The sequence below is a fragment of the Cryptomeria japonica genome, chromosome 5 (assembly GCF_030272615.1).
Source record: "Cryptomeria japonica chromosome 5, Sugi_1.0, whole genome shotgun sequence".
NCBI lineage: Eukaryota > Viridiplantae > Streptophyta > Pinopsida > Cupressales > Cupressaceae > Cryptomeria > Cryptomeria japonica.
In genome coordinates, this window is record NC_081409.1 from 675,184,821 (window position 1) to 675,473,178 (window position 288,358).

The following is a 288,358-nucleotide window of genomic DNA, read 5'->3' on the forward strand; positions in this document are numbered from 1 at the left end:
GGTATAAAATGTGTCATTTTTCTGAACCTATCAACCACTACATACACACTATCAAATCCTCTTAGAGTTCTTGGTAAGGCTAACACAAAATCCATGCTCAAACATTCCCAAGGCCTGTGAGGTATTACCAAAGGTTGGTATAGACCTGCATTACTTGATGAACCTTTTTCTCTTTGACAGATTGCACATTGTTCTACAAACCTTCTCACTTCTAATTGCAACTTGGGCCAATGGTAAAACCTACCAACCTGCTCCATAGTTTTATCTATGCCAAAATGACCTCCTAGACCTCCTTGATGCTTTTCTTGGATAATGTTTTGTCTCATAGAATATTGGGGAATGCAAAGAAGGTGTTCCTTGAATAGAAAACCCTCTTGTATCATATACTTTGAATAAGAGACATGTGAGGTGTTAGAAAAATAGTATAAACAATATATATCTCTGCAAAGTCTTTATCATCCTTGTAGAGGTATTTTAACTCATTCAATCCCACACTTTGCAATTGTATCTCCCGCATAGTCATGACTCTCCAACTTAATGCATCAACTACCTTGTTTGCATTGCCCTTTTTGTGCTTGATAGTGAAGGTGTAGGATTGTAAGTATTCAACCCACTTTAGGTGTCTTTGATTCAAATTCTCTTGCCCATTAAGGAAACTAAGGGCATGGTTGTTAGTGTAAACTACAAACTCTTTGGGTAGCAAGTAATGACGCCACTTCTTCAATGCTTGCACCATGGCATACAATTCCAAATCATATGTGGAGTATCTTTGCTTGGCTTCATTCAATTTTCTGAGAAGAATGCTATAAGATGACCTTTTTGGCTCAAAACAACCCCTATTGTCCTTTGACTAGCATCACACTCCACTGTAAACAACCGACTGAAATCGAGCAATCTAAGGGTTGGCAACTCTGCTATCTTAGCCTTCAACAATTCAAATCCCTTATTGGCTTCCTCTGTCCACTTAAATTGACATTTAATCCCTCCTTTAATGGTGTTGAGTATAGGAGCACAAACATGGCTAAAGTTTCTCACAAACTTCCTATAAAAAGATGCCATTCCATGAAAACTTCTAACATCACTTATGCTCCTAGGTGTAGGCCAATTAAATGTTGCTTCTACTTTACTTGGATCCATCTTTAAACAACCTTGTGAAATGACAAATCCAAGGTAAACTAACTTTGTTTTCAAGAACTCACATTTTTCAAGGTTGATTTTGAATTGAGCCTCCTTCAACTTCTTCAAGACCATCTCCACATGCTTAAGGTGTTCCTCCTTGGACCTGCTAAAGACCAAAATGTCATCAAGATACACAATAACAAATTTGCTGATAAACTCAACTAAGACTTCATTCATGAGCCTTTGAAAGGTACTTGGTGCATTGGTGAGGCCAAAAGGCATCACCAACCACTCATATAGGCCTGCATTAGTTCTAAAGGTTGTCTTCCATTCATCACCAGGTCTGATCCTTATATGATGGTAACTAGACTTCAAGTCCACCTTTGTGAAGTAGCATGCTCCACCTAGATTGTCCAATAGGTCCTCTATCCTTGGCATGGGAAACCGGTATCTTATGGTAATCTTATTAATTGCCCTTGAGTCTGTGCATATCCTCCATTTTCCTCCTTTTTTAGGCACTAGAACAGTGGGTACAACACAAGGACTCAAGATATTTTTAATAAACCCTTTGTCTAAGAGCTCTTGCGCTTATTTGGCGATCTCTTCATTTTGACTAGGTGTCATTTTATAAGCAACTTTGTTAGGCAGATTTGCCCCTGGTATCAAGTCTATTTGATGATTTAAATCCCTCATTGGAGGCAAAGAATTAGGCATATCATCTCCTATAACTTCTGTATATTTCTTTAGTAGACCTTGCACTTCTTGAGGGACTTCACTCATTGGATCTGCCTTAGCTTCATCTTTAGGCTTAAACACTATAGCTTGACCCTGATTACCTTCTTATTTGAATACTTTAAGGAACTCTTTACCACTCAACAACATAACACTTGACCCTACTTGTTTTTCCTCCTTTGGATCAGGTAAGGGATCCATTTGATACTTCTTACCTTTTTTGGTGATGAGATAATTGTTCTTTTCTCCATCATGACAAGCTTTCACATTATATTGCCATGGACAACCCAAAAGAAAATGACAAGCATCCATAGGCAATATGTCACATAGTAGTTTGTCTTTGTATTCACCAATTTCAAAGTCCACCCATGCTTGTTCATCAACTAAGACATATTGACCCCGCTTGAGCCATGACACATTATAGGGAGTGAGATGAGGTAATCTTTTCAGTTTGAGCTTATCCACCATTTCAACTGAGACAATATTCTTTGTGGAACTAGAATCCACAATCACCTTACAACTTTTGTCATGGGACTTACAAGTGGTCCTAAATAGACTTTTCCTTTGTGGTGGCTTTTAAGCTTGGGGTATCTTTAGCTTTGTTCTTCTCATCAATAAATTTTTTCCATCTGTCACTGACCCTGCCTTTCTGATTGGAGAGGTCTCACTTTGAGTATCCTCCTCTTGCACTAACTGAGTCCTTATTTCACCCATGTATTAGCTTGTTGAACTTGAGGATTTTCCTAGGCACCTGCTCATGGTATGTCCAACTTGATTGCAGTGGTAACACCTACCGGTGAAGACTATATTTCCTCTCCCTGAGCTTCCAAACCTGCCCCTAAAATTGCTTCTCTCTCTAAAGGATCCTCTATATGTTCCTCTTTGTGAGTCCCCACTTCCTTCTTGGTTTTTATGTTCTTCATTTATTGTAGCATTTTGCCCTCTGCCAAAGGTTCCTCTACCTCTGAAGTTCTTACCACCTCTATGTTTCTGATTTTGCTCACTTCTCCTTTTAATCTTTTCCTCTACCCTTAATACCAATTGAAAACACTTATGAATAGTTTCTGGTGTGAGGATGCTTATTTCATCTTGTATGTTTTACCTAAGGCCATTCATGTATCTGGCCAATTTCTCCACTTCATTCTCATGTTTTTTAGCCCTCAAACTTAGCTTGTGGAATTCCTCAGTGTATGCATTGACATCTAGTTCCCTTTGTTTCAAAATTTTGCAATCTCTTGTGGATTTGTACTTCATAATCCCCTGGTAGGAATTGAGCTTTCATCCTTATCTTCATACGCTCCCATGAAGTTATCTTTTTCTTACCCACTTGCACCCTTTCTTCTTGCATCATGTTCCACCAAACCAACGATGATCCCCTCAATCTTGACTTGGCTACATTTACTCTTTTCTCCTCTGCTACCTCCTTATAATCAAAATGATTATTCAATGCTTCTATCCAATCTAGTAACTCCTCTTTATTGAGATTTCCTCCATAGGTAGGTAATCCATCCAAGTTATCCTTGGAGATGGATTTGACTGCATCCAAGAATAGTTTTTGGTCTTGAGGCATTGTTATTGTTGTCTGGTCCTCCTCATCTTCCACTTCTTCATCTGTCTCATCTCCCCATTCTGTCTTAACCTTCCCCTTCTCCTTCTTATAATCTTGGGTTGCTTTAGTTCCTTCCTAATCCTTCAATCCTTCTAAAATCTCTACCACCATTTTGTCAGATGGCTTCTGGAGTCAGTGCCTTTGGAGGCATTGAACTTGCTTCTGATTCCACACAGTTTGACATACATCAATGTTTTAAAAAGGGTGGCTCTGATACCACTTTGATGCAGAGATTCTTGGAGTAGATCCTAATCACATAATTGTCTTGATTGCTCTCATCAACCCTCTAACTCCTCAAGCCCATCCAATGGTACTTGGTAGGGGTTTTGCTAGTTAGACCTTCAAGGGCTAATTCACTTTGGCTTGCCTCCAAGGTATAGCCACTTATCTTTAACAACCAACTCTTCCTATTGAGGATTCCACCTCAATCCCTAACACACTCCCAAGGGCTCCAACAACCTCTACAAAGGATCTTACTTCTCCAACCTATTCTATGTGAGTAAAATGAGCTTACATAGTGTCTTTGATGTCTTTTAGGGATTTTTTCACCTTCAAGCCCATCTCCAAGCTTTCTCAACCTCACTTTGTCTCTACCCGCTTCAAATAGGCCTAATGCAATTAGCCCTCCTATCACGGTTTTTAGGGCTTAGTTTGAAATCTGCCCACACAAGGCCACAAATAAATTACATTTATGGACACCCTTTTCAGATTTACATACAATATTTCAAAATTCCATCTAGGTTCTCTGTACACATGGGGTTTCCAATACTATCCTATTTTCAAGGGTTTTAGGCCTACCCGGGTGACTTGCAAAGATGGCTTTGGAAATATTCACCAGTCAAAAAATCTACAAACACTAATCAATGATTCTTTAAGGACATTCAACCAGGTCTCCAATCATGTATCAACTTCTCGTCTACCAATCCATATGTGCCCTGAAATCACACATCTCCTGATGTCCTAGTCTCACCAACTCCTAGCTGTGAGCCTAGGGTATCATTGTACATTCACCACAAAGGTCTGCAAAACCACAAAACCTACTCTAAACATATTTATAGACCCTAACCTAGCATTCCACATTATTTCAACTGGTGCCATCAATGGATGCTTAGGTTAGAGTCGTTTCTTGCTTAAACACTAGTTGTCAAGGGTTTAATCTCTGCAACTAGACATAATCAAACTTGCTAATCTACATTGTTGAAAAGTAGACTCAACAAACTCTCATTCCCTGCAATGATATTCTTTTGACAAGTCCGTATTGGACCATACAACATAGAAAAAACAAAGAAAACTATCAAAACGGTGTCAAAACAAGATTTCCTTACAACTCAAAAACTTGATTTTGCATTCCAGATCTTCTAACCCATATAATGAAGTTGTGTTTGGCTTATATCAACATGGTTCAGTTGGTTAGAACCATCTTCTTCACCGCCAATCAACAAAAATGCAACTTTTTGCCAAAATTGCTAATGTTGCTTAGCAACTTTACATCTTCTCCTCCTGAGAATGCAACTTTGCACTCAAGTGCATTCCAAGGCTCAAAAAGGCCCTCAATGCATCCTAGGAGACCTAAAAAAATACATGACACCCTATTACATGATGACTTTGATTTAGAGTAGTGTTCCTGTGAACAACATCAACATTACATCTTCTAGGGTATCAACATCCTGAACACAACAAAAGCTTGGACAACTAAACCATGGCTTCCTTGAGTCCTAAATGGTTGGTCCATTTATTACAACTTGAAAGACAACACAAAAAATTAGAACAAACCCCAAAAAATTGCATGGAGTAGTAGGTGCCTTGCACCAGTAGGCTTCCCATCGTGGTTTTTCCCTTTACCAGGTTTTCCACGTATAAATCTTGGTGTCATGTGGATGGTTTTTATTCTGTGAGTATTATTTATGCTTAATTGGTTTAACTGCTATTCCGGTATTAATGTTTTGGGTTCTGGTATTAAAGTTTTAAATTGCTAATAGTTCCGGTAATCTGTGACAACTGATTCACCCCCCTCTCGGTTGTCTTCCAGTTATTTGAATTGTCTAACAATTGGTATCATAGCTTTGGTCCTCTCTGCAGAAAGCTTAACCGCTTGAGCAAGATCCTATGGCGACTAACAGTTCAAGTTCATCTAGTACTTTTGGAGCTATCTTTCAGAGGGATATTTTGAGGCTTGATGGAACAAATTACACAGTATGGAAGATTCAGATGGAGACTCATCTGAGATGTCTTGGCAAGTAGATTTGGGAGATCACACAAAATGGTGTCACACCTTATAATATGGGATCTGGCAATCCTTCTCCACCAAACCTAGATAAGGAGTTTGAGAATGATTGTAGAGTAAGAGAAGCCCTCTTGTGTGTACTTTCGGATAAACAAATAATGGGATTAACCGACAAATCATCTGGAAAGGCTATATGGGATAAGTCGGAGACTCTTAATGAAGGTGACCCTACAATGAAGATTGCTAAACTTGATGGTTACCAGGTGAGATATGAAAACCGAAAGATGGAAGAAGATGAAAGGATTACTGCATTCATGGAAAGGGTAAATGAGATTGTTATGGGAGTTCAATGTTGTGGTGGAACTTTGAGCGAAGTTGAAATTGTTTATAAAGTCCTGAGAGCCCTACCACCGACTTACAAATGAAGGCTACTGCTATTAATGAATTAAGAACAATGGCTAGTACATCTTTCAATATAGATAATTTGGTTGGGAAACTATCTGCTTTTGAGCTTGAAGAATTTGGACCTTCTAGAGCTATGAAGACTAAACCTACTTTTCATGCATCTACATCTACAACCAGCAAGCAAGACTGGAAAACTTTATATGCAAAGGAATTAGAAGATATGAAGAGAGAAGATGATGAGTTTGAGCAACTTGAAGCACTATTTTTTAGAAAAGTACCTAAAGGACCGGTAGGAAGTAAGTATGAAGGAAAAGCACCTTTTAAATGTTTTGTATGTAATAAGATTGATCATTTTGCATCTAGATGTCCTGAAAGGAATTCAAGATTTGAAGAAAGAGTTAGAAGATCATTTAAGCCTAACCCTAGATATCAGAACAAGTACAAATACAACAAAAACAGAGACAAATCATGCTACATAGCGGATGAGGAAGGCATTACTGATTCTAATGATGAACCGGCAGAAGACTCTGCTAGTGGTTCCGGCAATGGGAAGGAATGGGTGTTCCTGGCTATCAAGGAAGATGATCCGGCACTGGAAGTGAATGTACCTAAAGAGAAGGCACTTGCTGCTAAAATTGAAGACAAGGATGAATGTGTAATTGGCAATGGTTGTTCACATAATATGATAGGAGGTAAAGGGAAGTTTCTATCTTTGTAAGAATTCGATGGCGGTCGAGTTAGATTTGGAGATGACAAGCATGTATGATCAAAGGAAAATGAACTATACCATTGGATGGTAAGAACAATACTGACAATGTTTATTATGTTGAAGATTTGAGGCATAATCTTTTGAGTGTAGGACAACTGGTAGATAAGGGATTTCAATTACAGTTCAAGGATGGAAAATGCAAAATCATTAACAAATCTAGTTTGGAGATTGCAATCGGTACACAGACAAAAGGTACTATATTTTATTTGAACTCCAGTAAGAAGACATGTTTGATTATATAGATTGATGAGAGTTGGCTATCGCATAAAAGGTCGTGTCATGTGAAATTTGATTGCATTGTGAAGATCAGTTCAACTAAGGCAGTTAGGGATATACCTAAGATTATGAAGCCCTATAATCCGATATGTAAAGAATGTCAAATGGGTAAACAGGTCAGAACCTCTTTTAGGAGTATACAAGATAAATCAAATGATGTTCTTGATCTTATTCATACTGATTTATGTGGTCATGTTAGAGTTAAAAAATTTCAAGGTGATATATATTTCATACTAATCATTGATGATTGTTCTAGAATGATGTGGGTTACTTTTTTTAAAGAAAAATCTAAAGCATTTGAAAAGTTTAAAATCTTTAAGGCTAAAGTGGAAACTAAGACAAGATTGAAAATTAAATGTTTGAGGTCAGATCATGGTGGAGAATCCACATCCGATGAGTTAAATAACTTTTGTGAGAAGCTTGGTATAAGAAGACAATTTTCTACTCCCCGGACACCTCAATAGAATGGAGTTGTGGAAAGGAAGAACAAAACTATCTTGGATGCTGCTAGAACAATGAGGATGGAAGCTAGTTTACCTCATATCTAGTGGAGAGAAACAGTGAGCACAATGGTTTATACATTCAACAGAGTAAATATCAAAGGAGAAACCGGTAAGACACCTTATGAATTGTGGTTTGGTAATACACCTACAATTAAGTATTTCAGAATTTTTGGTAGTAAGTGTTATATCAAGACAGATGATATCATTGGGAAATTTGATCCTAGATGTGATGAAGGCATATTTCTTGGTTATTCTAATGAAAGCAAAGCATATAGATGTTATAAAAAGAGATTGAAGAGAATTGTGGGGAGTGCTAATGTCAAAGTAGATGAGCTGAACAAAAGTCAAATCAGAGTTTATGAGAAGGAACCGACAATGGAAATGATTATATCTAAACCAATAGCACCTTTATCGGAACAGAGTGTTGAACCAGTTACTCAGGTAGTATCAGAGAATTCTACAGTAACTGAAGAACAAGGAAGAGAAACAGAAACTCAGAAGACTCCTAGGTATGTGAGATTGAATCATTCAGAAGATCAGATCATTGGGGATAAGAGCAATGGAGTGATGAAAAGAAGAAGACTGACAACTAATGAGGTATGTTTAATTTCACAAGTTGAACTGGTATCAGTAATTGAGCCATGTAAAAATGAATATTAGTTGAAAGCTATGGAAGAAGAATTAGATCAGATTGAGAAAAAATAACACATGGACCTTGGTTCCCCAGCCTAAAAATAAAAACGTTATTGGAACTAAATGAGTTTTTAGGAATAAATTGAATGAGGATGATGAAGTTATAAGGAATAAGGCTAGATTGGTTTGTAAAGGATATTCTCAGAAGGAAGGAATTGATTATGGAGAGACTTTTGCACCTGTAGCTAGGATTGAAGCTGTAAGATTATTTCTTGCCTATGCTTCTTATAAAAACTACAAGGTTTATTAGATGGATGTTAAATGTGCATTTTTGAATGGGGATCTTGATGAGGAAGTTTATATTGAGCAACCTGATGGTTTTTCACTATCGAATGATATAAATATGGTTTGCAAGCCAAAGAAAGCTTTAAATGGATTGAAACAAGCACCTAGAGCTTGGTATGCAAGGTTGGATAAATATCTTTTGAAGCTTGGTTTTACTAAGGGCAATGCTGACAGTAATTTATATTATAAGATCATTGATGATGATATAATGATTATTGAAGTATTTGTAGATGACATTATTTTTGGAGGTGAAGATAAGTTATGCATAAAATTTTCTAAGAATATGGAGAAAGAATTTGAGATGTCTATGATTGGTGAGATGCAATTTTTATTAGGTTTGCAGATTACTCAGAATAACAAAGGTATTTTCATCTGTCAAACTAAATATGCTAAGAAATTGTTTAAAAAAATTGGTATGGGAGATTCTAAACCGGTAAGTACTCTTATGGTTACAAGTGAGAAATTGACAAGAAAAGATGTTTCTATACCGGTAAATCCTACAAGATACAAATCTATGATTGGAGGTCTGCTTTATTTGACTCAAACTAGGCCTGACATTATGAATGTTGTTTGTATTGTTTCAAGATTTCAAAGTGATCCTAGAGAAAATCATGAGATTGCGGTGAAAATGATTTTTAGATACTTGCAGGGTACATCAGAATATGGTTTGTGGTACCCTAAGGATGATAACTTTACTTTGTGTGCATATACAAATGTTGATTGGGTTGGAGATATTGATGAACGGAAAAGCACTTCCAGTGGAGCTTTCTTTCTTGGAAAGAAGTTGGTTTCATCGATCAGCAAGAAACAGTCATGTACTTCTTTATCTACTGTTGAAGCTCAGTATGTTGTTGCTGCTGCTACTAACTATGCACAAGTTTTATGGATGAAGCAAATGTTGAAGGATATAAAGGTGGATTGTGATGCACCGATAGTTATTCACTGTGATAACTCTGCTGCTATTGATATATCAAAGAATCTGGTATTTCATTCTAAAACAAAGCACATGTCTATCAAGTATAACTTTTCAAATCAAGTCCATGTCAAATGCATCTTATTAATTGTAATATTTTATTAAAAACTAAACATAGGTTTGATTATGACTTTACATGTTTAAATTGTTCATATCACCAATTACAAAAGTCATTAATGCTTCTCGAGTCAATGTTGCAACTGGATCGGCTAATTCATTAGTTGACATATTTGTTCCATTCTCCATAGAAACATCCTCATATGTATCATCTTCATCTTGTACAACATCCAATGTCATATTATGCAATATATAGCAACAAAGAATGGGTTTTGGAAGTACTTCCAAATTTGGATGCCACAAATTCGATTCCAAAATTTGCCACAAATTTTTTAGCCTTTCAAATGCTCTCTCTACCACAATACGTGTTGATGACAACTTAAAATTGAATTCCCTCTAACTAACTATTAGACCTCCACTGAAAGGTGTCATTAGCCATGTCAAAAGCGGGTATCCAATATCACCAATAATGTATTCTCTCAAATTTGTTGAACCAATTGACACAACATGGCCATTTAATATTTGTCCACCTTCACACATTTTATGAAAACCTGAATTTCGTAGAAGTCTAGAATCATTTACTAAACCAGGCTATCCTGTAAAAATGTCCATGAAATACATATTACTATCAACAATTGCATCTAATGACATATTATAATTATGATCGCAATCATACCAATCAGAGGAACATTCATTAGGTGGAAGACGAAATTGAATGTAGGTTACATCTATAGCCCCACAACAATTTAGAAATCCTTGTTTTTGATGAAAGCCTTCTTTCACATGCTCAAGAGCCATCTGGTTACTAGGCCACTGGATATGGCTTTGAAATAGAATACAAAATACGTTAATGAACTTATTCACAACTCTTACTACAATTGACTTCCCACAACCAAATAGTTCGCTAATGTTCAGCATTGTCATCCCAAATAACAATCATAAAATTGCAATGACAACTTGCTTTTCAACTGAAAGGACTCTACTTTTAATAGTTGTAGCAAATGAATATGGTATTTCACCTTGCTTCATGTCATCATGCAATTTTTCACAAATATTTTCAAACAATGATATGGCAATCTGAAAATACTACGAAAACGTTCATCTTCACATTTAACTTAAAAAATATAGTGGTTCCACCAATGTAAAGAGTGTGGTTTGACATAACACTGACCCCGAATCCTTCCTTCCCACTGAGAAGCAGATAAATCGGCTTTGACAATCTCAGTAGTGATAGCATGAAGGATTGTTTCCATGTCATCTGATTCCATATTTGACAGTTGTCTTATTTCAGAAAAATCTAATTTATGTTTCTTAAATTGTTTTTTTTTATCCTTTCTGAATTTTGAATGTCATTCCGAATTTGTAGTGCCAGTTGAATAATATTTGATGCGACAGTAAGAAGAATTTTATTTTTTCTGTTGAATTGGAGTTCATTCTGCAATAGTGATCTCCTCCCTGCAAAATCACAAAATGTAAATAAAATTATTAAGTTTGCAAGATTTATAAAATAATATTTATTGTGCTGCTATTATAACTACTGTTATCAACCTGAAATGCTATGGTAGTTGACATTGGGCGTTTTCAACCCCCAGTCCTTCAAGTTTTGATAGACATATGATTTTAAAACTCTGACCATGATGAACTAACATAAGGCTCACAAGAAGTATGATTGAAAACTTGTCCTTTGCTTTTGAAGACCTCAATCATGTCTATAATATTTATTTTTCAACCTGTGTTGGCACAGGTTTCAAATGCTTGCTTATATAGATAAAAAGTGTAAATAGTAATTCCATTGTTAACGATATTCCATCACATCTTCCAAATTATAGCGATCTCTAGGAAATTTGGGTGAGGAATGTGTGCAATTTTGATCATGCGTATCTATCCCAAGAAACTATTTGAGGTAAAGAGACATGATAGAGAATCATCATATGATTTATGTGTAATCTTCTTGTATGAATTGCCCTTGGTATACGAAGACGCTGGAATTGCTGCAACAGGGTTTCTGAAGATATATCTAAACTTGCTAAGGCATTGAAGTCATTAAATTCTAATCTTACAAGTCTGCAGGTGAACGGCGTTGTTATGCTATTGGAGTAGACTTGAAATATACTCCCAAGATGCTTGTTTGGAGCATAAATCAGACCTCAAACTTCCAGTGTGTTTTTTCCTTTACAAATCATGGTCAAATATGCATTCAACAGGTCTGCAATATTTGTAATCAATCAAATCTTTTTGATATTATGAAACATAAATTTGATGAAACAATAGATAAATCAACAGAATCTTCCTAGTTACATATAATTAGTACGAATAGATGTCTACAAGATTTTTTTTTTCAAACATGTTGAACATGCCTGCTTATATAGGTAAAATGTGTAAAATAGAAATAAAAAGTGATTGTCAAGATAATAGTAATGGCATTGATGAATTGACAATAAAACATGAAAAATTCAGATGCAAAAAAGATAAAGGATTTATTATTCATTGACTTTAGAATCAATGGAGCTTGCTTTGTAATTCTGTTTTAAGACCTACTAATAGGTAAACAGTAAAGAAATAAAACCATATTATCCACGGAAAGTCTACAAATATTATCCACAACAAGTCTACAACAAATAATCAGCCAATATTACAAGTATTGTTCATATTGAGTAAATAAGATTGTAACAGTAAATACATTTTTCCAGCAAATACAACTTGAGTTCATTCTTGTTCTTACAAATTTGTTTAGGATGAATCATAGCATAAACAACAATTTAGAAACTAAAATTTCTGCTATGTAATATGGACACTATATATACAGGTACATAGTAATTAACAAAAAAAAATCTGAAGCAATCAATCCTAGTTAAGGATGAATCATAGCATAAACAACAAGTAGAATAAAAATTCAGATTTTTACAAACATAAATTTTTGCTATAAAAATTCAGAAATTTAGAAACCAAAATTTCTGCTATGTAATATGGACACTACATCTACAGTACATAGTAATTAACCAAAAAATTCTGAAGCATACTTTTCTGATGTAACAATCAATCCTAGTTAAATTTCACAATTAACCTTAGTTAATCTTTAGTTTGAATTTCATAGAAACATAAATCAGTGAGGAAACAAATACAATATCAATGCATGTTTATGTATTCATGAAATCAATATTGTGTTGAAAAATTCAAATGAACAAAAGTCACAATCAATATTGATCGTATTGATATAAGTCTGAAATAGAAATTGTTTTTAACATACTTATATAAAGATCATACAAATAATTACTTAAATACAAACATAGACCAAAATCATTTTTCATTTGATAATGATTCTGATATCTTCAACATTACTTAACCAAACTCATTGATTTCCATTAGAGCATACTCCTTTTCACGGCGTTTCATACGACCCTCTTCAACAATTTGCGATGTAGAAACAACAATTTTGTTGTTTTCTAAAAGAGTGTCTTTCATGCCAGTTGTTTTGGTTGTTGATTTGCGTTTTTTATGCATGTAGCCTTTTTCTATTTCATTGTCAATGTGAATTGATTCTTAGCAAGCTGTCTTCACCATATCAAATTCATCAATGGGAGTATTTTCCTTAGGAGATGAATTGTTCTCTAAAGTATCAATAGTTATGTTTCCTGGATCAATAACTCTGTCACTCCCAAAAGTGATCTCCATGGCATCCATAAGTTTACTGGGAAAATTTGGTGGAAGTTTTCTTTCCACTCTCTCTTTGCTTGTCACATTCCAATAGCTGTCATGGCCACATGGAATATGAATCTCATAATCCCTTATCGTTTTAAAATCAGGCTTGACATTGATTTGTTATTCGAAAAACGCAATGATGAGAACAATATTCTTGCACAGTTTTCCACTTCTCAGCAGATGATATGGTTTTCTTCATTGCCCCACCTTTGGAAACTGCATCTTTCTCACTACGTTTTGCTTCAATGAGTACTATTGTGTCTGCAATGTTCCAACGTGTTCTTCCTCTCTGTGAAGGAGAAACCATAGGTTGCTTTTCTTGATCTTTTGATTGTGTATTAGATGAAGAGTAGGTGAATACTTCTTCATTTGCCCTTTCTGTACTTGGAATAAAATTGGGAATGATCATTTCTTTGGTTGTTTGACTGTTCGAAACAAAATCACAAAGGTCATCATCTAAGGAATATAGATCATCATCTTCTATATCATTATGTGACAATGTTGTTGTAAACCTCCGAAAACCACACTTTGTAGGGATTGGACGATGCACGTTTCTATCCATAATAATGCCAACAAAAATGATGCTTCACACTGCAACAAAATAAACATTAAAAAATTATCCAAGAAATTAGTTCTAAGAACTATAAGTGGCTGCAGTGAGATGTTTTGCTTTTTTAAGTAAACAATAGATTCTCAAATAAAGAAAAGAAAGTAAATAAACAAGTTAAATACAAAACATTTACTGATCACACAAATATGCCCAACCGTCAAAAAGGACAATTAAGGTGTCAAAATTTACAAAGATGTTACTTTCTGTGCAAAATTTAAATTCAAGTGCAATTTAAGTGGGAAAAAACATAATGGGATGGTTGTTATAGTTTATAAATACTAGCTTCATTCACAAAGAGATGACACTTTGTACAATTAAGATTTTCAGCCTAATGTATTGAATGACTTTTGCCACTTTCTCCTACTATATATGGCAGCCTTTATGTATATTTCCAAAAGACTATGCATGTTGCATTGACTTAATAAGAACCAATTATATGGCTGCAGTGAGATGATGTTATTTTTTAAAGCAAAAAATAGATTTTCAAATAGAGAAAATAAAGTAAATAAACAAGTTAAATACAAAACATTTACTATTTGCTCTTTCCTTTTTGTTAGCATACATAATTTTTACAATTCATATTATTATTGTTAACTTGTTAATTATGTGAATTCTTTCTTTTGAATTTTGAATTAAATTCCATAATCTATTGTCAAAGAGATGGAAGAAAAAGAAGAAGAAAATGAGTAAGAAATTAGATATATTTGTCAATGAGCTTATTAAGCATAAATCATAGTAGTAATAAGAAAGAGTATTTCAGCATTAAATAGATAAAAAAAAATTATCAGTAAAGGTAGGGCCAGATTTATATTAATTATGCAAAAATACAGTGCTGACATGACTAGTAGATAATTATCAAAATTCTTGTTGGGGGCATCTGCGGGCCTTCTGAGAATTCAAGAAGGAGAGCAACCAGACAAGCAGACCATACTAAACATATAATGTCCTTCCAAACCTAGCATATAAAGTCTTAAGATCATTAAAAACTATAAAGAGTCTGAGTGGCAGATTCTCTACTGCCGAATTAACAGAGATTTTACTTGTTAAAGCCGAAATTACTCACTCGAGAGTCTAAAATAGTTAAAAAAAAAATTAAACAGATCTCAATAAGGAACCTAGCTCACAGTTTCATTAGTGGCTTCAGATTGGGGAGTCGCATTTCTTGCTCTCCCACGACCTCTACTCAAGGGACGGCCATGACCACGTCTAGACCCATGACAACCCCTGCTAGAACCGCCCCTGTATGCCTACTCCACCTGAGGATCATCTTCTGATTTCATAGGCAGAAGGTCGTTGAGTCTAGAAAATTGGATAAGGTCATCCTCTCTGCCCTAGTCTTCTGAATTTTCCCCCAAAACCCGCCATTTAAGGTAACCAAGGCCTACTCCGGCAAACACCCTGTGTCTATCCAAATCCTTTCCTTTCAAATCCTGCAAAAAAGGGTAGTTAATCATGAGCATTAAATAGAATTATGTCGCCTGGCTGAGGAGCCCCTGAATCATGGATAGCCTTGTTTAGGATTTCTTGAAGCTCTTGGAGAACCTCTTCTGGGAATAGCATCTTCATAAGGCTCCAAATTGCTTGCTTTGCAAGTTTTAAATCCATCAAAGAAGCGACAAACCTAGAGGAAATGCTAGTGTTATCCTGGGGATACTCGTCTCTGTTCAGATGCCCACTACCCAAAATCATCTTAATTGCTAATAAAACAGGGAATTCTGAATGGAGAAGGAGGCGCTTCAGCCTCAGGTCTGTTATCTTCCTGAAAGAGACTTGGCGCGTCGAGGCCGAGAGGGAGATTGGAGTATCTACACCAAAACGAGATGTGGGCCTAGGATAGACGTTCATTATAAACCCAAAAGGAGGCTTTGTTGACATGATTAGCAAATGCAAGCTATCAGACAAGAAAGGAAATGAAAAAACAAAGCTTTGGGATAAAGCTAGCAAGAGATTGATAACGACTTGCGAAAGGCAATACAAAGAAATAGATGGGCACACTCTTTTACGCCAAATAATGAGGAGCAGAATTGCATTTAATTCACCAACTAAGATGGCAGAGGATGTTTGTCCCCGACATGCCAAATCTGTCGTTCGGGCCACGCAAACCTTAATTAGATTTGACAACTTTGCCAGCTACGTCTCGAAAAGTGGTTCAGGGAAAGCTTAGCTCAAAATTGTGATTTGAGTGACATCACTAAATGTAGACCCACTCTACCCCAAAAAAAGTTAAGTTTGAATTTTAAATGAGAGGTAGCCATTTCACTAGACCGCCAAAGATGAAATTTAATGTTTGCACTGTAAAGGGAAGCATTTTAACTAGCTTTCGCGCCTCTCTAAAAATGTCTCCTGCATTTGAGCTTGGTATCCTTTAGGGGCTTAACCTGTCAATTAACATGATCTGTTAGGCCAATAGGCAGATTTCCCTGATCCCACCTATATATGTAGGTTCCTTGGGTAGCAATTTTCGAAAGAGCATCTGCCTCTAAGTTTGCTTCTCTATAGATGTGCTTTGCTTCATAATGTTCAATTTTATCCAAGCTTGCTATTATATTGTCTAAGATTCCTTGCAATCTCCAATTTGGAATTTTGTTCATCTTGATTGCATTTATTGCTATCTTTGAATCACCCTCCACTGAAATGTTTTTTAAACCATGCTTTATGCAATCTATCAATCCAAATGGCAATGCTTTGAATTCTGCTATATTATTTGTGTCTGGAGGAATTGGCTTTGCCATTTTCCCTAGAATTGATCCTGTGTGATCTCTGATTACATATCCTATGCCTAAAGAGCCCAGATTGCCTCTAGAAGTACCATTAAAATTTAGTTTTAGCCAACTAGGATTTGGAGGGGACCGGGTAGCGGCCTTCCTTATATTGTTTCTTTGCCCAAAGGAAGGGGGAATCCTAATTCCATGCCAATTTTTCCTAATGCTTTCATCCCATGAGGAGAATGCTTTAGGCAGTTCCAAAGAGAAAGTTGTCTTGTAGTTGACTGTATCCACTATAACCAATTCAATTGAATTTAGGATTGTTTCTAACCTTCTGGATTTGTCATCAAATAACCTACAATTCCTCTCCTTCCAAATTTCCCAGACTACACGTGATGGGGATACTTCCATAATTATGCTCAAGGTGCTCTCCTTACTTTGAAGAGGCTAGATTTGAAAAAGGGATTTAATGTCATTTGGTAGAGCTATAATTAGACCAAGTTAGCACAGAGCCATCGCCAGCATTTGGACGCAAAGGGGAAATTGAGCAAGAGATGATCCATTGTCTTTGCCTGAGCTTTACACATAATGCACCTTGAAGGTCCTTCATACCCCATTTTTGTTAACTTTTATGCAATTAAGATCTTCCTTTGATAGGCTAGCCATGCAAAAATCCCTGCCTTAGGAATGACCTTGGAGCTCCAAAACAACTTCTTCAGAATATCCTATTGATCCTAATTGGGATTGCTAACTAGCACTCTGTAACCATATTTAGGATTGTACTGCCCTATTTTAGAAGATGACCACAAAAAAGAACATTTCCCTCTTCTTGGATTGGCATTTCTTGCTTTTAGGAGTTCTAAAAGTTGATCTAATTCTTCCCCTAAGGTTGGTACTCCTTTCAATGATCTCCACCTCTAGCTTTGAGGATTGGGTGGGCCATCCTCAATCAAATAATCTCTCACTCAGACACCTCAATGATGCTTAATTCAGTTCTTTGTTATAGGTATGTTAAGGGAGCTCACAATAGATGGATATCCTCCCCAAGAATCCTCCCAAAAAAAACTTGATAATCCATCATGAATGTCCCATGTTATCTATTCTGAAATCAAATTCCTGCAAGAGATAATAAAATTCCAAGTTCTCGATCCCTTGGGGAATATGCCTGATCTTAGAAGATTGAGAGGATCTTGATCTGGTAAATACTTGGTTGCCAACATTCTGACCCATGTGATGTTAGGATTCTTTATGAACTTCCATACTAGTTTGGCCCCTAAAGCTTTGTTTTTTAGTTTAAGATCCTTGATTCCTAAACCCCCTAGGATCTTAGGCTTGATTATTTTTTCCCATGCAATTAGGGCAATTTTATGTTTTTCCTCAGTATTTTGCCAAAAAAATTTCTCATCTTCTTAATTAAAAAGGCATTGGCACTTGCTGAGAGGGATAGGATGGATAATAGATAAATGGGAAGAGCCGAGACCACTGCTTGAATCATCACTAGTTTGCCTGCCCAAGACAACCATTTTCCTTTCCAAGAATTTGAGGTTGTTCCACTTTTAGCTTTAAAGGATCCTAAGATTTAGTATTCCTCACACCTTGGTCAATTGGAATGCCCAAATGGATACAAGGGAGAGAACCTTCACTGCAATCTAGAATTCTAAGTATTTTAGACTGCAAGAGTTTAGAAGTAAAGAAGAAATAGACCTTCGACTTATCCTTGTTTCTTATTTGGCCTAAAGCTTTCCCATAGATTTCTAATATCTATTTTAGGTGGGTTGCTTCTTTTATTTTTTCTGCCCCCAAAAGGAGATTATCATCTGCAAACTGCTGGTGTGTGACTGCAAAGTTTCTAGTTACTTTGATTCTCTCTAAAATATTATTCAGATGGCTTATTTTAATTGTCCTTCCCAATACCTCCCCCATTATTATATAGAGAAAAGGAGAGATAGGATCTCCTTGTCTGATCCCCCTTGAAGAGGAGAAGAAACCTTCTGGCTTTCCATTTACCAGGATTGAAAATTTAGGAGTGGAGATGCATTCAAACACCCAGTCAATCCAATGTTTTGCAAAGTCTAAGGCTTGCATAACCTTGCAAAGGAAGCGCCAATCTACACTATTATAAGCTTTTGATATATCTACTTTTATAATCATACCTGGCCTTTTTGTGCTTTGAAGAGTGTGGATTGCTTCTTGCACTATTATTGCCCCATCAAGAATTGAGTGGCCTGGAACAAACCTTGTCCGTTCTTCTGATATAGTAGTTTCCATGAGGGGCGTCATTCTGTTCATCATGACTTTTGAAAGGATTTTGTAAACTGTATTGCATAGAGAAATGGGTTTGAAATCTCCTAGATTTAATGCATTCTCCTTCTTTGGGATGAGGGCAATAAACGTGTTGTTTACTTCCTTAAGAATTCTTCCTGATCTTCTTGAGCATTCTAGAGCTTCTGCAAGATCCTAACCTAAAATATGCCAACACTTCTTGAAGAAATCCGTAGGAAAACCATTCGAGTCAGGAGCTTTACCCGAGGGAAGTTGATTAAGGGCTTGAAATACTTCGTCAAGCTTAATTCTCTCATTAAGATTTTGATTTTTCTCATCTGTGATAATCTTGGGGATCACTTCCAGCATCTTTTTTTGCTCAAACAATTGGGATCCATCTAGGTTATTTAAAAGATTAAAGAAGAAAGTGGTGATTTCTTTCTTAATCTCATCAGGGTCCTCTGTGATTTGATTATCCTTAGACTCTAGTTTTGATATCCAATTCTTACCCCTTCTAATCTTTGTTACATTATGAAAAAATTTGGTATTTTTGTCTCCCATTCTAAGCTAATTCTCTCTAGATTTCTGTTTCCAAAAGATTTCTTCTTTAGATAAGATATCCTCATATTCCAAGATAAGCTTCTTTTCTTGATGAAAGGATTTGTGGTCCATTCCCTCCAGGATGATCTTATCATTTAGTGTTGCCATTCTTTCTTCTATCAATATTTTTGTTGAGAAGATATTTTTGAAATGTTGCGAGTTCCATTGAAGCAATTTCTGCTTTACAAATTTCAATTTAGCAGTAAAGCAAAAGAGTTTTGAACCTTCAAATGATGCTTCCTTCCACCAATTTTCTATCAAAGTGAGAAAGTTTGGATCTTTCATCCACATGTTCTCAAACCTAAAAGGGGCTCTATAGCTATCCTTATTTCCAAGCAATTAAAGCAAAATGGGATAATGATCTAATCCTTAGCAAGGGATAACAGAATAGGAGGAGGAGAATGGAAAGAGCCTCAGATCTCCTTGCCAAAAGAATCTATCTATTTTTTCCTCTATGTTGCTAAATCTTTTCCTTCTATTTGTCCAAGTGAACAAATCACCTGAGTCTATTTCCAAGAGACCATTCCTATCAATCCAGTCATTGAAGTCCTGATGAGATCCACCTAGGCAGATTAATCCTCCCCTTTTATCAGAATCTCTTCTAATAGCATTGAAGTCTCCTCCTATAAAAATTTGTTCCTCAGTTAATGAGGACAAGATTTTATCTAAGGAAGACCATAAGAGTCATTTTTTGAGTGGAGAAATTGGGTCATACGTGTTTATAGCAAAGAAGATTGTATTAGATTGAAGATGGGAAACTTTAGCCAGAATCCAATTTCTATTTGAAGCAATACCCTCAACTTTAACTTAGGAAGGCTTCCAGATTATCATTAAGCCTCCTGAAACCCCTTCTGAAGCCACTGTCAATTGCAAAGACGTATGAAATAGGGGGCTAATTCCACTTCCAAATGTGACTGCTTGTTTACTTTCCAGTTTAGTTTCTTGCAAAAAAATGATGTCTGCACTGACCAAAAGAATCCTTCTTTTGATCACCCTTTGTTTGTTAGGGGCATTGAGGCCCCTAACATTCCAAGATAAGATTTTCATTGTTGTTTAGGAAGGGGATTCCCCTTCCCTACTTTCCATAGATCTTGGAGTTTTGATTGATTCTCCACAACACCATCTAAAGATCTGGCTTCAATAAGGGATTTGCGACCCTTCTTAGGAGGGGAAGAGCCAAAGTCCGGTTTCTCCAATCCCTCATGGATCTGATGCAGGCCTAGTTTCCTTTTTTCTTTAACCTGAGAGTACATGACTGCTAGGGGAGTATCTAAAATTGTATCCAGATCTTCATCCTGAACCATAAGGTTCTGAAGAAGTTTCTTAGCATTCTGGTCTAAAGAAGAAACTAGGTCTTGAGGAGCTTAAGACGGAGACAACATGAATGGAATTGGACTTTCCATCGGTAGATTAAGAAACTGTTCTGTGGTGGGTAAATCTGAGGAGGAGTAGATCTCACCATCAGATAGAAGAGGCTCCTAGTCCTCTTCCAAATCAGCTTTAAGATCATTTTCAATGACATCCTCTTCCTGCAGGATTTTAGCAATTTGCATAGGTTTTTTGCTAGGCTTAATTTGTTGTAGGGATCCTCTATGCTTGTTTTGCCTTAAAACTATTTTTCTTTTTTAGGACCTTAACAGGAGGCTGGGAGAAGATGTTAAATGCTCCTCTGGTGAGGGAAGGTGTTTTTTTTGTCCAAACAGACTTCTTACAACTTTTTGAGACCGAATCTTAACAATCGGGGAGAGTATAATAGGAGGACAACTAAAAGGAGAAGGAAGAGAAGACAGAGAGACCATACCTATACTACAATGTGTCAACTCACCTAGTATCCCTTTAGATAAATGATTTGATCTAGGAGTGTGAAGAGGTTGTGAATCTAGAGGAGCTGAAGACACATGTGTAGAAACATGTGTTCTATCTTGAAACTGCTGAATAGTTTTCTTGCATGCCTGATCTACAACCATTGCAGTTGATGCCAATAGATTTTCCTGACCCCTGACCAACTTCTGACCTTCTTGCTCAGTAGTAGTTCTCTCTTTAGGCTGGTGTGTAAGGTGGATAGCACCCATTGAAGTTGCCACTGAGCTATTTTTGATTATTTGGTTTCGAAGGATACATTAACTAGGGATTTCCTTTCCCATCCTTCTCACTCTTTGTTTCCATCTGCCCATATCTGAAATAATTTCTAAGTCGCTATAGAACCCTTTTTTAAGGTCAATCTCCACATAGATATTTGCTACATCTCCTTTAAGGCCTTTCAGAAAATCCGCCTCAATACCCACTAGGGATCCTAAAGTGTCACCTATTTTCAGCAAAGCCTCCGGGCACCAAAACTCAGATGGGAGGCCCACTAAAGACAACCAGACGAGGGATTTCTCAAATCTATGTTTCGTCGGGTCAAAGCCTGGTTTCCAATCTATAAAGTGGAATGTCGACCCTTGGAATAAAAAAGGACAACCTTCCGTGATTGCTTTCATTAGAGATGAATCAACACATTCTAGAAGAAAGAAGTCATTCTGAAGCTGTCTGATTGAGATCATGCCTGGGAATGAAGACATCCACTATGAGATTATATCTTTGTTGTTCCCGCCTATACCACACCATTGTGCAAAAAAGGCATTTTCTTTGAGTCGGGCGATCATGGGGTTCATTGATTCCGAAGGTAGAACAAAAAGTGTGTTACCCATGGATTTCCTGCTCCATTTATGATCCTTACAGACAAAGTTAGGAGTCGGTCGATGAGAAGTTGGTTTTTTAAAACCTAATACCTTGGTGCCCCTGAAAGACAAGGTGGGTGTAGCTAAAGGGCAAGCTTGCATATTTGGCAAACATCATGATTATAGACCAGAGGTGCCTTGGATGAAGAGCATTTCTGAACCCTAGCTGAAATTGGGATGTTATTTGGGCTCGTTGCCACTTTCTTAGCCCAGGAGTCTAAGCTTAAGTGTTTTTGAAAGCTTACATTCTGAGCATTGCCAGACCAGCGAGGGAGGGCTTTTCTCTGTGGGGGAAGACTTGTCTAAGAACCTAGGTAGGAATGCCTTTGAAAAGTATGATTCTTCCTTCCCCGAGCACTCGAGGGCATCTAGGTATCTGTCCAATAAGTTTGTCATCTAGAGGGGCCCTCATATAAGTGTGGATTTTGGAATCGTGCTGATTTCTGAAAGCCTTGATTTGTATGGGATTTTTGAGCAACCAAAGAAGGATCTCTGGAAGAATATCCTCAGGGGTTCCATGGCCTACCATACCCCCTGCCTAGCCTTGGTTCAAGTCTGCCATGAGTCCGCCATGAATCCGCCATGATCTCTTCTGCCCAATTGCAATCTTATTCTTACATAACAAGCCAAAAGCAAGGCATTCCTTGCATTGTCGATTCCCTTCTAGCTTCCCTTATCAGGAGGGTAGCGTTAAATAGATAATTATTCCAGTACTACACATAAAATTATTCCAGCACTACACAGAAAATTATTCACATTCTCTCTTATTTAACCATATAAATCACAGAGTAGTATTATAACTATTATTATTTTGAGCACATAAATTAGAAAACAATATATATTGATTATTAATGTGAGGGGGACTTAAATCTGTTGACAAATTTCATACCACAAAGATGTAATATGCTGAAGTTATGAATGTAACTATAGAGAGCTATTTGAAATTAGTATTGCAGTTTGGAGTTTGGAGTTTGTTTATTACTCTAATTAGATTGACAATATCTATAGAAATTAGAAATTAGATTAAAATTGATGTTTTGAATACACCTATAGATAATGGATTCATGTTAAATTCAATCAAATAATGCTATGAAAACTGTACAGATTGCTATGAATCTAGACTTCAACTTCTTGGGATGATGGATTTGGATTTTTCTTTAGCAAGATTATGCATACTCATTAGTTACATAAAAATGCCAAATAAGCCTCAACAAAATTATATATTAATTATTAAAAATGTTTTAAAAAAACAAGTTGGAATGGGTGTGAGAGTTTAAAGTTAAAACAAATACAAGTCTAATATCTTATTCTAAATGAATTGTTCCCTATAAATGAAAACCAATCGTATGACTTTATTCCTTTAAAGGATAGACACATATTTATGAGCAAGGGATCTAAAACTTAAAAAATAGGTTGAATATATATTATAAAATAAGAATACACGAGTAAAATTATCTGGAAGGGCATCAAAGTCTCCCCAAATATCAATCAATCTACCAGAGTTCATTTATTTATAGAGTATTGATGTTGTTGCAGATATACGTTCTTAGTGTTCTCACCTTAAAAAATATATAGCTCTAAAAAATTTCAGAGGAAAACTTTTGATCAATGTTGCTTCTAACATTTGATTGTGAGGAAGATGTTGCTTATCTGTACTAGTTCGACTCAGACTTTTCTGTAACAGAAAAAAATTCTAATTAATAAAGAACTTAAAGTAAAAAGAAAGCTTCTACCAAAGTTTTCCCATGGGTGTGAAATGGTATATAATGTTAGTCCCAACTGGTGCTGAGAGGGGAGGGGTGAATCAACACTATACTGGTTTGTTTCAGATTTAAACTTAATCAAAACTTCTATTCAAATTTAACACTTATCAGTAAACAACATTAATAAGAAATATGCACATATAAAATCAAATACACATGATTACCAAGATTTGTCACGTGGAAACCCAAATGGGAGAAAACCACAGTGTGAGTAGAAACTCACAAAATTTGCACTCTTCTGGAGTATGCCCGGTGACGAGCCATCCCTGTTATGAGATTACAAAGACATTGTTAGGTGCCACCTGGTTAAGGGATTTTCTTTAAGGCCTGTTAGAACCTTTACCCTATTAGAGGTATCCTTGTTAAAGGACTTAGGATCATCATTTAAGATGTCACCCGATTAAGGGATTTTACAAAGGGACCTATTAAATTCCACCCGATTAAGAGATTTTACTGTTGTAGTTATTAGAAAACAACAGAGAGAATGATCTGTTGTAATAGCTACTCTTAGCTTAATCAGATCCAAATGAAGCTCTTCAGTTTGACTACCGGTTACGCTTGCTCTGCACTCTACTGGTGCTTTGCATTCTTTCTCTGCTCTTCACTATATCCGAGCTCTGCACACTCTCTTCACCACTCTCCTATTCACTTAGCAGTTATACCCTCTTCTCACCTTGCCGGATCGCCTCTCTTCAAAATTGCACTTTGCAAATTTTACAATCAATCTTTTTGGTTTTTGCCAAAAACCTTTATACCATATTTTGCCAACACATCCTCGTTGATTCCTCAATCAGTTTACACCTAACACTTGGTAGATTTGAAATTCAAATCTTTCCAAATCTTCCTGCACTCTCTTTGCATGCTCTCCATCAATCTCCCCAGCAACTCATCTTTATCTAGCTCTGCAATTCATAATTTCACCAACCTCTGGGTCGTGTTCTGTCTTTTTAATGCGAACTGAAAAATCCACACAAATCTCACCTTAACTGGTTGTTAAATGTTGTATACTTTACTATCCGTTTGTTTGATGATATCTCATCATGACTGACTCACCTTTGGTCATCACATCCAGCTTACTTATCACCGCTCCGAGATTCTCGGTGGATAGCATTCTTCAACTTGTATCACCGGTTCACTAGTGTAACTCTTCATCTTTTGCCACCGATCACTGATCATCAATAAGACTGATCACTTGTCTATCTAGAGTGTTCTAGTCATGCATAAGACTACTAAATTGCAATCCGAGTCACCTCTTGTGACCGCATCATCATTTCATTTGTCAGTTTTAAGAAATTGATCTCAACACCTATCGAGTGTTTGACTGACAAGTCAGCTACTCTGTTTATCCTTCAACCGATTAGTTCTTCGACCAACACACTGCTTAAGTGTGTCAATAATGCATATTAGGGAAGCATTGAATCCTCCATACTAATTGCAACCATGAGTAAACTATTGTAGTTTACCACACCTCCTTGCCTATGAGTTTGGCCTTATTCACCGGTAAGTGTTTGTCATCAATGATAATACTAACTGATGAACCAATTGTGTCAACACCATCAGTTATGCCAACAATCTCCCCCTTTGGCATTGATGGAAACACTTCAAACTTCTCTTCAGCAACCAGTCACTTCTGCTTCTGCTAGACCAATCAACTGCTCTGATTGATCATGAGTAATGATCTTACTCCCCCTTTTCACACTCCCCCTTTTCATTGGCTTCCATTCATGTTACATTTGACTTCATCTCCTTTTATGTTCCATCTTACCTCACTCCCCCTTTGACAACAATGCCAAAGGTGTAGTCTAGACATCTTATTTCACATATTGCAATGGCTGCTTCCCTAACATGAGTAGTCCATAATCATCAATCCACATACATAATTTTTTAGGAAAATAATATCGGATTGATGTTGGTCCAATCTTCACTCACCTTAGAGCATGTAGGGGAATTACCCCTAACTTACCTCAGAGATACTCAAAAGTATTCTTAGGTAGCAGCTTGGTGAATATGTCTGCAACCCATTCCTTGGTTGGCATATATTTCAGTCTAACTTCTTTGTCTTGTACCTATTCCCTAAGATAATGATATTCTATTACAATATGCTTGGTTTTAGAGTGCATTATCGGGATTTTTGATATGTTAATGGTACTTGTATTTGTTAGACAGTTCAAATAACCGGAAGATAACTGAGAGGGGGGGTGAATCAGTTATCATAGATTATCAGAATCTTAAGAATTAAAACTTTAATACCAGAACCCAAAACATTAATATCAGAATGCTTAAACCAAATACTGGAATAACAATTAAATGAATTATGCATAAACAATAATCACAAAATAAATACCATCCACATGACACCAAGATTTATATGTGGAAAACCTGGTAAAGGGAAAAACCACAATGGGAAGCCTACCCACAGTCAGATAATACTTCTGCAGTAAGTATGTGAATTACAATTGAGGAGCCTGCAATTGCAGGAAGGTCAACAACCTAGAGCGCGTTGCTCATTGCAAAATGAGTCTCACTGACTACATAGAAATCTAGACTACAATCCAAAGAAGAGATTGAACTGCAATGATAGCATCTTATGCCTGAGTACATTTCTGGTTAACCTCAATACCAGAGGACTAAATCCTCTTACATAAACCCAATTTGATCTCCAATGATCGACCAAATCCTCTGCCTGAATGATATTACATTATTTGCACATTACATCCCTTGACCATAACCATTTCATATTCCTTGACCATAACATGATTATCTACAGTGAGATCTTACATCATATATATACAAATCCTTGACCATAAACATCAGGTCGACCACCAAACAATAACCATTTACATAATTATAAAACATGTTGGTCTTAGACCAAACAAATAATATCCAACACATAAGACATCCCGGAAACACATCAAGAGGACCAATCCACATGTTACATTAAGCTGGTCCATAACCTAGATAAACCGAGACCCAAAATAGGTCCACATGTTAAAGCAATGATCTCCATCCGCCAAGTCTCCAACAAGATCACCATCAACATCCTAAAACTCCATCAGAAGCTGCACCAACACCACTTATGCAATTCATCAAAGATCTCCATCAAAAGCTCTGTTGATGAAACCCTTGCCGGAACCACAAGCCAAGCTTCCAAGCAAGCAGGATAGCATCCGATCACCAGACCAAAACCGACTTACTAAATATGAACATGAGTATCATGAATAAGCCAATTCCACAACCAAACCATACCGGAGCCTACCAGATTATGTCAGATCCAAACCAACCAGAAACTACTCAACCTATCGTGACCAGCAGGGTGCCAGTAAAGCATCCATACAGCTAGTATTGACATCATTGACAAAATATCATTGCAACACATAATCAATTCCTCCAAATGACCAACAATCTCCTCCTTTGGCATTGATGGCAACACTAGATGTGAAAAAAATCTAAGTACCAAGAAATGCCAAACAAGTCTCCCCCAATGGAAGACAACCAACAATCTCCCACATGCAGATGCAACAATGAAGTTCTGAAACAAAGACCAAACTCCCCCTATGAATGATATCTCTATAAAGCTCTGAATTATACATATATCTCTCTCCCTAATGTATACAACTCCTTAAGTTTTTCTTTTTCACATCAATACCTCTCCCCCTTTGACATCAATGCTAGAAATATGACAAAAATACCAAAGCAAAAACATAAACCATTGAGTCACAAAGCTGACTACTCCCCTTGAGCAATAGCATACACACATCAGTTCTGGAATGAAAAATATCTTTGATAATGCATACCAGACTGATGCCAAACAACATCAATCAAGTCTCTATCGGAGTGACAGAAACTCCCAATCTATCTCTGAAGTATTCAAATGATTCTTTAGGCAAACATTTAGTGAAAATATCTGCAATCTGCTCTTTAGTGTTCACATAAACTAGTCTGAATTCATTTTCTTCCACCTTCTCCTTCAAAAAGTTATGCTTGATATATATGTGCTTTGTCTTAGAGTGAAATACCAGATTCTTTGATTTGCCAATAGCAGCAGAGTTATCACAGTGAATAACTACTGGTCTAGTGCAATGTACTTTGATATCCTTCAACATTTGCTTCATCCATAAAACCTGTGTACGGTTAGTAGCAACAACAACATATTCAGCTTCAACAATAGATAAAGAAGTATAATATTGTTTCTTATTGATCCATGAAACCAACTTCTTTCCAAAAAAGAAAGCTCCACCGGAAGTACTTTTTCGATCATCAGCATCTCCAACCCAATCAACATCTGTATATGCACATAAAGTAAAGTCATCATCCTTAGGGTACCAGAAACCATATTCTGATGTACTTTGTAAGTATCTAAAAATCTTTTTCACCGCACTCTCATGATTTTCTCTAGGATCACTCTGAAATCTTGATACAATACAAACAACATTCATTATGTCAAGCCTAGTCTGAGTCAAATAAAGCAAACCTTCAATCATATATTTGTATCTTGTAGGATTTACCGATGCAGACACATCATTTCTTGTCAATTTCTCACTTGTAACCATAGGATTACTTACCGTTTTAGAATCTCCCATACCAAATTTCTTCAATAATTCTCTGGAATACTTAGTTTGATAAATGAAAATACCTTTATCAGTTTGAGTAATTTGCAAACCTAAGAAAAATTTCATTTCCCCAATCATAGACATTTCAAATTCTTTCTTCATATTGTTAGCAAATTCCTTACACAACTTATCTTCACCTCCAAAAATAAAGTCATCAACAAATACTTCAATAATCAGTATATCATCATCAATGATCTTATAATATAAATTAATGTTAACATTACCCTTGGTAAAACCAAGCTTCAAAAGATATTTATCCAACCTTGCATACCAAGCTCTAGGTGCTTGTTTCAATCCATTTAAAGCTTTCCTTAACCTACAAACCATGTTTGTATCATCTGATAGTGAAAAACCATCAAGTTATTCAATATAAACTTCCTCATCAAGATCCCCATTTAAAAATGCACACTTAACATCCATCCGATAAGCCTTGTAGTTTTTGTGGGCAGCATAGGCAAGAAATAATATTACAGCTTCAATACTAGCTACAGGTGCAAAAGTCTCACCATAACCAATTCCTTCCTTCTGAGAATATCCTTTACAACCAATCTAGCCATATTCCTTACAACTTGACCATCTTCATTCAATTTATTCCTACAAACCCATTTAGTTCCAATAACATTCTTATTTTTAGGTCAGAGAACCAAAGTTCATGTGTTATTTTTCTCAATCTGATCTAATTCTTCTTCCATAGCTTTCAACCAATATTCATCTTTACATGCCTCAATTACTGATACCGGTTCAACTTGAGAAATTATAAATACCTCATTAGTTGTCTGTCTTCTTCTTGTCATTACTTCATTGTTCTTATCTCCAATGATATGATCTTCTGAAAGATTCAATCTCACATACCTAGGAGTCTTTTGACTCTTCGTTCCTCTTCCCGGTTCTTCAATTACTATAGAATTTCTTGATACTGTCGGAGTAATTGGTTCAACACTCTGTTCCAGTAAAGGTGCTACCGGTTCAGATATAATCATTTTCACCGTTAGTTCCTTCTCATAAACTCTTATTTGACCTCTATTCAACTCATCCACCTTGACATTAGCACTCTCCACAATTCTCTACAATCTCTTGTTGTAAGATCTATATGCCTTGCTTTCATTAGAATAACCAAGAAATATTCCTTCATCACATCTAGGATCAAATTTGCCAATAATATCATCTCTCCTGATATAACATTTAGTACCAAAGATTCTAAAAATACTTAACTGTAGGTGTATTTCCAAACCATAATTCATAGGGTGTCTTATCGGTTTCTCCTTTGATATGTACTTTGTTGAATGTATAAACCGATGTGCTCACTGCTTCTCTCCAGTAGATATGAGGTAGACTAGCTTCCATCATCATCGTTCTAGCAGCATCCAAGATAGTTCTATTCTCCCTTTCCACAACTCTATTATGTTGAGGTGTCTGGGGAGTAGAAAATTGTCTTCTTATACCATGCTTCTCACAAAAGTTATTAAACTCACCGGCTGTGAATTCACCACCATGATCTGACCTCAAATATTTAATCTTCAATCATGTCTCGATTTCCACTTTAGCCTTAAAGATTTTAAACTTTTCAAATGCTTCAGATTTTTCCCTTAGAAAAGTAACCCACATCATTCTAGAGTAATCATCAATGATTAGCATGAAATATCTATCACCTTGAAAACTTGTAATAACTCTAGCAGGGCCACACAAATCAGTACGAATAAGATCAAGAACATCATTGATTTATCTTGTATACTCCTAAAAGAGGTTCTGACCTGTTTACCCATTTGCCATTCTTTACATACCAGATTATAGGGCTTCACAATATTAGGTATATCTCTAATTGCCTTAGTTGAACTAATCTTCACAATGCAATCAAAATTCACATGACATAGCCTTTTATGCCATAGCCAACTCTCATCAATTTATGCAATCAAACATGTCTTCTCACCATAATTCAAATGTAACATATTACCTTTTGTATGTGTACTGATTGCAATCTCCAAATCAGATTTGTTAATAATTTTGTATTTTCCATCCTTAAACTGTAATTGAAATACCTTATCCACCAATTGTCCTACGCCCAAAAGATTATGCCTTAAACCTTCAACATAATAAACATTGTCAATATTGTTCTTATCATCCAATGATATAGTTCCTTTGCCTTTGATCATACATGTTTTGTCATCTCCAAATCTAACCAGACTACCATCAAATTCTTGCAAAGATAGAAACTTCCCTTTATCTCCAGTCATATGATGTGAACAACCACTACCAATTACCCATTCATCTTTGTCTTCAATTTTAGCGGCAAGTGCCTTCTCTTCAGGTACATTCTCTTCCAATGCCAGAACATCTTCCTTGATAGCCAGGAACACCCATTCCTTCCCATTGTCAGAACCACTAGCAGAGTCTTCTGCTAGTTCATCATCAAAATCAGTAATGCCTTCCTCATCTGCTATGTAGCATTATTTTTCTCTGTTTTTCCTGTACTTATACTTGTTCTGATATCCAGGGTTAGGCTTAAAATATCTTCTAACTCTTTCTTCAAATTTTGAATTCCTTTAAGGACATCTAGATGCAAAATGACCAATCTTTTTACATGCAAAACATTTAAAAGGTGTTTTTCCTTCATACTTACTTCCTATCGGTCCTTTAGGTACTCTTCTAGCAAATAGTGCTTCAAGTTGCTCAAATTATTCATCTTCTCTCTTTATATCATCGAATTCCTTTGCATATAAAGCTTTCCAATCTTGCTTACCGTTTACTGATGTAGATGCATGAAAAGTGGGTTCAATCTTCACAACTCCAGAAGGTCCAAATTCTTCAAGCTCAAAAGTAGATAATTTCCCAACCAAGGTATCTTTGTTGACAAATGTATTAGCCATTGTTATCAAATCATTAATAGTAGTAGCCTTCATCTTGTAAGTTGGTGGTAGGAGTCTCAAAAATTTAGAAATAATTTCATCTCCACTCAGAGTTCCACCACAATATTGAATTCCCATAACAATCTCATTTACCCTTTCCATGAATGCAGTAATCCTTTCATCTTCTTCCATCTTCAGGTTTTCATATCTCACACGGTAACCATCAATTTTAGCAATCTTCACTGTAAGGTCACCTTCATTAAGAGTCTCCAACTTATCCCATATAGCCTTTCCAAATGATTTGTCAGTCAATCCCATTATTTGCTAATCGGAAAGTGCACACAAGAGGGCTTCTCTTGCTCTACAATTATTCTCAAGCTCCTTATCCAAGTTTGTCGAAGGAGGATTGCCAGATGTCGGATTATGAGGTGTAACACCATTCTGTGTGATCTCCAAAATCTCCTTACCAAGACATCTCAGATGAGTCTCCATCTGAATCTTCCATACTATGTAATTTGTTCCATCAAGCCTACAAATATCTCTCCGAAAGATAGCTCTAGATGAACTGGATGAACTTGAACTGTTAGTCGCCATAGGATCTTCCTCAAGTGGTTAAGCTTTCTACAGAGAGGACCAAGGCTCTGATACCAATTGTTAGACAGTTCAAATAACCTGAAGACAACTGAGAGGGGGGGGTGAATAAGTTGTCACAGATTACCAGAACCTTAACAATCGAAACTTTAATACCGAAACCCAAAACATTAATACCAGAATGCTTAAACCAAATACCAAAATAACAGTTAAACCAATTAAGCATAAACAATAATCACAGAATAAATACCATCCACATGACACCAAGATTTATACGTGGAAAAACCGGTAAAGGGAAAAACCATGGTGGGAATCCTACCCACAGTCAGATAATACTTCTGCAATAAGTATGTGAATTACAATTGAGGGGCCTGCACTTGTAGGGAGGCTAACAACCTAGAGCGCATTGCTCATCACAAAAGAAGTCTCATTGACTACATAGTAATCCAAACTATAATCCATAGAAGAGATTGAACTGTAATGATAACATCTCTTATGCTCGAGTATAGTTCCGATTAAACTCAATACCGAAGGACTAAATCCTCTTACATAAACCCAATTCGATCTCCGATGATCGACCAAATCCTTTACCTAAATGATATTACATTATTCGCACATTACATCCCTTGACCATAACCATTTCCTATTCCTTGACCATAACATGATGATCTATAGTGAGATCTTACATCATATATATACAAACCCCCGACCATAAACAATTAGGTCGGCCACCAGACAATAAACCAATTACATAATTACAAAACATGTCGCCCTTAGACAAAACAAATAATATCCAACACATAAGACATCCCAGAAACACATCAAGAGGACCAATCCACACGTTACATTAATCCGGTCCATAACCTAGATAAACCGGGACCCAAAATAGGTCCACACGTTAAAGAAATGATCTCCATCCACCAAGTCTCAAACAAGATCACCATCAACATCCTAAAACTCCACCAGAAGCTGCACCAACACCACTTATGCAATTCATCAAAGATCTCCATCAAAAGCTCTACCAGTGAAACCCTCGCCGAAACCACAAGCAAAGCTTCCAAGCAAGCAGGATAACATCCGATCACTAGACCAAAACTGACTTACTAATATGAACATGAGTATCATGAATAATCCAATTCTATAATCAAACCATACCGGAGCCTACCAGATTATGCCGGATCCAAACCAACCAGAAACTACTCAACTTACCAAAACCAAAAGGGTGCTGGTAAAGTATCCAAACAACTAGTGTTGACATCAATGACAAAACATCATTGCAACACATAATCAATTCCTCCAAATGGCCAACAATATTGTCACAGTGTATCACCACCGGTTTAGTCACCTTTTCTTGAATACCTTCCAAGATTTGCTTAATCCATACAACCCATGTACAGTTGATTGCTGCAACCACATACTCCGCCTTAGCTGTGGATTGAGAGATACAATTCTATTTCTTGCTTGTCTATGACACAATCCTATCTCCAAGAAAGAATGCACCTCCACTAGTGCTCTTTCTGTCATCAATGTTCCCTGCCCAATCTCCATCGGTGAAGACACTTAAGTTGAAATTTTCCTTATGTGGATACCAGAGACCATACTCATCAGTCCCCTTAAGGTATTTGAATATCCTCTTAATCACCACCATATGAGTCTCTTTTGAATTTGTAGCAAATCTAGCAACCAAGCCAACTGCTTGTGCTATATTCGGTCTACTATGCATTGCATAGTGTAACTTACTGATCATGGATCGGTATAGTGTCTCATTCAGTTCATTAGCCTCATCATTTTTGGAAAGCTTGCAACTTGTAACCATCGGAGTTCCAACCGATTTGGAATCTTCCATTCCAAAGGTTTTCAATATTTCTCTTATATATTTGGTCTGACTAATGAATATACCATTCTTTAGCTAAGAAACTTGCGGACCAATGACGAATTTTATTTCACCTATCATGGACATTTCAAATTCTTTCTTCATTTCTTTTGCAAAACCTTTGTTCATTTCATCATCTCCTCCAAAGATGATGTCATTTACACAAATCTCTGCAATAAGATGTTTTCCTTCTTTTCCATTCTTCAAATACAAGTTATTGTTGTCATTGGTTATCATGAACCCTATACTTATCAGGTATGAGTGTAGTCTCTCATACCAAGCTCTTGGTGCTTGTTTTAGCTCATACAAAGCCTTTTTCAGCTTACATACCATATCTCTTCCATATTCTGAAGCAAACCCTTCTGGTTGCTCAATGTACACTTCTTCCTCTAGAACACCATTCAAGAATGTTGATTTAACATCCATTTGGAAGACCTTAAACTTCCTGTAAGTAGCATAAGCAAGCAAGATTATGACCCCTTCCAGTTTGGCCACCGGTGCAAAGGTCTCTCTGTAATCCAACCCTTCTTCCTGTGCATACCCTTTGCAGACTAACCTTGCTTTGTTTCTTACTACTTGACCAGTTTCATCCATTTTGTTTCTGAACACCCACTTGGTGCCTATCACATTTTTGTTCTTTGGTCTGGGCACAAGGGTCTAGGTTTCATTTTTCTCAATCTGCTCCAGTTCTTCATCTATAGCCTTGATCCAGTCTTCATCTTTTAGAGCCTCCTTTGCTGTTTTGGGCTCAATTTTAAAGAGCAGACAAGTACTCTCCCTTGCTTTTCTTCTAGTCAATACTCCTGCATTTTTGTCACCAATAATATTGTCAGCATGATGATTATTTTTGACATACCTTGGTTGTACTGGTTCCTTTCTTGGAGCTTCTTATATCAGTTGTGCAAGTTCTACTTCACATGTTTCCTTAATCAGTTTACACCTAACACTTGGTAGATTTGAAATTCAAATCTTTCCAATCTTCCCACACTCTCTCTGCGCGCTCTCCATCAATCTCACCAGCAACTCATCCTTATCTGCCTCTGCATTTCATAATTTCACCAACCTCTGGGTTGTGTTCTATTTTTTTATTGCGAACCAAAAAATCTGCACAAATCTCACTTTAACTAGTTGTTAACTGCTGTAGACTTCACTATCCGTTTGTTTGATGATATCTTGTCAAGCTTGACTCACCTTTGGTCATCGCATCCAACTTACTGGTCACTGCTCCGAGATTCTCGATGGATAGCATTCTTCAACCTGTATCGCCGGTGTAACTCTTCATCCTTTGCCACTGGTCACTGATCATTAATCAGATTGATCACCTATCTGTCTAGAGTGTTCCAGTTGTGCATAAGACTACTAAACTGCAATTTGAGTCACCTCTTGTGACCGCATCATCATTTCATCTGCCAGTTTTAAGAAACTGATCTCAACACCTATCAGGTGATTGACTGACCAGTCAGCTACTCTGTTTATCCTTCAACCGATTAGTTCTTCGACCAACACACTGCTTAAGTGTGTCAATAATGCATGTTAGGGAAGCATTGAATCCTCCATATTGATTGCAGCCATGGGTAAACCATTGTGGTTTACCACACCTCCTTGCCTACGAGTTTGACCTTATTCACCGGTAAGTGTTTGTCATTAATGACAATACTAACTGATGAACTAGTTGTGTCAACACTATCAGTTATGCCAACATATAAATCTGATCTTTTGTTTTGGTTCTGAAACAAAAGATACATATATGACAATTCATCCTCAAAGGAATGTCAGATGGCTTCAATAAAATGGACGCCTTCAACCATGATGTGAATGAAGATCGATGAGACGCAAGACAAAAATGTTCATGTCTTCCAGTTTTCTATGAGATGAGCCTCAAAAGTTTTAGGTTTGACAGGCATAGGCAGAGTGCATTTAGGTTCTCGTGGCAAAAAAACTCATTGCCATAACACTCTCTTCCCATTTTCGCTATTCAAGAGCTATTTGTGGGCTTAAAGAGGCATCCAACCACGAAAAACAGAAAGTCGTTGCCTTCTTGATAACCGAGCTTGTTTGTTCAGATCAGGGTTGAGCAGCGGCAAACAGATCCATTTGTAGGTCACATGATCGAACCCCCAACCTTGTCACTTATTCTATTTGAATGGTAATGAGGGTTCAGTGACCCGTTATAAGAGAGACAGAGATAAAATTTAAAAAGAATAAAACTGTTCAACAATACAGCCTATACATTTTCCACCATAAATTCTTACAATTGACACAATTTACGAACAATGAATTTAAAACTTAAAAATACATAGAGAAATTTTAAAATATGCAAAGTGGGTAGTTTAAGTATAGGTGAAAAAAAACATTTTATAATGGTAGATAATATTCTTAAGTTCGTGGGGCAATTTCTAGCCCCACCTTTCCCGACTTAACTATGCACTCCTATTTTTCTAAAAAAGATTCCAAATAAAACAATAGCAATTTAATTTTTTCTCTTTTTTATTTTTATTTTTTTCTTTCTTTCCGTGAGACCACCTCTTCCATAAAAATAGAAGCGCAAACCCCTCCATGGGACCCCACCTTTGCTGTGTTCAATGCGGTTGCTGAGGTGTTTGTTGATCTATTTAAAGTTCCTGAATCCTATTTGTATATTTCGATAATGAAGAATTGGCGATACCTCTGCAGAAAAAGAAATGTAAGGGTTATATTTAGTTATTTGTTTTGACTGTATCTGTGCAGGCTGCATTTGATTTTATGGAGCTACTTGTATTTCCGTAGTATTTCCGTTGTTTTTCGTAACAATTTCAGAGCGCTCCACCGTGAATCTATGCTTTGAGCAGTTATTTTTTTAAAACTCCAACGAAGGCCTAATTTTATACGCTCATGCGGGTTTCCAATTTTTCTCGCGTCCAAGTCCTGTTTATTAATTTCAGCTTCCTCGTGCATGGAATTCAAGCAACCAACGATATGCCCCTGTTATTTTGTTTAGTAAATCATGCTAACCGGAATTGCAATTTCATTCTGGTCCTCCCCTAATTCTTGAAATGTCGTCCCCTAATTTCCTGCTTGTTTATTTGTTTGAGCGACTGAAAACTGGCTTCGGTGAAATCTTCTGACCTTTCGGAGCTTAGGATATTGCATTTATTTTTCCTACTTTTGCTTTGCTTGTTTCTTTTTAAACGAGAGGCTTCCATTTAAAGCATTAATGAACAGTAAGGGACGGCCCATGGCTGCCCAAGACATCCCGCTGCAATCCCATTTGTGTTGCGTATCCCTGCAGTTGTTTACCCTGTTCCAGAGCTGCTAGGCTGGCACATACACTAAGAATGTTAACAAAAGTGACCCGGCTAGGCTTCGTGCCACTCCGCTGCTTTTCACTAAAAATCTTGAGGGCTTCCCCTCTTTCCTCACTCTGCGCATACCCTGTTATCATTGCAGTCCAAGAAACCACATTTTGCCCTGGCATTATATCAAACAAATGTCGAGCATCATATAATTTGTTATTCTGTATGTATCCTGCAATCATTGCATTCCAGGATTCCAGATTTCGCTCTGGCATTTTATCAAATAGCTGACGACCAACATCTACTTTTCCATGCTGGGCGTATCCTGCAATCATAGCATTGCATGAGACCACATTCCTCATCGGCATTTTGTCAAAAAGCTTGCGCGCGTCATCAATTCTCCCATTCTGAGCATATCCTACAACTATCGAAGTCCAAGAAATAATATCTCGCTTAGGCATTTCATCAAACAGCTTCCGTGCAATCTCTATTCCTCCTTTCTACGCATACGCCGTAATCATGGCATTCCACGAGACCACGTTCTTCTCAGGCATTCGGTCAAACAGGTGATGTGCAAGCTCCAATTTCCCCTCCTGAGTATAACCTGCAAGCATCGTGGTCCATGAAACCACATTCTTCTCAGGCATTTAGCTAAACAGAATGCAATCTTCTTCGATCCTCCCATTCTGTACGTAGCCAGATAACATTGCAGTCCAGGAGATCACATTCCATTGAGGCATTTTGTCAAACAGATTGCGTGGATCATCCACTCTTCCATTCTGTGAATACCCGGAAACCATTGTAGTCCATGTGATCACATCTCGTTCAGGCATTTGGTCAAACAATTTGCGGGCATTTTCAATCCAACCCCTCTTGGCATAATTTGTAATCCTTGCATTGGGCGAACTCAGATTGACGTTTATCATTCCTAATCTGCTGTTTTTGTTTCGAGGTTTGTTTTGAGCATAGCGTTGAGAATTTATAGTAGGGAAAATACATGATTTCATCCTGAGATCTTAGGAGAACTGCAACTGAATCATGTCCTGCTAATCCAAGAGATGATAGTCGCTTCAACAGTAGATCGATTTTCATTATTTCCTGCAAATTAAGGAGAGGGGTGGTGAATTCATTGTTTATTTTTTATGTGAGAAGTTTGGGTTATGTCTAATTTATTGGACACTCATCATTAGTATGACTTTAAACCCGTGGCTAATTGTGTTTAGAACAACAAAATTTAAATGAATTAATACAATGAACTATTATTGAACAAAATCTACTCATTATAAACTCTCAATTTTTAGGTTTCTAGAAATTTGTTCTAATGAAGTTAAAAAATGCAACACCGACAGCACCCATTCTTTACCAGGGTAGAGATTTTCTTTCTAGATAAACTAGGACCTGCAAACTCTCGTGTCTAATGAATGCCCAGCGCTCCTCTCCACCATATACCTAAGCCCACACAGACATCCCACACCCCAACCACAAATCATTCGTCAAAACACAAGCACAATAAAATTGAAAAACCTTCAATTCAAGCTATAATACATTACTTCGGTTCTTAGCTAAGGAACATCTAAAACATGAGCCATTACTTGAAGAAGATTCTGGATAGTATTGGAAATGAGATCTCTGCTAAACCTAAGAGGAAGAATGGCCTTGACTGCAGCTTGCATACGTTTCTTGTGAGTCTAGGTTAATTTTACTTTGAAACTCCCATCACTGCTGTACCAGGCCAAGTTGCATTGGAATGTTAGGGTTATTGTTATCACTATAAATTATGTGTTTTATAGTTCTGAGGTATTTTTATTCTGCATCCCCTGTTGTATAGCTGCTATTCCAGCGCATGCACTGAAAATACTTGCACAGGCAAAATTGTCCGCTTTCACTTTTTCCCACACTTATTCTTCATCTTAAGGAGAGCATTGTGCACACGGTAAAGAACCTGTTTTTGTTTAAGACCATTGGAGATTTTTTCTGTGCAAATCCCAGCTGTTATGATAAAAACTATAGAGAGCTTGTTAAGATGAATGATTTCGACTTCAACATTCGTAACTCCAATTAAGAACTATACTATTTAACGCAATTACAGCTAAAAGCAACAAAATACTTTATAGGAATACATGCAGTGAACAAAGTCGTGAGGGCAGAGACACCGTTTTAGCATTAATATAATCCAAATACGTATCACCATGTAAGGAAAAAGTCAAAGAACTTCCTACAGCAGAGTCGGCTAAATAAGCATCACCATATAGGAAAATTGACTCATGCTTTTGTGCTGCTGAAAGCCCTTCACAGTGTTATGAGACTATCCTTTGATCTGCCCTTTGAGAGTGTCATTGTGTAATTTTACTTTATGTCAGTATACTTCAAAAATTAAGGGTAGGGCAAGTTAGAAAATGATGTTGTGTTTATATTTGATGTGTCTAATCATTGTTTTAGACTCGATTGAAGTGCAACACAATTCAATAAAAAGAATATGCTATAATGTATGTGATGTCCCTTCTTATACTTTTTGCTATTTTCAGATTTTTTTCTAAATTGTGCAAACTGAAATGGTATAAATATAGACAGCGACATTTCATTATTACAATCCTCAACAGCAGCAATCAAAATGGACCTAGCAATATAGAAAACTCAACTTATTTATTTTCCCATAGCACTGGGATGTTAAAGAATATAAATATATTCCCCCACATCTCCGACCATACAGCCCAAAGTTGGCACTACAAATTTAAATTTAAACTTAGCTTTATTATATAATTTATTTATTATGTTCATAAGTCCGCCAAATGGCAGGAGTATTGAAAAATGCCTTCTTTTTCTTTTTCTAATTTATGAATTCGAAGTCAGCTTAAGGGAGGTGTGACATGACAATTTATTAGATTTTATTTAGAAGTTCTCGACTTACAAAAAGTTTACAAAAAGTTTGAGGATACAACTGTCAAATGTCAACACTGTCTAAGGAAGTTCACTAGAGCACTTTCAAGTCTTCTGCAGTTATCATATCACCGCCAAATGACAAAATAAAAATAATGAGCAAAGAATAAAGAAAGTTGTCTGGTGCTGTAAATGCGTGTTTGTCAATATGATTACAAGTAGGAAATCCCATCGACAGTCCATCTCATTACCCACAATTGCCTGCAGCAGTAAGCAAAAAACAAACCGATGCAAAGAATAGAAAAAAATCATGAAAAAATTAAAAGCCATTCATCAAGCTTGATCACATCATGTAATTAAATACAGACGCCAATCCTACAAGATCACTGTGAGCATTGTAAACAAAACAATATCATTAAAGAAATAAATTAGCCTTAACATAGGCCTAAAACTAAAACTAAGTCCTCATTATACTCTTATAAAGTATTGTAAGTCCTCATTATATTTTTATTAAGTCATCGATAGAGCTGCATACTATATGATCATAGCATTGTCACCCTCATTTAGCTCTTACATTCATTTCCAATTTGTTTACTTTTAAATAATCCTCATTATACTCATACAATTTTTTTGAATTATAAAAATATTAATACAGAAAAGTTGCAATTGTTGCTGAAAATAACAATAAACAGTCGTATAAAATTAAAATATTGCAATATAATATAGTTATATTCAAGATAAAAATATAGTTCAAAATCAATATTGCAAAATTAGATTGTATACAAAATTCAAACAAATAAAAAACATAACAGTTTAATAATACATGCAACAACAAATCAACTTTCAACAAAATAAATAATTGACTACATTTCAATTAATAAAATATAATTTTTTTATTAATAAAATCATATTATACTTATAATAGTATAATCAATATTGCAAAATTAGATTGTATAGAAAACTCAAACAAATTAAAAAAAATAACAGTTTAATAATACATGCAACAACAAATCAACTTTCAACAAGAAAAATAATTGACTACATTTCAAACAATAACATATAATTTTTAAAATAAAATAAAATCATATAATAGTTATAATTAATAAATGTTATTAATAACTATAACAAATATTATTATTGTTATAAGTGATTGTGACATCAAATTAGAATTCATGGACAACAATATTATAAACTGTGAAAATCATATGTTTACAATTATATTTTTTTGTTAAATTAGATTAAACATTATTTAAAAACAAAACTTTTAAAATCAATATTATCTCTGATCTCTGATATGATAAAATAAAATTCCTCTGTTATTGTTATTATAATAATTATTTGTGAAGGAAACTTTCCCAAACTTAAAAATTTGCTGCAAGATGGAGTGTCTATTTGTGACGAAAGCTCCCGTGTAGGCTAATAAATCTTTCGGTTGCCCATCTGTTTGGATTCTACCTATACATATCTAGTTGTTTGTACTGATCTCTGCGGGAACACAAAAGTAATTGCCAGGGAGTGTAGAACATATTTTGCAATGTTGTATTGCATCTTGGCCGGGTCTTGGTGGTGGTGCCATCAACTCAGCTCTTGGCTTTGTTTCTGACCAGTGGGTACCCTTTCATTAGAGTACTTTCAGCACCCTTTTGCTTTATCTATATATATATGAAGTTTATTGAATATGGCCTCGTTTGTTTTAGTACAAGTGTTTTGATCAATTCAAGGGTTTTGGTGGGTTCTAGTTTGTTGACACACCACTTTTGTTTCCCTCATTTCCGTAGAAATTCTCTGATCATTTGAGCTTTGGTTTGTTTCTTTTTCTTACTTCCCTTGGAAAGTTTTCCTGGTCTGGTGGGTTTCTTTCAATTCAGTACCCATCTGATTCGATTTGTTTTCCGTCGAATATAGGTGTGGGGGTTTGTTGCCTTACGCCTAGAAGTTTTTAAAGCTTTTTAGTTTATTTTGTCTCATGGTTTTTTGAGAGAAAAAAAGGGTTTAGACGGGTTTTAGATTTTATTTCATTGATTACCTCTCAATTCATCTTTAATTGTTGTCATTCAGGTTAGACCTTTTTTTGGAGATGTACACACGGGGGGTTCTTCTGATATTAGCTATAAGTTTTTCGAATTTTGAGGTTTTTTGGTGAGGGTTTTAATACATTTTGCCATTAGGCCTAGGGTTTGGGTTGTGCAGGTTCGTCTACATTGTCATCCCTGATAGAGATTATACGGATGGTGATTTGATCCGAAAATAAAACCCACTCATAAGACATGCTTTTATTTGTATTGATGAAAGCCTCCGGTGATAACCACCTTGTGTAGGATATGGAGATGTCTGTTTAGATGTGACATGATTTTTAGAGTGTTGGGATTGTCCTGGGTGGTATTTTGTGCTGGCTAGAACAGGGCCTAATCACCATAACCAGGTTTAGTGCCCCAACTCAGTAGCTGAGCATCTCGCAGTAACCTACTCATATACCACACTGTACTATTTCAAATGTCCATGCCCCTGCCCCCTGCCCCAGTAACTAAGAGAATGGATTTGGATCAAACTCTTATTTGTTCTTTGATATCAACCATAAAAGCAAAAAATCTTTTCTAAATTAAATTAATTGCAATAAATCGTTTCTGAGACTGCTGGGCAAATTTGTTTATTTCAATAAATATCATTCTTTCTCCCAGAAAATCGAGCAAAATGACTTGTGGACCAAATATCATGATTCATTGAAAAAATATGCAATTGTTTTGCAATTAACCTGCACTTTTTCTAAGTTTATGATTTGGGCATGTTATAGGTATTACGCTGCTATGGAGACATTTCTAAGACATGGGGACTTGGGGGGAATGCCCTGCCATAGGACCGCCACTGTTGCCACCTCCCTTGTGGATGTCTCTAGGTCGCTTATTATATGACACACACTATTACATACTTATTGCCACCTTTAACTTTTTGAAAACTAATTTGCCTTTCATGGGGGAACTCATCATCATTGTTATTAATATTATATGACGCAAGTAGATTAGAAGGACCAAATGGGAGCCCCACTACTACTTAGTCTAAAAGTATGCTAGCTACTTGGCTGCTCAATAACTAAAGATTGTGAAATAGAAGAAAGATCCAAGTGAGTTCATTTTGGATCTTGTTTGCCCCTTGTACGCATCATCTTTGTGAGTAAGAAGGTGCAAGTTGGAATGCGTATAAGCTAGCTCCTCTGTGCCAATCAAATGTGCATCAATGAGTGGATGAAGTGTGTACTCTAATTTGTTCATATGAGGATGAAATAGCTATCTATTGAAGCAAAGGGAACTCTCAAAGTGTTTAAATTAATTTAAATCAAGCTTCAAATATCAAAATAATCTTTTTTAAAATGAAACAAAAATTTAGAGAGTGGGTAAATACTAAAAACTAATAAGGATGATGAGAATAGATGAATAATGCAAAATTTTTCCAAATGATAGTGGTCGATTTCAGGTGTGTACACCTGAATAGGCTTTGACTTTCAATTTAGAAATGATAAACAAATGGACTTTCACTCAATTATATGAACTAAGTTAAAAACCATTGATTCTTAACACTGTTCTAAAATTGAAACAAATGAAAACTCAAAACAATTTACAAATGAAACTTAAACAATATGTTATTTCACCTTGCTTCAGGTCATCATGCAATTTTTCACAAATATTTCCAAATAATGCATATGGCAATCTGAAAATACTACAAAACGTTCATCATCACATCTATCTTGAAAATATAGTGGTTCCACCAATGTAAAGAGCGTGGTTTGACATACCACTGACCCTGAATCCTTCCTTCCCACTGAGAAGCAGATAAATCGGCTTTGACAATCCCACTTTCCAGCTCAGTAGTGATAGCATGAAGGACTGTTTCCATGTCATCTGATTTCATATTTGACAGTTGTCTTATTTCAGATAAATCTAATTTACGTTTCTTAAATTGTTTTTGTATCCTTTCTGAATTTTGAATGTCATTCCGAATTTGTAGTGCCAGTTGAATAATATTTGATGCGATAGTAAGAAGAATTTTCATTTTTTCTGTTGAATTGGAGTTCATTCTGCTATAGTGATCTCCTCCCTGCAAAATCACAAAATGTAAATAAAATTATTAAGTTTGCATGATTTATAAAATAATATTTATTGTGCTGCTATTATAACCTAAGTCAAAGGATACGGCGATTTTCATGGATGAGGTTCGAATTTAATCGAATTTCAAACTTCTATTAAAAAATCGAATTTAATCGAATTTCCTCTATAAAGCACTGCTATCCCCCTCTAAACACAACTCAGCTGGTCGTGGGTATTCTTTGTATATGCTTTGTATCTATTGGGTCATGGGTGTCTGTAACTTCTGCCTCGCCCTCGGATTTTCTCCAACGAGGGTCGCTATTCTGATAATTTATTAGAAGTATACATATATTTAAAAATAACCAAAATTATAGAAGGCAAATTTATCTGAATTTTTCCATTGTTGAATTTCTTCCGAATTTCATGGCTGTCGACCTTGTGACTTAGATTATAACTACTGTTATCAACCTGAAATGCTATGGTAGTTGACATTGGGCATTTTCAACCCCCAGTCCTTCAAGTTTTGATAGACATGATTTTAAAACTCTGCCCATGATGACCTAACATAAGGCTCACAAGAAGTATGATTGAAAAATTGTCCTTTGCTTTTGAAGACCTCAATCATGTCTATAATATTTTTTTTTCAACCTGTGTTGGCACAGGTTTCAAATGCTTGCTTATATAGATAAAAAATGTAAATAGTAATTCTATTGTTAACGATATTCCATCACATCTTCCAAATTATAGCGATCTCTAGGAGATTTGTGTGAGGAATGCGTGCAATTTTGATCATGCGTTTCTATCGCAAGAACTATTTGAGGTAAAGAGACATGATAGAGAATCACCATATGATTTATGTGCAATCTTCTTGTATGATTTGCCCTTGGTGTACGAAGACGCTGGAATTGCTGAAGCAGGGTTTCTGAAGATATTTCTAAACTTGCTAAGGCATTGAAGTCATTAAATTCTAATCTTACAAGTCTGCAGGTGAATGGCGTTGTTCTGCTATTGGAGTAGACTCGAAATATACTCCCAAGATGCTTGTTTGGAGCATAAATCAGATCTCAAACTTCCAGTGTGTGTTTTCCTTTACAAATCATGGTCAAATATGCATTCAACAGGTCTGCAATATTTGTAATCAATCAAATCTTTTTGATATTATGAAACATAAATTTGATGAAACAATAGATAAGTCAACAGAATCTTTCTAGTTACATATAATTAGTGCGAATAGATGTCTACAAGATTTTTTTTTCAACCTGTGCTGGCACATGTTGAACATGCCTTCTTATATAGGTAAAATGTGTAAAACAGAAATAAAAATTGATTGTCAAGATAATAGTAATGGCATTGATGAATTGACAATAAAACATGAAAAATTCACATGCAAAAAAGATAAAGGATTTATTATTCATTGACTTTAGAATCAATGGAGCTTTCTTTGTAATTCTGTTTAAGATTTACTAATAGGTAAACAGTAAAGAAATAAAACCATATTATCCACTGCAAGTCTACAAATATTATCCAGAACAAGTCTACAACAAATAGTCAGCCAATATTACAAGTATTGTCCATATCGAGTAAAGAAGATTGTAACAGTAAATACATTTTTTTCCAGCAAATACAACTTGAGTTCATTCTTGTTCTTACAAATTTGTTTAGGATGAATCATAGTATAAACAACAATTTAGAATAAAAATTCAGAAATTTAGAAACTAAAATTTCTGCTATGTAATATGGACACTATAGATACAGTACATAGTAATTAACAAAAAAAATTCTAAAGCAATCAATCCTAGTTAAGGATGAATCATAGCATAAACAACAAGTAGAATAAAAATTCAGATTTTTACAAACATAAATTTTTGCTATAAACAACAAATAGAATAAAAATTCAGAAATTTAGAAACCAAAACTTCTGCTATGTAATATGGACACTACATATACAGTACATATTAATTAACCAAAAAATTCTGAAGCATACTTTTCTGATGTAACAATCATTCCTAGTTAAATTTCACAATTAACCTTAGTTAATCTTTAGTTTGAATTTCATAGAAACATAAATCAGTGAGGAAACAAATTCGATATCAATGCATATTTATGTATTCATGAAAACAATATTGTGTTGAAAAATTCAAATGACCAAAAGTCACAATCAATATTGATTGTATTGTATTGATATAAGTCTGAAAAAGAAATTGTTTTTAACATACTTATATAAATGTCATACAAATAATTACTTAAATACAAACATAGACCAAAATCATTTTTCTTTTGATAATGATTCTGATATCTTCAGCATTGCTTGACCTATAGAATTCAATGCAACAACCAAACTCATCTGCACATTCACTTTTTGTTCCTCCAATTTAATGAGCTTTTTAACATTTAATTCTTCATTATGTAAACGCATTTCCATTAGAGCATACTCCTTTTCATGGCGTTTCATACGACCCTCTTCAACAATTTGCAATGTAGAAACAACCATTTGGTTGTTTTCTAGAAGAGTGTCTTTCATGAAATAAAAATTGATTGTCAAGATAATAGCAATGGCATTGATGAATTGACAATGAAACATGAAAAATTCAGATGCAAAAAAGATAAAGGATTTATTATTCATTGACTTTAGAATCAATGGAGCTTGCTTTGTAATTCTGTTTAAGATTTACTAATAGGTAAACAGTAAAGAAATAAAACCATATTATCCACAGCAAGTCTACAAATATTATCCAATCATACGATCTAATTCTGTATGAGATATTGAGGTTCCATAAATTTTGAATTTGGTTCTTAATCTTATTGAACATGCCCAAAATGCTGCCTTCTTATGATTGTACTGAAAAAGCTTATGTAATTAGATCGTATGTGTGTATGTTCCTGCAACTTGCATTTCCCTGTGATGCATCTCTAAAGTTGACTGTAGTAGTCTGTTTGATAAATTGAGTTTCTTTTAAGGATTGTATTTAACTCACTTTTGATATCCTGATACATCATCTTTTATTTATTCGTTAACTCTAATCTTGACTGTAGTAGTCTGTTTGATAAATTGAGTTTCTTTTAGGGGTTGCATTTAACTCACTTTTGGTATCCTGATACAGGATCTTTTATTTATTCGTTGACTTTGAATTTGCATCTTAATCTTTTGAACATGCCCAGAATGGTTTGTCTTCTTATGATTGCACTGAAATAGCTTATGTAAAATGCTCATACGTATGTCTGTTCCTGCAGCCTGCATTTACCTATGTATTGGCTTAAAAGATATAAGAAGATTTTGCTATTTCTTTTTAAGAACGACCTTGGCATATGAAAAAGTTTTAACGCTTTAATGTTTTGAATGATTTTTACTACTTAGATCTGGCTTTATAAGCTTCTAGCATTAAATGGATAGGGTTATTCTTCAAAAAGATTTGATACTTTTTTGACAGTGAGCTTCGGTTATCTTTAGTGCTTTATTTTTTTTTATCGACTTTTTTCTATTTAGCCTTGGCTTTGGAATCTTCTAGTGTATGTTAGCCTTAAGTTTCTTTTTGAATTTTTTCCGAGTTTGCTCTGGCTTTGTAATCTTCTAGCTTATGTTTGTTTATAGTTTTGTTTTCGGCAATGTGTGGGTGCTCATTTAAGATTAGTAATAGTTTTTTGTGCTGCATGCCGTTGCTTTGCATATGTTCTTCACACTTGTCATTTGGTTCATTATCTGGCTGAACTTTTGCAGACAAGGCTCATCAAAACAGTATAAAATTTTTATATTGAGGGGAACTACAAAGAGCCAAAACCATATACCTGTGCAAAAGCTGTAATGGGTGATTCAGATGATGCCATGCCTCCTAAGAAGAGGGTTGCAAACAAACAACTATTTAGAGATGATGATTTTGATGCTGAGGAAGATGTTTCTGGTCAAGAAATTGGAACTTTTCAGAGGGCCAGTGATGAGGTCCTTGCAAGCAGAAGAATTGTTAAGGTTTGTTGCAACACAACATTCTCCACTAGGGCTGCCAATCCATTTGCAAGCATACGTTTGGTCCCCCCTACTGCGCCTCCCTCTATGGGTGAGTCTGCAGCTAAAACCTCTGAATCTACCCTGTATGCAGGTGGTGATGGGCGACCTCTAGTTGCCCAAGAGGAAGGGACATCACTCCCTCCCTCCCTCCTTTCTTACCCCTCTACCTCTTTGTTCTTCTCTCTTCCTCTCATCTCTATGTCATTATCTCTCCCTCCCATATGCAGGGATTATGGTTGCAAGTATAGCACATAGAGTTCATGGTATATGGTTGAGGTTGTAAGGTTTAAGGTTGCGAGTATCGAAAGAGGGTTTAGGGTATAGGGTTGAGGGTATTGCTCATGTTGATACTTCCTTCTGTCCCTCTTCCTCTCCCTCTCTTCTCTCACCTCTTTGTCCCTTCTCTAGGTCTCTTCCTTCCTTTGGCCCTCTCTCCCTCTCTATCTCCCTTTTGCTCCATCCCTCTTAGTTTGTCTCTCTCCCTTCTCTCCATTATCATAGTCGCTACCTCTTCCTTCCCTCGTCAGGTCTCTCTCTCTCTCTCTCTCTCTCTCTCTCTCTCTCTCTCTCCCTCTTTCTCCCTCTGTACCTCTCTACATCTCCATCCATGTCTCATTACCCACATCTCTCTCTTTCCCTCTCTCTGTGACACAACTCTCCTCATTTGGAAATCTTGTTTATGTCTCTCCCCCCTCTAGTCTCTTGCCTCTCCATCTGTCCCCTCTCTAGTTCTCTCCCTCCCTCCCCTTTTCTCTCTCCCTCACTTTTTATCCCTCTCTTTGTGAACTCTCTCTCCTCTTCTCTATTTCCCCTCACCTCCCCATATCTCCTCTCTCTAGGTTTCTCACTCCCTCCATGTCTACCTCTCCCTCCCTCCCTTCTTTCTCCTCTTTCTCTTTGTTCTTTTGCCTTTCCTTCTCTTCTCTCTTCGTCCCCTATATAAGGTTTAGGGTTGAGGGTACTGGAATAGGATTTAGGGTATAAGTTTGAGGTTGCAATGTTTATGGTTGAATGTATTGGGTGTTGATACTTCCCTCTCTCTCTTCCTCTCTTATTTCTTCCATCGTGTGTTCTTTGCATCACTCATGGAGACATTTTCTCCCGATTTCTCACAGACCTACAACAATAGTCCTGGTGCACTTGCTTTCTATTAACAAAAATAGAGAAATAAAAAAAATGCAAGAAAGAAACACTTTCTATTATCCCAATGAAATGAAATTACAACATCTAGAAAATGACATGCTACAATCACATGGGCTTTCTCATTACAATAATATGCAGTTAGAGCCACAATCTACACTATAACCCCTTATTTGCCTTCTTTATGCAAAATGTTTAACTTGTAAAGTTATTTCAATTTTAATTGAAGAACAAGTTATGAACTATGAATGCTATATATGGATATGAGGAATTATGTCAATATCTAATAAATCTGATTTTTTATCTGCAGGTCTGAAGGAGAGAGATCATTTAATATTTTCTATGTCTTCTCCAAATGAATTCAATTGGCATATATATCATTTAGGCAACCGGTCAATTGGTGTATTGACCGGTCATGCCTTTTAGGCATGACCGATCAATGCACCCATTGATCGGTGCCTTTACAATTATACCATTAACACAATGTTGATTATCGGTTCAAAAAACCCCCGATAGCATATTGTAATATTATAATATAATGACTGATCTATTTAATGAATCGGTTCAGATAAACATCGATGATTCAAAGTGCACGATGAATATAATCCAACCGGTGCATTTGTTAACCAATGTTTAATCCAAATGAAGCGGTGTATTCATTAAACCCGATAATAAATATGCTCGATATAATTAAGCCCGATAACAGATGTGAATCGATGCCAATGTTTATGCATCTGATAGCAAGTATGTATTGGCTAATTTAACCCGATAACTTAATGATAAGCAATGTTTGTACAATCCGATTATCATATGTAATATAAATCAGACATGAAGCATGTAGATGAATAACAGAACAAGGAAGGTTAGGAAGATCTTATCTTGCATAAGCTACCATGCATTAACACTCCCTCTTAGCTTTGGAAGATAGATAAGGCAACCTGCATCACATTTCCTTTTCATAACTAAGATAATGTCAGTCAACAAAAATCATTTATACATGAGAAGTACCATCAAGACATATGATACAAAATAGAAGAACATCACTTGAGCATGTGACATAAAGTATTATTTTAACATGTGATAAAGTAAGAGAATCATCACCTGATCATGTGAGAAATCACCAAAACATGTGATCTGTAAGATTCATCAAGATATCACCTAATACATGATATCAGTATTGCCTAACACGCAATACTTAAGGATAAGTCTATGAGAAAGGTTAGTTTCTCATCATATCCAAGTTGTGATAAGTGCAATAACATTTATAAATGTTTATCACAACATAGTCATGGCACATCCATGACTTACCAGAGATCCAACATGATCAATGGTTGAGATATCACCTACACGTGATATCAACATTGCCTAACATGCAACACAAGGATAACCATATGAGAAGTGCTAAGTTCTCATCATATCCAAGTTGTGATAATGCAATAACATTTGTACAAATGTTGTATCACAACATAGTCATGGCACATCCATGACTTACCAGTGATCCAACATGATTACTGGTTTGACTATCATAAGATCGTCACCTTATGATGTCTACATACAAGTGTTCAGTATCTAAGAGATCGTCACCTCTTAGATATGAACACAGGTGGCAAGAAGCCAAGAGATAGTCCAAACATGATAAAGAAGTTTACACCTTAAACATCTTAAATATATGTAAGTATAGATTACAAAGCAGATTACCTTTCTGTCATACCTAAACCCTTTCTGAAGTGATCAACCTTCACTCTGGAAAGTGGTTTGGTCAGAATATCTGCAGTCTGATCTCCTGTACACACATATTCTAACTTTATCACATTCCTGTCAACCATATCTCGTACATAGTGATATGGAATCTCAATATGTTTGGACCTGTCATGAAATACTGGATTTATAGAAAGTTTCATACAGCTTTGATTATCACACTGAATGACTGTAGGTTTCATAGGTTCTCCAAATAATCCCACGAGCAATTTCCTTAGCCATACTGCCTCTCGGGCAGCGATTGAAGCTGCAATATATTCAGCCTCTGTGGAACTCTGAGCTACTGAAGATTGTTTTCTGCTGATCAGGATATCATGGTTGACCCTAAACTGAAGCAGCACCCTGAAGTGCTCTTTCTGTCAGTCACACTGCCAGCCCAATCTGAATCTGTAAATCCATGTAGATCTATGTCAACCTTTTCATATTTAAGACCAAGCTTTAGGGTACTTTGTAGATATCTCATTATATGCTTTACTGCAACCAGGTGTATCTCCTTAGGTTCACACATGAACTGACTTAAGGCATTAACAACATAGCAGATATCTGGCCTTGTATTTACTAGATACATCAGGGACCCAATTATTTGCCTGTATTGAGTGGGGTCAGTAGGTCTTGATTCTGTTGCTGCTTCTTTAAGTTTATGGAAGTTGGTTTCCATAGGAGAGGTCATGGGTCTGCAGTTTAGCATTCCAAATCTTGTCAATATGTCCAAGGTGTACTTCCCTTGGTTCAGTACAATATTATCAGAATTTTGCCATACTTCCAATCCTAGGAAGTAATGAAGAAGCCCCAAGTCTTTCATATCAAATTCTGTGGATAGATCTTTCTTGCATTGATCTATTAGGTGATCATCTCCTGTAATTAATAAGTCATCAACATATAAAATTAATATTAACATATCACCTTTATTTCTTTTGAGGTAGAGATTAGGATCTGCATCATTCTTAGAGAAACCCAGCTTTGAGAGATAGGTGTCAATTCTTTCATACCAAACTCTGGGAGCCTGTTTGAGCCCATAAAGAGCTTTCTTGAGTCTACACACATGAGACTTTGCATCATGAATTTCAAACCCTTCAGGTTGCTCTAAGTAAACTTCTTCCATGATCTCGCCATTTAGAAATGTTGTCTTAACATCCATCTGATGTACCTTCCACCCCTTTGCTGCTGCAATGGCTAGGACAACTCTTATTGATGTGTACCTGGCAACAGGTGCAAATGTTTCTTCGTAATCTATTCCTTCCTTCTGTGAGAACCCTCTAGCTACAAATCTGGCCTTGTGTTTTTCAATACTGCCATCTGCAGCATGCTTGATTTTAAACAACCATTTAGAAGACACGACAGACTTCTTGGTTGGCCTAGGAACAATCTCCCAAACATCATTCTTCATAATGGACTGATATTCTTCAGTCATGGCATCTATCCATACTTGATGTTTGAGTGCATCTGAAACATTGTTAGGTTCAGCTTTAGAGAGATCATTCATAAGTGCAACATAGTTGATGAATTTATTAGGCCTCTTTCTTTCCTTGAAGGTTCCTGAAGGAGCAACGAACTTCTGAGCTTCTGCTATAGTTTTGGTGGCCCATAGTGGTCTTTTCTTGCAATTATCTATAGGTGGGTCTTGTGTTTCACTTATAGTTTCTTCAAGATACTCCCTCTGAAGCTCAGGAGTAGGTTCTTCTTCTAGGTTAGGAGTAGGATTATGAATTTCAGGTTCTATTGTATTTTGGGCCCTTTTGAAGGCTAAATCTTCTTCGAAGATTACATCCCTACTAAGTTCAATATTTCTCTGCCCTTGTACATAGATTCTGTAGGCTTTAGAAGTTTCACTGTATCCTACAAGTATTCCCTTTTTTCCAGAGGGTTCTAGTTTTAATCTTTTCTCTTTAGGTACATGAATATAGACCAGACACCCAAATATCCTAAGATGGCTGATATCTGGTTTTGTCTTGGTAAAGACTTCCTCGGGAGTTTTATCTTCAAGGTGTGAATGAGGACATCTATTTTGTATGTACACAACAGTGTTAGTTGCTTCTGCCCAAAGGTTCAAGTTTAGATTTTGATCTAGTATCATGGCTTTGACAGCTTCTACTATGGTCCTATTTTTCCTTTCAGCTACTCCATTTTGTTGTGGATTATAAGGTATTGTCAACTCCCTCTTAATCCCAGAATTTCTACAAAAGTCTTTAAATAGTCCTGATGTGTATTCCCCCCCATTGTCAGTTCTTAAGGTTTTAATTTTGTTTTCAGAGAGATTTTCTGTTAATGTTTTAAACTCTTTGAACCTACTTAGGATCTCTTCTGATTCTTTACATTTCAGAAAGTAGATCCACGTCTTCCTAGAGTAGTCATCAACAAAAATTACATAGTACAAAAATCCTCCTAGCGAGGGTACGGACATAGGTCCACATACATCAGAATGAATTAACTCCAAAACTTTGCTAGTTTTCCTAGTACTATTTTGAAATGCATTTTTGGTATTTTTACCTAAGGCACACCCTTTGCATGCCTCTGAATGATATTGCTTCAACTTAGGTAGACCTGTGACAAGGTTTCCCATGGTTGACAAAGCTCTATAATTCAGATGGCCTAATCTCCTGTGCCATACTTCATTTGCATTAGTTGCTTCATGGATCAATGCTAGATTGGGCTCTGTACATAGCTCATACAAATAGCCTTGTCTTCGACCAATGACCTTAGCGTCTTTGATGGAGGATCTCTTTGGCCAAGCCAACACCTTGTTTTCCATGAAGGTCACTCTGTATCCTTGATCTTCTAGTGCTGATATGGAGATTAGATTTCTTTTGATGCCTGGAACATATAGTACTTCTTCAAGTCGTAGTGACATGCCTGTCTTCAGTTTGATGGTGCAGGTTCCAATTCCTCTGACTGGATGTGAAGAATCGTCTCCGATGGTTACTTCCTCATCATCTTTCTCTATCATGGAGTCTAGTATTTCTCTAAAGCCAGTGATGTGTCTGGATGAACCACTGTCGATCACCCATGAGTTAGATTTGTTTGAAGTATGGCTTGTAAGTGTTGAGTAGAGGACATAGTTCTCGGAGTCATTTTCTTTTCTAGATTTCCTCACTTTTGCAAATGTGGCTTGCTTCCCTTTCTCCGGACAGTTTGCAACATAGTGTCCGAATTTGTCACACCTATAACATTGAACATGTGATAGGTCTTTCTTAGAAGTGTTCTTGCCTTGTTTAGCTTTTCTTTTCCTGAATTGCTTCTTTTTGTACTTCTTATTGATGTTTGTATTTAGGACTTGCAAGTCTTCATCTATATTTTTTTGTTTTATTCCTACCTTGTTCAATCGGGATTCTTCTTGTAGACAATCATCTCTTAGTCTTTCAAACTTAGGATATTTGGACCTTGCACTGATGCCTTGGATGAATGTGCTCCATCCACTAGGCAACCCATCTAAAGCAATGAGTGTTAGTTCTTTGCCTCGGATCTCGTAGTCTAGAGTTGCAAGTTCATCTTTTAAAACTGATATCCGCATGAAGTAGGTGTTGATTGTCTCCCCTTTGTTCATGGTGATATGATTTATTTCTCGTTTTAGTGCTAGAGTACGACTTGCATTTGATATCTCAAATGTCTTTTCAAGTGCCTTGAACATTTTATAAGCCGTCTCCTGCTTTCTAATGATGGGCATTATATTATTTCTTACCCCATACACTATTATTTTAATAGCCTTATCATTTCCCTCGATCCATGTGGATTTCTCGGTTTCATCTTCTGGTTGTGCACTTTCAGTTTGGACATATGAATCAACTTTGTTTTCTCTTAAAATCATTTTGATTCTAAACTTCCAAGCTGAAAAATCTTCGCTAGCTCCGAGTCTATCTTCGAATCTGATAGCGTTGGCCACTATGGAAATGTGATGTAGTTTGTAACTTAGTCCTTGAATTTTATCAAAATTGAATAGCCTAAGGTTCGATTACCTTGGCTCTGATACCATGTAAAGTTATTTCAATTTTAATTGAAGAACAAGTTATGAACTATGAATGCTATATATGGATATGAGGAATTATGTCAATATCTAATAAATTTGATTTTTTATCTGCAGGTCTGAAGGAGAGAGATCATTTAATATTTTCTATGTCTTCTCCAAATGAATTCAATTGGCATATATATCATTTAGGCAACCGGTCAATTGGTGAATTGACCGGTCATGCCATTGATCAGTGCCTTTACAATTATACCATTAACACAATGCTGATTATCGGTTCAAAAAACCCCCGATAGCATATTGTAATATTATAATATAATGACTGATCTATTTAATGAATCGGTTCAGATAAACATCGATGATTCAAAGTGCACAATGAATATAATCCAACCGGTGCATTTGTTAACCAATGTTTAATCCAAATGAAGCGATGTATTCATTAAACCCGATAATAAATATGCTCGATATAATTAAGCCCGATAACAGATGTGAATCGGTGCCAATGTTTATGCATCTAATAGCAAGTATGCATCGGCTAATTTAACCCGATAACTTAATGATAAGCAATGTTTGTACAATCCGATAATCATATGTAATATAAATCAGACATGAAGCATGTAGATGAGTAACAAAACAAGGAAGGTTAGGAAGATCTTATCTTGCATAAGCTACCACGCATTAACATAACCACCCTAGAATATTCTAGAAAGTGTAACTCCCATTTGAGTGTCATGAGTCCAATCGTACATTTTCTTAGGAAATAATATATTTAGGATTTTTTGTGGATTTTGGTTGAGTCATAACTTTTTATTTGACCATTGTATTTTCAACTATTAGATATTGTTGGAAAACTCTTAAAAAGATGTCTGAGATTTTCAACCAATTTTCGGGCCCATATGGAGCCTCAAAGTGCCTCAAAGTTGACTGTTTTTTTAATTTAAATTATTTAAAAACATTAAAATATTGATATATCGAAATGAATATAGTGAATACTAACTCTTATTTCACAACCTTTTTAGTGTCATCCTAAATATTTGCATACCCATATGTTAAAAGCTCTATGTAAAATTAATTCTATTTGCATACTCCATGGTGATATTAATTACCATCTACATGGTTGTGACCAATATTTAAGAAGGTATAATGGTTGTTCATCATCAGTGAGAAATAATGGAAGATAATTAAATCTAACTTTTATTCAAACCCTAATTGAATCATAACACTAAATATAATTAAACTGTCACTTTAATTGAACCCTAAACCCTCCTTCAAGTTGAAAGTTGACTCTAAACTCAAATAAATTGTAATCTTAAATATAACCTTAATAGTCACCCTAATTGAACACTTATTGAATACCACCCCTAATTGAACCATAATCCTAATCCTTAAACTATCCTAATTGATCTCTAATACTAACTTTAACTCTATCTTGATCATACAACACTCATCCTAACTCTGTTTCAAACTGAACTTTGAATATGACAATAACTAAACTCTAACCCTACCGCTACCCATAAACCTAACACTATGATTATTTAAAACTCCAACATTAACACTTATTGAAAATCGTATAACCCTCATCATCAACCTAAGCCTAAAACAAACACTAATTCTATGTCTAACTCTAATCATATCTCTAACCCTAATTGAACTTTAACTCTAACCCTAATTGAACCTTGAACCTAATTGTATCCCTTATTGAATGATAATCTTAATTTATGTCTTTATGGAAATGATATTTAAAGAAATTAATTTGAATTGTGTTAGTTAAAGTATTTAATTACAATGATATTAAAATTAAAATTGAATTTCTATTAGAATATCAGGTCCGCATATTTTAGGTAGATTTATCTAAAGATAAATATCCTAGTATTTAAGATAAACCCTAAACCTCTCTAATTTCCATTTGTCATTTCTATTCATTTGTCTCAATCCATCAGCGCCATATAGGGGAAAGGATCCAGTAGTTGTGCACCCTAACTTCGCGCTTCTCAAAATCTTACTTGGAAATTTCAAATCACTCTGATTTTTTTACAGCAGCTTACTTGGCAAGTCCCTTGCTTATAACTAAGATTTCAGGGCCACATCATCAAATATGATGCCACATCAGCATGCTTTTTGCCAAGGTGTCTAAAATAGCCCCCCCAAAAAGTGAGACCAATAGGCGTGCAAAAGAGACCCCAATAGTTGTGCAGCTGACATGGCATCACCTGATTGGTTACTTTTTACAATATTAGTACATTTCTTAACAACTATTGGTACATTTCCTAACAAATTTTGGTACATTTCCTAACAAAAATTGATATTTTTTGTTTCAAACAATAGATTTTATTTGTTCAATTTTTGGAACAAAAGGTATCAACAACCCTTACAACAATTGGTACATGTTCAACTACTGAGTCCTTTCCTATAGAATAGAGAGGGAGACATGACTAATGAAATAATGTTTAAAATTTATAGTCCAAACACGTTGAGACTTTCAAAGGAAGTCATAGACGGTGAATATGCCCAAGGTTAAAGAAAAAAAATATTAAATAAAGAAAAACATAAAAATTAGAATCTCTCATATGAAGCAAATAGGGTAGACGCGAAATGAGCATAGAAAAAAAATCAAGATTTCCACGAAAAGTAGGAACTCTTCGCAAATAAACGGTAATTTTTTTTGGAAACAAAATCTCTGAACTGCATATAATTAGAAACCTGTACTATCGTGCGACAACACCTCTGTAAATAGAGAAAGACATTGAAAATTACATATCGGCTTCTCTATGGGAGGAGCTTTCAAACCCTCCAAGTTAGTTCTAATTACTTTGGGAAGGCAGAAATTTTTTCCCGTCCGGTTAATGTATGCAATCTCTGCCCCGCCTCAGACATTCTCCATTGCATTTTCCCTTTTTCCCTTTGGAAGCCCTAATATCCGTTTTCTTTCCTGTGTAAATTTGGACCCCTTATCTGTTGGGCTAGAACAAAATCATAGAATACAATTTAGTTTTTTTTTTTTAAAGAAATTCTACATACGGGCACTGAGAGCATATTAGCCTTTTTTGAGAGCCCTGACCAGAATTTGTCTTTCAGAGATATTGTAAGTTTGCTTGTTGTTTCCTTTCTCGTTTAATTTTTTTAATTTTTTTTGGGTAATGAAATATTAGTATTCTTAGAAGTATCAGTAAATTTAGAGCATTTGTTTGAGTCAGGCAGCTTTAAATGTTTATTATTTAGTTTTTTCATTAAGTTTTTAGGTGTGGCATATTATTTTTGGATTCCTTTATATTTAATGCAAATTAGTCACGTTAGTGTTATTCATTTTTGGCACTTCCCCTGATGAACCAATTGGTAGGTATATTATTCGTTGTAAGTGTTCACATGTCAAGAAACAGACTACTTGGTTAAAGTTGTGTTGCTTTCGAATGATTTTGAGAACTTTATAATGAATCTATTAATTTTAATTGGCTGTCATTCACATACTGCCTTTCTTTATCAATTTACATTTCTCTTAAAGAATTTTTTTAAAATTGCAGATTGTTTTCACTCTGATTTTTTCAAATTTAATGCAGAGGCTATAGTCGTTATATTGAGTACTAGAGATTTTTTCCAATGTCGAATTTTGGCACCATCAATACTGCTACAAGTCCTCACAACCCTAACAAGTCCTACGAGGTATGCCTCTTCGTCTCTCTGTGCGTGCGCAATTTTGTATCTGGGTTATCTAGCATACAAAGAATTGATATTTATTCTTGATTCTTGGCAATTTTGACAAACAGTCTATGTTTCATTTGCATTTCTATAACGTTCTAAATATGTGAATTATGGTCGTTCGGAAACATTGCAGTTAAAATCTTAATTTGTAGCTCTATGTTGATAAAGAATATCATTTAGCATTTATTGCAAACTGGAATCCCAACAATAGTTAAAAGTCTGTTCCAGGAGGCTGTGAATTCTAGGATATATCCCCTTACCAGTCTTTACTGTGACAATGGTGAGCGAATATACATTGTATACCGTTACAATCATGTCTACATTTCTGAGTTTTAATATGGACCCAAACCAATTTGAATGATTAATATGATCCAATGCTTCCAGCTTGGAGCGGTTTCAGAGTGTGGCTTGTCCTAGTGAGAATCATTTGTATCAGTAGTCATTTCTTTGAAGTTTTTTAGCATGGTTTATATGATAGGTTTGTTCTTCCTTCAGCCACTTAAGTTTGTTGAAGGAGAATTAAAGAGTAGACACAAGGTGGAGAAATTCACCTTGTACTTAACTTGGAGTTGTTCTATCTCAGCCACCGTATCCTGCCCAATATCATTTTGGGGCTTGGTGCATCAATATTCAGCTATTCATTTTTTCTGGAAATGGATCTTCTTGCTTTTTGCCTTGACAGTCTTCTACCTAAGTTTCATATATGATGGAAATTTCAGCGTCGTGAACAAGCATCGTGGATATTGGGGAGCTGGTAAATTATAAACCAACATTGTGGGTCCCATCACCATTATATGTAAAACCTAAGTTGCCAGTCCTGGTTCGGAATCGGATTCTGGTTCGAGATTTCGGGTTTGCAAATTCGTTCAGTTTTTTTTTTTTGGGTGGGTTCGTTCGTACAAAAACATATAAAAATAAAAAAATATAAATATATACATATATGCAGTAGCAAATATTTACAAATGGGATTTGACATCTAACATCTAGATCAAGTTTTGAATTTAATCTATGCAAGCATTGAAATCATTTTCTATTGGATTCAACTCTTCGTCTTCTTGTGTCAACTCAACTCTAGGAAAGAATATAGGTTATGTAGGTCGACAATTTTATTTGAGTTACTACCTTCTACTCCATTATTTTCTATAGATTTGGTGGAATTGTCAGAATTGCTCATGTTTTACAACATTTGAAGAAGCATTTGTGTTGTTTGCTCTTGTTGTTTTGCCATTTGCTCCTAGCTATGTGCTATTTGTTGTATTTGCATGAAGGCTCTCTAATCCTCATCCCAATCCAACATCTTCTTACTCCTACCTTGAATTCCAGACACTAACTATCGTGACTCATCTTCTTGCTTCTTTCCAAGGCCCATGCTTAGCTGCATACACAACACACACTCAAAAGGCTAGCAGGTTTGTTGTTTCTAATAGCAATGTAATAACACTAGTCTTTCTTTTAATTGCCCTAACCCATTAGAGCTTACATAGCCACACACCTAGTTTGAAGAGAAAATGACATGACAGTGAATAGCTGTTTATAATGAATTAAACACACAAGAAACACAACTATAATAGATTTAAATTATAAACAGTTCAAAATCTGAATCAAATTTGTTATCCATGCACCTAGTATAGGGTGATTGATATCACTATTATTTTCCCTCTGAGAAATACATTATTTTGAATTCCCAAGACAAAAGAATCAAAAAGAAAACTTAAAAAAAAATTAAAAAATGTGTCAAATTCCCCAAATTCTCCTCAGGTTCTGCTGCTGGCGTCAAAATTCTCCCTGGGTCCTGCTGATCGAAGCCATAGGGCAAAATACAAACCCTGGCCGAATTTTGGGTGAACCGAACTAGGACTCGTTGATGTGTTTTTTAGGCACATGCGAACACAGAATAAAATACCTTAAGTATCTTATCCTCTCTTAAATAAAATCTCTCAAATGCTGAAGATTAGCTTAAGGATCACTTGAGAAGACTCCAAGGTTCATGAATGTAGGGTCACTGCGTGTGGATAAGCTCATTGGTTTGATGTGATTATGCTGGAATCACAAGGGGACTTACATTTGAATGCCTTAATGCTTGATTTGCTGGAACTCGATCATCTGATGTTGCTATATGGTGATGCTCATTGTCCTAAACTAGCTTGATTTCGAAAAAATGGCAAAAGGTAAAGGGTTGAAAAGGTCTATTTTAATGCCTAGAATGTAAGAACATAGATGAATGACTATATGGAATCCTATCGAGCGAGGTCTCACCATCAACTTGAACCATTCAAGTTAATCCATAAGAAATGGATGAATAACGATTCAAAGTTAAGCTCATATCATTCCAGTTGACCACACAAGGCACACTTACATTTAGTAAGATGCTAGTGGTATGGATTGGGCGGATTCCACATAAATATATTTAACATATTCCTCCACTCAACCTAATAAACATGAAAGTAAATCGAGAAGCAAAGACCATGAGAGTTGTTGAAGTAACAAAGCAAATTCACCATAACTTCAATGAAATCAATTGTTCTTTACAACCATGTTTGGCAACAATCTTTTCCTTCTCCAACTCTAATTTCTATTCTAATTGTTATTCTATTCTCTCCTATTACTAACTATTAGTTATTAACCTTTACAAATGAAGAGTTTGAGCTTTATGTAGAGAGCCCATTTACATTGAACGGCTAGGATTGAATCTACATCAATGGCCAAGATTTTACAATGAAACCCTAATTAGGGTTTGTTACAACAAACTCTCCTTAGCCAATGAGAAAATTATATTCAGTGATTGTGGACCAATAGATATCGAGGGTAGGTACATCAAAGTTTGTGCATCCATGTCTGAACTAGGTGCATTGCATCTAGACATGTTGATGTGGACTTCATTGATTGGAGGAATGGTGACTGGGACACAATCTTGGATGCCACTTTTATCTTGCACTTCGTAGACTTGATTGGATTCATCATCATGAAGGGATATCAAGAGATATCTCTTGATACTCAACATTATCTAGCTCGCTCAAAGTAGTGGTGATGGGAATTATTGATGTAGCTTAGTCCTTCTATCCTTGCTTGCTTGCCTTGGATTGATTGTATGACTTCTCCTTAAGATCCCCTCTCCAATCTTCTTCCAACTTGATCCTTTGATCTCTTTCCTTACCTTTTGTAAAACAAACAATTGAGCATAAAACATATAAGATGTATAGTGTATATAATCTCTAAATTTGACATAATCTCTGATTCTAATTTTATGCGATTTTCTCCAAATCTGATCAAAGAGAATTGATAAAAATCAATAAATTCATTATGTGGAAGATAAGTTGAGTGCCCTAGGACAAATCTGGGCTGTCTTAAGGTGAATTCACTGGTTGATAAGCTTGCTGGCTGAGCAAATTCGTTTCTCTTTGGTGCTCAAATGATGAATCTCGCCTACTCCAAAAGATTAGACTTGCATCTCCAGTGATGAAATTCGATCTTATGCTGATGGAATTTGCTGATGTTCTGCTGAAGTTCGCTGTTCAATTGGAGTAATTTGCTGGCCTGCTGACAATATTCACTTTTAGAGAGGAATTATGTTTTGAATTGATGCTAAAATGATCCTTTTGACTTCTCTTATATTTGCAGTTTAGGGTAAAGGTGTGTCTTTTGGGGTATAAGGCCGACTTACTTTGACAAAATAATCTTCCTCATGCTGGCTGACTCAACACAAACTTTCTTCATCTTGTCTTTTGATAAATTTGCTCTAGGCCTTTTGAAAGGACATGACTTTGAAATTTTCTCTTCATCGTTAGGAAGTACAGGACCTATAATGAAAATTTGCTCTTCGTCCTTAGGAAGGGCAGGACCTATAATGAAAATTTGCTCTTCGTCCTTAGGAAGGACAAGACCTATAATGAAAATTTGCTCTTCGTCCTTAGGAAGGACAAGACCTATAATAAAAATTCGCTCTTCGTCCTTAGGAAGGGTAGGACCTATAATGAAAATTTGTTCTTCGTCCTTAGGAAGGACAAGACCTATAATAAAAATTCGCTCTTCGTCCTTGGGAAGGACAAGACCTATAAGGAAAATTCACTCTTCATCCTTGGGAAGGACAGGACCTATAATGAAAATTCGCCCACTGCCCTTTGGAAGGACAAGGTCAAGGTAAAGATTCATTTTATGACTCCTCCAATGTACACATATCCAAGTTTGCTCTAGACCCTTAGGAAGGACAAGGCATGAAGTTCACCTTAGGACCTTTGGAAGGACATGAATTCAATGTCCACCTTAGGACTTATCCAAGGAATTTCGCTCAATGTCCTTAGGAAGGACAAGGCATGAAATTCGCTCCAGGACCCTTGGAAGGACAGGGTCAAGTTTTCTCTAGGTCCTTTGGAAGGACAAGGCTCTTATAAGGAATTTTGCTTTTTGACCTTGGCAAGGACAGGGTCTAAATGAAAATTTCGCTCCATGTCTTTTGGAAGGATAGGGTCTTGATAGAAATTCTCTCTCTATGCCCTTTCCAGGGACATGAATTGAAGCAAAATTCACTTTAAGACTTCTTAGGTACATACTTGGCAAAAATTAGCTCAAGGACCTTGGCAAGGACAAGAATCAAGTTCACTCTGGATCCTCTCCAAGGACATCAATTTAAAATTTGCTTTGGATCCATGACGAGGACATTCGCCCTAGGGCCTTAGCAAGGTACATGACAATTTCGCTTTGGATCCTTCGAAAGGTATGGGAGTCTATGTCCTTAGCAAGGTACGGGGTCAAGGTATTTAGGCAAATTTTGCTTTAGTGAGGGAGCAAGGTACACATCCTTAGGAAAGACTCTTGACTTAATCCTTTCACCTAACTTTGCTCAGTTTGTTCAATCTTCAAGTTTTTCACCCATAAATCATTCTTGCAACATACTTGATGACTTACTTCACTCCACTTAGGAGACCAACCTGACATGATGACCGTCTAGATACTTGAGAAACTCTATCCCTTCAATGCAAAGACTAATAGCAAAGACTCTAACACAACTGAGAAAGCAAAAAGTGGGGGGTCCCCATTTGCAATGGGGCGACGTGTGAATACCTCACAACATTTAGTGCCACCTCGAATAAATGTTCTTGAACATTTCAAAGATAAAGACTCAATCCATACTTAGAACCTCCAGAATATTCAATCCAATTTATCAAGCAATTAGAAAATGTTCTCAAAGAGGAAGGAGAATCTTTAACCAGATCGAGGCACTAAGTCTTTGATTACCCATTAGTGTGCAATTGAGTTTATTCCTCTCAACATGAACATCATGATTTCCAAGCTCCATCGTGATTAGCTACGCAGTTTGTCTAAACTTCATAAGCATCCTAGATAGAGCCTCGCTGCCAGTCGGATGTCTGTTGCCTCAGCGAGGTTATCACTATAACCTCACGAATATTGCTCCATTGCTAGCCAAGCGTCTATAGCCCCAATGGAGTTACTCGCATGTTCCCATTAGCCAATTTTGATATTTGATTTTCCTTCATTTTCCTTTTTCTCTTGATTTTTTTCTTTTTTCATCTCATTTTTCTCTTTTGATATTGCTTTCTTTTCTTTTCATTTGTCAATTCCTTTGGTTCATAAGCAATGAACCTCACTTGGGTTCGACGATTACAATGGCGTTGAAGCTAGACTTTGGATTTTTCACTAGTCACAGCTTCGCCTGAAAACCATAATGACTCGGGGTTTATTAATGTGTAAAGATATAGTAATCAGAAGATGTCGGTATCAAGACATAGAAAATGATTCTCTTCGAAGACAAGTACAAGTCCTAACCAAATGATAAAGTTAGAGAGGAATAACCTAGGATTCAAAGCACTTCATGAATAGACATCTAAGAAATGAACCAAACATAAAATCCAAAATTTTACTAGCACGTGAGTATACAATGCAAACGCCTTTCTCACAAATGAAGGTTTTCACTTAGGACACCTAAACTAAGCAAACCGACAAATTGACTCAAAACCAAAACAAACCCAAAGCAGGCTAAGCTAAAGCACACAAAATTAAACCACACTAGGACAAACCAAAAGAAAACGAACTAAAGAAAGCAAACAACTAAATTATCTGAGCCACTTAAGAATCATGAGTCAAATGACTCAAGGCAAATTAAGAACAGGGCTCAATAAAAGCAAACTAACTAAAACACACGAAAAGAAAACCTACTATAAAGCTGTATACAAGACTCCTAGACTTAACACGACTCGAATAAGAAAAATATGTACACGACTTTACATGATTTCTCAAGGTATGCAACAAGAGTGTAGCAAAAGTGATAGTTCACAATCGAGCAAATTCATCCTTAAATACGGAAAAGCAAGCTCTCACCATGCATCTCTCATATTTGGGCAAGGTTTCATGTAAGATAATCAGTTGAGGTAACTCATCAGGACCATGATCTATCCAAATGCAAGTTGTTTTCCCAAAACCCCCGTAATCAAAATCATAACAATTTTCAAAATTGAGAGTAGGGAAATAGACAACCTGGTGTTGTTCGTGCTCGAATGGAAGTGCTTGCTCGAATGGAAGTGCTTACTTGCCTTTCAGTGCATTGTCGGAATCGAGATCATCAGTAGCTTCAGGAGATCACCATTGGTGTTGTATCATTCCACAGGCATCCACAACATGTTGATCCTTACTTGCGAGTTCTTCTTGAAATAAACTTAGCGCCCCTTCGAATAGCTCAACCTTCTCTGTTTTCACAATAACGTCTTGCTCATTTCTATGCATAAACCACGCATCCTTATGAAATTTTGTAAGCATATCTTCAAAAATTAGGAACTCCTTGATAGATCGATCTTCAAACATTTCCTTTAGTCGATCAAATGCAATTTCTGGTGGTATTTCATCTTCAAGCAATGTCTCAGGAGGTCGGAGTTGATGATGAATTAAATCACCCACAATAACTTGTTTGTCTTGAAATTTTTTTGACAGTGATTCTATTTGTGCTTCCTCCATGAGATCTTTCAGCGCCTCCTCAAATAGGATGATGGTAATGAAGTCTTTGAGCGACCCCTCGAATTGTTCTTCATATTTGGGCTCACTTGTAATGACTTCTTCAAGGGTGCTATTTGAAACTTCTTGCATTTCATTCTCAAGGATCTCTTTTTGTAGCATGAATGAAAATTCTTCAAGGAATTCCTCTTCTTCTTGCTTGTTGGTTTGCTCAACACTTTGATCACCACTTGCCATTACTCGAGCATTCTCAATTGTTCCTTCAACTTCCATTTCATTGTATTCTTCTTTAGGTGCAAGGCATGATGAGATACTTACTGCACTACATTGATTATCGGGTGAATTTGTGGCATCTACGTGTAACTGGCTTCCTTCATTGTCTGGTGGTGTAATAATATCTTGTTCATATTTTCTTCTAAATTGGGCTGCAAGATACACAGTCCACGATCCATTCACTATACACTCTTCTTCGGATAAGGCTGTCATTCCAAACTGATATCTGACTTGGTTGATAGCCATTTCACACAATGAGCAAGTAAATTCGGAGTGAGGTGCATTGTGAATCCTACACCATAATGGTAGCAATATGCCTTCTAAACGCATTTCACCATTGAAGACAAGCCTACTTTCAATCATCCTTAAGAAGCCCGAAAGAGGATCTTTGCTTTCTGGGATGTTGAAACTGCTTTCTTCTGCTTCTGGCTTAGGAACATCCCAAAAGAAGATCTTTCCTTGAACTGCTGATTCCATCCTTGGTAAGTATGTCAAACAATGTATCTCATCATGTTTATTCTTCTCCTGGATTGGGATGCTGAAACTGCTTTCTTCTGCTTCTGGCTTAGGAACATCCCAAAAGAAGATCTTTCCTTGTATTGCTGATTCCATCCTTGATAAGTATGTCAAACAATGCATCTCATCATGTTTATTCTTCTCATGGATTCGACACTGCCCTGGCCTTGCAAACTCGGATAAATGGCGTGGGTAAAGTTGTGCATTCAATCTCCACCAAAGTTGAGGGATACCAACTTGTTGCTCATCATGGAACTGTTGTTGCTCCATCGAGAAATCTTTGCTTTTTTGATTTTTTTTTATTTTCTAATTTTTCACTTTTTTTGGAATAAAAGAGATCTTGAATATCTCAAATTCAACTTTGAAAGCTCAACTGGTTCTAGCTGCGCGAAGTGCTTCCTTGATAAACTCCAACATCAACTGCTTCGCTTATGTATCCACAATCATGCCTTTCTTCTGTTTAAATTCTGTTGAGTGTGAAGATGACTCTCCACTGATCTTCCTTGGATTCAACTATTCAAGAGTTTGCATTCGCTGGAATTCTCTCCTAATTCTATTGAGCATGGGAGAAGGATGAAAAAGTCCTTAAAATTACTCCCTCAACATGAATTGATAGAATCTGGATATCAGTTGTTTAGGCGTTCATCGCGATTAGGCCCTCCTTCTAGCGCCAATTCTGTTGATGTGGTTTTTAGGCACATGCAAACACATAATAAAATACCTTAAGTATCTTATCCTCTTTTGAATAAAATCTCTCAAATGCTGAAGATTAGCTTAAGGATCACTTGAGAAGACTCCAAGGTTCATGAATGTAGGGTCATGTTGGTGTATGTTTTATCATCTACCAAACATTAGAATAAGATACCCAAAGGTATTCTATCCTCTCCTGAAAAATCATTGCTGATTCCACGGTCTATATGTGCGAACAAGCGACTTTAGTGGGATAGCTACTTGGGTAGTGTATACTAAAAATCTCAAGGGGGACTTATGTTTACGAATGTCTTTCAAGCTTCTGGACTTAGATGGATTTATCAATTTTAGGCTCTCTTTTTTTTGTATTTTCCTGGATTTAGACTTTCAAAAGGGAAAAAGGGGATAGGGTTTAAGAAAGCTGATCTAAACCCACGAATTCTGGAGACGGTATTAACTAGGTGTTCTCGGGAAACCGCACTTTGCTTCACCACACTAAGGACAACTACACAAAGCGGGCGCAATCTTCAATGGGTTGTGCTTATGATTGAAGTTTTGGCATACACAGGGGATGGGCTCAGACTAACTTTGTACAATGAAATGGTAATCATCCATTCACCAAAAAAGTATGAGCAGAGATACACCGTTAATTATACTTATCAAATCCTTCATTCAATTCTAACAACTTTGAAAGCAAATCTAAATTAACTTCTAATTAATGTGTTGAGGAAATTGAAACCATGCTAATTACTCAAATAACAGAGATTACAAAGCCTTAAGAGAAAGCGCACATGCAATGTATTATTTGAAAAATGACCTTCACACAACAATATATCAAAAACCTCACACTCTCCAAATGAGAGGAGGTAGCCTTATATAGTTTTCTAGAAAACAATGAACGACCGGGATCAAATAGTGATCAAGGGCCCAGATTGAAAGCTACAAACCCGAATTAGGGTTTTCCAAAACTAACTACCCCTCGACCAATAAGAAAATTACATTTGGGGACACTTGTCCTTCTTGCTAAATATGAACCAACAATGAAAATAGAAGGTTGTCGAAGTGTGCCCTTCTAGAAGCTTTTGGATAAGTTAGGTTCATTGAACCTCGACATGTTGACTTGGAACAATCTGTTTGGTTGGAAGATGACGAGGCGCCACCTCAGCGTGTTAGATGTCTTCTCCGAATTCTCCAATTTGTGTGAAGAAATTGTCTAAGTATGGAAATTCGATTATTCTTGTCACCATCTGATTTTGATTGGGAGCTTGTTTTTGACTCTTCAGGAGATGAAATCCTTCAAGAAGTTGTCTTGATCGCTTCCATAGGATGAAATTCCCCAAGAAGTCTGAAATCCTTCTCATCAAGTCTGAGGACTTTTCTTTCTTGACGCCTTGAGATTCTTTCAAGTGCCTTGAATTCGGAGAAGAATTCCTCTAGGCCTTCGTCATAATAGCTCTTCCCATACTTAGCCAAATTTTGGCCATCTTTATGCTTGGACGAACCTTGCTCGTGGACTTGTCTTCAATTCTGAATTTGGCCTAAAACTCCATTTGTGCTTTTTGTGATGATCCAGCCTTCAGCTGCCAATTTATGTTACGTGAGAGGAGGGCAAAAAGCTTTGGATAACTCCTCACAAATATGAATTGATGTGATCTAAAGTTCAGCTTTTCAGACCTTCATCTCGTTCAACCGTCATCCAAAACCTTGATCAAGGGCAGACTTCCTTGATACCATGTTATTCTCATTCACTTGGGCGGACTTCATGAAGTTTGTTTCTGTTTGCACTTGAGGTAGGGTGGACTTCAAAACCTTTCCTAACAGCTCCAAGGCGGACTTTGCCACATTCATGATCCTTCTCTTTGGGCGGGGTTGAGGAGAGTTGTGCACCATTCTTGTTATTGCTTCACACCCCAAGGCAGACTTTGTTGGACTTATTTCAACTTTTATCAAAGACAAGGCGGACTTTTGAGTGTTGGGAACCGTCATTTATCACCTTGGGCAGACTTTTTGAAGGTTGGGAACCATTATTTATCATCTTGGGCGGACTTTTTTGAAGGTTGGGAACCATTATTTATCATCTTGGGTGGACTTTTTTTGAAGGTTGGGAACCATCACATGCTTGAGGTCTTAACCATAGGACGGACTTTCTCTGACGTAGGAACCATAAACTTGCAGGTTAGGCGGACTAGGCGAACTTTACTCATCTTAGGCATCATTCATGCTGATGTAGGGTAGACTTTTTGAGAGTTGGGCACCATCTTATATTCACCACCTTGGGCGGACTTCATCCATCTTTATGGCTTATTGCTTGAGAGCGGAGTTTTTCATCTTTGAACCTTTCATCGGCAGCAAGGTGAACTTTATCATCTTTGAACCTTTCATCTACAGCAGGGCAGACTTTGCTGAAGTTAAGCACTATAGACCTGCAGGTTAGGTGGACTTTCTTAACTCCAAGAACCAAGGAGGGCGGACTTTGTTCAGCTCTTCATGGCCCATTGCCATCACCTTCAAGGTGGACTTTGTTCCTCTTATGCACCATATTCCTTGACCAAGGGCGGACTTGAATGGCTTCTCTCCTTGCACATGGCGGACTTTGTGAGTCTTGTTCTCCATCATGGGGCGGACTTTCCTTGCCTTATGCACTTGGTCTTTGTAGGAGGGCGGACTTTCTCATGTTCACACACCACTTACCATCTCCTTAGGTGGACTTTGTGAGACTTATGCACTTTTTACTTGCTTCTTATCTCACCTTAGGGCAGACTTTGGAGGGGTTGATGACACTTTGCCTCAAGGCGGACTTCAAGAGGAACATGACTTCAAGAGGAACATGATTATGCTTTTGCTTTGGACTCACCCCTAGGGCGGACTTTGAGAAACTTGAGAAACCTTAATCTTTCATTGCAAGGCAAACCTTATTTGATCCATGATCTTAGGAGGGTGGACTTTTTTGCTTCCTTGCACCATGGCTATGACCTCCAAACACTTAGAAACTTCCTTCAACTTTGACAAGGCGGACTTTTTGGAGTTAGGCACCCTCACTCATCACCTTGGGCGGACTTTCTTGCCTCCTTGGACCTTCTTCATTGGCGGAGTTGCTTGGGCGGACTTTGAGAAGGTTTGGGCGGACTTCATCAGCTTCATGCCACATTGCTTGGGCGGACTTTGAGAAGGTTTTGGAAACCTTGGAGGGCGGACTTCATCAGCTTCATACCACATTGCTTGGGCGGACTTTTTGGAGTTAATGACCTTCTCCATCATCCATAGGGTGGACTTTGTGAAGCTCCTGACATAACATTCACCACCACACATGATTAGCCAGACTTAGAGAAATACTCGAAAAACTTCAAAATTTGATAACTTCTTCAATTTTAGCCAGATTAACATGATATTTGAAACCCATACTCAGGTAACCCATTCGAAGTGCCATGACCCCTAAAATGTTGGAACTTAGCTTTTTGGGTCAAAACTTGAAAATTTTCAATTGCGATCGATGCAGGCCAGTGGTACCAGTGCAAACCCTAGAACCCCACTCCGTAAAAGCAGACATCCCTAAAAATAGGGAAAGCTTTCTAAAAATAGCCATCTCGAGGATCGAGCTAAAAATGCCAAAAATAAAACTTCCTAAAAAATAGGAAAAAGCAAAAAAGCAAACTTTCCAAAAATAGAAAGTTGTCTGAATTCTCTCAAATCAATTGCGTTCTTCGTCCTTTGGCGTTTCTGGGCACTTTGACGACGTCTAGACTCTGTTATCACTTGGTTTGCAAAAACTGACTTTCAATCCTTAAGACTCAAACCGTTCAAAACTTGACAAAACTGAGCAAAACCGAAGCCGAAGTTCACAAGACACTAACAAAAACCCTAGAAAGCAGGAAAAAGGGAGGGTCCTCATTTGCAATGGGGTGATGTGTGAAAAAGGTCACAACAGGTCACTACGTGTGGATAAGCTCATTGGTTTGATGTGATTATGCTGGAATCACAAGGGGACTTACATTTGAATGCCTTGATGCTTGATTTGCTGGAATTTGATCATCTGATGTTGCTATATGGTGATGCTCTTTGTCCTAAACTAGCTTGATTTTGAAAAAATGGCAAAAGGTAAAGGGTTGAGTAGGTCTATTCTAAGGCCTAGAATGTAAGAACACAGATGAATGACTATATGGAATCCTACCGAGCGAGGTCTCACCATCAACTTTGTGATGCCCCCATCTCCACAATCAAAACATGATAATACCCGCTCTAAAATAGAATTTAAAAAAATAAATAATAATACAATTAAAATATAAATATATATATAACCAAATAAATGAATAGAATGAACTATATTAATTTCATATTTATCAAATAATAATATAAATTTTATAATATTATATGATTGACAAAATAACAAATTATAATAATACATTATTGCAAAAATAATATAAATACTGTATTATTAAACCATCCTAAATGAAGTTGATTATTAAATTAAATATAATTAAACTGCTGGTGTCAGAGGTTGTCCCCTCACCGTAGACAGTGATATTTAGTAATATAATCCAGACTAATCAAATTTGACTTAGTCTAGGAGGCAAGAAAATCAGCAGTCAACAACAGTATATTCAGATTGACCATTATCGTAGCTATAAAAATATTGGATCCATCAAGTGACCAAATTATTCGTATAAGGACCTTGCAGCATCGTAAGAAGGGGGAATGATACGGATTGCAGATTGGAGACAATAATGGAAACAGAATTAGTAATGAATATATCCTTAGTGTCAACAGGAACGATAGCTCCTATGAAGAACAAAAGCCCAGCTATTGGAAATCGATGGTCATGAATATCGATCAAACATATGATAGTCAACGATTAATATGTAACCGCATGATATGCAGACCAGTAAGCGATTAATATATTGACAATCATCGATAAATATAAACGGGAGACAGTAATTAAGATGATGGCAATCAACACATGACTGAGCAGTAATTACGTTAATAATGTTGTTGGATTGCTCGATCAAAGGAACCAATGTATTAGTCTTACGCAGATCAAATACGTTTACAAGTATACTATCGATTATGGCATTCAAGCATCGATTAAAGGTGAAAGATTAAAACAATAATCGTATGATTAGCCGACCAATAATTGGAAAGGACTAATAATAACCCATATTATGGAAGGCGGTTGTTATGAGATAATTAAGTTATCAAAGGTCAACATCGATTTGTATAGAGGTGGCGATTAGTGAAGGAAGGAAGTTGATGATGAATAGCTGTGGGACATGACTTTTTGAAGAGTAACTCATCGTTCCACCTTGTAAGGTATATATTAAGATCCATTCCATTCTAGAGGGGAACAGAAATGCAAGGATAAGTCAGATACTAGCATGGGAAAAACACTAGCATGGATAAGTCAGATACTAAGCATAAAAATAATAAGTCATGAATCACATTAAAGTTCAGCATATATCTGTAATAAATCTGCATATGGTATCTCTGAGATGGAACGTATAATCATGAAATAACTGTGAACTGTTAATAATCTATTAAGATGACCTGAAGGGAGGATAATATTCAAAGAATTACCAATACTATTTAATTTGACATAAATATGAGAACTGAAGTATGAGGACTTCACTAAAACATAAGATTTATTAGTATTAAATAAGATTGCCACAAGTGCTTTATGGGCCCCAAACAATCAGCAGCTGAATACTCTTGTTAAAAGAAACTTTAAACGGTGACTACAGCATTTAGAAAAAGTTTTTGGAGATTCGACAATTTTATTGCGTTTTTGGCAGCAGCTCCACTTAATGAAATGGGACCCATTTGGAAGACTTTATTAGTGGTGTTTTTTATTCAGTCCCACTTAAGTTTTTACAAGGAATCTGGGGATTATTGTTTGCGATTTGGACAAGGTTAGCAATATATTGAAGAATGAAGATTTTTTTGTTTGGAAAACTTATTGATGTTTTTACCCGTTTTCCACTAACTGTGAGACATCAATAAGATGATTTAAGATGAGGTCTACAATATAGAAACATATATACCAAATCAGAGAATCTATCAAGGACTAAATTACAGGAAATCCCAAAAGGGGACATTACAAACTTGAACAATTTGATACAAGCTCAGCGCAATCTTCTAAGGACATTTCAAAGATGTTAAAATTGATACCATCAAACATTGATCACCATTCAAGTTAATGCATAAGAAATGGATGAATAACGATTCGAAGTTAAGCTCATGTCATTCCAGTTGACCACACAAGGCACACTTACAATCAGTAAGATGCTAGTGGTATGGACTGGGCGGATTCCACATAAATATATTCAACATATTCCTCCACTCAACCCAATAAACATGAAATTAAATCGAGAAGCAAAGACCATGCGGGTTGTTGAAGTAACAAAGCAAATTAACCATAACTTCAATGAAATCAATTGTTCTTTACAACCATCTTTGGCAACAATCTTTGCCTTCTCCTACTGTAATTTCTATTCTAATTGTTATTCTATTCTCTCCTATTACTAACTATTAGTTATTAACCTTTCCAAATGAAGAGTTTGAGCTTTATATAGAGAGCCCATTTACATTGAATGGCTAGGATTGAATCTCCATCAATGGCCAAGATTTTACAATGAAACCTTAATTAGGGTTTGTTACAACAAACTCTCGTTAGCCAATGAGAAAATTATATTCAGTGACTGTGGACCAATAGATATCGAGGGTAGGTACATCGGTGTTTGTGCATCCATGTACGAACTAGGTGCATTGCATCTAGACATGCTGATGTGGACTTCATTGATTGGAGGAATGGTGACTGGGACGCCATCTGGGATGCCACTTTTATCTTGCACTTCGTAGACTTGATTGGATTCATCATCATGAAGGGATATCAAGAGATATCTCTTGATACTCAACATTAGCTAGCTCGCTCAAAGTAGTGGTGATGGGAATTATTGATGTAGCTGAGTCCTTCTATCCTTGCTTTCTTGCCTTGGAGTGATTGTATGACTTGTCCTTAAGATCCCCACTCCAATCTTTTTCCAACCTGATCCTTTGATCTCTTTCCTTACCTCCTACAAAACAAACAATTGAGCATCAAACATATAAGATGTATAGCTTATATAATTTGACATAATCTCTGATTCTAATTTTATGCGATTTTCTCCAAATCTGATCAAAGAGAATTGATAAAAATCAATAAATTCATTGTGTTGAAGATAAGTTGAGTGCCCTAGGACAAATCTGGGCTGTCTTAAGGTGAATTCGCTGGTTGATAAGCTTGCTGGCTGAGCAAATTCGCTTCTCTGTGGTGCTCAAATGATGAATCTTGCCTGCTCCAAAAGATTAGACCTGCATCTCCAATGATGAAATTCGATCTTATGCTGATGGAATTTGCTGATGTTCTGCTGAAGTTCGCTGTTCAATTGGAGTAATTTGCTGGCTTGCATAGAAAATTTACTTTTAGAGAGGAATTATGTTTTGAATTGATGCTTGTTTACCCCATTTGTGAAATAGTGAAAATTCAAACTTTGGGCGACAAAAGTTAAAATATTGTTAACCATTGAAATTTTCACAAGTTGATGGAAGATACTCGCATGCATTTCATGTGGTTTCATTGTCTTCATGCATCTTCAAATGGTCATGGTTATTTCAATTTATTTTGGAGGGTACAACGGTTGAAAAAGGGCTATCTTCCATTTTAGTCGAAGTCCTCAGAGTGATCCAAATTTAGGTTTGTAGAGGAAATGTTGGCGAACAAAAGTAATAAATGATATTCATTTCTCGTATAAGAGACGACTAATGTTTTGAAAGTATTGACAAAGAAGACTTATGGCATTCTCATGTCGTCACAAACATTGATATTCATTATTATCAGTATCAACACTTATTTTGATCGCTCGTATTAAACAAACCCAAAGCCATATCATCCACATGAGAGTTCGGCCTATAGTAGCCAAGTGTACAAGTGTAATAGATCATTTGTAGATGTGTGTGCAGAATGGAATAAAATGATTGCAGGCTTCTCACAAAATGTATGAATTGAAATTTCAAATCTCTTAAAACGATTCCAAATACAGATGTATTAGTCTCGCATGAACTGTGTGACAAAAATGTTGGAGTTCAGAGACTTTCAAGCGAATACAATCTGCAAGTATAAAGCCAAATCCACCTGCCTCTCTCATGACATGCAAACATCCATGAAGCAGGGACGAGTTGAGAGCTCAAGTCATTTAGCTGATGCAAATCGACGACCATGTGTATTGTACTAAAATGACAAAAGGGAAATCTTGTTAGATGTTGTGTGCACAATAAGGAAGCGTAGACAAGCATATGACTCGATGTTATTCGAAGCCTTGAAATAAGAACATGCACTAAACAAACTTGGAGAAAAGACTTCAAAAACTTTGAATCAGATGCAAATACAAAGTCAAAGGCGTAAAACCATAATGCAGCAACCTTCGCCAACATTCTATCTGCCCACTTTCTGCTATAGAACAAATATTTGTAAGGTCAGTAATGAAGTGTTAAGCACTCAAAATGGCATTATGATGTTAAAATCGGCAAGTTGAAAACAAATTATTAAGTGGCTGATCACATACTCTCGCTCATCAAAGGGTTCGTTATTTTAACTTATTTTTGGTTGCAAGTGAGCCGCGATACATTTTTTTTCATTGGTCATTTGGAAGAAAGACACACATTGCCGATAATGCCCAAGCATCCGCAAATTGTTCAAGTTGAAGTAGCCGATTGCTCTTTTATCACGTTACGTCTTATCAAATTGTTCAAGTTGAACATTGGTCGATACGTATGCTGAGTATTCAAGTTGCACTCAAACTCTAAGTTCTCTCTCCACTCAAATCAGTAACTGCATCAAACTCACTTATGCATGAAAGATATCGGTAAGTTGACCAAAAAGATAAACAAGCCGATACAAATATCAGCGACCAACTTTCAGATTTAAGTCATGTTTTGGTTGTTATCGGCAACTTGGCAAAGTTGATCAACATGCCGATACTTCTCTAATTGAAAAATCGCACCTCCACCAAGCTCGCCTGAAACCCCAGTTGGCGGAAGGAACCTACCACGTGGCCAGGAAGGAAGGCGGAAGTCGGTTTCTAACTACTTGTGCCATTTGCTTTGCATGCTGATAGATATGCATGCTATCATGCCCCCTAACTCTACTTGCACTTGCAAATATTAAAGATGAAATATTGCGTTTAGCCGTGTATCCTGTAGATTATCGATAGCAATAATTTAAAAAAAATCAGTGAATGAGATGCAAGAGAGGTGAATATATGCCTTGTGTATCTATCTACATATTATTTGCAGCTGAAACAACTGCGTGAGCATTACATGAATCCTCTGACTCGGTGGAAGACATAAAACCCAGAGTTAAAGTCTGCTATTCCTCCTCGTGGATATGGAGAAATGAAAGTCTTGCAGAATGTATCGATGATGCACAAGAACTACACAACAATGAATGGAGTCATCAGATGTTCCAGAGTTTCCTAGAAAGGATACTATTTCATGGATAGCTGTGAATAGCAATACGCCACCTTCCTTAGCGTCCTCACTCCTGCATGTAGATATGAAGGCTTTATAACAGTGCGTTGAGAGATTTGTTCAAATATTTCAAAGAAATATGATCATTATTGAGCTAGGTTCCGGGCATGAAAGGCCAATATCCTCTCCATCGGTGCAAAATTCAAGTGTTGGAAGTGGCTATAGACATTTATGAAAGCATACAGATTAAAGTTTTGATTATAGTCATGTCAGCCTGCCTGTATACAAACCAGACAATATATGGGGTTGGGATAATTTATTGAACACATCACCGAAACCTCAAAGTTTCAGTAACATTGACATAGAGGAATTCAATACAAAGGATCTGCAAAAATACCATCATGAAGTACAAGGCTCAGGAGTATGAGTATGCCCCTATGATCAACACCATGTTTCTGGAGGTTCATGATACCAAGATTGGGCATATTAATTTGCAGGAAATCAAAAAGTTCTTCATGGAAGGCGACAGATCAAAGTTGTCCTGTAGAGTGGCAGGAAGCGGCTTGATTGAAGCAGCATGTTTTCCCATAGCAATTCAATGTACAGATTTGATGATGGAATGCTCAAAAAGATATAATCCAGATGCAAGAGAGATAAGAGCTGCAGATGGATCCTTAATGGCCAAACTTGATGGAATTTCAATAGCTATTATTCTTCGTTTGCCATATAAGGAAAAGTTCACTCACATCGATAAGCAAAAAGCTTACAAATACTTAAGTGATAATAGAAGCAAATGCCTCAACAATCTGGCTAAAGAATGGATGGTTGCACCACGAGGAGGATAGTCTCAGCTTCCAAAAACACTCCATCGTTCTCTTTTCATCAAAGAAATTTGCTACTTGATTATCTTACTCCATAGAGTGACAGGAAATCCTGATTCCACTGAGTTCGAAATGTGGATGTACCTCTTCATAACAGTCATCTCTGCCGGTAAGCAATTCATTGATTGGGGCCATTTCATCAGCAACTGCATACATGACCAGTTAGTGCACTTCAAAACAAGTCAACGCTTCCATATGACCTCTTACTTGATATATGCTATTGCTAATTTGAGGTCATGGCCAGGGTTAAGTACTAATGGTGTCCTGAATCAAGAAACTCGAGTTTACCATTATTACAAGCAATTGCAACTTGAGGAAAGCTTTGTGTATTTCAGGCGGGTGAATGATGCTTTCACAATGTGGGCAGTAAGGTTATTACAAGGAGGCATTGCCACCAGAATATCAAAGGAAGCCGCTAAATTGATAAAGAAATATGGAAGTTTCTTCATCCAGTTTCCGAGATTTACCTATCTTCGAGTAGGAGGATTTGAAGGTTATCCACTCAAGTTACCCAGATATGTTGATGATAAGCTCATTTTAGTTGAGCTTTGTCGGCAATTGGTTTCAGTTCAAAAGAAATGTAGAGATAGAAAGAATAAAGGGGTAGCCTTTCCTATTTGTCTCTCGGGCACTATAGATGTGAGTCAAGTTCAAGAGCAGATGAGACAGAAAAAGCTTTATCTAAGATCAACTTGTATCCATACCAGATGAGGTTCCCTTTTGATAGCAAGGATTATGTCAAGAACAGCTTAAAGTTAGGTCCTGGCTATTTTCATTTTCCTAATCTTGAAGACTTTTGGGAGGATTGCGAAGATGAGTTCGAGGTTAGAAAAAGAGATTGGACAAGGTTAACTTTGAAGCAAATGAAAGATTTCAAGATGGATTGGACCATAGAAGGCATTGAAGATGATGGATCTGATTTGATTGATCCTATCTATTTTGAGCAAGTCCAGTCCCAGCCACTTCCCAGTTTGAATTGGGCAGATCCGGAAATGAGAGATGTCAGAGAAAGAACAAGTTTTGTAATCAAGAATTCTGAAGCCTGGATTAAGAAGAAGATTACTCAAATGACTGCTACCAGACCAACAAAGGAAACTCCAAGAAGGAAAGGAAATCAGCTTGAGAGCTCTACGTCACTGCATTCTTCCCATACTCCAGCTAGGGATACTCCTTCTTACCAGAATACTCAAGGAAGTGATGGAGATGAAGACCCTCCAAGGAGGAACAATCTTCAGAACACATGTGGTGATGAACCTCGACAAAAGAGAAAGAAATCCAGAGCAAAAGACATAGAAGGAAATTCTATTGCAAGTCAAGTAAAGGATCAAGTTCCAGTGGAAATTCTGGATGACACAAGATTTGATGATGGAATGCATTCCATATCTCCCTCAGTTCCTATTGAATCCCTACGACAAGAAGCACAACAAAATACTTTAGTCATGGATTCATCATTTCCAAGTAATCCAAGTCATCAATTTGAAGAAATCAGAGAGGTGACAACAACAATGGTAGCAAGACAAGAAATCATCCAAGAGTCTACAGAAAATTCTTCTTTCCCATGGTTAGAACAAAGTCTATTGAAGAAGAGGAAGGTAGAAAAGCTAGTGGTACCTGAATTTAGTAGCATATCCGATCTCTTTGGAAGAGCTGAAAAACCGAAGAAACTCAAAGTATCCTCAAGAATAAAGACTGATCCAAATTCAAAGAATATGTGCTTAGAGATTGCTCAACCCATATCTGAGAAAGATACAAATGAGGCCACCTCTGCGGACTTTGTTGTGACAAAGATTGATATGGGACCTTCTTCTCATGAGTCTGATATTCAAAACTTTAATGTGATGGCAGCCAGAATGGTGGAGAGAAGTGAAAAGGATAAGCAATCCAAGGATCAATTGAAACAACAAGTGCACACTTTGTCTTCTTACTTGAGATCCGTAGTTGATACCTCCACTACACCACTAAGTGTAGATCACCAGCCAATTATATTGACACCAGAAGGAGTAATTGAAAGGAATGTTATGGATAATCTTCAAAAATACCAAGCCTATGGAAAGGTAATTGAAAGTTGGGTGGAAAAGGTCAAAACTCTTGCATGTGATTTCCTAGTCCAAGCAAAATCTATCCATGATGAGGTCGTAATAAAGAAAAATACTATTGAGAAAGACTTGAAGAATGTCAAGAAAGAGGAAACAGCTTGGAAGGAAATTGTGAATGATTTCAAACAAATGATAGAAATTGGAATGGACACCCTTGCAACTGAGAAAATCCTGCCCAGTAGTGAAAAAGATTATCTAGAAATATGGATAGAAAGCATTAACTGGAAACTAGTGATCATAGATCAAGTTTCATCAGAGTTAGAAAAGCTCATGCTTTTATGTGATCAAGTGTGTACCAAACTCCAAGGACAATTCACTGCTCTTTTCCCAGATGTGACATTGATGGAAGATTTGCAGGTGTTACAGAATACCATGGAAAAATTGATTGATATTTACTCTTCCTTGAGAATCTCTATGTCTAAGATACTCAGCATGGTGACAGAATTAAGTGGCATTCATAGAAACTTGAAGACATGGAAAATGAGGATAGCCAACATCCTAATTCCCAAAGGAAAATCTGTCACTTCAGCCATCCGACTTTTTAGAATCTTCAGAGACAAAGGACCTGGACAACATAATGTGCCTACAGAAGCAACAGCCTCATCAACAGCGCAAGGAGTTAGCTTAGAATAAGTGCAGAGTTGCATTTTGTATAGTCTTCATTTTTGTTGTGTTACTTGCATCATGTTTTTGTCTTTCTTTATAAATAACTCTCATGATCGAGTTTCCTTTCTCTCGTCTCTATTTCAGTATTGTAATAAAAGATAATCTTGGCTCTTTTCATATGAGGTAGTTATCCTAAGTTCTCATTTTGGGTAGTTATTCTAAGTAGTTATTTTTCCCAAAGTTGAGGAAGTTATTTCAAGTAGTTGAGGAAGTTATAAAGTAGTTATAAAGGTGGTTAGGGTAGTTACTTCAGGTGGTTACCACTTCACCTATATATACCTCATTATTATTCAATGGGGGAAATTCCACTTTTTCACAAGCTTTGTATAAGAGACTTGGATAGTGTTATTCAAGCAATTAAGCAATAGAGATCAATTTGGATGTGTGTTCAACTTATTCTCATGGGTTATTATCAATGCTCTTATGTTTAATTGATGATTACCTTATGCTTTCCCTTTAACATTGAATGTGAAGAAGTTTATTTCAAGTTGTGGTATCTCAAACTTGATTATATGGAATTTATTTTAATCTAGATTCATACCTTATATGGCGTTCAATCTTTCTTTATTGTTCGTTCTTTAATTTTTTTGAAAAATCCAAATACCCCCATTATACGAGGGAGCTGCCCCTCTCAAACGCAGAGAAGAATTACCATTTCTTTGTGATTCTTCAACTGTTGTGAACGCTTTGTTGCTAATTACAGGGCAAAACAGAGTTTTTCAAGAAAGTTTCCTAAAGCAACAAATCCGTTTACCAACAATGCTAAAATGATCCTTTTGACTTCTCTTATATATGCGATTTAGGGTAAAGGTGTGTCTTTTGGGGTATAAGGCCGACTTACTTTGACAAAATAATAAATTGTCTTCCTCATGCTGGTCGACTCAACACAAACTTTCTTCATCTTGTCTTTTGATAAATTCGCTCTAGGCCTTTTGAAAGGACATGAATTTGAAATTCGCTCTTCGTCCTTAGGAAGGACATGACCTATAATGAAAATTCGCCCTTCGTCCTTAGGAAGGACAAGACCTATAATGAAAATTCGCTCTTCGTCCTTAGGAAGGATAGGACCTATAATGAAAATTTGCTCTCCTTTCTTAGGAAGGATAAGATCTATTATGAAAATTCGCTCTTCGTCGTTAGGAAGGACATGACCTATAATGAAAATTCGCTCTTCGGCATTAGGAAGGACATGACCTATAATGAAAATTCGCTCTTCGTCCTTAGGAAGGACATGACCTATAAGGAAAATTCGCTCTTCGTCCTTGGGAAGGACATGACCTATAATGAAAATTCGCTCACTGTCCTTTGGAAGGATAAGGTCAAGGTAAAGATTCATTTTAAGTCTCCTCCAAGGTACACATATCCAAGTTCTCTCTGGACCCTTAGTAAGGACAAGGCATGAAGTTCGCCTTAGGACCTTCGGAAGGACATGAATTCAACTTCCACCTTAGGACCTATCCAAGCAATTTTGGTGAATGTCCTTAGGAAGGACAAGGCATGAAATTCGCTCCAGGACCCTTGGAAGGACAGGGTCATGTTTTCTCTAGGTCCTTTGGAAGGACAAGGCTCTTATAAGGAATTTCTCTCTCTGACCTTGGCAAGGACGGGGTCTAAATGAGAATTTTGCTCCATGTCTTTTGGAAGGATAGGGTCTTGATAGAAATTCTCGTTCTATGCCCTTTCCATGGACACGAATTGAAGCAAAATTCGCTTTAAGACTTCTTAGGTACATACTTGGCAAAAATTAGCTCAAGGACCTTGGCAAGGGCAAGAAACAAGTTCACTCTGGATCCTCTCCAAGGACATCAATTCAAAATTCGCTTTGGATCCATGACGAGGACATTTGCCCTAGGCCCTTAGCAAGATACATGACAATTTCGCTTTGGATCCTTCGGAAGGTACGGGAGTCTATGTCGTTAGCAAGGTACGGGGTCAAGGTATTTAGGCAAATTTTGCTCTAGTGAGGGAGCAAGGTACGCATACTAAGGAAAGACTCTTGTCCTTTCACCTTACTTTTCTCAATTTGTTGAATCCTCAAATTTTTCACCTATAAAGCTTTCTTGCAACATACTTGATGACTTACTTCACTCCACTTAGGAGACCAACCTGACATGATGACTGTCTAGATACTTGAGAAACTCTATCTCTTCAATGCAAAGACTAATAGCAAAGATTCTAACACAACTGAGAAAGCAAAAAGTGGGGGGACCCTATCTGCAATGGGGCGATGTGTGAATACCTCACAACAGGACCCAGCAACTGCATTGAAGAATCTGGTAAATTAGCTTTTTCATCCAACATTGATGAACATGCTGGCAGGCTGTGTACTGCAATGAGGACAGTTATGTAACTCTTTACATGGAAACAATCCAACTAGAGAAAATACACATGTTAGATGAAAGTGAAGTTGTGAATTTGTGTTGACAACATGTCTAAGATAAATATGGGTTTGAGAGGGAGGTAGTGAATGGAAGATGGGAAAAGGGAGGTGTAGCTTGAGGGGATGGAGAAGAGAAGAGATTTAATATCATGTGTTAATCATTAAACATTGATTATGTGCAAAATTCATTGTTTAAGTGCAAAATATTTAAGATTGTTTTGTATTTTGGTCCACTTTTTAAAATATTTTGAAGCATGAATGAGGGTTAATTGGTCTAGGTATTTTGGAGTACAAGTAATAGTTACATGGTTAAATGTTGTAGCATGGATTTTCTTTTGCTCTTGCCCTTATAATTCAGGTATTTTCCCTTAGTCAATTCAGAATATCTTAGAACAACTACTTGCATTAGAGTTACTTTTATTGTATTGGATTTTCAGCCTTAAGTTTGTTGCAATATTTGAAAATCAGAAAGCTAGTTCTGGTATTCTGCTACACTGCCTGTTCCAGTATGAGTATGTATTTGTTGGTATGACAATTTTTTTTGGGTTCATTGTAGTTGGGTATGAGTGTACTATTTATCTATCCATCCATATACACCAATAATTTGCAAAAAATATACATAAGTTTTTTTCTTGGTTGGTAATCTATATCTTTATTGAATTAATTCTGTTGTGAACTTGGCCCGAACCAGGAAGTACATCAAACTTGAACCCACATCCCCAGAGAATAGGCCTTATAAGGACAAACCCATTAACATGTCACAAAAATACAGTTATAACTTCTTAGTGTTGGAGTGAAGCAATGTAACACGAGCTTTCCTGGATAAACCTTTTCCCTTTCTTGCCCTTTACCAATTTCCAGCCATCCTCCATCTCGGTTTCTTCCTGCAACTTTGCCGATTGCTCACAAAATAGCCTGGTCGACCAGCCTCATTTCAACTCTCCCATCTCCCTTTTCCTAACCACTGCTGATCTTCTCTCAAGATCTAAATCCTCCTACCTCACCTTAGAAGATACCAATATAGAGGAGCACTCCCTATCATCCACTTTATGAGTCTTCACCATGTCAATTTCATAATTTTTAACAGCTCCATGAATATCATTAATGCCCTCCAATTCTTCATGAGTCTTGTGAAGTACCTCACTCTGCATTCCTCCATAATTATTGGCAGCAAACATACCAGAATCTTCATTTTTGGAGAGTCTCCACTTTCTCCTCAGTGCAAGCAACCGTGGAAACATCTTGCCACCATGAAGTAGGCTTATCTTGCTTTAACTTGCCACAGTTTGCTGCCATATGACCCGTTTGAAATCTTCGTCGACACTTAAACCGAATGCTCTCATAGCCAACCATCTGCAACCAACTACCATTTGTAGTCTTCAAAAGAATATCCGCTGGAAGGTTAGACGACAAATCCATCTGAACTAAAACCCGAGCAAAAGTAGTGACCGAGAAATCTAACGAACCCTCATCCATGTTGATTAAATTTTAATGTTGCCTAAGTGGCAATTAAAATTTAATGTATATTGTAATGACAACAATATCATGAGCAATTACTTGTAAAGTATTGGGCTGGGCCCAATTAGAGAAAATAATGTAACTTGTAGTTCAATTATAATCCCAAATTTGGGCGCCAATGTAAAGGAATAAAATATGAAATCAAGTCGGCCAAATAGGTCAGCCGACTTGGGAAAGAAGATGACTGAATCTTGTATATAACAAGACTCAATCTACACATTCAAAGTACAAGCAGTCCATCATTAACGAATATTTGCTCTGCTATCCGTGGTCTTCTACTAGTGAATTTGTCATCCTAATTAATGCGAATATGAGCTGTGAATCTACCTTATATTTGGGCGAACTATTGATCATTCTGAGCTCCATTCCAGACCCGAATCTGATGACCATTGTGGAGCAGACTTGGGCAAATTATGGGTGACTATGCTGGGCGATATTGAGTTGTCTAACTCACTAATTTAGAGCAGCGATAAATCCTCTTCTATGGTGCCGAAACCCTACTTGTGGGATCAGCGAATTAGGGCCTGCATGTCAGTGATTTAGATTGGGCAAAGCTCTGCCCTAGGTTGGTGACTTAATCAGATAAGTGATCTGATCTTCATTGTACTTGTAATTTGCTCATGATTAAAAGATTTTGATCTAGACTTGATGCTGGGTTTTCCCTCCAAGAGGGAGGTTTTCTTGGGGTATTCTTGGTGTCTTGTCTCTTTTGTGTTATTTCTAAGTTATATCTAAATCTGATCACTAAAATTAACATGGTATCATAGCTTGGTTCGTAAATAGTTGTGATCAGATTTATTAATTTTTCAGTATAACCTATTGTTCAAAGTTCAATTTTCATGGCTTCTTATCTTAGGACTAAAGATAGGTTGGAAGGTTCTGTCAATTACACTTCTTGGAAGGTCAGAATAATGATGGCCTTGAATGACCTTGCTGAATATGTCAGTAAGGATGCTGCTGAACCTAGTGGCGAAGAAGAAGAGAAAGCTTGGAAGAAGGACTACCAAGCGCGAAGGATACTAATAGACTTCGTCAAAGATCATATTGTGACAATCATCTCCAAAATGAAGACTGCAAAATAAATGTTTAGCACTTTGGAAAAGATGTATGAGATTAACAACACCAGTCATATACTATCATTAAGGCAACAGTTTAATCATATCAAATTAGAGAAGGAAGAACTTGCAGCTGCTTACTTCATGAGGATCTCTGAGTTAAAGGATCAATTCTCTACTGTTGGAAAGACTGTTGAAGATAGTGACCTAACTATGATGGCTCTAAATGGTCTTCCTCCATCATGGGAACCTTTTGTTCAAGGAATCAGTGCAAGAGCTGAGCTTCCTCAATTTGATCGATTGAGGGGAGATTGCATTCAAGAAGAATCACGCTTGGCTCCTAAAGGAAAAGTCAGAAGCCCTCATGACAATGTTCATCATGTCCTCACAGCTAAGGAGGAAGGTGGCCATTGGAAGAAGAATAACTTCAAGAGAAACAAAGATTTCAGTCCCTCTGCTCTTGATTCAAGGAAGAAGCCAAGGGACTTGTCTCACATCCGATGTTTCCGATGTAACAAGTTTGGTCACTTTGCAAAGGACTGTCAATCTCAGCTCGAGCAAGGAGAAGCAAACCTAAGTGAAGTCTTAGAACAACAAAAGAATGAAGATTTCCTCTTTGTCTCAGCCTTGTCAAGCAATGTTCAGTCAAATAGTAACATGTGGCTGATTGACAGTGGTGCATCTAGACACATCACAGGCTATTGGGAACATCTCTTAGATTTGGTAGAGAAGGAGTCCAACCTTCATGTGACAATTGGTGACAATGCTCGTTATGCAGTAAAAGGTTTTGGCTCTACTTCGTTAAAATTAGATTCTGGTATTTCCCTTCATCTCAGTAATGTTTTGTTTGTACCTGGAATGTAAAGGAATCTAATCTCTATATCTGCTCTAGAAGATAAAGGTTATCAAGTTGTATTTTTTGAAGGAAGAGTTCTTGCCAACCTCAAATCAGCTTGTGCCATCGAGATTAGATATGAAAGCCTATACAAGCTTTCAACTCTCACTTTCAATTAAGGATATAGTTGATAGATTTTTTTAATTTTTAAACTATGCTATGGGTCCATTTCGTAAGTAAGAGTAAATCAACAAGTTTTGTGAATTTATCACTTAGATAGGGATTAAGAGGGAGTTACATATTCCCCATAATCCTTAGTGAATGCATATATTTAGTAAAGATTAAACATATTGTTGTTTTCTAGCCATCAATGTTGAAATCTGATTTACATCTCTAGTGTTGGATTTGAGAGAGTATGGCTAAACATTTGAATTCAAATCAGTTCTGAATTTATAATTGTTATATGATTATTTCAAGGATGTTCTTGATCATAATTCTATGTTTTATGATAAGACTAACATGTGTTCCTTGTTTCTTTGGAATATACTTTGGCTAAGAGGGAGTTTTCAGCTCCTCTGATACATTGTGTGTATCTTCCACCCTCTGCGGAGTGCAAGGTGGGACCACCCTCTATGGAGTGCAAGGTGGTAGTTTCTTTAAGGTATAATACCTCTCCCACCCTCAGCGGAGTGCAAGGTGGGACCACCCTCTACGGAGTGCAAGGTGACATTTTATTCTTCTTTGTAGTTTTGAGGTGTAAGACCTCTTCCACCCTCTGTGGGCAATGCAAGGTGGATCCATCCTCTGCGGGTGTGCATGATGGATATCATGGAAGGAATTTGTTATCACAAAAGCTTGCACCCTTGCTGAGCTATCAACTCAACAACCTTGTGAAACATGGAAACAACCTCGAAGTGTGGGACCTTGCTCATGGGGTTGAATCTCCGGAGAAGGCCGGCTGACTTCCTTCTTCAAATAGGTGCAGGTGTTGAACCAACTCAACACTTCAAAACTAACTCCTAAGCCTATCCTAACAAATTGTAGAGGTAAAGGGAAGAGAGAGTGCTTGAAATAAAAGGAGGTGATGCACCAAGAAGAGATTGTTCCTCTCCCTATCGAAATGACACAAAAAATCGACTGAAACATCGAGGAGATGCACAAACTTCAGTTGTATGAGTGATCCCAATGCATGTATGAAGGTTAGAATTCATTGAATGCCAAGAGGGGAGAAGGTTTCCCACAAGTCACACTCAGAAATAAATTTAACACAACATATATGAGAGAAGAACCACAAAACATACACCTATGATGAAGGTAAGGAAACATACACAACATACATAAGTTAGGCAAGAATGGTAGTTTCAATTCATTCAAAGGCCAAAGGCCAAACTTACAGTTGCATAAATGTAGGATAAATACAAGAGAAGTGGGAGAGCATAGAGAAAGCTCAAGGCAGCAGGGAGAGAACCCTTTACAATGAGGCTTAACAGCCTTATATAGAAAAAATGCTTACAAGGGTGATCATGACCCCTACATGTTAGTCTGGAAGTGCAGGGAAGTGCATGCACTTGACTTGTACACGCAAGCAACCTAGCCATACCACCAAAAGGCAATCCTGAGAAGATGGATTGACTAACCTTCCAAAGTCAGACATGACGTAAGTCACCAAGCATGGCCTCGTACCTCCCTTAATGGAAATCCTGTTTAACACTTAATGCACCCTTGTGGCTCCACAAAAGAAAGTGCACAAGTCACCAAAGCTGTCGGAGCATTTAAAGCCTTAAGTGTCGATCACGCCATTTGGAAGTGTCGCTAGTCTGAAGGAAGCCCGGAGACTTCGAAACCTCGGGGTTTTGGAGTTCCGAGATAGAGAGAGGAAGAGAAGGAAAGGAACTTTGGAACCTCGGGGTTCCAGAGTTCCGAAGAGGGAAGGAGAAAATGGACAAGGAAATTCAGAACCTCGGGGTTCTAGAGTTCCGGGGAAAAAGAGAGAAAGGCTAAAGAGAGGAGGGGCTAAGCTAGGGAAAGGACTTCAGAACCTTGGGGTTTTGGAGAAACTGGAGAAAAGCTAAGGGAAGGAAGGGAACTTTGGAACCTTGGGGTTCCGGAGAAACTGGAGAAAAGCTAAGGGAAGGAAGGGAACTTCGGAACCTTGGGGTTCCGGAGTTTTGGAAAAGGAAGAAGGAAAGAGACAAGGGCAAAGAGAAAAGAACTTCAGAACCTTGGGGTTCTAGAGTTCCGGGGAAGGAAGAAAGAAAGAGACAAGGGCAAAGAGAAAAGAACTTCGGAACCTCGGGGTTCCGGAGTTCTGGGGAAGGAAGAAGGAAAGAGACAAGGGAGGAACTTCCTCCGGACAAGGCAACACTTCACACTTCATGATTCTTCTCTCCTTGATCAATTGGGGCCGCGTTGGTCCATGGAACATATCTCTGATCGGTTCTCACTGATGGACCAAGGGTGTCATAAAATGACAACAAAATCCATGACCATATTCTTTGAATCCATCCTCTGCAGATGTGTATGATGGATATCTATGGTTGTATCTCAGATCCATCCTCTGCGGATGTGCATGATGGATATCATGAAAGAAGTTCATGATGTGTATTTATATATATTTGTGTATTCATTTCGTGCAGGTGTGCATAATGAAAGTTTTTGGATCCATCCTCTAAAGAAGTGCATGATGGAGCATGGTCATGATGTGACTCAATTTTTCATAGAATCCTCTCTAGCTAAGAGGGAGTGTTGAAATGTGATAGCTAGATCGGATTATGTTGATTAAATTTTAATGTTGCCTAGGTGGCAATTAAAATTTAATGTATATTGTACTAACAACAATATCATGAGCAATTACTTGTAAAGTATTGGGCTGGGCCCAATTAGAGTAAATAATGTAACTTGTAGTTCAATTATAATCCCAAATTTGGTTGCTAATGTAAAGGAATAAAATATGAAATCAAGTCGACCAAATAGGTCAGCCGACTTGGGAAAGAAGATGATTGAATCTTGTATATAACAAGACTCAATCTACACATTCAAAGTACAAGCATTCCATCATCAACGAATATTTGCTCTGCTATCCGTGGTCTTCTACTAGTGAATTTGTCATCCTAATTAATGCGAATATGAGCTGTGAATCTACCTTATACCTGGGCGAACTATTGATCATTCTGATCTCCATTCCAGACCCGAATCTGATGACCATTGTGGAGCAGACTTGGGCAAATTATGGGTGACTATGCTGGGTGATATTGAGTTGTCTAACTCACTAATTTAGAGCAGCGATCATCCTCTTCTGTGGTGCCAAAACCCTACTTGTGGGATCAGCGAATTAGGGCCTGCATGTCAGTGATTTAGATTGGGCAAAGCTCTGTCCTAGGTTGGTGACTTAATCACATAAGTGATCTGATCTTCATTGTACTTGTAATTTGCTCATGATTAAAGGATTTTGATCTGGACTTGATGCTGGGTTTTTCCTCCAAGAGGGAGGTTTTCCCAGGGTATTCTTGGTGTTCTGTCTCTTTTGTGTGATTGCTTTGTGTTATTTCTAAGTTATATCTATATCTGATCACTAAAATTAACAATCCACTCCCAGAAACCTACCCAATAGCTGCAAAATAATCTTCAAACCAGAACTACAACAGTAGATTAGGAAGTCTCACCCGAACTGGAATTTTATCGAAAGATTTGGAATATGGGTAAAAAGCAGTATACCATGGTTTGATAAGAAGCACGTGCTTCTCCTCCCTGTTCCACAATTGATCACATAAGATCTTCCTATTCTATGCATTCTCAAAAACCATAAAAAAAAATCCACGAGCGCTAGGAAATACTTGTACCTTTCCCTTGAAAATGGGGCACCAGGTGTCGAAGATCCATTGCTGGAACTGCAAGAGACTTGGCCAAAACCCATGGAAATGCCCTATCAAACCCTTCTCAGTGATTTCTGCATCCAAGTAAACCAAAGGTCTAGCATTGGCCTGCTCAGCTTGAGCACAACCCCTTGCCTCCATGCTAGAGGCTCCAAACCTCTGAGCTCCAAAGCGTTGAGCCCTGCCATGCTCACCAAACCCTCATAAACTCTGTTCTCTATCACATACGCAGTGATCACGATGGGCAGAGGTATGATCAACGGAAAAGCTTGACTTCCTATCCCTGCAAACCGGAGAACCCACCACAAAGGCAAATGAAGACAGACAAAAGGAATCTGCCCGCACTGCCAAAGCTCCATGATGTCGAGCACCATGACGAGATCCCTGTGGCAACAATGATCTAGAAACCCTAGCATTCGGAAGACCCCGAAAAGACAGCATTCTGCAAAATATACAGAATTGAAACAAAGCTGATAGTGATAAAGATAATTGATAATTCAATTTCAGTTAAGTCAATACAAAATTACAATTAGTATTCTTTGTATTGCTCTTTAGTGAGAGCATTAATGATTTGTAAGTGGATCAGTTCGGATGAACCGATTAGGCAATGCTGTTACAATTAGTATTCTTCGTATTGCTCTTTAGTGAGAGCATTAATGATTTCTAAGTGGATCAGTTCGGATGAACCGATTAGGCAATGCTGCAAGCTCTTGTGCAACAACTGAAAGTACACCAGCAACAAGGATGCAAGTCACTTGCAGCAGCTTGCAGAGGTTTTGTGGGGCTGCACATTCACCTGTAGTAAATGTTACAAGCATCCAACCTTTTGTAGGGGCCACCCACAACAACATTGAGGGTGATATATTTGACTTGAGAGTGGTGTTTGCTTCGAATCATCAACAAGAAGACATGTCAACTCAAGTTGTTCCACTGGGGGTGATAATTTTTCTTGTAGCAACGTGATAATATTGATTTTAGCAATGTGTTAGGTCTAGACCAAGACTTTATTGAATTTGTTTCATGTCCCATTTTTAATGAAATTATATTTTTAGAGAAAATGCCCTTTTCTCTATTTCCTACGGGTTAAGAAGAAAATTGCTAGGGAAATAAATTTAATTAAAATTAATTATGTGGACCTCTATTAACTATTATTTCTTATTTTTGATAAAAATGGCCAACTAATTAATAAGATAGTATTTTTTAATGTATTTTTCCAAAGAGCGGTGTGAAAATTCATGAATGTGATAATGTAACTCTCAAATCGTTTGAGGACATCTTTTATGACAGTTTCTTTGGTAGGGTTATGACAGCTCATAAATGGAGAGTTAAAGTTGGCATTTAGTAGGGGAGTTAGTAAAAGCCATTTTTGAATGAACATATTTGGAGGGAATTTGATGGAAATAATAATGTTATTTATTTTCCATGAGTGGGACATTGGGATTTGTGTCTCCATTTCTATTTAAGTAGGTCAGCTTCTTTAGTGGTTATCTTTTGCCATTATCAACGATTTTCTTTATGAGACATTTGGACTTTGCAGTTCAACCTTGCATCTGAGGACAAAAGCCTCTAGGTGTGGAGATCAGTGGATGAAAACCAATTGATTTTAGGAGCCAGAGGATCTAACCTCTTTGATTTTCAAGAGAGCAATCTTATTCAAAGTTTGCATTGGAGCTGATAGGTATTGTTTATGCAGATATTGGTGTTTGTTTGTAAGATTTAGGGGTGCTTTTTGTGTGTTTGGATTTCAAGATTTTGCTGCTGTGTTATTTGCTGTTATTAGTTTTTGACAACAGTTTTTTTCTATACATGAGGGTTTCTAAGGCACTTCTTTAAGTTCATAGAGTATTTACGTGCACTTTGGTTCCAAAATGGTAAAATCTGGGGCTTTGGAAGCATCTTGTGTATTGTAGATTTTGTGGGTTTGTTTATATTTTGTTGCAGCTGTTGGTTTGCTGTTTAATATTGTTGTAAGGACATCTTTTCTGCTCATATATAGAAAATATGCAGATTTCCTCCAAGTTTGGTGTTAGAGTCTCTTATATATTTGCAAAAAATGTCAAATTGTTGTATACTGAAAGGAGTAATTGTCAGATTTTGAGGCTGTTATTTGTTGTGGGGTGGTTTTCTGGTGAATATTATAGTAAGGAGATTTTTTGACATTTTTGTTGCTGATATATAGATCATATGCAGATTGCCTCCAAGTTTGGTGTTAAGATGTCCTATATATTTGCAAAAAATAAGTTGTCGACTCGGGTATAGATAGGGGAACCGGAACTCTGCACAGCAGTATGACAATTTTTTTTCCCTTGGGTATGGGTATGAGAATATTTAAATACTTCATAAATCCATAATTGCCAATAGAATATTTAAATACCTCATAATATCCTATTCATAATTTGAAAAATGATAATTTAAGTCTCAAAATGTCATTACACAATCAAAATTGAATTACAATTGATAATTAACGTTCATATTCTTCTTCGCTAGAAGCATCAAGTTGAAAATTTGCTTCAATTTCCTTTGAGCCACAATCCATTGGATTGCCACAACTTCTAGCTGTGTCGAGTGCAGAAGCTACCTCATTTATACAGACCTAGGCAAGTTGTGCGACTAGAATTTAAATCAGCACACTTAGGGGCTAGATCCCAATTATTTTCTCACACCCTCATTGTATTCAGGTGTCTTATGTGCAAGAGATGAAGGTTGTAGTTTATTTAGACCAAATCCTTTTCTTTTTTTGCACCCAAATGGTTTCACTTGACCGAGTTAATGAAGGATTATGTACTCCAATTCCACTCAGCTGAAGAACTTGCAATTTGTTGAGTTTGTATACAACATTTAGCATTTAATTTTATAATTCAGGAATCAAAACTTAAAAGTTAAAACATAAATTATAAAATAAAAATATTTTAATATAATATATAGCATGAGAGCCTCGAATGAAAAATGATAAAAAATAAAAAATGAAAAGATACATACTTGGGAGGTAATTTCAATTGTAATAGGCTGCAAGAAAATGGAGCCTTGACCACGTAGATACCACCACTCATCAACACTTATCCTGTATCTGTCATGAATAGTGGAAACATCATGATTTTTGAAGCTCTGAATTGGCCAAACTTGCTCAAGGCAATACTTTGGATTTCCTCATTTGTATGTATCTTTGTAAATGCAGCCTTATAGCCAACAATAATCTCCGCATCTCTATATAGTACCACCCTCCTCAGCTATGAAAGTACCTCTTTGCTATAGTACTTTGTGTTAGGTCCAATCAAGAAAGCTAATGTACTGAGAGGGGAGGGGTGAATCAGTACTTCAAAACTTTTCTTATATAATAACTTTACTATTAAGCATAAACTGAATATTGCTGAAACATAATATAAAGCTAAAACATAGAAATGACATTCATACATATTTCACTCCATAACACATATATTTTGGTTACGCAGAAACTCTTGGTTAGAGAGAAAAACTGCGGTGGGGATGGCACCCACAACTTCACTACTGCAATAATAAAGGTTGCTCGGTTAGAGCTACATGTTTAGCTATTTCTGATAGCTTACCCTGTTAGGAGTATCAAGATCTTTAGATCTACCTTGCTAAAGGATTTTACAACACTTAAACTAAATGCTGCACTTGGTTAAAGGCTTTACAATTTACAGACTTTGTTAGAGTCTTTTACCCTGTTAAAGGTTTCTATTACAACTCAAAATATTTCAATAAAATCTTTACAAATATCTGCAACTTTACATCTGAAATGTTATAGCAGATTCTATGTGCTCAATATAATATTACCTTGCTCATAGCATACCTCGGTAATTGATAAATCAACTCGGTAAACCCTTCTGTTTACTCTGTCCCTCAACTGTTCTCCGAAATCTTTCTCGGTGACCTCTGAATATTTCTGACAGTCATAACAGTCATAACACATTGTGCTTTCTCATGATATTGCTTTTCAACTTATCTATCACACATGTCTCATACTCTTTTTTCTCATCTTTGATCCTTAAATCATTCTACATATAAATAGATCTCTTAGGATGGTGATTTTGTTCATGCATCGATCTTACAAACAAGATTCATTGAATGAATAACCCTAGAAATTATTTCATAGGATAGATGTCCTCAAAATCATACACAATTTAGAAGTGCAATTTCCTATGTGATAACGGTTCTTTGTTCCTCAATGTTGTAACACGTTTCCACACATGTGTCCAGGTTCAATGAATCTGGTAACACGTTTTCACTCGGTTCAGGTTACTCGGTATACCTTCTTTGCTGCTCGGTAGACATAGAACGTTACTCGGTAGACAACTCGGTGTATACTAGACTCTGTGACTTTTATCTTTTGTAACCGACTGCTTTAGTGCTTACCGACTGAATGTTCCGGTAGTATTAACCGACTAGAGTATATAGGATGACTTTGGATATAAAACTAATGACAACTTAGTAAATTGTAACAATCTCCCCTTTTGACATTAGTTTTGAAATGTTTGACAAAACTCCTTTCAAAGTCATAACTCAAAATCTATATACTTACAAAATTTGACTAAACTGACAGTATATACAATAGTCAATAAATAGTATACTCAGATATACTCCCCTTATCAATATACTGTACATAATTCTGAGTTTGCATGCTCGGTGATCAATGTTCTGTGTTTACTGCACTTGTTCTTTTCTCTTTGATCACTGCTCGATGTTTACTGCTCCCCTGTCAAATTCAACTGTGCATTTGGATACTCTGTTCTGCTCGGTATACTCCCCCTGTATACTATACTCCCTCTTTGATACTTTGATACTATACTCCCCCTTTTTGACAATTATCAAAACTAGTTACCATTCGATGGAGGCAACAGGTCAAAAATGGATTTGTACTTGGTACTGGCATCAGTGAGAGCGGTGGTAAGTGCATCCTTGACACTTGCCATTAATGAATTCTAAGCTGAAATGTTAGCTAGGAGTGAGATCAGACCATCTAGTGTGCTTCCCTCTGGTTGAGTGGATAAATGAGTGGCTCGGTTGATTTGCTCTTGAACAGATGAAAGATGAGGAATGAATAATGTCTGAAGAGTCATTATATCCATCCTGATCTTGTGCTCTTCATTTCGAAGTTCCAACTGTTGAGCCATAAGAGTTTGCAATTTGGTGTAGAAATTTTGAATAGAATTTGGCTCGGTAGTCAATGTATTGGAGAGATCGGTGATCTCTTGTTCAATGACTTCGGTTTTATTTTTGATATCCTTAATGAATAAAGAGAATGTACAAAGCTTTTGAAATAAATAAAGAATATGCTTAAGTTGAGGGGACAGCTCAGCTATGAATCCAACAAGTTTAACTTTACCTACAGCAATTGCTTTCTGCACTTCTTCAACCATTTTTGCAGTTAGCTCTTTATCCTGCAGCTTGCTAAGGTATTCAGATGCGTCTACTCCTGATGCTTCTAATTGAGTGAGGAGTTCATCCAGTTGCATATGGATGGTAGCATCTTTATTCACGGTAGCTTCAGGTAGCATGTCTGTCAATAATGTCTTAACCTTCTGAAGTACACGGTTCTTTTTCTGGATAGCCATCTGTCTTTCCTGTTCAGCTTTGGCTTTGCATAGCTCTCCGAATTCAATGAGTGCTTGCCCTTTCAGTTTAGAGATGTCAACATTTGGCAACACAATGGGCTTAGACAGATCTATCTTGAAACTATGTTTCTTCATTTTCTTGTCTCTAGATGATGAGGCTTTCATCGGTTGAACTAGTACAATGGCTTTGGAGGCTTCATCATCCTCGGTAGGTTGCTCGGTAGAGGCAACACTTTTGTCTATTCCTGTAGCCTTGTTGACGTGTATTTTGTACACAACCAAACACAGAATAAAATACCCAAATGGTACCTTATTCTCTCTTGATTAAAGCCTCTGAATGCTGAAGATATCGCGAAAAGGATCAATCAGGATGACTTCAAGGTTCTTCGTTGTAGGATCTCTACGTGTGGATAAGCACCAGTGGTCGTTGTATATGCTGTTTCTTCAAGGGGTCTTACGTACTTTCTGAGAAAGCTTGTCCGTGTTACTCTCTTTTGATTGCAGGAACAGGATTTTCCTAATACTAACAGATTCTCAAAAAAATAGCAAAAGATAAGGGTTTCAAGAGATGAATGTTAATCTAATCCTAAGAATAACTCAATGTAGGCTAGACTTGGTAAGATTCTACCAATTTCAGTATCGCCAAGGAATTACAACTCTACTGGAATTGATGCGATCTTCTAAGGTGATTCAGTAATTTTCAAATCATCGAGGATATAGATACTATCATAGAGATACATATCAATATTTCAACAATGATCAAATTTTCAAGCAATCTCAATATCTCTAGTTGACCACACAAGGCGTCCTTACAATCAGTAAGAAGCTAGTGGTTTGGAACGTGAATCTCACCAAAGATCAAGCACAACACTTAGTCCTTCAAACTTAAACTTAAATTGCAATAAAACACCATAACTTCAATATTTTATTGATCTCAAAGCCAAATAGACAACAATTGTTCAAAATTCTTTCTTCACTACTCAATCTTGCTACACAATAACTTTCTTCTCTAAGCTCTCTCTCTTCTCTAACTTCTAACTATTATCAAAATGAAAATGAGTGAGGGTATATATAGCATCCTCAAATACAATGAACGGTCCAGATCGAAAGAAGATCAATGGCCAAGATTTTGACACCTAAACCCTAATTAGGGTTTGTTACAAAAAAGGTCCCCATTTAGATAAACATCATTAAATGCATAGCCAATATTTAATTGGCAAAAATATCGAGGAAACATAGACCAATAGGAATTAAGCTGCCACATCATCCTATAACAACTTTTCATCTAGAATTTTGTTCCCTTTCCTATGCTCTTTCTTAGCATATCCAACGAATCTGGACACAATTCCCTCAATCTCAGCAATGGGAATCTCAGGAAGATTCTTCATTCGTTCTTCCAAATGAAGGACTTGATCAAAAGCAATGAGAAGAGTTGTCTCCCATCCAGGTTCGAGTTCTTTAATCTTCTCAATCAGGAACATGGTAGTGAACATCAGATCTCGTTGCTCATCTGTGATGACGTTCTCCTCTTTGCAAAAGATGACCTTGACTCTCTCCTCCAACTCTTGGATATCCACATCTGTCTCAATCTCGATCCACCTGCCAAGAATGGTACACAACACTTCAAACACCTTATCTTGAATCAGATGGATGACACCTTCAACTTGACTGCATTTGGTGTTGATGTCTTCAAAAAGAACCTCTTTCATCTGGAGCAGAGCTGACCACTGTAGGAGGTTATGAGTTCCTCCATCCATTATCTTTTCTTGTGCCAGGATCCGTCTTGGTGTTTGCCTTATCACTTGTAGGATAGGAATGATAACATCTCTAGTGTGAGTGAAAGCGGCCACAGTTATCATTAGATTATCGATAACCTCAAGGACCTGGATAGCTCGATGAACTGTCTTCATCATTCTTGTTGTAAATTCAGTGACTACCGTGTGGGATTTATCAATCCAAGAGCTCATAAGCTGAACCAAGATCTTGATCCTTTCTGCTTCGCCAACTGATTCAAGAGGAAGTGCTTGTAAAGGAGATACTGCTGGATCCTGACGTCTTAAGGGCTGATTGAGATGACTAAAATAGCCTCTCCAAGCATCGACCTCTCTCTCAAGCTTCCATTTCTTCCTTAAGTTTGTCTTTAAGTGCTTCAAACGAATTGGTTGCCTCTTCCATCGCTTGTTCGGTAGTAAGTGGACCGAGCTCAAATGTTTCTAAGTCATACTCATCTGCAAGAATCTCACCCTCATACTTGTCCACTACTGGTGTAGCTATTTGCAATTTCCTGGGTCCTGTCTCATCCCTTATTACCTTGGACATCTTTGTGGCCTTCTTCTTTTCTATTACCTCTTGAGAATTTCCTATAAGGCTTTCTAAATCAAATACATCTTCTTCCTCTTCAACCACAACCACCCTTGTCAGTCTCTCCTTCAACCAATCCGGGATGGTGGATCTTGTTTCTCTTACTTGTATTTCTTCAAGCAGTGGTCCATCCTCTCGGAAAGGAGATGTCGCTTTATCATCATTCTTCTCTTCATGTAGCTCATTAGCATCAACTTGGGGAGATTGACTCGATGAATGTTGAGGTGTCTGTCCCTTTTCTGGCTTGTCATTTTGTACCATGGATTCCATAGATTCATCAATTTCAAGTACCATCTTCCCTTGACCTTCCCCTTGGCTTGCCTTCTTTTCATGTCGAGAAGATGTGCTTGATGGGTGACCAAGATTGGCTTCTTGTTTCTTCTTGGAAGGTTCCCTTTTCTCAGGTCTTTCTTTCCTCTTTGCACCTCTAGGATGAGAAGTGTTCTCACTCACGCTTGCTTCTCCTTCTTCTGGTCTTGCTTCCAAAGTAAAAGTCATTGATACATTCTGCTCCCTCAATTTCTGATGCTGTACATCCACCCATCTATGAGTACATGATAAAACAGGAGCCATAAAAACTCTCAAGTCTAAAACCTCGGGCTCATTCCAATCTATCTTCACTCCTTTGTCTTCTTTTTCATAGGATGACTGGAGGTGCCTACCATTATCCTAGGCTTGATCAGCTACTCTATAAACTTTGCATTTCCTGATGAGATCTAAGGGTAGCCTGGAATGCATCTTTCTTTTAACTTCTAAATCACTTGGGAGATTCATCCAAAAGTCTTCCACCTGAAACTCATGTTTGTCCTTCTTACCGATTGTCTCCTCCATATAACCGTGAGGATCAAAATTCTCCCGTGAGGCAAAGGATGTGAATGAATATAAAGATAATTCCTTCTCTGCATCTTCCGAGGCTTGAGTGTTAGGACATACTTCAAGTGAATTCCCCAATATGATGGGCACGGGAATTCCATTTCCATGCTTGTGTCTGGATACCTTTGCATAAGCTGCCAACTGTCTAGTCACCTCAAGTAGCACTATCCTATTTGTCGGATACCTCGGCAACATGTAGGGAGGTGAAGGACACCCATGAACTCTGATGTATGTAAACTTTTGAAACTGGATGAACCATGCACCATACTTCTTCATGAGCTCTTGTGCATCTAGAGATAGTCGATTATGAATCCCACCTTGCAATATCCTAGTAATGTTCATCGTGAAGGTGTCATTGACTAACTTGTAGTCACTTCTAGGCGGATGATGCAGATGAACATAAGAATCACAAACTCTCATTTCCCCGGGTCCTCTTCCGATCACTCCTCTGTGAGGTAGCCCTGCATACTCGAAACTCCTGATTAAGGCATACATAACATATGAGCTCATGTGGAACGATTTGGTGGGTCTTAGCCTTCTCAACTGCACATTCAGACAATTGCTAATAATTCTGGCCCAATGAAGCATTCCTTTTCGTTGGACTATCATTTGAATGAAGAAGAACATCCACTTTTCAAAGTAAAAAGCTTGAGGAGCCCCTGTAACTCGATTGAGCAAAGTTATCAAATCTCTGTATTCCTCCTGGAAGTCGATCCTATGCGGTGTATTGGGAATCTTGTTCAGGCAAGGCCGACTTTTGAGCAACCAATTCTTATTGATGAGATTCAGACAAGTATCGAGATCATCTTCATAGATCGACCTCGCTCCTTCTAGGCTTTTGTAAATCATATCCTTATGTTCTGGAAGATGAAGAGCTTTACTTATAGCTTCCTCTGAAAGGTAAGCTAAGATGTTTCCTTCCTTGGATACGATCGTCCTTGATTGTGAGTCATAATGGCGGGCACACTCGATCATCAGCTCATGACACTTGACTGCGGGAGGGAAACCTGCAGCCTTGATGATGCCACTTTCAATTATCCTCTTCGCAACAGGTGATGGCTTGCCAATGTAGGGGACCTCTCGAAACTTCTTCACATTGAAGTTTCCTAAGTTGGTGTCTCCGATATTACTCCATTTGGACACGATCCTGGTTTCCAATTCGTCATTCTTCTGATCCTCTTTGATGAGAGCCAGGCGACTAGTAGATACTCCAGCCTTTGGAGTCGCCATCTTGGCACCTACACAACATTTCAAAATTAGTCCTTGAACATTAACGGGTAGAAAATAAGACTCAAAAAAAAAGGATTTAAGATATTAATTAGGAAATTTCATGATAAATCTAGAATTATCATTTCCTAATTAATTAATCAACACTTCTCAAGTTTTAGACCCTTCCAAAAAAAATGCTATTAAAACAAGCCTTGACAAGGAATATCAAAACGAGTCCATACCTTCTCTTGAGTACTAAACTCTAAGACCTTTGAAAATGATGCAAGAAAAATGGATTTTGCTAGGCAATGTTTAAATCATAGTCCTCCCTTGGATGGATTGCGCCTCCTCTATCTTCAAAAGAATAAATTCCACCCTCCTTAGCCTTCAACACTTAGCAAAATTTCGCCTTCAATCTGTTGGATTTCGCTCCTCAATTTGCTCTTCAATTTCGCACTTAGAAGGAATGAATGAATGATTTGAAATGTGAAGCAACACTCCTCCATTATATAGAGTGCTCACCCTACTCCCTTCAAGGCCGACTTGGCAAAAAAGGGGTAAAAAATAAATAAAATCTCCAAAAAAGGGTGGCTGACTTGCCTATAAAGGCAAAACAATTCCCTTGAGCGCTCATTTTAAATTTAAAAAAATTAATTTTAATCCTCCAAGGTAAAATTTTGATTATTTCAAGGCTTAAAATTAATTTATTAAATGCAAAATGCTTTTAAATTAATGCGAATTTAAATTTAATTTTCCAAATGTCTCAAATTTAGCAATTTTGGTGTTTTAGTGCAAACTGGAGAATATCAATTTTTTGATCAAGGTCTCAATGAAACTTGCTAATGATTTCGCCCTGGACCCTCTCCAAGGGTCAGGAGCGATTTTCCAAATTTAGCCTTGAATATTTCATACCTCGACTCTAAAATCTCTTGGAGGGTGAATTCATATCCAGTTAAGGTCTTGCATTTCAAATTTTGGTATTCTGCATGAGGAATTTAGGTGGAAATGTGGATTTCGCCCTGGACTCTCTCCAAGGGTCAGGAGCGATTTTCTCATTTTAGGTTATAATCCACCTTAGCTTGATCGTTGAACTCTCAACTCAATTTCCAAGATCCATTTCCTTGCACCACCGAGTTACTTCATCAAAAATCTTGAAGGAAATAATGCTTTTAGAGGAATTTCGCCCTGGACCCTCTCCAAGGGTCAGGAGCGATTTTCATAATTTGGCTCAAAATTGACATTTTTCAAAGTTCAAAATCTCTTCAAGACATCTCAAATAGGTCTTCTCACTGAATTCCAGACTTAGTTCTATCCAACTTAGGAGAAAAAGTGTGATTTTGGTGTTTTTCGCCCTAGACCCTCTCCAAGGGTCAGGAGCGATTTTTCAAATTTGCTCTTACTCCTCCATCATTTAGCTCCAATCTTTTTCACAAGTTTAAGCAAGGATCTTCTTCATTCATTCCATGCCTGCTTGGTTTGTTGTTGTTAGGCAAAATAGGTGTTTGAAAGATTTTCGCCCTGGACCCTTAGCAAGGGTTAGGAGCGACTTTTGCAACTTTGACTAAAAATCCTCATTTCCTTATCTAAAAACCTCTTCACCAAGCAAGATCATGTTTATACCTCCAAACCAAGCAAGAAAATCCTCCTTCCAAGTTTTTCGCCCTGGACCCTCAGCAAGGGTCAGGAGCGATTTTTGCAAATTAGGCTCAATCCATCATCAACTTCTCTTGAATCTTTCATTCATCACTAGGTAATGTCCTTCTTCATCCACTCATTCAAGCTTGTTTTGTTTCTGCAGGGCAAAGTGGAGGTTTTTCAAATTTTTGCCCTGGGCCTTCTGCAAGGGTCAGGAGCGACTTTTCTTCTCTTGGCCTAAAATCATCAAGTTTTGAAGCAAACCACTACTCATCATGATCTTTAAAGGGCATCTTTACCTTAGTGCATCCTTGCCTTTGCAAAATCTTCAAAGAAATAGGTAGTTTTTGTGATTTTTGCCCTGGGCCTTCTGCAAGGGTCAGGAGCGACTTTTGAATTTTAAGCATATCCCTTCATTCTTTTGACTTCAAATCACCTCTAAGGCATAACACATCGCGTTCTTCTCCTATCCAAGGAAGATATAGCAAGATTTTGTCTTAATTCTACAAAAAAAGGAGAGAACCTTGGAAATTCGCTCTCGACCCTCTCCAAGGGTCAGGAGTGATTTTGATAATTGCCTTCAAAACTTTCATTCTCAACAATCCTTCTTCACTTCAAGGCAATTCAAACATCATTTCAAACTCATGCCTAGGCTTAGCTTTGCTCAAACTTTGGAGAGGAAAACAGGTTTTAGAATTTTCGCCTTGGACCCTCTCCAAGGGTTAGGAGCGGTTTTTCCTTTTTGGGCTTGGTTGCTTCTTGTTTACCATCCAAATTATCTTCAAAGGGTAAAACATACCTTTTCACATCCACTCCAACCATAAAAATCATTTTGACCTTGTGTTGTGACCATTTCACACATCGCCCCATTGCAAATGGGGACCCATGTTTTTTTTTGCTTTTTAGGGTTTGTCTTTCTAGGTCTTTTAGGGTTTTGTTAGTTGGCCTTTGCATTTTGAGTGCTGTCGGGGGATCACATGGATAGCAAGTCCGGCTTGAGTGATGCCCTAGTCCTGAAATTTGGCTAAGTCTGGAATGCCCTGATCCTGAAATTTGACTAAGTCTGGAAACTGAAAAAACCTCAAAAAACTAGATTTTGCTATATAACTCCTGGAGGTCTGAAACCACTCTCAAACATCCTGAAAGTATATATGGAATATAACTTAAAGTATAAGTTCTTATACTTAAATGTTATATTCCATAAAATTTATCCTGATAGAGAGTTCGAAAAGTCAAATTTCGCTCCTGTCCTTCACTGAGGATCCAGAGCGAACTTCGCTCTTGTCCCTCCTAGGAGGACCAAGGCGAAGCGCTCCTGTCCCTCGCCAAGGGTCCAGAGCGAAAATGCTTAGTGGAGTCATTCCTGACCTTGTTTGGACGAATTGAGACATCAAAGGCACGATGAAGGACGAAATGAGCATGATAGAGCATCCAGATTTGATCAAAAACGATGAAATGATGAAGTTTTTGCCTAGAAGGTCAAATTCGCTCCTGTCCCTCACTGAAGGACCAGAGCGATTTTCTTTATATGCACAATTTTAGACCTTTTTTGGACATTAACTTTTATTCATAGCATTAAGTAAGATGATATCTTCCTTAGCCAAGACTTTTTTTGATGAAAATTGTAACGATTTGGCCTAGAGAGCAAATTTCGCTCCTGTCCCTCAGTGAAGGACCGGAGCTTAAAGTCTGACATTGCTTTGTCCTCGCAGGATTTTAACGACTTGATGATTTGAAGAAGTCCAAAGAGATGCATTCTACCAAATGAATATAACTTGAAGTGCCGTCGTGAAGAAGAATGACCCAAAATGCAAAAATCGCTCCTGTCTCTCAGTCAGGGACCAAGGCGAAGTTCTTTGTAGCTCCCGTCCCTCTCCCAGGGACCAGAGCGAAGCTCTTCATAAGGCAAAATTCACGAAAAAATCAAGTAAGTTTTATATTTGAAGGCAAGAAAGGAGGATGAATCGAACCCGTTGAAGACAAATTGAAGATTATGAAACGTCAACAAGGGACCCAAATGCCCAAGTTCGCTCCTGTCCCTCAGGCAGGGACCAGAGCGATTTTTGTCTTAGATGATTTTCTTGCCAAGTTACAAAGGGTCTCAAGGCATGGATGGGTGAAAAGGTACATTACGAGACCATTGAAGATAAATTTTGAAGGAGATAAGATGAAATGAAGCCTACAGGACCAATATCGCTCCTGTCCCTCTCCAAGGGACCAGGGCGATATGATGATTATATTGCCGTTCCTCCAAATTCAAGACACTCCAAGACAAAGAACAAGGTGGCAAGGACGTTTCGAGGTGTTTCAATCAAGCATAAAGCATCAAAGGTCGCCAACATTGAAAGATTTGCACTAAAATATCCCAGTTCGCTCTTGTCCCTCAGGAAGGGACCAGAGCGAAATTTGTATAAAGGCATAAATTTTGAAAGTTTATCACACATCAAGCGACTAAGAAGGATCAAAGGACTTCATTTTACGCGTTGAAGGTAATTGCAAGTTGGTAAAAACAATGACAAGCTCAAAATCTTGAAGTTCGCTCCTGTCCCTCAGGAAGGGACCAGAGCGATATTAATCATATTGGCTAAATCTCTCAAAAATCACGTGAGGTTAAGGTTTTGCAAGGAGGTAAAAGGTCCAAGGCATGGTTAGATGATGATATTCAAAGGCTTCAAACGTTAAATGATCATCAAATTGAACAAAGAGACTATATCGCTCCTGTCCCTCTTCAAGGGACCAGGGCGATTTTTATTAAAACCTTCATTTTCCTTCAAATGCATGTCAAGGCAAGTTCACACAAGATCAAGGACGTCCTTTAAGAGGCAATGAACGAGGAACCAAGGTTGAAAGATAACGCATTTTGGCTAGAGCTTTAAGATCGCTCCTGTCCCTCTCCAAGGGACAAGGGCGATGATCCTTCCAAACATCCATACGCCTTGTGGAAGACAAGTAGGACAAGCGTGGAATGAAAGAATAGCATTGTTTATCCTTTACAATGAAGATTGAAGTTCGAAGTTACAAAGGTCAAGGAGAAAACACTAGGATCGCTTCTGTCCCTCTCCAAGGGACTAGGGCGATAATGGTCATAAAAGGCATTTGTTCACATAAGCAAGACACTCAAGCTCGAAGGGCCCAACGAAAGTGGCAAATTCAACGTGGAGATGAAGACTTTGAACGTTAAAATTGCAAGAATCAAGACCAAGATGATGGATCGCTCCTGTCCCTCAGTCAGGGACCAGGGCGATGAGGTTTGTATTTTTTCATCTTCCCATTTTGGCTCCAAAACAAACAATTGAATTTATTTTAAATGCTAAATTCGATAGGTTTTGAAAATTTAATTAAGTGGCATTTAAAAATAACGCATATCATTTATTAATTAATTTTGCCTATTAAAAATAAAAAAAATTAATTATAAAGGCATAAAGTTAATTAATTATAAAATCAAGTTGAGCGCTTGGGTTTATTTTGTCAAGGTCGGCCATTATTATTTATTTAAAATCATTTTAATTGCCTCATTTTATCAAAGTCGGCCTAGAGTTAATTGTGAGAGGTGAGCGCTTATAAAAGGAGGTGTTTATTTCATTTTCACATCATCATTTATCATCTCTCATATGCGACTTGGAGAAGGCAAAAGAGGAGCGAATTTCATACAAAGGAGGGGTGAAATTATCATTCAAGAGAAGGTGCGAATTGTGTTCAAGGTGTGAGTCTTATCAATAGGAAGGCACAAGCATTATCAAAGGAGTTTGAGTTTCAAGTTAGGCGAACTTGCCAAGGACATTGAAGAACACATCAAAGATTCCAAGGGTGGCAAATTAATAAAGAGGACGTTCATTATCCTTCAAGATCAAGTCAAAGGCTTCAAATTTTAATTTTGCCTAGGCAAATTCCTTGTTTTGCATTCTAGAGTTAGCTCTCAAGTGAGGTATGGCGATATGGATTTATTGTTTCGAATTTTGATCGTCATAATCTTAAATTTTGAATTTTGAATTTTGAATTTTGAATTGTAATAGCTCAATCTTTTTTAGGAAATGATAATTCAAGGACTTATCATGAGGTTTCCTAAAATTAATTTAATCTATGCTATTCTTTGCAAAATCATGTTACTAATTTTGAAATGTTGTGTAGGCATCAAATGGAGATCTCATCAAGGAAAATCAAGCCGGATCAAGGACGGTCTTCGTCGGGACGATCAAGCCAGGACATGGGCAACCTCTTTCAATCCAGCGTTCCAAGGCGAGGTACATCATCATCTTGCAAATCAAGGACAAAAGGAGTTAGGACAAGAGTTAATTAAAGATAGCCTCTCAACGACATCAAATTGAATATCTAGCAAGCTACAAGTGTCAGATGAGGTGGCATCCTAGTCATCACTCCTCCAGTCAGTGTGGTCCACCTCAGCATGTCCAGATTCAATGTACTTAACTCATTCAAGGTGGCACAAACTCCGATGTACCTACCCCAGCTATCCATTGGTCGATTTTTCTAGAGGGGACATGTGTCCAAGCAATACAATTTTATCATTGGTCAAGCATTAAATGTTATGTAATGGTTGTAACAAACCCTAATTAGGGTTTTCATTGTTGAATCTTGGCCATTGATCTCAAATTGATCTAAGCCATCGAATTGTATTGTGGGCACTATATAAGCCCTGGCATTTCATTTGTAAAGGCTAATTAGCAAGAGCTAGAGAGTTAGTAGATAGAGAGTAGTTAGAAATTGATAGAATAGTAATTAGAGTAGAATAGGAGGACAAGGCAAGAAATTGTTGCCATTGATTGTAAACAAACTCCATTTTCATTGAAGTAATGGTGAAGTGTGTCGTTTCTTGCAATTTGCATGGTTTCTTGTTGAGTCTTCAATCCTAGATGGTAGATGATTAGATGAATGGAGGAAATGCGATTGATTAATGGTGGAATTCATATATCCATACTACTAGCAGTTTGTTGATTGCAGACTTGCCTTGTGTAGTCAACTGGAATCATTCAGCTTAAGCTCAATTTCAATTTGTCGCTTCTTCATTGATATGCATCAACTTGATGGTGTCTATGCCTGCGATGATGATTTGAACATCATAAAGCTTCCCTTAGAAGATCGCACTAGCCTTGTGGAGATGGTCCATTGATGTCAAAACAAGACCTAGTTAGAGTTTCATCAAAAATCAAATCATTGCTCCTACATTCTTAGTATTAGGATTATATCTTCTCTTCGCCCTCATCCTTTTTCCTTTTTTTTTTCAAATCTAAGCCAGTAAGAGCCTGTGTTCCAGCAAAGCAGATCAGAAGTTCAATCATCAGATGTAAGTTCCCTTGTGATTCCAGCAAATCACATCATACCACTGGAGTTTATCCACACGTAGAGACCCTACTAACCAGAACATTGGAGTCATCCTAACTGATCTTTCATGCGAATCTTCAGCAGTTAGAGACTTTATTCAAGAGAGGATAAGATGCCTTTAGGTATTTTATTCTGTGTATGATGGTGTACAAAATACACGTCAACACCTTGCAAGAAAAAGGTGTTTTTGAGAATTTCGCCTTGGGCCTCCTGAGAGGGTCAGGAGCGAATTTGACATCTTTAGGCTCTTGATCCATTTCATTCCCTATTTAACTTGGCCGACTAGATTCCCTTTCTTCACTGACCATGCTTAGTTAACCCAGACTTAGAAACAAATTGGACCCTACCCAAAAACCCCCTATCTTTCAATCTAGACCTGACCTGAGACCTGTCCTATCCCTGACCTAACTAACTTGACTCTCCTGAAAGGTATACCTCATTTTGACAATCTTGAATCCTCAGGTGCACTAACAATTTTGCAAAATTTGGTTAGACTCAACTTGAATGAAACCCTAAAACTGAGCCTCCAAAGTTCAACCCTAATCCAGCTAGCTCAGATAGACCACTCACTCACTCAAAATCCTAAAAGCAGAGAGCAAAACAAGCAAAGAGAAGGCAAAACCAAAAACAAAAGAGGGGGTCCCCATTCTAATGGGGCGATGTGTGAAATGGTCACAACAAGCCTCTGTTGTGTCCTTCGGTGCTTCTGTGCTTGGGGTCTCGGTGGCAACAGTATCTGTGCTTGCAGGTGCTTGAGAAGTCGGTTCCCCAGTGGTCTGAGAAGTAGATTCTCCTTTGGTAGACTGTTGACCCCCTTTCCCTTGATCAGTATCCTTAGGATGCTCGGTTGGGACTTGTTGAGTGACCGGAGGATATGACTTGACTTGTTCCAAAACTGATTCACTGGATACCAGTTGGGCATAGGCATTGCCTTCTATCATTTCTTGTCCCTGATCCTCAGTAGCCATGACATCCTCATCTAATTGAATAGTTTCAGCAGGATCTTGTTCGGTGATGTCAATTATTTCAACTTCACTTTGAGGTTCAGCATGAGGTTCATCATTCTAGAGTCGGAATATTTCTTGCCATTTTTCCTTAGTTTCATTCTCGACTTCAAGATAAAGACCGTTCATCATTTTCAATGCTCTCTGCTTTACTTGAAAGTTTGTCTGTGAGGTCTTTAAATGTTCTTTAATGTCATCTACCGACATGTTTGGAAAGAGATGTACCAAAACTCTTTCTCTAACCTGTTTCTCCGAGTCCATAGCATATTGCCACCTAGTGTCGATATGTGAATACAATGTTTTAGGAAGGAAATCAGTCACTTCCAATGGGACTATTCGGAATTTAAGTAGTGTACATACTACTGCTTCTTCTATTTGCCTCTTTTCATCTTCATTTCTGAAATCATAAAAGCTCCAAATCCACCATATTGTTTCAATTTTGTACAAAAATTTTCAACATTGTGTACATCTTCCTTTGTACTTTTGACAATTTGAAATTTGCTTACGTCTTCAGACTCTGTGTCACTTGACTCTTTGCTCAAAATGAGTTTACGAGGCGTATTCTTATAAGTCCGTGTGACCTTAGGCATTGCAACATTTTTCTGCTTCTTACTCGGTGACACTACAGATGATCTAGTATTAGGTCGCTTTGCTGGAGGAGTCGGTGATACTTGTGATGAGTCCTGTTTCTTCCTTTTCAAAATTTTGCCTTTTGGCAACTCGGTGCTCAAAGTAACAGCAGCTTCATGAGCTTCAGATTCTTCCTCAATTGCAAGTAGTTCACTCTTGATAGGAGTGGAGGAAGAACCTTCTCCAAATTTCTCAGTTAACACTTTAATCATTTTAGTTGCTTTCCTTGTAGCCTTAGGTACTACAATGCTCATCTTAACTTTTTCTTTAACCTCTTCATAGGTTCCGTACCTTATTTTTGTAGCATGCCTTGGAAGTGCAAGAAAGGCATCTATCTGCTGTTGTGAAATGTCAAAATCCATTTCATAGCCCATGGATGGTAGAGATTGAGTCCTTGGTTCTACTGCATTAACATAATAGTAGTCGGTGTCTACTTCAAAACATATATCATCCTTATATTTCTCCACAAGCTGAGGTGGGATCCGGTACCTATTATGCATCCTTTCCTGAAACTTGCTGAAGTAATCATCCATAATCTCATTAAAGTTATCACCTAGCTGTTTGATGAAGTCATTTATTTGATGGGTGATTGGTCGGTGTAGCTCCCAAACTATGTTACCGACAGATGGAAAGAATTTCTAAAAATAGAAAAACATGCATACCAAGAGTGATCCAAACTTCAGTGTGTTAGCCGAGTTGTTCTTCTTCGGCTTCCTTATGGTGTTTAGATTTTCAAATAGATCTTTCAACAACACTTCACAAAGATCAATCTTCATTCCCTTCTTCACAATTTTATATGCTAAATCAACAGCTGCACATGGTACACTGTTTTCCCTTACCGATTGAAAGAAACAATAACCTATGACTCTAATTGCAAACCTTAGTTCGGCATCTGTCACATTGTTCAATTTCAGACCTCTGCAATCAGATTCAACTCCGGTTAAAGTGATCAATTCTTTCTATGATATCATCTTCTGAGCTCGGCATGGTCGTATATAGGGTATCTGGTTATCAAGTGAATGATTTTCTTGGTGATTTTGAATGGTTGCTCCTCTAACCACATGAAATTATCATGAACTCTGCTCAGAACAAACTTGACCCATTGAGGTTTGAAGACATGGGGATAGGTTAGGGCTTCGGTCAATCCCCTGACTTTGATATGCTCGAATTTGCTTTCCAGGTTCCCATCAGTGCAAAGTTCATCATACATGTCCTTGATCTCGGTATGACCTAGTTCCTCAACACGACATTTGGTGAAAAATCTAACATCCTCAACCAGCAGAACCCTATCCGAAATGAGTGAAAATGCCGTTTTATCATCCGGTTCAGATGTTACTTGGGAGGTAGGGAATATTTCAATGGGGGCTTCTCAATGGTTTCAACAATAGTGGGTTTCTGAATCTTTGGAGCCATTACAAACTCAGGATATCTACTAACGAAAAAAGCTTAGGGTTTGAAACTTAACCAACAAACACTTTCACTTAGTAAATATAAAACAGATAATCACACTGATATTTCCCGGTTAACTAGCTCTTAAAAATGCTTGAGATCGATGTGTAAATACCTTGAAATTCGCTCAGGAGGTGTTTGATCGCCTTTGAATCGCTTAGCTATGCTCTCTGAAAACTTGGTAAGTGTAAAATGACCGCGCAAAGTGCTTTAAGTACACATTTTACCTTGTTGGGCTCCGTGCAGTTAGGTCAAAAAACATTAAATGCACTCGGTTCCACTAAACTGATTGCCTTCCTTTTTGCCTTTTACCGACTAGACAAATTTCCTGTATTTACCGACTAGACAGGTCTCTTGCATTTATCGACTACTCTGGTGCTTTAGAAGACTAGATAGAATTTCAAACTTGCTAATGCATCTTAGCTATGCAAATTTTGGAATTAAGTACATGATAAAATAGGAACTGTTAAGATCTAACTTTGAGAGAATGCAGTCCCTTCATACCTTTACCGATTAATTCGAAGTAGATGCACCTAACTCAGTAGGTAAGGTGCTTTCTTCATTAGTTGATCCATTTTCCTTCTTTTTCCAAATCATCTGTAATTTGCTTCTTATTACCTCAGTATCTCTTCTGGGTTGATCTCTGCAATCTCCAGCCATACCAGGATTTCTCCACGATCTTCGGTTGTTCATTCCAAACCTTATAAAGCAGTTGGCACTTATATGTCCATATCTTCCATAGCATTCACACCATATCCTTGTATTGTAATCCCATGGTACTACAGTATACTGTCGGTTAAGATCTGTGTGAGTTCGGTAGCTTCTAGTATTTGCTCGGTGTGCAGACCACATATAGTTCTTCTGCTTAAACCAACACTTCTCGATATTGTGTCCATATCTATTGCAGTTTTTACAAAACCCTTTGAATTTCGCCTTCTGATAATTGCTAACAGACTTAGTCCTACATTGATTAGATGTATGACCATACTTGTTGCAATTGTTACAATAACCATTAGACCTAGTGACATTCGGTTGCTTACCTTTTCTGATTTGGCACATGTTGGCAGTATGTCCTTGTTTTCCATAGTAGTTGCAAATAGGCTTCTTTCTTTTGATGTTCTTCTTGTTTCCAGCTTGCTTTGATGATTCTCCTCTCTCGGTGGTGTGGATTCCCTTCTCGGTAGAGTCTTCTCCTTTGTAACCGAGTCCTGCAACTTTGTTGGGTTTTTTTGTATTAAGTTGCTCAACCAACATCTTTGATGCTTCATAACTCTTCTTCAGTGTTTCTTTGGATTTCTTCTCTGTTTCAAGTTCATCGGTCAACCTTGATACTTCAAGTTTCAATGCTTGATTCTCATTATCCTTCAGATTTGCTTCATGATGTGCATAACCCAATTGATCAAACATATTGTGTTGAATTCCAGTCATCCTTGTGATTTCATCATTCTTTTCAGTCACTAATACTTCAAGTTAATGTTTTTCTCTTTCTATATCTCTTATCTTATCCTCAGCTGTTCTCAATGCATCTAGATTTTTAGTCATCTGTGTGCTGAAATGCTCATGTTCTCTTTTCATTGCTTTTAGCTGTTCAATCAGTGCTTTGTTCTTTTCTTTCAATTCTCCAATCATCTCTTCAGTCTCTTTAGATAAACTGTTCTCAGATGATGTCTCAATTTGTTCCACCAGCTCTTGTGAGTCCTGTAGATCATCAGACAACCTTCTTCTGACTTTCAATGATTTTTGCATTTGTCTTTGCATGTCTGCAATCACTTGATTAGCATGATCCAACTCTTCTTGCAAATACACAATTCTCCGAGATTGTTTATAGCCTTCCATTGATAAGATCTTTTTCTTTAGGCTGTTAAACCCTTTTCCAAGATTGAAGCTCTGATACCAATTGTTAGGTCCAATTAGGAAAGCTAATGTACTGAGAGGGGAGGGGTGAATCAGTACTTCAAAATTTTCTTATATAATAACTTTACTGTTAAGCATAAACTGAATATTACTGAAACATAATATAAAGCTAAAACATAGAAATAACATTCATACATATTTCACTCCATAACACATATATTTTGGTTACGCAGAAACTCTTGGTTAGAGAGAAAAACTGTGGTGGGGATGGCACCCACAACTTCACTACTGCAATAATAAAGGTTGCTTGGTTAGAGCTACATGTTTAGCTATTTCTAATAGCTTACCCTGTTAGGAGTATCAAGATCTTTAGATCTACCTTGCTAAAGGATTTTACAACACTTAAACTAAATGCTGCTCCTGGTTAAAGGCTTTACAATTTACAGACTTTGTTAGAGTCTTTTACCCTGTTAAAGGTTTCTATTACAACTCAAAATATTTCAATAAAATCTTTACAAATATCTGCAACTTTACATCTGAAATGTTATAGCAGATTCTATGTGCTCAATATAATATTACCTTGCTCATAGCATACCTCTGTAATTGATAAATCAACTCGGTAAACCCTTCTGTTTACTCTGTCCCTTAACTGTTCTTTGAAATCTTTCTCGGTGACCTCTGAATATTTCTGACAGTCATGAAAGGCCTCTAGCAGAGGAACTGTACCATTCTTGCAGGGGTGGCCCCGCTTGAGTCTCAAATTTCAGAAATTGGGAACGTGTCATCTCTCATCTTCATCTTCTCTTTTTTTAATGGAAAGAGGGTGTATTTTCAATTGAAACACTTTTTAACAGGGATCTCAAGGCGTTTGCTTTCTTGAGATGCCATTATAATGTATTTTCAATTGAAACACTTTTTAACAGGGACAGTCATAACACATTGTGCTTTGTCATGATATTGCTTTTCAACTTATCTATCACACATGTCTCATACTCTTTTTTCTCATCTTTGATCCTTAAATCATTCTGCATATAAATAGATCTTTTAGGACGGTGATTTTGTTCATGCATCGATCTTACAAACAAGATTCATCGAATGAATAACCCTAGAAATTATTTCATAGGATAGATGTCTTCAAAATCATACACAATCTAGAAGTGCAATTTCCTATGTGATAACGGTTCTTTGTTCCTCGATGTTGTAATATGTTTCCACACATGTGTCCAGGTTCAATGAATCTGGTAACATGTTTTCACTCGGTTCAGGTTACTCGGTATACCTTCTTTGCTGCTCGGTAGACATAGAACGTTACTCGGTAGACAACTCGGTGTATACTAGAATCTGTGACTTCTATCTTCTGTAACCGACTGCTTTAGTGCTGACCAACTGAATGTTCCGGTAGTATTAACCGACTAGAGTATATAGGATGACTTTGGATATAAAACTAATGACAACTTAGTAAATAGTAACACTTTGGTGACAAAGCAACTGCTAAGAGATCTAAGGGAGTGGTCATCTTATTAGTGTCATTCTTGATTTTGTTGATTTCTCCTTTTAGGCATGACATTTTTTTGTGGTTAAGAAAGTTGAACAATCTGTATTATTCTACTATGATAGTTAAGTTCTATTATTATTATATAAAATTTTAAAATATGTAGTAACTTGCAAAACATAGAGCTCCCCTTTCTTATTTAATACTGTATACTACCACGTTATCTGTTTCTTGTTTAAAGTAACTTAGCAAATATATTTACTTTATAGTCTGTGGGAGGAATGTGCAGTGTGACCAGTAAACAGGCAAAACAATAACATAACTATATATGCTGTTTCTTTGTTTTGCAGGTTGTACAGCCGCCAACTGATAGCATCTCAAGCCTCTCTTTCAGTCCAAAAGCTAACTATTTGGTGGCAACATCCTGGGATAATCATGTTCGTTCTTACTGCCAACAGATTGCTGAACAAGGTTGCATAAACATTACTCATTTAGGGTAATTATATTCTTCTGATCTTTATATTTTGGAACTTGGCTACCCAGGTAAGGTGCTGGGAAATTCATAGTACTGGTGCTAGCATGCCCAAAGCTGCAATAACACATGATCAACCGGTGAGATGTTTCAGATTGTGTTTGAATGTCATACTTTTGAGTTTCTGCCCCTTTCATAATTCCTGTGTTGGACTTTGTTGTGAATGTGGAAATTATAGCAGATATATGATAACTAATATTAAATTATTAAATTTTGCATTGTTTAATCACCATTGAAGTTCTTTGTGTGCTTATTGATTGTATTTAATACTTTTCCGATATAGGTTCTTTGTTCAACGTGGAAGGATGATGGTACTGTAGTTTTTTCAGCTGGCTGTGATAAGCAAGTTAAAATGTGGCCTCTGCTCTCTGGTGGTCAGCCAGTGACAGTGGGAGTTCATGACGCTCCTATTAAAGAGATTGCGTGGATTGCAGAATTGAACTTGCTTGTAACTGGAGGTTGGGACAAGACACTAAAGTATGTATGAGAATGATGATTTCTTCCCTGTTCTTCTCTTGTTATTGCCTATATGGGGTTAAGTGCCAGGTTTTATTTGCTGTTTTCACTCAATAAAATTCCTCACTTGGATTAATATTGAATATGTTCATTAAAGATATAAAAGAAGAAAATTTAATTGATATATGTCCTATCTTCTAATCATATACTCACCATAATCTTGTCTCTGTGCAGCCAGATGCTCTTTAACTAAAAATCCATAATATTTCCTGTAGTAGTTCACTGGGATGTAAATTGAGGGTTTTATTATTTAAGATTCTCAGAACAGTGGCAACGCTTGTAATTTATTGAACGTCATGGTATCCTACATTTATTCTTTCCTACGCTATTTTTTACCGTACTTGTCTACTTACTGTTTTGGGCTGTAAAACATTTGTGTTGTTTTCATGATAAATGCTAAAATCTTATCACAACAAAATGGTGTATGCCCTGACAATTACATCATACAGAATAATTCCGTCAAATCACCAATGATTAAGAAAACCAGCCTAACCACTGATTAACTTTCGTGTTTTGAAGTCTCTTAATTTATTTGCATGGTAACACCAAACTAAACTAAGACTTTGGACACATTGAGTTGATAATCAGTCAAGCTGTGTGACCTCCACTCCTTATCATTGAACTTATTATGGGCCGTCACATTATGTGAAACCCATAATGCTCGCTATATATATTTAATGTTAGCATGTTGCTCAATTGAATTATGACTAGAGTCTAGAATGAAGCAAATCTCTAAGCATAATCCTTTCAACCAGCTTGAGAAAATATTAATTGTTGTCTCAAGCATCAACACTAATTGTCTGCACAACATTTTGGAATGCAGTGTCTTTCAGAGTAGCCTTCCCATTATCTTTTAACTATTAGGTTCCTTATGAACAGTTTCCTTTCCATGTTGACAGTTTTACTTGAATTCAGCCTTCAACTCACCTCCAACGCTGTTCAATTCTTCTATCCAAGATGGGCATTCTTAGGTAGACACTAAGTAGTTTAAAACTTTCAAAGTCCATCATTTGGCAGATGCTCTAAATTTTTTAGTGGGATAGTTTTGTTATTGTTTTTTTTCCTATTGTAACTTGATGCACTTTTCAGTCCCATTGATCCTACTTTAGGTATTTGTCATTGTTAATATAATTTTTCATTCAGAATAAAAAAAATGAAAATCTGTGGAACAAGGATGCTAATCATGCTCCACATATTAATTTTGTTGGGTGGTGTGGCATTTACTTTTTTAGCCATTGGAGGTTCATGATTTCTAATCAATGCTTGCTTTGCTTCATTGATAAACAATGTTTATTATTTGAATAACTGCTATATTTTGTATTAGGTATTAGCTTTCTTGGAAGTATAGAAGGTATAGTTACTAGTAAAATGCACAAAATTTGTAAAAATCTATATTTGACGGAAGTGTTGTTTGTTTTGCAAAATAATTATTCTGACAATGGGCATAATCTCTCAAGTTATGATCAGCTTTTGGGCTGTGTGTTAAAATCTGAATTAATTTTTTGAGTGTAAAGTATGTGCAGAATTCCAATTTCAAAATTTATAGCTATATCTGGGAATGTTTTTTTTTTTGTTTTTCAAAAACGTTTTGTTTCAATCTCAATGTAAACATTGGACGGTTTGTAAGACCAAATTAGTTGGAGTTCAGTACTTACCAAATAATAGCTTGATGACTGGTTTATGGTCTTAAATTGTCCTTAATAGCATGTACCAAGCAGTGCTAGTAGATAAAGAGTCTTGCTATAGTAATTGTAGAAGAAGTTTGGGCACTGATGGTTTTTTTGGACATGATCATAATTGTCTTGATATTTTTATCAGCATTTCCTAATTGTTATGTACTTTATGTAGGTATTGGGATACTCGACAGCAAAACCCAGCATTTGTCCATCCACTTCCTGAACGATGCTATGCGCTGAGTGTTCGGCATCCTCTTATGGTTGTTGGGACTGCAGATCGAAACGTGATAATCTTTAATCTGCAGAATCCACAGGTAGTTACTATTGACCTTGTTTTTATAACATATTTATTCATACAGTAAATGTATGAGTACTGGAATTTTGTTGTGCCCCTTGCTCACAAAGGTAATAAAATTTATTACAGTGTCATGCCATCCATAACACAAATATCTTCTTGAGAGAAAATATACTTTTCTGGTTGCAGTAATTGAAGCTCATGCACAGGATGGGAGTTGAGCATTTGAACATATATCAATTTGTGAAGTTTAATTCCACTTAGTAGAAGTAATGTCTTGTTTATTCTCATATCAAGTTGTTGTGACACCCATGCCTATCAATGGTATCTTATCTTTAGTCTATGTTTCATAGGGACACATGTAATTTGTAGAGTGAAACTCTGCTTTTTGAGCAAATATAGTTATGTACTCATGGTTGCTAATGCTCATGCACATCATGATATATCATTTCTTGTTAGCTATTTTTGTGTTGACAAAATATATTTTTTTGATCAGTAATTGGTATTTGTATTAATTCGAAAGAAAATTACATCCTATATCATCAGTTCTACTATTCATATCAGAAAGTAAATAACCAGTCCAGCATATACAATCTTACAACAGTGTTGACAAAATATTTGATATAATGTCTTTTGTATTCTAACAGAAATCATTAGGATTTCTTGTTATCTTGGATATAGGTATTCTATGTAGTTATTAAATTCTGTTACATAGAGTAATGTTTCAGGGACACCTCAAAAGCGTTCCCAGGTTGTCCCTTATTACCCATGTTAGAATGGGTATGCTCCCGAAATGGTGCCAAATCCTCTAGAAACATCCAGGGATGGCCAGGGATGACATCCATTGGCCATCCTGGTGATGGCCAACAGTCCCTGGACGGTAAACATCTTTTGAAAAATCACCTTTATTTATGTGCTGTCAGACTGTTCTGATAGGTTGTCAAATAAGGTTTTCCATTCTAGTCTGATGTGTCATTTGCCTGCTACCTTCACAGCACTGTGCTTTTATATTTTGTTTACAGGTTATAAAATTTATAGAACTACAGATGTCTGTACTAATTAAGTCTTGCTTCATCAATGTCCAATATGATGCCTTAAAATTTTTAACCTTTTCAATCGTGCTGAAACAACTGCATTCTCACTCAAATATAAAAGGTCTGCAATACATGTTGTGACTGAGTGACAAAAAACATAGAAGTTTTAAATAAGGGCGATCGCTATATAATTAGGGCCGACATGGCCTTGAGATAGAATATTTAAGGGCTGACTCATACTCCAGCCCTAAACAAAGGCATATATAAGGCCATTGCTTAGGACGATTTAGGAAATTGAGGAGCATACAAAGAGACATCAAATTATTGCAGAGCAGCAATGATTCCTAAACCCGCATACAACGATCCATATACAGGTTAACTGGGCAGCGAATAAATTAAGGAAGTTAAGGATTGTGTTTATAGTAATATGTATCCCTAATAATCCTTGATAAGGTGCGATCATGTCAGCATCATTAGGGTTGCCACTCTCTGCAAGGGTAATGCCCGTAGGAAAAGACATAACCATTCGTCTAAATGAAGGGTTGTATAAAGAACAGATGAATCACTCCAAAAGAGAAGAATAAATAGAAGAGAGGTGTGGAAAGGAACAGGACACAGATCAGAGCAGAATTAAACATATCAATTATGGCAGATATAAATATAGCAATGCAGAAGACATAAATATATTATTATCAGTCATGAATATATTTTTGAGCAGTTCTGAAAGATAGAATCTGCAAATTTGAAGGAGACCTGAATTGAATCCAGGAAGGATCAATGGAATGGAAATAGAATGGCATCAGATCTGAAATAAGAAATAGATTGATAAAGGAAAGAAGTTCTGATCTGTAATGTAAGAAAGTCCTGATGGAATCTAACAGGAGAAGATAAGGAATTGGGAGATCTGAGTTGGACTTCAGAAAAGGCATGTATCTAAAAAGAGTTGCCTCCTTTGTGATCAGGTTAGTGTGTCCACTAAGGAAAGTAGTCCAGAACCGCATATGAAGGTAAGAAGCAGACATAAAAGGAAAAGATATATTAAATACATAACAGGTTTCAAATAAGAAGGTAGGAGGGTAAAGTAATCAAGAAAAGACATTCGAAGGAGAGCAAGGCAATCGATCAAGGAAGAAGCAATGAGTTTCAGAATTGATAAAAATAATTAGAAGACTTATATATCTTCAAGTATTTGGCTCTAAATCGAGGCTTAAAGTTGACAATACACCTTAATATACCTCATTTGTTATTTGGTGATTCTAGGGTAGAATATAGGAATATTCCAAAAGGGGACATTACAATTGGTATCATAGCATCATTCCCGCCAGCCTGAGGGGCAAACAGTAGTTGATGTAACTTAGTCAAAGGGCTTTAACAGCTCTAGAGAGGGAAAAGAAGAAAATTACAACAAGGCTATTCAAACTATGCATAATATATCAGTAATTCATCATTTTTCAGACAACCTGAGCCAATCTGATCTTCAAACTCTCCAGTCTGTCATTTACAATCTATCTCAGTGTCTTAGGAAAAGTACAGGTGTTTCACAATCAACAGATATATCTGCTTTAATGCCTGATAAACAACTGGTTGCTGCCAACTCGAGAGAATGAAAAGGACTGCTATGCTTCTGAAGAAAAAGAAGATCTGGTTGGAAATAGATATTTTCAAATATCTGCAGAAGTTTATCAGTCACAAATGGTTAATATTGAGGTGGAAATGAATTTAATAAAATCTGAAATCAGCTGCCTCAGAACGGAGCTTGAAATGGAGGGTTTAGGGAAGACTCACGCAGGTACACATGAAAATGGAGACATTGAAACTTTAGCAAACAAGAATGATGTAAACAATGGGAGTTGTCCAGAAGTATAAAGGAAATTGACATGACTACACTCTGCGCCAGTTTCATAAGAGGGAAATAATTGGCTACCTGATTTGAACTTGGGTCCAGAAATGGTTGATTGATTATACATAAGTGAAATCTACATCGATAAATACGAAGACGATGCTATTTCCCAAAACAATATCAGTGAGGAGCCTATTCATATAAGTATTTTGAATACAACTTCTCCTAATCCACGGCAACCCTATACAGAGGCAGAAACCAAGTAATTTTGAGATCAATTGAGAGTTTTATGAAAAACTAGGAGCTCTTCTGATTCTGATATAGAATATATCAGAAGTTATACTACCAGCACTTTGCTAGAAGATGGTGCGATGACTGAAATTCCTACTAAGATTGGATCTCCAATTGATTTCCATGACAGAGAAAATTTTGATGTTGGACATACTTTGGAGGAAAATCAATGTTTGGAATGAGATTCAACTTGGGAGTAGAAAGGCGGGTTTAGGCCCTCTTTTTGGCTCTAAGTGGTTTATGATTAGGAAGGCGGGGTTAGGCCCCTTCCCGTCTCATGGGAGCAGAAAGCGGGGTTAGGCTCCCTAACTGGCTCATGGGAGAAGAAGGCGGGGTTAGGCCCTCTTTCTAGCTCTAAGTGGTTTATGAGCAGCAAGGCGGGGGTGGGCCCCCTTCCCTGCTCATGGGAGCAGAAAGGCAGGGTTAGGCCCTCTTTCTGGCTCTAAGTGGCTTATGAGCCGCAAGGTGGGGTTAGGCCCCCTTTTCAGCTCATGGGAGTTGTAAGGTAGGGTTAGGCTCCCTTTGTAGCACCTAACAAACACTTCAATGCACTTGCCTTTTGTAGATCCAAATACTAATGTGTTTCTTCTTTGATCCAGCCAACCTGTAGGGTAAAAATAAATCAATGGATGCATTCTAGTCAATAAGAAGGGATCTAACAATACGTGTATTTACGTGTATGCTCCATGTCTGCATTTATTCATGTTTACGCTTACGTTTTTTTTTTGCGTTCCATGTTTGGTTCATACCTGATGTGTTTCCAATATGTCTACCCCAATGATTAATGTAAATGTATTCTTATCTTCGTGAGATTTTTATTTTTGGCTGATCTAGAATATGAGAATAACTAAGAGTGAACCAAAAGATATGAATTTATTTAGAAAAAAAAAATTTAAGGTCATATATATGTTCCATGCTTCTAATCCTCATCTTAATATGTGGAAGGCTCCCCTTAAATTTTGAACATTGCCAATTTCCAACTCTAGAATATGTTGTTGCGAGGTTTAGTTCAAATTTGCAACTCAGGGTAATACCAAGGTTATTGAAGCTAATTTTACCATATGGAGGATCTAAGGATTACGAATCCCCTAGAAATGATTTGAAACCCTTACATTTTGCAAAGATTTGGTTAGCAACCGTCATTTCTTGAGGACAAGCAAATTTGGGAAGGGACTGTCATGCCCCTGCCAATCTAACAGAAAGTGCAGACTTGAGAATTATCACTGCCTTAATAAATACAAGTTGCATTCTGTAAACCTGTAAAAGGGCTAGGGCCGACCCAGTCAAGAAGCTGACTTAGGGTTTTGATAAGATAAATAACATATAAGTTTAAATAAGGGTGATCACTATGTAATTATGGCTGACCTGTCCTTGAGATAAAATATTTAAGGGCTGACTTATACTCCAGCCCTAAACAAAGGCATATATAAGGCCAATGCTTAGGACGATTGATGAAAACAAGATGGAACATACAAAAGACACATTAAATTATTGCAGAGCAGCGATGAGTCCTTAACCTGCATGTAATGATTCATATACAGGTTAACTGGGCAGCGGATAAATTAAGGAAGTTAAGGATTGTGTTTATGTTAATACGTATCCCTAATAATCCTTGATAAGGTGCAATCATGTCAGCATTATTAGGGTCGCCACTCTCTGCAAGGGTGATGTCCATAGGAAGAGACATAACCATCTGTTGAAATTAAGGGTTATATAGAGAGCAGATGAATCACTGCATAAGGGAAGGATAAATAGAAGAGAAGTGTGGAAAGGAACAGGACACGGATCAGAGGAGACTTAAACATATCAATTACAACAGATATAAATATAGCACTACAGAAGACATAAATATATTATTACGATAGACATGAATATATTTTTGAGCAGTTTTGAAAGATAGAATCTGCAGATTTGAAGGAGACCTGAATTGAATCCAGGAAGGATCAATGGAATGGAAATAGAATAGCATTGGATCTGAAATAAGGAATAGAATGATAAAGAAAAGAAGTTCTGATTTGTAATATAAGAAAGTCCTGATGGAATCAAATAGGAGAAGATAAGAATTGGGAGATCTGAGTTGGACTTAAGAAAAGGCACGCATCTAACAAGAGTTGCCTCCTTTGTGATCAGGTGTCTCCAGTAAGGAAAGTAGTCCAGAACTGCATACGAAGGTAAAAGGCAGACTCAAAAGGAAAAGATATATTAAATACATAACAGGTTTCAAAGAAGGAGGTATGAGGGTAAAGTAATCAAGAAAAGACAATTGAAGGAGAGGAAGAAGGCAACTGACCAAGAAAGAAGCAATCAGTTTCAGAATTAATAAAAATTATCAGCAGAATTATATATCTTCAAGTTCTTGGCTCTAAATCACGGCTTAAAGTTGGCAATTTACATCTCCTTAATATATTTCAGATGTTATTTGGTGATTCTAGGGCAGAATATAGGAATATCCCAAAGGGGACATTACAAATTTTCACTTAGGACCTTATGTTATTTAAAAATAAAGTGTTGGACCACAAAATATGAAATTATGCCCAACGAGTTCCTTATTCACTCACCCATTAGCCTGTGGGAACTCGATTGACTAGGCTAATGGTTCAACCTGTTGACTGGTTAGGAAGGGGACATTACAGCCATGCTGACATATTGGAATTGCCAAGTAGAACAACAATAGATATGGATGTTGAGGTAGTTGATGGATATTAAAAAGCCTTTAAAAAGAGGTTTACAAATTTTAAAGTTACTCTGGAGATTTGAGATGAGTTTGGTTTTTTTGCATCCTTCGATGAAAATTATGCAGAAGTTGATACAGTAGTAGTTAAAAAAGAAATGGACCTTGTGAAGTGGAATTTCCATGTTGCCATGCCTAAACATTTGCAAAAAATGGCTATCAGACTTCTATCGCAGGTTTAATATTATATGAATTGTTTTCCAATTTAAATTATTTCTTATTTGATTGTTTGCATCTTTGTAACTTGTAATATCAATTTTTTTACAGGTTTCGAATTCTTGTAGTATATTTCTTTTCTGAAGTAACATGTTGCTTTCCATTATTTCAGAAAAGCAATATAGACTTAAAATTTTCAAAATCTGCCAACAACTTCAGCACTTGTATGACCTTGATATTGTATGAATTTCTTCATTGTGTGTGGATCCTAGCGTATGGCCTCAAACTGTATGATCTCTCTTGGATGCAATATCTCAAACTTTGTTGTATTTTCTTTTAAGTTAGTCATACAGTCTTTAAGCTTTGTTGTAAGGTTCCCTATTAGTGTTGAATATGCCATACAATTCTCATCAACAATATTACTCTCTTTTGTTACACATTATGCCTTCCAAATTATTCCTGTACTACTGTACTACTAATGCTAAAGGAAAAAGTGTAGGCATATGACCACACAATCATTGTCACCAAATTGCCCAAAAAGTAGGCGGTTTCTGAGTACAAAATGTCCCAAAATTGGAGTCTGCATGGAATTTGTGTAAATTTAGGTTGGATTTAGAATTTTTTTCAACCTAAAAGAATTCCTAATATCTCATGGAGTCTATAATAGGAGGGGCATGATATGGAATCAGTATGCATTGAATAACGATGGAAATCAGCAGTGAATTGGTGATTGTTTTAGTTCAAAGCCCCATGCATCAAACATTCTACATTTTACGTTGTTTCAGTTCAAAGCTGACAACAGAGAGCCACACTTCCTTTTTGAGTCCTCGACGTTTTTTGATTTGGTTTCCTTTCACCCTCTCTACTCGTTCTAATCAATTCTTCAAAAGTGGGCCATGAGCACCTATCGCCATAAAAGCTTGATTTGGATAGTTATAAAAATTTATAGTTTAAAATAATATAATGATTACTACTATAAAATAATTGTAAAACTTGCAGGCATTGGCATGATGTGATGGTTAAGTTGTGGTGTTGTTGTTCTTGCCATCAAGGGTCAAAGCCCGCTAGGGTGCTATTGTTGATGTTTAAGGGGGGATGAGGTCCTCCATTTGTGACCTCACTGGTTCATAGCTTCGAGTGAAAACGTTTAGCCCTCTTAAAAAAATAGTTGTAAAATTTATATCGATATTGTTTAATAAATAACATGTTAATAATACTTCATTCATGGGCTTAGGTAGGTTGATTTGCAGGTCAACCTTAGAGTAGGTACGAGGTGGGTTCTATTGGACAAAGGATGGGTCAAGGTAAACTTCGATGGGGTTACCTATGATAATCCTACAGGACTTGTGTTGAGAGACCAAAATGTGAATATTTTAGCAATGGACCAACATGGAGGTGGTATCACTCTTTTTAGCTTGGTTGTTGGAAATAGAGGAAATTGATGTGGTCCAACGGGTGATGGAAAGTGTTGTGTGGGCCAAAGGGAGACTGGGTTTGAATGAATGGCTTGAAATGGTTGAGGTTGAGGGTTGTGTAAAGTCATAGGGTTGGTGTTGACCAAGATTTTACTATTGGTTCAATAACCTGTTGACCCCTTCTTAATTTGGGGGACAAGTATGAATGAGGGCGTGTGGCAGGGCTAGGCGGCTATAGGGATTGATTATTGGAAGGAGCTATTGGGCTCGAAAGTTGGAAGAAATGTCAGAGTGCCAAAAATTCAAATGGAGGTGCAAAAGAGTGAGGAAGATGGATGGGATAACATAAGAGCTTGTGACAGTGTGAGGTTTTTTGTTTTTCTTTCAACAAGATGAAAACACAAAATGGAGCACTGTGTTGATGTGTGTTTTGTGACACTTTCCAACACAGAATAAATTACCAAGTATTCTATGCTCTTGAACAAGGAAACCTCAAATGCTAAACAATGTGATCAATTAAGGTAACTCAAGGCTCCATCGCTCCTACTAGTGTTAAGGAAGAGTGTCAAGTCTCCCATCCTTAGGTGCCTTAAAAAGGTTTTCACCGTCAGGTCTTGACGTTGCAATGGATAGACTTAGTGAAATGATGTGATTTGCTGTTTACAAAAAGGGATATGTGCTTTTCACTTTTACAAAGCAATTGGAACTTGAACATCCGATATAGCAATTTGGGTGATGCTTTCTTCCTATATTAACTTGAACTCTTCAAACAAAAGGATAAAAGGATAAGGGTTAGAGAATCTATTCTAAAACCTAGGGACAATGATGATAATAGATAGTGCCTAGATAGACAAATCCCTTATGGAACTACTTTCTACTTAACTAGAGATAGCTTACAATGCCATAGAAAGTGTGCAATCTTCTAAGGTGGTGAAATATTTTCATATTGTAAACATTCATTCAAATACCTAATGCTGATACAATCCAAATGAACATCCCCAATCGAATTATTGCCAAAGGAGGTTTAGAGTCCAGACTAACCATGCAAAGTAATTTGCAATGAACAAATTACAAATGGTATGAAACAAGGAATTCATCAAATATCTTAAGATTTCTCTATTATAATAAAAGAACTTTAACTAAAACTCGAGAAGTAGAAACCATGCAAAATGTTGAAACTTCATACAAATGTTCACCATATCTTCAATGAAAATTATGTATTGATTCGAACATAATTTTGGCAACACTATCTAATCTCCTCGTCCTACTATTATTATCACTATTTTTGCCACTATTAACTTTTAACCTTTTCAAATGAGAAGACCAAGCCTTTTATAGACTTACGATTACAAATCAAGGGCCCCAATTGATTCTAAATCTACAGCCAAGATAATTCAAAGAAACCCTGAGTGGAGTTAGTTATAACTACCACCTCATACATTTAATATCAACCAATGAGAAAATTACACAACTTTGAATGCATGTCATTTGAGGGAAAGGACCAATGCAAAATAAGTTGTAATATTTCATTTAATGCCATTCCACATGCCAATTTCTCTCTTTGTAGGAGTCATGTTCAATGAATCTGGACATGTTGACCATGAATAATTTGATTGGCTAAGATGAGTAGATGCCACTTCAGCTCTTATGTAATGCCCCCTACTTGGAAGCTGTCATGTTATCAACTATTGTCATACATCATTAAATGCTCTGCCAAATGTTATTATGCTTATTGCTACTATTCCTTCATATTATAAATCATAACCGTCTATATTATGGTCTAACTTGGTTACTACCTAACCCTAATGGAGGAAGATGTAATTATGGTGCTATGGCGCTGAGAAACCAAACCACAAACAAGCTCCCTCAAGGTTTCTGGATGCAGGTCCTTACCTCATCTTGGGACTACTCCCTCAAGGTTTCAGGATCACTGATCCTTACCCCATCTTGGGACTACCTGATTGGTGTGGAATTAGACTGCCTTTCCCTTTGCACAAACCATTCCCATCCTCCATAGGCATTAGCAGAAGTATTTAGGAATGGGCTATTAATATTATAGTCTTTCATGTGCTATGAACGTATATGAAATTAAGTATGACTGTCATACATATTGCACTTTATATTAATATTACTACTAAATTCTGCACAGGAACATTATTAGGCTTCATATATTAAGCACATCCCCATGCATACCACCAAGAACAAAGATGTTACTGCCTGTCACTTAATAACAGTTCTGATCTGATCTGATCTGATCTGATCCATGGCGATGTCACTGGATGCTTTGATTCCTTTCCTTATATCTCTCAATGCGAGGGAGAGGTCACACCTTTTCATCATGTATGCCCCTTGGCAAGAGACACACCCTTTCACCATTAGCACCCTTCGAAAGAGTGCGACTCTTCATTATCCTTTTCTAAATATCTTTTGAAAGGGGCACAACCTTTTACAATCAGATCTGCACTTTTGATTCCCCAAATTATCCCCCTCAAATGAGGTTCTTTTCTCCCTTTTATATCTCATGTTTGAGGGAGTCACAACTTTCAATTTTATGTCTTTTGATCATTCATTAACTTAATTAAATTTTAATTATATTCTTTTTATTTTAATTTTATTATTATTATATATTATTAAATTCTATTTCAATGTGGGGACATTACATCTTACATGCCTTGTAAACTTTCTTCTCCTTGCTCTTTGTTTCAATTCCAATTCTATATCATCATAAATAAGTCTTTGCATTTCCAGCAATGTATCTTGAATCTTGATACCCAACATCGTCCTTGTTCACCATTCTTTATATCTCCACCGGATGAGTTTCCAATTTTGATTAACTCTTCTGAAACTATCTGCTCAAGAGCGTTCTTTGTCCTTTCTTTTGCATTTTCATTTTCATATTTAGCCATCCTCCTCCTTGGATATCCTTGACTTTGAAGTCCTTTATGTTGTTGTCTTTTCATCCGGTTTCATCTGTTTCCTTGCATCAGTCCTAGATAAGAAGAAAATACTTTGAATCATGATTGTGGATAAAAATGAAATGCAAAAAGCTTTGTGATAGGAAAATGCAAGTTCAAAGTTTTGCACAGTAAAGTCACTTGAAGAACTTAAAATTATTTCATGTAAATTAACCTCCAAAATATTATGAAATGAATTGTATCTCAAACCTCTTTGGATTTGTAAAATACCATGAAATAATGCAAAATGACCCAAAACCCTCATTTTGACCTTTTTTCCAGAAAAAGTGAATGTTAATAACTTCTAATTTCTCCTTTATAATCTGGAAATAATTTTGAAACTCTAAAAATGAAGTTTCAGGTTTGGAAACCTCTGAGGTCGGTGGGAAAATTGCTTAAATCTTGATGTAAATGACTCAAATTTTGCTTCAATGTCAAACCCTTACTACCTTGATTCTCAATTGTAATTCTTTTTTAATTTGAGATGGAATCTTGTAGTGCCCCCTTCTTAGCCAACGTTAGCCAATCGGGATTAATCTTTCACAAAGGCCTCGTAGACCAATGGGACGGATAGAGGACCCATGTTGGGTTGATTTTCTCTTGGTTCAGATGTGTTGCTTAGGCTGATTGGGATGTATCAATTATTAGTTATGATGTCTCAATGTTGCCAAGTTAAAAACTATATTAAAACCCAAGTTATACTTCTCTAAAGTTCACTTAAAGTCTAGAGAGATAGTATGGATGCCTTAGGAGAGGGAAAGTGGAGTTCACTACATGTTGGGGTTACTTGTATTATTACAAATGATATCAAAAGGTGACTTTAAAAAGATAAAATTATAAAGTTATGAAAATAAATTTACAATAAAGTTGCTTTCCTTGGACACCGCCCCAAGTGGAGTTAGAAATTATAAGAAAGAAACATTAATTAGGGCGTATGGTTTTGGAGTTTTATAAGAAATCCTAATTACAAAATAATAGTACATGATGTTATTGTTGTTTATACGTATTACATTGAAAAAACCTTGAAAACATCACACAAAGTCAAAACATCAGTTCCAGACCAGAATTCAGTGGCAGTTCATAGTACGCCACACACTAGGGTGGGACATTAGTGGTATTAGAGCAGTTTTCTTGCCATCCCGTGTTCTGAAATATTGTAGTTTGATTTGTGGTTGCATTTGGTCTTTACTTACCTGATAGATTCGGTGGTTTATCTTACAAACCTCTCTTGATTGTTGCACAACAAATTGGCAAAGATGAATACTAATAAGTCCATTTCTGCATTAATGCAAGAACTCTCCAAACTTATGAAAGACCCAAATATCAAAGAGTACCTAAGGACAGTGACAAAACCTAAACATAAGAAATGGTCTGAAAATAAGATGTTAGAACCAAAGACAAGTAATGAGAAAGTGTTTTGATACAAAAAGACAACGTTCCATGGAAACATCGTTCCCCCCCCTCTTAGGCCTGCGTTTCTCACACAGGGATGTGGACGTGGTGTCTCTCGCCACTGCCATTGGTGCTCCGTCGAAGACATCTTGGCGGCTCCAAGGATTCTTGGAGATCCTTGGGAGACGTCCAAAAGTTTATTGGGGGGTGGGGAGATGTCCAGAAGTCTCCTGTTGCCCAACGCAAAAAAGCATTAATTTTTAAAAAAAAATAACGAGCCATTTTTGGGGGTTGGGGGGTAACCCTAATTTGACGTGGGCCCACCTTTCCCCCAATGCAACACAAAACCACCAAATTTAGTTATTTCATTCTCATTTCTAAGTCTGATATTTTTTTTTCAAGCAAGCTGAAGAGGAGAAAAAGGTTGGAGAAGTTTGGTTGAAGGAGTGAAAATAGTGAGTGGAAGTGTGAGAGGAGTGAGAAGGAGCAAGAAGAAGAGGAAGAGGATTCTACGACATTTTGGAGAGATTTTTCAAGCACAAGGTACGGTTTTCCTTGTTTTTTCTTTGTTTTATTTTCTAATTTTCAATTTTTTGGTTGTTTAAACTTGGTTTTTTTTAATTCATTTCAAAATCAGATTTGATGTTGAATCTTGAGGGCAGAATGATTCATTTATCATTTTGCCTTCAAGATTCAACATCAAATTTTAAATAATATAAAATTAAAAATGTAAAATTTTGTTTTTCAAAATTGAAATTTCAAATTTATTATTTCAATTTGTTAAACTAGGCTGAATTTATTTTTATTTTTATTTTGTGAAATGCAGTGTCACTATCACAATTAGTTCCCATGACACGAGTGAGGATGAGATGGAAATCCATTCTCATAGTGAAAATGATTCAGATTTTGAACCTGAGGTTGAGGTAGGTGACCATGGGGCTGATCTTGGAGCCCAATCTAGTTCCATGGTGAGTGCACCAGCTAGTATAGGTTGCCCTTCAGAGTTGTTGGCACAGTATGTTAGGGGTGCTTATGATCCTAAGTCTCCTCTAAAACAATTTGCTTCAAGAATACAAGGCACATCAAGTACAGGTGGGGGAACAAGGAAGTGGCAGTGCAACATTTGTGGAGTTTCATGGTTTGGTAGCATCACTAGAGAATGCACACTTTCTTTTTTGGAGAGGAAAAGATGTGGATCCATGTAAGTTTTTGGCAGAAGCTAAAAATATAGAGTACAAAATTGAGATGAACAAGCTTTGGGGCATTCCAGATGATAAAGAAGTTTCAGCCCCTACTACTTTGTCTACTAGAGCAGCCCTTGAATAGAGCCAGCAAGTGCAACATACTTCTCCTCATACATCGTAGACAAGAGGAATGATGTTTAGACCTTCATCCACTTCCACTTCTAATGCCATGCCCCAATCACTAGAGGCTAAGGGGACAAGGAAACGCAAGATGCAGAGTGACCCCGTAGTTGATATGTTTAATGTGTAGCTAAAGGATGAAATAGATGAATCCATTGGCAGGTTCTTCTTTGCCAATGGCATCCCATTTCATAATACACGGTCTCCTTATTATAGGGAGATGATGTCTATGGTAGGGAAGGGAGGACCGTCATATGTGCCACTAGGTGAGACGAAATTGAGGACCACGATCCTGGATGAGAGCTATTCCAAGATCAATATTCTGATGGAGAAGATGAAGGCATGTTAGGTGGCCTCTGGGTGCAGCATAGTTATGGATGTGTAGACGGACATTAGCCATCGTAAACTCATCAACATCATGGTCACATGTGTAGAGGGCCAAGACTTCCTTAGAGCAGTTGATTGTACAGGGCATTACAAAGATGTTGATTTTCAATTTCAGGTCGTCAGGGAGGCTATTGAGGAGGTTGGGCCACAAAATGTGGTCCAAGTAATGACAAATACAACCCATGTGTGTAGAGCAACAGGGAAACTTATTGAGGCAGCCTATAGACATATTTCGTGGACCCCATGTTGTGTGCATGGCATTAAGAATGCACTCAAGGACATGGGGAAGATTGATTGGATTAGAGGAGTGGTTAGCGATGCGAGAGATGTGCAAATGTTTATCTGCAACCACCACACTTCACATGCACTCTTCAAGACCTTCACGAAGGAGTTCTTGAAACCAGTTGAGACCAGATATGCATCTTATTTCATTCTCTAGGAGATAATGATTAAGTTGCAAGAGGTATTGCAACTCATGGTTATGACTACAAAGTGGAATAGGTGGGCTGAGGCCAAGACAGAGTAGGGGAGAAAGGTGATGGAGATAGTGAAGAGTGATGTGTTTTGGATTGATGCGAAATACATTGTCTCCATCATTTATCCGATATTCCAGGTCATCTGTTATGGGGATGGGGATGCACCTAACCTTGGAGAGGTGTATTAGGCCATTGACTCTATGCTTGACTAGATGAGTGTTGCTGTGCGAGTGAAGGACCCCACTCTTGCATTCTACAATGAGCACATCCGACTGATCATTCAGTGTAGATGGGACAAGTTGAACACTCCTTTGCATATAGTTGCCTATGCCTTGAATCCTAAGTGGTACAAGGCTAGACCGGGTAGAGTGACATCAATTGAGGATGATGAGGTGAAGGCGGGGTTCTTTAGGTGCATAGAGAAGATGTATGATTCTGGAGATTCGAGCATAATTCACATCGAGTGGACAAAATTTGCCACTCTTACGGGTTATTCAGATGTGGCAAATATGGATATAGAAACTATGGCATAGAGGACCCACTTTTGTGGTGGAATTGTCATGGTCAGAAATCTTTGACCACCACTCTAGCTATTCGTATGCTATCTCAGGTTTCCAGTTCTTTAGCTGCTGAGAGGAACTGGTCTACATATAGCTTGATCCACTCTCTTAAGAGGAATAGACTCACCTCTAAGAGAGAAGAGAAGGTTGTGGCTGTACATAGTGCTTTGCGTCTCATGGACCATAAGACACTTGTGTACAAGGAGAGTCCAAATCCTACCACTTCAGATGTAGGGCTGGTTGGTGTGAGCTTGAGGGATCTTGACCGTGGGGAGTCTTGCAGTTCTAGTGATAAGGAGTTTGCAGATGATTAGAGGCCTCCCTTCACTGCATGTTGAGTTTTAACATTTTGGTATTTTGTCTTTTGTAATGCTACCATTATTAGTATTTGCTACTCATTGTAATGATGTATCGTGTAATCATCTTTATAGACTTTGTGATATCTCATATTACATATCAGATATTCATATTTTCGATATAATAGAAATCTCCAATTTGACAATTTCATTTAGCAATTAACATTCAATAAAGCTTCTTATTTAGATTTAGTATTTAAAATTTTACTATTTAGTATTTTATAATTTTACTAAGTTCCTCTAGATTTATTTGAAATGTAATTCTTATACTGTTATACATTTTTTCAAAACTAGTTTTTCAATTACTATATGTATAACTATATCAGCATCACCACCTCGCCACCCCCTCCCCGTCGTCCCCCCGTCGTCCCCAAACTTAGTCCCTTTGTCCCCCCATCCCCCTGTCTCCCCATCCCCAATGGCCGTAGAACACTACGAAAAGATTATGAGATAGGGCTTCAGGATGGTTCTTTTGATAGGTATATATTTTCTGTGGTTGGGGTTGTGCATGACAATGGGGATAAAACAGCAGCCTTGAATCCAATTACAGATTTTTCAGGCGATGTTTCTAAGATAAATTACTTCCATGATGTTTCTTTTGATGAGTTCTTTAATGTTTCTTTAGATGAAGGGCATGATGAAAGCATATTTTTAGATGAGGGCTTAAAAACAAATCCTACTATTGAGCACCTTCATCAAGTTGATGTTGAAGAGGCACGAGTCATAGGACAGCCATAGAGTTTTTGCTGACAGGTTTGACATAGGGTTTGCGTTTGATATTCATCATAATAGCAATACACTTTCAATGCATGAACATAATTGGAGGAATCCATTTGTGGCGGTCGTTGATAACTTGTTGCTGGAAATTGGTGATGAGAAAACATATGACAATCCACCTTTTGAGCTGGATGATGGAACTACTCCTGGTTTCAGCATTGGACTTGGTGAAAAAAAAAAGGTGTGGGATCGTGGACTTGGGTTGGAATGTGATTTCCAGCTTGGTGAACTTGATCGAAGACCCCCTAAATTTGCAAGCTTTGAAGGACCGATTTGTGGTTCAGAAAATGAAGTTGTGCTAGCATTAACAAGCATTGATAGCACTTACGTAGCCATTGAAGACCTCATAGTTAAGACCCAAATGGAGGAAAGACAAAAAGGTTTTCAAAATGGGATCTCTCATGTACAATTGGAACCTATCAAAGAGGGAATTGAAGTAATAAAGGCTGATTACCTACACTTGTTCAAGGATAGCGATCAAGCTACCAAGATGGTTGAACAAAGGATAAGGATATTGATGACCTATGTTTACAAGTAAGTTTGGCACATGTTTCATCATCCCAGATTGATACTCAATCTTCTGTTGCAGCCACTCCTATGGAAGAAGGAAATAATGCTAGTTTGATTGAAATCACACAAATGGTTAAAGGGATGGAAAAGCTCCATAGAGATGAAAATGAAAATGTAATTTGCAGCCATGAGGTAGAGGACATAACAGAAAGTACTCCTAATGAGTCAACATCTAATGATGAAGGTTTAAAATTTGAAAGAGATGTCATAGGAAAGAAAAACTGGATAGGCATCATGTGGAAAAACCATTGGAAAATAATGATCACTTGCAGCCATGTAGCAACATCTATGATGGATGATATGCTTGACTTTCAGTTGGAAATATCTCATGAACAGCACTTGTTGATGGTTAACCTCACATGGAAAGGGAGTTGTTTAAGGGTGTTGATGACTCTACGCTAAGGTATAAAACAAATTCTAATTTTCTGAGTTACAACATCAGTAACATATCTCCTTGCAATCATGGGATGGCAGTCTTAAAACATGACGATGTAAAGGTTATTGAGTCTTCTAATGAGGCTGTCAAGATTCAAGAGTTAAACATGATGCTTTTGATGTAGATCCAATATACAAGAGGTCTAATTTTATCAATCATAGCATGGAAGATGTGTTGAATACCCAAAGTTTGTGTGACGGATGGTTACAAAGAGCCAGGAAGGCAAAGTTGTTGACTGCCGAAGCAAAACAAAATCTGCAAGGAATCAAGGAACGCTGCAAATTTATAGATCAAGCAAGACAGAAAAGAGAAGCCTATTCTCGATCATTATTTCTTCCAAGGGAAGAAGACACGGAGATGGAGCATACAAGGGATGAGCCTCTTAAGATAAGGAAGCAATAAGAACAAGCAGATGAACCTGAACAAGAGAGAAGGCATGATTCAGAAAATTCTTTTTGGAATTCCAGTTTGCATCATGAGATTAATGAATCCCCTCTTTTGGAAAGCCCATTATCGGCTCAAATCACAAATGAAGATGGGATATTAAGCACGCTCTTAGTGGACCAGCCACACTAACATTATACCTACACCTTTGATCATTCGTGGGCACCTTGAGGAATTCACTTGTGCTGTGATACAAACCCATCATGTTAATGACTCTTTGATAGGGTATAGTGGGTTCAAAAAACAAATGTATGCCCTGGCAATTCAGACAAATATGATTTTTCTATAGTTGTCATATGACTGACTGCCAATTCTTCATTGCTGTATGTGGACCCTTGTAGTGTATGCTTTCCAACCATACAACCCTTGACTGCAATCTGGTCCTTGTATAAACATTCTGCTCCAGTTGTATGGTCTGGACATTCTTTTTTTCTTTACAGTCCCATTTAGCAGATTTGTTTTCTATATGGTACATGGGAAGTAAGCAGCATAGTGAAGAGGCTTCTGGGAAGTCTAGTGTATATTCTGGTTTTCCGGTAAATTGCTTGTATAGTTTACAATAATTTATTAAGTTGTATGCTTATTGGTGGATACAATCAGCATATGCTGCGCAAAAAATCTACGCACATTTAACGTGGTGAAATCACCAAATATTCTTTTTTCATTTCCAGCTGAAGAACAAATTGGAGATTTAATGTTGGCTGTGAAGGAACAGGGTTTTGATCAGTTCTTTGTTTTTAAACATTGAGGTTTTTTTCATGCTGTTATGGTTGAAAGGGCAAAAGATCCGCAATCAGGACCTCTTTCTTCTCTAGTGCCCAAAAATTATGGAATCTTGTTCTTTTGCCTCAATTTCTTCTTTTGCTAGGAATCTGACTTTTGTTTTTGTTTTGCCAGCTATTTTGTTAGTTCTTTGTTTGCTTTGGGTAGTTGTTAAGAGATTGTTGAGTAAGATCGGCTGTTTTATCTTACTAGTAGGTTTCACTAGCCTTGGTTGTAAGGGCATCCCATCATTCAAGAAGAAAGATAAACTTGTTGGTGTTATTCTGCATTTTTCTTTGTTTGACTTATGAGTAATGTTGTAAGCATTTTTACCAACCCGAGTAGTTATTTCTTTATCTGAGTTTATTTTTTGATTTGCATAAACTTTATTTTTGGATAATGAAAAACTCTTATGATTATGTACCATTTTGGAAATATGATAGAGTCTCATTTCAATTCACTACTAACACTTGGGGGATGAACCTGGTTTGCAGACAGAGTTTAAGAGGGTGATGTCTCCCCTTAAATATCAAACAAGATGTGTTGCAGCCTTTCCAGACAAGGCCGGATTTTTGGTGAGTGGTACATATTCTTCTTTTTGTTTTTGTTCACTGTAATTTGTATTCAGGCCTTTTCTTCATTGACAATAAGAATTATTGTGGATAACCTGTTCTTGCTCTATTTCATTATTAATAGATCTCTGTTGAAACACATATGGTGAATTTTGTGTTTTGGATTTCGAATTTAATTGGTTCTAGGGACTAGGTGTTGATTCTTATTGGTTATTTTTATACCAATTTAGCTCAATTTCTGAGTCTGGAGGTAAGTGGTTATAAATATATGGCATGTTGGCTTGATTTTAGTCAGGAGATTTTCTATGCCAATGCCATTGATAATCATAGGCCATTTGCTTTAAGTCAAAGGATTATAAAATCTCTTGCATTGTGTAGAAGAGTTGTTATGCCTTGTGTCCATCGAGAACCAAAATGATAGGTTTTTTCTATAGTTTAGTGTTCTAGGGTTTTGATTAGAGTTTTTATTAAGGGAGCTTCCCTTTCTAATTTGAAAAAAGATTTATCCTTGGCACTGTTTTATTTTTTCTTTCCTAAATGGGACAAATTGAAATGCTAACATGTATAATAGATGAGAGGTAGATTTGAAGGTGTTTTAGAAGATTGAAAAGTAGAATTTCAATTGTAATTCACACCATAGACTTGACAGTATGTATGTAAGTAAGTGGAGCAAGGGGCAGTGTGTATTTGATACTTTTACAACTCATTGTATTTGTCTAGCTTCTAATAATTATTTAATTAGTCTAATTGGCACAGCCAAAGTTGGTTTTTGTCTTTTGAGGGATTTCGAAGATAAAATCTGTGTTGACATATTTTATAGCATTCTTTCCTTCCTGACTATCATTTATATTAGTACCACAATCTGTAACAATGTTTCTTAATTTCTGCAAGTTCATTTTGGTGAGATTGCAGATCAATTTTGCACAAGAGCAGTTACTAATCCTTGTGATTTGTAGAAAAAAGTAATGTTTGAATGAGTGTCACTAGGTCTGCAGAGAGTAAAAAATTGCTTCCCTGCAATCTAAATATCTCTACTCGAAGGTAGAATAAAGAGGAAAGAATGGAGAACTGTGAAAATGTGAACAACCATGGGATAGCCCTTGAGAGAAACTTGGAAATTAAGATGAAGAATCAGAATTGGATGAGGCAATGACAAGAATGTATGATTCAATAACAAGAGCGTATAGGCCAAGGTCAGTCTTCTAACGGTCTCATGGTAAGAGCTCTTGCCAAGAATTTTGGTATTGGAGATACTGCTAAGGACCTAGGGGATGAGAAAACCTTCTTGGATGATTATCAAGAAAAGAATATTGGGGTAAAATTTGCTCATACCTGTTGTGACGTTTTCACACATCGCCCCATTGCAAATGGGGACCCATGTTTTTTGCTTGTTTTGCTCGTTTTCGCTTTGCTTTTTTTTAGGGTTTTGTTAGTTTGTTAATTGTCTGGATTTAGGGTCAAGCCTTAGGGTTTTAATTACCGTCTTTTCGGACCAAAATCCAGTCAGGTTTTGGGAGCTTTTTGAATTTCCTTTTCTAGAATGCAAATTTTGAATGCAATGAATTGCCAGAATGGTCTAATTTTCAATTGGAATGTTGATGCAGAGCTTAAATTTGTCTAAGTGTTGAAGATGAAATGTGAATTTTTGTCCAATTGAATATTTTTGACCAAATTTTGACTTTTTTGAATTTTGATCCTGGGCATTGGAATTGATTTGTTTTCGCCTCGTGAAGTGTTAAAATGTGAAAAATCTTGTTATTTTGGCCTGTAGGAGCAAAATCGCTCCTGTCCCTCAGTGAAGGACGGGAGCTCAATTTCAAATATCTCATCGTCCCTGCAGAGTCCAGACAAATTTTACGTTTGAAATAATGGAGAACGACGAGATCTTTCCATTGAATATAAATTGAAGATTTTCATGAGCACAGAAATGCCTCCAGGGGAAAGATCGCTCCTGTCCCTCAGTGAAGGACCGGAGCTACAAATTCAATTTCGCCTTGTCCTTGCAAGATTTTGATGACTTAATGATTTGAGGACGTCCAAAGGAAGATGCTTTGCCAAATGAATATAATTTGAGGTGCAAAAACGAAGGAGAATGACCTATATTGACCAAATCGCTCCTGTCCCTCTCCAAGGGACCAGGGCGAGGTACCTTGTAGCTCTCGTCCCCCTCCCAGGGACCAGAGCGATTTCCTTCATTATGCAAAATCCAGACAAAGGTCAAGGCAAGTTTACGTTCAAAAACAAGGAAAAACATGAGATAAATGCGTTGAATATAAATTGAAGATTTTTGGGACGTCCATAACAGTGCTAATTGCCTAAATCGCTCCTGTCCCTCAGTGAAGGACCGGAGCTACAAATCCAATTTTGCTTTGTCCTTGCAAGATTTTAACGTCTTGACGATGTGAAAAGGTCCAAAGAGGTACATTTTATCAAATGAATATAACTTGAAGTGCTGTCGGGGAGATCACATGGATAACCAAGTCCGGCTTGAGTGAGGTCCTGATCCTGAAATTTGGCTAAGTCTGGAATGTCCTGACCCTGAAATTTGACTAAGTCTGGAAACTGAAAAAACCTCCAAAAACTAGATTTTGCAATATAACTCCTGGAGGTCTGAAACCACTCTCAAACATCCTGAAAGTATATATGGAATATAACTTAAAGTATAAGTTTCTTATACTTAAATGTTATATTCCATTAAAATTGTCCTGATCGAGAGTGCGAAAAGTCAAATTTCGCTCGTGTCCTTCTCCAACGGTCCAGAGCGAAATGCGCTCGTGTCCCTCTCCAAGGGACCAAGGCGAATCGCTCGTGTCCCTCACCAAGGGTCCAGAGCGAAAATGCTTAGTTGAGCCATTCCTGACCTTGTTTGGACGAATCGAGACATCAAAGGCATGGTGAAGGATGAAATGAGCATGATAGAACATCCAGACTTGATCAAAAACAAGGAAATGATGAAGTTTTGCCTAGAGGGTCAATTTCGCTCCTGTCCCTCACTGAAGGACCAGAGCGAAGTTCTTCATAAGGTACGATCTGGGCAAAGATCAAGCAAATTTTATGTTCGAAGGCAAGAAAGGAGGTCAATCGAACCCGTTGAAGACAAATTGAAGATTATCAAACGTCAACAAAGGACCAAAATGCTTAAGTTCGCTCCTGTCCCTCAGGAAGGGACCAGAGCGATTTTTGTTGTAGATGATTTTCTCGCCAAATTTCAACCGATCTCAAGGCATGAATGAATGAAAGGAGGCATTGCGAATCCGTTGAATATAATTTTCGAAGGTGATGAAGTGAAATGAGGCCCACAAGAGCAAAATCGCTCCTGTCCCTCAGTCAGGGACCAGGGCGATGAGGTACGTATCTTCCCACTTTTTCATTTTTGGGCGCTAAACAAACATTTTTTAAATTTATTTAAATGCTAGAAAAAAATCGATATTTAATTAAAAGCATTTAAATAGCGCATGGTATGTATTTATTAATTATTTTTTGCCTTTGTAAAAAAATCGAAATTTATTAATTAAAAATAAAGGCATTTAATAATTAATTATTAATTTAATAAAAATCAAAAGGGAGCGCTTGGGTTTATTTTGTCAAGGTCGGCCTTTATTATTTATTTAAAAATCGTTTTAATTGCTATATTTTGCAAAAAGTCGGCCTAAGGTCAATATGAAGGTGAGCGCCTATAAAGGAAGGTGTTTATTTCATTTTCACATCATCATTTATCATCTCTCATATGCAACTTGGAGAAGGCAAAAGAGGAGCGAATTTCATACAAAGGAAGGGCGAAATTATCATTCAAGAAGAGGAGCGAATTCAATCAAAGGTGGTGCGAAACTACTATCCAAAGGAGAGGCGAACTTGAAGTTTCCATTTGAGCGAAGTTGCCTAGGACGTCAAAGACATATCAAAGATGGCGAAATTGCTAACTTGAAGAGGAAATCACGTCCAAGACTTGAAGGGTGGCGAAGTTGATAAGAGGAACGTTCTTTTGAAGATCACATCAAGACCATCTTATTTCAAATTTCGCCTAGGCGAATTTTATTCATTTTGCATTTTAGAGTTAAGCTCTCAAGTAAGGTATGGCAAGATCTCTTGTTTTAATTTCGAATTTTGATTGTCATTGCCTTAATTTTGTTATTTTGTTTTTCCTTAGCTCAGTCTTTTTTAGGAAATGATTAATAAAGGACTTATCATTAAGTTTCCTAAAAAATTGCTCTCTAATTTATGTTATGTATTGCAAAATCATGGTACTAATTTTGAAATGTTGTGTAGGCATCAAATGGAGGTCTCTTCAAGGAAAATCAAGCCGGATCAAGGACGGTCTTCGCCAGGACGGTCTTCGCCAGGACGATCAAGCCAAGACATGGGCGACCTCTTTCAATCCAGCGTTCCAAGGCGAGGTACATCGTCATCCTGCACATCAAGGACAAAAGGAGTTAGAACAAGAGTTAATTAAAGATAGCCTCTCAACGACATCAAATTGAATATCTAGCAAGCTTCAAGTGTCAGATGAGGTGGCGTCCTAGTCATCATTTCTCCAATCAGTGAAGTCCATCTCAGCATGTCCAGATTCAATGTACTTAACTCATGGAAGGTGGCACAAACTCCGATGTACCTACCCCGGCTATCCATTGGTCAATTTTTCTAAAAGGGACATGTGTCCAAGCAATACAATTTTATCATTGGTCAAGCATTAAATGTTATGTAATGGTTGTAACAAACCCTAATTAGGGTTTTCATTGTAAAATCTTGGCCATTGATCTTGAATTGATCTAAGCCATCAAATTGTATTGTGGGCACTATATAAGCCCAGGCATTTCATTTTGTAAAGGTGGAATTTTAGAGGATTAGAGAGAGTTGTAAATAGTTGAAAGTAGTTAGTAGATAGAGAGTAGAATAGGAGGACAAGGCAAGAAATTGTTGCCATTGATTGTAAACAAACTCCATTTTCATTGAAGTAATGGTGAAATATGTCGTTTTTCTTGCAATTTGCATGGTTTCTTGTTGAGTCTTCAATCTTAGATGGTAGATGATTAAATGAATGGAGGGAATGTGATTGATTGATGGTGGAATTCGTACATCCATACTACTAGCAGTTTGTTGATTGCAAACTTGCCTTGTGTAGTCGACTGGAATCGTTCAGCTTAAGCTCAATTTCAATTTGTCGCCTCTTCATTGATATGCATCAACTTGGATGGTATCTATGCCTGCGGTGATGATTTGAACATCATAAAGCTCCCTTAGAAGATCGCACTAGTCTTGTGTAGATGTTCCATTGATGTCAAAACAAGATCTAGTTAGAGTTTCACCAAAAATCAAGTCATTGCTCCTACATTCTTCGTATTAAGATTAGATCCTCTCTTCGCCCTTATCCTTTTTCCATTTTTTTAATCTAAGTTAGTCAGAGCCTGTGTCCAGCAAAGCAGATCGGAAGTTCAATGTAAGTCCCCTTGTGATTCCAGCAAATCACATCATACCACTGGAGCTTGTCCACACGTGGAGACCCCACTAAAAGAACCTTGGAGTCTACCTAACTGATCCTTTACGCGAATCTTCAGCAGTTAGAGACTATTTTCTCAAGAGAGGATAAGATACCCTTAGGTATTTTATTCTGTGTATGATTGTGTACAAAATACACGTCAACAATACCCCATTTAAATTTGAAGCAGAAGTAGAGATAAAATCATGCAGAGGGCAAGTGATTACTGAATTGTTAGATATTTGGATCAAACAAATGAAAGTTTATTTCAATGTGTGTGAGCCACAGCAGATATCTTTTGCATGTCCGAAATTGTCAGGACAGCCACTGCAGATATCTTTTGCATTTATCGAAATGTCAGGACACACTTTTGTGTGGTGAGGGAGTTATTTGTCATCTTTTTTTTTTGAAAGAAACTAGTTGTTTCTAGGAGGGAAGTATCTAAGGACTTTCTATGTAAAAATTTCTAACCTATTGGGCACAAGGATAACCAAACAATTAAGTGGTTGTATCTCAGGTTCTCAAATAGGATGATGGGCAAAGTGTGTAGGATTATACCATGGAATTTAGAAGACCAGCCCTATCATTGGCCATGGACTTGGAAAATGAGAATGTGCTTATTGAATATCTCGTCATACCTCTATTAGGCACATGCCTCTCAAAGATAATAATGGGCAAAGTTTGTAAAGATTACACAACGGAATTCAGGAGATGAGCCATGTTATTGGCCATGGACATGTAAGATGATGATATGCTTATCAAATACCTTAGATTCCTTCACACCCACATTAGATGAGGGTAATCACAACCAACCCACAAGAATTGGATAAAGTTTTTGTCCAAGTATACTATGTAGAAGGTGAAGGACAATTACTTCCTTCAGTAGAGGATTTGCTAGTGGGAGAAAAGGAAATGCCTCAAGAGGATTTGGTGCTGCAGAAAGATATTAGACGAAACTATGAGTCTTGGCAAGGTGTACTAAAGGGAAGACAGGAAGGCAAGCCAAGTGTACTTGAAGGAAGAGGTGCAGAAGCTCTTTTCTCACTCAAGGTCTCAATAAGCTTTTGTGGGACCAAAAGTTTCTTTGAGAAGAGAGGTGTGATCCATAAAAAAGATTAGAAAAGTCTATGCTACACCAAGTTTCTAGGATGGATTTTTAGGAAGGCCATCGTTTATAGGATGGTAGAGTACAGCTATGCAAAACTATGGAAAATTTAAAAAGTACAGAAAATTTCAAATATTCATATACATACATTGATGTAATGTTCCCCTTTTTTGGGGCATTAAAAAGTCAATTAAATAATTCAGTTTTAAGTTGCCAAATTATATTAAATTTAATGACAATTTAATTATTTAATAGAGCAATTAAAGTGACTTTTTATTTCAACAAAGAATATTAAAATAAAAGTCACTTTATTATTATTATTTCCCATTTGTAAAACTAAATATAAAAGGGAGGGAAATATGAAAGGGCTTCTGGAAGCTTCTTGAGGAGTTTTTATAAAAGGAAGCTTTGGCTTCATTTTGGGGCATGCTTAGGGATTTTGATTTGATGATTTTGTCTGATGCTTTGCATTAGCTGAATCTTTGAGGACGCAAACCCTCTGCAGATTGACTGAAGGACTTGACGAAACCCTAGTTCTTCTAAGGATTGGATTCGTGACAGAGTTCACAGCTGGGCAAATTTGTGAAGTTTCCATTGGAGACAAATTTTGTGATTGATTCAGGATTAAAATAGATGCTTTATCAAGGGAAATAATTATTTCCAACGGTGGATTAATATCTGAAGAATATTATTATTGTTCTCCATACCGTAACTAATGGCTGCCCTTTTCAATAACTGCAATTAATTATATTAAGTTTAGCTTGGTGAAGTATTTTATATCTGTATCCGATATTGGAATGAGATTATTTTATCTTGGAATGTTTATGTCACATTGGAGCTCGATGATTATTGATGAGTGAATATCGGGTTAATTATGTTTATGACTGCGATTGACTAAAGTGCAGTTTAATTCTATTGATATGTGTCACTAATCCAAATCGGCAAATTTGATATGGAACGGAGGTTTGAATAATGATGCGATTATTATGAAGTCGTGGGACTTTACTATTAGCAATTAATATTTCTATTGCATGTTACAATTGCTAGGTGAAGATCTTTTAAATAATCATATTGCATATCCTGGCTATGGTTTTGCCGATTTCTATTTTAGTTAATATAAGGTTGGCCACTATAGCATTCATCACGGAATGAAGGTTGCGGGCTTCCTAAATATTTGATGGAAATATATTTCCTAAGCACACAGCATGAGTGTCTGATTGTGGAGAATCGGCGCCACTTCCAGGCGCCTCAATCTTGGTTGCTGGAGGATGTCGAATCCCATTCAAGCTTCAACGATCTGGGCATAAACACCAGGACACTCAGTGCAGGTGAAAGATAGAAGGATTGAAATTAACAATAGATCCGGGCCATCACTGTCTGTTGCAGAGACCAGACCTGGTGGAGATAAACATGTGAGATGGGTAACTTATATTGTGTAATTTTTGTGACATCATAGTACATTTAGTTTAATGATTATAGTCTTTCATTAAAAGCAGCCTGTTAGTGTAAATTGGAACTGCAAATATGTGTGACTTGGAATTGGGGATATATCTAATTTCATAATTGAAAGTTCATGCTGAGTGTTATTTCAATTTGTTCTAAATCAACCTGAGTGATTTAAGCATTGTTAGTAGTCCGATATCTTACAACTGATAAGGCATTTATCATATACATTGTAAAATCTTAATACATAACATTACAGCACAATTGAGATTTGATATGATAGTTGACAAACAAATTAACAAAATTTAATTGCTTTCATTGTCATGTGCATATATAATATATAAAAATTATAACAAAATGCCCAAAGATTATAAGTTTGAGCTACAAAGTGACAAAAACATAGAAAATACTTAGTGGTCCCTAATTAGCATCTAGTAACATTACAACAAAATCAGAGTTTGAATCAAGGTCACTGCCTCATGTTTACTCGTGTATTCTACTTGATAGATTTATAAATAGAAGTACATAATTATAGAACATAATAATATAAATTAATTGCAAACATATTTAGAAAGATATAGCTTTATTCTTATTTGGCAAATATGCAATGTATATAAGATCTCATAATTTTGTGGGCCCTAACTAAATGTACAATATGGAATATATATGTAGGTCGATGTTTGGTTGAGAATGCTAACCATCGGTAACTTCCGATTAACCAACAACTGTCGGGAACAAAAACTTAATTAAATTTATTTTGTTTTATTTTATTACTTGTTGACTACATTAGCTCCCCCAAAAAGAAAGTCATCTTCTAGACCACAGTGACAAAACTAGAGATTGAATCAATATTGAATAAAACTATTGAGAAGGGGGATGAGAGGACGTCCTTGGATGAATAGATTAGGTAGGGGTAGATGTGGGTGATTGCATTTGTCGCAGTCGGTGAACCTCCTTAGTAAGCAACGCTAGATGTTGAGTTGCCGCCAACTCTTGTTGCTGTGCTACCTTTAGCATGTGGGTAGCCTCCATTAATTGGCGTTTTGTTTGCTCCACCTCCTCCCTTACAGTTAGCCGTGTCTTCTTATATGCCAATTTTTCTTCTACTGTTTTTGCTTTGGCCCATTCTGTCTTTGTAAGCTACGTTTGTTGTGCCAACTTCCTATAACTTTTGGGTCCTATTTGCTATCTCTACACAAACAATCTGAATGATCCTAAGGGCCTCATCTTGGTGCTGAGCAGTCTCCTTAGTCGAAACAATTTGGCGCTTCAGTCAAAGGAAGAGGTCTCAAAAACAAGTCTCTATACCAAATAAGGTTGTAAGCACTCATGTCTCCCTCCAATCGTCCACCTAGTAGTGTGCTAGATTGCCATCATCTTTGGGGTCTCCACTCATGGCCATCCTCAAGTAGTGAAACAACTCACAAATTCTCCTTTGCACTCCATTTGCATAAACACCAATATGTGTTATGCTTCATTGGCTACCAAGGGAAAGTATCCAATGCCCAATCTTTGGGAGATATTCCCCACCTCTTGCATCATGATGGCTATGGATCGGATCGTCCTCATCAAATTTGCCAATCTCAATGAGGATACCGTTAAATCCATTCTCACTTGATTCCATTGATGATTTGGTTGTGGGAAACTGTTCAGTTGTGAATGGTGGTTGCTCAGGATTTGCCAAAGGTGGTTGTGGATGTTGACTTTTTTGTAGCTTGAAAGGTGTGGAAAGTGGAAGTTGCTTAAGTGCAGCTCGTGTTGGATGTTTGACATTAGCATATTTTCTATTTTATAAATAGAATGTTTCCTAGAGTTGTAAGGTTAACATCAAGAGCAGTTTTATGTGTGAGTCCGAGTTATGTATGGTGAGTTTCTTTTCTATTGCATCATGTAAGGAAAGTTCCAGTTTGTATCATGTAAGGAAATTCTCTCGTCTTGCATGTTGATGTTTCATCGAGAGGGCTATATATGTAAGATCGATGTAGCAACTAGGATTGTATTTGAAAAAGTAAGTTTTCTCTTGAGGCTGATAGAAGATCCAACATTTGTAGGTTTTTCCCCACATTGGGATTTCTTGGGTATATCTGTGTTATTGTGTTTTTGTGATTGGCTTCTTGTTATTTTTGCTTCCGCTGTTATTAGTTGTTACTTATCCTAGTGTATTTATTGTTATAAATCAGATAGACTAAATTGTTTTGGTTCCATTTTGTGAGATTTATTGAGCAATTTATCTGTTGTTGCATAATGAGAAATTAACATGGTATTAGAGCCATAAACTCGGAATACGAAGCCAAGATTTGTGATGCAGATTTCAAGAAAAAATTCAGAATTCTGTCTCTAGTTTCTTTAGTGACTATGGCAACTAGTGTTTGATATGAGAACATGCTCGAGGGTTCATCTTACTTCTTACAATGGAAGGTTTAGATTACATCCGTTCTCAAGTAGGACAAGTAATGGATCTATGCTAGTACAAAATTTATTCCACCAACAAATGATCCTATTGCCCTAGATTCACATGAAGTCAAGGAGGCCAAGGCTCAAAGGATTATCCTTGATGGGGTAAAAAATCATTTGATTCTTCATCCATCCAAGAAAGACACCGCTAAGGAAATGTGGGATACACTAATAAAAATCTATCAGAGTGACTATCAAAGTCGTAAGATGATGCTCAAGGACAAATTGCATAAAACCAAGATGTCTAAGGGCGAGAGTGTGATCTCTTACTTGTCCAGGTTGACACATGCTAGGGATGAGCTGGTTGCTGTTGGAGAGAGGATTGCTGATGATGAGTTGGTGTAGATAGCCCTAAATGGTTATTTGAAGCACTAGGAAGTGTTTGTCAAGTGTGTTGTTGGTAGAGATCGCCTACCTGACTGGGCGAGGCTTTGGGATGATTTCGTCCAGGAGGAGATCCTCGAAAATGCTCATTGGGGAGGCGAGACAAAGAAGGTTGAAGATGAAGAAAATCTTGCTCTTGCAAGCAAGGGTAAGCAGAAGTTCAATAAAGGGCAAACTGAAAGGTCTTCCTAGAACGGGAAGAAGACAAATTCGAGTAAGATAAAGTGTTTTTGCTGCCATGAAATGGGTCACTATGCTAGAGTCTATGTCCAAATAAGAAAAATAAGGACAAGTAGAAGAAGCAAGTTGCGGCTACTGCAGAGGTGGATGAGTTTGCAAGGTGGTTTGAAAATGAGTTTTCACTTATTGCCTATCGCTCAAGTTCAATTGGCAACAATGTATGGTATATTGATAGTGGGGCTTCATGCCACATGACGGGAGTCGGAGAATGTTTCACCAAGTTAGAGGAGAAGTTGGACTTCTGTATTGAGCTTGGAGACAATGCCAAGTACCATGCAACTGGTGTTGGCACAATCAAATTTCAGAGGGAGTTTGACAAACCTTTGTTGGTGGAGGATGTGTTGTATATCCCTGGCATGACAAAGAATTTAATCTTTGTTTCTACTTTGGAGGACAAGGGTTACACCGTGACCTTTGAAGGGGGCAAAGTCTATATCCGTCCTAAGAATTCTAAGGTAGCGAAAGTGATTGGAGATAGGTATGGCAGCTTGTTTTGGTTATAGTTTGAGCCAGCACATGCGTTGGTGAGTAGTAGTAGAGTTGTGGCACAGGAGGATGGCTCATCTTCATGATGGAGCACTTAATGTGCTCAAGGAAATAGTGACAAGGCTGCGTGAGATGAAGGTCAAAAAGCATGAGGTGTGCAAGGGCTGTGCTCTTAGGAAATATGCCAAGACCAATTTTCCAAGCAGTGACACTAGATCAAAGGGATTTTGGATCTCATACACTTAGACGTGTGGTGGGCCCATGTCAATAGGATCTTTGAATGGGTATGAGTATTATGTTACTTTCATTGATTTCTCTAGGAAGACGTGGATATATTTTTTGAAGAATAAAGGTGAGATGTTTAATAGGTTAAAAAAGTTTAAGGATCTCATGGAGAACCCAACAGGGAGGAAGATCAAGATACTAAGGTTTGATAATAAAGGCGAGTATACATCGAAAACCTTCAAAGAGTTCCGTGCTCAGGAAGGTATCAAGAAACAATTGACAGTTCCGTACAACCCTCAACAAAATGGGGTTGCTGAATGGAAAAATAGGGCTATAGTTGGAGCAGCCAAGGCGGTGCTTCATAATTAGGATCTGCCTTGGTTTTTATGGGCAAAAGCTTGCAATACAGTTGTGCATTTGCAGAATAGGAGCCCACACAAAGTGTTGGGCAAATTGGCTCCAGAAGAAGCATTCATCGGGAAGAAACCAGATTTGGAGCACATTCGCATCTTTGGATGCTTTATGAATTGTCATATTCCCGTGGAGAAGAGAACCAAGTTGGAACCAACTGTAGAGAAGGGTATCCTTGTTGGTTACAGTGAAACTTCTAAGGCCTATCGGGTTTACATTCCTGCCCTCAGGAAAACAGTTGTTTGCAGAGATTTGAAGTTTGAGGAAGGAAGGGCCCTTCAGAAGTCTGACAATGTGATGAAAGTTTAGGAGGACTAGGCACCCAAGGATGAGGTTGCGCAGATTTCTTAGACTTTGGTCATGCAAACTGGAGAGTAGAGTAGGCAGACCAAGCAAGTTGATCAAGAGGGGGAACAGAGGTTTCCTTAGCCTCAAATTCCTATCACAGGGAGGAGGAGAAACATGGTAGTTGAGTAGACACTGAGAGAGGCCCATGAGTATGTTGGTGATCCTCAGGAACCAGTCAGACAGAGAAAGGCCTTCAAATGTTAATATGATAATGTGGCACCTATGAGTGAATTGATTGTGGTGGAGCCTTCTAGCTTTTAGTAGGCATCCGATCACCAGGTATAAAGGGATGCCATGGTGGAAGAGTATTCTTCTATCATGAAGAATAGTGTGTGGGAGGTAGTGCCACAAACCAAAAACAAGTTAGTGGTGGGGTCGAGATTGTTGCTCCTATCATAGGGAGGAGGAGAAACAGGGCAGCTGAGTAGACACTGAGAGAGGCCCAGGAGTATGTTGGTGATCCTCAGGATCTAGTCAGAGAAAGGCCTTCAAATGTTATTATGATAATATCGCACTTATGATTGAACTGATTGAGGTGGAGCCTTCCAACTTTTAGGAGGCGTTCAATCACCAGGTATAAAGGGATGCCATGGTGGAAGAATATTCTTCTATCATGAAGAATAGCGTGTGGGAGGTAGTACCATGACCCTAAAACAATTCAGTGGTGGGGTCGAGATGGTTGGATAAGATTAAACATGCTATAGATGGTAGTGTGGAAAAGTATAAAGCTTGGTTTGTGGCGAAGGGGTTTTCTCAGAAGGAAGGGATCGACTATGACGAGAACTTTGCTTTGGTAGCCAGGTACTAATCCATAAGAGCTATCATTTCTACAGTATTGCAAATGGGATGGAGGATTCACCAGATGGATGTGAAGACGACCTTCCTCAAATGGAGTGATTGAGGAAGAGATTTACATAGAACAACCAAAGGGTTTTGAGGTGCACGGGAGGGATTTCCATTTGTGCAGGTTGAGGAGAGCATTGTATGGGCTCAAGAACGCTCCCAAGGTGTGGCATGCGTGTATTGATGGTTACTTGCAGAGTGTGGGGTTCACCAAGAGTGAGGCTGATTCAAACCTGTACTATGTTTAGGTTAAGGGCGAGCTTCTCATATTGGTGTTATATGTTGATGACTTGTTTCTTACAGGGTCAAAAGAGCTCATAAATCATGCAAGCGAGATCTTGCAGGAGAGTTTGAGATGAAGGACTTGGGGTTGATGCACTACTTTCTGGGATTGGAGTTGTGGCAGATTTTCCTCGGACAAGGGAAGTATACAATTGATATCCCGAAGCGATTCAGGATGGAGGACTGTAAACCCCTGTACACGCCACTTGTGGCCAACTAGAAGAAGATTGATGCTTCTAAATCAGAGGCAATGGACCCAGCTTTATACAGATAGTTGATAGGCTCTTATGTATCTAGGTAACACGAGGCCAGATGTTTGTTTTGCATTAAATTCACTCAATTTATGGTAGAACCTAAACATGTGCACTGGATAGATGTAAAGCATGTTTTAAGGTATCTCTGAGGCACAGTTGGTTATGGGCTGACGTATATTCAGCGGGATGGAGTGAAGCTTGAGGTGTTCACCGATGCAGATTGGGCAGGTAGTATAGCTACCAAGAAGAGCACTTCAGGGTGTTGTTTCAGCTTGGGATCAAGAGCAATCTCTTGGTACAATAGGAAACAAAAGTCAGTTGCACTGAGTTCTACGGAGGCCGAGTTATGGCTGCCAGTATGGCTACATGTGAAGCTATTTGGCTTCGAAAACTTCTAGTTGGGCTCTTTGATTAGGAGCTAGATCCTACTACTAGATCCTACTATCATTTATTGTGAGAATCAAAGTTGTATCAAACTTTGAGAATCTAGTGTTTCATGACAAGTCTAAGCACATTGAGATCAAGTATCTCTTTATTAGAGATTGTGTGGAGAAGGGGACAACAAAGTTACAATACATTCCTACAGATGAATAGATAGTAGACATGCTGACCAAGGCTTTGATGAAGAGTAATTTTGTATTCTTCAGGGATAAGTTGGGTGTTGTGTAGAACACCGTCCTCGCTAAGAGGGAGTGTTGATGTTCGGCCATATTTTCTATTCTTTAAATAGAATGTTTCGTAGAGTTGTGAGGTTAACATCAAGAGCGGTTTTATGTGTGAGTTAGTCTGAGTTATGTAAGGTGAGTTTCTTTTCTCTTGCATCATGCAAGGAAAGTTCTAGTTTGCATCATGTAAGGAATCTTTTTCTTAGGTCGTGTTATGTAAGGTAATTTTCTTGTCTTGCATGTTGATGTTTCATTAAGAGGGCTATATATGTAAGATCGATGTAGCAACTAGGATTGTATTCGAAAAAGTAAGTTTTCTCTTGATACTGAATAGAAGATTCAACATTTGCAGGTTTTTCCCCATATTGGGGTTGCTTGGGCAGATCCGTGCTATTGTATTTTTGTGATTGGCTTCTTGTTATTTTTGCTTCCGCTATTATTAGCTGTTAATTATCTTAGTGTATTAAATGTTATAAATCAGATAGATTAAAATTGTTTTGGTTCTATTCTATGAAATTTATTGAGCAATTAATCTGTTGTTGGATAATGAGAAATTAAAAGTGTATGATCTATCTGTGGTGGTTGTGTAGGAGTTGTCGATGGTGTTTGTGGCACAAACATGATTGACTCTTGTTGGTCAAATCCCTCGACCAAGAGCCTTGGAGATAAAGGGAATGGTGGAGCTTTCAATGAGACCCTAAGTTGGTCCAATCACTGATCAATCTGGTCTTTCGCCAGAGTAGTATCACTAGGTAATGTAGTATCCTTGGGCAACTTGGCCTTAGTAGCTGGCACCTATGCTGGCGGGTACCGACATATTTGGTAATGCTATTGGTTGTGCGACGCTTGTTGACATGGCAACTGGCACTGTAATTTTTGTCAACTCGACAACTAGCACTCATATCATGGCAATTGGCACAACTAGCATTGCTAATGGCAATGGTATTGCCTCCTTGATCTCATCATTAGGCAAAGATTGAGCATCTACTGCTAGTGATTCCTCCTTTGTGGGTGTCATGGTCGATGTAGACGATGACAATTCTATTGGCTCATAATACTCTTGTGTTATCTCCAACATCACCATGCATCTTTTGTTTTTGTTTCTCTCTTGGTGGTAAGATAAAGATAAATTTATTAATGTCCAACAAGTGACCACAAACGGGTCAATGGGACTGAAGAGTACAAACAAGGGGGCAACCCCTAGTAGGGACACCAAACATTGACCAAAGAAAAGCACAAACAACAACAAAGGCAACAACTACAAACAAGGAGGCGGTAGGGGTGAGCAGGGAACCCCAAACCACCAAGCCAACACTAAGAAACCTGAGCAGTGGAGAAGAACCTCAAGACCGAAGGGTAAGCTATAGGACGATGTTGCCGGGTATTCTGAGTCTAACTTGGAAGAGGGGGGCTCTGTGTGTAACCTTTGTGGGGCCTAACGGAGTTGGAATGACTGGGAGAGGTACCTAACTGTCTTTTGGTGTTGCGCGTAGGGAGAGGCCCACAAAAGGAGGTAATGAGCTAGCAAGACTGAGGGTGAGAGGGGCGCTGAATCAAATGATCTCTGAGTCTAATGACCTCTTGCAAGTAAAGAGCAATGCATCTTTGATCCATGAACTTGAAAAAGGTGGAGAGAGACTAGGTCCCTTTGAAAAGGCAGTAGAACCTCCCTCTGATCTCATAGTAAATAGGTCAGTGGAAGATAAAGTGCTCCTCTATCTAATCCTCGTTGAGGTTGGGAAGTTGGCAAACTCCATCAATTCTGTCCAACTGGTGATCAGTCTCAAACCCAGAGCTAAAGGGAGCCCACTCCGAAAGAACCAAGGGGGAACTAGAGGGAATGAGACTAGTGGCGAGAAATGGCACCATATTAACTTATGGCACTGGTGCCTGCATGTGCAATGTTGTCTAGTAGAATGTTGTAGGCCAAAAAGGGCCATTTGAAACGATGGTTTGAATTTCCCCCACTTATCAACATGGACTTGTCGATGTAGGGTGTCTAAGAATGATGCAATGGTGTGTTGTGTCGTGTAAATTCCATATGTCTCTTGCAAAAAAACTCTTGCATCTTTTTTGACAACACGTGTCCCTAGTTATATACTTTGCCATTACTTAATTTGATCGTGAAATCTATCATCCTTATGGTTATGTCTAATGCTTAGTAGGCAGCAGCGAGCTTGCATTTTACTAGTTCTAGAATATATTGCCATTATGAAGACGCTAAGATACTCTTCCATAAACCTCAATTGTCTACACTCCATATGCTATCTTGTTCTCGTTGTGCTAAGTTTGTCTTGTAGAGTTTTTGAATGGATGCCTCTTTAAGTGGGGGGTGATTTTATGAGCTGGCTTTCCTATTGACATTCATGTGGAAGGTATACCAAATAGCCCTGTAAAATCTCTTGGCCCAAAGGAATTTGTCACCTCGCATTCCTTGTAGTCAATTATACATTTGTGTGCTTGCCTATTATAGCTAGCAACCATAGCTCTTAAGTATGGCTCAAACTTCGTGGAATTGAAAAAGGGGAGTTGTGTAGCTTTGTCCAGATGTGCATGCTATAGAGCTATCTTTAGAATGCGAATGTTTTGTATTCACTGCAAATTAAATGTTCCCAGGTGATTGCATTTATAGAGGTGCTCATGTCTTCCTTTACTACCTTTGTTGATGCAATTCAGGGCCTTTACTGGTGCTTTTTTTCCCTCCCCTTACTACTATCAACATAAGAACTCAGATGTATGTATTCATTAATGCCAAATGGCTGTACATTCAAAACATAACTTTCTTCGACAATATCTACACACTGAAATAGGAAACCAAGTACATATATATAGTTGTCGATGTAGGTTGTCCAGTGCCAACTGCCGACAACCATCACGTAACCACCGACCGTTAACACGTAACGTTCTAATTACAATATGACATAATTACCTGACAACATCATCCCCCCCCAAAAAGGTCGGCTCCTGACGACATACAACAAAATGGGAAATGACACTAAGACCAAACATGAAAATCAAAGCTGAGGGGGTACAGAGGGCGTCCCTCATGAAGAAGGGGCTGGTGGTGGTGGTGCTGCTTATTGTTCCCTCAACTGGTGAACTTGTTGTGTCCGATGCTGGAGATCTCGCTCGGCTACCAACTACCTCTCCCTCAATCATTTCACCATAAAGACTGTTTCCATGATCTCCTTCTGCTTCCCATCCAATGCCTCTAGGGTAGGTGTGAGAAGGGTCTGAAGGGCTGCTCGTTTTGCTACCTCGTGTGCACGCCATGCCATCTCCTAGGCCAATTCTGCCTTGGCACGAGCCAACTCCTCCTCTAGGCTGGTCGCTCAGGCTCTCTGCTGTGCCAACTCCATCTCCATCGTATGTAGGTGAGTGGCTAGCTCCTCCCGAGTTGTGATGGCCGCCACCCACTCTATCTCTGCTGCCGAGACACCATGCTGTGTACGTCTGAGCTGGTAGTACACGTCCCGGAAAGCTTGCTCTACCCACTATAGCAGCAAGTGTACTCCACCAACTCCAGCCATCTCCTCACGCCTCCAATCTGCCAACATATCGGAAGTCTCCATAGTAGGCCAACCCCTGGCCTCAAAACATCTCCCAAATTCCTTAGCACACCCTTCGGTGGCAAAGGCGAGGAGTCCCTCAACGATAGATTGCTTGACGGTCCGCTCCTGAATAGAGACTGCCAATCTCTGTGCGCTGGCCTCAACCTCTGCTGCCATCCTCTGCACACTGGCTCCCATCTTTGCCAAAAATATCTCTATGCCCTTTGGCTGGCTCTTGGTAGTAGCCTGCTCCTGTTGCTGCATCTCCGCCATCTCTTCCTCAAACCCAACGGCGTGCTGCAGGAAGTTCATCGCCAAATCCTGCTGTTCGGCCTCTTGATGAGAACTACCCTCATCGAGGTCCACAATCTCCGGAAAAGGACGTGGCTGGGGTGAGCCAGGCAGGGGTCCCAGTGGTGTCATGGGAGGCATCTCATAGCGACCCAGCCACGCATCCATGGTGGCATCATCATCTCTGGTCACCGTACCCTTTGTTGCCGAGACATCCGTATGTATCGGTTCCTTTCATATGGTAGACCCAATGCAAGGAGGTTCACTGGGAACCAATGACACTGCTGGAACGTCCTCTGCTGTGGTGACCCTAGAGGGTGTAGGCAATGAAGGTTAGGGTCTCAACTACCCAAATCTTGGGATGGGTACGGTTGGTATGGCTCCCATCGTCACCCCCGAAGTCTGGAGAGGTGTCAGTCTACTGGTGCATACACCGGTCGGCCTACTCCTGCAAGTCGCACTCCACCTGCCGGTAATCCATGGATCCCTCTCGTCACGTGCCCAAAAGACACTGTGTGGCCACTATTGTCCTTCGTCCTCAGGGCTTTCTCTACTTCCTTCTTGCTGGCAAGGCAGAATGTGTCATGACTCTGGCTGCTTCGAGAAGAAGTGTCCACAGAATCGTCCCCTTCCTTTGCACTACTATCTGCCTCTTCTGCAGCCTCTTCGTCTACATCCTCATCAACTGTCTCTATCTCCTGTTCCGTGTCTACCTGTGGTGGTCTCCATCGCTTCCTGCTAGAATGGGCTTCCTCGCTACTTGCCATGGTATCCAGGTGGGTCCAATAAAAAATAAATGGCTGTGAAGGGTCCCTCGTCTCTCGAGGTTTCCAGACATGCTTCTCCGGTGACACCTGTGTGCGTACAATGTTGAGGAACAACCCTATGGTGTGAAACATGTAAAAAGCCTTGTGTCGCAAGATCAAGAATTTGTGGATTCTGTTAGACAAAAATGTTGCCTAGTTGTACACCGCCCCGTTCCTCAGGTCATTCATAAGTGCAATCATGGGTACCGCCGTGTCGGATGCCCTACTAGCTCCTGTAAGTCTGCTTTTCATAACATCCAACAGACACTGCCAATCTCCTGGAACAATGTAGGACTTGTTTAACCCTCTGCCCTTGGGTGCCTTGATCACAGCCCATTCCTGGTTTGAGAGATCACTGCGACAAATTAACTGCACCAGTTGCTCTTTCCTTTCTAGCGACATCTTCGTGGCATTCTTGTCTATTTTCTTTCCCTCGTCTGGGATGCCAAATACCCTAGCAAAATCGTCAGGTGCAAAGGAGACGGTCACAGTTCTTTGCTGGTAAGAGAAAGTTGATGCCCTGGTCGCGCTATCATATGTAGCCTTTTCAAATAATTACCTTTTCAATTTGTCCGGTTGGGCCTCGCCTCTGGGCAAACTGGATCATTCCGTTGCTGCCTGTGGTGGTAAATCTTCAACTTCGACCCGTTTATCGTCTCCTTTATCGGTTGGTCACCCAATGGTGACAACTTAATTGCTCCATTCGCAGCTACCTCGCAGATTTTATATGGCCCCAACCATTGGACTTTAAATTTTCCAGGGTTAATCTCATTCCGCCCATTATACTTCAACACCCACTGACCTGGACAAAATTCCATGCGTCGGATGTGCTTATCATGCCAAAATTTTCGTCTTTGTTGGGCGGTTTCAGTGGCCCATTATGCCATCATTGTGCGTTCATACAACTTGCCTAATGCGTACAGCCGCTCCTGTAGGCTTTCCATATCTCCTAGACGATTCTCAATTGCAATCCTTAAACTCGGAACCATGAATTCTGCCGGCACAATGGCCTCCTGGCCGTACATCAACTGAAAGGGTGTCTGGCCTGTGGTGACTTTGTAGGTGATCCTGTATGCCCATAGTTCCAACGACAACTTCTCTTACCAATCTTCCTATTAAACTCCGCAGGACTTATAGATCATCGACTCCAGTATTTTGTTAGTAGCCTCCGCCTACCCGTTGGCCCTCAGGTAGTACGGGCTTGATAAGGAATGAAAAATCTTGAATTTCGTCGTGAGCAGCTTGACCACATGATTCACAAAGTGCCCACCGCGATCACTCGTCAGTTGGATTGGGATGCCACACCTTGTAATAATCTGTTCATAACTGAACTTGGCTGTACTCAAAGTTGAGTTATCCGGCAGTGCTCGCGCCTTAGCCCACTTGGTAAGGTATTCTGTCAGCACCACAATGTAACGACATCTCCGTGTTTTGCTGGCCTTCAAAGATCCAATGAAATCTAGACCCCAACATTCAAACAACTTCTAGGCATGGGATGGATTGAGGGGTATAAAGTGCCGCTTTAATTGTTTTCCTGCCCTCTGGCACGTATCACAACTCCCCACCCATTCCCATGCATCATTATACAGGGTGGGCCACCATTGTCCGACCAACAATACCTTGCACGCGGTGGTGTCTGGACCCATGTGACCTCCTGCGGGCCCTTTGTGTGCTTCCCGAAGCACTCCCAGAATCTCTTCTTCCATCACACACCTCTTGAGGACTTGATCAGGTCCCATTCTATACACCAATCCATTAATTAGCTGAAATGTCCTTTTCAAGACCAGCTTCCTTCTCTCACTCGGTAACATTCCGGCTGGGAAGCGAGAGGTAGACAAGTATTCCCCAATGTTCGCATACCACAACGGTAGTGCCGCATTTTGGAACAGATGTGCGTCAAGAAAATCATCATTGACTCCTTCGGGCGGCTCGCCCGACCTAATTCAGGACAACTGATCGGCGATCACATGACTCTTGCTTGGCCGTACAGTTATTGTGAGAGCGAACTCTTGAAGGAGCAATAGCCACTTGCTTATTCTGCCTTGGATAATGGGTTTATTTACCAGGTACGTCAACGTCTGGTGATCCACATAGAAAGTGAAGGGTGTCACTAGCAAGTAGTGCTGAAATTTTTGTACGACATAGACCATTCCGATGCCTTCCCTCTCGGTGGTACTGTAATTCTTCTCAGCTTTGGACATCAATCGACTGGCAAAATAGATGGGATGATCCAACCCATATCCCCCTTCCTGTGCTAGCATAGCCCCAATGGCATAGTTCAAGGCATCCATGTGTATGTGGAATTCTCGGTCCCAGTTTGGATAGGCCAGAGTGGGTGTGGCCACCAGTCTCCTCTTGATTTCCTCTAATGCTTCCCTCTGTGCTAGTCCCCATATGTACGGTTCACCCTTTCTTGTTAGTTTGTCCATTGGGAAAGAAAGTTGAGTAAAGTTCTTGATGAACTTCCAGTAGTATCCTATATGTCCCAAGAAGGACTTTACTCCCGTTACATCAATGGGCCACTCCATCTCCACAATTCCCTGTACCTTATTCGGGTCAGTTTTCAATTCAGCTTTACAAACAATATGGCCCAACAACTTTCCTTGCGGTACCATAAATCTACATTTCCTCGGATTCAAGGCCAGCTTGGCCCTTCGGCATCTCTCCATGCATTCTCTCAGCGCCACCAAGTGAGTGTCTTCACTACTAAAAATCGACTAGTCATCCAAAAAGGCCTTAAAATTTCCCACAGACATCTTATCGAAGATGTGAAGGACTATCCTCTGAAATATTGCCGGAGCATTGCACAACCCGAACGACATCCGGTTGTACGCATAGACTCCGTCTTCCACCACAAAGGTGGTCTTCAACTTGTCCTCCTCAGCCATCGAAATTTGTTTATATCTGGAAAAGCCATCCAGAAATGAGTACATTTCATGGCCAGCTACCTCCTCTAGGATGCTGTTTGTGAAAGGTATAGGGAGCGGATCCTTGATGGTGACTGCGTTGAGGCACCGAAAATCCATGCAGATGTGGATCTAGTTGGCCTCCTTTAGTGAGATCACAATCAGTGAGACCCACTCGCTTGTCTCCACCCTTAATATGATGCCGACCTCCAACATTCGTTCAATCTCTTCGTTTACCTTGGCCGCATAGTTCTTATTCATTCGGTACGGCCTCTTCCGTACCGGCTGGGCTCCCGGGACCAATGGTATCTGATGGATGCCCAATTTTGGCGGGACCCTTTTTAGATCCTTGTAGGACCAAGCGAACACGTCCTTGTGTTCCATGAAGATTTTGAATGCTGAAACCTTCAGCACTGGGCTCCAATCGTCTCCTACCTAGATATTTCGAGGGGTGGTAGTGTCTCCTAAGTTCGTCTCCTTCACAGTGGGGTCTTCATATTGCATTGGTCTGTCCTTTGAAAACTTGTACGCCGGAACATCATTCACTTTGGCATCTCCCTCCTTATACTCCTTGTATTCTGGTAGGAACTCATCTTTCTCGCTTGGCTCTTCTTCAATTTGAGGCATGTGACATGGAGGGTGGAATACTTCATAATCTTCCATTTGCCAGTGGAAGAGTCCATTCAATGAGTAGATGTCATCTTTCGAGCAGCCATCGAGTTCGAGCACTCCTTCATTATTTGGTACCATCTCGTCTTTGCCTTCGTAGGAATCCCACTCCCATTTGTTTGAGTCCTCTGAATCAAAGTCGGATGATGCAAGCTCCTCGCCGACAACCTGGGTCCTCAGATCAATAATGTACTTCCGCCCCCCTTTCTCCATGGAAAGGGTGTTCTTACAATTGTGGTTCACTTTGGCTGTGACCAGCCACCCTCTCCCTAAGATGGCGTCATAGCCCTTCTTTTTAAGTGGGATTACCACAAAATCCAGTAGGAAGGGTTGTGTGCCAATGGTCACCGACTGGGCCATCAGGGTGCCGAGTGGCTTGATACTGTGTTGGTCTACTCCCACCAAATTGAATGTGGGTGGCCATAGTGTTGGCTTCCCGAGGTTCTTCCATGTATCCTTCTGCAGCACATTCACCCCAGAACCCTCCGTCCACAATGGTGTCCTTGAGGATAGCCCCGAGGATTCCCATGTCCACTACCATAGGGTGCTGACTACTATTTAAGGCCAACAACATCGGATCAACCGAAGGGTTGACTGGGACTTCCGTCTGGGTCACACCTGAAGATGTGTGTGTGGTGCTTTGTACGGTACTGAGAATGGCGGTCCTCAGTTGTGGCATTGTGTCCAGAAGGTCCTTCACTCTTATCGACACCTCCATCTGCAAGACTAGCCCAATTATGTTCTTTTCTGCTTCAGTACGGGATTATGTACTCACCATCTCTGCTTTTTTCCGTTGTTCTGTCGTCATCTCTTGCTCAATGTCGGCCTTTACCTCCCGTAATCTCTCCTCCGTATGGGGGTCGATATAAGTGGCCTTCTTGGTCTGAGCACAGGTGATTGCCAGTACTTTATCACCGGTTCTCTCAATATTGAGAAGATTAACCCCTGGCTTGGGGCAATTTGTGTCGTCGTGGTCTCTAGGACCACACCATTTGCACAAGTTTTGCGGTGTTTCCTCTTTCTAGCAATCCCGCGCAAAGTGTCCCCACTGGTTGCAGGCCCGACACTAAATCATCGGCCGTCCTTTGGCATTGTATTGCGTTCGACTCCGATTATTGTTATTATTATTGTTGCCTCTTCCTCCCCTTCAGTTACCTCTGTAACCGCCAGACGATGCCGTGGTGTTGGCTTGAGGCTAGGATGTACCTGTTGTAGCAGAGCACTTGATTCCCTCGTGTCTTCATGTTGTAGGGACATTCTTTGGTGGAATGTCCCAACACTTGGCAAATGTCGCAAAAGGCCTTTTTAGGACGAGAGCCTTTTGTATGACCTTCCTCCTTACATTCCGCACACCACACTTCCTCGTTTTTGTTGGTGCTTCCCTTCATACTTTTGAATTCCTTCATCGTGCGATGCATATCCTTCTGAAGGGCTTGCACTTTCTTGCTCGACCCCTCGTCGTTGCTACTTCCGTCGGAGGAGTCCTCCCTAGAGGATTTGTCTTTCTTCTTCCTGGATGTCTTTCCTTCACTTTCCTGGTCCATTGCCCGGTTATAGGCATCTTCGTAGGAGGGGGGTGGTACACTTTTCATTTTCCTTCTGAGTGACGACTTCAAACCCTCCACAAGCCACCTTTTCTTTAATCCATCATCGGGCTGGTTGTCCATTTTTCCTAGCAATTCCTTCAGGCGTCGACTATATGCTCAGATGGTCTCACTTTTCCCTTGCTTGGTACACAGGATTTCTGTCACGATTTCATTGTCATCTTTGAGGAGTCGAAACTCTGTTTCGAAGGCTTTGTGTAATTCATCCCAAGTTGTCAGCTTAGTTTTATCAGCATCCGAGTACCAATCTATGGCTACTCCTTGTAGGGTGGGGGGGGGGAATGCACCACCCATTCCACCGTGTCGGTCACGCCATTGGCTGACCAGATTGTTTCACATGTACAATAATGCCGTACCGGGTCTTCTTTCCCGTCTTCGTTGAACTTAGGCAATTTTTGCCGATTCACCATCACATTCCTTGGCGGCGGCCCAATCTGCCTTCCGAAACTCGAACTTGACCCTCTAGGAACTCCTCCTCCAGACATTGGTCCTCCAGAAGGTACTTCGCTGAGATTTGGTCCGTTGGGTCCCACCAAGTTGCTCTTACTACCAGGGTGTGATGAGCTTGAATCGAATAGATTGCTTCTACTACTGTGACCTTGTGTCCTCTTGACACCTTCGGTTGCACTGGTATCCTCCACCTCTCTCTTCTCGGTCTCTGTCTCCTCTTCATTCTTGGTCTCGACACCTCTATATGGCGTGTACGACTCTACCGTACTCTCGTTACCAATCTCTTCCAATGTCAGGGAAAGGTCCCCCAACCGCTTTCTGGTGGTTTCTATTAGTATGGAAACTTGGCCCTCAACACTTGAGCCATCATTGCCAGTTGTACTTTCTTCCAGAAGTTTCTTCAGTCGTCGCCGACGTTTTGCTTGTTGTTGTAACCTCAGTGTCCTCGCAGTTGCCTCGTGCGCGTCTTCTTCCTCCTTCGGCACACGGTTTCTATCCTTATTTAGCATCATGAGCATCAATTTCTTCTTTCCGTGGGGTTGAAGGTTCGTTGACGGCTTTCGTCACGTTCCTCCTCTCGTCAACTCCTTTCTTCAAATTGCTGCAAAATTTGTTGTCGACGGGTCTCGCAGTAGGTTTCTTCTCGGCGAGTTTGGAGAGCAAGGAACACCTGTGCCAACAAGCTAGGCAAGTTGTTCGTCAACCGATTTACGACTGGACTTACGCTAAGGGCACTCCACATTGCGTTCTCAGGGACGTCCTCGGTTGTGGCCTCCCTCCGTACATAAGTTTCGATGGATGCTTGTAGGATGCAGGTGAAATCTCTTGTCAGTGCTCCCTCTCCTTCGAACAACTCCGTCGACTCTTCCTCGGGATTGCTGCCGGTCCCCTTGCTCACTGGTTGCCCCATTATCGTCGTGCCATGTAGTATGTTCCTGTCATTCCAAGTTTAATTTGGCAGTGGCGCCAGATGTTTTCCCCCGAGGGGTGTGTGTGTTCAATAGTGCATAACAGTACAAAAATGTAGGAAGTATGACAGTATACAGCAATGCAAGCAAACAGAAGAACTCAGATGTATGTATTCATTAATGCCAAATGCCAGTACATTCAAAACATAACTTTCTTTGACAATATCTACACACTGAAATAGGAAACCAAGTACATATATATAGGTGTTGGTGTAGGTTGTCCGGTGCCAACTGCCGACAGCCGTCATGTAACCACGGACCCTTAACACACGTAATGTTCTAATTATAATATGGCATAATTACCTGATAATAGTAGACTCCTCATCACTATACATCTTTTAGAGGAATTTTATGAGCCCTTCTTTCACCTCTTCATCATCAGATGGAGGCACTCTCCCAGGCCTTGTTGAATACCATTTGAGATTTAGAGTGTAGGTTAACATATGAAGTTTAGCGTTCATTGTGTTTTATTGCTGTGTTATAATGTGCCTAGTATGCTCCTCATAAAATCCCAAATCAGGCTTCTTGTTATGAATGGCTTGTTTCATCTACCTAAGAAAAAATAATTGAGTGTTTTGTTTGCTAGGTCTTAGGGGATGGCTTGCCATGCCTTGTCTAATTTTTGCGTCCTTGAAATGTTTTCCAATGTTTTGAAAATTTGGAGATTTTGAAGGGAGGTGGGGGTGTTTCCTACTAGTCCTTGAAATGCTCCTTGTCGGGAACAGATCCAATTTTGCAAGGGATGCATTAGTAGGGTAATAGGGAAAAATCAAAAGTTATGAAAGATATCACTTTCATTAGTGACAACTTTCAGAAATGAAAAACGGGATAGAGAAAAACTATTGGTTTCCAACGTGAGCCAGTTGTGAAACTGCTGGCTTGGGAGTTTTGTCCCAACGCTAGTAGACAGAATCTGAAGCAAACAGTTTGATGTTTCTCCTTATAGTTCTTCTTTTGGGGTCTCCTAGTGCACGAGGAGGACATCTTGACACTTATTTATGGACAAGAGGGAGTTGGAATGTATCGTGAGAGGTAGATAGTGTTGTAGAATATTGAGAAGTAGACTTTTGATTTTTATGCATGCTACTTAATGGCGTGTATGTACCAAGTAGAGCAAGGGGTGTTTTGCATTCCACACTTTGACAACTATTATATTTGTCTAGCTTCTAGTAATAATTCAGTAGCAATGCAATGGCCACTACCAAAGTTGATTTTGAGGGTTTCACAGTAGAAATTTTGTGTTGCTTCTCTTTCATAGCATTTTTTCATTCCCGACTGTCATTTATTTTGAACCTATGACATTCCATAATAGTGTTGATTCTTAATTTCTACTATCATATTTTCTATTAAATTCATGGCCTAAGCATATCTGATTGTGTTAATTGTGGGACAGATTATTTGAGATTAAGTGACCTCAAGGTGCAGACTTTTATGTTACTGTTGGACAAGCTTCTAGTGTACTTTTTGGTTTGTTCAATGAAGTACTTGGATATCTGCTTTTTAATGATGTTTGCATTTTATTCCACCTGGTTCTTTTATGATCTGATTCTCGGCAGTAAGTGAAGCAAACTGCTCTGTTCTGACTATTTTACTTGATCAAATAAGGCAATGGTTCTTGGTGAAATTTTTCATAAGACAACATTTCTTGATTTAAACAATTGCTATGCCTTCGGGTTTGTGAATAGTTCTTAAACCATCTTTTTTTTTTATTATTATTGGAGTGAACTATTCTATATTTATAACAGGTTTTTTACTGCATTGTCTATAGGTGGGATCCATTGAAGGAAGAGTTGGTGTTCACCACATAGAGGATGCACAGCAAAGTAAGAACTTCACTTTCAAGTGTCATAGGGATGGGAATGACATCTATTCAGTGAATTCATTGAACTTCCATCCTGTAAGATCACTATTGTTATTTGTTTGGCATGCAATATATTTTCTGTCATTTGAATAATAGATTTGATTGTATTACTGAATCACATGTTACTGAAATTTAAATACATTGACTGCTTTCATGTTTATTATTTCAAAGCACCGCAAGAGGGTTATTGTTAGGTCCAAATGAGAAACTTAGTATTGGAGATGCACTGCCAAAGTCTGAAGAATTTAGTAACTAACATGAGTAACAACTCAGCCTGAGCACATATTAATCTTGACCTTTTACTATTGACATTGCTTTAAAGTTTTGTGTGCACTGTACGATGGGCATAAGATTTTTGTCAAAACTGCCAATCTGGTCCTTGATCATGTTTTTCTGTTTTAATATTTTTTCATTAAACTCTTACTATATCCAGCTAAATAGCATAGAAAAATGTGGATTCCTTTTGATTTTCTTGGATGTTGTGAATGCCTGCATATTTACTCTCGTAAAGATCGGCATACTTACTCTAGGCGGGCATGTTTGCATGGTATCTAATTGATAAATTTGATTGACATGTCTCATTTTTTACAGTATTTACATTGTATCTAATTGAGAAACTTGATTAACATGTCCCGTTTCTACAGCATTCACATCTTTATATTATTTATGTATAAACTTAGGCAGCCCTCTATATTTTAGCTCTATGCAATGCCTTCAGAAAATGTCTAAATTCTACCCATAATGAACACATTCTGTGCTTTGTATTCTTAATAGCTAAGCACAGGGTTGGTTCAGTTTGCTTGTGAAAGCATAATCTTGAGCCTTGACCTTTTTTCTTTCAAACACCTAAGCTTCTTTGATAATCAGATTCCTGTGTCAACTATGTATTGATTTTTACCTTTAAATTGTTCTATGGGTGCTGATTTCAGGTTTTTTTTGATACTGATGTGCTGGCAGTTAATTTATGCATGAACCCATGGTTTTATTAAAAATCAGATAATGCTATTGATGGTCATTGATAGATCCTTGAGTCTATTTACTTTTATCTGCAATTTTCCTTGGTTGCTAGAGATTTGTTTCTATGGTAATTCTTTGTCAAATAAAACCAATTATGTGCGTATCCACCAACCAGATTTTTCACTACGTGTTTGTCTATAAGAAATTTGGTTTGGAGGTTCTTTCCTCATTCGTGAGGTATGAATATTTGAAGGGTAACTCTTTTGAACATTTAAGATTGGGGGCAAAATATATGAGATTCAATTAGTCTTGATAAAATTTTCAAAAATTTATTAATCAAGGACTTGCTGATTCTAATGTGGATTTGCTAACTTATAAATTTATAATAGCTTTGGTTGTTACGAGCAAGACAATTCTAAACCGAATGCTTCTTTACTGGAGATATTTTTTACTGTTAATAAAATAAATAAAAAACTTTCTATGGAAGTATAACCAAATCAAAAGTTGGGGACTGAGCTATGTTTGTAGTGTATTTTCACGTGAATTTTTGATACGCACTGAAAATTTATATCAAATTTTGTTCAGGCAAAAAATTATTGTTAATTCTAGATGCGAACCCATGATTTGATGCCCTATTAATTTTCAACTTGGGGCATAATTGGGTTAGCACCATTACAGTTAGGATTTTATATTTTGGTTATAAACTCATTCTGGTCATTTATAACTGGCTACTTCCTTTTGACATCTATTTATACAGGATATTTTATTACTATGATTAATGTTTCTGGATTTGATTGTGTGTTATTTTTTGCATCAACGTTTCGGATCACTCTCTGTGATTCATCATCAGGATGAATGAGTGCAACCAGTGTAAGATAAGAAAGAAGTAGACTTGAGCAGTTAAAAAAGGTTGAGGGAAGAAGGGATGGCACAATAAATGAGGCCAAAAAGAAAAGAAAACACTAAGAAAAAAAAGAGATAAGTGAGAAAATAAAGAAAAGAAAAAATAAAAATAAATAAATAAATAAGTAAATAAATAAAAAATAAAACAAAAAAAAAAAAAAGTAAATAAATAAAAAAAATATCATCAGCAATTACTTTCAAATTTCATTGTTCAGTGATGTATGTAAATTTGTAATTACTACTGTTCAATCTTGTCTTATGAAGAACATTGAATGTTTAGGGTTATCTGTTCAATTTTGTCTTGCTCTTTGTTTTATCTGCTTTCTTTGTGGTGCCACATGTCGACCCTATTTGGATTTTATTTTAAATTGAATGCCATATTACTTTCATTCCATATCCTGGATCACTAATGGTGCATTTTTCAATGTTTAGTTACAGAAACTAATTGGCCTCAGCTGCTTCATTGTGTGAAGTATTAATGTTTCTAGGAACCATGTTTTAAATTGGTTTTGTCCAAGTTATGACCACTCATTAAAGGTCACATACCTTTCTATTTTCAAGTCTGTGAAAGACTCGCTCATTTTTTTTCAAACATAGTCATACATCTTCCTTTATTGTTGGAGGCTATGAGTGTATGTTAATCAACTGCCAAAGTTTGATAAGCATATTTTATGTTCTTTCTCTGTCAGTAACTTTGTTTGGAGTTGCAACCTCCATGAGAGCTTTTGGAGATTCCACCACACCCAAAGTTAGTGCGATAATATTTTCCTGTAGAGACCATATTTCTCAAAGATGGATTGTTGGAAAAAGCTTTGGATATATTTTCAACCAAAAGGAGGTGGTTGCAATTGAGTTTTGGAACACCAAGAACAGAGATTAATAACTTAACTTTTCATATTCTGATCCATAATTTCTCAGATTTATAGTAGAAATTTACAAACCGAATGCTATATAATACTGCACTGTTTGAAAAGATCAAATAACAGTTACTTAGAGGAGTGAAATTTTGTTTAGTCTGGAAATAAAAATTGAACAACAAAGAATGTCTGGAAATAAGAACTAAAGAGCAAAGAGTATTTGTCAAATGTAACCTCTTTTAATCAAGGAAAACCCTGGTGTGGGGAGAAACCAATTGTTAGCGATGACTATATATCTACCTGATTGTTATTGCTCAAAACAAACAGGTGCAAAATAAGAGGTGCCACTTCTAGTTGTTTCTAGTGTCAAGTCTGCCCTTGATGATACATTCATTAATTCAATCTCTACTTGTCTTTAAATAGGGTATCTTGCTTTAGGAAACAAGGGGACATGTGGAACAGAAAGAGTCATGAACATGAACATTCATAGGGGAAGGGGGAAACATGAAAGGTCATGTGCGGAGCATGGAGTGGAGTCATGGAGAGTCGTATGGAATTTGAAGAGTCATGTTTAAAGCATTTTGTCATATTTTGGTAAAAGTGATGAAGTTGGGTGTTCCATCCCTTCTTGGGGAAATGAAAGACAAGTGAGACGTTCCATCCTTTCTTGGACCATTATGGATCATAGCCTGTTGGATCATTATGGACCAACTTTTAAGCAAGGGAAAGGTTTATTGGCTCCAGAAATCTAGGATTACATGCTTTCTAAAAGGAGATCTAGTATCATATTCTTTCACAAATCAGTGGTTTAACCCACTAACTTAATCCATTATTTAAGCAATCAGATGACAGGATATCTGACAAGTTTGAGGATATACATGGTGGAAGCAACTTTTTTTTCTTTTCATAACATCTCATAGAAATTGGTGAAGATTGAAGTCTAACTCAAGGTCAGTTACACAAAAAAAAATATTCGAAGGCTGATTTCACAGGTAGAAAATTTGAAATGAATGATTGAGGATGAGCATAAGAATTTGAATTTTTGTTTTGCTCGAGATAAACTGCCAGGCTGTGATGTATTTCACTTCAATTTTATCAAGCCCTGCTCAATCTGCGAATATTCCAAGATCAAAGCCACTTTGTTGACCTTGACACCTAAAATCTATGGTACCTGTTATCACAAAAGCTTGCACCCTTGCTGAGCTATCAACTCAACAACCTTGTGAAACATGGAAACAACCCTGAAGTGTGGGACCTTGTGCAAGGGGGTTGAGTCTCTGGAGAAAGCCGACTTCCTTCTCAATCCAGGTGTAGGTGTTGAACCAATTCAACACTTCAAAACTTAGTCCTAAGCCTATCCTAACAACTTGTAGAGGAAAAGGGAAGAGGGAAATGCTTAAAATGAAAGGAGGTGATGCACCAAGATAAGAGATTGTTTCTCTCCCTACCCGAAATGATACAAAGAATCAACTGAACTACCCAGGAGATGCACAAACTTCAGTTGTACGAGTGACCCCAATGCATGTATGGAGGTTAGAATTCGTTGAATATCAAGAGGGGAGAAGGTTTCTCACAAGTCACACTCAGAAATAAATTAACACAACATATATGAGAGAAGAGCCACAAAACATGCACCTATGATGAAGGTAAGAAAACATACACAACATACATAAGTTGAAGAAAGGCAAGAATAGCAATTTCAATTCATTCGAAGGCCAATGGCCAAACTTGCAGTTGCAAAATGCAGAAAAATACAAGAGAAGTGAAAGAGCATGGAATAGCTCAAGCCAACAGGGAGAGAACCCTTTACAATGAGGCTTAACAACCTTTATATAGAAAACTGGTTACAAGAGTGATCATGACCCTTGTGTGTGCAGGGAAATGTCAGTCTGGGAGTGCAGGGAAGTGCATGCACTTGACTTTCTGTACATGCAAGCAATCTAGCCATACCCTGAAAAGGCAACTCTGAGAAGGGTGGATTGACCGACCTTCCAAAGTCAGAGCATGCAGACATGACATAAGTTACCACAACAAGCATGGCCCCTTACCTCTCTCGATGGAAATCTTGCCAAAATTATTAAATGCACCCTTGTGGCTCCACAAAAGAAGGTGCACAAGTCACAAAAGTCGTCGGAGCATTTAAAACTTTGAGTGTTAATCATGCCAACCGGAAGTGTTGCCGGTCGGAAAGAAGTCCGAGGACTCCAGAAACTCGGGTTCCCGAAGTGGGGAAGACAAGGAAGGAACTTATGAACCTTAGGGTTTCGGAAATCCGGGGAAGGGGAAGGAGAACTTCGGAACCTCGGGGTTTTGGAGTTCCGAGAAAGTGAAGAAGAGACTAAGCAAAAGGAAAAGGGGAGACCTAGCTTCGGAACTTCGGAACCTCGGGGTTCCGGGGAACTGAAAAGAGGCCAAGGAAGGAACTTAGGAACCTTAGGGTTCCGGAGTTTCGGAGAAGAGGGAAAGGCAGCAAGGAAGGGATTTCGGAACCTCGGGGTTTTGGAGTTCCGGAGAACAGAGAAAAGGCAAGGAGGGAAGGAACTTCGGAACCTCGGGGTATTGAAGTTTTGGGAAAAGAAAGGGGCTAAGGGAAAGGAACTTCAGAACCTCGGGGTTCCAGAGTTCCGGAGACCTGAAGAGGAGGGGGAAGGAAAGGGAGGAACTTCGGAACCTCGGGTTTCCGGAGTTTCGCGAAGGAGAAAGGAGAGGCAGCAAAGGGAAGGAACTTCGGAACCTCGGGGTTCCGAAGTTACGGGGAACAGAGAAAGAAAAGGGAAGCAAAGGGAAGGGACCTCCTCCAAACAAGACAACACCCCACACTTCATAAATCCACTACTTTTCTCCTTGATCAACTGGGGCAGCGCTGGTCCATGGAACATATCTCTGATCGGTTCTCACTGATGGACTAAGGGTGTCATAAAATGATAACAATACCTTTTGGAGATTTTTCAACCCATTGCCTTATGCATCATGGATTATAATAATATCCAAAGTCATAACCGAGACTCTAGTTTTGGCTTGGCAAGCTGATGCCAATCAACCAATTGACATTTGTTAAGAGAAGACAAATGACTGATATTGTGGCTGTCCAAAACTTATCCATTTCTCCTTGGGCAAAACAATTTGTGCTATAGGCCATGTTACTGTACTTATTCCCACTTCTATCTATTTGTAGTGATGTTATGAATATTGGTATAATGCCACCTATCACTCTACAATTGACACGACTCCTATCAAAATAGTGCATCGTTATGAGCCTCCATTGCCTTTGGACTAGGTAGTTCATATAGGGAAGGTGCCTTAAACAATTACAACATTGGAGGAAATACGAACTATCCTAGCATTGTTGAGGGACCTTTTTAATATATATGTTTAGACAATATGAAACTCAAATTGACCGATGTAGGAATTATGACTTAGTAGTTGGTGACATGGTCTTTGTTCATATCTAACCATATAAGCATGGGGGCCATATAGGATCCATGCAAAGGTATCATAATGGCACGTATACTTGATGTTTGAAATAAGGGCATAATCCCATAACTTGGCTAATCTGCATTTATTTTGAAGCATGTATAATGCTTTGCAACCCCCCTTATCCTCTTTTCTCTACAAGCCTCCCAATTAAGGTTGCTATGAAAGTCAAGGCCAAAGTATTTGTAACTATTTACCACATGTAATGGGCTTTCCCTCAAACTTGAACTTTAACTGTTTTTTTTTTCCTTCTCAAAGTAAAAATCATGACTTTGGTTTTACCAATGTTCACTTGCATTCCCACTTCCTGATAAAAGGATTCTAGAGCTCATAGGTGTTCTTGAACACCCTCAGCTGTTTTAGCTAGAAGAGTGAGGTCATCAACATATAGCATTAATTCTATAACATAAGTGGCCAAATTCACACCCTTTCCACATGACTTGACTATCGGATCCTCTAATTTGTCTATATAGAGCCCAAACAAAGTGGGGCATAGCGGACACCCTTGTTTGATTCCAATGTCACTTTCAAAACTTTTAGAGAGGCCATCCTTAGTTCTTATTTTGTCTTGAACTTGCTCATATAACCTATGGACTGCAGCCCTATAGTGATCCAGAACTCCCAATTGTTCCATTCTATGCCATAGTTTACTTCTGGGGACTTGTTGTGACCTTTTCACACATCGCCCCATTGCTAACAGGGACCCCCTCTTTTCCTGCTTTCTGCGTTGTTAGGTTGGGGTTTTTGGCTGCTTAGCGGGCAATTTTGTGTTTCCCGTGCCCAAGTATCGGAGTTTTGATCATGCCTACTGTCGTTTAGGGTTTTCGAAGTTATAGGATCAAGCGCATGAAGTTGAGATTTTAATGATCCTAGTTGTGTCTAAGTGTAGACCCTTTGGAGCGTTAACATGTTTTTAAACGTCCTCGTCGGTGATTTTGAGTGCTAAGGTGTTTTCAAACCTTTTGGAGGAGTTTTCTTTCTCCTAGAAAGTTATTCAAGTTGATTTTGCACTTTATCCCGATAGGTTTCCTTATGTCATGCTCCAATTTTTGATGAATTTGCCCAAGTCTAGTTGAGTTTTATTGAGTTTCAGAGTTTCCTAGTGATTTTGAGTGGAAAAATCATCATTTTCCGGATGAAAATCCATATTCTAAGGGTTTAAAGGTCAAAATTCCATACTAGAGGTGCTTTTCCCCTCATATTCCTGACTACTCATGGTTTTCCCCACTCAAAATCCAAACTGGACATGGATTTCCCTTGAAATCCATACTTGCCTCATTTTTCCACCATTGTGAATCCATACTAGGGTCCTTTTTCCCCTGGAAGCATTAAATTTTGACTAAGTGTCAGGATTTATCTTGACTACCCACATTTTTCCACCAGGGAGCATGGATAGGATTGCGGATGACATTTGTCTTGATTCCACACCTGGGTTGATTTTCCACTAGGTTCTTTTGTGACAAGTTTTGAGGATTTTTTGTGCAGACTCTCAGTCCAGACTCAAGGTGATTTTCCACTGAGAGTAATTTTAATGATTTTGTGTCCGGATTTTCATCCAGACTGAGGTCGATTTTCCACCAAGGGGTAGTTTGAGTGAATGAAGTGAATTTTGAGTTCGGATTTTCATCTAGACTGAGGTCGATTTTCCCCTAACCCCATTTTGTGTGTATTTTGATGAATTTTGTGTGGAAGTTTTGTCCATACTTAGATCGATTTTCCCTTATAGGGAATATTTTGACGTTTTAAATGATTTTGATGGGATTTTTAATCCCTACTTGGATTGATTTTCCTAAGTGGCTCAAATTTTGATTTAAATTGCAATATTTTAATAAAGTGAGCCATGTTTTAATTGTTTTTTAATAAATGCAACGATTATTTAATAAATTTAAAAAACAATTAAATGATTTGCAATAAGCATTTAATGTTTTCAACCTTCTAGAAGCAAATCGGTTTCGCAAAGCAAGTATAAGAACAAGTGTTTTATCCCACATTGCTTGTGTGGTGAAAGCAAGTTTAAAGAGAGAAATCCAACATTATTTTATTGTTAAGTTTGCCAGGTGTCTCCATGCAAGGGTGATTTTCTCTTTTATTGGCAATTTTTGATGAAGTGTTTTGGTGAAGAGGTTGATTGAAGACTTATCTTTTCCCTCCATTTTTCTAGCTTGGCGATTTCTTTCGTGTCTGCCATTGATGGGTTAATGCCACGATTTTATGTGTTTGCTATGATTTTTGGGTGAAATCCACGATTTTGGTGAGAAGCGATTTATTGTGTTTTGGATTTCTACCCTTCAACCTTGACGATTTTCCCTTGGGGCTGCCATTTTTACTTGCTGATTTGGGCCTGTTTCAACAGATTGGAATGCATATTGAAGATCCTTTGCCACGATTTTGATGAAGTTCGCCATTTTGGAGAAATCCACGATTTTGGTGAAGGGGGATCTTCTTGTGTTGGGGTTTCAACTCCAAACTTTGATGATTTTCCTTGATATCGCCTTGCTCACTTGCTGTTCTCAGACCATTGTTGGCAGATTGTATGCAGATTGAAGACATTTTCCAGATTTGAAGGTGACACCATAGTTGGGAAAGTACGATTTTTATTTGGCAAGTGTTTTGGGGCATATTTTGATGGATTCCATGCATGCTTGATACTCCCATTGCTCCTTACTAGCTGTCATTCCTCAGATCTGAACTTTGACGCCATTGTTGCAGCAAGGGTGACCTCCATTGTTGGCTGTCCATCTATTTTCAGACTTAAAACTTTCATTGCCAGCCAACTCTAAATTTAACGATTTACCTTTGGGAGAATTTTCAAGTCATTTTTCAGTCAATCACTTGAGCATTTGAGGGCTGTTACAGGTCTGCAACTTCGCCATGGCTGGTTGTCCTCAGAAAATTTAACTCTTACTAGCCATACTATTTTTTTCCCAGATTTGGCTTCCTTTCATGTTTAAGTTATTTTCCATCAAATTTATGCACATTTGGGTGATTGCAACTTGTTTTGAAAGGTTAATATATTAGTTGCAGGTTGTCTTCAGATTTGTTGGTAGCCATTGTTGACTTCGGAAGGTGTCCTCAGACATAGTTTTGTGTGAAAACACAACCTTTCATGCCTTTCCTTAGTCACTCTTGATCCGGTATACTCCTTTGCACTTTAATTTGCACAAAATTTCTAAGTATAAGGAGGTGTTGATTTCATGAGGGTTTCATACCCTAACCTTGTCACATTTCATATTTAAATTATTGAAATCTACCTAGAGTGTGGATTATTTTCTTGATTTCCAGACCCTAATTAGTCTAAATCATTGAGAAGTTGGGAATTTTATTGAGAATATTGTATTTTTTCCTAAGTTCTAACTTCAAGCTTCGTACAGGTGCGATGTCGAAGTCCGGACTTAAAGAAAGGAGAGAACAACAGAAGATACTGGAGACTGGATTCTATCCAAAATCCAAGATGTCATCCAGATGGAAGGAGATTACGGATACGAACATGCATTTCTTGAACTTGATGTGACCGCGGATGTTCGGAGTTGGCAGTCAGATTCCTTCCCCGGTCAAGGGATTTACAACTTAGCCTTGTTAGAATCTTTACCCTGTTAGGAGTAACCTCACTAGAGGATTTAAACTCAAATTAATGAGCTACCCGGTTAAGGGATTTACACATTCAGGCCTATTAGGACCTACCCGGTTAAGGGATTTAGATTGTTACAATTGTTAGGAAACAACAGATAGTTGATCTGCATATAGCACCTCTGTGCTTGATAAGATCCGCTTCAATTATGCTTCAAACACCGACTAGACATCAATACAAAGCTTCACCTTTCACCGCACAATCAAACTCTCATTCTAGATCCTTCATCTGATACATCATCACACAATATTCATCCTTTTATAAACAGCTCTGCAAGTCGGCAAACAACCTTGGAACAATTTCCTAGGTTCAATGTATTTGGTCAATCTTGCTCAACACACTTTACTTATGTTGGCCACAATAAAAAATAAAACATTAAGTCTATCGGTTTACCGATCTAATTGTCTTTGTTCTACCAGTTAACTGTTCTTCTTGATTGACTGCTCAGTACATTATAACTCGCTCCAAACTTTGAATCTGCTGATGTGGTTCCGGTCATAGACTCCTGCCAATGTCATGAACATTCATTCCAAACTGCAATATCTAACTCTTCACCGATCTTCCGTACCGGTCGCTTGATCATAACACTGTCTCTGTTTACTGGTTCACTTTTTAACTGACTCCACTACCGGTTAGGCTTTACCTGTTGGACTAAATGACTCAGATGACTGACAAAACATGGTTGCCATCAATGACAACACAATACAAGTCATCAATTACAACTCAAACATCATCATCAAGCCAACAAGTGTAGCTATTGCGGATGATCCTAACGTGCTTGTTGGTGTTTCCTAATCGTGTCCTATTTGTTTTGGTGGTCTGCGTTGATCATTGTGCGAGTTATTGAGGATCTTATGGGTCCGGTGATGGTCTTCGTGTTATGCGGTATTTTTGGTGGTGTAGTTTGTTGCGCTCGATCTTAGCAGGATTTCTAGTGGCGTTGTGTGTTCGAGGATTTGATTTGGGTCCATAATATGTCAGCAATGGCATTGTATTGGTCTGGGGGATGATCTATGTATCGTGTGATGTAATTTTGTAATTAGGTCTTAAGGGTTGAGCCGACCTTGTAGTCAAGGTTAATGATCTGTATAAATGGGTGTCATATTCATGTAATTTGGTATCAAGGTGTTGTGTCTGCATTATTAGAGATTGGTGTATGTGTGAACAAACGAATTCATCTTTCGGTGTGAAGTGTTGATCAGAGAATGTTGCAGGGCAGACAATTGTGCCTATCCAGAATTGTCATAAGGCATTAGGAGATGCTATTCTTTCAGTTCATCTTAACCGGATTGTAGTCCAAATGTTATTGTAAGGTAGTGAACCTTCCCTAAGGGTTGTAGCCTTCCGGGTCATTATATTTTGAGCAGTGAGCTCTAGGCAGTGTGCTTGAATGCATGTGCATTCCCCATTGTAATATTCACACATACTACTGCAGAGTATCATCTTATTGTGGGTAGGATCCCATTGTGGTTTTTCCCTTAACCGGGTTTTCGCCGTTAAAAATCTTGGTGTTGTGTTGCTGTCATTGTGCTTATCTTTATTCTTGTTGTAGTTAATCAGATCTGAATTTGTGCTTAAATTGTTCAATCCGGTTGACTTTTGTACTCGTGGGTTGACTTTTTCAATGCCGAAAAAGGTAAAAAATTCTCTAATAATAAAAACACATCTTGATATTTTTCATTTCATTCCGCATGAATTTGTTGTCATCAATGTTGAGAACAAAGACAATGATTTGCAGAGTTTTTATGACCAAGGGCAACGTTTACAAGTCGGGTTACAATTTTTTTTAAGGATTTCTCTGCCTACAACGTTTACAGTTTATTATATGAATCTATAAAGATTGAAAAATAATAAACTTTTTAAAATAAAAATGAAACCATAATAATTTATTTTGTTTATAGATTTTCATTTTGTTTTTTCCATTCAAACGATTATAGTATTGTTATTAATTTATTTGATTTTTTTATTAGGAATTTAAATTATTAAATTATAAATCGTAAACTAATTTATTTCCTTGTTTTGTTATATTAATATTTAAATATTAATAATCAAAGTTACTCCGAGTTTCCGGGATAGGGACGGCAGGGGATGGCAAGACGCATTTCCGGGACGACGAATTTTTTTGCCAAATTTGGGGACGGCAAAGGGGACAGCTATATAAAATATAGGAAAAATTTAAAATATATAGGAAAATTTCAAAATTCTAAATGTTCATATATGAAAACATGGATAAAGCATGCATATATACATTATATTCATATGAAAACATGGATATATAATTTTATTAATTTTAAATTTTTAAATGTTAAACAATTTGTCAATTTAATATTTATATTTATAATATGAATTAATTAAAATTTTAAACGTTTGATATAAAATTAATAATTATGAATTAAATTAATAAATTTAAAATTTAATTAATGTTTTCTTTTATTTTTTTAATTTTTAATAACAATATGAATTAATAAGGAGCCTATATTAGAAAATTTAAATAAAAAATTGAAAATACAACTTTTTTTTATTTTTTTAATATTTTTTAATGACCTTAGATATGGGGGACGTCTAGCTGTCCCAGGGACGGATTGGGGACGTTCCAACCATCCCCAGTCGTCCCAGGGACGGATTGGGGACATCCCCTCAAAATACAGGGCAATTTGGGGACGGGGGGAAACGTCCCCTGGTAGTCCCCAAGTCCCCGAAACGTCCCCAGGACGGGGACGGGGGTTTTCAGGTTGGGGATGCGTCCCCGGGTAACTTTGTTAATAATTTATTAAATATACTTATACTGATAAATCTTATTAAATTTAAAATATTAAATATTTATAGTTTATTTTTATTAATATTACTAATATCATTAAATGAATTACATTATTAAAATATAATTATAATTTGGTTACTATTTCTTGTAGGATTTCCCTGCGTGCAATGTTTATAGTTTATTCCATGAATCTATAAAGATTGAAAAATAATAAACTTTTTAAAATAAAAACGAAACCCTAATAATTTATCTTGTTTATAGATTTTCATTTTGTTTTTTCCATTCAAATGACTAGAGTATTGTTATTAATTTATTAGATTTTTTTAATTATGAATTTAAATTATTAAATGATAATTGAAACTATCATTTCAAAATTTTAATTTTAATGATTAATCTTAAACTAATTTATTTCCTTGTTTTTGTTATAGTAATTACTAATATTTAAATATTATATTTAATAAATTAATATTAATAATTTATTAAATATAATTATATTGATAAATCTTATTAAATTTAAAATATTAAATATTTATAGTTTATTTATATTAATATCATTAATCTTATTAAATAATAAATTACATTATTAAAATATAATTATATATGAAAATGATCATCCATAATTTTTTAAAATATATTATATTATAATTATATTAATATATTTTAATAAATTTATTAAATAATATATGAAATTTTTGTTTAGATTTTATGTCGATTATTTAAATTTAATTAATTAATTTGTTTTTCAAGCTTCTCTTTACAAATTGTTGGGTGTTATAAAATTTACCATGGTAACTAGTTCTAATTCCATGGGCAGTCTTCTTTTCCTCCATTCACTATATATATATAATTTTATTTTTGTATGAACGTACCCAACCCCCCTAAAATTGTTTGTGGTACCGGCGTTTCGTACCCATGAACCCATACCCATTCTCATGCCCGATTCGGCAACTTAGCTTATCTTCTTTATTTTTCAAGATACTTTTAAATTTCTTCTCCTTTCCCCTCTTATCAATCTTCCCATTCGGTTTGCTTGAATGATGTGCCTTGCCCATTTGAAATTTGTCTAACAAGAAGTCCATTACCAGCCTGCTGGTATTTACTTCCTCTCCATGTTCTTTTAAACCTTTGATTATAATGTTTGCTACTGTCTTGTCGATCCTTTTCTTCCCACATTTGCAACCTGATTTGTTTCTTTATAAGATCTTTTTGTCTCTCTGTTGGTGTTTTTTACTACTTGGGACCAGGTCTTGGTCTCTTCTAATTTCTCCGTTAGCTCTGTTTTTTTTACCTCTATATTAGCTAAAGCTGACTGAAACTCTCTCTTTGATATCCAGAATGTTTCCTTTTTCAACTACCTGGTTTATATTCTCGCACTTAACTTGGCTTAGGTCATGCTTTAGTGCTAAAATCTCCTGCTGTCCTAATTTCAGGATGTTTTGTAATTCAGTTATCTGGCTTTTAAGTGACTTATTTTCATTGTTCCACGGCCGTTGGGGATGGGGAGATGGGGGATGCGGGGACGAGCTTCGGGGACGGGGGACAAAGGGAAAAAGTTTCGGGGAGGGGAGACTTGGGCCTTGGGGGGGGAAAGCACGTTTCCGTGGAACATTGCTGTGAGTTATTTTCCTGATCGAGCTTCACATTGGTTTGTATGATTCGTTGAAGTCTGCTGTCTTTTGACTGTTCTGCCATCTCTAAGCTTTTTTGCCTCCTTTCCAAACCCAACAACTCATTAACACACAGTTATGATGACAACATTAAAGGTGTTGATGTGGGGATTTATAGGTCTGATCTGACATGCATATTAGTTTCCCCCATTGTGTCATATTTGGTTCTTCCCATTCAGTTTGCTTGAATGATGTGCCTTGCCCATTGAAGTTCATCTAACAAGAAGTACATTACCAGCCTGCTGGTATTTACTTCCTCCCCATGTTCTTTTAAACCTTTGATTATAATGTTTGCTACTGTGTTCTGTCGATCCTTTTCTTCCCACATCTGCAACCTGATTTGTTTCTTTATAAGATCTTTTTGTGTCTCTGTTGGTTTTTTTTACTACTTGGGACCACGTATTGGCCTCTTCTTATTTCTCCGTTAGCTCTGTTTCTTTGACCTCTATATTAGCTAAAGCTGACTGAAACTGTCTCTTTGATATCCAGAATGTTTCTTTTTTCAACTACCTGGTTTATATTCTCATGCTTTAACTTGGCATAGGTCATGCTTTAGTGCTAAAATCTCATGCTGTCCTAACTTCATGATGTTTTGTAATTCAGTTATCTGGCTTTTAAGTAACTTATTTTCCTGATCTAGCTTCAGATTGGTTTGTATGATTCCTTGCAGTCTGCTGTCTTTTGACTGTTCTGCCATCTCTCAGATTTTTTGCCTCCTTTTCAAACCCAATAACTCATTAACACACAGTTATGATGACCACATTAAATGTGTTTGAAGAGCACATGGTTATGCTGAGAGGGGGGTTGAATCAGTATAACAACAATCTTTTACCAATTTAAACTTTTTCAACTTCAATCATAAGTATATAACTTATCTTATTACCATATTCATTGTATACTAACATTCATTTGTAATCTATCTAATATGAACACATGTTGAACACAAGATATATATGTGGAAACTCTTACAGGAGAAAACCACGGTAAATCAGTGCTTTTATAAATTTCTTTTACACTATTTTAGGCACCAACCCACTGGAAGCACCAACTCCCAAATCTGATTTTGTGAGCACCAACCCACTGGAAGCACCAACTCCCAAATCTAAACTTTGTGAGCACCTACCCACTGGAAGCACCAACTCCCTAATCCGGAATTAGTGAGCACCAACCCACTTCACATAAATCTGAATTTCCACCTTAATAATGTTGCTATTTGAACTGATGATGGACACTTAATTCCTTTCTTCAAACTGCTATGATGAATATTACTAACCAGTCATATAAACCTGGCCACGCTCTCCTCATAAATCTGTGATACAAATCAGTTTATAAACCTTTCACAAATCTATCTATAATCTGCCCATTAAGTGGTCATACATCTATCTATAATCTGCTCTAAGTCTGCTTCATAAACCTGCTTGAATTTTCTTCACAAATCTGCTATAGTCTGATAAAAAATTCTGCCACCAAAATGGTCATCGTCTTCTGTTGTGCAAGTCTGAATACTATCTTCACTCAATCTGCTTAAATACCAAAAATAACCTCGTCATACTCTTCTTTCAAATCTGCATTTAATCTTTTCAAGAATTACTTTGCAGTTCACTGTATAAAGTTCTTCATTCAGTCTTCTTTTCTTCACAGAATCTGATATAAAATATGTATGTGTATTTTGTACACGATACACCACTGATTTTTTTTCTTTTGAATTATCGCAGCATTATATTCTAACTCTCCTCTGTAATGTCTTCCTTGTGATATTATTCTCTCAGCGTCATTACTTCCACTCACCTTTTATTCCAGAATTATTTATTTAGCATTTTACACCACACAACACACAAGTCCCACTTCTAATCCATTTATATATTTACTTCTAATAGACATTCCCTTTCAAATTTATCAGTATTTGAACATTTCAACAAACCTATCATTTTCAAACAAAAATTAGAGGGGAAATATGTATAACAATAGACACACCAAAATTTATCACATGGAAAACACTTTCGGGTAAAAAACCACAGTTCAATTTTATCTCTCAAAACTGAAAGGGCACCAACCCAGTTTACAAAAAGTGAGCACCTACTCAGTGAAAAGTAGATAGAACAAAGTACCAACCTTTGACTAACACAAGCTCATGTAGAAATTCAACAACAAAACAACTTTACTGAGATATTGAGGAGAAAAAACCCCCTTTTTAAACTTCATAACTGCTTCTGTAACTTTTAGATGATAACGAATAGACTCAGGAATATTCAGCATCCACAACCCGGATAACACACGCTTGTCCCCAATTTTCCTTTTTGGTTTAGTCTATCATGTATAGATGAACCCCACACGCAATATTTTTATGAAAGACTCCACTCCTTAGACAAAGATAACAAATTTGATTTCTCTCCAAAACGATCCTTTATCGCTCAGACCATTCAAATCAAGTGCAACAAAAGAACTACAAATCTACATAGAAAAACAGCTCTCACGAAAATTCACTTCGGATCACCCCATATCGCACCACAATACCTACCGCCAAACTTGACAACCACCACTAAGCATTTCTCTAAAAAATATGAAATCGAACCACCACCTTTTATCCACTTGCATTACAGTATATTTGGGAACAAAATCTAGAAACACATATAACCAGTCAACTTGCACCATGCCCATGAATTTTGGTAGGCTTTGCACATTGAAATTCATTATGTGCTACCTCAACCTTGATGCTGTGCATGATAGGCTATGATCAAAACCAACACAATCTAATCAGATTCAAACAAGAATTTTGTCCTTACAGCTCAAAATTTGCCAACTTTGCTCAATCACATCCATTTCCTAGTAGTACTCCAAAATGGGTAAAATAGGCTTATCTTTTAGAAAAGGCCATATCAAGACAAAAGGTTCATCATTTCAGATACCCATTAAGGCCTACTAAAACATATCTCAAAATTCCCTTAGGTCACTTTGGACCAACATCTCCAAACCAGGGCTTCTACGTTGTCCTAGACGCCAAATTAGGTCACTTTTACAAAGGAACCTATCTTCAATCACCTCCCCAACTGAAAAAATCTGCTCATACCTTCTCCACAGGTCTCAAATGGCCCAAATCACTAGGTTTCAAAGTGAGGAACCTCCATTAAGTCACCAATTAAGAAAACCCTCAATTTAGCCTCTTTCTAGGAGGGTTTATTGGAAACCAATACTCCAGATCTTCTCTCAATCTGCCACCACTTCAAACACACCCAAATATACCTGCACATGCTCAAATGTCCATTATCTAGGCCTTAGTTACACTATTTCATTCAACACTCACCCTAAACCACCCTTTTCAACTCAAAAATACATAAAATTATCAATTAGGGCATCAACCCAGACCCTCAAGTGACCTTCCCTGCTCCTATACTCATGCACAAGCCTAGTTTAAACTTTTTTAGATCATTCCACCGAGTTACAGTAGAAAACAATGGGTGGATTTGTTTAAATGTCCATTGTTTTAATTCTCAAACCCTCAAAATTGGGTCATAGAGCCGCCTTTAGTAAATCACCTCTAAAATGCTCTCAACTTCATGAAAACACTCCAAATCAAAACCAAAACAAAGTTAATTGATGCCTTTAACAATTGCAAGTGATTTTAGATCATAATAGTACAGTACAGACAAGTACAAGAGCCTGCAACAACGGATTATCAGTCAAAATGCAAGGAAAACATATTATATTAAGGTTTCAACTTACACAATTCATTGCGAGCCCCTTTTCCCAACATTCACAAAGCCAATATATACATTATCCAACCTCCAAAACATGCCACAACTGACTTTTAAACTTCCTCAAGCAAATATGACAATTCCCCTTCCTTGTTTGCACTTTTGCAACTTTTACAATTTTGTAGTGACAACTTTTACAACATTTTGCAATTTGTACAATATTTGCCATATAACATCTAAATGACATTGTACACCTTACAAATGGTCCACAATGACCTTATTACACACAAAATTGACTCAAGACACCTAAACCCTAACACTAGATCCAAATTGTATCCATTTTCCTAGCAAGAGCAACATTGTCAATTTTTTACACAACATTACACCTAATGACCAAATGACCCACATTACATAAAGAATGGTCTATTATGACCTTATTTGTCTAAACAAAAGACTCAAACACCTAAAACTATTAAAGATCTTCATTTGACTGCATTTGCACAACAAGAGCTTGGTGCCCCTGCACCAAACCCCTACGATTTCACAATAATAATACTGTTCAGCTAAAGTCAACACCCTTTTTAAGAAATCTCTAACACACCTTTGAAAATATTTCACTCAACTCGTTCTCCCCACAAGAAAAAATACCACACAGAGAAAAAGATTTTTCTTTATTAAAAACAACCCAGTCGTTTTTAATTAATAAATCTGTCGATTTTTTTTTAGAACAATGCTCGATTGTAATATCATTTACGGCAAGCGTTAACAAACATTTTGAATCAACTCACTTCAAAGAATATCCGCTACGATTTAAAAAAAAAATTGAATCCTCTACAAAGAACACTACTTCTGCTGTGAAAATTAATTCCCCATCGCACCACGTTGAGCAAGACAATGAATTTTTTAATGCTCAATCTGTTGAAGCAGTTTTTAAAAATAAAGACATCACTCTCTTCACAAGTCGTATTCTTTTTTTTTATTTTTAAAAAATACATCTACCCACATTAAATCTTTGATGGCACCATCACATTTTAAAATGCAGGCCAAAGTTTTTAAAAATGCCGTAATGGTTGGTAGTAAGAAATATTTGATACCCATCCGAGTATACATAGCATGTTCGCTTTCATAGACGTATTTTGACAAGGCATGAACTCAATGAAAAAATGTCTCCAACGATGATCTGACACCAATACAATTACCTCAGCCACCAAATAAAGATCAGGATTTCATAAAAAATCGCCACATTTGGCCAGCCAATTTTTATTTTTTTAGCTCGATAATGGGTTGAGGCCGTAAATTTTATTAATTAGAGAAAAATAATTACAAATTTATGCATGTTCGGTTCGGTGTGGGCAACGGTAGGAAAGAACCGAACGAAGAAAACCTCCGGTCTTGCCCAAGGATAAATCCTACAATACTACAATTATCCAATGCGTGGCTTTCGGGGAATTACATTATCATAGCTACAATTAAATATCTCTTCATCATCGATGTTTAAACATGATCTCTGTGACGAGGTTTCATAGTATAGGTTGGGGAGTTCAGATGGCAAGAGGTGGTCGAAAGTGCCCAAAAGATGCTTGTTATCGTTGATCATGGAAGGGGTTTTCCGTGTTTGAATAGGAGCCTGCAAAACTGAGAAAAGGTGCTCCTGCAAACTGAAAGATCAGGTTAACTGTAGAAAATTAACTAAAAAAGTGTTAAGCAAGGGGAAAGAATAAACCGGCTTCGCTGATTCAACCCAGAACCAAGTGTCCTGTAGGTATCCGAACTTAGGTTGCCTTGAAAGTAAATCTGGAGCTAAAGCCTGCATAACCACTTAGCAGAGACTATTGAAACATAATTATGTAAGTATGAAGCAGACTAGGGCCATTACAGCCGTGGCCGATGCAATCAACGGAAGAGAAGGTTAGCATCTAAGAAAAATTAAGGAAGGTCTGTAGAGTAGACAGCATAGGAAGGGACCCAATACATAGAAGTGGGACTCCGAGAAGAGATTTCAGAGACATGAGGGTGGTAATATTCACCTACAAGTATATATTACTTCATGAATATAACCACATAAATGCAGGTGTGTATATATCTTTGCGTAGCAGTATATCTATACACCTGTATTTATGTGTTTATATTTATGCTGAGATAGATACTTTGAAAATGAGCATTTTAGCAGAGAAAAGGCAACCTACCTATTTTATGAATAAAATGATATAAAAATGCGACAACAGCTATACATAGAAGTATTAGGCATATAATAGTATTATCTTATAAGCGGCTGTTTGAATCCCAACTGTTTCCAATTAAACGTCTAGAACTTCAAAAAAGTCAGTTTCTATCTATAAGAGTAAGTATATCAGAGTATTATAAAGTTTAGCAGAGGATTATCTCAAAATATCGCTTAAGAGGCGAATCCTTACTCTCGGGGTCTTGCTTAGACCGAATGTGAGCTATTCGGCGAGGCAGAGGGCTTCATGTCAGAGTCTTCCATCTCGGATACTAGGTCCATTCGAAGTCCTTCGTCCCGAAGGTATACAGCCAACCAGTGATTGTAGAGAGGGGATTTTACATGAAATCACCACATGAGCAAATTGATATTCCTCTGAATTATGGGGCACCTATTGGCAAACTTCGCAGGGTTGTCGTGAATTAGGATTGGGAGACGGGGAACCTGGCGATTGTTCCTCATTAAAATGTCGTAGTGCCTTGGCTTGGGGGCCAGAAGATCAGAGGTGACGTTCACCATTACCCTGTCGAGCTCTACCAAGATACTGTGCTTGAAGACTTTTAAACATAGCTTTTTGATAAACTCCCTATTGGGCTCAAAATGAAACACTATAGCTAGAAACATGGAGGAGATATCAATATTTGATCTGGTTCTGTCCTCATTGTTGATGAAATATTCCTCTAAGATTTGTGAGATGCCATTGATAACCAGGTCGTGAGGGGAATTCACAATGCCTTTCAACCGTGTTGCCTTTATCTCACCAGAGATGGTCATTTGTCTCTTGGAGCATTTGAGCTTGAGGATAGTATCCATAATGCCTGAATTTCTCTTTCAGATAATAAAGCAGAAGAGGGAAGGTCTATTTAAGGCAAATGGTTTGGTTTTGGAAGTCGAGACTAGAGATGAAGTGATATTGTTTGAGATTGAGCCGAAATTATTAACCTTAATTATGAAACGTTGGATTGAGGTACTTGAAATGCTTCCCAGAGTATCAGATTGCGGGGTAATGAATGCTATAGCTGCCTCGTAATTCCATCATTTGGCTTCGCACATGCTTAGTGTCAATTAATCTTTGCATGATTGGCATGTGCGAAGGAATGATTGATACAACTCAGCCAGCGGAGTGAAATCTCAGGGGCGGGTACAACCAAGTATCTAACTTCGATATGAATTGATGGGTGGTGGCAGTTAAAGTTATTCGAGAACGCTGAGGGAGGAGTAGAAAACAAGCTAAATAGGATTTGATGTAAGGGGGAATTATCTCTTGGTTTAATAGAAAATGCTCATAAATGAACAATTGTGAATGAGAAGATAAGTAAAAGTTGAAATGGAAATATATATATATATATATATTTGTAAATATGTCTATATATGTATATATATATAAATATAAATTTGTATATATGTTTATATATATGTATGTATGTATATATATAATTTGGTGTATATATATATATATATATATATAATATGCTATTTATATATATATCAGAGTTCCGTGACTCGTGGCGAGTCACGCGAGTCAACGGGCCGGGTGACCCTGACCCGGGCTTGGACGGGTCAGGGGGCGTGACTCGCCTGACTTGCCAAGTCAGCGAGTCACTCCCTGACTCGCCGAGTCCGAGGGTCATGACCCGGTCGGCCATGTAGCGCTTCTGGATGTGAGCGCAACTGGAGCATGTTCGAGCACATCCACTCGAAGAGGCGAAATAGATTGTCTGTGGAGAGGTTGAATGATCTAGTCTTTGTTCATTACAACCTCCGTCTCAGGACCAGATAGATTTTGGACGCTGACTCCTCTTTGATCACTCTAGAGGAAGTCGAGCCCGAGTCCGATTGTCTCACTGAGTCCATCGATCCAGTCTTCATTGATGAGGACCTTGAGTGGGTTGACCAGACAGACAGAGAGGTTGAGGCTGTGGCTATGGCAGAGGAGGAGGATAGAGCACGATCAGGCACAACACCTATGGCTACTCAGACTAGCACATCATAGGCAGAGACTATGGCTACTCAGTCATCCAGGACCTACCTTAGACACCTTTCTAGGAGGCAGATAGACGAGGTTGAGCCAGAGCCTGAGCCATAGACTTGTTTTTGTTTACATTTTACAGTTACATAGATGTTTGGGAACATTTGAAGTCGTGGATTTTATATACATTGGACAACATTTATAACTCTATATATCTATGTTTTCTAATTCCTTCAGCTACAATTTACATTTCTACGCATGTGATGGATGTATGTTTATGTATGTGATCAAATTAGCTTCTGTTTGATGATGTTATAGTGTCTTTAAGCTTAATTCAATAATGGGTGTATGAAACAAGTTTTAAATCGTTAAAAATCTCTAAATTTCAAGGGTTTTCTTATTTTGCCGAGTCATTGCTGAGTCCGAGCCGAGTCAACCTTGCCGAGTCAGAGCCGAGTCCGAGTCTGGGAACTTTGATATATATAAATAAATAAATGTTTATATATAAATATACTTATATATAATATATATATATATATATATATATATATATGTATATAAATTTATTTATGTATATATATATTATGAATTTGTTGAGAATGTAGATTTGGATGTGAAAATATATATATATATATATATATATATATTTATTTATTTATTTTAATATATACATGTATATAAGAAATATATGTTGGGATAAATATATATATCTATATATTTATATATATATATCCTGCTTATATAATATTCATATATTTATACCTCAATACATATTTTGTTTATATATATATGTATATATATACCTATATATATCTTATATACACATATTCATAGGTATGCATACATCTCTATCTACAGATCTAAGAGAGTGAGAATTTATCCGATCCAGAAGGGGCTATATAAATCTCAAAATTCAAAATGAGTATTTATAAATGAGTTTATATGTGAGTTGAAGTAAAGCCTGATGCACGAGGATGGGGGATTGAAGGGTTGGGAAAGGCGAGTGAATGAGGGTGAAGATAAGTTTATTGGAGGAGGGGAACAGAGATTTAAAAGGAGTGATGGGACTTTCCTAATTTATATGTTGCTTCTGCCTTAAGGAGTCCCAGACTGATATTAGGCCTCTCAGTATGAAAGTTGGATATGGTTTGGGGCTTATCAAATCAACTAACTATATTCTGCAGAGAGGTAGAGTGGGGGGGAATGAGGAGGTGAGCTCGATTAACCGACTTATATATGTGTGATATCTTAAAAGTTTGAGGGGAGAAGGATTGCTAGATCTGATAGGCTTTTGATTTTGCCTTGTTTTTCGAATTCCTTCCCATTTGCTCCTAAATTGGCAAGTTCATCTACTCTGCGGTTTCCTTCTCTATAAATATGATTGAAAATTACCGAGCTAAAGTAGGGGAGTAAATCCCTTGCCCTTTCGATTAAATTGTTAATTCTCCAATTGCAAGAGTTTCCTGATTTGAGGGAGTTAATGATGATTGCAGAGTCTCCTTCAATTTCCAGATTTTGGATTCCTAGTTTGTGGTAGAGCAACATCCCTTCTACCACTGCATTGGCTTCTGCCATATTATTTGTGGTTGTCCCTATCGGTTTAGCGAGAGCAACAACCTCTTCCCCTTTCCATGAGTGGATGACACAACCTACACCTGCTATGCTCGGGTTTCCCCGGGAGGCTCCATCGAAATTGAGCTTGAACCAACCGAGGGGTGGGGGAGTCCAGAAACACTGCCTTCTGTCCAATAAGTTGAGCTCATCTCCTAGGCCAACAAACATGGGGAGAATGATGCTGGCCCAACTTTTCCTTATAGCTTCGTCCCTGAGAGAGAATTTTGAGTTCTTCAAAGGGGATTTCCTGATGAAGTTATTGGCGATCTCAATGATAGATGCCTCAATTTTGACAAGCAAGGTATCCTTATTAAGGGATTTGTCTTTAAAAATTCTTCTGTTCCTTTCTTTCCATACTTCCTAGAGGAGGATCGAGGGGGAAATGATCCAAATATGTCCATAGTGTCCGAAGTTTTGAGAGACTGGCCAACTCTGAAGAAAGGAAAGAAGGTCCTGTTGACATGCCAAACTTAAATTGAGTTTGTTGAACAGCCAGTGCCAACATGATAAGGTAAATTCACAATTGAGTAGAAGCTGGTCCACATCTTCCTCACTTTTGCAACACAGTGGACACCTAGAAGGACTTGCAAAGCCTAATTTCTAGAATCGCTCCTTTGTGGGGATCCTTTTCTGTAAGGCAGCCTAGAGAAAGGTCCCAGCTTTTGGGGAACAAGATTTATGCCAGCATATGGACAAAGGGAGGTTAGAAGTCGGTCTGGCTTCTATCTTGTGTGCGGACCTATACCCCCATTTTACATTGTATTCCCCAATTGGGGAACCTGTCCAGATCAATTTGTCTTGGCTTGAATTGAATGACAATTTTCTAGACTGTAGAATCGAGAGAAGGAGAGAGCATCCTCTTTCATTGGGAGGGGATACTAAAAGGGGCTTCCAATTCCAACTTAAAGCCGGATCCGATTTGGGGAAGGAGACATAATCTCTAACTAGCTTACCTACAAAGTTCCCCAGCTCTTGCCTTAAAGAGTCATCATTAATTAAGCTGATAAGAGGAGGATAACCACCCCACAGGAGTCCTCCCAAAATAAAGCTTTGTCACCTAGTCCAATGTTCCAAGACAGTTGGCTGGTTAGAACACCTCTACAGTAGGAAATGAAGTTCCAAATTTTGGATCCTTTAGGAAGGGAGGGAATTCTAAAGATGCTAGTTGAATCGAGGTTGCCTAGATACTTTCCTTTTATTATTTTCACCCATTTCAAATGTGGCTCTTTGTAGATTTTCCAAACTAGTTTGGCATCAAGTGCCCTATTTTGACTATCTAAATTTCGGAAGCCTAAGCCTCCATTTAGTTTAGAAAGGCAAAGAGTGTCCCATGCTATTAATGCATACTTCTTCTTGTTTGCCAGACCTTGCCATAGAAAGGATCTCAGGATCCTTATGAGTCTATCCCTAATGCAGTCGGGGAGCTGGAGACAAGACAAGTAATATTGAGGTATTGCTGAAAGGACAGAGCGGATCAAGACATTTCTACCTGCTAAAGATATCCATTTTCCTTTCCAAGATTGCAATCTTGAGTCCAATTTGGACAGAACGCTGTCCCAAAGCTTCTTCGCTCTAGTCCCTTTATCCAAAGGGAGACCTAGGTAAATACATGGAAGAGATCCTGATTGGAAACCTAGAATACTAAGGATTTCTTTTTCTATATTATCTTTAGTGTTAAGTAAAAAGACCTTGGTTTTTGCCTTGCTCCTGGCCAGAAGCTTTCGTGTACCATTCCAATATTGTTTTGAAATTTCGAGCTTCAGAGGGGGAGCTATTCCCCAGCAGAAGACTATCATCTGCAAATTGCTGATGAGTTACTGGATTGATATTGCTCGTTATTCTAATCCCTTCTATGTTATTAAGCTCTTGAGATTTCTGTATGGTCCTACCAAGATCTTCTGCCATGATAATATAAAGAAAGGGGGATATAGGATCCCCTTGTCTCAGACCTCTAGAGCTAGCGAAGAAGCCCTGTGGGGAACCATTAACCAAAATTGAGAAGTGGGGGGTTGAAATGCATTCGAATATCAAGTTAATCCAGCTTTTGTTGAAGCAGAATGCTGCCATGCATTTGCAAAGGAACCTCCAGTCCACTTTATTGTATGCCTTTTTGATATCTAGCTTGATGAACATAGATGGTCTAGAATTGGAGTGAGAGGAGTGGATTGTCTCGTGGGTGAGAATTACCCCATCCAAGATGGATCTGCCAGGGACAAAACCGGATTGTTCTTCTGAGATGATAATTTGAAGGAGGGGTTTGAGTCTATTAGCTAATGCTTTTGTGAAGATTTTGTAGAGTGTATTGCAGAGGGTGATCGGTCTGAACTCATCCAAGGTGTCAGCAGAGGCCTTTTTTGGGATGAGGGCAATGAAGGTGTTGTTGATCTCTTAGAGGAGCCTACCTAATTGTCTGGCACCTTCGAGAGCCGCCACTAATTCCGGTCTTATAAAATGCCAGCATGAGTGAAAGAAGGCGGCTGGGAAACCGTCTTACCCAGGAGCTTTTTCCGGGTGCAGTTCTTTAACTACTTTCTTGATTTCTTCTACTGTGAAGCTCTGATTAAGAGTCATATTGTGTTCTTTAGAAATTAATTTAGGGATATTCTGGAGGAGGCTTTCCTGAGAAGTTAGATTGGAGGATTCCAAGTTGAGAAGGGTATGGAAAAAGTTAATAGCGTGTTTGGCTATTCCTTTAGGATCTTCTATCAGACAACCATTGTCAACGATCTTGGATATTTTGTTTTTGCTCCTTCTAGCTTTGGTACTAGCGCGGAAAAAATTGGTGTTCTTGTCCCCATCAACTAACCAAGTATCTCGTGATTTTTGTTTCCAAAATGTTTCTTCTTTGGACAGAATATCTTCATATTTTTTCATGAGCATTTTTTCTTTCAAGTATCGTTCTTGGTCCATCCCAGAATTGATCATGGATTCATTCATCTCATTTAATTCTAATTCAATTTTGGTCTTGGTTTCAAAAATATTGCCAAATTTTTCTTTGTTCCATGAGAGGAGAGCTTGTTTGATCATTTTGAGCTTTGATACAAAGCAGAAAAGTTTGGATCCGGATACCTCAAATGACGACCACCACTTTTCTATCATACTAATGAAATTTTCTTCTTTCAGCCACATGAGGTCAAATTTGAATGGGCATTTCAATGGCTTGAGGTCTTCAGCTATAGATAATTGGATTGGGAAGTGGTCAGAGCTTGAGAAAGGGAGGATGGATGCCTTGACTAAGACATTGTTGAGGGTGCCTAAGTTATCCTTAATAAGGAACCTATCTAATCTTTCTGCTATCATGCTGAACCCAGATCTTCTGTTGGTCCAAGTAAAGACACCATTATCTGTATGAATGTCCCTTAGGTTATTCCGGAAGGTCCATTCTCTAAAATCTACTAAGGATTGGGGTTCTCTAGAGCATTCACCTGATTTCTCAGCTAGGTAGACTATGGCATTAAAATCACCACCTATTATGCAATCTCTGTTCTTATTTCTGCTCATGGAGGATAGTTCCTCCCAGACTGCTCGTTTTAAGTCATTTGGGGTAGGACCATAGACATTAATCAGATTAAACCTTAGGTTTTTACTGATACATTTGATGTCTAGTCCCATCTAGAACCTATTGGTCTCTATAATATCTAAAGAGATGCAGCTTGGATCCCATATAATGCCTAAACCTCTAGAAGCCCCCGTCGTAGGGATACTTGACCAGTTGTATTTTCCTAAACGCTTCCCAAAGAAGTCCCCTGCAAGACTATCAAGCTTGGTTTCCTGAATAACAGTAATTTCTGCTTTGACCTTAAAGATGCAGCGCTTGAGGATGCGTTGCTTGTTAGGGGCATTGATACGCCTAACATTCCACGATAATAGCTTCATGGCGATGTGGGAGAGAACTTCCCCCTCCATGAATTGAAAACGTCTATCAACTTGGTTTGGTCTAGAGCCTTTCCATCCAGTAGTCTTAACTCTGAATTAGATCTTCTCCCTCTCCTCTTCTGGGAGGATCCACAATCTGGTTTGTTACTACCTTCCATGTTAAGGGCTAAACCTAACGTGCCAACTTCCAGAGGGTTTGCCTCACTATGAGCGGGAGGGACCTCTCTAGGGATCTCTATCTTGGAAGATTTCTGAGGAGAAGGGGGAGGGAAAGTGGAGTTGAGTACTGAGTCTAGCTGCACTTTATTGTAAGTGCAATCCTTTGAGTCTCCCGTATCTAGGACATGTTCTAGGTTTCTGAGATCATCATCATCAGCCAAACTACGCTCCACAATCTCTAACTGCTCAACTATATCTGCTTTCAAGGAATTGGCGAATTCAAGTAGGTCGCTTAGGGCTTCTCTGTTCAAAGAGATAGAATCCTTGTCTAAGTTTTTGTTGACCTGGACTATGTTGGGGGGTTGTTGCAAAATAGGAGAAGGAATCGAATTCTTGCTGACCAAAGGGGCACGCAATGGATCTGATTTAGGGTTCCTAAGAGGGGAAGTATATGGCAGGGTATTGGCTATCTTGGTTACCAGGGCTGATATTTGAGGAGTGTCAGAAGCGGGCAAATCCACCTTGGTTTTGTTGAGGGAGGCCAAGCCTGATGTGGTTGCCGTTTTAGGAGGGGCAGGATGAGCCTCAGGACTTGAGGATGGCTGATTGTTGTCAATTTGAACTTTGCTTTCATCAGAAATGGGGTTGATTTTTGTTATTTTGATAGAATTGCAAATATACAGTTTTGAAGTGTAAATGATGCCGTCATAGATTGAAGGGTTGATCTCCCACTTCCCTACTGAAGAAATTAGATCGAGAGGGCTCAATTTAGGGTTAGGGCAGATATACAGTTCTGAAGTGTAAATGATGCCGTGATAGATTGAAGGGTTGATCTCCCACTTCCCTACTGAAGAAATTAGATTGAGAGGGCTCAATTTAGGGTTAGTGGTTTTGAGATCGATTAATATTTTTATCTCTCTATCAAAGTTCCTATCCTGAATGTCTGTGGAAGCCAGACATTTCCCTAGCCCTTCCGCAATTGATTCTATTATTTCTGGAGAGTGAAATTCAACTGGAAGAGGGCCGATATCAACCCAATATACGAAACTTTTAAAGGAAAAAGTTTTAGGGTTAAAGTTGGGAATCCAATCAGTGCAATAAAAATTACAGTCATAAGCAATTTTTCTTTACATCTGAGAAGATCCTTCTTTACACTAGAATTGATGCATGTTATTAAAACACATTGAGAGCCCAAGTTGAAGATACTTACTAGTTTCTGGAAGTTTGATTCCCACCATCCTTTAACTTCATCGAAAGAATGAAAGGGCACTCTCCATTTGGCAATGAAGCTATTACTCTGATGAAACATGGTATTCTTCTCAAGAGAATCTAATTCCACCTTGATCGTATGATTTCGGTCTTTAGGGTTTGGAGAAGGCAAACATGACCCATCTTTCCGCTTCGCATGGTGGGGGAGGGATGCTCTTCTGTTAATGTTTTGCCATGGAGAGTCCCGCAGAGAAGGATTTGCTTTAAGCCACCGGTGGTTTAGCACTTTTCTAAACTCTCTGGCTTGACCAACCGATTTATTGAAATGACCTTCGGGAGGAGGGAAGGAGGGGGGAAAATAGGCGTATTTGGTGCCCCCAATCAGCGGCCAGGATGACGGAGCGGAGTAGGTCGTAGCTCCCGAGGTTAGCGGCTTAGGGTTTAGCAAACTTTTATGGGCATTCCTGTAGGGTTTGTACTACCTTCTTTCCACCACTTGCCAGGGTCCATCCTCTTCATTCAAGGGTTGCTTGCATTTAGAGGGAGAGAAGATTGTGAGCTGCATGATTTGTGAAATCGAAGCATTTGCAAGGAGCCGGAAAATTCGCAAAGAGCCGATAAAATAATTATTAATACTGCTTGCAAATTTAGATTATTACTTCAATGGAAACCCATAGGCAAAATTTAACTTTACAACCATCATCATATCTTTAAAAAAATTGGCCAGCCAAAATTTTTGAATTGCTTAAAGGAAAAAAAGATTGCCGACATCCCTTCATTGGAATGAAAAATATTATGCCCAGCTAAAAATTAACCACAAAGCCTCCTAAAATTAAACCACGATTTTTGAAATCGAAGCATTTGCAAGGAGCTGAAAAATTCGCAGAGAGCCGATAAAATAATTATCAATACCGCTTGCAAATTTAGATTATTACTTCAATGGAAACCCATAGGCAAAATTTAACTTTACAACCATCGTCAGATCTTTAAAAAAATTTGGCCAGCCAAAATTTTTGAACTGCTTAAAGGAAAAAAAAGATTGCCGACATCCCTTCATTGGAATAAAAAATATTACGCCCAGCTAAAAATTAACCACAAAGCCTCCTAAAATTAAACAACGATTTTTGACAAGGCATTGGAATCTCCAAGCTGAAATTAAAAAACGGATCCCATAAATACGAAATGATATGGCAAGGAATATTCAACTTCTGATGTGGCATATTGACTGACTCGGCTATTGATTCAGCTGCTGACAAAAAACAATTAGACACACATACACCTCCAGCAAGTAGGCACATACATAATTCAAATAGGTCAAGCTGGTTAAGCAGCTCAAGTTGGTCAAGCAGCTCAAGCACCCAAGAAAGAAAGCAGCAGCTCAAATAGACTTCATAAATAGCTTTGACATCAATGACAAAAATTCCAACAAACTCCTCCTTTGTCATTGATGGCAACTACAACTACGACTTTCTGAAACCAAGAAAACATAACTTCTGTACCTGAGATCAACCAGAAACTAATACAAATTCATAAACAAACCTGCAAATATTGAAACAAGGCATAAAATAGTATAATGGATACTCCCCCTAAGTAATGCAACCTTTCAGTGATGGAGTGAAACCACTCCTAACTGTTGTCTTAAATTTTCAAAAGTATCTCTAGGCAAAGGCTTGGTAAAAACATCTACAACCTAATCCTTGGTAGAAACATATTCAAGCTTTACTTGCGGATCACTAACTTGTTCACCTAAGAAATGATATTTGATCGAAATGTGCTTAGTTTTAGAGTGCAAAAAAAGTTTTTTAGATATGCTAATAGCACTCGTGTTATCACAAAAAATAGAAATAGGATGATTGAAATCTTTCAAAGTTTGTTTCATCCAAAGAACTTGTCTGCAGGACACTGCTGCTATACATTCCGCTTCAGCAGTTGAAAGAGAAACAGAGGCTTGCTTTTTACTGTGCCATGAAACCAAACACTTACCAAGGAAGAAAGCACCTCCAATTTTGCCCTTCTGATCATCAACAAAGCCACCCCAATCTGCATCTGTATAGGCTTTAAGTGAGAAATCATTTTCACTGGGATACCAAAGGCCATACTCCATAGTACCCTTGAGGTACTTGAAAATTTGTTTGACTACATGAACGTGTGTCTCCTTAGGGGCAGCTTGAAATCTTGCAACATATCCTACAACTTGCATCATATGAGGTCTAGTAGCTGTAACATATAATAAACTACCAATCATAGGACCTATACAGAGTTTGATTAGCATCTGATGATTCATCATCCTTACTGAGTAATACTTTCCTTTGATTGATGAATTTGCAGCCCAAGGAAAAATGACAGCTCTCCCAACATCAACATTTCAAACTTCATCTTCATATTATTTGCAAAAACTTCACACATCTGCACAATTACTCCCAAAGATTAAATCATCAACATATATAACCACAATCAGCCTATGTTTACCTTCCTCTTTGATAATACAGGTTGCCTCTTCTAAACCCTTGCTGAAGGAATTAACTATTCAGTCTGTCATACCAAGCACGGGGTGCTTGCTTGAGGGCATAAAGTGCCTTTTTCAGCTTGCACACATAATCGTAATTCTCTGACAAAATAAATCCATCAGGCTGTTCTATATATACTTCTTCATTTAAATCACCATTCAAAAAGACAGATTTAACATCCATTTGAAAAACTTTAAAACCTCTTCTAAACCCTTGCTGAAGGAATTAACTATTCAGTTTGTCATACCAAGCACAGGGTGCTTGCTTGAGGGCATAAAGTGCCTTTTTCAGCTTGCACACATAATCCTAATTCTTTGACAAAATAAAACCATCAGGGTGTTCTACATATACTTATTCATTTAAATCACCATTCAAAAAGACAGATTTAACATCCATTTGAAAAACTTTAAAAGTTTAAAAGAGGCAAAAGATAAGAACATTCTAATAGCCTCTAATCTAGCAACCGGTGCAAAGGTTTCATCAAAATCGATAACTTCAACCTGAGCATAACCCTTACACACTAACTTTGCCTTATTTCTCACCACTTGGCCATCCTCATTCAATTTGTTCCTGAAGTGCCACTTTGTGACAAGTTCCCAAGTTTCACTCTTATGGATCCGATCTAACTCTTCTTTCATTACTGCAACCCAAGATTTATCTTCTGCTGCCTCTTCAAATGTCTTTGGTTCAATCATGGACAGCAGTGAAATATCATCATCTTCATAATAATTAACTTTTCTCCTTGTTGCTCTAGGTTCTTTCATAAGATTTATTGTGCTGTACTTTTGGTAACTTTATAAATTTTGATATATTGTTTTCTTGGTAAGTGCAGATTCATCAAACGTTTGCAACAGCAGGATCTGATGGAGCCTTCAATTTCTGGGATAAAGACAGTAAACAAAGGCTAAAGGTAAAGTCATATCTTATAATAAACTTGGTTTTGACAAAAAAGTTTCACACAAATTTGAATTTGCAAAATAATGTTATTTCTATTCCAGTCATAAGCAACGTTTATGTAAAATCTGTGCTGGCTCTCAAATCCCTGTCCTTGTTTCCATCCCCAATGGTGTTTCGAGTATTGCAGGATATCAGGGTAGACCCCTTGGATGTCCTAATTTTTTTTTTCAAAATTCCGAAATGTTTTGCAGGAACAGGAAACACTGTGGGCACGTTTGACCATCCTTAAGGCAGCCAGAGGCATCTGAAACGTCCCTTGACTGTCCTGGCAATGGTCAGATGTCTCTGAGGGCAAGGCATTTCTCTAAAATATTTAATTTTTTTTTCTTCATGACATAAAAAAATACTGTTTTAAAATGCCTGAATGAATCTGAAGAACTTATGTAACTGTTTGAAATTCCTTTATGATATCAACAAATAATTATCAAACCGTTATATAACATATATCATTAGCTATTAATCTGAATCATGATATATTTATTGCTGTTATGCTACTTTTGCTTCTTACATGATTAATTTTATTGCTGTCATACTGCTGTCATGATATATTTATTACTGCTATGCTGCTGACCCTCCGCTGTCCCCAATAATGGTCTCCAGACTGCTGTCCCCGAAATGCCATTGAACATAGTGAAAAATCATTTGGCATCATATATTCAAAGTGCTGTTGCTATGAGTGGTGTTTCTTAAAATATTAAAATATTTGTGCAACAAACAATGTCCTCTGAGTCGGCACTGGCTAAGCAGCAATGTAAACCGCACCTGCTTAGCCTAGGCCTGCCTCTAAGTACCTGCCTGCAAGTACCTTGTTCCTTCTGCCTCGTCCGTGCATCGTGCCCACTGAGTAAGTGGGGGCCCCACAAAATGCTGGCGGGCTAGCCCCTCTTTAAAAAATTTTACTTACAGTTTTGTTAAAAAATTATTTAGTAGTTTATATAATTTATTTAATAATTTTTTTAATTATATTTTTAGTAAAAGTTAATATTTTTTTACATATATTTTTTAACTTTATATTATTTTTATGTGTGAACAAGAAATTTTTACTTTAAAATGCTATTCTTGATACATTTCAAAAGCAAAGGTATGGTAAGGAGGGTCCAACGATTATATAGAATCCTTCAATGATTCTCTATAGGATCCATTGTAATGGTAGTTGTCCCTCGATGTTCGTGACGTTAATGAACTTTTCCTCCATTACCTGCTCCATGACATCTCGGAAATTCGGTCCCAGGTTAAGAAATATTTGTGATGCATATTTCACGGCCAAATGGAGAGGATTTTCGCCTTTACGGGTTACCATGTCTGAACAATCTCTACAATGATCGAGTATCTCAAACATTAATCGTGCATTGCTGGATGTCACTGCTATTTGGAACGGATTTTCACTGGTTCTGTTCACCATGTAAGACAGTTGATATTAACCTAATCTATATAATTAAATTAATATGATTTAACCTAATTGATTTTACCTATTGATATTAACTTAATCATATTAACGTATTGATAAAGTTAAAATCAATAGGTTATATAATTAAGTTAATCATATAACCTATTGATATTAAATTAATCATATTATTGATTTTAACTTTATCAATAGGTTAAAATCAATTAGGTTTATATGATTAAGTTAATATCAACTAGGTTACTTAATTAAGTTAATATCAATAAGTTAAAATCAATTAGGTTAAATCATATTAATTAAATTATATAGATTAGGTTAAATCAACTATGTTAATATAATTTATATAATTAAGTTAATATGATTTAACCTACTTGATATTAACCTAAATTATATAACCTATTGATTTTAACCTATTGATAAAGTTATATGATTAATTAAGATCAATTAGGTTAATATGATTAAGTTAATATCAACTAGGTTACATAATTAAGTTAATATCAATAAGTTAAAATCAATTAGGTTAAATCATATTAATTTAATTATATAGATTAGTTTAATATCAACTATGTTAATACAATTTATATAATTAAGTTAATATGATTTAACCTAGTTGATATTAACCTAAATTATATAACCTAATTGATTTTAACCTATTGATAAAGTTAAAATCAATAATATGATTAATTTAATATCAATAGGTTATATGATTAACTTAATTATATAACCTATTGATTTTAACTTTATCAATAGGGTAAAATCAATTAGGTTAATATGATTAAGTTAATATCAACTAGGTTACATAATTAAGTTAATATCAACTAGGTTACATAATTAAGTTAATATCAATAGGTTAAAATCAATTAGGTTAATATGATAAGTTAATATCAATAGGTTACATAATTAAGTTAATATCAATAAGTTAAAATCAATTAGCTTAAATCATATTAATTTAATTATATAGATTAGGTTAATATCAACTGTGTTAATATAATTTATATAATTAAGTTAATATGATTTAACCTAGTTGATATTAACCTAATTTATATAATTAAGTTAATATGATTTAACCTAGTTGATATTAACCTAATTTATATAATTAAGTTAATATGATTTAACCGAATTGATTTTTATTTAATTATATCTATTGATATTAACCTAATTGACATTGATATTAATATGTATTAAATATCAAGTTAAATCAATTAAATTCATATCCATTTAATTAAAATAAAAAATAAATAAAAATTATATAATTAAATTATAAATAATATAAATAATATAATATAAATAAAATATATTTGAAACTATAAAAATATTAACTTAATTATATATAAAATATATTATAAATATTAACCTAATCATGTTATTTAATTATACAAATTAAGTAATATCAACTTAATATATAAACTACTATAAATAATATAAAGTTAAAAACTATATGTAAAAAAATATTAACTTTTACTAAAAATATAATTAAAAAAATTATTAAATAAATTATATAAACTACTAAATAATTTTTTTACAAAACTATAAGTAAAATTTTTTAAAGAGGGGCTAGCCTGCCAGCATTTTGTGGGGCCCCCACTTACCCAGTGGGCACGATGCACGGACAAGGCAGAAGGAACAAGGTACTTGCAGGCAGGTACTTAAGAGGCAAGCCTAGGCTAAGCAGGTGCGGTTTACATTGCTGCTTAGCCAGTGCCCTCTGAGTCTGGGTGTCGTAATAGACAAAAAAACATTATTGTTTTGGGAAGTTGACTAATAATCTTCCCAAAAATACAGAACACTGATCAAGCTAGTATTAGCAGCTATTTGTAATTTTTATTTTGGTTTGAAAAAAGTGCCTCACATAAAACTTTTAAGGAACAGAAAATCACATCGTTAAATTGCTATTTGTGATTTTGGAGAAGAAATACAGAGTTTTTGGTTATTTTTTATCTTTCATAATATAGGTACCAAGTACAGATGATATGTGAGATATAGGAGAGTTGAGATTAATTAACTATCGTATTGCTTTATTTATGAAAAAATGTTGGAGAGCATTTTTATAAATGATAATAGCTTTTGCTTTAGATCCATTGAAATATTATCACGAGCAATTCATTGAAGTGCATATAAAGTGTAAATCCAATTTCGTAGTCCCCTTTTCTAAAATAATCATCTCTTCAATTGCAACATATTCTCTAAGAAATGAACCCAGGCACGTCACACTTTTAGCTGAGAAAATCACATGTGAAGCATATCATATATTTAAGTTTTAAATTACACACTTTGTATTGCATCATCTAGAATAAAAGAGTTAAAGAAAAAATCATCCATTTAGCATATGCCTTCATATAATCAACATGAGAGCAAGCATCTTCCCTTTTTGTGAAGACTGTAGAGTCAACTTTTTATGTAATAGCAGTGATTGCTATATTCCCAAGATGTTTTATCTAGAGTTGACATACCTGACTCCAGTTTTTCTTTCCATTCGTAGCCAAAGATGATAGAGGTCACTAGAATATCCATTATTCTTCTTGGCTCTAGTATCTATCTCTTCTTGCTAGCTATGTGAATAATTATTGCAGAAGGCGAGGAATCCTGTGAAGTTGGCTAGTCCATTATGAAGAGGGGGATGTGAAATGGTCCACCTCCTTTGATAGTCAAAAGACTAGTTTCTATTTGGGATGACATCGACAAAAAACCTCAAGTAGGTTCTATGTGAATAATTATTGAAGAAGACGAGAAGTTGGCTAGTCCATTATGAAGAGGGGGATGTGAAATGGTCCACCTCCTTTGATAGTCAAAAGACTAGTTTCTATTCGGGATGACATAGACAAAAATCCTCAAGTAGGTTCTATTGATAGAGAATGCCCTTCTAAAGTTTTGTGAGATATGGGCTCTTATCTTATGCCGAGGACCATATGTGCTCAACCTTATAGGATTAGGACTAGGACTATGTCATACAAACCCACCCAATTTAGTTGGACTGGGACTATGTTAGACAATCTCACTCAGGTCAGTCTCTATCTATCTATCTATCTATCTATCTGATCCATTCATCTAGTTGTATCCATGTACCTGCAATAAAATTTTCTTATCAAAGGTCAACATGCTAGTAGTAAAAAGAAAATACAATTTAAAGAGTTTAAGAGATCTATTTATGGATACATTAGTTAATTGAAATGGGAAAATAAGGGTACTCAATGTTATTAGCATGTGCTAATAAATTAGATGATTTGGATTTGATTTTCTTTTGTAACAAAAGAAAATAGATAGAATGAATTCTCTCTTGTCATGAGATTTTGCAAAAAGGTTTTTAATATTATTCAACTTTAATTGATGATATGGGTAAAGTAGGTTCTTACGTAGAATTATGCATGGGAGTAATAACTGTTGTGGACATTTCCATGCATATGATATATACTGCTATACAACAAAGTTACTTCTCAGGGAACCTTAAGAAGGCTATAATTTTTTGATTTGATTTAGTATTATGGATCGGCTTGTTTCTGGATGTCACTTGGCCATTCTTGTAGTGTTCTTAAACATCAATATGTATCATGCATGTATTGTTATATTTTTATAAGTTATTTCAATTGTTTGAATTTTCCATTATAAATCTTGCAACTTTTAATTTTCTGAAAAGTCTGTGTCCTATGCTTTAGGAAATCTTGTGTCCCACTCGTGATCCCACATAGGAATTCTCATGCCCTGTTTCTTGGTAAATGTAGCTTATTATTGTTTAAGTGAAAAATTTGCCCTTGAAATTTATTTCGGTTGATAATATCAGTAGGTGAACCTCATTCAAGAAGATTATATTAGTTTTTTGTCAGTGCTTTAAAAATATTTCTCAGACATTTGAAAATTTTATTTTGAGAATATTTGTTTAGACTCATATAATCCATCCAATAGACATTGTAGTACTATTAAATTATGTATTTCGTATGTGCCTGATTAACATGTACTATTCTTTGTAGGCAATGGCAAGGAGCAATCAACCAATTCCATGTAGCACATTTAATAACGATGGTTCCTTATATGCTTATGCGGTATGCTTTGTGAAGATCTAACTTTTATTTATTTTTTTCGGATGGAAATAATATCATACACAAAATAGTGTTTTGTTTCGTATACGCTTGAGTTGCTTTGCTAGGTACGAGGAGCAACTATGGTATAATGTTTTACACTGTAAATTGTGGACTTTTTGTTTTTGGAAAGCTAGTATGATTTTCATACATCTTGATTCATTCAGAAGTAGATTTTACTGTCGGGAACAAATTACCCAAATTATAAGAAACATTGGTTTATTGATTAATAATTTAATTTTTTGTGGTCCAGCAAACTAGCTTGTATGTTCTTCTTAATTTGCAAAATTTATATTTTTTATTTTGTAGTATCAGATTCTATGAACCTCTGCCTCTCCCCTACTGCCACCCTGACTGGTTCGTTTCTTATTCTTATCCAGATCATAATTCTCCTTGGAAACATCCTGGGTTCTTTAAAAGTGCTGGGCACCTAGGTGTTTTTTGGCCAAAACCATGGCAGCCTGCTGAAACTGAAAAAAGAATAAAAAGAATTTATGCAAACCATAACTAAATAAACCTTGTAACCTTCATGCTTCCTTGCCCCTCTCTGCCTAATGAAATATGTCTGCCTCGAAATCTGTATTCTTTATGTTTTCTTATTTTGTGTATGGATGTTTCCAATATGAACTGCACCTGTATATTTCCTTTTAACTCAGCTTGTTTTTGTATTCGTTGATTTCATTTAGATATGCAGGTCTACCGTGCCTACTTTTGATGGTAACCAAGCATATTCGTTATACCTTTAACTCCATAATGATGAACACGTGTATCATTATTCAGTATTTATCTAACCAAAAGGCATTTATTATTTAATCAAAATGAAGGTCAGATACAGTTTTATAGACTGAACGATAACATTCCAATAACTTTTCACTTTTTGGATAAAGTAAAGAATTGAATTTAATTGTAAATATTTACATGGCCAAGTTCCAATCCTAAGGCATTGTTGGACGGTGGGAAAGAGCAAGATGCTTACAATATTACATTACCATGCTTAGTCCTGGATCAAAAGTACAAAGAAATCATCTGTACATTTTTCTGAAATAAGAAAATACTAGAGAAAAATTAAAATCTTTTTACTTTCATTATCAAATCGAGGGAACTGCACATACCCCTAGGTCCATGAAGGCTACCATGGATTAAATATTATTTGAGCTTTTAGTTATTGCATATCCATATATTATATGTCCTGGAGTTTTTCTCTGTTGTATCAATTCTTTCTCATTGTTTTGCATCCACACGTAGAGCAGTCACATTTATGAGATCTCAACTTTGGTTGTCACTCCTTAATAAATCAGTGGTCATCATTCAAATATGCACATATAGTTTTTGTCAGTAGCTGACAATTCCTCCGATTCTTGTTTTATAGTTTACTAGAATTGCTGTATCTCAAGCAAATATACTCAGAAATTAGAAATTTTGCACAATTGTTCCATGAGAAATGAAATCTCTTTAATATATTGGAGCTTTTGAATTTCATAAATTTATGTAATGAATGAATGTGTTTTGTTTACTCAACAGGTGAGCTATGATTGGAGTAAGGGTGCGGAAAATCATAATCCAGCTACTGCTAAACATCACATTCTTCTGCATGTACCACTGGTTTGTTACTGAAACTTTAATTTTTGTATAATATGGAGTCAGGGCTGTTTGGGTGGTCAGTATGTTTCAGGTGCATGATTGCAATGTACTGAAATTATTTTGTCGATTTATTTCTTAGTTTGAAATTATGTGAGCTTCCTAGAATAAACAATTTACAAGTCAGATCATTACTAGAAGTACCATTTAATGTAATCATTTTTCTACATTCTTTTCTCCTAGATATCTTGAGACATCTTTGATAATTGTATTATCAATAGTTAATACTTGGTAGGCATTCTATATAAAGTTGTAAACGTCTCTTATTCGTGACCAGCATTTCACAAAACCAACACTACTGTTACAATATTTTTGATATCTAATAAAACAGGTCACATGTGTGTTGGTGGTATGCACAAAAGGCCCTAGTTATTGACGTGGCTGAAATGCATTCAAATCAACTAACTTAGAAGCCCCACACACACATACACGCACGCACAGACATACATACACGTAACAAAAATTCCAACCAAATGTCAGATTAGAGGATATACTTCTCCTCTAACTATAAACATGGTAATCAAATGATCTTTAAAATCAACCCATGTTGGCAAATCAAAGAGAAGGGTGGAGAGATGTGTAGATAAAGAATGATGTACATGCATGCATACATATATATATTTATATATATATAGTTTTCGAATCACCTTTGATTATTTGGTAAAATGTGCTGGTAAAATGAAATATTCCGTTAAAATGTTGCAATTGTTTGGTAAATTTTCAATAATTTATGAATTGATCATATCTACTAGACTACTTCTACATCTAATTTGTCTAAGGGCTTTTATTAGTGATTATTGTGAATTCAATAATTTAATGAAGAAGTGAAAAAGTTTTGAAGGTGGAACAAAAGTAGAATGAGAGATAGAACCTATTTATGATGTAAGTGCAATGATATTATTCACATAGTTCCAAATTTTTTACTCACTTGTACATTTTACCTTTTCCTTTTTTATGAGAATATGTTTTTCCCTTCTAAATGGTAAATTAAATTCTTGGATTTGATTTATAAGTCCTTTTTAGTGATGGTCCTTGTTGAGTTGTGCACCATGATCTCATTAACTTAGGTGCCTATACTTTTCTACATAGGAAATGCATAGTACTAAGTATACATCAGTATTTGGTATAGAAGTTTATTATCTTGGTTTACTTAATGCAAATGATGTTTATTTCATTGTCATCATCAAAGATGACATATTTTGTGATTTCTTATTTCTTATTATTTAGCTCTTTTCCTTTTATGCATTGCCATTGGATTGCATATAAAGGAGGCTTAGCAGAATAGGGGCTTGTACATATTTCAAAATATAAATAGGAGGAGTTGAGTATTATAGAGGAGGAGATAGGGTGATCAATAATTTTCTTTTTGATTCTTTATATCCAAAAAAATTCATTTGCTATTTTCTACAATCTTACTATGTACAAAATCTATGACATATCATTTGTACTCTTACCCATTACCACAACCTTCATAACTTGTATTTCAATTCTCTGACTTCTAGTTCTCTTTCGATCTTCAACCAGGTGGATAGGCATGCTTTGTAATGCTCAATATTTTTCCTTTCATCAATTTGTAGTTGATTACCAAACAACTTTACTTAGACATGGCATGAATGTCTAAATTTACATGCCAAATAAGAAATAGAGAAATCACATTCAGGTGATATGGCAAATCCTTCCTTTTTAAAACCCTCCTATGCCAATTATAGCCACTCAAAGATTATTTATGGTTTACAAATAAATAATGGTAAGAAATAGTCCCTATATATTCTATCGTTTCCCTACTTAGCTCACAATTCCAACATTCTCATTTGTTGGCATGGTTATAGGTTCCATTCTCATAAATTTCTTTCATGTTTCCCATTAAACAATTTTAATGTGGACATTCACCTCCTCCCTTGCTTAATTATGTGTTACCATTGTCACTGGATAATCACTTCACTTTATTTTATAGGTAACCCTTCTGAAAGGTTATTTCCATTGTTCCACGGCCGTTGGGGACGGGGAGACGGGGGGACTGGGGGGGCAAAGGGAAAAAGTTTAGGGGATGGGTTTCGGGGATGGGGGGACTTGGGCCTGGGTGGAGGGAAACGCGTTTCCGTGGAACACTGGACTTATTTCCATCTTTTTTAACTATGTTCTTTCATGTCATAAAATTTCACAATATTCCTCTTACAACAATCTAATTTCTTCCCTTTTCTTATGATAAATTAGGCACACTAATTTAATGGTAAAACTTTAATGGTCGAATCCCAAAATATCATCACATAATTTGATACAATGCGAAAACACTACATATATATCGAAATGAACGAGATGATAAGGAGCTCTACAACGAATAATTCATGAAACTACAACACTTTCTAAAGGTTTTGCAAATTGTGTAGCAAGCTAAGAGGGCTTATTTGTGGAGAAAATTCCATTGTTATGTTCTCTTGATCCAGAGCAGTGCTAGGATGGGTGACCTTTTGGGAAGTTTGATGCTTTGTTTTTGTGGGCATCACTTAGATGTCCTTGAGTGCCATGTGTATTGTTCATGTTCATGAGATATGGGTTTTTGTGAACCACTAATGAAATATAGTTCAGTGAAGAATGACTTGAAACTTTACAGTTGAACCTTAATAAATCATTACATGATTTGATACAATATGAAATCACTACATGTATGAAAAGGAAAAATATTATTAACAGTTCTACAGGTGGAAAATTGTATTGTAGTTTTACAATGTTCTAATGTGGAAATTGAGCCAGACTAGCTTTTTGATGCATTGGCTTTATTTTATGCTTAAGCATGACTACATGCATTTTCTCATCCTAAAAGTTGGGTTGACTTTATGTTTTTCCTATTTTTTCACCTCTTCAATAGGACCTCTTGAGAAAGATGTCTTACAGAAAATAACTATTTGCTGTATATTAGCAAGTGTTAAAATGGTTTTCTAGATCTTGTTAAATGTGTCTGATCTGGTTCTTATTTTAATATGATGAGAAAATAGAGTTTTTGATTGACTGTAAAATGCCTTGTGGAAATCAATAATCCTTCTACAGTGGCTAATAAACTGATGATTTTAGTTTTGACATTTTCAAGAGATTAAAAATAATTTTTAGCTGGCCAACATCAAGAATACATACATTTTGTGTGCAGGAAAGTGAGATTAAAGGAAAGCCCAGAGTTACAACAGGTGGAAGGAAGTAAAGATAATTTTCTTGAATCCAACATGTTATCTTTGGGGATTTTGTGAATGCCTTGGTCTATTTGGAGATCCAATTTTGTATTTAACATTGGTATTAATCAAGTTAATTGAATATGGTTTCTGCACCTTCCATGGGTTGACGTGGATGAGGCTGTAAACAATTTTGACCAACAAATTTATTTTTATATTCTGATTCACATTTAATGTATCTTTTAATAGAATGAATATTTACATATATAAAATTATTCAAGAATATAGTGACTTGTAACCTTTCATTTCCTAGAAATATATTGCTGCTTTCACATAAACCATATGTAAAATTGGTGTTTGGAGTTTAATGTGATGTTTTTTAACGTGACATTTGTGGGTTTTTACACTATACCTCAGTTAACGAGAAAGCTTATTTTTCAAATTGTATGATTAAGAGTAAGGACAATTTTTATATTGACATGAACTTGCACACACAAAAGTTCTCGTGGATATATGTATAAAAGAACCTGCACGCACACACATATTGTATGGATAAGAATCATAACAAGGATAATAATGTGGGAAGTTCATTTGATTAACATTGGCATTGGTGGCCTCTTATTGCTGTTGTGGCCTCCGCTGCCCCCTTGGATCCTACTATTACTAGTGTGGTCTCCGCTGGTTCTGAGGTTTTTACTCCTGTTGCCCTTCTGCAGCAACAGTATGCTCTTGTTTTGCAGCAACAGTCTGCTCCTCCTGCTGACAATCGCTCTAAGGGGATTTCCCCTCTCAATCCCATTTTTAATGATGTTCTTGATGGTAGTATTACCTGGATTGTTATTTGTCGTAGGTGAAAAGGTAAATCTTCGCCCCTCCCCAAAGCTCTTCCAAATCGGGTTGTGCGTGTTTCTTTCTACTATTGAGTTGGAATCCTAGCTTTTTGCTATTGTGTTGTTGATGGTTTGTTTGGCCTTTTAACAATGGTCTTTTGACCTGTTGTTAATTGACTGTTTGACCTAAGTTTGTATAGGGTCAGCACCCTTGTTTTGCTGTCTACGGGCTGTTTGTGTACAGGGTCAGCACCCTTGTTTGCTACTTTTAAATATAAAAATACATTGGCATTGGTGGCCGAGATACTTCTCACTATTAAAATATCTTGTTTTTGCTTGAGAGGTTCAAGTTTAGGCCTGCAGATATTTTTGTTGTCGTAGTTTCATCTTTTTTTCTTTACTATTTATGGCTTTTCTTGGTAGTTTTTGAAGGTATAAAATTGATTCTTAAAGAGTCTTGCATTGTTGTGATATGCTAAGAATAACTCCACTATGTAATATGAATTAGTACATATGCATTATAGACTATTAGACAGGGCAAGAGTAATTTGAACCGCAGATAGTTAGTATACAAGTATGTTGTGATTTGAAAAGATGTATTTTGAATTCATTTTCTTTATAAAATTAGCATGGGGCATTTTCGATGGAGTATTTATTTTGGTTTCTCTCAGAACAAACTAAGCTATAACTCACTATAATCATGACAACTTTTATGACTCCTTTGCTTGGGCCATCTACTCGTGAGAAGCCTCTAAGTTGGAGGGTTGTGTTGTGCTGTCTATCTGGGAAGGTTCCAAATAGGAAGGTTATGTTTTGCATTCTACTTCTCAATCATAAAGCACCAAACCTCTTGTTATTGATGCAATAAATCCATCCTCTCTCCCCCCTTGCTACCTCAATAGAGTAAAGCACATGCTGATTTTTTTCATAATCTTGGTTTTGAGATCATCGAAGCTAAATGTTATGTTCAAATGAGGTGCTTGAGAATTAAGGTTAAAACTACTAAAGTTTGGAAGCTTTTGGGTAGATCTATTAAGCTATATGGAACATTAGAGCATCAAATAAGGTTTGAGCAAAATTTTTTGTTATCGGAATTTGGTGACAAATATCATTTTTAATAGGTGAGATGTGGATTATCGTATGTCATTCTCCTGTTAAAAAAGAAGGTAGACAAGATGCATAAAAGAAAAGGGTTAGCAAACTTGTCATTTATTCTATTCATATTTAAAAAGATATTATCATAGTCATGTCAAAAACTGCTGAAAATGTCTTTTCCATGGAGGTCTTTTTTTAAGATATAAGCTATTCTATTGGGAACATACACAAAAGAAGAAAACTACTTCCGAAAAGGAAAAAATATTAACTCACCACCAACTAGAACCGTCCAATATGAGCCATCAAATGGTTCATAAGGGAGCACCCAAGTTCCTTTTACTAGTACTGTGGAGCATCCATATCTAATCACCCCATAATCCAATCCAATGCATTTCAGCTTGTTGGCATCATTGAGTGAGGGTTACAATCAGCCCTTTGCATTTTAGCTTGTTGGTCCTTGCTTGATTGTGGTCTGTTGTTTGTAATATCTGCACTAACCTTTAATTCTCTTTGTCCCGTCCGAGATAAGCTTTGGCAACATCTTTCTTGAGGAATGGAAGATGCTTTGCAGAACACTTGAGATATCATGTTAAGGGCTACATGATATTTTCTGAGGTTGTCTTGTTTCTCAAGAATGGGTCGTTAGTTTTTGCTCTCGAATTTGCCTTGGTCTACTTTACAATTCCCCATCCTTGAACTTTTTTTTTCTAGGTGACATTCCATAGAATCACTGCCACCTAAGAGGACTTTTGAAGACTACCTTGTTCACTTTTTTTTTTGATTGGTACCTTATTGAACGCTTTGGTTATATACCATTGCTGTCAAATAGATCTCAAAGTCATCATTACTAATTTGGTGATGTTTTGTTATTCTTGTTACTTGTGCCACTTGAACCGAAAAAATCGCTGTTAATTTTGTACAATATTGTTGGATACATTGTCCCCGAGAGGTGAATCCTTAAGAGAAATTCACACCATGCTTGGTCATCTATCTATTGCTTTTTATAGGTGGATTATAGAAAGAATGAAGTACCAAATCTAAGCCTATAATGTCAAGAGCAAACAACGAAGCCAAATAAATGAGAATGCATGTTAGCACACATTTATACTTAAAGGAATGGGTGGCATGCTTTCCAATCTAATCAACGTTATTTTCCCTAGATTGTGAGAAAAATGTGTAAGTTTTCAATTCCTTTTGAAATTCTTTGAAACATTTTACAAAGCATTGTTTGATTTTGACTATCAACTTGACAATGACTTCAAATGTAGACATGTAGCATTTCTCTTCTATCCAAGATATGCGTGTAGAAAGCCTCACCCAACCATATTTTTTTGCCCCTATTAGATGATCTTAGAGGGAACTAGGTAGTCTTGTGAATGGTAGAAGGCTTGAATGAGATGTCTTTGAAGGAAATTTTGACATCTTGAGCTTAACTGAAGATGTGTAGTTGCCAATTTAGCATTCATTTGTTTTGTGTAGCCTCTCAAACAACACTAGAGTTCCCTTTAGCAATTATCTTACTAAAGCTTGTGACAATTTTGACAAATGTTATATTATTACCTAGGCTTAACTATTTGGCTCTCTAGGTAGAAAGATTCCTTGACACCTTTTTCATTGTTTCATTCCAAAGCAATGATCTTGCTTTTCTAAGAATGGGAATTCCAAGATACGACAATTACTTCATGGGGTAGGAGCACACAAGCAAACAAGTAATCAACATTGCCCAAAATTATTTCTTGTGTATTTTGGTTTAGTTATCCATTTTGGTTGGCATCTCTCTTTAAGCTTTGCAGAACTTCCCTCTTTGTCATCAATGTTTTAACCTTTTAAATTTGTATTCATTTTCTTTATTCTCTTCTAATGTTAATAGCTACTAAAATTACAAGTGCTTGGTGGAAGTGTATGTGAATGTGAAAGCATAAATAGGATGACTAGAATTTGATCATCTTCATGAGATTCGGTCTTTATACACAATTAATCCATTTCAATTCTCAATTTTGTGAAGATCTGCAGGAGAGGTTCTATTTAATGTTATAGATGAAGGAATCAATAGTCTAGTTTTTAAAGTCCAATTCATACAAAATTCAACAAGAGTTCTTGCAAATGCTTCATTATATGGACATGGTGAAAGCATTCGACCAAGAGGATTTAATGTTATCAAAGGATATTACTTAATACTCCCTGAATTTAGACATTCCAAACTCCAATGCTTATCTTACTTATGTGGATTTCATCCTTCTACATGGACATAGGACAAGGTGGGTTTATTCACTTATTTTTGTTTATGAACGACATTGAATATGCGTGGAATAGGGTGTGACATCCATGAAAATATAATGGTTGTTTTTTTCTAAAATCTCTATGGATGCATGTGTAAATTGTGGAAGTGTGGACAAGGTAGTGAATTGTTTGACATAATGCCTCTTGGATGAAAATGAAGGATACACAAAAAGAATTTGCTAAAAAGGCTTTAGAAATTGTCAAACAAATAAAAGACCTTCATTATGCGTAGGAAATGTAGAGAGATAGGGGCATGCCAGGCGTGAAGGACAAAACACATGGGAAAAGAGTTTTGTTTGAAAGCAAACAAATATTGCAGAATTGAAAAGGGAAGTGAAGAAGATGATGGTACCACATAGGTTGAGGTAGTGGAAGAAGAAGAAATTCAAAAGGTAGAGGTTGTAGCAGAGGTTGAACGAGAACTTGAAGAAGATGAGCTACTTGAAGAGGTCATAGTCACAACGAGAGGTGACAAAGAAGATATTACAACAATGGAGGATGATGTTGCAATAGAAAAGGTAAATTTTGATGAGTTTTGTGATGTTAAACTTGTTATGAATTCGCATGATAAAATGAGTAGAATGGTAGAAGAGGAAGTGGAATGTTGTGGGTAGAAGTTGTAAAGGATGCTAAGAGAGAATTGGTGGAGGAGGTCTTTGTCTACATCAATGGTGCAGTTCGCTGCAGGTTGCCAACAACTTGAAAGAGTAGTCCAATTACTCCACTCCAAAAAATTTCCTACCCAACATATTTGGTGTAGGAGAACTCGCGCAGATAAGCAATCAACATTGCCTAGAAACATTTCCTATTTATTTTGGTTTAGTTTTTCATTTTCCTTGGCATCTCTTTTTGAGCTTTGCATAACTTCATGAACAATGCCTAAACCTCTTAAATTTGTATTTATTTTCTTCATTCTATTCTAATGTTGATAGATGCTAAAATTGCAACTGCTTGGTGGAAGTGTATGCAAATGTGAAAGCATTAGTCGGGATAACTAGAATTTGACCATCTTCATGAACTTCAATCTTCATACTCAATCTATAATGTCCCCACTTTGATGTACAATTTAATGATAAATGATAATAATAAAATAAAAATAAAAATAAAAATATAATTAAATATAATTAAATATTATTTAAGTTAATGAATGGTCGAAGGCATGAAATGAGAAGTTGTGACTACATCAAACATGAGATATAAAAGGGAGAAGAGAACCTCATTTGAGGGGGGATAATTTTGGGGAATCAAAAGTGCGGATCTGACTTAAATAAGAAGTGCATATCTGATTGTGAAAGGTTGTGTCCCTTTCAAAGGAAAAAAATAATGAAGAGTTGCACTCTTCAAAGGGTGCTAATGGTGAAAGGGTGTGTCTCTTGCCAAAGGGCATACATGATGAAGAAGTGTGACCTCTCCTCACATTGGAGGATATAAAAGTAGGAAGTCTCATTTGAGGACATCCAAGGGAGATCAATTTGGAGGATAATTTATTGTTCTCAAAGGGTAGCAACAAAGAGTGATGACCCATTTCTTATGAAGAGGTGTAACTTCCCACAAACGAAGATATAAAGAAGAGATTAATTCAATTGAGAAGGGGGAATTGGAGGAATCATCCATAATATCAAAGAAGACAAGAAAGTTAGTGGATCAATATCTAGCATCAGAATTAATGAGGGTGAAAATTAGCAGACTTTGATATTTACAAGGGCAAAATTTAGGGAAATCCCAAAAGGGGACATTACACAATCCATCCATTTTAGTTCTCAATTTTGTGAAGATTTTCTGGGAAGGTTTTATTTAATGTTACACATGAAGAAATCAACAAATCTGATTTTTAAGGTCCAATTCATACAAATTTCAACAAGAGTTCCTACAAATGCTTCATTTTATGGGATTGGTGAAAATAGTCGACTGGGAGGATTTAATGTAGTCAAAGGAAACACTTATACTCTCTAAAATTTAGACATTCCAAGCTCCAATGCTTATCTTACTTATATGGATCTCATCCTTTTACATGGACGTGAGACAAGGTGGGTTTGCTCTTGGAGTTTTGTTTTTGAACGACATTGAATATGCATGGAACAAGGTGCAACATCCATCAAAATATAAATGGTTCTTTTTCAAAAATGCCTTGGTGGACATGTGTGCAAATTGTGGAAGTATGGGCAAGGCAGTGAACTGTTTGATAGAATGCCTCTTTGGATGGCAACAAAGGATATGCACAAAAAGAATTTGCTAAAAAGGCTTTAGAAACTGTCAAACAAATAAAAGATCCTCATTATGTGTAGGGAATGCAGAGAGACGGGCACACCGGGTGTGAAGGACAAAATCCATGAGAGGAGTTTTGTTTGAAAACAAACAAATATTGCAGAATTGCGAAGGGAAGCGCAAGAATGGGTGAAGAGTTAGTTGTAGCATGGAAATAGAGAAGGCAAAAACCGAGAAATTGCAGACTTCATAAACGTTGCAAATGAATATAACAGACAAAAACAAATGCCATAGAAAGAGTCGATAGAATATAGAAAGATATCCCTTCGATCCATATCAAAGTAGGATATGAAGAGGTATTTGGGCTATTTCAAAACTGAATGAACTTATAAAAACATAAGTTAGTGAGTGGAAATGGTGTGTGTGGGCATTGCCCAAGAGTGGTTGTGTAGAATGTAGAGAAGGTGTGTGAAATAAAAAGCCTGCAATGTAATGAGAAGATGACAGTGCAGGACTATGTAGGAGAAGAAGTGAGTGGCTTGTGTGCGGCTTGTGAGAGGGCAGAAGTAAATGAATGTATGGAGGGGAAATTGTGTAGAGTTTGGAGTTGTATGACTTTGTGTTGAGAGTTGAGAGGCCAATGTGAAGGCTATTTATGTAATGTTATTATAGAGTTGTTTTTTTCTTTGAGAAATTAATAAAATAATTTGTGTGCAATCTTCATCTTGATTGTTTAACATTGAATTTGGCAGCAGAGAGTTTCTACATATGTTTGTTGTGTTTTGTGTTTCGGTGTTTTAAGGCATGAGGGAGTTCTTGCATCACTTCATATCTTCTCTTGTTATTCAAGGGTTGTGTTGATGAAATAAATCTTGGATATTCTTGCTTCTAAATCTATTGTAGATTACTTGCTTCTCGAACTTGCATTTGCGTATAAATGAACGGATCATCCATGAACTCTAGGGGGGTGAAGCTTTGGAATTGGGGTTGACCTTTAAACCTGTGCTCTATACATTTTCTTTGGCTAGCTTTAAAGTTCAGGCCATCATATGCCATGATAGTTAATGTGTATGGAGATAGGTAGTCTCTTTTGACACTCCATTTAGATCCTTGCATTTTTAAAAGCTCTTTATGAAACCATTTAATTTTGGGGTTTAGAATCAAGTTAAATTGGTAAATAGATATTTTATAATTAAAATATAGGTAGCCTTAGCCAATTGAGAATATTAGCCACAACTCTTTTACACTTCACCCTATATAAAGCTTAGGAAGGTGATTCTTGGAGGTCCATAGGAAAATTATAAAGAATTGTTCTAAAACTTAGCAGACAAAAATACTAAACCTTGACACACAAATTGAATCCTATTCTACTTTATCACTAACTGCTTTTTGTTTTAGCTTTTGTGATTTTGTAGGAAAGGATCTATTAAGTAAAGAAATAAATCATCCATGAACCCTAGGGGTATCAAACTTTGGAATTTTGGTTGACCTTTAAACATGTGCTCTATGCATTTTATTTGGCTAGCTTTGAAGTTAAGCTTGTCATCTGGCATGATAGTTAATGCGTCTTGAAATAGTTGGTCCCTATTGGTGCTCCAATTAGTTCCTTGCATTTTTAAAAGGTACTTATGAAACCTTTTAACTTTGGGATTTAAAGTCAAGGTAAATTTGTAAATAGATATTTTATAATTAAAATATACGATATTTTATAATTAAAATATACGATATTTTATAATTAAAATATATGTAGCTTCAGTCAATTGAGAATATTAGCTACAACTCTTCTAAACTTCACTCGCTATAAAGCTTAGGAAGGCGATCCTTGAAGGTCTCAAGGGACTTGTAGACAAAAATTCTAAACCTTGACACACATTTAATCCTATTCTACTTTATCACCGACTCCTTTTTGTTTTAGCTTTTGTGATTTTGTAGGCAAGGATCTATCAAGTAATAAATAAATTAGGTCTATAAGCATATAATTAAAGAACATGAAAATTATGGATGTGTTCAATGTTTCTTTATAACATTGAGCTTTTGACTAACTTATATATCATATAAATAACACACTTAAGACATTGATTTGATTCAAAGTTTGATCAATAACTATTTAAGGCCAATGCCTAATCCCTTGGGAAAATAGTCAATAGAAAATTATTCATAATAATAACTAGAACATATACTGCTTTAGTTTCAAATGGGCATAACAACAAAATTTTCTTATAAAATAAACTTCCAAAAATAATTCTAAGTAACATTTTTAAACCATCTTTGTGATCCATTATTTACCACAATAATCTACATATTAAGAAAAAGGTTTTAACAACCATCTTGGTAGAATACTTATGTTCTTAACTCAACAAATATGATCATAGAGACTTGTTTGATCCCTTGAAAATATTGACCAAATAATGGAGACAATATATAAAGAAACTAGACATGATTTATATTTATCTTTGAAAATTGAAAATACAATACTATTTGGCTATAAAGAATCTACTCTAAATACTACTCTAGACTTGTTGAGAGCTTGCTAATTACATAAAGAATTTATAAAATAGTCAAGTATATATGAGTAAAGCATGAGATAACCTATATTTATAGGAATAGAACTAGATGTGTCTGTAATACCCTAAAAATGGTCATCCAAAACCATGGGCCCCTAATCTCAACTAATGTGCTTAAATTCAATAAAATTCATCAAGGTCCTGAATCAAATAATCAATTTAAATCAATCATGAGAGCTTGATTAATTAATTCCTAAGGTATAAAAATGCAACATGGCAATTACAATTAATTAAATTCTCATTTAATTAATTGATCAAATTCAAAATTCAAAATAGAAAATCTTTTTAAAATCAAATATCTCATTTATTTAATTAAATATCTTTTGCATATTTAATTAATAAATAAAAATTGCCACAAATCTTCAAAAAAAGGAAACAAATCGATTGGACTCAAGAAAAATGGAAAGAATCTGAGTTGCTAATTTGAACTCAATCTTATCTCTCCAAAATGGAATTAAATTGTCCAATCAAATCATTTCACCTTGATTGTGCTTCCTTCAAATCAATCTCGACCATTTATTAAAGATCAATCTTGACCTTTGGTCTCCCTCTTGATTTTCCTATAAATTTAGGTTCTCATTCTTCAATCAGCATCTGAGAATTTTACATCGTTATTATGCTAATATTGTGTTGCAGTTTATTGAGGAAATTTTGAAGAAGCTTTGCATATTTAATTCATCAATCAACTTAGTTTTCATTTAGCTTTCATTTAATCTTAGAATCATTTAGACTTCTAGTTCATTAGCTTAGATTCATTTCTCTTATCAAGATTCAATTTCTTGCATATAATCTAGCTTAGCTTCATTTAGAGCTTTGATCATTTAGCTTGATAATCTCATTTTGCTTAATTAATCAATCTTGCATTCGCCTAGTTGCGTGCATTTAAAAATCCTCTGTTTGAGTGTAGTCTAGTCACTGGATAACTTAGCAATCTGAGAGCAATCTACACTCGCACTTTCTAGGAGGCAATAAACCGACTTGCAATGGATTTCATTTTGTTGTTTTTGATTAACTAACCCATGCAAATAATGGTTTATTGAAGTGTTTGTGCCCTTGCAGGTTCCCCAAATTTCACACACACATTTATGGCACCCATCGTGGGGCTCAAACCCACGAATACAAGTTTATAATGTTGCTCGAACAAATTTGATGTTTGGTTTTTATAACTAATAAACATGTGTTAAATTTGCAAATAAAGATCTTTCTTTTTGCTTGTTCTTTTGTGATAGTAAAAAACGGTCTCTGTTCAGAAGGCATAAATTTTTATTGAGCCGTTGGATCTAATTTTTTTTTGCAAATGTTGTTTCAAACCAAGTTTTTTGTATTTGCACCAAAGAGATTTGCCTAATTTTGTTTGGTTTGAAAGTTATGAATGAAAGAGTGTAGTACTATCATTTTGCTTGTTCTTTTGTGATAGTAAAAAGTCTGTTCGAAGGGCCTAAATTTTTATTGAACCGTTGGATGTAATCAAATTTGGGATATGTTGTTTCAAACCAAGTTTTCTATATTTTTACCGGAGAGCTTTTCCAAATTTTGTCTTGTTTGAAAGTTATGAATGACAGAGTGCAATACTATCATTTTACTTGTTCTTCTGTGACAGTAAAAAATGGTTTCTTTTCTGAGGGCATAACATTTTTTTGAACCATTGGATTTAAACAAATTTTGGATATGTTGTTTAAAACCAAGTTTTTTACATTTGCACTGAAGCGATTTGCCTCATTTTGTCTGGTTTGAAAGTTATGAACAAAAATGAAAATTCTTGTTAGATTAGCTTAATTTACAGTTTGCATGCTAGAATTTTATTTTGATGATTTTTTTATGTTATTTTGGCAACTAATTTTGCGCTTTTAATTTCCGTGGGTTCACTTGGCAAAGAATTCAACCATTAAACATATGCTTGCCAAAGATTATAAACTCGAACTACTAATATTTTTGTTTTGCAGGTTGCCTCGAGAGATACAAACAAACATTCTATCTTCTTAATCTTTTTAGGAATACTTCAATTTCTATAAGGGAAAGAACTTTGTTTTATGTGTTTTTGGGAAAAATCTAGAGTAGGGGCGTATGCTCTTGTCCATTTAGACAATCAGAAATCCAGACCTTGAGATTTTTTTTCTATTATTGTTTAAGATCTGTTGATAGACCTTAGAGGGTCTGCCTCTCGAGAATCCCTTAAGGCTTGGTGAGAGGGAACGACCCAAGTGGTAACAGGCTAAAGCCAATCTCTTCCAATCCACTATAATCAAACATGTTTGTGACGAAAGTTGCAAGCAACGAGTGCTGATTAGTTCATACCGACGACATGTCTCCCCATAAACCCTATAGAGCACAACCTCTATAGAATGGGAGTCTTCCTTAATAGAGCGTACGCCTCCGCATGTATGGCCACTCGAACATATGCCCTTACTAGACACCTTTTATGTTAGAAGCCAAAAACCTTCTAGTTGTTGATGTAGGAGGTCAGACCTCTGAAGTGGCTCACATTCTTACGGTTCTTGGTAGAGATACAAAGTTCACCACGGGGAGTTTTCGTGGGGACTAGTGCTTGGCTGACCTGGAGAAGTGAGTGTCGAGGTTGGAGCTAATGGGGTCAAGCATCTAAGTATCTGCTCTGAATTGCGTAGCTCAGGGTAACCTCCCAAGTGAGATCCAACAACTATTGTCCTAACCAACCTTAGGAATGTGCTTGAATGTGTTTTTTATTTCAAAATCAAACAGATATTCCGTCTGTCATTTTTCTGAGTGTGTGCACAAACAAACAAGAACATTTCACAATCAACACCACAGTTGAAATTGAAACACTTTACAAAAAAATTGGTCTAAACTTTCAAGTATCCATCCACACCGTAAAACAAAACATTGCAGAACAACATTGTCCTTGAAACATTGAACCCGTGAGACATCATTTTTCAAGTTCTGATATTTTAGGTCCTCTCTTAGTCACATCTTTCTAGCTTTCGGTACCTTTTAGGTCCTTGCATAGTATTCACCTAGTTGCACCTTTCATCCTTGCATATCTTATTTATTTATACCTAGTCCTTGCATACCACCCCTAGATAAAACTTTTGCATAACACCTTCGATCAAACCTTTGCATACCACCATTAGGTTGTACCCCTACATAATCCCCTTAGATCGTACCCATAATATTTCCATAGCCTTCCATCATTCCTTTAGGAAATAAACTTAAATCTTGAATAAGTGCCTTAGGTCATTTCATCATTGGTCCTAACATTTCATTATTATTTGCATACCAAAATCCAAAAAAAATCAAAAAGAAAAAAAAAACCAAAAATGTTGCTTGCACTTAGGATTTCTCGTCTTAGGTCTTACATCAAATTTCAATCATCAATCACCCTTATCACTTGAGGTGCATCTTCCTTGAGTTAGGGAACCTATCAATGTCTTTGAGTTGGTATTCCACTTGGAGTTCATCATCTCCTATCATAGCATGCCCTCTCTTTGATCAATTAATCCACTTAATAACCTTTAACCAGATTAAGTACTGGTAAAGTAGAAATAGATGTCAGTAGGAACAAATACCGGTAAACAATACAACTTAACAATTAAACAGATAATCAATGCAAAGCAACCATACCACATAACACCATGATTTGTACGTGGAAAACCCAGAAAGGGAAAAACCACGGTGGGAAGCCTACCCACAGTCAGATGATACTTCTGCAGAAAGTATGTGATACAATGAGGGGCCTGCACATGCAGGAAGGCACACTTCCTAGAGCACACTACTCATTACAAAAGAGTCTCACTGACTAAAAAGAGGTTATAACCACCTCAAGATAAATGGATAACACTCCAGAATAATGAACTACCGGAGATAACATCTGCCATGCCTGATTATAGTCCTGGTTAAGCTCAATACTAGAGGCCTTTAACCTCTTTCTTAATCCCAATTCGATCACCTATGATCGACCAAATCTCCTTCGCATATGATATTGCATTTCAAGACCACAACACTTATTCCCCATTCCATACCATGATCTACAATGAGATCTTACATCATTTTATACCAACCCTAAGGCCTAAACCAATTAGGTCGGCCACTTAAAAGATATTACAATAAGATCATTACATAAATCCATATTACAATGATATGCCATGTCGGCTTAAGATCAAAACAATAATAACCAATCCATAGAACATCCTGAATCACCCCGGTAACGTGTAGAGTACACGTTAACATAATATCGGTCCATAACCTATTCTGGGTCCACCAGGCTAAAGGAATGTCTTCAAGCTATTGAAGCACGATCAAATAACATCTTCAGGATCCTGAAATCCATGTAGAAGCTGCACCAACACCACTTATGCATCTTGTCAAGATTCCTCAGTAAAAGCTGTGCTGGTAAAACCTTAAACCAATGTCGGTAAGGGTTTACAAGAGTGTATAATAGAATTTGACTACCAAGTCAATAGAAACTGACCAAAACATGCTCCAAGAACATGTAACACATAAAATCAAGCATACTCCATTGATCCAAACATGTCGAAAGTGTCCAACAAATAGTCTCTTTTGCCGGTAACACTAGATCTTCTACCGGTAACCAAAACCTGTCTGTCGGTAACCAACCATAACAGCTAGTGTTGACATCAATGACAAAACATCAATGAAACACATAATCAATTCATCCATAATGCCAACAGTCCTATCATAAATCAACATCAAGACACCAAAACTCTCCAATCCCATCCAATGGTTGAAAAAGATCCCACCTCCCTAGAATCCCATGATGATCCCCATACCTTTCCATTTGTTGCAAGATTCCCTCCTTCTATCTCAAGAGAAAATAATTCTTCCAAATCCCATTCCTAATCCACTTCCTAGGCAAGATCATGATGCCTCTTCCACCTTTTCAAACGATCCTATTCAAAATGAAGAGTCAAACACCATTCATACTCTATCCAATGGTCCTCTTCCATGTCAAGTTCAAAGTATCTCGTTATTCCCTTGTCATAATTCTCCATGTTTTCCTCAAGAGTCCATCATGCCCATAAAGTCCTCTCATGGTCCTATCATCCCTTGCAAGCCACCTCCACCTCAAAATGGACTTGCCTCTAACATCAAAAGTAAGAAGAAACACTTTGTTAAAAAGATCTTCTAAAGCATGCATTATCGAAGAAAAGGGTTAGACATCCATGAACAGGGTATATTAAAACCCCCTGATATAAATAAAATCTTGATTATAATGGCTACATTGCTCACTCTTAAGATGTCGGTATCCTTCATAAATCCTACATTTCTCCAGTTAAATCCAAACACACACCTTATAGATCCTCCAAATTTATTTTGTGTCCCTATATACCAAAATCAAATCCTTCAAACCTTTCATCTATCTTAGTTCCCTATATCCCTCCATCTCCTATCCATGTTAACCCTAGCTTTCAATCCAGTAACCTTACCATAAGTCAAGATTAGCAAAGGCACACATCCTTGAGAACCTTCCAACAACCTACTCACATGAACTCTCCCTATCATTCATATACATCCATGAATCCTAATTCCATTGGAAGCAACTTGGATGCCAAGCATAAAATTATAATATGAAAAAATCTACATGAATCAAAGGATCAACATGTCCCATCTAATCAACATGCAAAAACAAAGGAAAAATTGATCCAAAAAGAACGAAATTTCCAAAAGGCCACAAAGGCCCACAAAGAAAGAAGAAAATTCAAAATTTGTATGGCTTCCTAAATCCCACATCAAGGCAATGCGTTCTAAAGTATCACAAAAAAATAAAAAATCAAGAATCATGTGGATTCCCAAGTCACTCGTACAGGACTTGCACACTAAAGAAAAATCAAAATTGGTTCAAGTTTGCTACTTGAACTTCTCCCACATCTTCTATCCTAAAACCTCTATCACCTCCTTCATCCATTTTGGCTCCTTGTGTCCTAAAATCCACATCAACCTTTCCATCAAAATCACAAACTCCAAAATCCACTATTCCTCCCTCATTCCATTACCCTTCAAGGTGTGTGCCAATGTCGACCTTGCCAATATTTCCATCCACTCCTACACAAGTCTTCCAATATCCCATCCATTATCCAACACCTGTGTTCTATCCTTCCATCCCTCTTATCTAATCCTTTGCATAAATCCTTATAACCTCTCCATGTTATCATCCATTTCATCTCCCTTTACCATCATCCTATCGACATCTTTGAGAATACCTTCAATAGCCATGGATCGTTATAGAACATCTTTCAAGGGTACTATCTAGATAACAAATTGATTCCTAAGTCATATTTCCTATCAAGTATCCATAATCTTCCAATAGTTCAAAAAAGTCAAAAAAAAAATGAAAGCAAGAAGTCAACATGAGAAAAAAAGAAAAAAAAGGAAAAAATGAGAAAATAAAATAAAATAAAAAAATTAAAAAGAAGAAAAATATATCATCCACTGGTTATAACTTGGTAAACAGGTGCCTTGGGCAAGTACCATAATGAAAACTTGACAAACAAGTGTCATGCATAATCCATTATCTTCTTGCACTATTCACTGGGGGCAAGTTCCATCCATGCTATCCTATCTGCCACATCCATCTATTATCCCTCAACTTCCATTATCCTTCATCCTTCATTATACCTCACTCACTCTATATTCATACATGTCCCTATTTCCACCTTTGATCTTGACAAGGTTAAGGAACTTTGTAGGCTTTGTGTGTTCTATCTCTTGTACTTGATCCATACCCTTCAATTCCTATCCTTCATTATTACCCTTTGATCTTGTGTATCCTATCTACCTCCTAGCCAAATCTATCCCTTGATCTTGATCCAAACCAAGGACATAAAATGTAACAAACCTCTTGACATGGTCATTTCTTTGGATCACATGACATTTGTTACACCATATCCTTGCTTTATATTGCTATATTTGGTCTCTTTGCTTGGATTGAAATATTATCCTATTGTGAGATAGTCCTTGAACATCATATAAGCCTCTTCCATCATTCACTTATCCATTCCTATCCCATTTGATCATGTTAGGTCCCGAAGACAACTGAGAGGGGGAGGGGGGGGGTGTGAATCAGTTGTCAAATAAATTCAAACCAAAAACCAATTAACCAACTTGATGCTTAATACGGGTAAACCGGTTAAGTATGCCGGTAGACAGTGTTAACAGTAAATTGCTATACCGGTAAAGATTAATGCATTAAACATAAACATAAAGTCATCCACAACACATAACACCAATATTTGTACATTGAAACCCTATAAGGGGAAAAACCACGTTGGGAAACCTTACCCACAATCAGATGATACTACTACAGATAGTAAGTGTACATAAATGGGGTCTGCACATGCAAAAAGGCCAACAACCTAGAGCTCACTGCTTAATCACAAAATGGGAGTCACACTGACTACAGTTGGATGGTTAAATCCAATAAGAATGTACTGCACAAAATAACATCTTCATATGCTGGATTCAGTACCGGTGTAATGCTGATATGCTTATACAAAAACCTAGCTTCACCTTCAAATGATGTCTTCGTGTATACCTCTACTTAATCTTGCATATAACTTCACTCAATTCTTTTTCGCATTCCACACTTGATCTTACAAATCAGATCTTACATTTATACCATAACCTAAGACCAAATTTAGTAGGTCGGCTCTACAAGATATTACAATAAACATTTTACATACAATATAATATCCGATGCAATAACCGTTTAAACATGTCGGCTTAATGCATTTACATCAATAATAAATCATCTCCATAGCGTGCCATGTTGATCTGGAAAAGATAAACCTGCCGGTGTAACCATAGATAACCCTGGACCTATTTGCCGGTAAAAGAAAATATGCAAATATGAATATACCAATGATCAATTCTTCAAAACAAAGTGTCCACACGATGTCTTCAACATTATCAAGTGTCTTCCATATCATTCCAGGTACCGGTGAACATGATATCCTGTCGGTGAACCATATACCAGTAATTGTGCAATAGTTACTTGCTTGCCGATGAATGTTGCTGGATCTCCAAAGTGCTTGTTTTCAGTAGGTGTTGACATCAATGACAAAACCATACCAAAATACCAACAATCTCGCCCTTTGGTATTGATGGCAACACAAGATGGAAAAACCATCAAAGTGCCAAAACAAAAATACCAAAAACTAACAATCTCCCTTAGACAACAATTTCTGCCCCTGGGAGCAACATGTGTTTATCAAAGATTTATTTTCAATACCAATCTCTCCTCAAAAGATAATGTGTTTTTCCATAGATACCTCTCCCCCTTTGACATCAAATGCCAAAGTTACAAAAATCAAGTTCATACAAAATACCAACTACTCCCCCTAAGAAGTAGCTTCCTCAACAAAGACCGGAATAAAAGATTTGTCTTTTAATTCTGCCGGTTGATGACAATCATCAACTGTCTAAGTCTCTACCGTTGGTGGTATGACTCCAAGCCAATCTCTGAGATATTCAAAAGTCTCCTTAGGCAAAGGTTTTGTGAAAATATCTACAAGATGTTCTTTAGTATTCACATAAACTAGTTTTATCTCTTTTTCTTCAACTTTTTCCCTTAGAAAATTCAGTTTAATAGAAACATGTTTTGTTTTAGAATGTAATACTGAATTTTTAGATATATCAATTGTTGCAGTGTTATCACAATATATAGTAATTGGTTCCTTGCATTTTACCTTTATGTCTTTCAACATTTGTTTAAGCCATAGTACCTATGTACAGTTAGTTGATGCTGCAACATATTCTGATTCTAATGTTGATAAAGGTGTACAACTTTGTTTCTTACTCAACCAAGAAACTAATCTCTTTCCAAGAAAGAATGCTCCTCCAGTGGTGCTTTTTCTATCATCCACATCTCCTGCCCAATTTGCATCTATGTATGCACATAGGTCAAAATTTTCATCTCTAGGATACCATAATCCAAGATTTGTTGTGCCTTGTAAGTACTGGAAAATCCTTTTTATTGCTGATTCATGATTTTCCCTAGGATTACTTTGAAATCTAGAAACAATACATACTGCATTCATAATATCCGGCCTGGTTTGTGTCAAATACAGTAAACCTCCTATCATAGATTTGTATCTAGTTGGATTAACAGGTGTAGATTCATCCCTTTGAGATAATTTGTCATTTATAGTCATAGGTGTGCTTACCAGTTTAGAGTTCTCCATCCCAAATTTCTTTAGTAATTCTTTCAAGTACTTGGATTGACTCAAAAATATACCTTTATCAATTTGTGAAATCTGCAATCCTAAAAAGAATTTTATTTCTCCAATCATAGACATTTCAAATTCTTGCTGCATTTTAATACAAAATTCCTTACATAATCCATCTTCTCCTCCAAAGATTATATCATCAACAAATACTTCAATAATCAAGATGTCATCATTAGTTATTTTGTAATATAAATTGCTATCTGCATTTCCTCTAGTAAAACCAATCTTTAAAAGATACTTATCCAACCTTGCATACCAAGCTCTTGGGGCTTGTTTTAATCCATACAGAGCTTTTCTTAACCTGCAAACCATACCATTGTCATCTGTCAAGGAAAATCCATCAGGTTGTTCAATATATACTTCCTCTTCAAGATCTCCATTCAAAAATGCACATTTAATATCCATTTGATAAACTTTGTAGTCCTTGTGCGTTGCAAAAGCCAAGAATAATCTGACTGCCTCAATTCTGGCTACCGGTGCAAACGTTTCATTGTAATCAACTCCTTCTTTCTGAGAATATCCCTTACACACTAGTCTTTCTTTATTTCTGACAACCTTACCATCTTCATTAAGTTTGTTTCTAAATACCCATTTGGTTCCAATTACATTTTTATCTTTAGGCCGGGGAACTAATGTCCAAGTATTATTTTTCTCAATTTGTCCTAATTCTTCTTCCATAGCTTTAATCCAAAATTTATCTTCACACTCCTCATTGATAGATGATGGTTCAATTTGAGAAATAAGACATACCTCTTCATTTGCCAATCTTCCTCTTGTCATAACTCCTTTAAATTTGTTTCCAGTTATCTGATCTTCAGAATGATTCAATCTTACATATCGGGGTGTCTTAGTTTGTTGTTGTTCTTCAATTATTGTGGAATCCTCTGATGATACCGGGGTAACTGGATCTTCATTCTGTACCTGTGGATTCAGTGTAGGTTCATTTGTCACAATTTTTGTTGCCGGTTCAAAGTCTATATACCTTGAAGTTCCTCTGAATTGTTCATCAATCTTTACATTTGTACTCTCAACAATTTTCTGCAATCTCTTATTAAAACATCTATATGCCTTTCTCTTAGATGAAAAACCAAGAAATATTCCTTCATCACTTCTAGGATCAAATTTGCCAATATACTCATCTCTTCTAATATAACATTTACTTCCAAAAATTCTAAAATACTTAAGAGTAGGAGTATTACCAAACCATAGTTCATGAGGGGTCTTACCGGTTTCACCTTTGATGTGAACTTTGTTGAATGTATAGACAGCAGTGCTAACTGCCTCTCTCCAATACACATGTGGTAGATTTGCTTCTGATAACATACTTCTTGCTGCATCCAATATAGTTATGTTTTTCCTTTCAACAACTCCATTCTGCTGTGGTGTCTGAGGTGCTGATAATTGTCTTCTGATTCCATTCACTTCACAAAATGTATTAAAGTCCTTAGATGTGAATTCTCCTCCTTGATCTGATCTTAAACATTTGATTTTCTTACCGGTTTCATTCTCAACCATTGCTTTGAACAGTTTGAACTTCCCAAGTGCTTCTGATTTTTCTTTGAGAAAAGTAACCCAACACATTCTAGAATAATCATCAATAATTAACATGAAATATCTATCACCTTGTAAGCTTTTAGTTCTAGCTAGACCACATAAATCAGTGTGAATTAAATCAAGAGCATTAGTGGATTTTTCTGGAATACTTTTGAAACTAGCTCTAACTTGTTTTCCAAATTGACATTCCTTACAAATTGTGTTCTGAGGTTTCACAATTTTAGGTAGATCTCTAACTGCCTTAAAAGTACTGATTTTTACCATGCAATCAAAGTTTACATGACATAGTCTCTTATGCGATATCCAGTTTCTATCTATATGTGCAATTAAGCATGCCTTTTCACTGTTATTCAAATGAAAGATATTACCTCTAGTCTGATTACCGGTTGCAATTTCCAAACTAGTTCTATTCATGTTTTTGCATTTTCCATTTTAAAATTGTAACTGAAATCCTTTCTCAACTAATTGACCAACACTTAAAATATTATGCTTTAATCTTTCAACATAGTAGACATTGTCAGTGTTATGCTTACCATCAAGAGATATTGAACCCTTACCTTTGATTGAATAGGCTTTGTCATCTCCAAATCTTGCTAAACCTCCATTGTATTCTTGAAAGTTCAAGAATTTACCTTTGTCTCTAGTCATGTGATGTGATCATCCTGAGTCAATGATCCATTCATCCTTTGCTTCAACTTTGGCTACTAGGGCTTGTTCTACCGGTTGAGCAGTAGGTGTGGGTTGATCCTTTGTTATAGCAACAAAAACCCATCCATTGTCTGCTGGATCCTCATCAGAATCATCAGTCACACCTTCATCAACAATGTAACAAGATTTGTCTTTGTTCTTAAATCTGTATCTCTGATATTCAGGATTAGGCTTGTATGTTCTTCTATCTTCTTCTCTTAGTCTAGCATGTCTATTAGGGCATCTCGAAGCCATATGACCAATCTTATTCCAGTTAAAACATTTAAAGGGTGCTTTACCTTCATACTTACTTCCAACTGGACCTTTTGGCATTTTTCTTGCAAATAGTGCTTCAAGTTCTTCAAGCTCTTCATTCTCCTTCCTGGTTTCTTCAAGTTCTCTTGCATAAAAGGCTTTCCAGTCTGATTTGTCAAATGATGGAGCAGATGATGTTGATACTTTAAAGGCCAAATCAGTTTTTATAGTAGCAAAAGGACCAAATTCCTCAATTTCAAAGGCTGAAAGTTTTCCAATCAATGTATCCCTAGTTACTGATGTATTAGGCATTGTTCTTAACTCATTTATAGCAGTAACCTTCATTTTATATGCTGGTGGTAATCCTCTTAAGATTTTTGAAACAATTTCATCCTCACTCAGAGTTCCTCCACAACATTTAATACCCAAAACAATTTCATTTACTCTTTCCATAAAAGCAGAAATCCTTTCATCTTCTTCCATTTTCAGATGTTCATACCTGACTCAGAAGCTTTCAAGTTTTGCAATCTTGACCGTGGAATCTCCTTCATTTAGTGTTTCCAAATGATCCCGAATAGCTTTAGCAGTAGACCTATCTGATAATCCCATGATTTGTTGATCTGATAATGTGCTCAAAAGTGCTTCTTTTGCTTTGCAATCATTCTCTTCATCTTTAGCTAAGGTAGTTGGAGCAGTCTGACCAGCTACAACAATAGTATAGCCATTCTTTGTAACTTCCTAGATGTCTTTACCAATGCAATTCAGATGTGTCTCCATCCTGATCTTCCATATCCCATAGTTGGTTCCATCAAGTTTAGGACTATCCTTCCTGAAGTAATTAGTAGACATTGGATCTCCTCAAGTTGTTAAACTTCTGCAAAAGAGGACTAGGCTCTGATACCAATTGTTAGGTCCCGAAGACAACTGAGAGGGGGGGGGGGTGAATCAGTTGTCAAATAAATTCAAACCAAAAACCAATTAACTAACTTGATGCTTAATACGGGTAAACCAGTTAAGTATGCCGGTAGACAGTGTTAACAGTAAATTGCTATACCGGTAAAGATTAATGCATGAAACATAAACATAAAGTCATCCACAACACATAACACCAATATTTGTATGTGGAAACCTTGTAAGGGGAAAAACCACGGTGGGAAACCTTACCCACAATCAGATGATACTACTATAGATAGTAAGTGTACATAAATGGGGTTTGCACATGCAGAAAGGCAAACAACCTAGAGCTCACTTCTCAATCACAAAATGGGAGTCACACTGACTATAGTTGGATGGTTAAATCCAATAAGAATGTACTGCACAAAATAGCATCTTCATATGCTAGATTCAGTACCGGTGTAATGCTGATATGCTTATACAAAAACCTAGCTTCACCTTCAAATGATGTCTTTGTGTATACCTCTTCTTAATCTCGCATATACCTTCACTCAATTATTTTTCGCATTCCACACTTGATCTTACAAATAAGATCTTACATTTATACCATAACCTAAGACCAATTTTAGTAGGTCGGCTTTACAAGATATTACAATAAACATTTTACATACAATATAATATCCGATGCAATAACTGACTAAACATGTCGGCTTAATGCATTTACATCAATAATAAATCATCTCCATAGTGTGCCATGCTAATCTGGAAAAGATAAACCTGCCGGTGTAACCCTAGATAACCCTGGACCTATTTGCCAGTAAAAGCAAATATGCAAATATGAATATACCAATGATCAATTCTTCAAAACAAAGTGTCCACACGATGTCTTCAACATTATCAAGTGTCTTCCATATCATTCTAGGTACCGGTGAACATCATATCCTGTCGGTGAACCATATGCCAGTAACTGTGCAATAGTTACTTGCTTGCTGGTGAATGTTGATGGATCTCCAAAGTGCTTGTTTTCAGTAGGTGTTGACATCAATGAAAAGACCATACCAAAATACCAACAGTTCATTCATCCACTCAAAATCCCTTTTACCTTGCTAGACACTAGGGGCAAACACTAAAAAAATCATAAAAATCTTTAAATGTTCAGAAAAAATTCTAAAAATCAGTCTGTTCAGTTTCATTGCTTCAAAACAAACTAAATACCCCGCTTTCATCTGGTTCGTGATCAATCAAGTTTAGAATTGGTATCTCCTAGACATCAAATGTTCTTTGAATCAACGAATTGCTCGCACATCAATTCAAAGAGGGGCAAATGTAATACCCTAAAAATGGTCATCCAAAACCATGGGCCCCTAATCTCGACTAATGTGCTTAAATTCAATAAAATTCATCAAGGCCCTTAATCAAATAATCAATTTAAATCAATCACGAGAGCCTGATTAATTAATTCCTAAGGTATAAAAATGCAACATGGCAATTACAATTAATTAAATTCTCATTTAATTAATTGATCAAATTCTAAATTCAAAATAGAAAATCTTTTTAAAATAAAATATCTCATTTATTTAATTAAATATCTATTGCATATTTAATAAATAAATAAAAATTGCCATAAATCTTCAAAAAAAGGAAACAAATCAAGAAAGAGGAATTAATTTGAAAAATAAATTGGAAATTATGAGCACAAATCTTCAAAAAAGGAAACAAATCGACTAAACTCAAGAAAAATGGAAAGAATCTGAGTTGCTAATTTGAACTCAATCTCATATCTCCAAAATGGAATTAGGTTCCTCCAATCAAATCATTTCACTTGGATTGTACTTCCTTCGAATCGATCTCGACCGTTCATTAAAGATCAATCCTAACCTTTGGTCTCCCTCTTGATTTTCCTATAAATTCAGGCTCTTATTTCTTCAATCATCATCTGAGAATTTTACATCGTTATTATGCTAATATTGTGTTGCAGTTTATCGAGGAAGTTTTGAAGAAGCTTTGCATATTTATTTCATCAATCAACTTAGTTTTCATTTAGCTTTCATTTAATCTTAGAATCATTTAGACTTCTAGTTCATTAGCTTAGATTTATTTCTCTTATCTAGATTCAATTTGTTGCATATAATCTAGCTTAGCTTCATTTAGAGCTTTGATCATTTAGCTTGATAATCTCATTTTGCTTAATCAATTAATCTTGCATTCAATCATTAATCTTGCATGCGCCTAGTTGCATGCATTTACAAATCCTCTGTTTGAGTTTAGTCTAGTCACTGGATAGCTTAGCAATATGAGAGCAATCCACACTCACACTTTCTAGGAGGTAATAAGATGACTTGCAATGGATTTCATTTTGTTGTTTTTGATTAACTAACCCATGCAAATAATGGTTTATTGAAGTGTTTGCGCCCTTGCAGGCTCCCCAAATTTCACACACACAGTGTCCTCACTTGGATGATTGAAACTTTTCCAACTTATCGTATGAACATGCAATCAAACATGATATATAGTTATCAATGAGAAAATTGAAAAATCAAACAAGGAAAAAATAGTTGTTATAGAAACTCTCGGCCTTCTTTAAGGAAGAGAATTAATAGTTAATCATTCAAGATCTATTTTAGTAATGTAATACTTCCTCCATTCTCAAGAATTGAGTTTCCATTTCTTTGTAAATCTCTTTTAGGTGTCCTTACAATCTGAATGCATGGTGAAAATGTCTATTTGGTTCATCTCTTGATGTTTTCTATTTTCATTTTGGTAATCTCTAAATTGTAAGACTAATGCAGAGGTGGGGAGATTCTTAGGGTTTCTTACAAACAATTTTTCAAGTCACCAAATGTAGACAAACACATAGGAAGATCTTTCTCCCAACTTACCCAACACACTAGGTTCCCTAGACTTAGTCAAAACTAAACCAACTTGGTGAGGACTCACAAAAAAATTATATTCTCAAGGGAATCCATTTAAAACACTTTAGGACATTGTTACATACCTTTCCCATGCATTGTAAAAGTTCTTTGACATGTAGGAAGATGACTTGCTTCATAACCTACCCTGTTCTTAGTAGCCTTCCTTTTTAGGTCTAGTTACAATTTCTCCGTGCTCAAGCTATTTCTTCACAAAATGGAAGTAGTTTTAGATACCCTTTTTGGATTTTTAAATCATATCTCAAAATGGGTATGGGGTCTTTTGGAACAGGTCTACCAAAAAGTGGCTTCTATCACTACACTAAGGCTCTAATTAGCCCACTTTTACAAAGTAATCCTACTAAAGTTGGACACAAATTTCAATCCAACACTTCTATAAGTTTGAATTCAACTCCAAACCAATGTTTCAACAATTTTGGGGTGCCCAAAGTCTTCAGTTTGTCTCAAGTTTGCAAATTCTCTATCATACCCTTAACTTTCAACTTGTCACATGGAGATGCCAGGCCTAGGGCTTGCATTTTCTCTCTCCAATCATGAATTCCTGCCCTCTAACCACCAAAATATAAAATAATACATCTAACCCTAACATTCCACTAGGTTTGAGAATTTTCCCCTAGTGGAATGTGGAGAAATTCACATTTTTGTGATCAAACCCTAGGTAGCAAGGGTTTATAGGCTATTTTTACCAAAACACTTGTATCTCCCTCAATACTGGATGAAAATAGACCAAACTACCACAAAATTAAATTATACTCACTCTAATTTCCAACCATGTGAGTCTTCAATCTAGAAACTACCGTACAGACAAGTGCAAAATGCTGCAACATGACTAAAATAGTAAATTTGTAGAAAACCAGAATTGTTTGTATTAGATATTCTCCAAAATTCATCAACCAACCTTTCCTTGACCCAAAGGGAGGAATTTAAATTTTTCTAAGGCGGTTCCCAATAGTCCCCAACTGATTTTCAAAAGGGTAACTATTGGGTGTACTTTTACAAGTTTTTTTTTTCAACATTAACTTGCAAAATTGCAAAGCAACTTTTGCAAGAATTTACATCTTCTTTCCAAAATTGGTCCAATGACCTCAAATGAGTTCAAATAAACCTAGATACCCCTAATTAGGCCCAAATAATATTTTTTACATCATTAGTCACCCTAGGTGACACTTTTACAATATTGAGCAACAATATGATAATATTTTCCCAAATAGGGCCAATGACCAATCCAACACACCCATTGGGTTCCAAACTTATTACAAATGGTCCATAGGACCTTATTGACTCAAAACATCGCAAAAAATGTGAAAATCACATCATCAAGCCTCATGGAGGTATAGCAACCCTTAAGTGCCATTGAGTGCTTCTGCACTAAAGACTGAGAGAAATTTATACCTCAAAATTATTCTTTAAACTTTAGGAGACCAATCCTTTTTAAAGATCCAACTACGTGTTAAATTTTTAAAGAAACTTCCCTTGATATGTTTTTTTATTTTACAAACATATTAAAACTTGTATAAAAAGATTGCATGCAACCCCCTTTTGAGTTGATACAATATGGAACCATAGTTTTGAAAGAATATAAAAGTACAAAACTTGACCAATTTAAAAATACATTTCAATCCACCAGTTTTACTCCCAATCATCTAGAAAGCCAACATCTATTTTGAAATTTAGCTTGTTTATGTTAGCCTAAGGTTTTGTATCTAACATAACCTTACTCTCCTTAGTAAAGTTGTTGACACTTGTTTCTAACAACACAATCTTGTCTATGTGATGACTAAACAAATTATATCTATCTTATCACTTAGCAAAAAGGGGATTAGGAAACAAGGAGATTAATCTCTTAAACTTGTCTTTCTAAGTTGCAATTTTCTTGCTAACTCCATCATGGCTGTCAATACTGGTTGGTTGTGAATTGACCAAATGTCAAAACTCTACGTTCTTTTATGCCATATTATATTCCATCTTATTATTGAAGAAGAAAATATTATACAAGAGATCATATATATTGTTAATAAATAATCTTATAGGGATGCCACTCATATATATTTAGTATGCCCACACATGCTTTCCTTTTGGTTATATTATCTATTTACTCTTGATCTCCATCAACTTTCTAGCATTTTGCATCATTTATATCAAAATAGTAGTTTTACAAGTCGTCATCCAATCTTAGAAAATTTTGCACTCTTGCATTGAGAACAAGTTATACATTTTCTTAGGGATTTGTCTTATATTGTTCTTGGGTCGATCCAATTGATTGGGTATGGAAGGATCAAATTGTTGAGAAACCAGGGGTGGGCATCCATACGTAACATGGGTTGTTGGGAGGAATCCCCCTACTATTCTAATGCGGGGTGGGTGGATATAGTAGATTTATCTGATAAAATATTATTTGGTAGGCATAAAAACTAACAAAAATATGAGTTACTCTAGCATTTTCCAAGATAAATTCTCTCTCACGAGTCTTTTCAACATGTCTTTTAAGTCATTTATTTTATGTTCTTGAATCAATGTTTTATGTTGAAGTGCTTATTTATGGAGGTCAAGGAGGAGACATTAATGCTCTTTGCTCAAGAATTTTTCTTATGCATTCAATGCCTCTTTACATTTTCTTCTTGCATTGTTCCATAGTCCTTAAGTAAATTTTTCACATTGGCCTCTTTAAATCATGTAGAAACATTTATGAAAACACATCTAATACTCTTTTTAGAATCAATTGTCTTGAAATTTATTGAGGCATATAATTACTTTGAACCTTATTTTCTACAAGGGTTGATGAACAAATTGCTAAGGTCAATAAGTTGGGGTTGAAGGTATATCCTTGAAAAAACTTGCTTGTTTGTCTTGATAATAAAAAATGTTTGTATCACTCTATCTACTCTTGATCATATCAAAGGCCATGGCATCAACAATAGTCCACCTAAGAAATAAAAGATTGATTTGTAAAATATCAAGTCCTATGCTTACAGAAATTATAAAGCCAACATTTTTTGTTGGGTTGCTTTATAACAATTAAATAACAACTATTAATAAATGAATTGATACATTGTTCTGATTAGAAAGGAAAAAGCGATATAAAATAACACTATATATATGGGAAACCCCTAAGAGTGACATTTTCCCTTCTCTAAGATGCAAATGTTTATACATCTCTTATTGCAAATTTTATTTTATGATCCACGCAGATCACATGTCCCTTATTAAAGGAGACTTTGGTCCCACAACTCACATTCAACATATAGGAAATTCCTCACTTTTTGAGATCTTTGTGTGCCTCATGTCTTGAAACTATTTCTTGTGATGCTCAAAGCATTCTATAATGTATTTTGAAATTTCCTTCCTACTTGTTTACAACAAGTGGTACAATTTCTTTCACATGCTATAATAAATCATATTGTGGTGGAGTAATAATATATATGCTTATAACACTCAATAACATGTTCATAATGTTTCCCATGCTTTATGTCAAGAAGTATACATTTTTTTCACAACATCCAAATATCTTACAAGAGTATATTTCATGTTGCAAAAACTTTCTAATCTTGCTAGAAACCTCCTTCATGAAAAAATAGAGATTACATGCTTACAACACCTTGACATATGTGAAAAAACTTTGCACTTTTCCTGTTTGCATACATGACTTACAACATGTAAGAACAAATTGCTACAAGCTGCCAACACTCTCAAGAACAAGAATAGATGTGATACAATGCTCAAGTATATGAACCAGTGCTACCATTGTTACCCGTACATACTTCATCTCTTACTTGCTCATGCAAATGAACAAAACCGCACTTTTCCTTTTTCACATGAATGACTTGTAATATGTTAAGAAAAAATACTATAGGTTATCCATACTCTCAAAAAAAAGAATATATGTGATACAACACCCAAGAATATAAATTATAATTTCCCATGTTATATGTATATGCTTCATTATTTCTCATACAAATGGAACAAAACTACAATTTTCCTCCTCACGTACATGTGGCCTACGTCATGAGAGACCAAATTAATACAAGATACTCATGTTTCTTTGACATGGTTTTTAGTTGATGGAAGAGTGATACCTTCATCCAAATATCATAAACATTAGCCATTCTTGCTACAAACAACAATGGGTGTGCACCTTTTTTAATAAGAAATGCGAGAGTTGAAAATGTGCATTACCTTGTACTTTTTGCTTTCTTGTTCTTGTTTACTCTCATGTAGAATTGCTACCTCATGCTAACCCATTAGTGAGTGAAATCCACTCCTTTATTTTACAATGAATTGGTGTTAACTTGGATTTAAACACTCATATTTTACAAAAATTTAACTAAGTATTATATCCAATCATCATAAGGCAATTTGTTACCATACATTGGTGGTGTATATTCAAAAGAATGTCACCCATTCTTATTAATTGATGCCTTATGATTCTCCTCTTGCCTAAGTTAATATTGTTTCTTGTTGTGGTCATTCTTTGAATGAAGTTTGGATGGAGAGTCTAGCATGTATCATCCAAATGTCCTCAAATTTTGCAATGAGAACAATAATTGTTAGCATCACATAAGCTCAATTCCAATTTATCGTTACCTTCTTTGAGTGTGCCTTTCTTCTTATCTTACCTCGACTTAGGTGATTGTCATCTATCCTTTTCATCCATACTATGAGACTTATGCTCCCTACTAGTGATGTTTAGTTTGCAAATGAAGCCACACTGGTTATTTCTCTCACAGACTATGTATGTTGCTTTTAATTTACAATATTGTTCTCTATGTCCATTATTTTTACAAGTTGAACAAAATATTAGAATTTTAACCACAAGATTAATTACTTCTTAGGTTGAACTCATGGTGAAATAGGTAGAGTAAAATCTCCCCATTTTTTGTCTGATTTTTCTTTGCTCTCTTGAGGTAGATTTTTGCAAAGTTTTTCAATTCAAATGAGAAAGAAGATATTAGAAAGGCAATTGTAGGTTTTTTTGAGTTTTGTGAAGTAGAGATGACTAGAAATGAGTTAGTGCAAGTATATGCAAGGAAGAATTTTTTAGTTGTAAATGTTGCATATGTGCATGTAGAATTTATAGAGAGAGTGCAAGTGGGCTTTGCAAATATTACATATTGGTTTAAAAAGGTTTCATGTTTGCATATGAAATGGTCAGTAGGGGATATCATAAGATGATTTTGGTGGAGGTGGTCAGTTTATGGTGGATTAAAATTCATGAAAGAGGAGAAGAGTGAAGAGACTATTTAGCGAAGGAGGACAGATAATGGTGGGTTGGATCACACAAAGGAGAAGACTAGATGAGAAAGACTTTGGTGGAGGGGGACAACAAATGGTGGATACAAATCTATAAGAGGAGAGAAGAGTAGTGAGAATAGTTGCAGGAGGAGGATGATAATTGTTCTACGGAGATGATGGAAGAGAAGATTTATTTATTTATTTTGTGTACCTAACACGATAATAGAGTTCTCTACAAGTTGTTTACAACCTGAAAGGGTAGTTTTATTACCTAACTCCATTTTGTGAGTTCTACTCGCAAACTTTTTCCTACCCAATGCGTCTGATGCAAGAGCATCCAGGTGGACTAGTAATCAACATCGACCAAAAACATTTGTAGCTTATTTTCTTTAATTTTGGTTTTTTTTGGCATCTCTCCAATCAACTTTGCAAAGTTTAGCCATGTGCAAATGACTCTATGACATCAATGCCTAAACCTCTTAAAGGCATGCTATGAGATGATCAAATTACTTGTATCAAAGGGAGATTAATTCTTGGGGTCATGGGTATGTGTTGACATGTATTTTGTACACAACCAAACACAAAATAAAATACCCAAATGGTACCTTATCCTCTCTTGAGTAAAGTCTCTGAATGTTGAAGATATCGCGAAAAGGATCAATCAGGTTGACTTCAAGGTACTTCGTTGTAGGATCTCTATGTGTGGATAAGCACCAATGGTCATTGTGAATGTTGTTTCTTCAAGGGGCCTTACGTATTCTCGATTTGCAGGAACAAGATTTTCCCAAATGCTAACAGGTTCTCAAAAAAAAGAAAAAGATAGGGTTTTCAAGAGAGGAATTCTAATCTAATGGCTCAATGTAAGCTAGACTTGGTAAGATTCTACCAATTTCAGTATTGCCAAGGGATTACAACTCTACTGGAATTGATGCGATCTTCTAAGGTGATTAATGGTTTTCCAATCATCAAGAATTATAGATACTACCATAAAGATACATATCAATATTTCAATAACGATTGAAGGTTCAAGAAATCTCAATATCTCCAGTTGACCACACAAGGCGTCCTTACAATCAGTAAGAAGCTAGTGGTTTGGAATGTGAATCTCACCAAAGATCAAGCACAACACTTAATCCTTCAAACTTAAATACTACTTCAACTGAGAATGATTCAAGAAAGTAAACAACCATGAAGATAGCCACAAGAATTGCAATAAAACACCATAACTTCAATATTTTATTGATCTCAAAGCCAAAATAGACAACAATTGTTCGAAATTCTCTCTTCACTACTCAATCTTGCTACAAAATAACTTTCTCTCTAAGCTCTCTAATCTCTTTCTCTAAAATCTAATCTCATCTCCTCTTCTGATGACAAAATGAAAATGAGCGAGGGTATATATAGCATCCTCAATTACAATGAACAACCCAGATCAAAAGAAGATCAATGGCCAAGATTCTGACACCTAAACCCTAATTAGGGTTTGTTACAAAAAGTTCCCCTTTTAGATGAACATTATTAAATGCATAGCCAAATATTTAATTGGCACAAAAGTCAAGGAAATATAGACCAATGATAATTAAGATGCCACATCATCCTATAACAACCTCTCTTCTAGAACCTTGTTCCCTTTCCAATGCTCTTTCTTAGCATATGCAACGAATCTGGACATAATTCCTTCAACCTCAACAATGGGAATCTCAGGAAGATTCTTCATTCGTTCCTCCAAGTGGATAACCTAATCAAAGGTAGTGAGAAGAGCCGCTTCCCATCCATGTTTGAGTTCTTTGATCTTCTCAATCAGGAGCATAGTAGTGAACATTAGATCCCGTTGTTCATCTGTGATGACATTCTCATCTTTGCAAAAGATGACCTTGACTCTCTCTTCCAACTCTTGGAGGTCCACGTCCCTCTCAACTTCGATCCACCTACCAAGAATGGTACACAACACTTTAAACACCTTATCCTGAATAGGATGGATGACGGCTTCAACTTGATTGCATTTGGTGCTGATGTCTTCGAAAAGAACCTCTTTCATCTGGAGTAGAGTTGACCACTGAAGTAGGTTATGACCTCCTCCATCCATTATCTTTTCTTGTGCTAGGATCTTCCTTGGTGTTTGCCTGATTACTTGCAGAATAGGAATGATAACATCTTTAGTGTGAGCGAAAGTGGCTACAGTTATCATTAGATTGTGGATGATCTCAAGGACCTGGATAGCTCGGTGGATTGTCTTCATCATTCTTGTTGTAAATTCAACAACTACCGTGTGGGATTTGTCAATCCAAGAGCTCATAAGCTAAACCAAGCTCTTGACTCTTTCTGCCTCACCAACTGATTCAAGGGGAAGTGCTTGCACATGAGATACAGCTAGATCTTGACGTCTCAAGGGCTGATTGAGATGACTAAAATAGCCTCTCCAAGCACCTCTCTCTCTCTCAAGCTTCCTATTCTTTTCCATTTCTTCTCTAAGTTTGCCCTTAAGTGCTTCAAATTAATTGGTTTCCTCATCCATTGCCTGTTCAGTAGTGAGTGGACCAAGCTCAAATGTTTCTACATCATACTCATCTGCAAGAATTTCACCTTCATACTTGTCCACTACTGGTGTAGCTATCTGCAATTTCCTAGATCCTGTCTCATCTCTGATCACCTTGGACATCTTGGTGGCCTTCTTCTTCTTTGTTACCTCTTGAGAATTTCCTATAAGGCTCTCTAAGTCAGTTACATCTTCTTCTTCTTCAATCACAATCACCCTTGTCAGTCTCTCCTTCAACCAATCTGAAATGGTAGATCTTGTCTCTCTCACTTGTATTTCTTTAGGTAGTGGTTCATCTTCTCGGAGAGGAGATGTCACTTCATCATCATTTCCCTGATCTTCTTGTAGCTCATCAATTTGTAGAGGTTGACTTAATGAATTTTGAGGTGTTTGTCCCTTCTCTAGCTTATCATTCTATACCATGGATTCCATAGATTCATCAATCTCAGTTACCATCTTCTCTTGACCTTCAGCTTGACTTGCCTTCTTTCCATGTTGAGAAGATGTGCCTGATGGGTGATCTCGATTGGCCTCTTGCTTCTTCTTGGAGGATTCTCTTTTCTCAGGTCTTTCTTTCCTCTTTACACCTCTAGGATGAGAATTGTCTTCACTTACGCTTGCTCCTCCTTCTTCTGGTCTTTCCTCTAAAGTAAAAGTCATTGGTACATTTTGCTCTCTTAACTTCTGATGTTGTACATCCACCCATCTGCGAGTACATGATAAAACTGGAGCGATCAAAGCTCTCAAGTCCAAAATCTTAGGCTCGCTCCAATCTATCTTCACTCTCTTATCTTCTTTGTCATAGGATGACTGGAGATGTCTGCCATTGTCCTGAGCTTGATCGGCTACTCTGTAAACTTTGCATTTCCTGATGAAATCTAAAGGTAATCTGGAATGCATCTTTCTTTTCACTTCTAAATCACTTGAGAGATTCATCCAAAAGTCTTCCAACTGAAACTCATGTCCGTACTTCCTAGCAACTATCTCCTCCATATAACCATAAGGATCAAAATTCTCCCGTGGGTCAAAGAAGGTGAATGAATACAAGGCTAATTCCTTCTCTGCATCCTCTAAAGCTTGAGTATTAAGACATACCTCAATTGAATTCCCTAATATGATAGGTACGGGAATTCCATTTCCATGCTTGTGTCTAGATACCTTTGCACAAGCTACCAACTGCCTGGTTACCTCAAGTAGCACTATCCCGTCTATCGGATACTTCGGCAACATGTAGGGAGGTGAAGGACACCCCTGAACTCTGATATATGTAAACTTTTGAAACTGGATGAGCCATGCACCATACCTCTTCACAAGCTCTTGTGCATCTAGAGATAGTTGATTGTGAATCCCGCCTTGCAGTATCCTAGTGATGTTCATTGTGAAGGTATCATTGACTAACTTGTAGTCACTTCCAGGTGGATGATGCAAATGAACATAAGAGTCACAAACTCTCACTTCTCTGGGTCCTCTTTCGATCACTCCTCTGTGAGGTAGCCCTGCATACTCAAAACTCCTGATCAAGGCATATATGACATACAAGCTCATGTGGAATGACTTGGTAGGCCTTAGTCTTCTCAACTGCACATCCAGACTATTGCTAATAATTCTAGCCCAATGAATCATTCCTTTCCCTTGGACAATCACTTGAATGAAGTAGAACATCCATTTCTCAAAGTAGAAGGCTTGAGGAGCCCCCGTAGCTCGATTGAGCAAAGTTATCAAATCTCTGTACTCCTCTTGGAAATCAATCCTATGTGGTGTATTGGGAATCTTGTTCAGGCAAGGATGACTTTTGAGCAACCAATTCTTGTTGATGAGATTCAGGCAAGTGTCCGGATCATCTTCATACATTGACCTGGCTCCTTCTAGGCTTTTGTAAATCATATCATTATGCTCTGGAAGATGAAGAGCTTTGCTTATAGCCTCCTCTGAAAGGTAAGCTAAAGTGTTTCCTTCCTTGGATACGATCGATCTTGATTGTGAGTCATAATGGTGGGCACACTCAATCATCAGCTCATGACACTGGATTGCTGGGGGGCGGAACCGGCCGCCTTGATGATGCCACTTTCAATTATCTTCTTCGCAATAGGTGATGGCTTGCCAATGTAGGGGACCTCTCGAAACTCCTTCACACTAAAGTTTCCCAAGTTGGTATCTCCGATATTACTCCATTTGGACACGATCCTGGTCTCCAATTCTTCCTTCTTCTGATCTTCCTTCATGAGAGCCAGGCGACTAGTAGATGCTCCCGCCTTTGGAGTCGCCATCTTGACACCTACACAACATTTCACAATTAGTAATATATCTTGAAGCATAGAAATATAGAGTAGAAAGGAAGACTTAAGATTTTAATTAGGAAACTTCATGATAAATCTTGAGTTATCATTTCCTAATTAACTATGCCAAACTTAGAATTTTCAAAACAGAAGTTCAAAATTCAAATCTTCAACAATGGTGTCAAGATGATTTCACCATACCTCCTCTTGAGTATTAACTCTAAGAAATGATGCAAAAATAGATGAATTTCGCTAAGCAAAGTGTAGATCAAAGCTCTTCCTTGGATAAAATGCGCCTCCTTTAGCCTTCACAAGAATCAACTCCACTTCCTTCTAGTCTCCAACACTTGAAATAAATTCGCTCCAAGCAAACCAAATTTTGCACCTTCAATTAGCCTTCCAAATTTGCACTTGAAGCAATGATTGAATGATTTGAATTGTGAAAAAACACCTCCAATATATAGAGCGCTCACCCCTTTTGCTCCCTCTAGGCCAACTTGGCAAAAATAGGTTTAAAAAATAAATAAAATTCCAAAAAAGGGGGGCCAACTTGGCAAAATAAATGAAAATAAGGCCTTGAGTGCTTTATATTTAATTTTGATTTAATAAAAATTAATTTTAAATGCCTCCAAGATAGAAGTTCGATTTTTTTAAGGCTTAAAATTAGTTTATTAAATGCCAAAATGTCTTTTATTTAATGCCAATTTAATTTTAATTTTTTCAAATGCCTCAAAATTAGCAATTTTGGCGATCTAATGCAATTTGGAGAATATTAATTTTTAAAACAAGGCTTAATGAAACTTCATGAGGATTTCGCCCTGGACCTTCACTGAGGGTCAGGAGCGATTTTTCATTTTTTGCTCAAATTTAGCACTTTTCCACCTCCAAAATTTCTTCAAGACATTTCAACTAGGTCCTTTCACTGAATTGCAAACTTAGCTCAATCCAATTTTGGAGAAAAGGCATGATTTTGAAGTTTCTCGCTGTGGGCCCTCTCTGAGGGTCTGTAGCAATTTTTGCAATTTAGGCTTGATTCTTCATCATTTTTCATTAAAACTTCATTCATCATTTGGCAATGCCTTCCCTTAATCCACTTCAACCAAATTTTGTTTGCTGTTGTAAGGTAAAACGAGGATTTTCAACAATATCGCTATGGGCCCTCTCTGAGGGTTCGGAGTGATTTTTCGCTGTGGGCCTTCACTGAGGGTCAGGAGTGATTTTTCATTTTCTGACCAAAATCATCAAGTTTTAAATGAAAAATAATATTCATCCTGCTCTTGGAGGTCTTTTCTCCTTGTCCAAACCTTGCCTTAGCACCATTTTGAAGAAAACATACATTTTTTGAAAATCTCGCTGTGGGCCTTCAGTGAGGGTCCAGAGTTTTTTTTTGGTTCTAGGCAAATTCCTTCATCTTTTAATCTTTAAATCACCTCCAAGGCATAACACATCACATTATCCTCCTGTCCAAGCAAGATTTTATCTCAATTCTTCAAACCAAGGAGAGAAAACTGGAAAATCGCTATGGGCCCTCTCTGAGGGTCTGGAGCGATTTTTGTAATTGCCTTCAAAATATTGATTCTCAATGATTTCTTTTCACTTCAAGGATTTTCAAACATCATTTCTAACCCATGCCTAACCTTAGCTTTTCTCAAACTTGGATGAAAACTTCCCATTTTAGGTTTCTCGCTGTGGGCCTTCTTTGAGGGTCCGGAGCGATTTCTCGCTGTGGGCCTTCAGTGAGGGTCTGAAGCGATTTTTTTATTTTGGGTTGATGTCTTCTTGTGTTGATCCTCCAAATTATATTCAATAGATAGAACATGCTTTCCTTCATCCCTTCCAATCATAAAATCACTTTGATCTTGCAAGAATAATGCATATTTGAAAAGCTCGCTGTGGACCCTCTCTGAGGGTCAGGAGTGATTTTACCTTTCCTGGGCAAAACTTCTTCAATTCATCATCTTTGATAAAGCCTAGATACTTCATTATATCCATTCTATCCATCCCCATGCCTTTGACATCTTAAGTCGACCAAATAAGACTAGCAATGACCCCTATAAGATTTCTCGCTATGGGCCCTCTCTGAGGGTCTGTAGCAATTTTTCTGTTTTCAACAAGGTCCTTCATTATTTCTAGCCAAAACTTCCTCAGGCAGGTGGGGAAAGTCATTTATTTTCCATCTATGATCAAAACTTCTCTTTTCATTGTGAAATGAAGGAAATCAAAATCTTGTTGTGGGCCCTCTCTGAGGGTCCATAGTGATTTTTTGCTTAGTTTCCAAAATTCACCATCTTTCACGTCTCCAAACCGTCCAAAGCATCAAGTCACGTTCAATCATCCTTCCAAGAGACCCTACACAAAGAAATTCAGAAAAGTCAGTGACAAATATGATTTAAACAACATTTTCGCCCTGGGCCTTCACTGAGGGTCAGGAGCAATTTTACCCCTTTTGGCCAAACTGCTTCACAAGGAAAAGTCAGGTCATTTTCAAGGTCAGGAACTAGTTAGCAAGTTCATCAAAAACAAGAAATGGTATTCAGGATAAATTTTACCCTGGGCCCTCTCCGAGGGTCAGGAGCGATTTGTCTGTTTCAGGCATCATCTTGCTTCAAAAATTTGATCAAAACTCACCTAGGCAAGAACACACAATTTCACCTTCAAAAATGCTAACACTTAGTCAAAATTGGATTTTACCCTAAAAAACCTGATTAGACCTAACCTAAGACCTATTTGACTCCCCTGAAAGGCTTACCTTACTTCAATCATCTCAATTCTTTGGGAGGATACCTAACAACTTTCAAAATTTGACTGGACTTAGCTTGAACAACATCAAAAGAAACCCCTAAGGTTTAGCCCTAGCCCAGACAGACAACTCACTCACTCAAAACCCTAAAAGCAGAGAGAAGAACAAGCAAAAAAAAAGTGAAAAAGAGGGGGTCCCCATTCTAATGGGGCAATGTGTGAAATGGTCACAACATCTGGCGACACCATTGAGAATGTTTGCAAACATTTGGGAATCAATCTTTCTTGAAGAAAACTTAGAAAACCTCCGTCAATAAAACAAGGAGTTAAACAACACTTACAAGAAGAGACCTTCATATTGAGACAAAGTATCAACCCAAAATGAAAAAATCGCTCTTGACCCTCATTAAAGGCCCATAGCGAAAAATCGCTCCAGACCCTCAGAGAGGGCCCACAATGAGAAACCTAAAATGGGAATTTTTCATCCAAGTTTGAGGAAGGCTAAGGCTAGGCATGGGTTTGAAACGATGTTTGAAAAGCCTTGAAGTGAAAAGAAATCGTTGAGAATCAAAATTTTGAAGGCAATTACAAAAATCGCTACGGACCCTCAGAGAGGGCCCATAGCAATTTTCTAGTTTTCTCTCCTTTGTTTGAAGAATTGAGACAAAATCTTGCCTGGACAGGAGGAGAACATGATGTGTTATGCCTTGGAGGTTATTTGAAGATTAAAAGATAAAGGAATTTGCCTAAAACCAAAAAGTCGCTCCTGACCCTCACTGAAGGCCCACAGCGAGATTTTCAAAAAAGGAATGTTTTCTTCAAAATGGTGCTAAGGCAAGGTTAGGACAAGGAGAAAAGACCTCCAAGAATAGGATGAATATTATTTTGCCTTCGAAACTTGAAGATTTTGGTCAAAAAATCAAAAATCGCTCCTGACCCTCAGAGAGGGCCCACAACGAAAAATCACTCTGGACCCTCAGAGAGGGCCCATAGCGATATTGTTGAAAATCCTCATTTTACCTTGCAACACCAAAGCAAATTTGGTTGGAGTAGATAAAGGAAGGATGTTGCTTGATGACGAATGAAGTTTCAATGAAAAATGATGAAGAATCAAGCCTAAAATCAAAAAATCGCTACGGACCCTCAGAGAGGGCCCATAGCGATTTTCCAGTTTTCTCTCCTTTGTTTGAGGAATTGAGACCAGATCTTGTGTGGATAGGAAGAAGAGATGATATTTTATGTCTTGGAAGCAATATGGAATCCAAAAGATGAAGGATTAAGAGCAAGATTGAAAAATCGCTCCTGACCTTCACTGAAGGTCCAGGGCGAAATTGGTGATATCCTTCATTTTTACATTATTGAGTGTTGATATTCCTTAAAATTCACCAAGTTGCTAACTTTGAGGCCTTTGGAAGGGATAAATCAAATTCACATTAAATTAAAAGCATTTTAATTTAATAAATTAGTTTTTAGGCCTTGAAATAATCAAAAATCCACTTTGGAGGCATTAAAATTAATTTTCAAATTTTAAATGAAGGTGAGCGCTCAAATACATTTATTTGCTTTTACAAGCAAGTCGACCTTCTTTTGAGAGGGATTTTATTTCATTTTCATTTCCCTTTTGGCAAGTCGGCCTTGGAGGGAATCAAGGTGAGTGCTCTATATATGGGTGATGCTTTGTTCAAGTTTTAATCATTCATTCATCCTTTTTCAAGTGCAAAGTTGAAGTACGAATTGGAGGAGCGAAATCTAGCTAGAGTGGAGCGAATTTCTACTAAGTGTTGAAGGTTAAAGAGGGTGGAGTATATTCTTTTTGAAGCTAGAGGAGGCGCAATTCATCCAAGGGAGAATTTTGATTTAAATTTTGCCTAGCAAAATCCATTTTTTGCATCATTTCTTAGAGTTTAATACTCAAGAGGAGGTATGGCAAAATCATCCTAGCATCCTTGTTCAAAGTTTGAGTTTTGGACATTTGTTTTGGAAAAATCTAAGTATTACATGGTTAATTAGGAAATGATAACTCAAGATTTATCAAGAAGTTTCCTAATTAAAATCTTAAATCTTCCTTTTAAGTTTAATTTCTAGACTTCAAGATATATTACTAATTTTGAAATGTTGTGTAGGTATCAAGATGGCGACTCCAAAGTCCGAAGGATCTACAAGTCAAAAGGCTCTCATCAAAGAAGATCCAGTCCAGGACAAGGATGATCTCCTCCAGCTCAGTATCATGAAAGAAGATCAAGCATCGACAAGGATGACCTTCTTCGGTCAAGCTTCATCAGGAATAACTTCTTCCAATCCAGCATTCCAAGGCAAGGTACATCATCATCCTGCACATCAAAGACAAAAGAAGTTAGAGAAAGGGTTCGTTGAAGAAGCAGATAGTTTTAGAAGAGTTAATTAAAGCTAGCTTCTCAACAACATCAAATTGGCATCAACCAAGTGTCAAACGAGTTGGCACCCCAGTCATCACTCCTCCAGTCGGGTTGGTCCACGTCAGCATGTCCAGATTCAATGTACCTAACTCATGGGAGGTGGCACAAACTTTGATGTACCTACCCCAGCTATCTATTGGTCAAATTTTCCAGAGAAGACATGTGTCCTAAAGATATAATTTTATCATTGGTCAAGCATTAAATGTTATGTAATGGTTGTAACAAACCCTAATTAGGGTTTTCATTATTGAATCTTGGCCATTGATCTCAAATTGATCTTAGCCATCGAATTGTATTATGGGCACTATATAAGCCCCGACTCTTCATTTGTAAAGGCAATTAGAAAGGAGTTAGAAGATAGGGAGTGAATAGTTAGGAGCTGATTAGTCAGTTGATATAATAGCAATTAGAGTAGAGTAGAGAGAGAAGGCAAAGATTGTTGCCAAGATGTTGTTGTAAAAGACTTGTAAAACTTCATAGAAGAAATGGTGAAATTTATGGGTCGATTCGACAATTTGCATGGTCTCTATACTTCTCATATTTGATTTCATGTTATTAAATGAGTGGAAGAAATGTGCTTGATTGATGGTGAAATTCGTATAACCATACTACTAGCAGTTTGTTGATTGTAGACTTGCCTTGTGTAGTCAATTGGAATCATTCAGCTTAAGCTTAACTTCAATTGTCGCTTCTTCATTGATATGCATCAGCCTGATGGTGTCTATGCCTACAGTGATGATTTGAACATCATAAAGCTTTCCTTCAAAGATCACACTAACCTTGTGGAGATGGTCTTGGGATGTCAAAACAAGATTTAGTTAGAATTTCATCAAAGATCAATCATTGCTCCTACATTCTTAGTATCAGAGTTAGATCCTTTTCTCTCCCTCGCCCTTTTTTCTTTTTTCTTTTTCAAATATAAGACGGTAAAATCTTGTGATTCTAGCAAATCAAACGTTTAGGTCATCAAGTGTAAGTCCCCTTGTGATTCCAGCAAAATCACATCATACCACAGAGAGCTTATCCACACGTAGAGATCCTACAACAAAGAACCTTGAAGTCACCCTGATTGATCCTTTTCGCGATATCTTCAACATTCAGAGGCTTTACTCAAGAGAGGATAAGGTACCCTTGGGTATTTTATTCTGTGTTTGTATGTGCATAAAAAACACATCAACAGTATGTTAGGAATCTTGTTATATGTTAGAGTTGCAACTATCCTAGCACACATGTGTGAAAAAATCAGAAGTATAGACAAGACCCATTAACTGTTATGCCTCAAAGCAATGTGATTTCTTCAATGATGCCACATATACATGAAATGGATTTGTTGGAAAGACTTTTGTCAATTTCTATACTCTATTCATATAACTCAAGTTAAGTCTAGTGTAATATCTATTTATATGTATAAATAGACAACTCAAATAAGTTTGAACAAAGGATTAACCAAATTGATAGCATGGACATCTCCTGGCATACAAAATGGTGGTAACCAAATTTTCACCACTATTTCTTGATATTTATAATACATATTTCATATTTAATTGTGTACTTTTTCTAATTGCTATGAAGATCATGGAAAAAAAACAAAACAATTGAAACTTTTGAAAAAATGCAATTGACAAGAGTTATAACCATTCAAATCCTATTTTCCAACATGAAGTGATGAATGGATATTGATAGGGAAGTAATAGCGAAGGCCACAAGAGTCGATGGAAGACAAAGAGATATCAATCAAATGAGAAAATAATAACTTAGGAAAGACTATTGTGTAGTAGAGAATGAGGCAATGTAAATAAACCTACATATTATTAAATGATTTAAAGGGGAATCAAATGGACATTCAATCCAATTATAGATTGAACAATGAGGGAAATGGAAGAGGCATCAATCATTGAGTTGTTTATGAAATGATAGATAAGATAGCAAAGAAAGGAAGGAAATCAAGAATAAGTAGTGACTGAGAAGGGAAGTTTAGTTTGATCAAGGAGAGTGGAAGAGAGAAGAGATGGGCTTCCTAGGAGAGTGTGGGTGTAGGTTTAAGCTGAGATGTGTAGTGAGTAAAAGGATAAGCCACTATTTTTTGTAGACTGGGGAGGTGCAAGATGACTAAGTATAATTTTTTGAGACTTCATAGGATGAAAAGGAAATAAGAGGGGGAATCCAAAACTACAAAGAGTCATGAAGGAGACTAGTCAATGCATGAAAGCAATAAAAGGAAGCACATGTGAAAAGTCTCTATGAACATATTAGGATACGGAAAATAGAGTGCGGTCAAAAGGAAAAGTGCATGGAGAAAAGGACAAGCCCCTACATAAGAACAAAGGAGTTGGGAAGAGAACATGAAAAAGAAAGACTTAAATAAAATCCAAAGTATCTATTTTTAGTGGGAAAAATCTGACAAGAACAATGGGGCAAAGCAAGGTGGAGATTTGAGTAGAAATATTAGCCCGTGTGAGGGGGCTTAAAGACAATTGTGAGAGGGTAGAGGAAATAGCGGAGTTTTTGAAATTTGAGAGACCATTAAGTGGCCAAACTTTGTATTTAATTTGTTGCAGAAGTATAGTTTGATTGTGAAGTGTAATTGAATAAAATCACTAACTCATTTGAGGTCAAAATCCAATGAAATTTTCTAATGAAAGTGAATTCATTTATTGTTTCATCGATTACCTTTCAATTTAATGTGAGATTTTTATTTTTTTAAAATCGGTCCCTGATGTTCATCAAAATTTCAACAAACAATAATGTTCGTCGCTAGTCCGATGATATTCAGATGAACGCTTAAAGTCAACCTGCTTCCAACGACTAATATATGGTTAGCACCACCTTTCTTTGTGGTTGGTTGACGAGTATATGGTTTGATGCCCTGGCCGACTGTTCTAATATGTTTAATTACAGACCTATTTGATGATTCCAATTGGCACTTGAGGTTGACATAATATTGAAAGTAATACAAACATTCCTCTACAGTCACTTGAAAAGGAATTTTCACGTTGTTTTAGTCTTTGATTTGAAGGCCACTATCAAACTATCCCAAAAATAGTGATAGTTATAGTTTGTAAGTTTTCTTTTGTTAAGTGCAATTGTCTCTCACTTTGTATTCATTTTAAAGAATCATGATTGTTATCACAAATGTACTATTACTTACTATATGGAGTTGTCTGATAATGACAAACAAATGATGACTATTTAGGTTTGTCCTCACAGTAAACTTTAAAAGTCTGACTTGTTCCAAATTTTGGAGCCTTCCATTGTTTATAGGCCTTTAGGACCTTTTGAACATTGCCTCAAGTGCATATAGACATCCATGAAAGTACCTTGAGTCCCCTTGTGATTCATGTGGAAGGTGAACAATTGTAATGAGCATACAAAAGTTTGTAAGTATGATCCTTGACAGTAAGTTCACAAACTTGACGGGGTTTTGTTACAAAATAAAGAATATTGGAAAAGGTTGCATTACAAGGTTTAATGTCTATGTTCCTAGAATTTGATCCATGTGGCAAAAGTCTGAATCCAAAGTTCATAGTCCTTGTCAAGGTGCATTGACATCATGAATGGATGTGTAAAGTAGCATGTTTGAAGCATGGTTTCATTGTTTGCTAATGTCCTATTGATCAAGAGTATTATTCCTTTGTTCAAGAATTGTATCCATGAAGTTGGCCTTGTTATGTGTTAAATATTGAGGATACATTGTGTCAAGAAGGCCTTGTGGGTGGGTTTGTTGATTGGAGCCTTGTTTCGATAATTTATCTAAATATTCAAGCTTGGTAAAGAAAAATCATGTCAGATAATATTAGTACAGAAAAAAATGAAGAAACTCTTGCTAGATTGTGGGATAGATTGAAAATAAAGGGTGATGGGAAATATTATTGTCCTTGCAATAATTGCAAGGGCTTAAATATGAGAAGAATTTTAATCACAACAACTGAGAAACATTGTAGGCATCATGGTCATGTTGAAGGGGGGCATGATTATCATTCATTGGTAAGTTGTTCATTATATGCCTTTATATTGATTGAATTTGTAAATATTTATATCGTTTTAACATTTTTTATATATATATACAAAAATCACTTGATCATGATCATGGTTTATTTGTGTCAAACATTATTATAAAGGTGGGGCATCCTAGGGCACATGATATGGATTATCATGGCCTGAATAATGTGAATTTGCAAGCCGATGAACATGGAGTTGTGAATATCGAAGATGAAGTTAGTGATCCTATGAAAGAAGATGATCATATGCTAGAAAACATAGTTGAAGATGATGGTACAAAAACATTGATCCATGACACATTTAGCTGCGCAGTTGATCATGATGATGATCGAGATGAATTTGATGATGTTCATGATTTACCTGTACTTGAGAAGGCATAGAAGCCCCTTTATGAAGGCTCCCAAACAATTCTTCTCTCTACTGTATTGTTGTTGGTGAACCTGAAGGTTATGAATGGTTTATCCAACATAGAAATCTTATGGATGTTAAGGTATGTTATATATGTCATCCTTTTTTATCTATTTTTGTTGTTAGTTCATCACTACTAAATAAAGGATGAAATATGTACCATTAATGTTTGTTATATTAATTAACAAATTATTTTGTTGTTGTAGATTAATAGGTGAATTTTTGTTACCACCATCAAATATTTGATGTTGCTAATACCGAGATTTATCTGTCATTATGAAGGATATGGAATGGAGTATCAAGCAATAGATGCATGTACCAATGATCATATTATATATCATAAACAACATGAATTTGCAATAGAATGCCCAGATGTCATATCAGTAGATATCAAACAGATCAACCAACAAAAAAGGTGGCTCACAAGGTTCTTCATTATATTCCCATTATTTTGTTGATGTCCCATAATGGGGTTTACACTGCGAGTAGGAAAAAACCAAGTTGATTTGTTAGATTTATTAGAGGAGAAGCCAACTCCAACTATTCAAAATCTCCAAGGACTTGGACCAACATATGAAAAGGATTACTGCTTATCCTTCTACACTTTGGGCTCTGCAAAACCCAGGAGGGTGATCCTTTGATGAACTTATAATCTAAGTACCATACTTATACCTTCACCAAAATTAAGCGGAAAATCTCAGATATGGGCTCAACATCAGGGAGAATTATCAAGGATGGCTAGTCCTTTAGTAATCCTCAACCTAGATGGAGCTTGAGATGGACGAAACACACAACAATACATATAAAATGAAAGTACTACTTGATACTATTTAGTTATGCAACAAACATAGATGAATAGAGCTTAGCAATAACTGTAAAGACTCGTGAAAAACTATGACCAGTGCCTCTCTCCATTGGATGCTTGATCTCAACATATATATTAGTTACAACAGAATTAATCTAATAACATTAAGATCTTGAGAAAACATTGCCTTACATCATTTTCCATCTACAACCCTGATCTAGAATACTTATCAAATCCATGAACAAGTCCTATCACTTTGCAATTCTACTCAAGCATTTTAATTGTCCCCTTAGATCAAAGGAGGAATAGAAAGTACATACACTACAATAGTGCACTGAATGAAAGAAAACCTTAATCACATTTCATTCCAAAGACAATAGAATTGCACAAAGGAGAGAAATAAATCATAATTATATTTCCTTTTAAATCAATTTTCTATCTCTGTCATAAAGACCATTTACACATAACTCCTTCAAGAACCTGCAAGAAAAGCTAGACACACGACTCTTGTCTATTTCTTTCCAAAATCCTTACAATTGAATACTTTCAACTAATATTTGCTACATGAACCTTATGACTATGAGAATTTTCAAAATTACTAAGTACAGAGACCAAATTTAAAACCCCTTCTCTTGGCCTTGAATTCCCTTTTATAGAAATAAGGGAGAAGAACAAGATACATGCTAGAGGAGACACCTGTCATTCAAAAATAAAGGGTTACCTACAATTCAGTTACAAAATATTCCATTTAAGAAATGCCACAACCAATACCAAAATATCTGCAACTGATTCATCATTACACTTTATGCATTCCTTTTCCCTTTTTTCTATTGTCGATGAAGATTTGGGAAGGGCCCACCTCTTTTACTACTCACGTCCAAAAAGTGACCGTTGAATAGAACCAAAACTATCTGCTAGAATTCTGTTGGCATTTTGCATAGAGATTGCATTAATGATATATTATCATTGATGTCAATTAAACCGATAATTGTATTCATGTCATTGTTGATATTGTTGTTTTTGATAATGGCTAGTAACCGGTAAGAAGAGATTTGTGGAAGATGTTGTAAACTGGTATGCAAAGTTTGTGAGTTGAACTAGTGAACCGGTGTAAAGGGTTAAACTTTTCTAAGCAATGTAACTGGTAAACCCTATCAGCTGTTAAACCCTAACCGATCAAGTTTGTTGGTTTATTATCTAATAAGTGGTAATGATGGAGACACGTGTGATCATTGTATGAGGATAACTTCAAATTGTTTTGGCACGTTTGTTTATTGTTTAGGGAAGGAGCAAAGTGGATTGCATCTAATGCACAACACGTGATGAGTTACAAAGTCCGATGAAGCAGTGATCATGGAGCGGTTGGAATTTTCTTGAAGAATGTGAAGAGATTGTCATGATTTCTAATAGTCAAGATTGTACCAACTTGTTTATAATCTGGATGATGAGAATTAGGTTTTTGTTGTGTTACCGACCTAATTGATTTGTATTTAAAGTTGATGAAGTTGTTTGTAAAGGTTGTTGGCAAGATTGATAGAAACCTATTGAGTGTGTTGTTGCCTAACCAGTGAATGGATCTGCACTTTGAGTGAAGGCAGATTGAAGCTTAGAAGGATCTAATCAAGCAAATGTAGTGCTACTCATACAGATCAATAAAACCTGTTGTTTTCTAACAATTACAGTAGTAGTGAAATCCCTTAACCGAGTAAGCTCTAACAAGCTTGTTACTCATTAAATCCTCTAACAAGGTGGTCCATTAGCTTGGATTCTTAAATCCTCTAGCAAGGTTACTACTAACAGGGTATTGTGCTTTTCAACAAGGCATATTTGTAAATCCTTTAACCGGGTGATTCCTAATCAGAATTAGTTCTTGACATGACTTATTGTAAAGCTTTAACATGCTTGGCTCCTAACAAGATGAACTTCAGAAGAGTTCAGATAGCTATCCTTGTGAGTCTTATCTCATCGTGGTTTTTTACCTATTTGGGTTTCCACGTATAAACATTTGTGTCAAGTGGTGAATGCTTTTGTGGTTGTGATCTTATTTATTGATTTGGTTAACTTCTGATAAGGCATGATAAGTTGAAGCATTGAAAGATGAATATGTTGAGTTATGATTAAGCATTGTTGATGTTTACAAGATTGAAGCTGTTTACTGTTAAGTTGTCATAATAGTTAAACTGGTTGATGTCAAGTATTCTTATGAATATTGATCTTAACTGAGATATGTTTACTTTGTGTGATTGAATTTGAGTTTGGGAACTTTGTAGTAGTTTTTCAATATACTGATTCACCCCCCTCTCAGTATTCTATTGGATACTTATTTTTTCATCATACCATCAATTGGTATCTGAGCTTCTTAGGTTCTCTTAATCTAAAAGCCTAACAGCTAAAGGAAAATATCTTCTAGATCATGATGAATAAAGAAGGTCTTAAGTTCAACAAAGATAACTATAGAATATGGAGTGACAGAATGAAGATTTACATTAAGAGTCTTGGCAGTTAATATTGGGATTATATAGGAACTAAGTATATTACACCTACTGGAATCCTGACTGATGATTGGAAGAAAGAACAACAAGAAAATCACCAAGCACTAGAGGTTATTATCAGTTCTCTGTCTGATGTTGAATATGTAGATGTTCATGGTCTTGAAACTACACATGAAGTGTGGAAAAAACTTGAAGAGATTTATAGCGGTGATGAACATGTTAAGATTACCAAAGAGGAGTGTTTAAGAGGAAAGTTTGATGACATGAGAATGTCTGAAGGTGAGAATATCCAACAATATGGTCAAAGGATTAAAGAGATAGTTGGTGAGATAAAGAGTGCAGGAGGGAAAGTGGAAGATGCCATAGTAATCAGTAAAGTACTGAGAACCCTACTACCGGTCTATGCTATCCGGGTTGCAGCTATTCAAGAGCTGAAATCCATTGACAAGACAAAGGTAACTCTTGACTCTATTATTGGCAAACTTACTGCTTTTGAACTAAATGGCTATGATGGTAGTGTATAGAAATCAGAATCTACATTCAAAGCTTTTGTCTCTAACTCATCTGTGAGAAGAAGTAGAGATACCGACCATAGCTATGAATCTAGATCCAACAGAGATGTTGATGATGAAGACAACTTAGTGAAAATTGAAGCATTGTTGGCAAAATGAATCCCTAGGGGCACTGGTAAATATAGAGGTAAGCTACCTTTAAAATGTTTTGCATGCAACAAGATTAGTCATATAGCAGCTAATTGCCCTAATGGTGAAAATGAATACAAGAGACAAATTGAAGAAGCTTAAGGGTAAAGGAAAGAGAGATTGTCTTGTAGCTATTGATAGTGGTATTACCGATGAAGAATTTGATGATGACGCTAGTGAAGATATTGTGTTTGTAGCTATTAAGGAAGAAATATTAGATCAGAAGACACTAGTATCCAGAATGGATAACTTTGATGATTGGATCATTGATAGTGGTTGTTCACATCACATGACCGTTGATCATAGAAAATTTCTTTCCTTGAAGGAATTTGATGGCGGTGTTGTCAAATTTGGCAATGACTCACCCTGTATGGTTAAAGGCAAGGGAGTTATTTCTCTTAATGGGAAGAGCAGTGCTGACGATGTCTATTAGGTTGAAGGCCTAAAGAACAATCTTTTAAGTGTGGCACAACTTAATGACAAAGGATACCCACTAGAGCTTAGAAATGGAATGTGCAAAATCTTTGACAACAAAGGTGAATTTATTGCAATTGGGAAACATACCAAAGGTAATCTATTTCATCTCAATCCTAAAGTTAGCAACTATTTTATTGCAAAAGTAGATGATAGCTGGCTTTTGCATAGGAGATTTTTTCATATAAATTTTGACAATATTGTTAAAGTAAGCAAGTCTAAGACAGTAAGAGGTCTGCCTCAACTAGACAAACCGGTTAATGCTCTTTGTAAAGAATGCTAGCTAGGAAAGATGACTTCTTCAACTTTCAAGAGCAATTCCTTCTTAGCAGAGCCCTTGTTAGATTTGGTTCATACAGATCTATGTGAACCAATAAGAACAAGAAGCATTCAAGGTGACAGATATTTCATGATCCTCACTGACGATTGTTCAAGGATGATGCGGGTCACATTCTTGAAGGATAAGAATGAAGCTTTTGGTAAATTCAAGGCATTCACAACCTTAGTTGAGAAAGAGAGTGGCAAAAAGATAAAATGTCTAAGAATAGATCAAGGTGGTGAATTCACTTCTGTGGAGTTCAATAAGTATTGTGATGATAATAGTATCAAGCAGTAACTTTCTACACCAAGGACACCACAACAGAAGAGTATAGTAGAGAGAAAAAACCGATTAGTGGTTGAAGCTGCTAGGACTATGTTGATTCAAGGAGGTGTAGCAAAAACATTTTGGAAAGAAGTTGTAAGTATAGTTGTTTACACAATTAACCGAGTTATGGTGAAAAGAGGTAAGCACAAGACCCCATATGAATATTGGTATGGGAGATCACTTGATGTTAGCTATTTTAAGATATTTGGAAGAAAATGTTTTATTAAAAGATGTGATTACATAAGCAACTTTGAAGCTAAGAGTGATGAAGGCATATTTCTTGGCTATTCCACCAAGAGTAAGGCCTATAAATGCTTCAACAACTAGACACAAAAAATTGTTGAGAGTGCTGATGTTCATGTAGATGAATGTCCTAAAATTTTAGAAGGAATCAGTTCTAAGAAGAAGGATGAAGATCCTTGCATTTTTCTTTTGGAACTTGAAACTATCAAATCAGAAACCAGTAAAGCAAATCCTGATGTACTTGTTCAACCAGAACAAATAAATTCAGAGGAATATGATAATGAAGAAGTTGAACCCAAAGAGAATGATCATGTTATTCCTAGGTATGTGAGACTGAATCACAGTCCTGAACACATAATTGGAGATAAGGATGCCGATGTACTAACTAGAAGGAGAATAAGAGAGAACTCTTGCATGATCTCCACCTTTGAACCTAGAAGTGCTAAGGAGGCATTTGGTGATGATCATTGGATGAAATCTATGGAGGAGGAGTTGGATCAAATTGAGAAAAACAACACTTGGACCCTGGTACCCTGACCGGTAAACAAGAATGTTATAGGTACTAAATGGGTGTTCAGAAACAAGTTAAATGAAGATGGTTTTGTAATTTGCAACAAGGCAAGATTAGTATGCAAAGGTTATGCAAAAGAAGAAGGAGAGGATTATGGAGAAAATTTTGCACCAGTAGAAAGATTGGAAGGTGTCAAAACATTGCTTGCATTTGTAGCTCATAAGAAGTTCAAGGTACACCAGATGGATGCCAAGTCTGCATTTCTGAATGGGATACTGGAAGAATAGGTTTATATAGAGCAACCTGATGGTTATGCATTAACAGAAAAGTAAGACATGGTATGCAATCTGCATAAAGCTTTATATGGATTAAAGCAGGCACCCAGAGCATGGTATGAATGGATTCATACTCATCTGATGAAGATAGGCTTTTCTAGAACCCATGATGACAACAACATTTATCTCAAGTCTAAAGGAGATGAAATACTGGTTAGTGAAGTATTTGTTGATGATATTATATTTGGAGGTAATGATGACATGATTAATTCTTTTGCAGATGAAATGAAGAATGAATTTGAGACATCATTAGTAGGGGAAATAAAAAATTTCATAGGCTTACAGATACAACAGATGAAGAATGACATTTTCATTACTCAATGCAATTATGTGAAAGAGGTTTTGAAGACTTTCGGTATGAGTGACTGTAAACCAGTTGGAACCCCAATGGTTACATGTTGTAAATTGTCCAAGGAAGATGCATCTAAGTCTATAGATGAAAAAGAATGCAGGTCAATGATTGGCAAATTACACTATGTTGTTCACAGTCGACCGAATATTGCCCATAGTTGGTATTGTTGCTAGATTTCAGAAGAATCCAAAGGAGGTCCATCTGATGGCAACCAAGAGAATTCTTAGATATCTGAAAGATACTATTGACTATGGGTTATGGTATCCATATGGTGGAAATTTTGATTTGAAAGCATACACAGATGCTGATTGGGCAGGAAATATTGATGAACAAAAAAGTACTACCAGTGGAGCATTCTTTCTAGGAGGAAGGATAGGTTCATGGAGTAGTAAAAAGCAAAGTTGTACTTCACAATCTACTTCTGAAGCTGAGTATGTAGCAACTTATATGAATTGCACACAAGCTATGTGGATGAGACACATTTTGGAAGGTTTGAAGATGGAAATCTCAGAACCAATAAGGATTTTGTGTGATAATACAAGTGCAATAAACATTTCTAAGAATTCTGTTTTGCACGCAAGAACTAAGCACATTGAATTGAAATATCACTTCTTGAGGGAAAAAGTTCAAAGTAAAGATGTTATCTTGGAGCATGTTTCTACCAAGGAGTAGCTTGCACTTATCTTTACCAAACCTCTTCCTAAGACCACTTTCGAGTATCTTAGAAGTCAATTGGGGGTTGTCCCTCTTCATGAAGTTAGTTGAGCATGATGCTGATTGCATTAGTCCCTGAACCACTTGCAAAATTTTACATGGATTGAGGAAGAAGTGGATGTATTCCATGGGGGGAGCATCAAGTTGCATAATGATGTTGATGCACAATGAGAGCAGAATTACATTTTCTTTTTACTTTCACTTTGGCATTGCTATCAAAGGGGGAGAAGAATTATGTGATTGAGGAGAAGAATTATGTGTCTGATTAGGTGAACCAGTGGTGGGCTCAAGACAGACAACAACAAGGTGAATACTTGGTAATGTAAACTAGGATTCCTATTCACCAATCTTAGCGGCAATCAGAGGCATTGATATTTGTATTTCCATCAATGACAAAGGGGGAGATTGTTGGAATTTTGCATAGAGATTGCATTAATGATATGTTGTCATTGATGCCAATTGAACCGGTAATGGTATTCATGTTATTGCTGATATTGTTGTTTTTTATATTGGCTAGTAACCGGTAAGAAGAGATTTGTGGAAGATGTTGTAAACCGGTATGTAAAGTTTGTGAGTTTAACCAGTGAACCAGCGTAAAGTGTTAAACCTTTCTAAGCAATGTAACTGGTAAACCCTATTAGCTGTTAAACCCTAACCGATCAAGTTTGTTGGTTTATTATTTGATAAGAAACAATGATGGAGACACATGTGATCATTGTATGAGGATAACTTCAATTTGTTTTGGCATGTTTGTTTATTGTCTAGGGAAGGAGCAAAGTGGATTGAATCTAATGCACAGTGCGTGATGAGTTACAAAGTCTGATGAAGCGGTGATCATGGAACGATTGGAATTTTCTTGAAGAATGTGAAGAGATTGTCATGATTTCTAATGGCCAAGATTGTACTGACTTGTTTGTAATCTTGATGATGAGAATTAGGTTTTTTTTGTGTTACCAACCTAATTAATTTGTATTTAAGGTCAATGAAGTTGTTTGTAAAGGTTGTTGGCAAGATTGATAGAAACTCGTTGAGTGTGTTGTTGCCTAACCAGTGAATGGATCTGCACTTTGAGTGAAGGCAGATTGAAGCTTAGAAGGATCTGATCAAACAAATGTAGTACTACTCAGACAGATCAAGAAAACCTATTGTTTTCTAACAATTACAACAATAGTGAAATCCCTTAATCAGGTAAAATCTAACAAGCTTGGTTACTCATTAAATCCTCTAACAAGGTGGTCCATTAGCTTGGATTCTTAAATCCTCCAGCAAGGTTACTCCTAACAGGGTATTGTGCTTTTCATCAAGGCATATTTTTAAATCCCTTAACTGAGTGATTCCTAACCGAAATTAGTTCTTAACAAAACTTATTATAAAGATTTAATAGGCTTGGCTCCTAACAGGGTGAACTTCAGAAGAGTTCAAATAGCTATCCTTGTGAGTCTCATCTCACCATGGTTTTTACCTATTTGGGTTTTCCACATATAAACATTTGTGTCAAGTGGTGAATGCTTTTGTGGTTATGATCTTATTTGTTGATTTGGTTAACTTCTGATAAGGCATGATAAGTTGAAGAATTGAAAGATGAATATGTTGAGTTATGATTAAGCATTATTGATGTTTACAAGATTGAAGTTGTTTACTGCTAAGTTTTCATAACAGTTAAATCGGTTGATGTCAAATATTCTTATGAATATTGATCTTAACTGAGATATGTTTACTTTGTGTGATTGAATTTGAGTTTGGGAACTTTGTATCAGTTTTTCAATATACTGATTCACCCCCCCTCTCAGTATTCTACTAGATACTTATTCTTTCATCATACCATCAACTTCCACATCACATAGTTAACTAACTAACTAATTGATGTCCTCATTCATCCTTCAAATATATATTACTCCATTCAGCATAATCCTTGTCTGACGACCATTTGAAAATCATAACCTTGTCAGATTTTGCCCTGTAGGGAATGTACTTAATTGCTACTTGATTTGCCTCCCTTTTAAAAGTTTCAAAAAATGATCTTGTGTGTATTATCTTATCCATGTTGTCCTCTAACATGACAATGTCTAAATCATCACAAATCACGTCCGCCTATGTGTTGATAACTCTTTCTGCCTCTTCTTTCCATAACTATAAAGGTTTAATTTCCCCATTTTTATTCTCAATACTAGGCAGAAGTGTCTCATTCATTTTACTGAAAGTTCTCATCAAATCTCTTATTTTTCTTTCTATATTATCTAGTAGCATTTGGGCTTCTTGCATTGATATTACCAATAAATAAGTTGGCTGAAGTGTTGGTGGCCTCTCAATATGGTACTTTGAATCCATGGTATTATTCTGAGCTTGTTTCCCCTCTATAACCAATTTGTAAACAAAGGGATTGCTACCTCTTTATCTTTATCAAAACTATGAATAACATTAAACAATAAAGAATATAAATAATGAACACTATTTAGTCTACTTTGTATTTTCTCATTTAAATGAGTCAACACAAAGTTGATTATCTCTCTCAGCTTACTAGCAGATTTATTTTTTATTCCTTTAACTTTTTCTCCAACTCATCAATCGAATCCAAAAATTGAGCTTTGGTTGGATCAGTAGATCTAGTGGGCTTAGGATCAATAGATCAACATAAGTACTAGTGGTATTATTGGAATATCTGTCTCACTGTCAAACTAAACTGATGCATATATGTGTGAGATTGGTGGAGACCTGGATGTTGATGGGATTGATGCAATGGCAAGGGCTGAAGAGGGTGGTCCTGGTTGTCTCTGTTGAAGGAGCTGAACTTTAGTCTGCAACTCCACATATTTTTGTTGGACTGCATTGTAATCATTAAAATGTTTCTCAAATTTCTTCATTAATTCCTGCTTCTGCTTAGCCTCTTTTTGTAGTTTCATGGGCCAGTTTGGCCGTATCAACAACTAACTTTGTTGCTTCAACATTTTATGTATCAGAGGCTCTCTTTATAATGAGACCTCTCAGGTTTGGATTTATATCAGGCCTCCTAGGCCTTTGCTTTAGTGACCATATTGCCAAGGTTGCATGATCCTCTATAAAATCCAATCCTTTGAGTGCCAACCTTTCTTCATCCTCTAAGATGTTTTGTTTTCCTTTTGATTTTATAATTGTATCAAATGCCACTACATCAGCTATGTCCCATTCAAGCAGAATCAAGATACCAACTTGATTTAAAATCTTTTTGCCTTCATCTGCAGTGCTTTCCTTGAACTCTTCCATCATTTCAGCCTTGACCTCCTCTTGATTTTCTTGGTCAAACCTATCCAACCTTTGGGCCATTCTCTTAGCACTTCTCTTCTTGTATTCATCCATTTTCACTTTCCACATCATTTGAGGGAAAGTAAGGCTTCTCGCAAAAACTTCATCCTCAAGAAATTTGTCACATGTCTCCTTTCTAGCATCCCTAAATTCTCTTTCCTAAATATCCAGAGGAGTGATGTCAAATTCCAGAGTGGATGGCCCAGGAGGAACACCAATTTACATTTTTGCATTTGTAATTTCAATGGTGTCTTCATCCTATTGTTCTTCCATTTGTTGATCTCCTCCATGTTCTTCAAATTGTTTGGGAGGCGAAGAAGGCACATGTGGTGGTGAGGGGCTTCTATCTGAGTCTTCTAGATCAATGATCTGGACTCCTCTCAAAGGTCTAACTTGTATCTCTGGGGCTGGCTCTGCCCTCATTATTTTCTCTCATTTCCTCCTCACCAACTTTTCACTATCACTACCGCTATCCTCATCACTACTATCCTCATCCATTACTCTTTTTATTACAATACCACCCCTAGGAGGGGGATCATAACTAGGTCTAGTTTATTCTAACCCATCCATTTTGTGAGGTAGAGGAAGAGGTTAGTCGGGTTGTTTCATCCTCATTTGATGAATTGTGGTTGCATCTACAAGTGAAATGGGTGTAGATCGCTGTATATTCCTTTTCTCAATCTGTCGACCATGAATTTCCTCAAGCCTGGTCTTCTTCTCTTTTAAAGCAAGAATTAACTCATAAAAATTATTCATAACAAAATCAACTTTGGCACATAAATAATTGAAGTTTCTCAATGGATCATAACTTGGATCCATTTTTTGTACAATTTCCCATAGCTTTCTGAAAGCTATCCACTTCTCCTTCTTCCAACCTTGAGTAGAGAAATCAAAATCATTTCTGATTACATCTTTAGGAAAATTATGTTCATGAGGTAATGCAACTCATTTTATTCTTTTTCTGAAAAATATTATAGAACCCCTCTGGATCGTTGTGCCTGACTACACCAACCCCCAAGTGATAGGGTGCAAAGAGTTTGTCAAAATGCACATACCCTCCTTTCATAATCACAAATTATGGAATAACATTGTAATTAGGGAACATAGCTCCCTTGACCTGACCCCTCAAATCATTATCCTGGATTCAACTTATTTGCCAAATTACTTCAACAAACCCTAATCTCAATGGGACATTAAAAGATAACACATGAGGTTGCCCTGGGAAATCATAAACTCTAATGACTATGCTGACTGGGTAAGGGATAATATCCTCCTAGTTTTGCTCAATTCTCATGATTGGCAGCCTCTCCTTTGGTCTCAAAAAGTCATACAACTGTGTAGGAATCCTTGGCAGATTTACTGTCAATCGTTGCCTTAATTTGGAAGCAAAACCATTATCAAATCTTACAAAACTAGCTTCCTGCTTGTCCCATGACATATCCATACTCCATAGCTGCACCAGTATCTCAAAATAATTAATTGTCCCTTTGAGATTCATGGTATCTTCAAAATAATCTGAGTTCTTATAAAAGAACATATACATCAACAATGAGTACCAATAGAAGCTAGTGCTTAATATAGCATTCTTAATGTCTAATAGTCCCTCATGAATGTTTTCTTCAAGATATGGTGCAAAATAAAAAAAAATCATTGTAAAATCAGGATGTTAAATTTGAATGGCCATATACATGTAATCCGGTGGCATAACCGTGAAAGGGTTAAAACCCAAAACCTGGCACAGAGAAAAGAAAGTGGCTTGCAAATACTTGGTGAAAGCACCAATTGGAAAAGTCTCCACTGAACCTAGGCCAATATGGTATGATGTGTCTCCCACTTTCGCCAAGTGGGTCGGGAGAAGGTTTGATCTGACCAAACCCTTTGTTCTGTGATACTTAGCCTTTATTTTATCCAAATTTACTTGAATCAGTGCAGTAGAGGGTTCATATAAATGAAAAACTTCTTGGAATTATTCCCTTTGGATTGTCAACAAGACCTCTCCATCATTCCCCCTTATCACTCTTGAAACAGGTTCATACCTATCTACAACTACTCTGAGAAGGTTGACATCCTTGAACACATTAGGAACCACTAGCTTGTTGTTAGACACAATGTACCACAAAGAGGGGGGTGAATCAGTGGTTCTCAAAATTCTCCCTATAACTATCCTATGTGAGTATATTGGTTATCAGATCTAACAAAAAGAAGACTTACTGGTTAGAGGGGAGACCAACACAAATGAAATCACATAGGAAATGGACATATCATAACACCAACATAGACAAAGAAAACCCAAGATGGGAAAAACCTCTGTGAGAAATGGTGCTAGAGTCTACTGCTCCAATCCATCCTCACAATGAATCTCTAATTACAATATTTAGGGCACCAACCCAAGGAGCACCAACCCCTGATTTAGGGTACCAACCCAAGGAGAACCAACCCCTAATTTAGGGCACCAACCCAAGGAGCTACAACCCCAAATTTAGGGCACCAACCCAAGGAGTATCAATCCCTACACTGAACTCCAACTCAATGATCTTCAATAAACCTAATCTATTATAAAAGTAGTAGCCTTGTTACAAATGAACTTTGTAACCTTTCTGCAAATCACTCTACTAGATCTTCTATCTAGTTCACTATTGGTTCTTTGCTCACTTATATCCTCGTTTCCTTCACTCTCTATTGCAACCATATTGGTTTAGCTTCCACCTCTTCTCTACCAGTACTCTGTTCTGTTAGATGCATTGTTGCTTGCTACCACCAGTACTATTCACTCTGATCTTTGTTGATCTTCTCTTCACTAGTCATGCTCTGCTCAAATCTTTTCCTTGATGTATCTTCACTGACACTCCCACTGCACTGCAACACCTTCTTTGCTTTTCTGTAGGTTCTAGCACCACCGGTTTACCCCACTGCAACTCTCTTTGCAGTTTACTGATCACTCTGACCTTGCTGGTTTAGCCTCTACTAAACCCTCTCACTGGTTGTACATCCAACTCTCACTCTCTATGATCTTTGATGAAGTCTCTGACTGGTTGTCTCTCTGCTTCTTTTTCACACTACACTCTTCAACATCTGGAACCTAATCTTCTGGAAGCATCAATCATATTTGATCTTTTTTGACATGTATATATACGAGTTTTCCCATCATGACTGATATTCAAATCTCTGGAGTGCTAGGGTTTCTTCACCAATTGTGAGGCATATCAGATCTGATCTGATCTTGTTTTGCATGAAGATAGGCAGCCTGCAAGCAATCAGGCATCACCTACCATATCTTCTTCCTTCCAAGGCACATTTTCTAAACTTAGCAAACATAGACAGTCAGTCAGCAAGGCACACGATCAATCACTATAAATGGTTCTACAGATTGCATCACCAACCTCATTCCGCACTTGGACACTCTACATCGATCGATGCATCTCATCAATCACCTCTATTTGACCTTCCTCTAGCCGCACACCTCTACAATGCCTCCCATGATTTTCGTAGTCAATAATAAATATCGACCAAATACCAACAACCTCACCCACACGACACTTCATCGACTTCTGCAAGCTTTCCACATCAACTCCACATGGCATCCCTGTCGGTATCCATCTTAGCTTAGATCTTTGTGTCGGTTCAGACAGGATCACCAACCAACCACTCAATCGAGTTCATCTACCGGCCCCACTTTGCTTCCTGGTTTTCTATCCCCGTCGGTATATCTTTCTTGGTTGGTTAACCTTCATACCTTCACCTTCCTTGTGCTAGTGAATCATATCAGCCCGATCATCAATTATGTTGGTCCTCAACAACAATCTTAGATGACTCCTCATGTGCATCTTCATTAGACTAAGAGCACTTCACTTTCGTCTCTCGGTCCACTTGGCAATATGCCAATATCCTCCTTGTTTACCAATTGACATGTTTCTGCCTTAATACTGGTAGTGTGCATGATATCTTCATGCCATCCATCTCGAACTATTATGCATCTGTGGTAGCACCACTTTCCATCTGCATACCAGAAACTCCATGTGTGCAACTACAAAGCCTCATTTTCATTTGACTGGTTCTCTTCTCAACCAGTTTGCCAAGGAGGCAAAATCACCATCTTCACTCTTCCTTCTCTACCCCGGTAGCACATCATGCCTTCACATGTTGACTCAGTGCACATCTCTAATCTCAACCTTAGGGGGCTTCGTCATCTTCTATATTACTCATATAGTCTATGCATCCAATACCTTCCTTGTCTTGCTCTGTCTTATCCCGAAGAGTCATAATGCATTCCATGTATGCTAGGAGATGAGTCAAAAAATTACCACTTATCGGTAGAAGTGAATCCTTGTCTCCTGCAGGCCAATGACAAAAGAGAATCAATTATCAATATATTGTGGACTTCAGCTTCTAGTGTTGCACAAATATGACCTCCTTGTGTGAGAAACTACATCTCCTACACATAATCTGGTAGACATCCCCTTTGTCTACCTTACTAACTTGTAGCAGTCCAAACATTGTTGATCATGTCACCATATTGTGATGACCTATTCTTCTAGTGGGAGTTATGTAGTTTCACATCCTCTGGTCATCATACCATACCACTCTCCAGTGCATGTCTTTAACACATGCCAACACTGACTTGTGTACCGGTGTCCTGCAATACTTGGATGACATCAATGTCACCAATACACTTCAATCTCCCACACCGATTCTTCTATACTGGTTGACATCAATGACAACACAATGCCAACACTTGCCTAATTCATCCTACCATGCACTTGAGAACGAAGACTGCAAATTCCTCTATCCATACCATAACTTAAACATGTATATCCCAGTCATGGGTACCCTAGCATCTAAAATTGTGTATGCTTTATCAACTAACCTTTCTCCTAGGGTTTTCCCTTGAATAAGATTTATCCCCTGATACTTATCATTTGTTGATGGTTTTAATTGGTCTAGAAAATCATCATACAAATTCCTCCTTAAATATTCTATCTATCTCGAGTGGTTTCGTGAGGGATCCATTCTACTAAACTAGGGCCTTCTCAATAATTATCAACAAATAGGGAATAGAAACTAGGGTTCAATCACAAGAATTGACAATTCCAACATAGAAGAATGAAAAATTCTTAAATTCCTTATGCCAAGACTGTAAAACCATACAACAATCTTCAATCCTTTCACCAGAAATTCACACAATTTACACTATCTAGCTTTGAAAACACAGAAGAGAAGGTAAGAAACTTACGGTTTTGAAAGCACTAAGAAAACCTTAATTTTGCACTATGATAGCTCGCTTGAACCTTCTCCGACTCTGGAATCGTCTTCTAGTCACTTTTGAATTGCTTTGTGAATCAAAAATAATTCTAAAAAGTATTTTAATGCTATTCTGGGACTAGGCGTCACCATATTGTTCACCATTACTGCTCACGCGAGTGGAAAATGGCTCAAAGTCATATTTGAACTAAGTTTGAAACTGGGCCATTGATTCTTTCCACGATGGCACATCACACGATGTATACTAGTCACTTTGACATTGGCCATCTTCTGTGGAAAGCAAAGACATCAAAAGCATAACACGACATATCCAACTCATCATCCTCCTCATTATTGTTAGCGGCCCCCACCATCTGGCTTCTCTTGGCCCACCCTATACATGTGGCATCATCTCACGATGCCACGCTCATTATCTTTTGAAAACTTTCTATGATGGGGTAGCGAGAATTATCAGATTTGTTTGCTCTTTATACTGCTAGCCACGACGTGCACTTTCTCTAGTTGTTTAACGATCGAGCATGTTTTCTGATTATGATTAAAATATCTCCATTCATTTAGACATGTGTAGACAATAGAAAACATTAGTAGTACGATTGTTATCACATAAATGTTGGCTAAAAATTTGAAAAGAGACCCGCCTAGGAAAAATAAAGCACATACTTAAAAAAATTAGGACCCGTGCAACAAATAAACACCTAAGACATAGAAAAAGGCCCTGACAATGTTACTAGAACCCTTAGGATTAAGTGAAAAAGTAATGCGAATTTATAATAATTTCAGGGAATCTCATCAAGACTTAGATAAAAACCATAAAACCCTAAACCTTAAGCCTGAAGTGCAAGAGAGAGAGCAAGACAAGACCTAGATGACTCATTTTAATCTAAGGCATGAAAATTTTTACTAGGTCATTTTTATTGACCATCATATTCCACGTATGTAATGATTAGTTAGGTGCAAAATCTTTGCGTAATTTGTGGATTACCATGCATGGAATAGAAGTGGAGATGACATTCTTCGAATTCTTGCAGATGGTTCTGCATTTAGGGACATGGAGGAAAAATGACCACACTTTAAAGAAGAACCTCGTAATCTCAGGCTTTCATTGGCAGCAGGTGGTGTCAATCCATTTGGAGAGATGAGATCTATTTACTCGGTGTGGCTTGTTTTTGTTATCAACAATAACATTCCTCCATGGATGTCAATAAAGAGGGAGCACATAATGTTGGCAATGATTGTTCTAGGTATTTTTTTACATCAGTTTTCTTTAACATAGTAGCATTTCATTTGTCTTATTTTTTGCATAATGACTTATATCTTTTTCATTTAATGGTCATGTACATTAATTTATATATATTGCAGTAAAATGTTTATAGTAATTATGTAATATTTATGTTCATTCAACTAGGTAAGTACCAAGTTAAATATATGAGTGTATATATCAAGCCTCTTATTGACGAGTTACTAAATTTATGGAATGGCATCACTATGTATGATGTCTCTAGACCAATAGGACAAAGACAATTTCAATTCCATGCAATGCTTGCATGGACAATTCATGATGCCCTAGGGCTAACACATTTTTGTGGTATGTTATAACATTTGACTGCACTTTAATGATATTTAATTTTATGAAGTAGATAGCATGGATGCTTTTTAAATAATCTATTCATTATATAATTACAAAAAATGACATATTTAATCCAATTATATATGATCTTGCAGGTCTTCAAACAAAGGGAAAATTTTCATATACAGTTTGTGGTCCAAAGATGAGATCTCATCATTGAACAAGTCTAGGAAAGCAGGTGTTTGATGATTATATGCACTTCCTCTGCATAAATCATAAGTATTGAACTACTGAAAAACATATTTTCAATGGGAAAGAAGAGAATACATCAAAACCACAAAGAATGAAACCTCGCCCATGGAAATTGGAATATAATAGAAATAATTGTCAAGGTTATACATCAGATCAAATTATTTATCTATCATATATGATATGTTTGGAATTTATATTTTTATATTGTGTTTTGTTGACTCATGTTGTAATTGACAATGATTGTCCTTGTTAATTTGTTTAACTTATATGCTTCATGAAGGTTTTCAAGGCATTAATGGTCGAATTCCACGTGGACTGAAAAGTTATCCTAGACAATTTAGAAGGTTTCCCTACTATGAGCAGCTACTAATTGTGCATTTGTTTGATACAATTCATATCAAAAATAATTTAACAGAAACATTATGGAAAATATTGGATGGAAGGCATGAAAAAGAAAAAAATGTTAAAATTTGTACTGACATTCAGGAAGCCAATCATGCAATGAAAAATGTCATTCAATTAAAAAGTGATGGAGACCAAATTAATATAAGCACCCTTCCTTGGTTATTAACAGAGGAGCAAAGCAACGCTATAAGAGAAGTCATATGAAAAAATTCGATTTCCCACAGGATTTGCTACGAACATAAACAATATCATAACAAAGAAAGGTGAATTTGGGCCAGGGATGGAAATTCATGATTGACATACCTTCATTAAGGTAATTACTCTGGTATATTATATATATATTTGTATACTGCATGTACTTTTCAGTGTATTATGTTTATTAATTTTGGAAAAATAATGAAAAAATCATTTTATAATTCTTGTAGTACATTCTACCTCTATCTCTCCCAGACAACTTCGACAACAATGTCAAGAAAGTTATATATGATCTTGGAAAATGCATGAGGTAAGTAGTGATATTTATTGAATTCGTTGTATAGATCTTATATTTGCCATTTTTCTTACTTGTTATGTAATATATTGTATGTTTTTGTTAAATCTCGTTAATATATTTGCGCCTTGAATCACTTGTAGATGGTTGTCATCTAAAGAAATTCATAAAGAAGATAAATTATTGGAAGAGAAAAATTCCTTGTCTAATGTGTGAAATGCAAAAGTGTCTACCATCGACATTTTTCAATGCACAAGAACACTACCTCATACACCAAGTTGAGGAGATTGAATTGTGTGGACTTGTACACACAAGGTCAATTTGGATGGTTGAGAGGCACTAGAAATTTTTGAAGGCTTTGGTTAGACAAAGAGAACATCCTGAGGGTTTTATGGTGGAGGGATATATGGTATACCAGACCATGGTGTACATTACTAAATATCTTCCTAATTTTGCACCAAAGTTCCATGTAGATCGCATTTGGGATCCCAACTCCGTTAAAAAATTCAAAGGGGAGTACCTTATAGGGATAGGTAGATTGAGGAAAGTGAGAGGTAATTATAAGATGGTCATGGAGATTAATTAGAATATATTTTACATTTGGTTTTTATGTATATTGTACTTATTTAATTATTAATCTTCAGTATACATCAATTATAGATTAAGGTCGTATATCGTGGTAATTAACTAATTATACATCATTTGAAAATTTAAATTTTTTTGATACAGTTGGTTGAGAGTGGGATGCACTACATTTGTACATCGCAAACAATCTTGATCGGATGACGGTATGAATCAAACGATGTCTACAATCTGGTCACGTATTAACATGAGAAGGTGTGGCTTCATTGGTTAAAGAAGCCCATCGTAATGGAGATTACAATGTTACACCAAGGGAAATTGATTTAGCATATGGTTTAAGAGATAAATAGGTACATATAAATATATAAATATATTAATCACCCATATTATTTAATTATTTTTAAATATATTATTGATGTATATATATATATATATATATATATATATATGTTGAGTGTTTTTCTTTGCATACATTCGGCCAAGAATAAATATGTTTATCAACTGACAATGCAATAATTTTTACATGTTTGACATATTGCAGGTGAAACACCACAAGGCTATGTGGTGCAATTTTCATAAATTTCAAATCAATAATTTGTATGACATGAAGAAAACTTGTGATTCTGGGATAATTGCAGTCTTTTAGGTGACTGATGTTTCATCCAGAAGAGACATACATCAAGAATTCTCTGAAAAATTGATGCTATGGGATTTTGAATGATTTACTTGAGTGTGACTTTAAGTCCTTCAAATTAATTTTGTTCGTCATCCAATGGTACAGGCTACGATTGAATAAAAATTATCCCGAGAGAATTGTTATTGAACATGATAATGGATTTACCATGGTTAATACAAGGTCGATCGAGCAAGATGGAAATGAGCCCTATGTTCTTCTAAGACAATGTGAGCAGGTATTTTACTCAGAGGTTCCAGGTAAACTAGGTTGGTCATTTGTTGTTAGACATTATACAAGAGGAAGGTCGGTAAAGTATAATGTGGTGGAAGAAGAAGATATCGAAGAACTAGAAGATGATGATTAGGATCAATAGTTACTTGATGATGTGCTCGACAAAGATGTCGAAGAAGAGGAACTAGATCATGATGATGTAGTAGTTAATGTTCATGAAGATAGTATCCATGTGGATGATGAAAATATTGAAACTGATATCAATGATGATGATAATGATATGACCAATCCTTACAATGTCGAATCCAGGTTGGATGATACAGAGAAAGAGTTGGATGAAGAAGAAGATCAATGAAATTGAAATATATGAGTAATGCAATTATATTATCTATTTGATATTGATTTATTGATAGAATTATATTTGACTTATATGTTTACATAATTAATTCATGATGTTTTTCATTTTTATGCTATTAAATATTTAATTCATGATGTACTTTTTAATTTTTTTAATTCATGATCATAATGAATAGTGTTTTGGGAAATTTCATGAAAGATGACACATTGATCGTATTAGTGAAATAATTGCAAAGTCGTTTAGATGTTTTAGACCAATCACCCATTACAATGTCATTTTAAGATCATCTCCAATTTGATTACTAGGAACTTTGGGATTCATTTGCCCTTCTGCATATAACTGGTACCTTAGAATAATGTGTTAATGAGATGTTTTCCTTACCCCATGATGGTGACATGTTAGAAAATTTAGACTTCATCCTTTAAGCCTATTTTTTTTTCTTAATCTCTATTGCAGGAGTAATTTCTTGTTACACGAAAATTTTTAGGATAATCTTGCCTGCACATCATTTGGTGGAATTTGCTAGATTTATTCCATGCTTCTTTTGGTGTTATATCCCGATTTTTGAACTCCTTGTTAAATTGTTTATTTTATTATCCTAAAGTAATCTGAGTTGTTGTACATTCTATTTTCCATTAACTGCTAAGTTGACGTCATGTTCCATCTTCTTGTGCTATGACCTGTCTGTTCATATTGGTTAATATGATATCATGTGGTAAAAAAAAACTAAATAAATAAATGTGAACATAATTCTTAATGATTATAGGAGGGCAAGATTTAATACGCAGATGGACTCATTTGAAGTGTCTCTATGTTTCTATAATTGAGTAAGATATGATTTCTAGTAGCACTCACTTTTATGTCTTTGCAGGGTCGGAAGGATGATAATTTATTTTCACGATTAATAAAATATGTTTCTTGAAGTTCTCAGTTATGAAAATTTAAAATTTTAGCGTCATGTCCTATTTGAAACTAATTCTCTCTTTCCCCTTCCTTATCTCTTGATATGTGGATGAAAATATTAGTAAAATGAATCTTTATGTGTCAAAACATGTTTGGAAAGCTAACAAAACTTTTATGCCTTGATGTATGAGAAATTAGAAACTTATGAGTAAATAAAGTCATTTATAAGTGCTATATGAAATATGTATGTTTGAAAGTTAGGTAAATATGTGATTTTAAGCAGTAGATATTGTTGATGGTGGGTGTTTGAAATCTATCTCTTCCTTTCTCTCTGTTTTCCTAAGATTTGAATTGCAAAAGTACTAATTACTGATATAAAACAAATGTATCTCTCTCTCCCTTTTTGAAGAAAGAGTTTTCAAAGACTAAATTGTTCACACAAGCACGCATGTAATTGAAATATTTCATGTAAAGAGAATGCGTTCATAAGTGGAGGAAATCCTTTGGGTAAAATACCTATATATGTCCCCAAATTTTTCATCATAAATAGGTTGTGTAATAAGTCAATTGCATTGATAAAATAGGCAATCTTAGGAATAAATTAACAATGGTAGAATGATGAAATTAATGCGATGTTTGACTCTATGATAAATTCTCTATGTTCTAGTTGGATAAAGGAAATTATCAATCCTTGTCATGACAAAATTGAGTATTGATGGGGTTCACCTAGTTGGTGTTGCTCAATTGCACCAACTCACCAGGCCTAGTTGCTCTCTAGAACTTCAAGTCCTTCTCAATCTCTTCTATGGATTTATTCTTGATCTCTATAAGGTATTTTTCTTCAAGTTTTTTGGCTAGGAACCCTACCAATTCACAGTGCTTCCCATGTACTCAATTATGGCTTCTTGGCTACAAGTTGTCAAAATGACCTCCTACCATTGTGAGTTGATGTAGAGCTATGGAAGGGTCTTTATTCATGTTTTGTATGCATTTAGGGTCCATTTGAGGTTTTCCATCAATAGGTTTCTTACCAATTTTAAAATCTTGCCTAAAAAAGGGCTACAAGGCATTAACCCAATAGGCCTCCTAAAACCGATTTTTTAGGGCTTGAGTGAAAACGGTCCAAAAGACCCCAAAATTTTTTTGGATTTACTTCAATGGTTCATCTAACCTCAATTTATTTTTGTGGTTTTGGCTTCTTAACCTTCCATTCAATGTGCTAACCCCAAAATGAGAGTTTTGGAGGGTTTCCAGGCCTTCTAGGTGGCAGTGACAGGTCAAGTTGGGGTTTGTGCAACAAATGAACTTTTCAAGGCTCCTCCTTGCATAGGAAACTCTTTCCCAACTCCTTGGACCCCTTAAAAAGCTTAGAAAGTGATCTGACATCCACCTCTACTCTTGGCACTTCATTTTCACCTTATTTCATCTAGTCGGGTTGCTCCTGGACTCGCCTAGAACAAGGTGACAATCATACTTAAACTCTTCTCCAGCACTTGCACCTGCATATGTAAACTATAAAGATGGTTTCCCTCCATGTCCCAACAAGATATGATGGAATCACATGTGGAACTCATGGGACAACCATATTTACAAGAAAACTGCTATATATAAGCCAAAACTGGCTGTTTGCAAACTAAAGAAAGAAAAAACTAATGAACAATATCTACAAAGCTCTAAATTGAACCAAAAACACAATAAATGACAAGATGGATTCAATCCATTTTTAATTATAAAATGAGTAAAATCAAGCTAAAATGCTGCTAACTAGTCTGAAAGAGAGTAGTTTCAGATTGTTAAGCTTGCAAAAACACATTCACGAACCTTGGAAACTATGAAAGAGAGGGTTATTATATATTTCCCATGTGTGGATTCACCATATGGCATTGAAAAATCCCTAACTCCATCGCTAACCATTTCAAGACAAAAGTTGTCATGACAACTTTTTGCAACTTTGCAATTTTTGCACTTTTGGTCTTTCCAACCTATAAGACCTATTCCAATTCATCACAAATGAATTTTAAAACTTTCCTAATACTAATTTAACCCTCCCTAATGCCTGCATCAATTTTTGACACTTTTGACCATCAAAAAGGTCAATTACCTACTCAAACTCACTATTTACACAAAAATGCAAACCTAAGAAGTATGAACACAACCTAGGCCTACATTGATTCAAAACTCTAACTCTTGGACCCTCCTTGAGTCCTTATTCACCACTGAGTTGGCTAGGGTCAGTAGTGTAGACACCTAAAATTGTCTAGTCTAATTAAATAAATATCTTTATTTATTTAATTATTTTAGCCTAATTCTTTTATTAATTAAATAAATCTTTATTTATTTAATTAATTCATTTATCCTCTTCTAGCCTTATTTCTCATTTAAATAAATACATTTATTTATTTAAATTAACCTTTTCCCTAAATTAAATAAATAATTTTATTTATTTAATTGATCCCTATTCTTCTATTAATTAAATAAATCTTTATTTATTTAATTAATTCATTAACCTTTTCTACCCATGACACATGTCATTCATCTCTTAATTCATACACTACCTACCCTTTCATTATTTTCTTATTTCTTTTACCTACCCTTTAATCATAGCCGACCATATATCTTTTACACCTCTTAATCTTATCCCTCCATTTCTTATTGTGTCTTCTATATAAGAGGATACTTCCTTCATTATCAAGCCCTGACTAACTCAATTACACACTCGACTACACTATGCTTTGCACTTTCATATGCAATCCTACTTGCAACCACATTTCCGTTCTTTGTTGAGCTCTTGTGCACATAAAATCTGAGAGCAAATATATCAAACAAGATCAATGGAGATAGGAAGAATGGAGATCAAAACCCTATTGGACATGTGATGGTATAATCTTTGTGATTTCATTTGATTTACATTGTCTTAGGTAATCTTCATATGTTATGGTGGATCTTTCTTGTTGTTAGGATAGGGTTTTTGTGGTTGAATTCATTTAGTCTCTCATTATTGTTGTTATCCATTTTCACCGTATACAAGTACAAGCCAAAATTGAAAAAACTAAACAATCTAAGTCCTAGGTGCTCCTGCACCATTCTCCCAAACAAAAGAAGATCATGTCTCCTTATTAGGAATCAAATTCTGATCAATTCCAAGATTCTTAAACTCTATTTTCATCACCCATGTAGCTTCAACATCATCCATACCTTGCCATTTGATCAGGTTCTCCCAATAGACTTGATGCCTTGTCTTCTTGGCGATCCTTGAACTCAACACCTTCTCGGCCTTTGGATTTGGTTTGGCTGGTAACTAAAGGTTTCTCACATCATTTGAAACCTCTGAGTGACTGCAATATAAACCTTGAATTGGTCCCTTGTATGCAACTAAGTTTTCTATGTTGAAAACTGGTGACAATCCTATGTCACTAGGTAGATCCACCTTGTATGCATTTTCTCCATACTTGGCTAAAATGGCACATGGACCTATCCTTCTCATTTGCAACTTGTTTGGAACTCCTTGTTGTAGCCTTGCTTTGTTTAAGTGCACCATGACAAGTTCCCTCACTTGAAATTGTAGGTTCTTCCTCTTTTCATCAACTTTTTGTTTGATTTTGCTTATGTTCTCCATCAATGCTTGTTTCACTAATCCATGGGCCTCCTTCATTGATTGAGCAAAGTCCTCTACATATCCACTTCTTGCTACTACACTTCCTAAGTCTCTGAACTCCAAAATGCCTCTTGGGTTCACACCATAGACCACTTCAAAAGGGCTCTTGCCAGTAGTCCTATTTATGGTGTTATTAGATACATATTCACCTTGTGAGAGTACTTGATCCCATGTTTGACCATATTTCTTAGTAAGGCACCTTAATAAGTTTTCCAAGCTTCTATTCACCACTTCGGTCTGCCCATTTGTTTGAGGATGGTAGGCTGATCCAAAAGAAAGGTTGGTGCCAAGCTTTTTCCATAGTGTCTTCCAAAAATGACTCATGAACTTCGAGTCCCTATCTGAAACAATGCTCATGGGTAAACCACGTATCCTCACCACCTCTTTGAAGAACAATTGAGTAATTTGGCATGCATCATGAGTAGTCTTGCAAGGCACAAAGTGAGCCATTTTGCTAAATCTGTCCACAATGACATAAATGATGTCATATTCCTGCTTTGTCCTTGGTAAACCTACTACAAAATCCATGCTAATGCATTCCCAAGGTCTATTCAGTATGGGAAGAGGTTGGTATAAACCAACATTTGTAGAAGTACCCTTGGCCTTTTGGTAAACTATGCAAGTCTCCACATATTTCTTCACATTTTGATTCATCCTTGGCCAATAGTAGTATCTTTGAACCAACTCTCGAGTCTTATTGACTCTAAAATGTCCACTGAGGCTGCCATTATGCTTCTCTTGTATAAGGTTTTCTCTCATTGAGCCTCTAGGCACACAAAGTTGCCCACCTTTGAACAATAGTCCATTTCGCAAAGTAAAATCATAATACTCACTATGGAAGTGATTTTGATACTCCTTACACACCTTGTAGGCATTTGAGAAGTCTTCATCCTCTAGGTACAAGTCTCTAAAACTGTCCACATCTATGCTTCTCAATTAGATTTCTTGGACTGTCAAAAGTCTTCTACTCAATGCATCAACTACCCAGTTTAATTGCCCTTTCTTGTGCTTAATGGTGAATGTATAGACCTGCATATACTCTACCCATTTCATGTGTTTATGACTAATTTTTTCTTGTGATTTTAGGAAACTCAATGCTTGGTTGTCTGTATAGACCACAAATTCTTTAGGGAGGAGATAGTGTCTCCACTTCCTCAATGTCTGCACTAAAGCATACAACTCAAGATTATAAGAGGAGTATTTCCTCTTGGCATCACTTAGCTTCTCACTATGGAAAGCTACTGGTCTTTCTTCTTGGCTTAGGACAACACCTACTGCAACATTGCTTGCATCACATTCTACAATGAAAAGTTTCTCAAAACTAGGCAACACTAGCACTGGTTGGGTAGCTATCTTCTCCTTCAAGGTTTCAAAAACTTTTTTTTCTAATTCACCCCACTGAAACTTTACCTTTACTCCACCTCTAATGGTGTCTAGCATTGGTGCACATATAGCACTGAATTGCCTAATGAACTTCCTATAGTACTGAGCTAACCCATGGAAGCTTCTCACCTCTATTTCTGACTTAGGAGTAGGCCAATTTACAATGGCTTCAACCTTGTTGGGATCCATCTTGAGGTTTCCTTGAGACAACACAAAACCAAGGTAAACCAACTCCTTCTTAACAAACTCACACTTATCCAAGTTCATGGTTAGCTTTTCATCATATAATCTTTGTAATACATCTTGCAAATGATTAATGTGAGCTACCCTATCTTTACTGAAATTGAGAATATCATCTAGATATACCACCACAAATTTACCTATGAAGTCCTTCATCACCTCATTCATGAGTCTCATGAAGGTTCTTGGAGCATTGGATAAGCCAAATTACATTACAAGCCACTCATAAAGACCCTCAGTAATCTTAAATGTAATTTTCCATTCATCACCCTCCTTAATCCTAATTTGATGATAGCCACTCTTAAGGTCAATCTTGGTAAAGTACTTGGCTTCCCCTAAAAAATCCATTAGGTCTTCTATTCTATGAATAAGGAACCTATATCTGATGATGATCCTATTTATGGCTCTAGAATCAGTACACAATATCCAAGTACCACCTTTCTTTGGTGCTAACACAGTAGGGACAACACAAGGGATAATACTTTTCCTAATTAGGCCTTGGTCTAAGAGCTCTTGGATTTGCTTGGCAATCTCAACATTTTGTTGAGGGGTCATCTTATAAGATGCCTTATTAGGCAACGATGCTCCGAGAATGAAGTCTATTTGATGGTTTATGGTTCTTTTAGAAGGTAAGGTGGCTAGTTGTCCTTCACTTACTATGCCTTTGAATTTCTTCAACAAATCTTGTACCTCTAATGGAAAATTTGGTTTCTCTTTCTTGTCTTCCTCTTTGGGCTTCATCACTACTGCAAACCCTATACCTTCACCTTCCTCAAGTGTCATTAAGAACTATTTTTCACTCACCAAAAGAACATTAGGACCTGCTTCCCTCTTTTCACCTTCTTCAAGGATAGATTGAATCTTGAATGTGACTCCATCTTTCTTGAATGAGTATGCATTCTTGGCTCCATCATGGATAGCTTGTCTATCAAATTGCCGTGGTCTTCCTAATAGAAGATGGCAAGCATCCATGGGTAGGACATCACATAAAACCTTGTCCTTATACCTTTCAAAGGTAAAATCCACCCATGCTTGCTCATTGACTAGGACATGTTGGCCTTTGTTCAACCAGGTGACTTTATAGGGATTGTTGTGAGGTATCCTTGTCAATTTCAGCTTTCTCACTACCTCTTCTGACACAATGTTGTCTATAGACCCTGAATCAATGATCACTTTGCACACTTTGTCCATAATCTTGCATTTGATCCTTAATAAGGACCTTCTTTGGCTTGGCTCTTCTCTAACCGATTCTTTGATCAAAGTTCTTCTTATCATCAAGTTGTCACCTACCTCTGACTCTAAGGAAACCTTTGAAGTCTTTTTTCTTCAAGAATCTTCTTGAATATAGTTCACTCTTTTTTCACCACCTTGGGATGATGATCCCTTCTCTAGACACCTATATGCTAGATGACCAAGTTGGTTACAATGGTAACACTTCATTGTTGCAAAGTATGAGGAACCTCTACCTTGGCCACTAGATCTTCCTCTGAAACCACTATTAGATCCCCCTCCTCTATTGAATCCTCCTTTACTACTGCCACTATCTTGTTGCTCAGTGAGTTTAGAATCTCCTTGTGTTCTTTGTTCAGAACTTCTTCCTCCAAAGCCTCCTCTATGGCCTCTATTATCTTTTCCTCTACCCCTGCCCCTATTGTTACTTGAGTCATGTCTTCTTTTCAATTTTTCCTTCACCTTAAGGGAAATTTGGTAGGTTTTATGGACTATTTTTGGGCTCATTAGACTGATTTCTTCTTGGATGTTCCACCGTAGACCATTTAGGTACCTAGCAACCTTGAGACTCTCTTCTTCCACCACATGAGATCTAGGGCTAAGTTTGTGAAACTCCTCCATATAGCTACTGACATCAAGGTCTTTTTGTCTTAAGTTTTGCATCTTCCTATGAATTTGCACTTCATAGTTTTCAGGGAGATAGACTTCTTTGATTTTGACTAACATCCCTTTCCAAGAAGAGATGGGTGCCTTGCCCATTTTCTTCCTTTCATATTGCACAAATTTCCACCATGTGAGAGAAGCTCCTCTCATCCTTAACTTGGATACCTTGAATCTCTAGGCTTTAGTTATTCCTTCACATTCAAAATGGTTCTCCATGCCTTCTATCCATTCTAGGACTACTTCTGCCTCCATCTTACCAGTGAACAATGACAATCCTTCCAGTGATTTACCACTCAAGGCCTTCAATGCCTTCAAAAAAGGTTCTTGTTCTAGGATAGGATCAGGTTCACGTATCTTGTTTACCTCTGCCACTTCTTTACCCTTCCCTTCATCTCCTTCCACCTTTACCAACACTTTATCTACCTTGGTTTCTACATCTCCAAGCTTACTCTCCAATTCTAGCAACTTCTCCTTGAGGAGTCTATTCTCTTCCTCCTGATCATCTAATTTCTTTTCCAACTCTGCATTGGTCACCACATTGTTTTCTCCTATATATTCCACTGAGGACATCTACTCACGTAGCCCAAATCTTATAGGCTCTGATATCAATTTGATGGGGTTCTCCTAGTTTGCTCAACACTTCACCTAGCTGGTGTTGCTCAATTGCACCAACTCACCAGGCCTAGTTGCTCTCTAGACCTTCAAGTCCTTCTCAATTTCTTCTAGGTCTTGATTCTTGATCTCTCTAAGGTGTTTTTCTTCAAGTGTTTTGGCTAGGACCCCTACCAATTCACAGTGCTTCCCATGTACTCAATTATGACCTCCTACCATTGTGAGTTGATGTAGAGGTGTGGAGGTGTCTTCATTCATTTTTTGGATGTAGTTAGGTTCCATTTGAGGTTTTCCATCAATAGGTTCTTACCAATTTCAAAATCTTGCCTAGAAAAGGGCTACAAGGAATTAGCCCTATTAGGCCTCCTAAAACTAGTTTTTTAGGGCTTGAGTGAAAATGGTCCAAAAGACCCCCAAACAATTTTTGATTTCCTTCAATTTTTCATCTAAACTCAAGTGATTTTTGTGGTTTTGTCTTCTTAACCCACCATTCAATGTGCTAACCCCAAAATGAGGGTTTTTGAGGGTTTCTAGGCCTTCTAGGTGGCAGTGACAAATCAAGTTGGGGTTTGTGCAACAAATGAAATTTTCAAGGCTCCTCCTTACATTGGAAACTCTATCCCAACTCCTTGGACCCCTGAAAATCTTAGAAAGTGATCTGACATCCACATTTGCACATGGCACTTCATTTTCACCTTATTTCCTCTAGCTGAGTTGCTCCTGGACTCGCCTAGAACAAGGTGACAGTCATACTTAAACTCTTCTCCAGAAATTGCACCTAAATATGTACACTATAAATATGGTTTCCCTCCATGTCCCAACAATCCATGATGGAAGCACGTGTGGAACTCATGGGGCAACCATATTTACAAGAAAACTACTATATACAAGCCAAAACTTGTTGTTTACAAACTAAAGAAAGAAAACACTAATGAACAATATCTAAAAAGATCTAAATTGAACCAAAAACATAATAACATACAAGATAAACTCAATCCATTTCTGGATCATGGATTCAATCCATTTTCAATTACAAAATGAGTAAAATCAAGCTAAAATGCTGCCAACTAGTTTGAAAATGAGTAGTTTTAGATTCTTAAGCTTGCAAAAACATATTCAACAACCTTGGTAACCATGCAAGAGAGGGTTCTTATATATTTCCACATTTGGAGTCATCCTAGGGCATTAAAGAATCCCTAACTCCATCGCTAACCATTTCAAGATAAAAGTTGTCATGACAACTTTTTGCAACTTTGCAACTTTTGCACTTTTGGTCTTTCCAATCTATAATACCTATTCCAAGTCATCAAAAATGACTTTTAAAACTTGCCTAAAACTAATTTAACCCTCCCTAATGCCTATACCAAGTTTTGACACTTTTGACCATCAAAAAGGTCAATTACCTACTCAAACTCACTATTTACACAAAAATGCAAACCTAATAAGTATGAACACAACCTAGGCCTACACTGACTCAAAACTCTAACTCTTGGACCCTCGTAGAGTCCTTATTCACCACTGAATTGGCTAGGGTTAGTACAAGCCAAAATTGAAAAAACTAAACAATCTAAGTCCTAGGTGCTCCTGCACCAAGTATACCTTGGATTGAAAAGTGAAAGATATGTTTGAATTAGGAATAGTACTAGTAGAAATGTGTTTCTCTTTCTCTTAAGGAAATGTGTGATTGATATTGAATGCAACAAATTATTTAATTTTGAATTCTTCGTGTTCATATAATTTGGAATTTGATACCGTAGATTGATTTTATTTTTTTAATAAAAAGTGCTTGACATGCGAATTTTGGAGATATGTGAGTGGCAACATTATTTTAAATCCTCCCTTGGATGGATTTGTCAACTACCCAACTACCAATGCTATATAACTATATGATATTTTCATAGTTAGTTTAATTGAATTTAACTTTTCCTATGAAAGACCAATTATGTAAGACACAACAAACTTATAAATCTCAAATGTATCTTGATGGTCCATCTATGTAATAGCATGCAATTTATTCATACGGTGACTTAGAGTAGCAATTATCAACCATAAATCATTATAATAGAGAATTGATTTGGAAATGAGAAAATCCACAACACATTTGAAAATAAGAAAACTAACTTTTGTATTGCTTGAAAAGAAGATTGTTTACAACTCATTAATTATCATATCTATTCTGTATGTATTAATATTACAAAATGATTTCCCATATATAGGAAAAATAAGAGTTCTTTCAATGAAAAGATATGTCTTTCTAAAAGAAAATATTTTTAACAACAACTAATTATCTCTAATGAAGCTATTAATAGACCCCAAGTTGTCAACATATTCTTGAGCTTGGTAAACGTTAGTATTTGCAAAGAGATGGCCCATCATGTTTTAATAATCACAAAGGAAGTTGTTTGCACAAGTTTTAAAAATGATTATTAATTCCTTGAATTAATAATCACAAAGGACCAATTTGACAAGAAGATAATTCTACAATGCACTTACAGAGAAAATAAACTCCATCTTTATGTTAATCTTCAAAGTATGAGTACATGTTATATTGCTTCCTCTAATCTAGCTCCTATTCTATTTCCTAATGTCTTTTAGAATAGGGTTTTGGTTTCTCCTTTATATAAAATGAGGAGAAGCGACAAGCTTTAGACCATTTACAATTGCATCCTTTCATAACTAACAACTTTAGATAAAATATAATAAACTAACACATCATTAAGATAACTAAAAAAAAACTTTTTGGAGAATATCATGCTTGAAACAAGGAAGAAATAACCCCAGGGTTTGATTCAACATGTGATTCTTGCCAATTTGCTCCTTTCCTTTGAGTACCTGTTTCTTCTTTTGGGAAGACATCTTGGTGGGTCTTAAGTACTCCTCTACCCATTTTGAGATTTGAACATGAGTAGGCCATTGGTAATGGAGAACATCTGGCATAATAAGCAAATGGTCTTTCCATTTCTTGCTAGTAATTGCTCGAACTTTGACCACAAACTTTGAGAATCTATTTTCCAATACAACAACCCAATCTAGGAACATGTTAAAACTTTTAACACTATAGTCTTTATCTTCCTTCAAATGGGAAATGATTTGTGAAACCATGTCTTTATACTCTATTTTCTATTCTTCCAAACTCTTTACATGAACCTCTTTATCAATGAATTTAGGGATCATCCAATGCTTAATAGTATGAAAGGAGGATAATTTTTCTTTTATTCTTCCTTCTTCCTATTCTATGTAATCTATTTCCTTAATAATAGGATCGATCATTTCCTCAGTTTCTTTGATTTCACCAGGTGCATTTGGATCCCTCTGAGTAACCTCACGAAGCTTGATCAAATCATAATGAGAGGGCTTCCACCTCCTAGAGAGCTCATCTAACTGTGGCTTATGTTTAGAAATTTTTGTTAACATGTCAAATAGAGTACTTTCTCTAAAGCATTTAACACGTGCTTAAGGATTTCCTGTAAAATAATTTCATTCGTACTTCTTAATTGGTGATTTTCCTCTGCATACTTATCCATTTTTTTCTTTTGACACTTCATCATCCTTTACATCAATTGGTACAAAGGAGGCATCCTTATGTAGTACTAGCACCTTTCTCTGGTTACTACTCTTTACTCTTTGCAGTTATTTCTTCACAACAACATTCTCAAGGTATAATTGATTGATGACTCTATTCATTTGTGTCTCCCTAGTCTGTGCCTCCTCTAATTGCTACTGCATATATTTGGCCTGGTCTTTATTAAACATTGCTCTGTGCATTAATTCTATAGATGATACCAAAGGAGAAGTGTTTTGCTTTTTTTGCACCACTGGCATTCCATCATTTCCTTTGACAATGTCAAGTAATTTAGGCTTATGAGGGCCCTTAAAAATCACCCATGTGGCCAAAACTTCAATTTTGGGATTGTACCTTGATCCACTTATCTTCTCATTAGTATCAAATGCAGAAACAAATGTAGAGTCCTCTTGTTTTCTGACTTGGTCAAGAAAGAACAAATTTTTTAGAGTCATCCCTGGAATAATGAGCATATTACTTTTTTGCACCATCTCTCTAGCCTCTTCCAAGGTAAAATTGACCTCATCAAGATGTAACTCCTTGAGTGTTTGTTGAATAACCTCCTCATGTCTAGATTCTTCAATCCCCATCAAATTCAATCACTTTTTCTCCTCGAAATCTTTCATTTTCATTTGAATACAAAAGTCCTTGAATTCTTGTGTTTGGATAAATTCTTCATCTTCAACAAATCTAGCTGATATGGCTTCCCTTTCATCCACAAAATCAATAGGTTCTTCACCTTCTAGAAGATGAGCCTTATAGCCATGGACTTCCTCTTGAAATACTGATGGAGAGCCCAGGTGATCTATCAACCTCTTCACCTTTGCCAAGCACTTTGAGTGCACTAGTAGCTTCTTCAGTGTCCCCCTCTCCTTCTGACTCATCAAAAGGGACTATGGTTACTGTCTCATCTTGTTTTTGCCTCTTTAGAGGGGCGGAATTTGATGCATTCTCTGAATCTGAATCATGTATAATCAATTTTCTATGTCTTTTTGGAGGATCGGGCTTAACCTCTTGTGATACACTACTTGTAGCTTTTCCACATAGCTTCTCAAAATATTTCAAGCACAACTCCATTCTCAGTATTTCATGGGTTTTATCAATGATGAAAACGTGGTTGCCCCTTCTTTGTCTATCCTCTTCCAATTTCTGTAATAAGTTCCACTTTTTCCCCCTTTGCAAAACATCTTGAGGAGTCATGCAATTACGTGCAATATCTTCCACCATGTCAAATTGATGTTTAGAATCTTTTATAAAAGAATTAATATAACCTTCAGGGTCATAGACCCTTTTGACTTCCATCCTTCAGACAATATGCTTTCTTTAAATAATCCTAAACGTGTTCAAGGGAACCAGAACCAATAGAAAATCCAACATACCTGACTACATGGGGCAAGAAAGTCCCCTTCTTCCTTGATCCATTCACTTCCTTCTCAAACCACATCATCTGCCAAATAAATTCTAAAAAGGCAACCCTTTTTGATACAAAAACTAGCAACTAGTGGGGGGGCTACTTGCATCCATATACCCTAATGAGAGTATGATCATTCTTGAAGATCTAATCAATGAAATTATGAGTGTGACCCTTTTTTGGGTTGTGTTCCAATGGCCTAAGAATTACCCTTATCTTAGAAGGAAGCCTTTCAACCTGAACCCCAAGTGCCCTGAATATCCACACAAAAAAGGCATCATGAAATGCCTTGTAATCACAGTCTCTACTGTTCTTGTCCCGTATCCTACACCATAATTGTACTGGGAGGATTTTCCCCTAATCATCCACATTAGTTAACTTCATCGTGTGTCCAAACACATTTATATTTTGGAAGAGTATTAAATAACATGATAGAGAATAATTCTTAAAAGTTCTAATAGTATTGTAGTAAACCTATTGATTGTGAAGAATTATTTCAAGTTCACTGGCAATATCAAATTCTAGGTTAATGTTAGGGTTCTATATCCTCATGGACATATACATTAAATCCACTAGCATTCTACTTCTATGATTATCACCAAAAAATTAACACAAACCATGATACATTTTTTGAAAGAAATCCATAAATTTGAGTGTAGGAAATGGAGCCTTATCATTCACAGCCACTGGTCTATTATCCTTGCCTCTTTTCCTTAAATAAGATACCTCTTGTAGTCCAAAACTCATTACCATCCTTTCATAATCCATCAGATATCCTTCCCTATCAATCTTGATAAGTGCCTGCCTATTTAAGACAAAGCATTCTTGAATGCATGATCTTGTGATGACCAAAATAGGGTTTTTGTCAATTCCCCTGACTGTCCTGGTTTCTTTTTCATAATTATGGGCCAAGACCTCAATAAGTTGTACATCTATACACACATTTGGCACGAACTGAGGCACTTTCTCATCTATATTATTGTAAAAATACCAGAAAAGGGATCTACTAGTGTGAAGAATATCAACATCTCTACATTCTCCCCAGGCATCCTAAAACATTATTTTAGTTTCAGTATCTATACACCCTGGTAATGCATCTAGAAGGGATTTCTATAAAGGGACCTTGGGCTGTTCATATTTTCCAACATTCTCCTTCTTCTTCCTAGGCATTTTTATTTTAAATACAATTTGAGCAGGGGAGAAGAAGATGGACTTACTTGTTTAGCTCTATTTGCAGTTCCCAGCTCCCTACGACTTCTTACACCAGCTCGACTCTCACTTCCATGCTTCTTCGATACATAATTTTCACTTCTGATGTGATTTAAATCGAATGCCAGCTCATTTAATAATTTTGGGCCTCCACATGTGTGCACCATCCGCTTAAATACTGCTGACACAATTTCACAAACCCACTTTATTCATCCTTGTAAAATGGTGACCTTTTCGCCAATTCACAAGTGGTAGTTGATGCCCTTCACGAAATAGCATTGAGTTTTCTATTTTGCAATTCTCACTTTGTCTTTCGTGAAATGGCGATGACTTTTCTATTTCACAAATCATTATTTTAGCTCCTGTGAAATAGCAACAACTTCATTATTTCCCATCCTTCATTTTTAGACTTCGTGAAACAACAAAAGGTTCGCCATTTCCCATCCTTTATTTTTTGACTATTGTGAAATAGCGAATAGCATATGAACAGAAGTCCTCATTGCTTGCACATGCTATTTTAAAACTTGTTCTAAAGGTTTATGAGGTATGGATCATGTAAAAATATATAAGGATATGAACAAACCCATGGGATGGTTTTTGGGATAATTAGGATAAATATGCTTCACAAAATTCACATTCCGATAGGTGGGAATATACATTTTATCTAGGGTACTGTTAGGAAAAATTTTATAAGAAATTTTTTGTAGCTTCAACCTTTGTGATTTGTTTAACAAATTAGGGTATATATCATGGCTAGAGTTACAATGAGGGTTGGGGTTTATATCATGGTTAGGGTTAGCATTAAGGTTAGGGTTTGGTTTAGATTTATTATTATGATTAGGGTTAGGGTTTAGTGTTAATATTTAATTTATAGTCATGGCTAGGGTTTAATGTCATGGTCAGAATTATGTACTCATTAGTCTAATTCAAGTTCAACATACCAATGAAATCTCTATCATCATTATTTAATCTATCTAGATATACTTTTGACCTTTTTTGGTTTCACTATTCCAAGTATCAAACCCATCAATCCAAAAATCCAAAAACATCAACCAAGTGTTATAACCAAATCCTACACATCACCTTTGTCCAAGACATACCTAATCATAGTCCAAAGAACATTAAAAAAATCATGAATTGGGTTGACAAAATTATCATAGAAGTTAAAGCATCTATGTCAAACCCCATCCATCAAACCAATCTCCAAGACAATCAACATCATTATCATACCAACCTTCATTCTCTTACAAAACCATGTCATCTTAACAAACCTATCAATCATACCAATCCAACTTATCCATGCCTAAAAGTTATCCAACCTCCAAAATATTCATGTTATACTACCCTTCATTATCTTACAAGAGCATGCCATCCAAACCAACCTATCAAACACACCTATCCAACTTATCCATAACTCAAAGTTATCCAACCTCCAAGACATTCATGTTAGCATGTCAATCACCACCACATACCTCACAATTTATAGATCTATTCTACCAACAAACCATCACACCTAGCCATAAGACTTTTGATTGTGTAAAATGAAAAATATCATTAAAGATCTTAATGACCATTGTGAGATCACCATCAAAGATCATCCCATATATTCACCCAAAAATAACCACATCAATAATATCCATAGCTCACCAAATGAGAAATTAGGCATATGTAAGGATATTTTTTCAAGCATGATCAAAATCATCCACCTATGTCCAACAAGGGCTCATTCCAAAATAATCACACCAATAATATTCATTTTTATAACACATCCATCTCAAATGATTCCATAATAAACTATCTATAAGAAGTTGAATGACAAGTATCCTCCATCTCTCCCACCATTCCTTCATCCCCTAAATCTTCACAACAATGATTAACATAATATCCATAAAAAAATCATCCAAAAATGATACCTTTCACGTTTATATCCAAGGACTATCTATAATAGATAATAATAAAATCCAAGATAATCCAATTCTCCCTGAAAACCCCTTCTATGATTCAAAAATCCTAGATTTAACATCATCATGCACTCCATTTCTAATCAAGCCTAGTCCAAAAAATCCTCTTCAAAACCCACTCCTATCAAGTCAACATATCGAATTCATCTAAAAATCCCCATACATATCCAAATTCATACCCCATCATTAGAATTGGATCCATGTAAAGAGGATAGACCAAATTGTGAAGAAATATGCCTAAAATGAATCAAGATCAAGATACCAAAACTCTCAAGTCTCCTCCAATTGTTGAAGAAGATCCCATCTATCTATAATCTGATAACTCAATGATGAGTGGATAGTACCAAACCAGTACTGAGATACTGAGAGAGGGGGGGGGGGTGAATCAGTACAGGAAAAAACACAATCCTAAACCGGTTCGTCAGCAGACACTGTGCTTCAATGGACAAACAGTAACACCGGTCTTAAACAAAGTACAACTGGCAAAACCCAGAATAACTGAGACATGCATAAACCGATTGACACTTATCTTTTCATACTTTCTAATACTTCATTTCCATTTCACCTAGTGCATGAATAGGTAATCTATCATCAAAGACATACATATAAATAGCTAGATCAACATGATTCACCGCTTGACAGAAAACAACATATCATCACATGAAAAGGACATCACATAAGACACACATATTTTTCACGTGGAAGCCCAACTGGGAAAAACCACGGTGGGGATGAATACCCACAAGCTTGTTTTTGAACTCTTTAGAAGTCCGCTCTATTAGGAGCCTTGTCCGGTTAAAGACTGATACAATAGGTTCCTGTTAGGAACCGATCCTGTTAGGGATCACCCGGTTAAGGGATGGCTAGAATACTCGGTTAAGGGTTAAACCCTGTTAAAGGTTACCTTGTTATAGGATTTCAAGAACTCAATGGTTTTGAGTCACCCTGTTAAAGGATTTACAGCAAGCCAGTTAAAGCTACCCTATTAAGGGATTTATAAACTATTGAGGTGGTTAGAGATCAACAGGTATTACAATGATCTGGTAACAACACTCAATGTTAATGTAGATCTTCTTTAACTCCTCTTCACCTTCTGCACTTACACTCTGTAGGTATCACTTCTCTCCTCTGGTCTAGCAAGAATCACGTATCACTTCTCTTGGATACACACACAACTTTTTCCAAAAACCTCAGAAAGAAGCACAACATCGACCTTATAGGAAAACAGATAGGTCGGTAGCATAAACCCTGAACCCTAAACTTGTTAGGTTAAGGAATTCAAATGGTTCAATCCTGACCATTGACCACACTGCATTAAATGCAACAGTCTTTATCCAATCTCAAGACATTCTCCATCGTTCATTTTCCACCGATTTCATGGTGGCTGATAACCCATCACACGTTATCACTGTTTACAGACTTCGCACATTCCCAAGGTAGATAAGAATAATATCCTTCATGCAAGATCCTTCATGTGCACAAGGCTTATGTGGCAACATGATCTATTCTTCGTTACCATGATAACTCATCACACAAAGTCACCGATTGAGCCGCACAGGCTTGAAGTACTTCAACCGAAAACCCTGAAGTTGAGACTACCAACTGGTAGTCATACAAAGCTTCCATGTGTCGGTTCCCATAACCATATGTCGGTTCACCTTGAACAAACACACTGCTTCACTTTGGCACAAATG

The 288,358-nt window shown here is 36.8% G+C and overlaps 2 protein-coding genes across 8 annotated transcripts; one reads left to right on the forward strand and one right to left on the reverse strand.

Moving 5' to 3' along the window:
- The first annotated feature begins 36,490 nt into the window (after positions 1 to 36,490).
- Positions 36,491 to 205,717, forward strand: LOC131079368 (protein RAE1). 7 transcript variants are annotated; one of them, XM_059221603.1, is made up of 12 exons: positions 36,491 to 36,604; positions 58,560 to 58,662; positions 113,706 to 113,792; positions 113,899 to 113,967; positions 114,171 to 114,364; positions 116,252 to 116,393; positions 134,814 to 134,894; positions 162,518 to 162,646; positions 194,934 to 195,011; positions 200,423 to 200,494; positions 202,052 to 202,132; positions 205,311 to 205,717. In XM_059221603.1, the coding sequence occupies exons 2-12, from the start codon at positions 58,600 to 58,602 to the stop codon at positions 205,359 to 205,361; spliced, it is 1,047 nt and encodes a 348-aa protein (XP_059077586.1). In that variant the 5' UTR covers positions 36,491 to 36,604; positions 58,560 to 58,599; the 3' UTR covers positions 205,362 to 205,717. The 7 variants fall into 7 exon arrangements, with proteins under 7 accessions (XP_059077586.1, XP_059077585.1, XP_057873264.1 ...); XM_059221602.1 differs by lacking the exon at positions 36,491 to 36,604 and adding an exon at positions 41,550 to 41,676; XM_058017281.2 differs by lacking the exon at positions 36,491 to 36,604 and adding an exon at positions 57,532 to 57,657.
- On the reverse strand, positions 37,112 to 46,640 carry LOC131876051 (pentatricopeptide repeat-containing protein At2g35030, mitochondrial-like). The gene is made up of 4 exons (XM_059220824.1): positions 46,485 to 46,640; positions 43,858 to 44,159; positions 37,886 to 38,084; positions 37,112 to 37,693 (listed from the first exon to the last, which is right to left on the reverse strand). The coding sequence occupies exons 1-4, from the start codon at positions 46,638 to 46,640 to the stop codon at positions 37,112 to 37,114; spliced, it is 1,239 nt and encodes a 412-aa protein (XP_059076807.1).
- Positions 205,718 to 288,358: the final 82,641 nt, after the last annotated feature.

Coding starts and splice junctions, on each gene's coding strand:
- LOC131876051 (XM_059220824.1), bottom strand. CDS start 46,640: ATGGTTGTTTCTACATTGCAAATTGTTGAAGAGGGTCGTATGAAACGC. Junction 44,160..46,484: donor TGAATGTGCAGATGAGTTTG/GTTGTTGCATTG, acceptor GTGATTTTGCAG/GGAGGAGATCACTATAGCAG. Junction 37,694..37,885: donor CTGCAATGTTATCTGGCTAC/GTACAGAATGGG, acceptor GCGTATGCGTAG/AAAGGAGGAATAGAGATTGC.
- LOC131079368 (XM_059221603.1), top strand. CDS start 58,600: ATGTCGAATTTTGGCACCATCAATACTGCTACAAGTCCTCACAACCCT. Junction 116,394..134,813: donor TTAATCTGCAGAATCCACAG/GTAGTTACTATT, acceptor CCTGGTTTGCAG/ACAGAGTTTAAGAGGGTGAT. Junction 195,012..200,422: donor ACAGTAAACAAAGGCTAAAG/GTAAAGTCATAT, acceptor TATTCTTTGTAG/GCAATGGCAAGGAGCAATCA.